The sequence below is a fragment of the Emydura macquarii genome, unplaced genomic scaffold (genome assembly GCF_026122565.2).
Source record: "Emydura macquarii macquarii isolate MOO-44397 ecotype Brisbane River unplaced genomic scaffold, CSIRO-AGI_Emac_v2 contig_3122, whole genome shotgun sequence".
Classification (NCBI taxonomy): domain Eukaryota; kingdom Metazoa; phylum Chordata; order Testudines; family Chelidae; genus Emydura; species Emydura macquarii.
The window spans coordinates 3,743,223-4,029,731 of record NW_027133259.1 but is presented as its reverse complement, the minus strand read 5'-3'; the positions used below and the strand labels follow the sequence as shown (position 1 = coordinate 4,029,731).

Below are 286,509 nucleotides of genomic sequence, written 5' to 3'. Positions count from 1 at the left end.
AGGCAGCCACACATAAGCTATAAAGCATGATAAGGGGACAAGTTAATATTTTGGCCCTTCGGTCTAGTGGAATCAGCTTATGTTTTTAAAACAAACTTCAGAGGCCTATTTCCCATGCCACAGGTATGCCGTTTACAGTCACATTTTCAGAATTGTTCCAAAGCCCACCGAAGCCAGAGTCTGCCTATTGATTTCAGTAGGCTTTGGATCAGGCCCAAATTTTGGGTGTGTCACTTCTGGGGCTCCCAACTCGGAAGCACTGTGTGTGGGATTTGCACAAGGTACAGAGTGCCTGCAGCTCCATTGACTTTTTGCTGTGAAGGGAAGCCATGTTGCCTAGTGGACATAGCACAGGACTGGGATTCTGGTTTCTATTCCCATTTTGGCCACTGCCATGCTGGGTGACCTGGCATAAATCATTTCCTTCCCTGTGCCTCAGTTTCCCCAACTGTAAAAGGGAGAGGATGATACTGACCTCCTTTGTATAGTGCTTTGAGACCTACTGATGAAAAATGCAATATAAGCACTATTATTAAATGACTAATATCCAAAATGCAAAATCATGAAACAGTTGTCATGGAAGATATCACTGATGTGGAAGAATTAAGTGCCACTTCTATCAATGCACTTGTGTGTGCATGCATGTATAAAACTGAGGATTTAGTTACAGCATATAGAAATGACACAACTTTAGCAGACTGTACATTTTATAATAATCTTACTTTAGGGAATGTCAGGAATCACCTGACAATATAATAAAAGAAAAAAAAAGAGCAGTAGCAGAAGAGGAAAGAGCAAAGATGAAACTAAAAACAAAGAGCCATTACAGATTATTGGGACTCAATCACTTTTTGGGTAGGGATTCTGAGCTTCTAAACACAATTTTTAATTTTGTCCGAAAGAAGATTATCAAGTATATACACATAAATATATTCTATTTATTAGAAGTCACTGGACTAAAGTAATCTTTGGTGAAATTGACCTAGTTTTTTCTATGATGTCTCAGAGTTAGAGCAACTACTTTGTAACACTTGAAATATCTGGGTTTTTCATCTCATTTCCAAACAATTAGGGTTTTTTCATACTATAAATGTTTATTCAACATATACTGCTACACCAAGGAGAATTTGCTTTGTGTTTGCTAGAAGTAAACGCTCCAATACAAATGCACAGCGTGACAAACAGTGTTTGGAATGAGTGGAAATGCTATCTAACCTGCCCTTTTGCTCAGAATGAATATTAGCACTTGTTCAACGTTTCATGAAAAAGAAATCATCCACTCTAATGAGAAAGATACATGCATGTTATTGTTGAGTCAGCAACCAGCAGGAGTGACAGCAGAACATGTTTAGAAAATAAAGAGTAGTTTAATCTTTTACATTAGTTTTTCATGATCCTAAAAAATGTCACCCCAAAAGCATGGAGGCTTTTTTGTTGTGGAGATATGGTTCTCTGGTGAAACTCAGTTTCAACTCTCTGATTAGATGATGGAGGCTGAAGTAAAAATCTGACCTACAGTTCAATGAGGTATTAAAAAAAGTTTGTGCTGTTAAGAGCGTAGTGTGAAATACAGAGCTAAGGGGCCTGATTATGGTCACACCAACACCAGTTTTACACTGATGAAATTCCATTATCTTTAACAGATTCACTCTGGACTTGCATCAACATAAGAAGAAGAAAAAAAAAGATCAGGCCTGAAGTATTTCAGGTATGGCAGAGTAATTATTTGTTGCTCTTTCCTTGTGTGAATACGCAGTGCCACCTACAGCAGTTCTGGGCCCCAGGTCAGAACAATCGTATCCTGCCTCTTCTGCCTAAGGCCCCACCCACAGTCCACTCCTGCTCCACCCCAGATCCCGGCCCCTGCTCCGTCCAGGCCTCACTCCTCCACTCAGCCTGCTTGCCTCTGGGTCCCTCCCCCACACTCGGTCCCCCTCCTTTCTTCCACATTCTTTCTTCCCCCAAACAGCGAGTGACAACTGGGGGGGAACGAATGGGGAGGGAAGGACAGGACTAGCAGATGTGGGGGAGGAGATAAGGGACGCAAGCAACAGGGGGAGGTCAAGGAGGGAGGAAGGAGCAATGTGGCTAGCAGCGGGGGCGGGCCGGGCCACAGGCAGAAGAGGCCTGGGCCCTTTTAAATTGCAGGGCCTCTGGGCAATTGCCCGCTTTGCCTCCCCCGTCAGCAGTCCTGTGTATAGCAAGAATGAACTACAAATGCTTAGCTGATGATAACTCCATGTCATATTGTCTCTCTTCCACTGCATAGATGCATACTTGGAGTTGCTCAAATGAATACAGGATTTTATCTGGAAAGTGGCATTTATTACATTTTAGACTTTGATCACCCAGACTGCAAGGGGAGCATGTCGATAGGTTTGGAAATAGGCCACGCCTTCTGGGGGAGCTGAGGAAGCAATTCTACTCGTTAGATTAAGTTGTCTTCTGACTCAGTGAACTACTGTTTTCTGATTAGCCTCTTCTTGATTCTTTGTCAGCTATCTTTCACTCAGTCTGGAGAGCCACGAGGGCTGCGTGCACAGAGTCAGTGACAAGCTATGGCACCTGCAATGAGATTGCAGTGACATCGGGATTCTGACTGAGCGTGGCATGTCCACGTGAAGCCTCAAAATTCCTCCCTAGCCCCAGAGTGCTGGAGACCAGACACTGGAACATGTTTGTTTATGAGGCACTTCCACTTTTAATTGTTAGAGAATTCATCAGCTCATTAGAGATCATGACAAGTGTTTAACAGGCTTTGGAAAGGATAAGAGGGGGAGGTGACCGTACAGCAGGCCGCAAAGCCTGCAGTTAGCTCTGATTACTAGTGGGGGAGATTTTCAAAGGCACAGTTGACAAGTAGGGGTTAGATCCCACAAGGGAAATAGATTCAGCATTGCAGTGACTAACTCTTAGATGTTCTGCCACCTAGTGGAATCCACAGTCCCAAGTGAGGTGCCCAGGCTCCCTGTACACTGCGTAGGGAGAGTTAAGTATCTATGAATAGGCCAGAGAAAACAACTGGATAGCCCTATGGTTAGGGCACTCAGATGGGAGACCTGGATTCAAATCCCTACTCTACATCAGAGAAAAGGAGAATTTGAATCTGTACACTAAGCAGATGTTTTCAGAGAACTATCCACAGTGACTCCTAGATCTTTCTTAAGTGGTAGTAACTAATTTAGGCCCCATCATTTTGTATGTATAGGAAGAACTATGGTTTCTAATGTGCATCATATTGCATTTATCAATTCTGAGTTTCATCTGCTATTTGTTGTCCTATCACACAGAACAAGAAAACAAAGACACCCCAGCCCCATAATTCTTTCTTTCAAACTAGCAAAATAAGGGTTTTCTACAAAAATAGAAAACCCTCTTGAACAAATACTAAAAGAGCTGTAATTGCACAACCAACATTCCCTATAGTGACTGCCCAAACATGGATGATATCAACTAAGCTCGGGGTGACTTAACTCATAGTGCTCCCTCTCGCCTTCACTCTCTCACCAACAGAGAATCAAACTGATGGAGAACACTGGAAATGAAATAATGGTATGATTCATTCTTAACAAGAATTTCTCCAGAAATAAATGTCAAAATACATATTTAGTGGTCCCCTGTGGTATGCAAATTAGCACCTGCTCCCATTGGAGGACACTGAATAAGTCATGGCTTCTCCCAAACAGTTGGTGATTGATTGGCAGCCTGGGAGACACAGCCCTGGACCTCCAAAATCAGAGGCAAACTTTCCAAAAGTATAAAGAATGGAAGGAAACAGTTTGCAGCTGAGGCCTTCATACCTGCAACCATTCATGGATAGATAGAAAAAAAGAGATTTTAATTGGGAGGAAAGACTTTAGGCCTGGCCGAGGCTGGTGAGTCACTGTATTACAGCCACTGCTGTAGCAGTAGCAGTGCAAATGCTAGTGTTAACAAGTGCAGCTCCTATTTAAACTGGGGAGCTTACCTCAAGGTTTCAAAAAGGCATAAGATCCCTCAAATAGTGTCTCTGCCTGTCTCAGCTCCACTAAAGACTGAGTGGTGTGTAACGGTAGAGCTGATTAAGACTCACTTGAGAGTCTTGTTGCAGACTAATAGAACTGACATTACTGATACCTAGGCCTAAGCATTAGACCTGCTTTAAAACAGCATCTCTGATGCAGGAGGCTGCCCCACAAACAGCTGAAATCCTGGAAAGCTGTGTTAAATGGTGGGACCTCCAGAGATCACAGAAAAATGTATTTTGTACACTCAGTCTCTGTGCTTGTCAGAGGGGAAGTATTACCTCTTACAGGCCCCCAAGGGGTGGTGTGTAATCGTCCCAAGTTACTGGGTGGGAGCTTGAGCCAGCTCTGTGTTGTATTGTTGAAAAGGGACCCCTAGATATTGAATCTGGCCCTTGTTGCTGTGACTCCAATTGGCAGAAGGGTTACATTTCTGTTTCATCGCATGTCTCCTTGTTCTTGTATTATGAAAACAGCAGAGCCCAGCAGCTCTTCTCTAGTACAGTCCCCTTCTCTGTCTCTGTACGTTATCATCACCATTGGTGTGAAAGCCTTAGTCTCTGCATCTCCTGTCATATTTCAGTGTCATAAATTCTTCTGTACCTCTGAAAAACATATCTTTACTTCCTCCATAGTGAAGCCTATTCATTCCTCCCTCCCCCATTAACACACAGAGGAGTGAATGGTTCTCTTTATTTCAGCTCCCTGTGCCTGTTTTCCCATCTGTAAAGCACTTTGAGGTCTACTTATGCAAAGCATTATATAAGAACAAGGTGATAGTATTGTTATTCAGCATACAACATTTTTACATCATTGATCCCAGCAGTTCATACCCCCATGCTTTCAGTTGTCCTGTACTATGTACACTTGTAAAGAACAGTGGCTTTAATACATCATTTAGAATATCAGAGGGTCCCTATACAATCTGGACATCTGCTCACCCTAACTGCACCTAATGTGAGACTCTAGACTAGGAGACGGGATAAGAGACTGCTGAAATGCACCAGGAAACTAAATTGCTAGTGCTAATTACTTTTCATTCTAAGTCACTTCCTGAGGTTTTGGGGAAAGAGCATGTGCAACTCAATCTCCCTTAAGTCAGTAGGATATTCTTTTGGGTGCAGTATACTTATAGCTCCCCGCTTCAATCCCATTTTAAAGCAACTTTTGCCAGGAGAATGGATAAATCCATAGTTAGAGCAAACTGGAGTTTTACTATCACGCAGTGAAATATTCAGAAACTATTTGCTCCTGCATACTTCTCTCAAATGCATTTAGTAGCTTCAGAACTTTGTAGGCCCCTCGCTACAGGTGGGAATGAACAGACTTAATTTGTGTTGTGTGTGATTAAATGACTTCTGAGCTGTTTTACTTGTCTTTGTCCACTTCTGATTACAAGAGGCTATTTATTCTCTCCCTACTCTTTGCAGAGTGTGTGAGTCTGCCTTCCAGAATCAATGTAACTTAATTTGCACAATAAAGGAACCCAAAGGTCTTGATGCTTCACAGATTAACTTCAGGTGACTGTCTCCTGCATCTGCTCTGTCAGTAATACAAATACATAAGAGAAGAAAAAAAAATGTCTCTCTTATCCCATCCCAGTCTCTGGTCAATGACCCCTACAACTGCTCTCTCTGCTGTTCTGGTGTCCAGAATCACTCCCTTCAACATGTTCTCTGCTTTCTCTTCACTTTACTTCTCACCACTCCATCTACAAGTGCCCAGTCTTTTAGAATGACAGCTCCACCCTCCCTCATGCTTCGAATTCTGACTAGCTCAAGTTCAGAACACCCAATCCCCGAAGGAGCAGTCACCTCACGACCATGCTTGCTCTACCTCCTGTGCTCGCTCACATGCTACAACCCCCAGAGAATGTATTTTGTTCATTGGAAGAGTGACCGATGCACCTAAAAATGCAGCTGTCCCCTTGATTTCTACTCCATATGGAGACTCTGATGCAGTAAGAGAAGTGCCTTGTTTCCGAGGCTTTCCCCACACTGTGAACATCTGTAGGGGGTGTTCCCCTGTGTGGGTTCTCTGACAGGCATGCCATGCAGGAATGTTCTGATACTCTGGTCTCCCTGGATAAAGCTGTACTTTCTCCTTTTTGTTAGAATACTCTGTGAAATTCCCAGTTTGGCTTTGGCTCACGGCTCTTCTCTGTCTTTTATATTTCTGGTGGATCAACACTCTGTTTGAAAGGAAACTTCAAAACGCTATGTCAGTGCAAATCCACCCTCTCAGCCCAACACCAAGAGTTTTCTAAGGAGGAGAAATGACTCTGTGTTTTGTTTCTTTGTCAAAGTACAGCCATGATGTGTCTGCAGAATTATTCTACTCCCCTCCTACCTCAGCAGCAGACACATGCTCACAATAAGACTGGCTTCACCCTGGCAGGGAGTGCTGACCTAGGAAGTGCTGACTCAAGACTTGGGAAGCCATTCTACATTCCTACACTGGCAGATGGCGTAATAAGTGTGCATCGTAAGTCCCTGTATATGGAAATTGTGATAGCGTCTAAAGAAGAGACAACACGTCTCGCCTCATTGAACTTCTTCCCATCAGTTTTGGATTGCATGTCCGCTCCAGCAGAGAATGGGTCTGAGTTTACACCTGGGGCGTTACACTCCCTGGGACACTTCCTACTACTGCTCCCTGCACTTCTGGTCCCAGATAAAGAAAAAGGAAAAGGAAACCAAACTATCAGCCCCAACTGGGCTCAGCATACAGGCCTGGTACTTCAGGGCTCTCATATGTGCTTTGAGAAACTGGTTACCTGTGTATGATGTGGTGCATAGAGCCTACGCTGCAACAGTCACAAAGGGGTTAATGGATAAACCTGCTACTTCCCCACTTGTGGCTGATTATTTGACTAGCAATAGCTGGGATAAAAGGCTATAGCTTAGGCAGAACAGGGCAGCTGCTAAAGAGATAGGGGACTACCCTGAGGGAATCGGTACTGCCTAAGGAACAGATCCAAAAAATCCCTGGGATGAGAGTGCTAGGAAATAGCCAAGGGGGAGTGGACTTACTAAGACCCATGTTGTTGGACCCTTGAGAAGATTTCAATACAAGGATTAACAAGCAGCTGGCATAGTCCTGGAAGACTAAGAGAATAGGATCTTAAAAGGTCAGTGTATTCTTAATAGTCCCTTAAGGATGGGGAAATAAACCCCCCTCATGCTGGGAATGCAGATAGCCTGCAGGGCTAGATAACCCTGTGCCTATTCCAGGCTATGTCTCCACTGTTGCTACCATGGTACAGGCATACGAGGGCAGAAAAATGCTTATTAATCTTCCCAAGTATGGACAGGGTCAGAGTATCCTAGGGCAAACAGGGTCTGCATTTCTCAGGACATGGATGTGGTGGTAAGCTGCTGTCTAGTCTCCAGAATCTCTGCTTTCCTTTAAAAACAAGTGTAACCCTTGAGTTGTTATTTCTTAGGACTTACCTTCCTTTGAAAAAAAACTCTATTTATTGGCTGCCAATTAATCCAAGACAGCTGATGTCTTTGTAAAGCCTTGTGTGGACAAGAGCTGGATAAATAATGGATTTTTGTTGTTTGGCTAGGAATTCTGAAGAGGGAAAAAATTGCACTGGGCCAAACAAAATACTTGAGGTTTGATTTGAGACTTTTTAAAACATTTTGACTTTTAAATATTGCTCTTTCAGTTTGAAATAACAGTTTCAATACTCACTCTGAAAATGTCACAACAAAATACTTGAATGAATTTTGCTTTTTAACAGATGCAGTTCAGTAAAATGAATAAATGCACAGTTTCAGTGTTGCTGAATTGGTGCTGCTTCCATCCTCCTTTCCCCCCTCCCTGGAACAAATGTTTAAGGCATGTCCAACTTAGGCTTTATAAAAGCTCTAGAATAGGCCTTTGCCCAGACAAGAGGTAGGTCTATGTATCTGCAGAGATCCTGGAACAAGAGAGCTAAGTGCTGTAAATTGCCCATTAACTATTAGGGCTTGATTTAGATGCCCAGTGATGATGTTTAAACATCAATCATCACTTCTATCTCACTTGTTCCCCAAGTGGGTTGGGGGATGACACAGATCTGCACTAATTACTGTAAATGACATCTAATGTTGTGAGTGGTATTTGGGAGACGGCGCCTCTGTGATCAGAGGCAAAATAGAAGTGGTGAGAAGTCCAGGGATCCTAGCAGAGCCCTGGGGCCTCATAAAGCCCCAGTGGGAGAGCCAGATGGCATGCACAATCTATTGTTAGAGGCATCTAACCCTATTAATTCTGTGGGGAAGACCTTAGAGCACCACCACCTTCTTCCCTCCCCTACCCCCCAAAATCCAACACCTTGACCTGGTTAATGTGAAAAACGGGCAGAGATTTTCTTTTTCCTCTTGGTTGTTTTTTTTTTTTAAACTTTCATGCTTTCCTTCTCCATCATCAAAAACAAAAGGACAAGCACCAATTCTTTTCTACCTTTACAGTTCACCCTTAAAACACTAAGTGCCAATTTCTGAGCTGATTTGTGTCCATGCTTCTCAGGATTCTTCTGTCCCCAGTACCCAAGCCAATCCCTTAGCTTCTCATTAGTTTACCATTAAGTAACTGCCACACATGCTCCCAGCAATCCTCTGCTGATTCATAGACAGGAGCTGATCAGGGCAGGGCATGTCTTCCTATGTGGTTGTACAGTAACTAGCACAAGGGGACCCTCAACTAGATTAGTCTTTTGGGTGCTACTGCAATGCAAATTATTAATAATTCTCTAAATAAGGGCTTGTCTCCATTGACCAGAATAGCTAGCGTGGAATTAAACTATTCTGCTATAGCTATTCCAGAATAACTCCACATGTGGATGCTCTATGCAAGAATAAAAATGGGGTTTTTATTTATTTTTTTATTCCAAATCATAGAGCAGGTAGGGACAAACACAGGTGGCATAAACTTTCATTTCAGTTTGTTACTTCATTGCTAATCCCACATATTCCTGCCACTTCTTTCACTGCTGCTCTTGTACGCTGGATTCTTCTTTTCAGCTCTCCAGATTTCTTTCTGATGGCATTGTGTACTTTCCAAGTACACATTCTCTCTTCTGATTCAGCTTTTCTCCTGAAATGTCCATCAACAGCTCTTCTTCCACCTTCCCTCCTAGCATAACTTCATTTTCTTTTGGTTCACCTTCAAACCATGGTCTTCAAACACGGATGTCCACTCTGATACCATGTTTACCAATTCCGCTTTGCTGTCAGCCAAAAGGGCCAGATCATATGCTAGTTTTCTCTGTCTCCACAGGCTTAGTTCTCCTACCAATTAACTCCATAACTAGGATGAAGTGTCAGTGTTAAAACTGAGGTGGAAATATGCCTATACATAAGCAAACAAAAGCTGGAGCTGTGGGAAGGCAAGGCAAATTCAGGCCCTGAGCCTGTAAGGTACTCAGCATAGGCTGACCCCATTGAGATCAGTGGGCCTCTGTGTGGGCACGGGTCCATATGCATGCAGTAACTTGTAGCATCAGGGCCTAAGACCTATATATTCCGTTCTGTGTAAAAACAATGAGAGTCCTGTAATAAAGCGCTACCACATCAGAATGCTGCCTTTCCCGGCGTCTCTGCATGGGTCCAAAGGACTACACAATGCTATTAAGAATCAAGTCTATATGGGTTTTCCTCCTTTCTCACAGGACCTACAACAGACAGAAGTATTCACCTCTTCTCTTTGCAACACCAAGACACTTCCCACGCAGTCTGCCAGCAACAGAAGCATGCTGCTTCCCCAGATTCTGCAAGACAGAAGGATTTCCCTTCTCCCATGCTGCCAGAGACACAGGGCCAAACTTTTGAAGGTATGAGCCACTGGGTGACTAGACCAGTCACTTCACCTCTTTGTGCCTTATCTGGGGGGGGAGAAAGACATTGATTTCCTTTGTAAAATACTCTTGAGATCTGCTGATGAAAAGAGCTAGGTATTTTATTATTAAGGATGCAGATAGGCATGTAGTGGGATTTTCAAGTGTCTCGGCACCTAACTTAGCGCAGAGGGGGAGGCGCCATGGCCTACTAGATAACGCACCCCACTCAGGATATGTGGGTTCTATTCCTAGCTCTGCTCCTGGCCTGCTGGATGACCTTGGGCAAGTCACTTTAATTGCTCTGTGCCTCTCACTCACCATCTGTAAAATGTAGGTAACGATACTGACCTCCTTTGTGACTTGCTCTGGCATCTTAATAATGGGAAGTGCTATATAAGATTTTGAGGTTGTACTCATTGATTTCCCCCCTCTCCCTCCATGGAAATCAATGGGAATTAGGCACCTAACCACCCATCTGCATCTTTAGGTGCCTAAATACCTTTGAACATTTGTCCATAAAGAGAGAAACCTTTCTCCTGAGTTAGAAACACAGGCATTTATTCTCCCATTCAGATTAAATTCAATGCATTAGGAAGAAAACTAAGGAATCCTATTTACAGTCAGCATTTTCACTAGCACTAATGGGCTGTTAAACTGTATTCTACAGTTCCACCAGTAGGTGCACTGTCTATAAAATACCTTTTTTAAACTAACCTGAGCCATAACTGGCAGAGCATTAAGGATCTTATGATGAATGATCACATCTCGTGTGTCTATAAGCAAGCTCTGTAGCCTAGTCCATATCTGGTACAGAGGAACATGACTGGGACCAGCCTGACAGTCAGCTGATTTTTCTTGTCTTATGATTCCTAGAACAATAATCAGGAGTGGTGAGCACTTCCCACCAGTACTGTGCCATTGTCTACCAATGCGCTTCAGCATTTGTCCCGCAGGGGACATTTCCAGGACTAAAGTCAGTTCAGCCTGTATAACCCACTCACCCTTGCCTTCTCTGCTGAAGTTGTCCACAAAGGGGCCAGCTGTGATGAGATAGCATTTGATGTGGCCACCCATCCATTTGGATCTAGCCTGAAACCACACATTCATCTCACAAGGGCAATCAAGCAACTGCCCAGCTGGGTAATCGTTTTCCGATCTAGCCCACCTCCCTAGTGGCTGAACTGTTGCCCTGGAACCAGAACAAGATCACAAGACTGTAAAATGTCCATGTGTTGTGTTTTTTCTCTGTTTGATGTGGGTTGAAGGATGAGAGGAATTTGGAAAAGAAGGCTGGGTAGGAAGCCCAGGAATGGGAAGTATGACACAGAAAAGCAGGGGAATGCAGGGACAGGGCAGATTTTTTGGGGGGGCGGGGAGGAATAAATCTCAAGATAGCAAGTACCTCATTTTTTTTTTTTAGGGGAAAAAATTAAGTAGCGAACATGGAAATAGGCATACCCACCTCACCCCATGCCCGCAGCTCCCCCTCTTCAACTAACACAACAAAGCTACTGAGGTGGCTCCCTTCATTAGTCTCTCTATCTGTAAAAGTTTGAGTGGGCTAGTGCAATAGTTCCTGTGTGCTGGCTACTCCATATTATGCCCCCTCAGGAGTGTTCATGCAGTGGGACTGAAGTTCAGAGATGAGAGCCCCAGGGGGCATGGTGGTAATCCACACGTCTGACCTGAAACAACTCAGCAACACATTCTCCCCCCAGAGCTCCATGCTCTGCACTAGCTCCCCATTGAATATAGGCCCTGTCCTGACTTTCACAGGGTTGACGGTAGCTACCTGGGAGGCCATGTCTCTTGCCGTGATGAAGATACCCATGCCAGTTACATTCCACTGGAACTAAGCAGCTCTCAACCACTAGGAGGGGCCTTGTCAAGACAGACATTTCAGTGGCTAAACCTAGACTACAGCCCTCACTCCCCCAAGAGACAAGCATGCCCGTGGACCTCACTGCATTCAGAATTGAATGCAAAACTCCCCTCTGAACTAGCTTACCCTCACTAACTCCTCACAGCACTGTGCACCTACAACAAATAAACAGACTGTGACCTCCTCCAGCTTTTTCTCCTACCAAGGGGGAAGGAAGAGAGATTGGTGAGATTTGCTATTTTAAGTACTTCAGGGCTGTGGATACTATAATGATGGGCAAGTGTGGGGATAAATAGAGAGAATGTTCCCCTATGGAAACTCATCTACTACGTTAGAGCTAAGGGAAGGAGAGACACATTTTAAGTACCTCTCCTTTTTACTTAGGGGGGAACCCATCCCCTCTCTGGCCCACACCAGTGGTGCTGTATGAAATACCAGCTCTAGCTACACAAGACTCACTGCCCTCCTCCATGCTGCCTTTCTGCTAGTTGTGTCGCAGAGGGTCCTGTTGCGCTGCATCTGCACAGACTCCGCTTCCCTTTCACTCCTGTGCTGTTCCTGGGTTCCCTCCAGCTTTTCTTTTCCACCACAGTGTACGCTGCGTGGGATGAATTATTACAAACACCACTCCTTGGCCCTGTGGGTGTGTCCTCTGTCTCCCCTCTTCACAGAGTCTTCTCTCCCTGTTCTGGGCTGGCTGATAATAAATGAAACCTTCCCCCTGTACTCTCCTAAGGCTCCCAGCAGGGTGTATCACTGGAGAGGGGGATTCAGCCCTTTCAGTCGAGGTGCTGTGTGCGCCAAGCAGGAAGACTCAGGTTAAAACTGAAACACTTTATTAGCATGTTAGCAAAATCTGAGAGGAGATGGTGTCTGTCAGAGGTGGGTACGGTATGTCTACACTGCAATTAAACATCCGTGGTTGGCCCACATTATTGGGCTCAGGCTAGGGTGCAGTTTAATTGCTAGTGTAGATACTCAGGCTGGAGGTTGGCTCTGTCTGGAACCACCCCTCCCTTGCAGGGAATCAAAGCTCAGGTTCTAGCCTGTGTCTGAGCATCTACATAGTCACATAGCCCTGGCCCATGTCAGCTGACACAGGCCAGCCATGGGTGTTTAATTGCAGTGTAGACATACCCTGAGATCCCAGAACAGGCCTTTCCCTTGGGGTTGGGGTTTCATCACTTTGCCATCACTGTCCATTCTTGATCTGGTGCCCAGTTTCTACATACGTAGCAGGGACAGAGAGCTGGGCTCAGGAAATTCACATTTTACCATGCCCATACTTCCTACTCCTCTCTAGGACAGTGAGGCTGTAGGAGCTGTGTGGTTTTTAACCTTTAACTTTCCAGACATGAGAAAAGCAGGTTCTTTTCTTTCCTTCACAATATCATTCCCGTCTGTCACCACTCTCACATGACTGCTGCTTGAACGCCTCCGTCTGCTACTCTTTAAAAACTGGAGCTGCATCAAAGTTTCAGCAGAGGGTCTTTAGAAAGAGGCATGAGCTGTCTGGAAGCAAAACATGTTTGCAAACAATCTGTGTTAAAATGCCCCTACACATCACCCCAGATACCTCCCATGTCCCCTAGTGATTTCAGAATGCAGCTCAAAATTACCCTTGAGGTTTTCATTACCCCCTACACCCTTCCATAAATATTCTAGCAACCTCACTGATGTGCTCTCTAACCCCTTCCAGGGACCTAGCTAATATTACTAGTATTAATATTACTGTAACATTCTAGTCTCTGCCTTGATGTATGCAGACTTGCCCCTGAATATCCATTCAGAATGCTGCTACAAAGATCCTTTTCCAGCTCTGTCACTTTGACGATGTACCCCTCTTCAAATCCCTCCACTGGCTACCTCTTCTCTGCTGTCAAACAGAAGCTGCTTGTCTTCATTTTCAAGTCCCTTCATGGCCCATCCCCTCCCTCCCTCCCACTGTCATTTACTATTGAAAGTTGACTCCAGACTAACCAAGTTTTCTGGTATGTCCAGGAGACTCCCATTTGCAACCAATAAGCCCCTGACTCCCCATTTATTGTTATCTCTCTCTCCCTCCCTCCCTCAAAAAAATAACGTTACTCAGGCCAGACTCATATGCATCAGCCCCTCTCTGAGTCAGTGAGAAGGACTGATGCACCTGTAGGGCTGACGCACAAGATTATGGGTAATCTAGATGCCCTCTGCTTAGCGACCACCAATGGGAGTGTGAGAGGTGGGGTCAGACAGGCTCAGTGGCCAATGGCAGGGCAGGGGGATAGATATTAAGTGTGGGGCTGCAGGCTTGGTGGCACAGGGTGGAGGCAGGTGGAAGGGCATTGATCTACGTTAAGGAGAGGTGTAATTGCGGCCCTTCCTCCCTGAACGCTGCCTATGGCCGAGTTTATTAGAGCCCTACCAGGGCGGGCCCCATGTGGATTGGGGTATGCGACTCTACTTGCTTCACTGTGTGTTCTACAGACTACGAGGCACTAGAGGGGAAGATTGAACAGGGGTGGTCGTGAGGGGGCCAGGGGATGGCAGTGGGTGTGTTAGTGGGGCTGGAGGGGAGCAGTGGGGTGTTGGGGAGAGGGGGGAGCAGGATGGTTCCTGAAATTAATTTGAAAATGTTGGTCCGTGTGGTACACTCCTGCCTCCACTCAGCCCCTGGTGCCAGCCTCCATCGCCCACTTGTTAAATTGTCAGACAAGCACCTCGGTGCTTTTCTCCCATGCTGCCCCCACACGTGGAAGAAACTCCCCACAAACCTCTGCAAAATGAACTCAGTTCTTCTCCTTCAAAGCTCTCTCTTGCTGTGTGGCCTACAAAAAACCTGACTATGTTTAGGCCGCTGGTATGCTGACACCACTGCCTATCACGCCAACCAATATTGTGTCCTTGTGCTCCCATGTCAGTCTGTTTTCACCTGTTGTCTCTGGTCTTATACTTAGATTGTAAGCTCTTTAGGGTAAGGATTGATTTTTTGTTTGTTTGTTCTGTGTTTGTACAGCACCTAGCACAACGGGGTCCTGCTCTATGACCAGTGCTCCTACATGCTATGATACTACTAATAACCTAATACTTACAAAAATAATTCCTAGGGACAATTATCCAGATATTGGTTATTCTAGGCCAGAAGGTTATGTGGTCATTCCTGCTGATTTCAGCTTATTCTTTAATAGAAACATCTTAATTATTAAACCCTCAAGAAGTCTGGGCCCTCAGACAAACTTCTGCATGTATGTTCTTGATTATTTGAATATATAGAGATCCATGTCACAAAAGCCTGCAATCTTCCATCCCTAAATCCATCCCCTTCTTCTGCAGGTTCCCTCTACCTGCAGTTGTTTTTGGGGGGAAGATAGTAGGCTCTCTAGTGTATTCAGGAAGTATCTCTTTCACTTCCTGGAGAATTGAGAGACATGGGGCTATCTTCCATAAGTCATCTCTTTTCTCTCCTATGGGAAAGGAATTCAGGGCTTCTCCCTTGTCTGTTTTCTCCACTCATGACCCTTGATCACACGGCTCATGGTGGATTTAGGGTAGTTGCACACACAAATTATGTTCATGCAGTATTAAGTATCTATTGTTACAAATGAAGCCCTAAAAACTGAGCGAAGATTGCCAAGATTGCATTATGCCTATTGCAGTGTAATATTGGCAGAGGAGCAGATGCAGAGTTGGAAGCCCCAAACTGAATTCTAGTCCTACCTCTTCTGCCTTGCTTTAATAATAAGGTGTTCTTCCGGGCTGGTTCAGCCAGACTTACAACCCGAGGGTCTGGCAGATTATTTAATTAGGTTTCACAACATCTCTTCTCAGACAAGTAAATGGCATTACCCCCATTTTGCAGAGAGAAGTTATTGTTAGTGAAGTGCTCAAGGTTACACCCAAATCAGAGCCCAACAAGGCTTACAAAACAGTTCTCCAAACTGCCAGGTCCACAAGTGACTACCTTCACTATGGCCCCAACCTTCAGGTTCAGCTCAGCTGTGCGCCGCACATGACCCAGGCCGGTAGGGGCAAAGGTGGCTATGAACCTCCTGTCCATGCTCTTGATCTCGGATGCAGTGTGTTCTGTTAGTGTCCTCTCAAGCTCCCAGCATGCCACCTTTGTCAGGGCTGACGTAGGACCACCAGTGCTGGGAGATTCCTCGGCAGCAGGGGAATCCTCGTTGACCGTTTAGACTTAAAGCCGGCCTGCTTTGCACTGTTGGAGTGGAGCAAACAATTGGTACTACTAGGGCCAAGGATCTGAAAAATGAGATTCCCTTTTTCACAGAGGTACCCTGGAGTTAAATGAATGCCAGTTTTGCATTGAACTGGATGACCTCAGGAGGCACATGGGAAGGCAGTTCCTAAACGTGACTCATGAGTGCTGGTGGTCAGACCACGTACAGTGTGTGTGTGTGTGTGTGTGTGTGTGTCAGTGCTCCTACGGGGACGAGTTCAGCAGCAGCATCCCCAGGCAGATGCTACTCTCTGCATGTGCAGTTTCTATAAATCACACATTGCTTCCAAGCTATTGTGCAAGATGAAGGAAGGGGCAGAGGAGAGGCTGACCAGCGCTGCGTTTGTGGCCTCAGACAATGGGCCCTCTGTGGTGGGTGACACATAGAATTGCCGCGGGCTAGCTAAAACACGGGATGTAGTGACATGCCCTGGGTCCACTGAACACATTGAGCCAGGCCCTCAGGGTCCACTGAGCTGTGCTTCGCACAGGACCCGAGGGGCGAAGGTGGCTGTGAACCCCTTTGATCCCGGGGCTAGTTTGGGCTGTTGTAACTGATGACTGTCTGCAGTGGCCCACAGGGCTGCACTAGCACCGTGGACTAGGTCTGATCCTGAGAGTCAAGACTATAACACTTTAGGTAAATTACTTAATCCCTCTGCACCTTTGTTTCCAGAACTGAAAAAGGCCCCACAGCATAGGCCAGAGCAGCTCCACCTTGCACTCCTGTTCTGTTCAGGTGCTTATGCCACGCTCATTGTCACCGTAGTACCGGAGCCCCTTCCAGCAGTGCATTAAGCACATTCATTAAGATATATATTATATGCGTGTTCCTCGTCCTCTCCCCGGGGGGAGAAACGTGTGCAGTGGAGTGTCTTGTTTCAGTGTTGTGTTTTTAAAGCCCCTATAGGATTTGTGACAGCAGGGAAAACCCAGATTGCCCTAGCTACATCTCCCTCAGCCTTCGATCTGCTATGCCCCTGACACATCCTAGATGCCCCCTGCTCTGAGGGGGGAGAGAGCCTCCGTGAACTGGGCATATTCCCTTGCATGTGGCTTATGGCTGCCTTATGGCCCTTTTGGGCTAGCCTCGTTGGTGTAGCCATTAATCTGGCTCCATGCGTTCTGTTGGGGTGTGCTGGTTTGTTAGTATGCACGCACCTTATCAATGGCTCCTGAGACTAGGCATTGAAAATGTCAACCTAAAAGGAATTTGCCAAAGTTATGAACAGCAAGGGGGGGGGGGGGGTTATAATGGAAATTGCATTTCAGCCTTCATCATAGCACGCATTGTCACATGTGCTATTCTAAGGAGGACCCATAGAACAGATCACAAACCACCCAGCTGCCAGGACTGTGGGAATAACCTCTCCAACCCAGACCTCAGATCTGCTATCGCTTCGTTCATCTAACAGTGGATTACTCCAGAATCAGAGTACACCACTTGACTGTTCCTGTAAGGGAGTGAGGGGGTTGTGTCATGCTCTGGGCTTTTATCTTACCTTCATAGAGAGAGGTTAGATGAAACTGAAGGGAAATCCTAAGAATTCCCATCACCTCCAGGTTTTTATTTGGGTCACATGACAGCTGTATTACACAACTTTCATCTCACTATGAAAAGGTCATGCACACTCATTCCCAAATGTGGTCCCTGCTGGGGGCATGAACCTGGAGAGTTCAAGATCTCACTCAGAGTGGGGAGGAAAGATAGGATAACCGAGAGTATTGGGAAAAGAGATTTTATTTCAGAGACATTATTAATCCATTCATTGATCTGTTTTAGGTACTTCTAAAGTGCCTTGGTATCAGTGTGGTTTCTAGGAACCAGTAGCACAATAGGAAGCTAGAGTAGTCTAAAAAGCACCATTAAACTGACAGAAGGATCTGAGCACCTGATGGGAACTAACACCCTTTGATGGACTGGGACCAGAACATCGGACAGTCTCCTAGGAATTTCTGTTTAAATGAGGAAATTTTACCTTCTACCAAGGTTTTTCCACTGGTAGCTAAATATGATCCAGAGAGCGGAGACAAATGGTAGAGAAGCTACTAAGGAGGAGACAGGTTATACCCCATCTGGAAGAGTCCATATATTCAGCTCTCTGGGAGCAGGCTTTCCGTATCTCGGTGACCTCTTAGATTTACATGTACCGCTCTTTCCTGAATTCTGCTTGTGAAGCTGTGTCCCCCTAGTAGAGATTGAAGTCCTGCTGCAAGAGGAACATACACTGTAACTTCTCCATAAGCAAAGAAAAGGCAGTGCCCAGATCGCCCTTCTAAAGTTAGATGATCACAAACACTAAGGAAAGGACTGGGTGTGAGGAAGCTAATGATTTTAGCTGAATGGCAGTAAACAGGGGAAATTAATCCAGTCTGGGGCACAAAGGAAATTCCAAAGACACTGATGACAGTGTCTTCACTGGAGTGGTGAGCAACCTTCGCGGCTCTGTCAATGTTTCCTGAGCCCTAAGATCGCACCAACTCTGCATACAACTTTAAACAAGTTTACAGAAAGATTTTAAGCAGAAATAAATGCCCAGTTATTTTTAATGTATAGAGCACTGTTAAGTGTACACAGCACTTTACAAAGTACATAGAAGGACAACATATGCTCTGAGGACTGCAGGGGTAGGAGTTTCCAGTAAGAAAAGGGACCCTGCTTCGCTGAGACCAAATTCTGGATGCCAGGGTTTTCCTTTGGGTTGGTCTCATGCCAAGAATTGGGAATTGCTGGCTTGAGTCCATTAATCGGCTGCAATGCTTTGATTTATTCAGATTCATAACAGAAAAGTGCCATTCACAAATGTAAATGATTCCAAAGGAATGAACAAGCAGCCCCCACCACTGAATTCTGGAGCGCTGTCTCATCAGCCATGCAGCAGGCATTTACCGAAGTTCAGTAGGGTTCCTTCATCAAATTCGGATTTGAAAAGATCCGACCATTAAACGTCAGTCAGCTCGCGCTGAACATTGGCCTAACCTGTGAGTCTGCAAACCAAAAAGCGCGTATGCCCTTTGAAAGTATGTTGAGCCAATGAATCCTGGAGCTTCTGGATCCATCCAGAATCCGGCTGACTCTCTGGGTCAGATTTCTGGACCATTTGTTGGGAAATAAAAACCAAAACCCTCATTGGTCTGAACTCGTCCAGGGAAAATACTTGCAGTTGCAAGTGAAAGCCTCAGCTCTTCTGCAGCTGCAAACAAAGAAATCCGCTACACGAAGTTCCTCCACATCCCTGAGCAGCTGGAAGCAAAGGCCCCTGCTCCTCCAGGAGCTGCAAGCAAGTTCCCTGCTCCCCTCCAAGTATCACATTTTTAAATACAGTCAGATAATATTTCATCATCTGTTGAGTGTCAAGAAGTGGCTCCAGGCTCCCAAAGCGTTCTGAGCGCATGGAGTTTCACAGCGCTAGCTGCAGAATGAGCCCTTCACAAGCTTCCCTGGCCAGCAGCTGCTCAAACTCTGGAGCTTTTGTGCACACAGGAGTTCTTTATTCTCCTGCCCCCAGACCCTCCATCGGCTCTCACCAGCACTCCGCCCTTCCCCTGACGCCGTGGAGCCAATTACAGAAATAAGAAGCACACCACAGAACTAATGCATCTTGTCTAGTCCTAGCTTCTAGGATATCCAGCCACACTGGATAAACACATCAGCTTGATACTTTTGCTAAAGTAACTAGCACTAATCAAACAGTCAAAAATATTACAGTTTAAATGTTTTATCATGAGTCTTCAGTGTTAGCACCCTAAACAGAGGAGCAGGGCATCTCTGCCTGTTTGCCTGCAGTCACGCAGTTATTAGCACTATGCTAGGTGACGCTCTGAAGTCACTCTTCACAAGAGTAAGTGCTACGAACTTTATAAAGTTACAGAGAGGAGAACTTAAAATTCTGCAAAAGTGAGGGGCCACCAGCCAGCTGCCAATTGTGTGCCACAATCTTCTAAGCTGCAGATGTGACCCGGAGCCAAATTACTGCTTGGCATGTTTACCTTCACTTCGGAATTCAATTATTTGGAAAAGAACAGAACCAACAGGAAAATTGGCCCTGCCAGCTCTGAGATTCCAGACTGATCGATGTCCCAGCACACAGCTCCCTGGCTCCCGCTGCTCCATGACCCCCAACATTGCCTGTCAGCCCAGGAATGTGTTCCATCCTCCTCTCTGATTCAGCCACCACACTCCCCATCGTTGCAGATATTTCGTGTGCCTGCATGGCACCATACTTGCCCAGGACCGAGTCACCGCTGCTCCCTACCACACGTGCACTCTCTGATGTGACACTAAGTATGAGTTGCGGCTGAAGCTCTTTCCACACTGCGCGCATTTGAAGGGCTTCTCTCCAGTGTGGGTCCTGCGGTGCCGGATCAGGGTGGAGTTGTCGCTGAAGCTTGTCCCGCACTCTGCGCACTTGTAGGGCTTCTCTCCGGTGTGCGTCCTGCGGTGCTGGACGAGGTGGGACCTCTGGCTGAAGCTCTTCCCACACTCGGGACACATATAGGGCTTCTCTCCCGTGTGGGTCCGGCGGTGGATGATCAGCTTGGAGCTCTCACTGAAGCATTTGTCACAGTCCGTGCACTTGTAGGGCTTCTCGCCTGTGTGCAGCCGCTGGTGTGCGATGAGGTTGGAGCTGTCGCTGAAACATTTCCCGCACTCGGGGCATTTGTAAGGCTTCTCACCCGTGTGGAAGTTGGCATGTCTGATGAGCCCTGAGTTCTGGTAGAAGTTCCTTCCGCATTTTGCACACACGTAGGGCCTCTCTCCTGTGTGGTTCCTTTGGTGCTGCACGAGATGCGTGCTTTGGCTGAAGCTCTTCCCGCAGTCTTTGCATTGGTAGGGTCTCTCCCCCGTGTGGATTCTCTGGTGCTGGATAAGGTGCGAGCGACGGCTGAAGCTTTTCCCGCACTCGGTGCAGACGTAGGGTTTCTCGCCCGTGTGGATCCGCTGATGGCGGATGAGGTCTGAGCTCCGGTTGAAACTCTGCCCGCATTCAATACAGATGTAGGGCTTCTCTCCCAGGAGAGTTTTCTGGTGAACGATGGTGTCTTTGCGTTTCCTGAAGCCTCTGTCACAGCGAGTGGGTTTTTCCTGTCTCGCCTCAGGAGAATTTATCTCCTGCCTCACACAGGCTTTGTCCTGGTCAGAACTCGGAGAAACGTCCCTTATGAAAAAGTCTGATAACGTCCGATGGGGTTCCACTGTCTTGGGACCTTCCTGCTGAGGATTCTGCTCCTCATTTTCATTCATGTTCCCATCACCTGCTGGAACAGAATGAGAATCCAGACATACAGCACCCTCTGCTGTTCCAGTCCTGGGCTCTCCCTCTCTTCACTGCTCTGCCAAAGCATTTCATTTCTCACCTGTGCCTCCCCTTGCTCTTCCTACGGACCCACACCTGTCACCACACCTCAGTCCTGATCTGCAGCTGTGACAGTCCTGCTCTCTCTCTCCCCTACCCCACATATTCCCTCCAGTAGCCCATACCCTCAGAGGACGAGGACGAGAGCCTGATCCTGTTCTAGTTTACACCAGTGTCATCCCAGTGATTTAGTCTGAGGTGCTCTGGATTTACACTGGTGTATGCGAGAGAAGAATCAGTCCCACAGAATCCAGGCTCATGAAGCAGGACAGGTTGACTGCAAACCGTGGGATTAGGGCAGCTACACTGGAAGCAGCTTTCCCCATCATCTCTTCTCTCCTGCTCTGAGAAGAATGGGAAAGAATTCCCTTCATGGACAGCATATCCTGGATCCCACGCTTCCCCCATTCATAAATCCCCATTCATCACTTTCTGGTATCATGGGATGTGTTCAGTTCTCCCTCGACACCCTTTCACTTGCACAAACCCTGTCCCCCTAAAGACTTTCAGATGAAGGAAGGGGAAAAAGGAAGACGAGAAGTAAAATAATGAAGGCACGGAGGGAGGCGAGTTTAGAGAGATGAGACAGAGGCCATTTAAAAAAAAAGGAGCAAGATCTGCTGAGGAAACAGAGCAGAGACAAACAGGAGGAAGAGAGACAGAAAAAGCAGAGGGGTCTGAATCCTGGGATCCTTGCATCCTCGGCCCTAGGCCAGCGTGGAACAAGCGAGTTTTAGCAGTGCTACCTGCTAGAGGGAGGTGCCGCAAAGCAGCATTTAGCCCTCCCCAGGGACCTCTCCCCTTACAGTGAACTGGAAGCACTGGGGGCTACATCAACAGTAAATCCACCAGGCGACCCACCTGCCTTTATTCACCCCCACCCTTTGTGCAACTGGAAGGGGGGGGGCCCTGCAGGATTGCAGCAGCAGCACAGACAGGGCTGGGTTTTTGTGGGTTTTTTTTGGTTTTTCTTTCTTTCCTAGAGCAGGTCCTGGCCCAGCTTTCCATCCCCCTTCTCCGCTGCTGCAAGGTCTTGCCTCTCCGCTCTTGTTTCCTCGCCCCCCTCCCCGGGAGCTGCATTTCCACCCGCTCCCATTCCTGCAGCTTCTCCCATCCCTGACTCACCTCTCCCACTGGCAGCACAGCCTGCGCTGTATCTGGTCCCCTTATGCTCTCTGGCAGGGGCGGGGGAGGGAGCGGTGGAGGCAGGAGGGAGGCAGGCGCTGTGGACCCTAGGTGCATCCCCAGCCCTGAGGGGCAGGCAGCCCAGGCGCCAGGGTGATGGGCTGCTGGGAAGAGGAGGAAGTCCCTTATGGCTGCAGTCCGCCCAGCGGTCTCACACCCCCTGCGTGTAAACACTTCCTGCTCCGCAATAGGAAATGGGGGAGTGTGGCTGCGAATGCTCTATGGTTGTAACCCTTTACTCGCAGCCCCAGGCCAGAGGCAAGCAGCCCTGGCATCCCCGAGAGAGCTGAACCCAGCAGACAGGCCCCGTCTTCTTGGTCTTTTTGCTTTTCTTTTAATCCACGAGATTTTTTTAAAAAGAAAAATCACCTGTGCCTGGGGTTTGCTTGCTGGGTTTTGAGCACTGAGGGGGAATCTCCCTTTCAGCCAGTCACCAGAGCCCTACGATACACTGCTGGGGGGACACTGCTGTCCCCCTTTAACTCTGAGCAGTGCCTCCCTGTGCATTCCTCCCACGCCTCTCCTCTGTTCCCGTCCCAAGGACTTCTACTGCTGCCCCTGTGCTGCTATCTGACTGGCCTGGACGCTGGCTCCTGGCCAGGCACCTTCCCTTAGATATTGTCCCCGGAGTAGCTCTCTGCTAAGGGAGATGCTGCCTCGCTCCTTTCCCCGGGCCCTGCCTCCTGCTCACGCCTTTCCTTCCAATGTACACTGCTTCCCTCCCCAAACAGTCACGGGCCAGCTCCCTCCCCTGACACTCTGGCTGGGCCTCTCAGGACACTGCCTGGGCCTCTTAGTCCAGCAGCTGGAGAGGTGGAAAGAGAGAAGCACATCTGGTCCGGAGCTGGCTCCCTGCAGGTTGGAGAGATGCATAGACTCCTGGGCCCCTTCTCTCTCCTCATTTGCCAAACTTTGGTCCTCACCCCCCTGCAGCAGCAAGTGGGGGATGAGGGAGCAGGAACGAGCTGCCTCGGCAGCTGACCCTGAGCCATCTCCCTGCCCCCCAGGCCGCCCCCGCTTCCCCATTTTGCACAGGCGGCAAGCGGCACGGCAGCCTTTGCCACTGGCAGCCAGGGTTGCAGGCCAGCGCCTGCAGATCGGACTCCCAGCACCAGCATCTAAAGACTGAAGCTGGAACTTCAGCGTCTGTTGGAGCTCAGCCAGAACTCCCAAGCTGTCAGGAACTTCTCATGAGACTGTGGGAAGCAAGGAAAAATACCTAAATATCCCGGGACTGATGAAAATATCATTCGAGCTGGCGAATTCCTGTCTTCCTCCCCACCCCGTCCAGCTTCCTACCCTATTCTTGTTCTCCCCTTCGTGTTGTCCCGCAGTCTCCTGTCCCCCAGGTGTTTCCTGTATTCACCTGCCTCTATATTCTCCCTCACTGTCTCCTACTTTAACATCTCATTCTCTGCCACCCCATTCCCATGCACCCCTCACTTTCCTTGTTGCAATTCTTCAGTCTCCCTCCCACACGCGATATTCTCCTGTTGCCTTAACCACTCTCTACATCCCACATTCCCTTTCACACCTAGTGTCCTTCTGCACCCCATGTGCCCCTGACCAGTTAAGTCTCCTCCTGCACCCCACAGTCCTCTATGTCTCAATCTTCCTCTTATGCCCCATGTTCCCATCCTCCTCAGACTCCTTCTGCAGCACAAATTCCTCTGTCACCCCTGTAGCGATTACAGAGACCCAGCACACCATGCTTGGGATGAACACAACTCAAGACTGTCTTTATTTCTGTTTACACTAACTCTTACCTTCTTGCTCTCACACCACACACCACTCAGTCTGCCAAGGACTAAAATGCTTCAATCAAACTAAAGTCATTGTGCTCAACATAGAGGTATGCAATGGACAGTGATATACAGGAAGTCAGCATAGATGATCTGATGGTCTCTTTTGGCCTTAAACTCTACAAAGCTACTGCCCCCACATTCCCTGTCTCTATTGTTTTCTGTCTAGAAACCAGCAAGGACCCAGCAGGTGCCCATTTTCCCTGAGGGCAACCAGGGATGTACCACTGGAAATAGGGTGACCAGATGTCCTGATTTTATAGGTATAGTCCCAATATTCAGAGCTTTTCCTTACATAGGCGCCTATTACCCCCCAGCCCTGTCCCAATTTTTCACACTTGCTATCTGGTCACCCTAACTGGAAACAACAGAAGATAGCCATCTTTAGCAGGGCAGACTCATAAAAATACAAAGGCTGGAGTCCTTTTTATTATTAGCATAGGTCATGAATACAATTTTATAAAATCAGAAGAAACCTTGAGTGTTTCTTCAGCTAAGCAACAGAAACCCTATGCACTTATGAAAAAGTGTGGTGTGTGCAAAATAATCTAACAGAAAATTGTAACTTTTGCCCTATTTGTTTTCATGGTGAAATAAACAGGTGTTTTCAGTCTGTTTTGGCATCTCCCAGGACTCAGCTGTGAACCTCCAGCAGCTCATCCCTGAATCTGCCCAACCTCACCAGTTATTGAGGAGGAGAGAACAGGTGTCCCTCTGACAACTGAGACAGGAGCAAGAGGCCATCTTCAAAGATGAGGTAAATCCATGGTAAACCATTCTGAATATCTAGACATAACAGGGCACTTATTTGCGGTAGCTGTGTTGGTCTCAGGATATTAGAGACAGAAGGTGGATGAGGTATCTTTTAGAGGACCGTCTTCTGTTGGCGAAAGAAACAAGCTTTTGAGCATACACAGAGCGCTTCTGCAGGTCTGGATTCTTCACTGACCTGAAGAAGAGCTCTGTGTAAACTCAAAAGCGTGTCTCGTTCCATAAGAGAAGTCGGTCCAATAAAAGATATGACCTCACTCACCTAGTCTCTCTTGTTGTCATTCCCAAAGGACACAATCAGGGTGAGGAATCTATTGTGGGTGGTGCTGTGAAAACACGTTGCAAGTCGGTCCCTGCTGGAAGGAGCTTACAGGATTGCCACTGTGGAAGGACTGAGTGAGTTGGAGGGGAACCCACTTGACTCTTGCCCGATATGCAGATTGGGACTGGCTTGAGGCCTGGGACTGGTCAATACCTATCTGTGCAAACTGGGTTGACACGGATCCCCGGGCTGGGGATAAGCATGGAATGCCAGGGTGACTGTTCAACTGCCGTGAGGGTTTCATGCCTGGTTCATTCCAGAGGCAGAGAGAGGAGGGGGCTGAGCCCTGGACTGGTCAGTGTGTAACTCTCCCAAACCAACTGGCCCCAGAGGTTAGCGATGGGGATCAAAGAATCTCAGGGAGGGACTGGAGACCGATTAATTTAATGTCTCCTCCCAGCCCCGCCACCCTGGACTGAATTCCCCACTTACCCTCGGAACTTGGGGGAAGGGAATGGGGATTTCAGGCCAGGCTAGGGCTTGGTTCCCGCGGTGAGAAGTGAAGCCCAGAAGGGGATGATCCCATCAGCAAAGCAGGGTTTGTTTGTAAGGCACGAAGCCCTGGGAAGGGGCTCTGTAAGGAGCATCTGGGTGTGGAAGATTAGGGTCCAGATTCTGGTCCCAATCTGACCCCTGTATGCCGTGAAGGCCATGTTATAGTTACTATGCTGGACTAGGGAGCATTCTCCTGGCGGAAGTGGGAATGGGCTCACTTGTAGTGCTGTGAGGATTCTGGGTTGCCCAGGAAAATTATAGCAGCTGCTAGAACTCCTCAAAGCCACCTTTGCCATCTCTCCTCTTGGGTTATGCTTTCTGTACAGTACCTCTCCAGAGGCACAGGCCAGAATCCAGCCCCAGGGATCCGCACACAAAGTGGCTTCACGCCTCCGAGAGTTGGGTTCCTGCGAAGGTCTGGAATCCGCTTCCCACGGGAGCAAAGGAGAAAGTGAGAAGCGGCGACAAGAGACGACAAAGACACTGCCCACAGATGTGAGCGGGAACCACTAGGTGGGGGTAGAGTCTAGAGAGAGCACGAAGAAGAGCATCCGAGCGATACCTTGCTGTCTTTATTGTACAAGCGGCTGGTTTCACTCTGATGGGAGATGGTGGCTATGTGAGGAATGGACATCCATGAGACTGTTACAGTAGGAAATGGGGAGAAAGTCCTCGGGGCATGGGCTACAGCTGGAGAAAAGTGGGGGGGAGGGGGGCAGAAAAGGCAGAAGGCCGGTGCCCTGTTACGGGGGGATCTGGCCCAGATCCCCCAAGGCGTTTAGGTACCTATCTCCCACTGATTTCAATGGCAGTGGATTTGAATGGCACCTAAATACCTTTGAGGATCTGGTCCCCTGTCCCTGCGTTGAGAAGCACTGAAGAAAGGTCCCCTCTGTAGGAAGCCCTGCATTCAGGGCAGCTTCCTGCCGCACTAAATTTCCCTGTCTTTCTCCCAGGAGTTGGGTTCCTCCCCAGAACTGAACTGTCCTTTACAACTCCACTTCCCTTGAGATCTCAGCGCTTCCTCAGCCAGTGGGAATCCAGCTCCGGAGAAGGCAAACAGCATCGTCTGCTCAATGGATTTCCAGAGCGAGGGGAGGTCTCCAGAGCAGCTAGCCAGTGAGGATGGGGCCCAGTTCCATATCCACCAGGCAGATGAGATCAGAATCTGTGACCGCTTCCTCCTAGGAAACTGTCCGGAGGGACGTGGCTGCCCGCTCCACCACACCCGCTACCCCTACCACTGGCAGTTAAGGCGGCGTGACGACAAAGCCTGGCAGAGTTTGAGTGACGCAGCTCAGCAGCACCTGGAAAACCTCTACTGCAATGTTAACAAAAGCCATGCCCGGTTTTTGGACAAGTGAGTGATGGGAAAAGGCCAGTCTCAGCATTGCCCAGCAGGGAGGTGCTGTAAGGAACAGCCCAAGAGAACTAGCTGCGGTGAGGTCACTTCAGCACAGCTCCTAGGACTGCCCAGCAGGAGACAAGGAAGGGAACGGGCGCAGGTGTTCTAGTTTTCCCTCACACGGGCTGAGTCTTCCCTTACAGGAGGAACTCTTGGGAATGGTAAAGGAGCTCTGGCTGTGTAGAGCTTCCAGTTATGCTCCAAGGCCAGCCCCTCTCAGCTGGGGGTGCTGAACAGAAGAGTTGCACTGGCTGTGGGGTGCACAGTTTCTCCAGTCCCAGTCTCTCCCAGCGGAAAGCATCATAGTGGATGGTGGAGGAGTCCTGGCTTGGGGAGACCACCACTGCTGCAGGCTCACTCTCCCGGCAGTACACGTACTCATAACTCTTTATTTATTTTTCTTCAGAAGCAATAATTCTTCTGGGAAACTTGCCCTGGCTTCCTTGGAAGTGATAACCTCTGAGACCTATGACAAAGGGAGGCGCCTTTCCAACACCTGCGATCCACAGCAGAATCCCCATTTCCCCACACAGTGGGCAGTGTTTTGGAAGAATGGCGATAAATGGATAAAATACGAGGAGGTGAGGGGAAGAGGATGATGATGTTCTGGCTGGTGTGAGCTGTCTCCTCAAATAATGCTTCGCTGCCATACATGCAATGCCAGAAGGTTGGTGAGGGAGGTAACTGCAGAAAGACTGGTCCAGCCACTAGAAGCTGCAGAAGAGAAAGATGTTGCATGGACTCTAGTGAGATCAAAGAGGCCAAGAGTTCATGGCTTACACGTACAGAAGTTAGATAAAAAACCAATACTCTTGCTGGAAGGTTGCAACCAAACACTACTTTATTTCTTAGAATTCAGAATAACACACACTAACCCCAAACAGAGAGACACACAGAGATGACCTCAGTGCTTCTACAGACTGGCTGATGCCAGGTCCAGGTGCATGCGTAGCCAGGGGCTGGGCAGACACTTCCTTCAGTTCCTCTCCTTTTGTAGATCAAAGGGCTGCCCAAGCACAGTGGAGCTAGGATGACCCTACCTCCTCAGTGGGGGGGTAGGAGAAGGGGCAGGAAAGCTAAGGCCCAGGCAGCCAGTTTAGCTGCTGCACTTCCTTCCCCTTCAGTAGCTGTACCAGTGGTAGGGTGCTTGTCCCATGTATCCCCCCACACCTATACTAGCACATAGATGATGTGAAGGAGGGCTGTTCCCAGCCCTCCACCCCACCCCCACACCTCCTGCCCATCAATCTGGGGGAATGCCTGCTTGCCTGCTCCCTCCCTTCTTGCTGAGTATCAGGGGGAGGAGACATTGCTCCTGGTCCTGACCCTATGAATGCAGGATATTCCGGATGAGGAGTGCTTGATCCTGTCCTGCCCCACCTCAGGCTGTTGTTTTGGGGGTGAGAGCGAGGGGCTGGTACAAGCACCTCCCTCTCCACAACTGCTGAGAAGTTTCTCTCTGTGGCCTCTTCCTGAGGGATTCCTAAGGGGGCGCCTTCTCAAAGCGCAGGGACTGAGTTTGTTACCTCGTGGAGGGGAGCCTCCAGAAGCCCCTATATAACACACACCCCCAATTCTTTTTAATCATATTTATACTGGGTATTTCTAACCATGGCTTCACTCTATTCAAAGCAAGGGCCAGGGATACAACAACCTTCTCGCTGTAGAGCGGGTGACTAGAAGGAAAGATGAGAGCAGTGGGCTGAGAACTAAACCTTGTGGGATTCCTTGCATGAGATGCCATGGCACAGAGGGGCTCTTGCTTCATGGATAGGAGTGGAACCATGGCAGGAGGGAACCAGAGATGTCTGCATAGCTATGAACACTGTTCAGGAGAATACAGCTCTACAGTGTTAATGCTGCTCTGAGCTCAAGGGCGATACGGATGAGGAAAGACTAGGCGGCAGAAATTAGGGTGTCTTGTGGGGGGGGGGGGTTGTTTAGGTTTTTTTTGGTGCCTAGAGAAGAGTTGCTTTTCTGCGATGGCTAGAGGAAAACCCAGATAAAAACTGGACAAAGAAGATCTTGAGTAAGGTGGTTGGAGAGATGAAGAGTGCGGATTTCTTCAGCAGTTTGCTGAGAAAGGGAAGGTTAGAGACAGGACAGAGGTTTAGAGTGCGAGGGCCGAGAGAGTCTTGTGCAAGTCTTGGTCTAAGCCCAAACCTTCGGTCAACCTAGTTACATTACCCGGAGTGCGAAAAATTCACACCCGCTGAATGACTTTGTTAAGCCAGCCTGAGCCCTGATGTAGACACTGGCAGGTTGACCGAAGAATTCTGCCTCTCAAGAGTGGATTGAGTACAGCAGCCTTTGCTGTGACAAGTGTCTACAGTGTAGCAGGGCGCTGTCGAGCTGGTAGCATAGACATACTCTAAGAAGGGGATGGATGAAGAGAGATTTGGAAGTGTTGGGGACTGTAGCAAAGGCACAGGAATGATAATGGGAGAGAGCCAGGACTAAAGGAGAAGCAAGTGAGTGAAGAGAGACCGAGCATTCATATGTACAATGACTGCCCTCAACCATCTGGAAAGTGTAGGGTGGTATTTTTCCACTGAAAGGGCAGAGTACTACTGTGGGAGCACACCTGATTTTTCCCTTTATCCTCTTTATCCTAACAGTATGTCCCTATCTCGTCTTCTCTCTCTGCCCAGCCCATCTTCAGTGATCTCCTCTCTGCCTTTGAGGAGGGCAAGGAATTCCACAGCTTTGAGCTCCGGGGCACACACTACAGTGTGGATTTGAAGAGGTTTGTGCAACATAACATGGAACGGGGATACGTTCGCCACATCCAGCACCGGCCTTCCTACCGCTCACTCCTCAGCATGGTGCCATACCTGCAGTATGTGACTCTACTGGCAAAAATGCTTCTACAGGCATTTCAACAGCATGTGGCGAAAAATAAATTTTCCCCTCTCGTTATCTCCTTAGGATGGTCCCAAGTAAAGCCAGTACACCCTCCTGTCCTACTCTTGACATCCCTGGGGAAGATCCCATGGATGGATACCATGGTCCATACCCCGCGGCTTGGATTCCACAGCCCACTATTGATCAAGCTTTCTTGCAAATGGAGGTGACGCCATCCGAAGCTGCATACCGCTCAACTTGTGTTCTCCTCCACCAGTCTCTTCCAGAGGATGAGTTCCTGGTGCTTGCAATTTACAGGATCTGGAACGAAGATCTCTGGCAAAGATACACCAAGTAAAAAGAAAAGCGGATGTTGTTAGAGAGGGACATGAGATCAGTCCTGGCGTGTGAATTGCCGTGTTAGTGCCCAGGGTTAAACATCCTACTCTCCTCAGGGGCTGGGAATATGAATGTGCAGCTATAGGGTGTCATTCCTACACAAAGAGGCAGGGACTGTGAATGCCAATGCCATCAAAGGAGTGTGAATCCTAGTGTTAGCACCACAGAACTCACTGTGTTAACAGAGAGTCTCAGACTCCTAAATACTGATATGGTCCCCATTAGCATAGTATTTGAGCACCTCACTATAGTTAATGTACTTATCCTCGTAATACCCTGTGAGACAGCCAAGTGCTGTTAATCATGTTTTATGGATGGGGAACTGAGGCCCAGATCCACAAAGATATTTAGGCTTTTAGCTTCCATTGATTTTAGTGGAAGGTAGGAGCTAAATACCTTTGTGGATTTGGGCCGAATGACTTCCCCAACATCATACAGGAGGTACGTGGTCGAGCAAGTCCACAGTTTGAGACTAGCATCTTAAACACTGGACCATCTTTCTTTCCTTGTGAATAGGAATACTGCTACCAGTCCACTAGTCTGTGGCTCCTGCTACACTTAGAGACTGACAGCAAAAATCTTACTACTGTTGCCCTGGGCTGTGGATCCCAGTGCTCTAAAAAAAACGTATTTGCTCGTTAATAGGTACTTCCTTGTGCATTAGTTGGTTGCTTCTGCTACACCAGAGTGTGCTTATTTGGGCACTGGGTGAATCCTAGTGCACTGCTGTATGTACAAATTGTGCATATTGGTGGGTGAACAGCTGTGCATTACTGGGTGCTGCACTCATGTAGGAGTGTGTATTGTTGCATGTATCTTGCTTATTTGAACAGGATAGCTTTATTAGTGTCAGTGCATGGATTTTGTGGGTAGATGATTATTTGAGTGCTTCTGAGCTTTCAGCTGGAGAGCTAGAGGCTGCACCCTGGCTCCATGGATTTCACTTATCTTTTGAATAAGAAAGAGTTGAGGGATGGGGGGAAGGATTATTCTTCCAGGTTTTCCTGTGGACTTTCAGCATAACCCCCTCCCGGCAGAAACACTAACCTTCTCCTATTTCTCCTTTGCTCCCAATTCAGTCGGAAGAAATTCATGACCTGGGGACGAACAAAGCTTGAGAAACAACATCTGGAGAAGCACCTCTTCTTTGGAACCTCAGTCAGAAATGTGGAGTCCATCTGCAAGACAAACTTCAGCCACTTCCTCCCGGAACAGCACAGCCCTATCTTTGGCCAGGGCATTTATTTCTCACTGAGAGCGGATTATTCCCACAGATACACCCATGCAAACAAAGGCGGGCTGCGCCACATGTTCCTGGCCAAGGTTTTGGTGGGCAAGACTGTGGCTGGGAGAGCACATTACCGCCGGCCCCCAGAACAGGATCCCAGTGGGCAACTCTTCGACTCATGTGTCAATAGTGTGACCAAACCCCAGGTGTACGTGGTCTTTGACAACTTCCAATGCTACCCCTATTTTCTGATCCATTACAAACTTCTCTCTGACCCTGTAGTGCTGTACGGCTGACAGCACAAGGAGGAGGGGCTTTTCTGCTCTCTCCGAATCATCTGTATTGGAGAACGAAGGGGTTTGGTTTTGGTCCTTCACATTCCTTTGACCTATGCTCCTTGTAAAGGAATTTACAGCCTGTTCCTGGGAATCAGAGAGTGCTGGGTGCACCTACATTTAGGCTGGGATTTTCAAAGGAGCCTAAGGGAGTTAGGTACCCAACTCCCATTGAATTTTAATAGAAATTTGGCTCCTGACTCCAATTTAAGTTCAATGGGAGTTGGATACCTAACTCTTAAACTGGGATTTTCAGAGGAGCCTGAACCCCCTCAGTATATGGAAAAACATACCCAATTCATTTCCATAGCATTCCTCTAACAACTTGGACTTTACCCTGGTCGCCTCCAATTCATTTCACCAGCCATCTAAATAAGAATGAGTGCATAGGTTGTCCTCTGTGGATTCCTCTAAAACATCATTTCTTACATTGGCCAGAAGGAGGCACTGTTGTATGAAATGAAGCCATTCTGTCTCATCCCTATTTCTGGTGGGGCTTGTGAACCATGATGTGTTCCACAAATACGTTAAAAAGGCTGCCCTTCTGTTCCTATGATATATCAACACCCTCCTCTCCCTAAGAACATTCCCCCCTGAGTTATCCATAAATAATGACTGCTGTTCAGTGCTGCCAGCTCTTCATAGAAATGTTGGGGGGTGATTGCTAAATTTTCTCGTATTAAAATACTTGTTACTAGAACAGCTTGACTTGTTGGTAAGGGGTTTGCCTGAATTATTAAAACTAGTGACGTTAACTTAACAAAGTGTGTGTGTGTGTGTGTGTGTGTGTGTGTGTGTGTCAAATTGACTTCTGCATCTGATGTGGGAAGGCCACAGACTGGGGATTGTCAGCATTTTTAGTGGATCAGGAGTTGTTCCAGGCAAAAGTGTCTCATACCATCCTCCCCTTGATGCTGGAAAATCTCCCTGATTCTCTTGCACTGGCCCCTCCTACCCGATCCACAAAAACCTCTAGAAAACAGCTAGTTTCAAGGAAGTAGAAGCTGTCCATTTTTTTGTGGGTTGCCTTGTTTGCCCCCTCATTAAAATAGCCTCCTTCTAGAGTTTAATTTAATCGGCCAGATTCTGATTCCCTTTACTCATGCTGTGTTCCTTATTCTATCACTTCAGTGGGATTAATTGTGGATTCAGGCAAGTCATGATCACTGTAATCTAGTCTGATCTCCTGCATAACACAGGCCATTGGACTTCCCTGCATTGAACCTCACATTTCAGCTCCAATAGCTGTGATTGAACTGAAGCACGTCTTAGAAAAACATCCAATCTTGATTTTAAAATGGTCAGAGATGGAGAATCAACCCCAGCTCTTGGTCAATCGTTCCAATGGTTAATTACCCTCGCTGTGAAAAATCTGCACCTTATTTCCAGTTTGAAAATGTGTCTAGCTTCAACTTCTAGCCTTTGACTCTTGCCATTCAGTTGTCTGCTGGCCAGAAGAGCCGCCTTTTATCAAATTTCTATTCCCCATGTAGGTACCCATAGGCTGATCAAATCACCCCTTAACTTAAAAAAAACACAATTGAAATAGATTGAACGCTTTGGCCTAGAGTCACAAAGAAATGTAGGCACCTAGAAAATCATTGTGATTCACAAAGCTTGAGTTAAGTGCCTAGGCTCCCTAGACAATGCATGGGGAGAGAAAGGCAGCTCAGACTGGGATTCACAAAACCAGCAGACTAGGTGGCTCCCTGCCTAAAATAGTCACTGGGAGCTGCCCAGGTGAGGGGTGTGTGCTTGGTCCCACCCTTCTCTCTGAGAGAGACACCTAAATCCAGGATGTAGGGAATGCCTCCCTCTGCTTGGGATTCTCAGCTGCAAACTCTGTCTTGGTGTTAAGCACCACAGTTTTAGCAAGAAACTGAGGGAGGAGATGTACCTCTCTCATAACTTTTACCCTAGTGGTTACAGTACTCACCTGGATGTGGGAGATCCCTGGTTCAAGACCTCCTCCCCAGGGGGGGAAGGGATTTGCTACCTTTCAGGTGAGGAATATGGGGCATTTTTAATGTGGGGCTTCCTCAATGTCTCCTGTTGAAGCTGTTCTACTTTGGAGTAAATAATGAAAGAATCATTGGGCCAGAGAGGCTGACACTGCTGGTTAGAGCATGCACCTGCGAGGTAGAAGACCCAGTCTCCCTGCTGCCATGACATTTTTATCCCCACAGTATTGTCTAGTATTGTGCATGTTTCACACAAACTGCTGAACTTCTGGTCAGATCAGAACTTTTCCTTTGGAAAATGTTGAAGTGCTTCCTGTCAGTAAAGTCATTATAATGTTTCTGACTCCAAATATTTTGGAAGCTGTCTGCAAAACATTTTGAGATTTCGCCTTTTCATCCCCATTTGTGACAAAAACAAATGTCAGAATTTCTTGGGGAACAGAAATTCCATTTTACAACCAGCTCTAGTTTCTAGCCCTCATAGTTGCAAAGAAAAATTAGAAAATTTGACCCAACTGCACGACAAAGGCTCAGAAACCAGAAAGCAAATAAAAAGAACCCCCCATTTATTATTTGAAGATCACATGATTTTTAAAGCCAGTCTCATAATGATTGTGTAATGATTTTTGAATGCTTCGGGCAAGCAAGACTGGGGAGGAGTAAATGTGATGGTAATGGATTAACGTCTCAATTCAGCACAGCAGAAACTTTACACAGAACTAGTTCCCTTATTCATATGCTTTCACGACCTGCAGGTACAGTAGCTGCTGGTTGGTGTCACAAGGATTAAGGCAGATCATTTCTAAAGAGCCATCGCTGTAGGGATGAAACACTATTGTTCGGTGACTCCAGAAGAAAAGTTTCTCATTCTTTCTATTTTGCTTGGTCTGGTATGACAAACAGGAGATTTATGACTGAGGAGCCACGGGAAACTTGCTGGCCAGCACACACTGTATGAAAGGGAACCAGTCTCATCTCAGACTAGATTCCTCTTTTGGTTTTTGAGCCCATGTTTCAAGTGGCCTCCTGCCTCAGTTTCTCACAGCGCTATGGCCCATCCTTAACTCTCTCTGCCTACAGAGTGCCCGAGATCTCCCAGGGGCTGCCTTTCCCACCCCACGGCCGCAGCGTCGTCACCATTGTGTGCACCAGGATCCCCACAGCATGGATAATAAAAAGCTACGTGGTGCACAGAGAGCTACCCAACAAAAAAGTCCCTGCCTCAGCGATCGTACAGAGTGAGGGTCTGAGAGGCCACATAAGGTGGACAAAACAGCCAAGCAGTGTGGGGGAAAGCGGGAGGATGGGATCAGAGAATGGAAAGGTTAGCAGAGAAACTGAAGTCTCTGAAAGTGTCTATGGTGCATCAGCTCCTCTTCTCTCCCCTCTCATTCTCCAGGAGGGGGCGGCAGCAGCACTACTGTCTGCTGCTCCCATACAAGGCCGGCCAGCCCTTGGCCTGTGTGTAGACAGGGCCCAAAGACACACACAGGCACCTCCCCAGCCTTTCCTGCAGTGGGAGAAGCAGGCCCCACCCGCACCCTGCCAGCCAATCACCGCCCCCAGCACCTTCCCTAATGAAAGGCTCACCGGGGGGTGGGTCTGGGAAGGAGGAGCCCAGGGGAGGAAGCAAAGAGGAGCAGGAGGTGTGTGGCCAGTGTACCCTGGCTACAGGGCGCTGTGGCTGGATGGGGAAACTGAGGGAGTGGGGTGTGTAGGGGGGGGCAATTGAGCTCTGGAGGAAAGCGAAGGAAGGGGGAGAATTTGGAGGGGGTGCTGAGGGTACGTTAATAGGGGGAGAGGGGATGTCCCTGTTGCCCCACGCTAGGCGCTGGTTGGTAGTAGGAAAGAGGGTTGAGAGGGGCCTGTTCCCTAGGATAAACTCTCCTCTCTTGCTCTAGAGTGTAACAAACTGAGACTCCTTCCACCAAACTCTGGGCTCCCTGGCTAATGGCTAATTGCTCACCAGTGTGTGATGGGCAGATTCTCCCTCCCACTGTCCTCGCATAGCCCGCTATCACTGCATGGCACCTGTTTGCTTTCCCACTAAATCAGGTTTCAGATGCCAGATCTGCTCTTCTTCTAGATGGATCTGGGGGAAGAGCCAATGGTGTCTGGGCTGCAGGGCTCCAGAACAAGTCAGATCCAAGGAGATCTCTGCATCTACACAGGTGAGGCTAAACTTACAGCTGTTAAGTCACCCACAATAAGTGAACTGAGAGAGCTGGGATTTCAGCAGAGGGGTTGTGAGCGCTTATGCCTGTCCCTTCTCATCTGTTCACTCTGCTGTGTCAGAGCCATGTGCTCAGTGTGATGCTGAGTGCTCCTTTTTGCCCTGCGATTCTGCCTCCTTTTAATAACAGGAAACCAAAATCCACCTGCAATGAGAGAAAACAAAAGCCACAGTGTCTCTGCCGTCCAGCTTTATTTGCCTCTCTGCCTCCACAGGTGGGAGGGTACTGGACGTTAGGGGATCAGAGCAGCTGAACTGGGACTCTCACATCTGAAGTCTCTCTCAGCCCTTAATAAAGGTAGTTTGGGAGGTTATGTGGGTCCTGATGTACTATAAAGATATGGAGGGGGTTGGTGGGCCTGGTGTCACTGCTGAGACACAGTTTCTGCAAATCACTGCATCTGTTGGGTTTTGGGGGGAGATTCCCTGCTCCTATAACAGTGAGTTAAATTGCTCCTTCCTCCCACTGGAGGAAATAATGCCAAGGAGACCTAGTGGTGTTTTTAGTCCCCTACATGTGTAACTCCAACATAGGAAATGAGCTAGCTCTTTATTAATGCGCTGAATGTCAGTAACAGAACCGATCTGCCTGTTACTCTCATCCAGGAAAGCTTTCTCCTAAACATACATGATTGTAAATCAGAGGGAAACTCAGGTCCTTGGTGTGAAAGAGAGGAAACCTGGATTTTAAAGCAGTCAGACTGCAGAGAGGTGCTTTCATTTTTTATTAAATGAGCAGGGTGGTGGTGGGCTTGTGGGCTGAGAGAAGAGGAATTAGTGGTTAAAATGAGCTGTCTGGGAGGGGTCACTTGCCTGAGCCCATTCCTTTTCCTTCCTGCTTTGCAGGAGGATTAATGTGGGCAAAGTGCTCGGCTTGGTCTGCCCTGTGCAGAGGAGTGGAAGTAGGAGAGACACGTCTGTTCACCTCTGTTTCTCTCACTCCTCCATCATCTATTTCTTTCTGTTCACTGATCCCCTCTTCTCACTTCCTCCTTCCCTTTGGGAAAGGGTTTGGTGGGATTTGATTTTTGGGTTTAAAACCTTATGCTTTGCAGGGCAGGGAATGAACAATGTCAGAACCCCCCTTTTTTATTCCAGCAACTGATAGCATTCTGAGTGAAAATGAGGATGAGAAACCTAATCAGGAAGATCCTGAGCAAGACGAATTATTGCAATTAGCTGAAGCCCAGAGTCCTGGCTGGAAAAAAACCAAGCCAGAAAGGCAGCAGAAGAAGAGATGCACTAAATCCACTCACCCAGCAAGAGGCGCTAAGAAACTAAAAGTCACCCTTAATCGACAGAAACCCCCCAAAGAAGAGAGACCCTACAAATGTGCAGAATGTGGGAAAAGCTTCAAGGGGAGCTCGACCCTCTTCAACCATCTGAAAATCCACACAGGAGAAAAGCCCTTTGAGTGTAGCAAGTGTGGGAAAAGCTTCAGCAGGAAGGCGAACCTTGTGGTACATGAGAGAATCCATACGGGAGAAAGACCGTATAAATGTAAAGAATGTGAGAAAAGCTTTGGCCGGAGCTCAAATCTCATGGCACACCGTAAAACCCACATGAAAAAGAAATCCTATGCTTGTGCTGCATGCAACACAAACTTCACGTGCAGCTCAGCCCTTGTCCAGCATCAGAAAATCCACACGCAGGAGAAACCTTACAAGTGTACCGAATGCAGGAAGAGCTTCCGTCTGAGCTCAAACTTTCTCAAACATCAGAAAGTCCATGTGAGAGAGACCCCCAATGAATGTGCCACAGGTAACTTGATTGCTTGGGTTAAAAGAATGGAGGACACAATCTCCATTGGCTTTATTCCCAAGTCACAAGAAGTCTAGTACACATTCCTGTGGCCTCCATCTGATTCTAAACACTTGCCCCACCCCACCTCACTCTGGCTATTTGCATTTCTATGAAATGTCAATAGAGATCCACTTAAGTAAATGCATCCTTAATGCCAATACGGACACTGATATATGATGCTCCAGCAAGTCTGCTAGAGACTTCACTATTGATTTTACATGGAAGGTGCTCAGATACTACAATGATGAGTAGCAGTATAAAACCCTAAGATAGTTATCAGTGTTTCATAACTAGCTCTCATGCACCTAATACATTTATTAAAGGTAAGTCTCTCTTCTTGTTATGCTGGTTTATAGGATTAAAAAATATGACGAGTCCTTACACATTGACTCCTTATTATGAAAAAATAATGCTGAGATGCTGGAAGAACATAACATTAATGTGAAAGAGCCATTTTCCTCTCCTTTTAAAAAGGATCCATTCATTGCTCAATAGACAAATAAAGCAGATACACTTAAACTTGTCTACATAATCACTAAAGAGATTGACAAACTGGTTACTTAAGAGGTATCTTCTAATATACATGATGCAGAACTGTCCTCAGTTCTTCTGGGAGTACTTCAGGATAATATATTAAAGTTAGGGGATTATTTAATAGTCTCATGTACAAATTTCATAACGTATATTCTCTTATTAAACTGGCCTAGAAAATAGGGAGGTAGGAAACCTGGGTTTGTTCCTTCATTCTTGTGCATGTGTCATAAAAATGACTGGCTAGAAAACTTAAATTTACTTATTTATTTTAAATTAGAAATTCAAGTGTTGTCTATCATGGAAGACTCTCTGGATGACTGTAGAACTAATAGTCTTTATTATCTCAGTGAAATGAAACCTGATTAAGGCCCTGATTCAGCAGAGCAGTTAAGCACAACCTAGTTGAAAAAAGGGATTTTTATTCCTACCATATCATCTAACAAAAACACTGTCTAAGGATTTAACTTCCCTATTCCTTAAACTAAATGCATGAAACTCCTAATGCATAGATAATGGCATTACCGAGGCAGCCTTCCCAGCATAACTGGTGAAGATTAAAAACTTCATATTTATTAAACTTGTAATGATAAAACAAATTTCAGGGGTTTTAATACAAAATAAGCCAAAAAAGGCACAACCTCACTTCCCCTTTGCATCTTGCCATTAACAAGAAATAGTGTTTCCACCTCATTGGATAACAAAGGAACATAGCATCAGCTTAATATTGATTCTACTTGAAAAGAAAGAAATTGATCCCATTCATTATGGAGTAGTAATAGTTACTCCATAGTTGCTGCAACTGAGTGTTTCTTATAGAAGGGGACACAATCCATGCTATAATACACCACAAGAAATCCTATTGCTCTCAAAATTTATAAGTTCAGTCTGGTACTGAGTTAGGCAAAAATCATCCATTTTGAAGTGAATCAGACAAGTGGCTCAAGAATTACAATCACCTAAAAATGTGTTTACTTGACTTTAATAAATCTAGTTTTGGTACTTTGTTAGGCCCTCCCACACTCCCCCAAAAAAGGGGGAAGGGGACCTACTCTACTGGACTGCTATAGCTGAGAGAGAGTGAGAATACCCAGGACCAAAGACTAGTTGACTGTAACCAAGTCTGAAAAGCTTTTAAGGCTAAGTAGGAATGTCGTCATAGTTTGCTTTTATGAGCTTAATATAGGTCATTAAATGACTACTGGGGGTGAGTGTGAGACAGAGAGGTTCTCCTGGCTCGCACTGTGGTATTCATTTTTGTAAAATGGGTGAAATATGCTTCCCTCCTGATCTGGAGCAAGTCAGTGGAGAACTAGTCGCAAGAGATCGTCCTTGCAGATACAGGTGATCCTGTATTTACAGTTCTGCCTTATGATGCTTATCAGATAATTCCTGCTCAATGTAGATGTGTGGCTTAAAAAATAAATTGTCATTCCTCTTCTATAGTATGTCATGAGGAACAACAAAGTGGTGGTGCAGAGAAAGTAGTCATGGACCAGACAAGACTCTTACTTGAAGAGTGTAAGTATAAAAAGGATTGCTGAAGTACCATGCTTAACACTTTTTTAATATGTAGAAATTAATACTCTGTCATCTTCACACAGTGAAGAGAATGAGGGAGAATATGGATATGCTTCTTCTGAATCAGCAAAGTCAGCTACAGGTCCTGCAAGAGATTCAGAAACAGCTGAATGTCCTCCTCCCGGGCAACGATCTCATTAATTCAAATGTGTACAGCCTGGGACTTCTGTTGGGACAGCAGGCAGCTGCTATGGCCTCTTTGCCTTTTCCCCTTCTTCTTAATCCCAGTAACCTTCTCCCAGAAAATGCTCGGCCTTTTTCCTCTCAAATTTCATCCCAGTCCTCTACTTCTGAAATTCCCAGTACCACACAACCGCCAGTCTTTCAGCTTCCTGCTGCTCCAACAACTGCCTGATCCATCCTCCTTGTACTGTAAACATGGCACACAAAGCCTTTGTATATGCCCGTCATTTTGATTTACTCTGTTTTAGGTAAATATGGTCCTTATATTGTGACGTTACAGTCAAGAGGCCTTTCAAGTGCTGTAGCGTTGCCACTGCCCCTAATCTCCGAGGCATCCTTTACTGAGATGCAGTCAGTGAACGTAGCGGATCAAATCAATCACACATTTGCTCACTGTAGTAAGTGGTTTAACACCAAGGATGGATTTGGCCCAGGCAACATCTATTAACAAAAATGTTCTTCACCAAGATGCAGCTAAGTAGAACTCCCTTACCTGAGGTGCTCTTAGGTAATGTGTCCTTTACTTTGAGATGTACTTAAGTGTCCCTCACTGAGATGTGTCTGAGACATCTTTAAGATGCACCTGGTTGATGCACTCTTATTTCCAGCTTGCTTCTCTAAAGCATCCTTGATGCTTGTGCTCTTAAATGAGGTGAATTTAACGGAGGGGTTCTGAAACGTCTCTAAGCAAGGGGCTCAGAATGGAGGCGTTAACGCTGTGAACTAAGGCTTCCTGAATTCACGTGGTCTTAAATAAAGTGACCTGAACTGATTACCACTTAACTCAGGATCTCTGCTGGCTGGACCCTTTATTAAAGCTGTAAAATGGGTGCTGGTTCTTACTCTTTCAGCCTTCTCCATGCGAAAAAAGGCTTGCTAAACCTGCATGGGCTAGTTTCAATATAAAGCTCTTGTTTATGTGTAAAATGTGACCATGGTCACGGATCATCTATTCTTTAAATATGCCATATTTCCTATATGGAAAATGTGGTGCCTGTTAGTGTTTAAGTAGGTATTTAAATCTCTTTGATCTAGTTAATTAGGGGCTTGATGGTGGCATTTAATCACTGTCTTGTGCTGCAGACTCAGCCACTAAGAGGCAGAGTGCCTGCTGACGTTTGCAGGGAGAACAGGGCTCAGTCTCACCCTGTCAGGCTGTGATCCAGGACAGAGCAGTCTCATCCTACCCCTCACCGCCGTGCAGCAAAGGTTAGCACCTACAATGACGCTAAGTTGAAGAGTCCCTGATCATAACAATTCCTTTTGTGTCAGACCCCCAAATGACTGGCTAAGGGGGTAAAGAAGCCTTTTCTCTACCTAATGGGCCTGTACACAGGACAAGCACGATCTAGGCTTTCATCTTCTAAAAGATGTGTTGAAATGGAACTTCTTCGTCTATCACTATGTATTTTATAGGGCTGGATTTGACTCCCTGAGATTTGACACATGAGGAGGAGCACCTCGCTCCAGGAGCGGCCCTGCTGGTGCTACTCGGAGTAAGGAAGGGCATCAGAATCTAGTCCATAGATACGACCTACAAGTTGTGCTTAGCAACATAAATGTGCTATCTTTGAATTGGAGTGGGTTACTGCACGTAATCAATTTCTTTAGAGTACGTCCATTCCTTACTGACTTAAGTGAAATACGTTTTAAGCCACTTCTACCTAGGAGTGTGGAACACAGGGGTTGGCATCAGCTTAACTAAACCTTGTGTGTAAACAAGGCCTTAGTACCAGCTTACGTCAATGGAACGTTGCCTGACAGTCCATCTTCCATGCACTGAGCATGTCCCGTTTTAAGTGTGTAAAGCTGAATTTCATGTGTCTATACCTGTGCCTCTGGTTGGCCTAGTGATTCTGACATTTATGTTCATCTCTTGCTTTTAAATGAAAATTGTTTCTTTTTTTTAATGCTTCTCACTTCAATGTTTTTAAATTTCTTCAAAAGTAGGAATTAAAATATTGCATTTTATTAAAGTAGATAATTGTAAATGTGTCTGTGCAGTACTTTTTCTGTCTCTTTTGTGGCCCACAAGGGAGAGAAAGTACTAGTGCACCTGTGAATCGGTTGCTTTATTGGGGTTTGGGGTATGTCAGCTAAGGGTCATGCTGACTAGCCAAAAGGACTAAATTGTGCCCAAAAGCCCTGTGCAATTGGCAGTGTACAGTACATCACACCAGGGCTAGCCCTACACATGGCATTGTCAGACATCCCTCAACACCTCTCAAATGCTCTTCTCTAAACCATGCTTACCCCATCTTCCTCTCCCCTAAACCTGTGTGTGCTCCTTCTCCTATCTCACTATCCCAGTATCTCTGTCCCATCTCCATCTCTCTCTATCCCCTCTGTCTCTGCCATGTCTCTCCTTTTCTGCTCTCAAGTACTTCCTTGTCTCCTCTCCTGCTCTCTGTTTGCTCAATAGAGTTAAAGCCAAATGTGTCTCTACAAGACAAAAAATTATCAGTCAAAACCCCTCCCTCCGGGGAGGAAAGAGTTAGGTCTTATCCTGGGCTCAGAAAGGCAGCATGCTTCCAGACCAGCCAGGGAAGTGAAATGCGAAGTCAAAATCCTTCTTCTAAGAACACCCTGCCACATGGACCACGATGGATGCCTACAGTTGGGCTCCTGGGTTCATAGTTACATACTTTTGCAAATGGCCTGCTGTAGCACAAGGATTGACCACCAACTACTCAACTGCAGTCCATTTTGCTGCACCGGCTCCGCACCTTTTGGGGAAGCAGTAGACCTGGCCTGAAAACTTTCAACTAATTTTTTTTTTCTTTTGGTGAGAAAATGGCAGTTTATCAAAGTGGAAACTTTTCCCCATGAAGGGGGCTGTTCTGATGAAACCTGCCGGGAAGGGATACATAGTCTCATAAGCAGAAAGAGACAGACCCCCTCTCCTCCCACCCTCCCCAGCAGCCCAGAGATTATGGTACTCCTGAAATGCAGAGGACAGTGGAGAAGCAGGTTCAAGTTTTCGCTTGATTTGAGTGGGGATTTGAAGCCAGGTCTACCACATTCCAGGTGAAGTGTAACTGAATAGACTTGGGGCTAGTCTGAGGTGGGGTTTTCTCAGGCTGTCCTGGTGTAGCTGTTCTGCTTTGTATAAATCTTCAGGGAGCCTCTGTAGTCCACTAGTTCTGGCACTATGTGAGATGCGGGAGACCCAGGTCAAAGTCCCAGCTCTGAATCCGGTAAAGCCGGGACCCAGACTTGGTTTTCCCATGTCTCCTGTATCTCAGGCAAGTGCTATAATTAGTGGACTATTGGGTATTGTTTTTCATTATTTTTTTTTTTAAAAAAACAATGAAAAACAAAGCTGTCAGGTTTGTCCCACTGCACAATGGCATTTTTTTTTTTTTGGTGAAGTCTGGGAAAAACAATTTCCTGCCCTGCAGTAGAAATCGGTTCTAATGCAGCTCATCCTATTTTAAATTTTGCTGATGTTTTGCGGTGTGACTGCTCTCCCATCTTACTTTGATTAGCTCTAAACGACTGTGGTCTTTGAGCTCAGAAGTGATCCCACAACTTCCCCTGTTTTCTGCCCACGCGTTGATGCTTGTTTAACGTCACACAACAAATCAGAATAAATGTAGTAGGATAGCACATCCTTACAGGACTTCAATATGTTGACATGGTTGGGTATTTTGAGGGGGGTCATTTCTCAGGAAATGGATATACGCTGGGAGCGGTGCCTGCTCCTTAATCATGACAGCAGTGGCCTACATTAGCTAGTGAAGTACTCTAATGTTGATGTGCCAGCTGTTCACTAATGGTGAAATTCTATGATCTAACCTCTGAATACTCAAGTTGCAATAAAATAAAGATTGAGTACAGATTTTTTTTTTTTTGGGGGGGGGGGGGGGGGATGGAAATCCTATAAACAAACTCATTCAAAAGCTGCATTGACTTTACATGCATGTGAAAGCCGGGAAACATCAGTTCTAACTCTATTCTCATCATATACGGTTCAGCGCAATCGTTAATTACATGACTATATACGGTAGTGTTGCTCCATAAGATATACATTTATTCCCACAACACTAAATGTGTGAACAAAGGTGGTGTGTGTACATTGCACAAAATATCGGTCATGGCCAGCCTGGAGTAGTTGATGGGGGGTCTTTGTCTGTTAATGGATGTGTGCTCAACAAAGCATTCCTCAAGGGTGCATGTAAACTAGAGAGTACTGAGCCCTCACCCGCTGAAAATCAGGCCCCTTGAAGGTGCCTCAAATTGGACACCCAGAATCACTCATCAATCTTAGAAATCTCCGCCCCAGGGCCTGATTGATTTCAGTGAAATCAATGAGGATCACTTTCCATTTACTTCAGAGAGCTTTGGCTGAGGCCTCCAGGGCTGAGTGGCTGCAGCTGCTGTTTCATTTTACAGTTGGATATAGCAGCCGGGGATGTGCTGTGCAGCTATTCCAGACCTCACGGGCGGAGATGTGCACATCTTTTCTCCAGTCCTGCACTATCGCCTCCACATCAGGGGTTAGAGGAATTTCCCTCAGCATGGCTTTTAAATGTACATAACCGTGTCAAACCCAGGCAAGCGCACTACTCCCTGCTGAGGAATACTTCTGGGTCACAGTGAAACTTTTAAATTCAAATCAGACATTTTTCTGTTAGCCAAGTTAGAGGTTTGTGACTTCTTAAAAAAGCCAAAATGTTTTTCACTCAAAAATAGTCAAAATAGCTCACAATGATTTTCAATCAAATTAAACAGCTGAAAAAAACCAATGCTCTAGAACGTTATGAGTTTCCTGAAACGAGGGGCTCATAGCAGAATCGGTTTGGGAGCCTTATCACTAGCAAGGGCCTCATCCATAGTTCACGGCTGTAGAATCCGCTCCTGGCCCTTCCCTTGAGGCGGAGTTGGGCTCAAGTATCTTAGCTTTCACTGTTTGAAAAGAAAATATAATTCTGACGTTCAGTTGCAGCAGAGACCTGGTTAGATGGGGGAAGCAAGGAGCCAGCGGTGGTTTTGTGAAGTCTCCTATGCAAGAGAGCATTCCCAGTGGCCAAATGCACCAACTTTTTGGTCCCTACATAGCAGCCAAGTAAAGAGGCTGTATTGGACTACACAGTCAGGCCCTCTGCGTCTAGCCCTCTCAGTTGTGGAAAAACGCACATTGACAGCAAACTTACGCAGCACTGCCTTCTCAAGTCTGCAGGCAGCCTGAAAGGATAGCTCAGAGGTGGGGGGGGGGGGGGCTGCATTTTTAACTCTTTCACTGCTTCTCCTTTTAGCAGGAGCACCCAGCTCAACAGTTCTGAACCACCTTTCACTCCTCTCCCAGTGTCAAAAGTCCCCCACGCAGTTGCCCAAAACCTCCAGCTTCCCCCAGTTCCAACAGTTTATATGATAGTTATGTAAACGCTGCAGCGCATCGAAAGCTGAACATGTGGGGACAATGGAAAATCAGTCATTTTATTCTAAGACTAAAAATACAAAGAGTACAGCCCTGACAGAATCTTCATACCTCCCATTTTAGACTTCAAAATTAAAGGACTACAGAATTTCCTGATGTCCCAGAATCTAGGGACATTGCCATAACAATTATTTCCAGATTGTGTCAGCATACACAATGTCTTGCCTATAACAGAGGCTACTAGCACCTACTCTAACAAAAACACGGGGAGGGGACCCTGAGAGCCAAACCAGGACCGAGAATAACTGCAAAGATGACAGACCAGAACGGGTCTCTCCACAGTTTGTGTAGTGCTTGGCAAAGGAACCGTCATTGCTATGAGACCGTGGGCATTAAGATTCTTCAGAAGAATAAAGTGAAGCCCCCTCCACATTCCTAAGGGGTTTCTCTCCGCCATGGGAACAGTGGACTGCTTTCAGTCATGGCACTAGTGCTTTCTGCTCCTCCTGTTCACAAGCTATACCTTATACCAACCAGTGATACTCCCGAAACTAAGCAGAAAAAAAAGTCATTCTAAATTAGAACAAAGAAAATACTGAAAGGAACGTAAGTGTTCTAAAATGCAGCAGCATTGTATATTACTCATACAAGATGTACACAGTTCCTTGGGACCATCTCTCAACTGCCTAGTGATGTGGGGGGCTGTGGAGCAAGGATTTTGACCCATATCTGTCTCTGAACATGAAGGCTGCAGCTGTAGAGTTTGCTGGGAAGTTTACATGTATGCTGGTCATATCGCATGCCAAGGGCAAGGACAGCTTTCTGTCAGGCCACTATCCTGGCCCATGCCACAGTGGCTGGAAGGGGAGGGGTTGTGTGTGTGGCTGGGTTTCCAGTGGGAAGGGAATAGAGACAAACTGTTTTAAGTTGCTTATCCGTTGTGATTTCACAACATTTTCAGGATATGAAATGCCAGCACAGGGCTAAAGGAGTGTCTCAGGAGGCAGAGTACAGCTCCAGTACCCTCTGAGGCCGCATGGTTTGTGAAGTAGCTCAATCCAGTAGCTACATGTGCTCCCTCTGGACCCAGGCTATGCACACAAAATGCTGAAACTAAAGCCTCGGAGAGAACGCTACCTCTCTCTGTAGGGACAGTGCAGCAGGAGGGGCCTGCTTTGGAAAATCGAGCCTCAGGGACTTCGCTAAAAGCAGCTCTATCCCCTATTATTATAGTATTCCCAGCCCCACACTTTTTAAAATAATGAGTCAGATCCCCACGGAGTCATTAGATTTTTTAAAATATCTCATGGTTTTTAAGCCAAAGTATCCTGTGTTTGTGTGTGTATATATATATATATATATATATATATATATATTGGCTAACAAAGATCAAACAATAAGTGACACCTCTGGCAATGTAATTAGCCATGTATCCTCACCTAACCCTTGGGGGAGCTGCCGTTCTCTCCCCCTCCATAGCACTATCCGGGCTCCTTTCCCAGCTCTTCCCTGCCCCACCCAGTCTCCTGTGTCTCAGTCTCCCTCAGTGTTCTCCCACATGTCCCCACATAGTTCCTTCCTTTCACTTCAGCCTCCTACCCCTTAAATCCTCCTCCTCCATATTTTCCTGCACCCAATACCCAAGTCACGCTCCGTGATCCTGTACTGTTTTCAAACCCTAGAATGCTGGGGGGGCGGGGGAAGCCATTGTCAGTGAGGGCAGCCTGGCTTCAGCATGACAATATATCAGTTTTATTTTGAAAACGTGCATATAAGTGCCGTCTTCTAAACCTGCAAGAAATGTGGTAGGAGGGACAGATGTTCCACATTGCTCAGCAACACCTTCTTGTGTTCAAGTGAAGAAAATGGCATTTGATTACATTCCAAAAGTGAGTCCTTGGAGTAAAACTGTCCCTGTCCTGGGTGCCCTCAGCCCTATCCAGTACTATTGGGTCATTGAACAGTTTGCAGCAGATCAGGACACATGGGTAACGCTGGCAGCTTTTAAAGATCACATAGAGATGGGGAATGGCCCTCTTGTCTATGTAGAAGATCTAGAGTGATGTAGAGTTACCAGGCAGCTCTGCCAGGTGCCAGCTGTCATCCCTTGTCCCATGTGCATATTTGCCCATCAGCACCTGTGGCACAGTCTGCACTTGCCCAGATGAGCAAAGTAGCGTGTGAACTTAGCAATGGTGGTGAAGTAGCTGCCTTTGCCATATTTGAGTCTGGGACGCCCTCATCGGTGGGTTTTAAAGTTGCTGTGGCTGATGAGGGCCAGTTCTTTCTCCGCAGTGCCATAGAAGAGGTGCTTGCAGAGTTTCTCAGACACAAATTCCTTGGGCCAAAGTAGAGAGTGTAGGGGAAACATGAGAGGTGGAGTTACTGCCCAGAGACATCTTGGGGAGCGCTCTAATCCTTTCTCCCTCTCTCTGCCCTCACTTACGCCAGCAGTTTTGAGCTCTATGAAGTTAGGGTTCTGTCTCTAGCTATCCCTAAAAGGCTCTAAGATCCGCTCACTAAAGCACCATCACTTACTCCAGTACAGTGGTTCTCTATCTTTTCCACACCAGGGCTGACTTTTCCATTCTGGGAGCCCTTTGGAATGCCCTTGCATCTAGCTAGGAATGCCGAGGTTGAGACCCCATGCCCTAGTGCCCCAGGAGCCATCCAGCACATAAACATGTCTAGTTTAATGCAGTGGCCCTGTAGGAAGGTGCAGTGGCCTTCCTCCGAGCCGGGGCCCAATAGAAAAAGGGCCGGCCGCCCAGTCTGCCCGGCAACTGGGAGGCCGGCTAGCGATAGGTCCTGCCAGCTGACCAATCCGGCACCAGGGGGCGGAGCCTCAGCCAGGGCTGAGACTGTTAAAAGCAGGCCCCACGGCTCAGAGAGGAAGAAGCAGCTGTTGGAGGCAGATGTGCTGCTCTGCTGGCTGCAGCCCCAAGCGAGCACCTCCCAGAGCGAGGACCCCAGGAGCGGCCCAAGTGACCAACCACTCAGGGTTGGGTAGGGCTCCCAGGCCCACTAGACTGGCCTAGGCCTACAGGCCCCAAGGACAGGAGTGAGTCGCCTGAGGGCTGGGAGATCTGCCCCCCAAGGCCGGACCTGACCTGGAAGAGCTGCCAGACGCCGAGCCCCCAGAGATGGGATAGGACCTGGAGGAGCTGCCTGAGGCCGAGCCCTACCCTGTGACCTGGAGGAGCTGCCCCTTGCAGAGGAGCTCCCTGCCTTGCCCCCTGTGGACGAGGAGGGACTGGAGGGTCTACCCCAGGCCGTGTACCCCAGCAACCCTGAGGATCCGGTGGATACAGGTACCTGGGTATGTGGGGAGGAAGTGGCCCAGAGATAGCCATAGCCATGGCTGAGACAGGGGCGAGACCCCGTCGGTGTGTTGCGGCTGGAGCCCTGCTGACTCAGTGCCAACGCCTGTGCCACTGCTAGGGCCCTGGGCTGGGACGCAGTGGAATTGGGTGGGCCTGCGTCCCCCTCTTCTCCCCCTTATCCTTGCCACCTAGAGAGTGATTATCGTCCCCTGCTCTCCTGACTAGAGGACACTGCTTGCTCGCCCGCCCTGTCTCAGGGCCGGGGCGATAGACTCATCGCAGACACTAACGTTCCCCTTGTAGGAAGGTGCAGTGGCCTTCCTCCGAGCCGGGGTCCAAAGAAGGGCCACAACCACGGGGTTGGACTGGACCCCGTGCGACAGGCCCCAACAACCAAAAAGCAACTATGTTTATTCTGCTGCACCAGAATCCACCTCTCAGGGCAGTAGCTCTAAGATTTATGCTCTCAGACTCTAGAGGATTTGGGCTGTGTCACACTGTTGCTAGGAATCATGCTCCAAGCCTCTGAGTTTGGTTGTATCTGCACCCCAGAATCCATACCCGGGGGGCACTGATGTCGCTATTCACACACTCTGTCTCCAAGCAGGGCAGGTTATGCACACCAGCACGTTAACACTGTTGTCTGACTCCTCCCCACATACAATAAACCCTTCTTTATCAGCATCCGTTCTTCTCACCTGCTGTATTTTTGCCATAGAAAGTCATTCTGGATCCTGTAAATTTCCAGCACAAGTGTCTTGTCCTTCAAGACTGACTGTGCAACAGAGCATGATTTGTGCAATATTCAGCTTCCTACGATGCAGTGCCACCTCCATCTGTGTGAATTCGAGTTCTCTTGATGGGCACAGACCCTGTTTGGCAGAATATGGTCCAATATACCTATCTGAGGGATCTTCTCCAGGTAAATTGGTAGAACATGGACAGAGGGGCCTTCTAGGTACACTTGGGATTTTCCTAAGAACAGAACAAGACAGGAAATAATTTCATCCAAATATTATTTAGTTGGGGTTGGTTCTGCTTTAAGGAGGGGGTTGGACTAGATGACCTCCTGAGGCCCCTTCCAACCCTCATCTTCTATGATGCTATAGGCCATTAACCCTGGTACCCTTGTGGAGTTGCTTACTTCAGATATGCTGCTATTAAGAGGAACTTGTGGAATGTGGGCTTGAGATGGATGTGGCAGATGTATCCTGATTCTTCAGTGCATTGCATGAGACTCTTCAGATCATGCTGAAGTGTCTGTCTTGCAGCTTGAAGGTGAAGAGCTAGGATGCCATCTCAAAGGCAGCGAGGAGCTCACAAGAGAGTGACTGACCAGTGGGAAAGGGGAAAATGATGAGGCAGTTAATACACTGTTCCCCTAATGAGACACCAGCTCTACCTAGGGGCAAATCTCTCTCTTGGGGATGAGAAGGAAATTAATTTTACATATTAATTCACTCCTGTGCATGACCCACCAAACACATCACATGCAGATGCCACTTGCCGTGTGACAATCCCATCCCAATCTTGGGGAAGAGGAGCATCCTCAAACACAAACCTATCTCCTCTATCTCCTTTCAGGACCCAGACCTTCCATCTGCTTCCACTGATTACCTGGACATAATATCTGACCCTGAATTTTCACTCCCCTTCCACCTCTCCTGTGGCTGCAAATCTGCCTATCACCATCTCCACATTGCTTGTGTCCATCACTGCCTCAGCCTCTGCTGCCGTCTCCTCCTCCTCCTTTTACTTGCATTATTGCAGTTGGCTTTATGACTCCAGTATGTGCAACAAGCTGCTAGCCATCTCTTCTCAGGAATACGCAGTCGTCACCAACAGTTCTGGTTGTCACCCTTCCGCACACTGAGTGCTAGTCCCAAACTCATCAAGAAGGGAGCCCCCCTCACATGAGAATAAGGAGATTCATTGTCCATGTTGAAAAGTTCCTGAGGGGTAGCCATGTTAGTCTGTATACAGCAAAAACGAGAGTTCTGTAGCACTTTAAAGACTAAAAAATTTAATTTCTGCAAGCATAAGCTTTTGTGGGCTGTTACCCACTTCGTCAGATGTAAGGAATAGAAATCACATAGTGTGTGTGTGTGTGTGTGTGTGTGTGTGTGTGTGTGTGTGTGTGTGTGTGTGTGTGTGTAATTAAAATATATATATATATATATATACACACACACACACTTCTAAGGGTAAGGAACAACAATGGGGAAGGTAGGTATAAGCAAAGTCCATTCAGTTAGAGTAGTTGAGGCCTATTCACAACCATTGATTAGGAGGAGAGAATGTGTGAACAGTGACAATTACTTCTTGTAATGAGAGAACCATTCCAAGTCCCTATTTAGACTCAGTTTTATTGTGTCAAGTTTGCAGATGAGTTCCAGCTCTGCAGTTTCTCTTTGAAGTCTGATTTTGAAGGTTTTTTGTAGAAATATGGCCACTTTCAAATCAGCTACAGAGTGTTCTGGGAGATTGAAGTGCTCTCCGACATGCTGTACCTTAATACAGTTTGCATGTTGGTCAAGCATCAACAAGATCATTTATCTTCTCCTGTCTTTTTGGTATGTCTCTGTACGTGGCACTGAAATGACAACATCTTGTATTTTTCCTTGGTTAAACAGCTGAAGAAGATCTTAACATGAATACAATTCATAAACCTACAAAAATATACCAGATATTATATATAATGTTAATATTGTATATGATATTGGCTAACATTACCACAGACCTCACAGACTTTCTCTTTTTTCCCCATACACGTTTTGCAAGACACAGTGGTGCCTTGTTCCAACCAGACCCTTCAAGGATTCATAGATTCCAAGGCCAAAAGGGATCATTATGACCTCCTGTATAACACAGGCCATAGAACTTCCCCCAAATAATTCCTAGAGCATATTTTTAGGAAAACATCCACTCTTGATTTAAAAATTGTCAACAATGGAGAATCCACCAATAACAGAGTAAGTTGTTCCAGTGGTTAATTACTCTCACTGTTAAAAATGTACACTTTATTTCCAATCTGAATTTGTCTAGCTTCAACTTCCAGTCATTGGATTATGTTATGCCTTTGCTTGCTAGATTGACTATCCCATTATTAAGTATTTGTTCCTCATGTAGGTACTTAAAGACTGTAAGTTACCTCTTACCCTTTTCTTTGTTAAGCTTAATAGATTGAACTCTTTCTCCACTTGGACATTAGGAAAAACTTCCTAACTGTCAGGGTATTTAAGCACTGGAATAAATTGCCTCTGGAGGTTGTGCAATCTCTCTCTCATTGGAGGTTTTTAAGAGCAGGCTCGATAATCATTTGTCACAGATGGTCTAGATAATACTTAGTCCTGCCTTGAGTGCAGGGGACTGGACTAGAAGCCCTCTCAAGGTCCCTTCCAGTCCTACACTTCTGATTCTATGTATACAGTCATATTAACATGCCTGTTGTTGGTTTGCACCAGCTTATCAAGTGATCCAGATAGCTCTATATCAGTGACCGGTTCTCCATTATTTACCACTCCCTCCAATTTGTGTGTCATATTCCAACTTTATCAGTGATGATTTTATGTTTTCTTCCAAATGAAAGAACCTGGTGTACTGCTTTCGCAAGCCTCAACAGGGCATCCATCTTATTCCCTTGATGGATTCTTCCAAACTGCACATATAGAGGTACATATGGACAGGAGAGAGATTGTACTTCAACCACTTGGACTGAAATTTTGCATGCTAAGTATCTGCCTCGAGCTTTTTTTTTTTTTTTTTTTTTTTAAGTTTCAGCTAAAATTGTTCAGCCATTTGTAACAGATATTTGTAAGTTTAGCTACCAGTAAGTTTCTACAGCAAGATTTAGCACAAATATAAAAATTCTAAGAGTACAATTCATAGATATAAAACATTCTGAATAATATCTTATTTGCTATTAGCTACTTTCTTATGTTATTAGCACAGTCACACTGTAGTTACATCAGTAAAGCAATTTACACATTCTGGTCAATACATCTGTTTGCAAGAACCATTTCACAGTTAGTACAATTCCATTCCTTATGCGGTGAAACTAAGATTGCAACATCAATAGCATAGTTTCAAAAACAGTATTTTTCCGCTTCACCTGTGGCGTAGCCATAAAGTACTGTGGGACTTTGGTTCACTTTGGTCAACATGATAAAGCGTCAAGCCAGCACAAATGGTTTTAGCAGTGTGACATTGGCCGGTGGTGTTGATTCTTAGGTACAAGACCAAAATCTCAGAAATCTTTACTCAAGTACTCTAGTGAGACACAGCAATGAGATGGATTAAGGCAATCCCCTTGGAAAGATTATGACTTCAGAACAGGATGTGTCTGCTTCCAGTTACAGAATCTGCCAGAGACTGTTTTGCTATCTTAATTAAAGGTGGAAAAGCAGCATACATTGAACTCTGAAATGGGTGGAATTGAAGAGATCAGGAAAAGCCCCTCCTGTATCCCAGTCTGGGACAACTGACTGTATTAACATGAAGGAAGACATCCATTTATGGTAGTAGTTCTTAAGCAGGGGTATGCATATCCCTGAGGGGACGCAGAGGTCTTCCAGGGGTACATCAACTCTCTAGATATTTGCCAAGTTTTACAACAGGCTACATAAAAAGCACCAGCAAAGTCAGTATAAACTACATAATTTCATACAGACAAATTGAGAAAGTAAGCAATTTTAAAATACTATGACACTTTTTTGTATTTTTATGTCTGATTTTGTAAGCAAGTAGTTTTTAAGTGAGGTGAAACATAGGATATGCAAGACAAATCAGATTCCTAAAAGGAGTACAGTACTCTGGAAAGATTGAGAACCACTCCACTATGGGGCAGCATTGGCACAGAGATGCACAGCCAGCACTTTAGACAATTTTGCTATCAGGAGTCTGAAGGTTCCTGAGAGGCTTACAGTCAACGCCGTGGAATTTCCTATCAATGGCTGAAGCCAGAGATCGACACAAAGGCGCAGACCACACTGCTGCTGGCTCTCGAGCAGTTCCTGACCATCCTGCCTGAGGGAATCCAGACTAAATCTCATCCACAGACTGGTAATGAGGCTCTGGCCTAATGGAAGATTTCCAGCTAATTCATCAATCTGAGAGACGTGGGCAATGGGTAAGGAAATTTAATACTGTTAATTCCAAGGAGGAATGAGGGTGAAGAAGTGAGGCAAGAAAAAGTGAGGGCCATAGTGCGGGATAGGAAAGCCGTGTATGTGAATAATGCAGAAATAGGGGTATAATGTCCATTGTTTGTCCACAAACAACTTCTCTGCACTCTAGGATGTTCCCTGTAGTTTACTGTTCAGAAAGAGCCTAATGAATGAGTGCAGCTGCGTAGCCATGAATTATTGGGGTAGGAAAGCTGACCATCTGAAATACATTAGTACTGACTTTTTGGCCTTTTTGAGAAGGAAGTCTAGTCTTTAGTGATTAGTGTGGGATCTGGTAATGGGATACACATCACCAGTATTTGGTAGTAGACCTGTATTGATTGTTGGGATGCCATATGTGCTCCTAAGAGATCCCAGTGCTGATCACATAGACGTCTGGACTGAGAAATGGAAAAGGAGCATTTCCTAAGTGCAGAGAAGGAGGAAAAGATAGCAATGTGGGAGAAGAGAGAGACTGACCTCCACAATTCAGTATAGGCAGGGCTGGTAGCTGTGCCTACAGTTAAGTTTGCCTAACACTTTCCATTATAAGACCGTTTTCAGTTCCTCACGACTTTCACATACTTTAACCACTTGGACTGAAATTTTCCATGGCCCATGTCTCATTCAAGCTGATTTCTTTTTCTTTTTTTTTTTTTTTTTTTGGGGGGGGGGGGGGGTTTCAGTTAAAATAGTTACACCCTTTCTTCGAATGAGAAGGGAAAAAGACATTGTTTTGTCCCTGTTAAGAAATACTTACAGCTACTTTTTGGAAAAGCTCTTGCATTTCCAGGCTTTAGCACAGGGATCTGCAGTCAATGGGAGCTGCACTTTGAGCATATAAAGTGCTATCTAATGCTAAGTACTCTGAAATATTAGGTCCTAGGTGTCCCAGGGTGGGCACCCCAAATTAGTAAACACTTTTGGGCTTTAATATCTCTGAGCCTCAGCTCCTCCTCTGTAAAATGGAGAGAATAATAACCCTTCACCGCATGGAGGTGTTGTGAAGATAAATTCATTGATGGCTGTGAGCGACTCAGATATTATAATGATGAGCACCACAAAATGTCCAGGAGGAAATTAACAATTCAGTAGTGCAGGACTTGAATGGTGTGTTATGAGTAAAAGTTTATTTTCTGTCATTCCATAGAAGCTATTTGGTCTCCTGGTGCCAGGTCTGCTGTGGGTTACGGTTCTTCTTTTGTGTCTTAAGCCTTGTCTGCACATGCAGTTTGCAGCAGTTAAACTAAAAACTATTTTTAATTTGATAATTTTCTGAGTTAAGCTAAATCAACACTGAAAAAAAGTACAACTGTGTGAAGAAGTTTGCACTGGTTTAACTAAAAACTGATTTTAGATAATCAGGTGGAAGTTTTGTGTGTAGACAAGCCCACCTGTCAAGTTTTCCACACCTCTCTTAGCACTGCCCCAGGACTGGGCAAGCATTAAGGGCTGTGCCACAGTCTGGCACGTGGCAGTAGTGGACTCTGGACAAAGCTAAGAGTGGCAATGACTCTACTTAGGGTCTTATATGCCACTAATTTCCTCTCTGAAGATTTCACAAAGGTGTGGTGCAGAGGCAGTTTTCACAAACAAGAGGCGACTTTGAGGTGGGTGATGGTACAGGGGTGGCTGTGGCTAAGCCACAGAGGGCAGCACTATAGCTGAAGAACCCTGCCCAGGGCCCCGCTACCCAGCAATCCAAGCGATCGTCACTTCATCTGTGTTGTGTAGTAAAGCCCCCAGACCAGACCAGACCAGACCAGACTGCTCCTTCTTGAAATGGCAACAGACAGAGCTGAGCAAACTCTGGACCCCACCAAGCTCAGGCAATAAACAGTGAGCAGGCGGTGCAGTGAAGAAGTCAGAGGAGGGAAGTGGCTATTGCAGGAATACATTGCTTTATTGGAACTCACACCAGGAGAAGAGGACTTTGTTTAAGACAGTTGCAAGGCACCCTGGAGGCAGGGGTGAATCTTACACACACACACACACACACACACCTCATTATTACTGGCTTCTCCAAGTTTATTCTCTTCCCCCGGGCCCATAATGTCTGGCTGGCTGGCTGATTCTTGGTCCGGAGAACCTGAAGCGAAGGCTGCCCTAATTACAAGCTGATCCCCACCTTTGAGGACTCAGGTAACTCAAATACAAGAAGCTGCAGGGGTGGGTGGCTGAGAGAAGTATTGGGGACTTCCAGAGGCAGGAGGGATCCCCCAGGAAACAGGAGAGTGCGTAGAGCTGCTGAAAGAGTTTGTCCTTTGGTGTCTGTTTGACACACTCTGTTGCCAGCCTGGGGAAGAGTGAATTAAACGATTTTGGGGCTGAGAAGGTGAACAGAGACCAAGTGAGTTTTTAAAGGAGGCCCTGGTGAAAGAGAAATAGAAGTTTGTGGTGGTCATGGCATTACACCCTAATAAAGCATTTTTTTCTTTTGTTTTGTGCAATGAACCTGAGGTTTGCAAGGAGCAACTGGTGTCTGCTAAGAGCCTCTACGGGGGGTATTCCATTTTAGTAGGTTTCTGGGGGGGAGGTCAAGCTGGTGTTTAACTTTTTATAAAGGAAGCTCATAGCAATTAAACACAGCTGTCTTAACTGCCAGCAGCACCTGGCAAAAGTGTTCAATAGGAATGTACCCATTCCACCCGTGAACAAACACCAGCCAGGCAAAAGATATGTGGCTGTCCATTCTTAAATCCGATTTTATGAACCACACACCAACTAAACAGTTGTAGCTAGGAAAGTATCTTGGGTGATTAAGAGTGGTTTTTTAACAAGCCATACCCTTAAAGGATTGCTGGGGGGGGAAGATGATGCCCTGCATAGGGGAATAATTCAGTACCTACTTGGGTTTACTTAACAAAATAGTTTAATTTAGGATTCTCTGTCAGCAAGCTCTGGCAATTTACACCAGCTGAGGATCTACCCTTGTGATTCCCTCACTTTGCATGCCAACAAATTTCATACACAAACCAACTACAGCTGTTTCTTTCTCACAGTATTCCTAACCACCACATGCTGCCTTACAGCCTATAGTTCTAGGGAAAGGAAGCGGTGTGTGAAACTTCTCAGCACCTCAGTTGACACACAACACTGGGTATGCAGTTGTCTAATTCTTAATGGAATAATAAGCAGGGGGAAAAATATTCAATAGGCTTCAGAGCCTCAAACTATTTTTATGCTTGCGATAATGTTGAGGTACTTTGGTAGATGGGTAGGAGGCATCACCAGAACTGACATGAGAGGGAGCAGAGCACACCGGGACAGTAGCAGAGCTAAAGGAACTGAAATAGCAAGGAAGTGGTAGATCAGAGTTGTGGTGTATAGTCCAAGCTGTATTAGAGACTCAAAGGGAATTTCAAGAGTTCCTGAAGTTAGCATGTGAGATATTAGCAATATTTAGTTGGAACCCAGGACTGAAGTAGCACGTGCTGCTAATAGACATACAAATGGACAGCAGAAGGGGAGAACTCAGGCCCCTACCACTGATGAACAGAACTGGAATAACATGGATGTTCCAGGTTAAGCTCATAACGAATGTGCAATTGAGCAAAAAAGTGAGGAGATTAATTTAAACTGGATATCAGGAAAACTCTCTGACTGAAGAGGGTTTGTTTTGACTATGGAATGGTCCCCAAAATCTCCATTACTAGGGATATGGAGAAATCTCAGTGGTACCTATGAGAAGGAAGGTTGTGGGAGAAGCTCAGCAACTTGTTTTCACCAGAGGTCATGTTGGTAGAAAACTGCATAGAGTAGATATCAAGGAGTCATTGTCAGATGCTGAGGTGTCCCCGCCCCCCAAAAAAAGTAAGATTGAAACAAACTGATCAAATGCAATAACTCAGGCCAGATGCTATTCTCCCAAGAGTTCTCCACAGATTATAGAAAGGAGTGACTGAGCGCCACACCAAAATATAAAATGTGTTCTGAAACTACTAGAAGGTAATCAGAGCTGTAGCTATCTTAGGTTTGTTTCCCTGAATCACGTGGAATAATACCTTACTCTATAAGTACTCCTATTCATCCACAAGTAGCCCCGCTAAAATCAATGGGTCTTCTCAGAGTAAGATGCTACTCCCTGAGAACAAAGCTGGCAGAAGCAGCCCCAGATAAATTCAGTTCAGAGAAGACTTTTACCTCACGTGGCACAGACAAATTACTTCAGCAATACCAACAAGTCTGAAAGAGATGATAAGTTTGCACCATCTACATTTGAATCTAATTTAATGGGAAAGACTCTTGGAATGGTGGCTGAAATTTTTGAGATAATTCAATGTGAATAAGCCATCACATTTTTTTCATTGGGTTCTTATCCCAGGTGGGCAGAGATGCCAACTTTGTGGAGACTTCCCCCGTGATAGGCCAGCCCCAAGCTACAAAGAAAGGGGCCAGATTCTTCTTCACCTGCTGAGAGAACTTCTCTGCCCACAGGTTCATCTTGGAAGGGTTGTCTTTGGGGATGCTGGAAATGGTCTGGTATTCATAGAAGAGCTGGATGAAGGGTTCCCAGCCAAAGGCTTCCTGCAGCTGAAGAGGATTACAAAAAAAAAACCCCAGCGTTAAAAGTCCATGAGAGTCCCTTAAGGCTAACACGATATTGCACCTGATCCCATCTTATGAGTATTAGTGACCAAACCTACAGTTACTGCTAATCACACCTCATGAAAATTAAATGGTTATCTGATCACAATATCATTTTGGGGTAAAGCTACTGAAATTATATTTCAGTGATCAGTCTTAGATGTGAGAGTGGGGAGGGGGCAATTTTACAGTACATCTCTACTTTCAAAAAAGAGACTTGTTTTGTTTTTTTTAAAGTGGTGGTTTGGGACTCCTAGCTTATAAAAATAAGCAGTTTCAATATCCAGTATGCTCAGTTCACAAATAAAAAGATGCTTTGTCTATTGTGGCAAACACCCTAGTGGGTCTCACACTTCCACCCCTTGTAGTGGGCCAGGAGTCACCAGTTATCTCATCTCCTCAGGGAGGTACCTTGGGGTGGCTCCCTCCTGCCAGCTGGGGCCAAAGGTTTTCTCCTTCCCTGCTCCTCTGGCTGCAGAGAATTCCCATCTCCTCACCTGGGGGAAGCAGCAGCTGCTGCTGCCACAAACCCACTGAGCCAGCCCTGCTTTTTGCTCTCCCTCACCAACTTAGGGAAGGCAGGTTTTAAGTACACCTGGAGTAGCCCTTCATTGGGTCCAGGTGTCTCTAATTGCCCTGCAATCAACTCTCCTCTGCTTGCAGGAAAAAGGGCTTTTGCCATTCTTGGGTTCACACCCCGGCCCTAGTATATCCTTTTGCGGCCATCTGGCCTGCCTTTACCACACTATCTACCAGCTCTCCCACAGCAGAGCTAGGATCTTTCCTCTTCATGTATTATCACTAACAGTCTTTAATAAATGTGCACAAGTGTTACCTATTGGAACATAAACACCTCTGCGGATGCATAATTCACCTTTCTATCTCTGAGGGGTTGCTGATTATGCAGGACTAACAGGAGTAAAAATTTAGGTTTTTTTAGGGAAGATTTAAAAAAGTATTTAGTCCCCTAAAGATAGGTGCCTTTTGAAAGTCCCACAGGGAACCGTCTGCGTTTTTAGGCATCTAAATAAAATCTATCCCTTAGGCACTAAAGTGAGGGACTCTAAATCTGCCTGCACACAGGAAGTGCATCTTACAGTATGAAGGTGTCAGTATTTACACAGTTACTTTTCAGAAACAGGTTAACCTGTGTTATTGAATGTGCTAGCCTATGTGTGTGTGTCACCAGCGCCGTCTACACGACGCACTGGAATAAGTCTGCAATTCTGTGCCAGTGTGTTCCCTTCCACTGACCTGCGTCCTCTAGAATAAATAAGCCCCGCAGTGAAAGAAGAGCCTCAGTTAGCCCAAGTGGGCGGGGCCTGAGGTTTAAGGGATGAGATTCTGAGTTCTCCTCCTCTGCTGCCTGCTTCTATGTTTACAGCAAACACAAAGCAGCCAGCATCCTTTAGAGAATCGTTTGCATCCAGACACATTCTGATGAATCTCTCTGTGTTACCTGCAGGTAGGTCTCCAGTGCAGTCCAGACATTCCAGTCCTCCAACTTGGCTCCTTTGTCAAGGTAATCGCTGATTGTTTTCTTGCGGCGCTGCAACTGTAGGTCTCCGTGGGCCCTGTCCCTGGGGATCCCCAGCACCTTCTCATGCACATAGACAGACCACAGGTTGCAGGTGGCCTCAGTAGTGTGAGGGCGGAATTGCCAGCCTTCCCGCTGCTGGTTGTGTCCCAGCTCATGGATGGGACCCCAAAGGCCATTCGCTTTCATGTATTCCATGTTCACCAGTTCCTTTACTGAATCCAAATGGCACATGACTGGGTAGCCAGAGTGCAACCAGCCTGGAGGGAGGAGTCCGAGTTGACAGTCAGGTGAGATCTCAGCTCAGGAAAGATGCTTTGTATTTTTTTAGTAAGCAAATAATTCATAAGAAACAATAAATCCGACCAATTTAAACCCCTTGTTGTGGTTCTGGATTATCCTCTGGATAATTCCTCCAAATTAATTCCTCAGGCAGTTTTACTGGATGAATACTGTTAACAGGCCAGTCTGAGAATCTGAGCATCAAAATTTGATCTGTGTTGTGATTGGTCAGGTAAGTATTATTGTTGTACTTCCATTCCTGTTTGGGAGTGTATGCACAAGCACTTCTGCTGAGAATACTCCCATGTGTAAATGGAAATTACAGTTTCTGCAAAGATTCACGTATGACTCTCTGAAATTCACGTCCTATGAACTTTTGTGATGGTAAAACTCAATTGCAGGTGGAAATCACAGCCAAGAAAGGCAGAAACACCACAAAGGAGCACGCAACAGAGCAGACATTTATCTTTTTGTTTTTGTATTGTTCCTAGATCTAATGTTCTATTGTATTGTAGCATGTTTTATTACTGTGTTCATTATCTGGCTTTTTAGAAATCAATGGTCTGAGTTTCACAGATGCTGATACCTTGGGTGGCAGGGTCGGGAGGAGGAGAAAAAGGAGAGGGGGTAGTATGGAGCAGTACAAGGAGCAACGGTCTCAAGTTGCAGGGCGGGAGGTCTAGGTTGGTCATTAGGAAAAAGTTTTTCACTAGGAGGGTGGTGAAGCACTGGAATGGGTTATCTAGGGAGGTGGTGGAATCTCCATCTTTAGAGGTTTTTAAGCTGAGGCTTGACAAAGCCCTGGCTGGGATGATATAGCTGAGGTTAGTCCTGCTTTGAGCAGGGGGTTGGACTAGATACCTCCTGAGGTCCCTTCCAACTCTATGATTCTATGATTTAGCTTGACTTAGTGTGAATTTGGAAGAGAAGCTTCACTATAAGTAGAGTTACACTGTTAGCGGGTCCCACTGTATTATCCACATGTTATGTCTTGGTAAAAATATCCATAGGGGTTTAGTGATTTTCCCAGGTGTCATAGTGAGAGTCAGTGGAAGAAACCAGTATTGCAATAAAAGAGTTCCTGGCTCCAAACTTCCAACGCAATCCTTTATACCCCGGTGTCACTCTGTTGCCTTCTATGACAATATACCATACTCACCAGCTGAGATCTGAACACCCGCGATAATCCTTTCTGGCCGAGGGAACGTGGCTGGTATGGCTGCCAGCTCAGCTACAGCAGCCATAATCTGTTCCCAGAGGGTCAGCAAAGGCTCTGGATCTTCTATAGGACGGATGTCGTTTGCAGGCACCGTCAGGATGATGTTCTTGGCAGCTAGTTCTGCCCATGGAGCTGGATAGTGACGGATGGAGGTCAGCCACTGGCTCTTAGATGTCTTTCCTGCATCAGTATGGAAGAGAGAGATTCAATGCACAAATCCCTGCACTTTGGTTCTGTATCAGTTCAGTATATCTGATTTCTTTTTATATTATAATATAAATTAAAATACGTAGGGCCTTTGGAAGCCCTAAAGATGAGCAACAGCTACCTAAGTAACCTCATGATTTGATTTGATTTGTTAACCGTTGTGCTCCTCCCCTCCCTTTTTTGTTTTTTGGTTGCACTCTCTCAAAGACTGATCCAAAGCTCTTTGTAGTAAAAGGAAGCCGGCCTGCTGAATTCAGTGGGTTATGGACTGGTCCCTTGTTGCACCTTTCCTCATTGTTCCTCAATCTTGCACCTTTCCTCAATGCTCTTTGAGTCAGAAACTGTCCCTCGTTCTGCATTTGTGCACTGCCAAACAGAATGGGGCTTCCATCCTGCTTGGGACCGTCAGGAGCTGCTACTGTACAAAGAATCATGTTAGACTTCTCCCTTCTCTAATTAGTGTCATAGTTAACAGACAGAAATGATAAAATACGTGTGTTTTTTTAGTTTAACATGAGGATGAATTCAGTGTAAATCTACGCATTTTGATGGGATGTTTTTCACCAGGGCTGTCTTTCTGCTAAGTATAAATAAGAAGCACTGCTGGTGATTATTTTTCCGGGGTTTGTTTTTTTTTTTGGAAAAAAGAATTTAACTGTCAGGTTAAAGCGCATTCATAGGTGAAGAAAATCACTTTGAATAGATGAGAACAATATGTTCAAAATATTACCTGTCCATAACTGATTAGTGATATTTATTTATGAGCCACATTTAGACTGTGTGTTCTCGTACCACTCCATTGACTTCAGCGGACCCATGTGCACGTAAAGTAGCCCTGAATTTGGCCCTGTACATCTATAAAATATCTTAAAACAGCCTGAGATTTTGCTGGATTCATCTAACTGTATTGACTAAAAGCATGAGACTATGATCTCCTCTCCCTGTCAATGGTGCTGCTGTCCATGTCAAGAGGATTCATGTGCCCTAAAGATCTTGAAGCAGGAGGCTTGAAAAATGTATGAGAGCAAGATGTGCCATAATGGTTTCATCTTCTACTTTTAGTCTCTTCCCTGATTTAAAGACTTGGAGGGAGCGTTTTAAGGTGCTATCAAAATAATCCTTGTTCTTGCTCTAATATCTGGTGAGAAACATGAAAAAGGCAGTTGGTGTCTGCAATGAGTGAAAGAAAAAGGAGCAATTACACCTTATAAGAACCGACTGAAAACCGATCAAGCTCAGATCATGTATTATTAGAGGTGGACTTTTGTGTGTGTCTCTTCAAAATCAGCAGCAGTAGCAAAACTGGCTAAGACAAGATGTGCAGCCCATTTACCAGCACACTTACCTAGCTCGAAGAATGGAGCCTGCGTGGCCCCTTTTACAGTGATAGACACTCCCCCCAGCTGGCTGCCCTTTGGCACTATGATGTAAATGAGGCCCCCCCAGAGAGAGGAGACTGACATCTTCTGATCTTTGACGTCACATCTGTGTATCACCACAGGGGGGCGTTTCAGCTGCTCTGCTCTGCTGAGATCATCGGAGTGACACCCAATCTGCACCTGGAAATGAAAAGGTGGCTTGTTTACAGGCAAAGTTTTAGCTTTAGGAAAAGTCTCAGCTATAAACAAATGAGAGCAACAGAGAAATGAACGTAATAGACCATTCTGTGAACATTGATCCAAGTGGAACAGCTTTTCAGACAGCGTCCCAAGGCCCACACCAGAATATCCCATAGCCACTGGTGAGAGAACAGCACTGAGAGGTGCTAGATCACTATTCAAACCTCTTCACCCCGTCAGGCAGAGAAGAGAATTGAATCTGGATCTCCACCTCCTGGGTGACTCCTTTAGTCAGTGAGCTAACAGTTATAGAGTGGGCACTACTTTTCCTCCTAAGCATACCTACCAGAAGGTGCCCTATAGGCGAGAGAGGAGGTTCAGTGCCTATTTTCCCTGCTTTGCGTCTCATGCTGGGGTTTAGGTGGCAGAGAGGAACCTGGACGGTTTGTGGCAGTGTGCACTCAGCAGCCTGCGGAACCTGAACCTTGAAAATGTAGGCACCACAATGAGTTTTGGAGTGTACAGTGTGAGTGGCAGCCAAGCAGGAGTTTTCTGGATTGCAGTGGTATCTAAAACTGGGATTAAGGTGCCTAAATCTTGGGTTTAGGCACCTAAATCCCATTGTGAAGCTGAGCCCTGGCTCCTCTGGATTGCAATGGGAGTTAGGAGCTTTTCAGGGTCTAGGCCAGGATGACCTAGTTATAATGAAATGGAATCAATGGAGCAACGATCTGATACATCAGCTTTATAGGCCCCACTGTCCTGTCTTTCTGCTTTAGAGTCTGTATTTCAAGTGGCTTCACAAATCAGAGGGGTAAAAGCGTACGTGTGGTGGCGTGTTATTGCATCTCCAGTGCGCCATTTGATAAGCAGTTTCTAAATATTTGTGTTTCAATAGCACTTTCCGTCTGAAGCTCTTATCACACTTCACAGGCATCAATGACTTACATTTCACAAACCCCTGTGAGGGAGGGAGCATTAGCTCCGTTTTCCAGAGGAGGAAACTTCTGCGCAGACAAAGGAAAGCCTGGCTTGTCAGAGGGGCCGAGCACTCACAACTCCAGTGAAATCAATGGAAACTCCGAAGTGATTTGCCTGAGTCACTGAAGCACTCCTAGTCCTGGCCTGTAACCTTTGCTACAGTAGGTCTGCAGGATTATTGTTATTCAAAGTCTGCCTACGGCCACAGACGGCTCATCAGGTCCATGCAGTGTAAGGTGTGTCTGTTTCCATAGCCGAAGTACACCAGGGAGTGATGTGGCTAGCATCACCTCTGACCTTCTTTGACTGCCCTAAACCTCTGGAGCAGGGACCCATTTCTGGAAGCTTTTTGGTGAGAGTTTAAGTGACACTGGACCCCACTAACTTCAGGGTTGTAGTCAAGCACCCTAACCACTGAGCTGCCCTACCTCATTGTTGTTGTTAACACTTACTGATGATGCAGATACCTGGGGGCTCCAAACGTGGGGCCACTCCACGCCAGGCACTGTGACCCCATCCTGAAAGGTATTTAGGCACCTAGCTTCTATTAATTTCACTGGGATTAGGGGCCTAAATAGCTTTGGGGGATCTGGGCCTATGTAAACACAGAAGGTGATTTGGGTCCTAAACCAAAAAGCTGAACATCTAGGGGCAATTGATGAGAACTTAGTAAACAATTCTTTTGATGATGCACAAGAAGAACTAGAATCCTGCTCCCTCTCCACTGCCTGTGTTTGCACTGCTGGGTGAATGCTTGTAAAAAGCAGGTAAGAAACGATGTTTTCACAGAGCGGAATACATCCATGGAGCAGAGCTGTAGAATGAAGTGTCACATTTCATTTAGTCCCGTTTCTGAGTGGAACGTTCAAGTGCAGTAATTGGGATCAGAAACCATGATTAGTTCACCTGCAGGCCAACTCCAGTCACGGTGCTAGGAAATGCAAAGGTCACTGTGTTCCCACGAGGAAGATAAAGTCCTGTGCTCCTCCATGCAGTATCACCTGGAATAAAGAACAAAGGACAGGTTCAAACTCAGAGCTATTCTTAAACACCTCTGTCTGTTTTCCAGTATGAAAGGATGAGGACAATGGCATGGCCAGTCTGCATGAAGATGGGTCCTGTCCCACTGAAGATAATCGGGGGGAGGGAGGTTAAGAAGATGAAATTGCTGAAGTCCCATCGCTCAAATGTAGTACTGGACTGGAAAAAAATGGAGAATAGAATTTGGGAGAGATCCAAAATTCAGTTCTGAAACAGAAACTAAATCTAACCTAGCAGGAGCCTTTCCATGCCTAGCAGCTACGTTCTGCATACAATGTGACAGGTGCGATCTAATCGGGGCTATGGAGATATCTGGGGATACACTGTTATATCCTGTGTTCTACAGACCATTCTACCCTGAAACAAGAGATGGGGAGGATAACGAGGAAGGACAGATTCTCTCACCTGTGTTTGTACAGTTGATTTCCACAGTGGTGGTAGGGACTGTGGGAAATTCACAGAGCGCTAGCCTAGCACAGTCGGACATGGTTTGGGATAGTGCTGTAGCCAGGTGAAGAAGCAGGGCCTCCTTGGAGTTCCCCTTGACTGGGTGTTCTTTGCTCACTGGTGGGATCCCATTGTTCTGCACCATCTTGTACAGGATGTGGTACAATGAGGCGTAGATGTGGCCATTTTTGACTGGGATTTGAAGGACTTTGGCACAGTCCCGGCCCAGTTTCTGAAGCCAGCCTGCCACTCGGGGCTGGAGTTCCTCCTTCTTGTCTAGGTGCTGCTGGAATTGAGAGAGTGCCCTGCGGAAGTGGTAATGTCCCTGCTGCTCTTCGGGTTGTAACGCTGGGTACTTGCCTGCCTCAATGTTTTCCCCCAGAATGCTGATCCCGAATCTATTGAGGATTTTGTTGCCAGGATATTCAGCTAGAACATTTTGGCCTTTGTTCTGAGAAGCCCACCACCAAGCCTGACCTCCAATCAGCAGGCCCCCTCCTTCTGCCACAAACTCCTGGATCTTCTCGGCCTCCTTGTCACTGTAGGACTGGCAGCAGTAGATGCTGAGATTGTCAGTAAGCTCTGAGATCTCGCATAGCATCTGCCTTTGACTCAGCAGATCATGAAGGTTCTTCAGGTTGGGATTGATGCCAATTCTTCCTTCCTTCTCAGCACCAAGCCAGTGAATGGCATTGAGAATGAAGTCTGTCAGCTTCAGGGTGCTGAGATGGACCTCATGTGTAGCCACCACCACACGGCCCCGGCCATAGTGAGCTGCTGCAAGAAAGCATTCAAGGGAGTCATTCAAGCCAAGGGGGAAGGCCAGAGTGCCATGGACCAGCAGGTGAGAGGGTGCACCATCCGTCACTATATCTAGCTCTGACACACCTCCTAGGAGAAGGTTTAAGTCTCTGCTGAAATCTTGTCCATGCCTGCAAAACCAAGAGATGTTCTTATCAGGTCACATGCCAGCATTGTCACAGCGTCATGAGATGGAAGAGGGAGATTGTGTAGTACATCTGCTGTGTCCTACAGCAATATCCAAATATCCTTAAATCACCTCTATTTCTTAGGGCTGCCCTTTGAGATCGACTGATGAAAAGTTCTAGGCATTATTATTAGCTGCCTTCCTCTGAAAGGCAGTGCTCTGCCTTGACTTGCAATTACTCTGAGTATTCATTACAAAGCAAAGCCAAACTCTTCTGATCTCCTCACCCTGCACTGTTATGTGGCAATTTCATGTCACTTTTTCTTAATCCTTTTATCCTCTGTGATGTGACATGGCCAAAGCAGTGCAGTAGAGGGTAAGGAGATGAGAATGAGAAATAGAAAAGAGCACAGAGTAAAGGGAGGAATGAAGAGAGATGAAATTCCGGTTGGACACAGCAGAGGATAACGTATGAAGGATGTTTTGCATTAATTGATTCTGATCACCATTCAAATTCCTATAATCAGCACTTAGAGAATTTCCTTTGCTCAGCAGAAAAGGGTTTATTATTTTTCAGAAAAGTATGTAACAACATTTTGAGATGTGATCTTCCACGCTTTATAAACAAACAGACATTTGTGGAGCACAACTACTTAAACGTTAATTATTGCTTGAGTTTTTGTACTAAATCCGTATTTCAGATCACAAATAAGTGGAAGGATCCTTGTTTATTAGAACACAAAGAAAAAGTTAAAGGAATCACTTATTTGCCTTGTCTCATGCTTAGAACCACATGATTCACCTGAACTCATTCAGAACATCACAGGCCCCAGAAGTCAAGTGTTTCCCCAAATTTCTTTGGCAGGTATCTGATTTTATTTTTTTCCTGTTACTTCTTTTTTCCTGCTACTACTTTTTTCCTCCCTCTTTTCCCCCTCCCTTGAGGTGTTCGAACATAATCCCTTTTCCAACTTTGCATTGTTTAGGAATATTTTCTTACAGCTTTAGCTACACATTTAAATACATTTGAAATTATTTCAGATACTCACAGAGCAATCAAGGGAATTGTAGGCACTTTTTCTGAGATGCTGAAGATCCCCGTCTCACCATATATATCCGTGAAATACATGCCAGCCATGCTGGTTATGTGGTTCCCAGGGAAATCGAACAGCACTCTCTCTGCCCCGTGTCCATAGGCCCAGTGCCAAGCCTGACCCCCAATGAGAAGACCACCTCCTCTCTTCACAAACTGGATCAGCTCCCTCCCCTGTGCAGCATCATAGGCATCCATACAATAAACCCCAAATGAGGCGATGAACTCCGCATTGGGCTGCACTCTGGTGCCCAAACTACTGAGAATGCCCACCAGGGAGCTCAAGCTCTTATGGACCCCAACCACCGCTCCTGGGGAGGCACTGAGCCAATCCACAGCATTGTGAAGGAACCGAGCCATCTTGGGATTCCCCAGGTAGCTCTCATGGGAGATGACCACTATCCGGCCCTTCCCATACTGTGAGGCGGCGATCAGGACCTGCCCCTTGGGGTTCACCAGCACTGGGAAGGCAGTCTCGCCAATGAGCAGCAGCTCACAAGGAACAGCGTCACCAGTAAGATCCCAGCCTTGGACACCGTCCACCAGGAAATCATAGGCAGCTGAAGGATCCATGTTCAACTTTGTCTTGTCTACAGGAAAGACAAGCAATAGCTTTTCTTAGGGTAAAGACATTCAGAAGAGGGTTTATTTATCCTTCTTTGCCTCTACTTGACATGATAATGGGAGTTTTGCTATTGATTTCAGTGAGGCCACATTTTTCCACATAATACCCTAGTAGATTAGTCTGAAAGGATAATACAGATCCAGTTATATTGCCTTTTCTGTTTCTGACATCTCTGTGATGGAACTCTTCTTTTGGGGGTACCCTAGGGGCAAAGAGAGGTTGGGGTGGAGGGTCCAGGTAGTCAGGCGTGGTTGAAGCTATGCTGTCTAGGAGCTGATTCTAGCCCACTGTACGTTCCCGAGGAAGTCAGGGAAATCAGCTGATGTCTCAGGAGGAACCATGACTTACTGTGGAAGGAAGGGAGACTTTGTGGCTTGGTGCTGGACTGGGACTCATGAGATCCATGTTCAGTTGTTGGCTCTGCAACAAACTTTCTGGGTGACCTTAAACAAATCACTTAAGCTCTGTGGGTAAAATGGGGATAAATCTTTCCTTTCTCCCACAATTTGTGTTCTCTGTGTAGACTGCAATCTCTTTGGTGCAGGGACCCGTTATGATTTAGAAATTCAAAGTAGAATTTTTTTCTGACATTCAAGTTAATATAAAGCTGAGTGGAGCAGCAGTGGGCATCCCTAGGGCTGGAATAGCAGGGGATGCTACAGGCCAAGATTGAAGTGCATAACTGGGTGTGACTCCTCAAATCATAAACTTTATCATTTCTTATTCTGAATAAGAGGGGAAGCCACCCATCAGTGTTGAGGTGCATTGTCAGAGTGATGTTAGAGACTCAAAAAGGTTAGGAGTTGAGGTGTATTAGCGAAGTTTTGTAGGACTAGGAATGGTAAGGGGTTATGATGGAGAGGCACTGGAACAATCGTGTGGACACAGAACAGTAATAATATGGGTACTGCTAGTGAGGTTAATGATAATGACACAGAGGAAAAGTGGGAATATAATTTAAATTTGATATCAGGAAATGTCAGCTAATAGTGTGGGATTTATTAGACTGTGAAATAGTGTCCAATAGGGAAGGGTTGGGAGCACCATCACTGGGATATTTAGAAATCTTTAAATGCCGTGTATCAGAAGAAGGAAGTCTGAGAGAGAGTCAGTGTGACCCAGACGCTGCCTGGGAGTGAAGGGGGAAATGAAATGAAAGGCAGCATGAAGACACTGTAGAGAAGCTAAAAGACTTCTTTGCATCAGTCTTCAGCAGTGCAGACAGTGGCGGAAACCTACCCTTTTCAAGGAAACAAGATGAGATATTCTCAGAGATTGAGATGTCAAAAGAAGGGAATTAAAGCAAACTGACAAATTAAATAACAAACATGGGACCAGGTGGTATATCTTGAACAGTTCTGAAGGGACAAAAGAAAGAAATAGCTGAGCTGCTAACACGTTCTCTCATTAAAATGAGCAAATTCTTTCCCTTAGAAGCTCAGCTGTAACTCTGTGGTACTAGGAAGTTATCTAAGCTTAATCTGTGATTGCATGCAATGCTCCCCACGTTCAGACTTACCTGCAGTGGATATGTGAAGTTGACCACAGTGTCTTCAAAAGATTTTCCTTGCCTTCTGGAGAACGTATTTGGAACAACACCGTAGCCCCTTGATGGCTTTTGAGAGATGGAGTCTCTTCCTATTCAGGAGAAGCTGGAAGTCAGCTAGTTGACGATTATCAGCCTGAATCTGTTCTGCGATAGCCTGTCGCAGGTCACTGGTTATGACAGCAACCCTTTTTCAGGTGCAGAACAGTGACTTGACGTTCTGTGCCTCTGTCTTTTATACACCTTCCTTGCATTCAGTGTCCTGCCCACAAGGGAGACGAACTTGACAGATGCATAACGTGCCTCTGACACAACTGGCTGGCACCTTTTCCTGGGCTGTCTCAGGCAAACTAGATTTGTTTTGTAGTTCTAGTTACTACAGTCATCTGCAGAAGGGTCTGATGGCTTTTAGACTTCAAAATCTCTTTAAATGAATTGAGCAGGCTGTAATTCCCTGCTTTTGACTTTTGTCCCTTTTTATCTGAATGTGCCCTTCAGTGTGATATAAAGGTGCCTTGGTGTATACTAGTAAAACTCCTTTGATGTTCATAGCTAGAGTGGTATTTCCCGTCCCCCTCCCCCGCCCAACCTTAGCAGTCTGCACACCTAGAACCCAATTTTTGGGCTAAATTGAATGTGCCAAGCATAGTTGGTGCCAATCTCACAACTGTAGAATTTAGAATCTGGGAATAACTTCCACAGAGGCTATTATCAAGGATTATCAATTCCTGTTCAACATTCATAGTGTTACATTTTCTCACTGCGGTAAATCAACAAAAAACCAGTATGATAGAGACCATCCTTACAACCGCCTTATTGCTGTGAAAGATAAATGACAGGTTTTAAACTTCTGTAATGATTTTCTGTGGAAAACGTTGAGGAAGAATACAAGGTTAAATTATTTTAGCTCAGGGTTGTAGAGTTTACTAGATCCCTCTTCTGAGAAATGGGGGAATAAACCAAGGCCCCATCTAAAGCTGTGTCCAAATGACAGAATTTCACCTAAAAATCTCCAGTGGTGATGTTAGTGGGAGCCTTAGTGTAGGGAAGGATCTGGTGTAATATTGCATAGTGTAATATTGCATAGCATAATATTGCATAGTGGTTTAAAATGCTGTAAGCCACTGAAGTCATGTCTATACTCGCGTTCATGCTGGTGGTGACAAAATCTGGAATGTATGTGTAAAATTCCTTATGGAAAGGAGAGTAGGTAAATCATTAAAACTGCTTCTATGGTCTTCTAAGGAAATGAAACGTGGGAACACACGGTCAAGTTTACACACTTATTCTTCCCCGGTCTTCATTTTTGCATTATGATGCCTTCATCTGATTTAACTGGAAAATTGATAACTATCTTTAAATAAAACATGAACCTTAGCCTGGTTAAAGTTCAGTGAGAGTTGAGGTAGATCATTATCTAGTTCTAGAGAAGAAACTCATTAACTAGCTAACCAGAACTTTGCTTGTGGAAGCATGCTACTGTAGAAAGAAAACCAGAAATCTTAACTCACGCAGAAGGCAAGCTACGGATTATAGTTTACCAAACATAAGATTCTTCACAGCAGCAATCTTCTTGTCTCTTTTACTTCACCATTCAGATTATCTCTGAGTTTTCCCAAGGAAGTCATCAGGTCAGGGTCTATGCCTACACTGGAAGCACTTTACCAGTATAGGAATACAGATATACTATACCAGCAGAGTGCTCCTGGTGTGGATGCAGCTATGTTGGTAAAGTAGAGCAAAATAAGCTATACCAGTAAAAGTGCAGTCCGGCCTGTATAACGGACTTTTGCCAGCACAGCTATGTCACTTTGGAATCACACCTCTTCACATATCACATATCTATGCCACCAGAATTCAATGGTGTAGACATGGCCTAAAATTTTCTGCAGGATCTGACATAACACCTTTTTCAGATAGAACATCCCTCATATACTCCAGTGCCTTTTTTCAGGATTTGGCATTTTGCGTTATTCAATTTCAGTCCACTGACCCTAGCAACGAGTGCAAAGGAGACACTGCCCTGGAGAACTGGCACTAGTCCAACTTTCACTTTTGCCAACCTGCACCTAAGACTGCTGTAATTTTGAGGGAAAGAAGGAAACATTTCTGCCAGAGAAATGTTTCTCCCAAAGTGTGGGGCGTGACCCCTAAGAGGGTGTGGATGAACGTTCAGGGGGCACGGCAGGGCCTGAGCCAGCTCTCACAGGGGGTGTAAGACCCTGGCTCTGGCTCTGGCCATGGGCTCACACCCACTGAAGCCCTACTCCTGGCCCCCAACCACAGCCATGGTCCTGTTCCTGACTGTGGCTCCCAGGGGGCACGATCAAAAAAGTTTGGGGACCACTGCTATAGCCGTCTGTGAGGTGGATGTGGTCTACTGGTTAGAGCAAAGGACTGGGAGTCTAAATTTCTCGACTTTACTCCTAACTCTTGGATGGAAGTGTGCTGGAGTGGTTAGAGTACAGGGACTAACTAGGAGTCAGGAGTCTTGTGTTCTATTCTCAGCCCTCGGAGGGAGTGTTTTCTCTTGGTCAGAGTAGAAGACTGGGACTCAATACCTCAGGGTTTTGTTTCCAGCCTAGCACATAGCTCATTGCTAAGAGATATTGGAAAAGTCATTTTCACACTTGTGTGCTTTTTCTCCATATGTAAAATGGGGATGGACATACTTACCCACTTTTGTACTGCTCTTTGAGGTTTTAAGGATAAGTAAGCATTCTATGAAAGTGAATGATTATTATACTAAAATGAAAGCGGATTGAATTTACTTGCGGTTTTGACATTAGAATTACTTCCAGGGCGATTAATTAGTGGGCAGAGGTAGCTGAGGTAGTCATTGGTACATGATAAATTGCAAGGACCTGCAGTTCCCCATACATATGGAGCAACAACTCAGTGAGGGGCTGAGCAGCTCCTTCGAGATAATGATGACCCTCAACTCCCACTGAACTTTAACCAGAGCGGAGGGAGCTCAGCCGTGCCAGGAGGAAACCTGCATCTCACAGACTTCGTGTGTTTGTGAGGTGCCTATTTTTGCTGAATCCAAGTGTCTCTTGGTAATGTTTTATCATTCACTACTGTATCCTATAGGACTAGTCTGCTTGCTTGCATATATATACCTGTCCTTATAGCTTTAAGTATTGTTGTTTTATGATGATAAAACCATAGATTCATATTAAAGTGTTATAGCTGTAATGCAAGCTACTTTACAGGCCACATCCTGTGTGAAAGCTAAGGCAGTTAGCATACATCTGTTCGGGATCTTTGGCCCAGAGAAGTAATGATGAGTTAAAGGATAAGACATGTATGATTATAACCTTTACCCTAGATGAGTCAGGAGGCATCAAGACAGGGGGGCTGTCTCAGGATATGTCCCGAGTAAACTTCACAGATACACCACTAAACCCACAAAGGGCCAGAAATAACAAAGGTGAGAGAAGCAAACCATCTGGAACCATCTGCAAAGGATATGGATATGTCATTAATACAAACCTGCCAGCCTATAGAATAAGTGTACCCTAATAATTTGGGGGTGAAGAATTCAAGTTTGGACCTAAAAGGAAGACTCATCTTGTTCAAGGTATAAGGGTCAAACCCTGTTACTTGGCACGATCGTCAGCTACTCCTTCTTGAAACATCTTTTAGTTATTGTGCTAAGATTTTTTGTTCTTTGTTTATACTTAGTATTATTTGTAGTGTTAGCCTTAGCCTTATAGCTCCTAGCTCTCTAGCATTGACTCGCTCTCCACCCCTCTACGCAAGGGTTGAGGAACCGGACATCTCTCTCAGCCAGGTCATCAGGGAAGGGTGTGAGTATATTAATCCAAAGCATACCGTGTGTGTGTGTGTGTGTGTGTGTGTGTGTGTGTGTGTGTATCACGTGTCTTTAGAATAAGACTGTAATCATAGAATCATAGAGTTGGAAGGGACCTCAGGAGGTATCTAGTCCAACCCCCTGCTCAAAGCAGGACTAACCTCAGCTAAATAATCCCAGCGAGGGTTTTGTCAAGCCGCAGCTTAAAAACCTCTAAGGATGGAGATTCCACCACCTCCCTAGGTAACCCATTTCAGTGCTTCACCACCCTCCTAGTGAAAATTTTTTTCCTAATGTCCAACCTAGACCTCCCCCACTGCAACTTGAGACCGTTGCTCCTTGTTCTGTCATCTGCCACCACTGAGAACAGCCTAGCTCCATCCTCCCTGGAACCCCCTTTCAGGTAGTTAAAGGCAGCTATCAAATCCCCCCTCATTCTTCTCTTCTGTAGACTGAACAAGCCTAGTTCCTTCAGCCTCTCCTCATAAGTCCTGTGCTCCAGCCCCCTAATCATTTTTGTTGCCCTCCGCTGGACTCTAACTTCTCCACATCCTTTTTGTAATGGGGGGCCCAAAACTGGACACAATACTCCAAATGCGGCCTCACCAATGCCGAATAGAGGGGAATGATCACTTCCCGTGATCTTCTGGCAATGCTCCTACTAATGCAGCCCAAAATGCTATTAGCCTTCTTGACAACCAGGGCACATTGCTGACTCATAACCAGCTTATCCACTGTTACCCCAGGTCCTTTTCTGCAGAATTGCTGCCTAGCTCGTCGGTCCCCAGTCTGTAGTTGTTATCCATTTGATTATTAGCATTATCCATTTGATTATTCATTTTCTTTTAATCAGTCATTTGTCTATCATTTTATGTTATCTTAATAAAACCTTATAAAATTATACAGATTTGGTTATCAGTGTGAGCATTCCTGTCGTGCACCCCAGGGGTCCCTATTATCTCATTATCCTCTGATCAGATCAATTTGTAAACCTATAACCCCATTCAAATTATTAAACACCCAGAAATCAGAAAACAGAAAACTTTCATTCAAGTGTGGGTCTGTGTGCACATGGGGTATCTGTCATCTTACACAAGCAACTGCTGCTTTAAGAGACTAGTGTCCAAGGTCTTGCATGATGTGGTTCGGATGCAGAACTATGTAAGCTGGTTGAGTTTCCACACTTTTCCAAACTGTGAGTAACACACTATACAGCATGTGAGTCCAAACATAACCCTTTCCCAGAGTCACGTTTACTGTTTCCTTAAACAATTCCAAGAAAATATAAACCCCATTCTAAACTCTACCCCAAGATTGGCTATTCCTTGGTTTGCTTCCTAAAGGGTCTCTTCCACCCTCCCCCTCCACCTCAGGAAGAGGTTCCAAGCCGTCATGTGTTCTGGGTTGGAACCAATCAGATCTGCCCGCCAGCGTGGATGAGCAGAAATAATTCTTCTCTCAGTGCTGGGTACAGGCACCTAGCAACAGGATGACTGCACCGAAGAGCTTTGGAACCCTATGCAGTGCCCTAACACCTTCCACCCTGTTACATTATCCATTGAACCATCTGATAACCTTGAACCATTGCACTGCTAATCTCAATGTATTACTTTATCATGTAACACAAATACCAGCCACCTTGAGAGTCTCTTGTCCTTTGATGTTCCACAACCGCTTGTCTGGTACTGATTTATTTCCTTTGTTGGGCAGGGGGAGATAATACCTCCCCTGATTAGTATTTTGCAGTTGTTAATGTTTCTCTCCTGGCTGTTGATCTAGTTACAGAGCAAACATTTAAATGTTACCGTATAACATGGAATACAGATATTATAAGTGAGATTAACGCATGCAGCAAATTAAAATCATTCCATAAAGTCTAAGTACTAAACACACATTTTTATAACTTTTATATCTGTTTTAACAATATTGGCACAGAGGTGAGCCAGATGGGTGCAGCTATGTATTTGTCAGGGTTCACTTGAGACTTAGAGGCCTTGCGTGAGCTGTCCCCATATCTGTCATTGACACATGCAATAGGGAAGGAGTGTGTGATTCTGAGCCTACGTGAAAGGCTATAAACTCAGGTTGACCTGAGATTCTATGGAAGGCTGGGTTTCTTGAGAAGTGTGGATTTATGTGCAATGTATGTTTTTATTATTTGTTTGTATTAATCTGGTGCTAAAATTCAAATCCATGAGTGACATAATTCTTTGAAGCAAAGGAAGTTCCATGATTAGGACCAGATTGTGGGTCTCACGCTCCAATTGTGGAACCTGCTTGTAGCGCAGTAGTGTACATGCTTGTGCTGGTTTTTGGGCTACCCAGGACTGTTAATCACCTTGTAACCCCCGTCCTCTAGTGTGAAAGAGTCTTGTCTGTGGTAACTGAATGCCAGCTCCCTAACACCACCAGCCTTTCAGCCACTCACGCACTCTCCTCTGGGCTATGCCAGCCCTGTCTTTGCCTTGCAGGTTAACAACAGGTGAATTCCAGGCCCTGAGTCCCTTTGAAGCATTCCCCTGCGATATCCAGCCCCTCGCACTGGCTATTGACAGAGATCCGAGATCCTCTGTCCCCAAAGCAACAGTGTATTCCAAGGTACTAGTTTTACTTTAAATCACCACACTTTTCTGTAAACCACACAGCACTGGTAAAGAACCTTTCTCTTGGTTTGTTAAGAAAGAACAGAGACCCAACTAAAAAGAAGAGAGAGCGTTGGAAACGAATGGTTACAATACAAAACAAAATCATTAAATGTGAACTACAGCGTAGCGTCTCAACCTGGGGTACGCATACCCCTGGGGGTACGTAAGACACAGGCAGAGGGTATCTGGGGAAAAACAGAGTGAAGGGGAGAGGGGGCGGCCACTGCCGACATCTGAGGAAGCCCAGCTCCCAGCTGGGCGGCGTGTGGCTGTCCCCGGCTTCTAGGGAAGGTGAGCAGCAGCCCCTCTTCCTGGCCAGTCACAGCTCCCAGCTGAGAGGCGGATGGCAGCCGCCACAGCCCCAGGAAGCCAGGCTGCAGCCACCCACTTCCCACCCTGTCACAGCTCCCAGCTGGGAGGCAGGCGATAGTCACCAGCTTCTGGGGGAGGCGGGCAGCAGCTCCCCGCTTCCTGCCACGTCCCAGCTGGGAGGCAGGCAGTAGCCGCCGGCTTTTGGGGAAAACACATGGGAGCCATCTGCTTCCTGCCTGGTCACAGATCCCAGCTGGGAAGCAAGCGGCAGCCATCGGCTCTTGTGGAAGGCGGGCGGCAGCCGCCCGTTTCCTGCCAGGTCCCATCTCCGAGCTCAGAGGCGGGTGGCAGCCCCCAGCTTCTGGGGAAGGCGGGTGGCAGCCACCTGCATCCCACCGGGTCCCAGCTCCCAGGTGGGAGCCCCGTGGTAGCCTCCTGTGTCTTGTGAGCTGGGCTCGCAGATGGGTGGCAGCCACCCGCACCGTGGCTCCAAGTGACGGGAAAGCCTCCAGTGCCCCGGCCTGAAGATGAGCAGCAGCCACCTGCTCACATTCCTGGGTCCCAGCCAGCGTGGAAGCCTCCTCTGCCCCAGCTCGGATTGGGTGGCAGCCGCCCACCTCCTGGGTTGGCATCCAGGTGGCAGCCCCCCTCCCTGGCTCAAAGCCCAGTGCCCAAAAAACTTGTCAATTTCACTGCTCTATGACAGCCCCAGATTTTACCAGTTACCCTCTTTTCCTGTCTCTCTCGCCCTCCTTCCCTGTCTCTCTCTCACCCCTTCCTCCTCTCAAATCCATGGCAAAGAAATTTGGCACAACGCTTTATATTCCCCAGCATTGGCATGCTGCTCAAAGCCTCCTAGCTCTGGCCAACATCACCTCTAGCCCAGGTACATACGTGAGTTGTGCACCCCTGGTGTAAAGGTGATAACCCTACCCACACTAGATCTGACATCTGTCATATCACGGCCTTATATACTCTTCTTCCAACATATGGCTCACTCTAGTCTGTCAATATAAAATCCCATGGAAAATTGAGTGTTTTCAGAAGTTAGGGGGTACTTGCTTCTTAAAAGGTTGAGAAACACTGAACTACAGGATACACTTAGTAGTTACCTTTCCCATCCACAAAGGCGCTCCACCATGTCCAGCTGCCGCGTGACAGCCAGCAGCAACCAGGAATTGGTTCATTCTATGCCTTGTAGCAGGGAGGCTTGAGTAACATTACAATTTTCTGCTCCGCAGGTCCTCTCTCGGCGCTGGAAATCCTTCAGGATAAGTCATGAGGTGTTTGTGATGCTCACAATGAGAGTGCAGAGCTGAGTGGGCTCCATGCTTCTTGGGCAATGGCCTACGCGTAGCAGAGCCAGGGTTTCAGAAACAGGCATGAAAAAGCATTGGTTTGTTTGCTGTTGATATGAGGGAGGAAACTGCATCATGGGAGGCTATGGCTAGGTGCACTGTGGTATAGCTACCCATAACACACTGCTTTGTTCAGTGATACAAGCATGGCTGATGAGGATGCACTCTCCGGATTCAATGAACATGGTGAGATCACACCCGCCCGACTTCATTAGAGTGGTGGCTGGATGTTGACTGAAATTAAATCGACTTCACTTTGCAGCGTAGATGTACTCTCGGGCCCTTAACATCCCATCGGTGTTACAGATATTACACCTTGTCCTGGGTAAAAATTATCAGTAAATATGTTCAGCCGTGACCAGAGCAGGGTGTTGAACTTGGATTAACATTAAATTAAATTAAAATTTTAGAAGGTTGTAATATACCACAGATCAATCTCTCTGACTAATCAAAAGGTCATGAACAGTATTAAAAGTTTATTTTCAAAAGCAAGCCCTTGTCTAACCCAAAACTGAAATATTGTGGGGAGCTGCGAGCCTCCACTATATTTATAAAAATAAGAACATGCTGTAAGAACAAACTCCTCCCTATCACACGGTTAAGAGCAGAAGGTTTTTGCGCTCTTTTTACTATGTTGAGTGCAGGGAAAAAGGGTGTCAGCACTGAGTCACATTCCTGGGGGGCTGAGAGTTGGGCTTTGGACACGAATTGTCCTCCACAGGACCCCTGACTTGGGCTAGAAAGGCTATGTTCTACACAGGCAATAATCATGTGCAAACCACAGCAACTTTCTAGCCTTGAAGTTAGGGAAGGAGGGAGCAAATCAGAGCAACTTTCTAGCAGTGTTGGGAACAGGGCAAACCTGCCTGATAGGCACCGTGGTAACGGAGTCGTAATACGGGCAGGCTATGTTCCCCCCCACCATTCCTCCCCTCACCACCTGGACAAAGAATGTGGTAAGAAGCGTGTTATCTCTTCTTTCCCAGACAGCATGTCTGTTCGGGAAGGCTCGAGATCTCTCTCTTCCTGTTGCTAGTTCGTTAAGTGGTAAGTAACAAACAGGGCCGGGTAGAATTATATGCCTCCCCTAGCCATTAATATTCATTTTATAGCCATTTATATCACCAAACAGGGGTTTTATGGAGCGTTGTTGAAATGTGTGTATTTACATATTGTCGTGGATAAAAAGTTATAGAGTAATAAATTCAGGGCTCACTTTGTTGGTTGCGAAACAAAGGGGAACAGGTGGATTAGAAGCTGTAACCGAATAAACGCTCCTTATCGCTCCACCCGGCTCAATCTCTCTCTTCAACCCACCCTGCAACAGAGCTATGCCCATTTTTATTTAAAACCAAACCAAACCTGTAAGCACAAAAGAAATGTGAAGCAGTGCCCAGTTTTTGAACGGGATTCAATGCAGTAGGCAGCCTGAGATAATGCCTGGGACTCCACTTGACTTAGGTGGCTGAACGCCTATCTTCCCCGCTTTGTGGAGTGTCCTGGGGTTAGGTGGCAAATAGGCATTTGAATGCCTAGAGGGAGGCAGTAGTGTGCATTCTCAGAGGCAGAAACATAAGTGCCTAGGGAACATTTGCCCTGAAAATTTAAATGCTGAGTGAATTTAGGCACATACAGCTTTCGGCAGGAGCTGTGTGGATCTAGTAGAATCGAAACTGGGATTTAGGCACCTTAACCTGAGACTTGGGCATTTAAACTCCAGATTTAAAAGCCTAAATACCTGGTTAGATCCCACCTAATGTTTTTATGGAGGTGTATGTATTGACTCGGTAATTAAGGCAGTCTCCATGTTTGTACAGGGAGGTTATAATCTTTTTTGGAGGCTTCTAGATGCTACCATCAGACAACTAGTATCAACGTACATCTGTCTTCCTCCACATCTGTGCCCGCTCTTCCCCACCCCTAAAAAGCAGAGCTACCTCCTAATAGTGCCCCATTGGCTCAGCCCCTTGTCCTCCCCTCTTCACTGCTGCTTCTGGTCTGAGAAGCCATCTGTAGTTTGTGAACTATTTTGGTAATTCGAGAAGCAGTGGGCGCTGTCTAGAGTTCTCCGCGCAACATCCCCCTCTGGATCTCTGCTTCTGGACCTGTGCCCCTCACTCCCACCCCTGTTTTTTTCATTTGTTGTCCGCCATAATCTCTTGACACCTGGGTCCAGTTGCTCCTCCCCTTAGGCTGGGAAAGGGGCCTTTAGATGTGGCAGGCTTGCTCCTGCCAATCCCCAGAGCCTCAATAGTTACATGTCTTGTGCATCAGGAGGGGCTGAGATACATCCTCCCAGTCTGACAGCGAACCATTGATAACCATGTTTGAGTAGGGTCTTTGAACCAGTTGTGCACCCACTTTATACTATTTCCATCTAGACCGCATTTCCCGAATTTGCTCATGAGAATGTCATTTTGGGACTGTATCAAAAGCCTTCATAAAATCAAGATATATAACGTTTACTGCTCCCCCATCCACTTCGTCCACTAGGCCAGTAAGGAAGTCACAGAAGCAAATTAGGCTGATTTGGTATGATTTGTTCTTGACAAATCCATGCTGGCAATTTTATAATCTTATCCTCTAGGTGCTTAGAAACTGATTGTCTAATCATTTGTTCCAGTGTCTTTCCAAGTATCAAAGTTAGGCAGATTGGTCTATAATACCCCCCAGTCATCTTTCTTCCCCCTTTAAAAAGATGTGCACAGTGTTTTCTCTTCTCCAGTTGTCTGAGAGTTCGCCTGTCCCCCATGAGTTCTCAAAGGTAATTGATAACCATTCCGAGATTGCTTCAGCTAGTTCCTCAAGTACCCTTGGCTGAATTTCATCATTTAATTTTTCTAAATATTCATTAATCTGTTCTTTTTCCTATTTCGGCTGTGTTCCTTTCTCCTTGTTGTTAATATTGATTGTGTTGAGTATCTGGTTACAATAAACTTTGTTAGTGAAGACTGATGCAAAATAGGCATTAAAATAGTTCAGCTTTCTTGATAGCATCAGTTATTAGTTCTCCTTTCCTCAGAAGTATTAACACTTACAAGTAGCAGAAGAGATACTTCTCCTAAACATACTCTTTTTTCCTTCTTCTTTAATAACACTTAAAACACTGTCAAAAATAGGAACTCAAAGCATTAGTATGTAAAGAAATTTTAGTTTTTATTTAAAATGGTAACCAAGTTAAGCATCATATGAAATGATGACCTCCTGAGGTCCCTTCCAACTCTATGTTTCTATGATTCTATCACTACAGAGTGTCTCAGATAAATGCAAACTGTAACCAGAGTCACAAACATAGAGCCCTAAAATGCAGCTTTTCGCATACAGGTCCCAACACCTTAACAGAAACCAACAAATTGTAAGCAATAAGGCAAACCTCCTGAAATGATCGGGTGCGGGGAGGTAAAATGCACTCATAAATGAATAATTTTAATGATATAAATCATTTTCTTATCTAACTGATACACACTCTTTCACTGAGTTTTTTTTTAAATTACACACACAAAGAAACAAAACCTCTTGCTAATAAGGTTCAAATACTTTGAAAGGAACACATTGCACTGCAGAACATTCTGGCATTTTTACTGTAAATGTGAAGAAAATACAACATTAATATTTTGTAACCATTGTCAGATGGTGAACAAACACATTCCCTATAGGTCTGATTGAAAACCTAATCGAGTCTCTGCAAAGATTCCCACTGACATTAATGAGCTATGAATCAGGCCTTATATTTTCAGAATCCAATGGAGGGTCGTAGGCAGTATTTTCTCAGAGAAATTGTTAATGAAATCTGGTCCCTTCGAAGTCAGTGGTAATGGCAAAGGTCTCATTGACTTCAATGAGGTCTGGATTTCACTCTGTGTGGATAGTAAGATAGCGCTGATGGAAAATATTTTTAATAATGTGAGTCCTTTTGTTTAAATTAATACAGACCCTTCTCACTTTTCAAATGCTGTCGTGTTAAGACTTGAAATTTTACACTAAACTAAATCTCATGCATAGGTTAGTTTTTATTTAGAAATAACAGTAATGATGTTGTTGTTTTATTTGATCTATCCAAAAGGTTATTTATGCCGTGTGAAGCTCACTGACAAACCATTTGTTGTTAAATGCACTGATTTACCGTGCAGGCAATTAAGCGGTGAAGCACCTTAGCTTTTAAATGTTTAAGACTTGACTCACACCAGTACTTGCTAAAACCAAGTCTGCAATCGCTAACTGCTGTCACTGATTCCTCAGCTTTCTAGTCAGGCACCAGTCCCTGGCTCTCATCTCTGCTCAACCCCAGCTCCCCAGATTTTTCATTTCCACACCCAGACATTCAAATCCAGCCCTTCAACAAGCCCCATTTTCCTGCCTCTAGCCCCACATCTCCAGCTGCAACTCTCCCTCCCTGGCTTCAAACCCCCAGGCCTTACCCTAAGCAAAGGAGCGAGGCTATCTAACTTGCCCAGTTCCCATAGACTGGGCTCCCCTGTTTTCAGCTCCAACGCACTTTAAAGCTATGCAGTACAGTAGAGGGTAAGGAGATGAGAATGAGAAATAGAAAAGAGCACAGAGTAAAGGAAGGAATGAAGAGAGATGAAATACCGGTTGGACAGAGCACAGGTTAACATTTGAAGGGTGTTTTGCATTAATTGATTCTGATCACCATTCAAATTCCTATAGTCAGCACTTAGAGAATTTCCTTTGCTCAGCAGAAAAGGGTTTATTATTTTTCAGAAAAGTATGTAACAACATTTTGAGATGTGATCTTCCATGCTTTATAAACAAACAGACATTTGTGGAGCACAACTACTTCAACGTTAATTATTGCTTGAGTTTTTGTACTAAATCCGTATTTCAGGTCACAAATAAGTGGAAGGATCCTTGTTTATTAGAACACAAAGAAAAAGTTAAAGGAATCACTTATTTGCCTTGTCTCATGCTTAGAACTACATGATTCACCTGAACTCATTCAAAACATCACAGGCCCCAGAAGTCAAGTGTTTTCCCAAATTTCTTTGGCAGGTATCTGATTTTATTTTTTTCCTGTTACTTCCTTTTTCCTGTTCCTTCTTTTTCCCTCCCTCTTCTCCCCCATCCGCTGAGGTTTTGGAACATAATCCCTTTTCCAACTTTGCATTGTTTAGGAATATTTTCTTACAGCTTTAGCTACACATTTAAATACATGTGAAATTATGTCAGATACTCACGGAGCAATCAAGGGAATTACAGGCATTTTTTCTGAGATGCTGAAGATCCCCGTCTCACCATATATATCCGTGAAATACACGCCAGCCATGCTGGTTATGTGGTTCCCAGGGAAATCGAACAGCACTCTCTCTGCCCCGTGTCCGTAGGCCCAGTGCCAAGCCTGACCTCCAATGAGAAGACCACCTCCTCTCTTCACAAACTGGATCAGCTCCCTCCCCTGTGCAGCATCATAGGCATCCATACAATAAACCCCAAATGAGGCGATGAACTCCGCATTGGGCTGCACTCTGGTGCCCAAACTACTGAGAATGCCCACCAGGGAGCTCAAGCTCTTATGGACCCCAACCACCGCTCCTGGGGAGGCACTGAGCCAATCCACAGCATTGTGAAGGAACCGAGCCATCTTGGGATTCCCCAGGTAGCTCTCATGAGAGATGACCACCATCCGGCCCTTCCCATACTGTGAGGCGGCGATCAGGACCTGCCCCTTGGGGTTCACCAGCACGGGGAAGGCAGTCTCGCCAATGAGCAGCAGCTCACAAGGAACAGCGTCACCAGTAAGAACCCAGCCTTGGACACCATCCACCAGGAAATCATAGGCAGCTGAAGGATCCATGTTCAACTTTGTCTTGTCTACAGGAAAGACAAACAATAGTTTTTCTTAGGGTAAAGACATTCAGAAGAGGGTTTATTTATCCTTCTTTTCCTCTACTGGACATGATATTCCATTAGCTGTTTAGTTTTCCTGTGGTCTCCCCCTTCCCCCCCGAGGTAACTCCATCCCCTTTCTACTCCTTCAATCCAAAAGACCCAGAGACTTGCTTCAGACTCAGACTCCTTTCTTCCTGAGGCCACAAGACCTCCTCTGCTTGTTGGGCTTTAGGAGTAGGAGGAATATATGGGACTGGAATACCAGGGGAATCTGCAGGTCAGGAAGTGAGGTGAATTGGCAGAGCAATGCAGGGTAATGCCCATCCCAATAATCTAGGATGAAATCTTGAACGCATCAAAATCAATGGGAGTTTTGCTATTGATTTCAGTGAGGCCACATTTTTCCACATAATACCCTAGTAGATTAGTCTGAAAGGATAATACAGATCCAGTTATATTGCCTTTTCTGTTTCTGACATCTCTGTGATGGAACTCTTCTTTTGGGGTACCCTACAGGCAAAGAGAGGTTGAGGTGGAGGGTCCAGGTAGTCAGGCTTTGTTGAAGCTATGTTGTCTGGGAGCTGGTACTAGCCCACTATACGTTCCCCAGGATGTCTGGGAAATCAGCTGATGTCTCAGGAGGAACCATGACTTACTGTGGAAGGAAGGAAGACTTTGTGGCTTAGTGCTGGACTTGGATTCATGAGATCCATGTTCAATTTTTGGCTCTGCAACAAACTTTCTAGGTTACCTTAAACAAATCATTTAAGCTCTGTGGGTAAAATGGGGATAAATCTTTCCTTTCTCCCACTATTTGTGTTCTCTGTTTAGACTATAATCTCTTTGGTGCAGGGACCCGGTATGATTTAGAAATTGAAACTAATATAAAATATAAACTCATATAATATATATAACATAATATATATATAAACTAATTAATATATAACTAATATATAATATAAATTAATATAAAGCTGAATGGAGCAGCAGAGCAGCAGTGGACATCCCGAGGACTGGAATAGCAGGGGCTGCTACAGGCCAAGATTGAAGTGTATAGCTGTGTGTGACTCCTCAAATCTTAATCTTTAGCATTTCTTTTTCCGAACAGGAGGGGAAGCTACCCATCAGTGTTGAGGTGCATTGTCAGAGTGATGTTAGAGACTCAAAAAGGTTAGGAGTTGAGGTGTATTAGTGAAGTTTTGTAGGACTAGGAATGGTAAGGGGTTATGATGGAGAGGCACTGGAACTATCGTGTGGACACAGAACAGTAATAATATGGGTACTGCTAGTGAGGTTAATGATAATGACAGGGAAAGTGGGAAGAAAATTTAAATTTGATATCAGGAAATGTCAGCTAATAATGTGGGATTTATTAGACTGTGAAATAGTCTCCAATAGGGAAGGGTTGGGCACTCCATCACTGGGATATCTAGAAATCTTTAAGTGCTGTGTATCAGAAGAAGGAAGTCTGAGGGAGAATCAGTGTGACCCAGAGACTGCCTGGGAGTGAAGGGAAAAATGAAATGAAAGGCAGCATGAAGACACTGTAGAGCAGTTAAAAGACTTCTTTGCATCAGTTTTCACCAGTGCAGATGGCGGCAGAAACCTACCCTTTTCAGGTAAGCAAGATGAGGCATTCTCAGGGATTAAGATGTCAAAAGAAGGGGAATTAAAGCAAACCCAGAAATTAAATAACAAACATGGGACCAGGTGGTATATCTTGAACATCTCGCCAATGTGGATTCTCTGATGTGTAAGAAAGTTTATGCTCCATCCGTACCTCTCCCCACTTTCTGCACACCTTTATAGAGTGTTTCTTCTGTAGAGATTCTCTTATCTTTGAAAAGGCATGAGCTCCCAATAAAATTTTTCCTGACTTTAGAACACTTCTAGGATTCCTTTCGGTCATGAAGCTGAAGAGCCCTGACTTCTGGCCATAGCTTTTCCAGCACTCAGAATAGTTATAAGATTTCTTCCCTGTGTGGTTTTTCTGTTGATCGGTGAATTTCCTGTTTTCTTTTAGCTGCTGAGTGGATTTACCCTGTCTCTTCCTCTGTTGCCTTTCTGCCGTGTGCTGCCCCTCATACGCTATTGTTCCTCAGGACTCTGGGCTTCGAAGCCTAATAACGTCTTTTGTGTTTTGACTTTCTCCAGATATTTCCATTGCTGAGGAGTTGCCTCATCTTCACTCTTGATCTCATCACCTGCTGGAATAAAAAAGGGAATTCTGTCATTATTCATTCCCTCTTCTGCATTGAAAGGAAGCCTTGGAATGGTACCTGTGAAGTATTTGTCCCTAATAACTCTGTTCAAAGGACCTTAAACCCAGATCTAAAGATCCCTGAATACTCTCTCAGAGGAAGAAGACACGAGGAAAAGGAAAAGGAGGAAAGGAAGAACACATGGCTGATGGGAATGGGGATAGTAAGGCAAAGAGAGAGGGCGAGAGAAGAATACATGTGACGAAAGGATGGAGAGAACTGCTGGGTCTTTCTCTCTTTTGAAGGTGTTTAATTTTGTTTTTATTTTAACCAGAAAGCCAGGAAGGCGATTGGCCTCAAAATCTTGCTAGGGGAGCAGGCAGGGTGGGGGAACGTGCTCAGACACAACGTACTCATCTTCAGAATCTCACTCAACCACTTCCTATTATTTTCCCAGCCTAGAAACCACCTGTACAGCCTGCGCTGCCCTGTTCGTCTAGCAGAGGACCAAAAAGATTCACTGGAGCATCTCTGCTGAAGAATGGAGCGTTCCTTTCCACCTTATGAGGGACTTGGAACTGCCTTCTGAACGACAACGTAAGTGTAAGAGAAAACTTTATTCAAGAGGCGTAATATTTTGGATCTGACATTCAGAGTATTAATGAAAGGTGGCCTCTGTTTTCATTCATTGCAGGCAGGCTGTACTTATTTGCTTAGGTGGAAAAATCCCATGGCAGAAAGGAATGCTGAGTGTTACAGCACCTTTTTGACTCTAGAGGACAGCACGATACAGGCTTTGCCATTGCACAACAAAGTGAACCGATGAGGTGAGCCAGGCCTGAGAGAGCCTTTATGACAGCTTTGTTATGAGTCCAGCTTTTTACTTCATTTGTTGTTGGTCCCTGCCATGGAATAACTTATTGCTCAGGTGTGCAGACACCCCTTGGGATCTCCCTTGCTCTGGAGCACTGGAGGTACAAGACACATGACTTTGTCATTAGTTCTGTCCAGGAGTCTGGGCCACATTTGGAAATCCTATTCAGAGGAAAGAAAATGAGTGTGATGCACCTCTGGAGTGATAAGAGATGCTGCTGGGATAACAGGAATGAACATGACAACCCCAACACACGCGAGCTTTTAGTTAGGAATTGATCATGACACTCAGATTGGTATAAATAACTTCAGAGGTTGCCTATGCAAATAGAAGAAGATGAGAGATTCTGGAGATGACACATGACAACAGCTGTTCACCTGGTCAATTGTCAATCTTCACCGTCCTCCCCCTCTTGGATAGATGCAAATTAAGTGTCCAGGAGCTAGTGAATGTAGAAAATGAAACATCAAAGCCCAAACCCTCAGGCAGGGGAAAGGTGAGCAGCCACTTTTTCCTTCTGCACAGGGATGTTTCCAGCTGTTTGATGGTCTCTCTCTAATAATGCAGCTGCTGATATTCCAATGAATGATATTCCTATTGAACTATTGTACTTTACATACAACCATCCCCTCAACTCCCCACCCCACCCCACCCCACCCCAAAACGAAAATAAAATTATGTTAAAAGAAGGGTAAGGTTACAAAACCAAGCACTCAAAAGTTAAGAACAAGAGAGGCGAAATAAGAATGCACAGGAGGAATTCTTCACTTAGGAATTTCCTGACTTTTGAGCATTGGAGTTTGCAAATGTAACATTCTTTTATGTTGTTTTTGTGTGTGCTTTTTTTTAAAACAAGGAAATTACACAAACTGAAAAAACAGACATTCTACCCTACGTGAACCTACATGTGGGTCAACAGGAAGGTGGGGACCTTTAGATCCACAGCACAGACCTCTACCACTTGAGCTCGTGGAGTAACTGGTAGGTGTAGTAGGCTGTTACCCTCTATGTGGACCACCTTTAGACAAAGATGAGAAACACATTTTGCCAGAGGATTTGACAGCTACTTGTTGACAACAGAGGAAAATAGAAACTCAGGACTCCTGGTTTTAATTTCACATTCTGGAGGGAACGATTCTATTGATTATAGACGCTTCGTTCCATATTCCCTCAAGCCTATCACCCCCGTAGCCTGTCTGTGCCACCAGCCTCATCTCTCCTCCACAGTCTGTCAATGGCCCCTGCAGCCTCTCTTTTCCATCCCTAGCAGACTGTCTCTGCCATTCACTTCTTTGCATTTCAGAGGAGCTGCTTACACCTCCTCCACACTGTCTGCGTGCTAGTAGTGGGACCATTGCCTGCAGAGGAGACCCAGTCTCTACGCTCTCTAATCCTCGTCCCTTTCATCGGCCCATTTCCTCTCAGACTTGCCATCCTATGACCTCCAGCAACCCGCTGGTGGGGAGGAGGGTGGCAGATACTGAGTGGAGGTGGTTTTCACTGACCTTCCCCAGTACCCAAGCCTATTAGCTCGGACCCTGACTACTCAGCCCCCTCTCCCCTGCAGCGGGCAGCAAAGCAGCTCCAGTCCTGGCTTGCAACAAAAGCAAACCAGAGAAGCAGCAAAGTAGTTCTGGAAATTAGAAACTCATTTTAATTAAAAATAAACCAGCTTCCAAATCCATTGCCGGCATTGACAGGTGAGGCTGATTGGGAGCTGGCTTCACGGGGCAATCTTAGAGCGTGTGACACTCGCCGGGGGTACTCAGGGTTGTGAGGTACCTCACTAACAAACACCTACCCTTAGAGTAAGGAAGTCTTGTCTGTGCCTGCTATGGAGTAGCTTCTTGACCCCCCCAGCCTGTGGTAGCACAAACACTGCCTTCCAGGCCTCAGCAGACCTCGCGCTCCCTGTACAGGTTAGCAACAGGCACACACCAGCCCCCGAGTACTCAGCTTGTCTCTCTCGAGGACCCAGCCCCTGTTACACTGGACACTCAGAGAACTCGCAGGGTCTGTCTATACTGAGTGATCAGTGAAGAGCTGCTCAATCGATCCAGAAGTCGACGCGGGTAAAGCACCCCCTCAAGTGGCATAGTGCTGCATCAACGGGAACACGGTTCCCATCAGCTCAGAGCAGTGCAGAAGGGAAGCGCAGCAGTTGACGGGCATTATGCAAGCTACTCTGTGTAACTCCTGTCGACTGCCGCCGAATCACCAGCTAAGTGTAGACCAGGGCTCAGACTCTGTACTCCCAAAGGAATAGTGCACACAATTTATTAGACTTTACACAGGATCACCATTCTGCTTAACACACAGCCCTTAGATACACTGTTTGCAAACAGTGTAAGTTATTTACCAAAGAACAGAGATTCAAACAAAAGGTTACCTATAAAAACACTCTAATACCCTTTTTAGAGCCGGAACTTAACGCACAAGACATTCTCCTGTCTCCTACAGCAATAGCTTACCTCAAGTCCTTTCCCCAGCATTTTCAACCGTGGTGGCTGAGCTCCTCCTTTTATACAATTAAGCCTGCTGGCAGCTTGTCTTCCCAGACTGATGGATCCCTAGTGTATGTCGGTACCCCCCAGTCCCAGTCTTATCCCCAAAAAGTTTGTCGTTAGTTGTAAACAAGATAACCTCTGCTGTTTTTGTTTTCCCCTGCAGCATTCACAATCTGCTCACTAGCATTTGACTTACAATGGAAGTGTATTTGTATATTAAGATACACAATAGTCAACCAAGGCGAAAAGTGTCTCCTACCTGGAAAAGGATGCCTCAATGCATGCTACCTCTGAGTAACCTGCCTTTAACTACAAGGCCTTGAAACGTACTTTTCAGTATACATATGGAACTCCTTACACAATATCTGCACGATGATTATAATGACCAGTGCAACTTATGCTTTCAGCAGAGTCCTTACATGACCCCTGTTGGTGAACCCAGAGACTCCCTATTATCCTATGCAACACTATGCCCTGTGTCAGTCTGAGCATCAAGACGTCCCTGGGTCACAGAGGGCCTGTATTCAGCCACGTGGCATCACATGGGACTTTCCAGCAGGAAACTCACTGGTTCTAGCATGAAAGTTATTTCTGAACTAAGTCAGTTGAATCTAAATACAGCTCAGAATTATTAAAGGGAAAGACCCGCAGTTACCCTCCGTTTGTAGAGCTTCAATTATAAAAATACAAGCTGACCTGCAGCTTTGTGCTACCTGCGCTGATGGGAAAAAAACAAAATGGCTCCTTCTCCATTGTAGAAACACTGGGAACATGCAGGTGGTGGGTCTTATCGGTAGGTGTTACAACATGAGTGAATGTGCCCCCTCTGTGCTCAGCTCCTGGAAGAGCTATGTTTACCTTTCCCGTGGAAATACATACAATCCCTCAACGACACATAAACATTTACATATTTATCACAATAAACCCCAAAGGTATGAATCTTAATTCAACAAGGTTTAATGTCATTCAATATGGTTTGTCCAGGATATTATCATATCTGTCACAGTCATACGCTACAGAGAACCTTAGGTCAGGTCTACACTACAGACTTCTTCTGGCATAGCTCTCTCAATCAGGTGTGAAGAAGTGTGATTCCTGACTGACATAGCTGTGCTGGTAAAAATCCCTAGTGTAGACACAGTTATACTGGCCAAACTACTCTTTTACTGGCACAGCTTAATTTGCTCATGAGCAGTGGTTTTAATACACTGGTACAAAGCACAATTTTGCCACTATCACTGCATCCACACGAGGAGCACTTCACTGGCCTGGTGAACTGGTATTCCTGTACTGGTAAAGCACTTCTAGTGCAGTCATGGCTCTTTGCTACGGTGATGTTCTTGGGAAAACTGACAGATAATCTGACTGATGAGCTGTGACATCAGGGTGCAGACACCCCTTAGGAAAACGCGGGGGTCTGCACCCAAACAACTAAGCAGGCGAACCAGCTGATTGTACAAAATATTAGTCTGCCAAGTAAGGTCTTTTATGAAAGCTTGTAATATTCTCAACCGGAGGATCATTTTGAGCTAGGTATAAAAACTGTCATTGTGAATCTATGTATTTAAGTGTCTAGAATGCTATGCTCGTGACCGGTACTACAATTTCAAGTACATCTTATGGTATGTCCTCCCAGGCAAATTGTTTACACAAAACCAACTTCAAAATACCATCCATTGTCCAGCCAGGAAGAGACAATGATGGGCCATTAAAGTGAAAGGGAAAACAGTTAAACAAATTGAAAACCCCAGCCTTGGAAAACTAAGGCCTGGCTCACACTAAGAAATTAGATTGGTATACCAGCGTTGTTCCAGGGTGTGAAAAATCCACACCCTGAATAATGCAGTTAAACCCACCTACCCCCTGGTATAGATAGCGCTAGGTCAACGAGAGACGTCTCCCATCACCCTAGCTACCACGTCGCAGGAAGGTGGATTACCTACACTGACAGGAGAACCCTCCGTTGTCATAGGTAGCGTCTTCACTGACGTGCAACAGCAGCACAGCTGCAGCGGTACCACTGTGCCACCAGAGCAGTTTATTTGTAGACAAGCCCTAAAAAAGATGGGAATTCTCCCCATATTGAGTAACTATGCGTCACCATGACAAGAGGGAAAAAAACGTTTAAAAACAGACTTGGGTCTGGGTTTTTTTTAATCCAGAAACTGAGGGCCAGCATCTAAACAGGGTGCTGTCTGTCCCTTCTAGGACAGAGGGCATGCTGGGGAAATGCTCAGAGGTAATACGTAATTTGCATTAGAAAAGAGACTTTAGCTAATATAGAAGTATAAAGCCTGAGGTTGCGTCTTTATGTTTATTTTCTTTGTAGTTTATGTGTGTTTGCTTTTCCTTCCTATTTCAGCTTAACCAATGGTTTTTATTTAAATAAACCTTTTCTTTATTTTTACCCCAAGCAGGTGTCTGCTGTACAAACTGTGTGGAGTGTGTGTCCCAAAGTGAACTGATCACTTGGGGGCAGGTTTCACTTCTTTGAGGGGTGACGAACCAGAGGGGACAGTCCGAGCGTCTGGTAGTTAAGAGCTGGGAGTAGGTGGATTGGGGTAGGCTCAGGACCAGAAGGGTTGATGGAGTTGCTCTTTACAGAGTAACCAGGCTGGGGAAAGCCAGGGTGAGATCCAGGTTAAACCAGCCTGTCGGCTGGTTACTGGTGTCAGAGCTCTGACCCATAGCATTAAGGCACCCAACGTTACAGAGCAGGCAGTGAAAGAAACTGTTACTGGTCTGGGTGCTGCCCAAAACATCCCAGGAATCGGAAGCTGAATACACAGAACTGAGAAGTTTACTCACCCATGACCCACACAGTAATATTTCAATAGCGCCTGCCTTGCAACGTGTTCTGTGGATGCCTCTAAAGATGGTCTATGGCTGTACTATTGTAAAGGAACGCATGCAACTGGAGACCTGTAGCACACGAGAGCCTTCCAAAACCCACACACATATTTACAAATCATAACGGAAACTCTGGGGATCACATTTGATTACGAAGCTTTGATATCTCCCTACAACCATTTGTGACTGAAATCAATCACAAACGCTTGTTAACTATTTCAAGGAGCCTTTGGCAAGTACCACCTATAATTCAAAGACTCTTACCAAAGCTTCAGAAATATTGGATTCACTCCAGAAAAAGTCATTCCTAGTGCTTTTTATGTAGCCTGTTGTAAAAGTAGGCAACTATCTAGATGAGTTAATGTACCCCCATGGAAGATCTCTGCTTACCCCCAGGAGTACGTGTACCCCTGGTTGAGAATCAGTGCACCAGCACTCCCATTGATACCACCTGTGGGAATTTGTTTGTAAAATTCCTTAATGTAGACAACGCCAGGGATAGAAGAATAAACTAAGACCCTCTTTCTCTGCAGAGAGGTCTAGTACACAAAACAACCATTATCTGACATAACTTAACCTTTTTTCCTTCCTCATCATTTCCCAGGGGAAATGGTCTTTACAGAAGTTTAAAACCTGTAGTCTCTCTTTTACAGCAATAAGACTATTGTAAGGATTGTGTCTCTCATCTGGTCTTTTTTGTTGATTTACCAGAGTGAGAAAATATAACAAACACTGTATGGATGTTTAATAAGAATTGTTAATTCTTGATAATAACTTCTGTGAAATTTATTCCTCAACTATAAATTCTACAGTTGTAGGATTTTGCACCAACAGTGCTTGACGTTAAAATTAGCTGAAGAATTGTATTCTAGTTGTGAAGACTGCCACGAGGGGGGGAAAAACACTATAAAGCTATGTACATCAAAGGAGTTTTCAGTGTCAGACTAGCACACAAAAATGCACATTTATATCACATAGAAGGGAAATGTCTTAGGATGTTCAGATAAACTGACAAAAGACAAAATCAGAAACTTACTGACTGCTCAATTCATTTAAAGAGATTTTCAGTCCAAAAGCCTTCTGTCCCTCATGCATACGAATCCAGTAGCTAGAATGATAGAAAAATCAAGTTTGCATGAGATGTCCCAGGAAAAAGCTCCAGCCAATTGAGGCCGAGGGATATTATGTATCTGTCAAGCACGCTAACCCGTGGGCAGGACACTACCCTAATGAATGAAAGGAAGGTTCATAAAAGAGAGACAGACGGTGTCAAGCCACTGTTCTTCATCTGAAGAAGGGCTGCTCTCATAACCAGTGACCAGAAACAGGCTGAGCAGAGCCTGACTTTCAGCTGACTTTCAACTGACTTTCGGCTTCTCCTGAAAAGGAAGCGGTCCCATCTCGCCAAAGTTATCAAGGGGCTACTGGGTTGACGCTCCAAAAGTCAAGGAAAGAATCTTTTGAAGACGCCCTGGTGAACTCTACCGATCTGCTGCTGGTAAATCTGAACATGGGGAGCATTGCAAACAGTCGTAGATTAAGTTTAGATAGCTTCCTAATACCACAGAGTCACAGCTGAGCGTCTAAGGAAAAGAGATCGTGCTAGAATTGAACAATGATTTGGAAAGGATTCCCCAGGTAACAACTCCATTTTTAGGAGGATATTGATCTCCTTGAGATCTTATATCAGTGCACCAAAGCACTGATCATTGAAGAACTTGTACACATCAGCCTGTGACTGACAAAATAAAAACGTGCCTGAGATTTTGAAAGGAGCCTAAAGAAAGTAGGCATCCAACACCAATTGATTTTCAATGGGAGTTATGCAATCAGCTATAGCTGGGGCCAGGATCTGGTCTGCGATCTCTTAATCCATGACAATGTTGCCTCCTACATCAGGACAGCTGAGAGTTTTCTGATAATCCCTCACAGGAACATTTTATCAAAGGAGTTTTGAAAGTAATAAGAGACGTCTCCTTTATCCACTAGTTTACTGACACCTACAAACACTTCTAAGAGATTGGACAGGCACAATTTCCCTCTACAGACACCTGTGCTCATTTAGATATTTCATAACCCTATCTTTAATTATTGTCTCAACCAGAATTAGCTAGTACAGAGGGAAGGCTTTCCTTTCCTTAATTCCCAGGATCACTTTTAGCGCTGAAATATTAGCGGCTATCTCAGATAGCCTCACAAACCCTGGGGAATGTACACTGGGCAAGGGCCAGGCCACATCTCCCAGACAGCACAACTTCAATAAAACCTGGCTACCAGCACCTCCCCAACCTGTGTTTGCCCTTAGGGCCCCCTAAGGAAGAGTTCCATCACCGAGATGTCAGAAAAAGGTAATATACCTGGGTCTGTATTGTCCTTTCAGACTAATCCACTAGAGGATTAAGGGCAAAGTTGTGGTGATAGCAAAACTCCCACTGATTTTAATGGAGCTAGAATTTCATCCCAGGAGATTGGCAGAGCACTCAGGACCACACCCAATGTACCTCACTTCCTGACCTGGCACTTCCCCTGTTACTCCAAGCCTATATATTTTTCCGGCTCCTGAAACCACATCAAGTAGAGAAAGCGCTGGGGCCTAAAGAAGAAGGGAGGCTGTGGGTGCAGCAAGCACTGTGGCCTTTTGGGTTGAATAGGAGAAAGGGGATTGAGATATTTCACAGGGGGAGACCACATGCAGACTAGTGGAATATCAGGTCAGGGGCTCGGGTGATTAAGAATGTCCTCCTTTAACTAGTAGTTCTCCTGAGGTGGTCTTGGGCAGAAGGAGGGTTTGTAGGGGATGGTCACACAGCATTCAGCTGGATTTCTATAACCAAATGGTTAGTTTAGGTTGTACAGAACAAGAAAAGTCCAGCAAGTTTTAGAGAGCTTTATACCATAGCAGTCTAGCCAGATACAAGGGCTCTCCCTATCGCCCCTCACAAGCTGGGCCTGCTGCTCCACTGCCTTGCATCTAGATAATCAGACCTGTGCTGAGTGCTGTGCTGTGACCTATCCGTGCCTAGGGCAGCCACCCGAAAATGCCGTGGTCAGGGCAGGCTGCAAAAGGAGAGTGGATTCTTCCATCCCTGGTGGGTAACACTGAAGTTAGACTCCCCAACCAGCCACAAACAGTGCTTCGGATTCCCCACACTGGTTATCAAGAAGCTAAAACAAAATATACACAGCCCCCGTTACTGCATTTCAGTCTCTGGCTCCCCATCAGCCAACGTTATGTTTGGATACTTGGAAGTTACTTGCACTCAGTGAGAAACCAGCAGACAGGAACACGGGGAGATGTAAACTCACACAGACTGAGTTTATTCTCCTCCTCTAAGACCAGACAGAACAGGCTGAGCTATCCCATAATATTCGAGCTCAGTGAGCTATGGCAAGCTAGGCACAACACAAAATACACAACAGCCACCAGGTCCAGTGAAGAGAGAACTTATTTAAAACTCCATGCTCTTTACCGAAATGTTCTCCTGACCCCCATTGGATCAGCCACAGCACCAGATCAATATAAGTTTGGATCTTATCCAAAATACCACGCTGCCAGCCAATCCTTTAGTAACTAACACTAAAGGTTCATTATGAAAGGAAAGAAACAAACGATGAGAGAAATGTTAAAGGATTAACACAATTAGATATATATGGAGCTTCAAATTTGTATGTATCAGGTTTTCATTAAAATTATGGAGTTTGCAGGCTTGTATAGTCCCTCTGGTGTACATCCAGTACCTGGATGAGTCTCAGTCCTTTGTTTCACAGCTTCAGTTGTAGATGAGTTGATCCAGAGCTAGGTGAAGACTGACTGAAGACTAAAGACAATATGGATGTGGTGCCTGTTATGTCCCTTTGCCATGCAGCTTGTGGAAATTTACAGAAATAAGATGGTGTTCAGGTTCAGATGAGTCAGTCCTGGTGACTCATCAGCTGTAGCCCCTGGGTTCTCGCCATGGGCTTATTGTTCTCTTAATGGGCCATTAAGCAGCTAATGGTGCTGCCATCCTGTCTGGAGAGTCACCCAGAAACACAGCACAGTTGAACTACAGATACCCATAACTTCCAATACAAATATGACACGTGCACATAAACAACATCATACTCCAACTATAACCTTTCCAACGGTACCTGACATGGCCTCTCTCAGATGAATTACTGTAATTTTGACACATTGGTGTTAAATAATATCATAAATGGGCCCCTTAATGCAGCCAGCGTCATACACGCGTCCATCGGTGCAAGTGAGAGATTGGGGGACTCGGACGCTTTGTTGTCAAATACTGGCTACCTCTGCACTACACAGCACTGGCCGTGGCGTGCAGCGTACACGTAGCTACACACGGCAGTGAAAACCGCACCACATCCACACTGTCGCGTGTAGACACAAATGGGGGTGACAGCCTCTGGCAGACAGCGGCGGTGCTCCCCACTTGCAAAGTGTTTTCCTGCTGCTGGAGCGGCTGTGTGTGGAGCGGAAGGGCTGTGGTGGTGTGACGCTGGCAGCCTTTCCCTGCAGTGGTGAAGGGCTCCAGCAGCAGGTTGCTTTCCTGTTGAACTCCTGCTCCCGGAGCTTTTCCCTGTGGTGAGGAAAAGCTCCACAGCAGGGTGCCGCCCACGCCTTCCTCGGCTGCCTGCCCCCAGCCAGAGCCTCTCCCCATTGCCAGTTTTTTTTCCTGAAGAGGGGAAAGTTGCAGCAGACCACTATACTGCTAAAAACGGCAGTGTCAAAGGGGTGGCGTGGCTTGGGCAGGTAGACATACCCATATGCTTCAGGTGTGCGTTTACTTTACTTGCCTAAACTGCTATTGGTACCATTGCTGGAGGGTGGGGAGTAGGGGGTTATGCAGCTATGTATACTACATGCGACCAAAAGAAGGGTTCAGTGTAGATGCATGAGACATAAAACTGGTGCTAAGAGTGAAATGTGCCTTTGGAAACAATGCACATAGGACAAAATGCAGTAGAACCGGAACAGAGAGGGAAGGAATGTCAGGAAAGTCCGTGCACCGGCATTCTGGGTCTCATCTGTACTGTGGAACAGGGCACAGGTGCAACCACACAGAAATCTTGGGGAAAAGAGGTGTGACAGTTGTAGCTACATTGAGGGAAACATCAACCCAATAGAAAGAAGTTTGGAGGGGACACATCCCAGCCCCTTCTTCCCTGCCTGTGGTTACCCCTATACTCACCTGCTCCATTCCAAATACCACCCACCACAAAGGATGTTTAAACCAGCATTTACACTGAGTGAAGTGGTGGAGGCTGGTGAGTTTCTTCAGCCTTTCGAAATGAGACATGTTGATTGTAGCCTGTGTTTGTATTGCAGCGTCCTATTCTCTGATCCAGTAGAGGCAAAGAAGGATAAATAAACCCTCTTCTGAATGTCTTTACCCTAAGAAAAACTATTGTTTGTCTTTCCTGTAGACAGGACACAGTTGAACATGGATCCTTCAGCTGCCTATGATTTCCTGGTGGACGGTGTCCAAGGCTGGGATCTTACTGGTGACGCTGTTCCTTGCTGCTCAGTGGTGAGACTGCCTTCCCAGTGCTGGTGAACCCCAAGGGGCAGGTCCTGATCGCCGCCTCACAGTATGGGAAGGGCTGGTTGGTGGTCATCTCCCATGAGAGCTACCTGGGGAATCCCAAGGTGGCTCAGTTCCTTCACAATGCTGTGGATTGGCTCAGTGCCACCCCAGGAGCGGTGGTTGGGGTCCATAAGAGCTTGAGCTCTCTGGTGGGTATTCTCAGTAGTTTGGGCACCAGAGTGCAGCCCAATGTGGAGTTCATCGCCTCATTTGTGGTTTATTGCATGGATGCCTACGATGCTGCACAGGGGAGGGAGCTGATCCAGTTTGTGAAGCAAGGGGGGGATCTGCTCATTGGGGGTCAGGCTTGGCAATGGGCCAATGAACACAGGGCAGAGAGAGTGCTGTTCGATTTCCCTGGGAACCACCTAACCAGCATGGCTGGCGTGTATTTCACGGATAAATATGGCGAGATGGCGATCTTCAGCGTCTCAGAAAAAGTGCCTGCAATTCCCTTGATCGCTCCATGAGTATCTGACATCATTTCACATGTAGCTAAAGATGTAACAAAATTTTCTTAGAACTAGGCAATGCTGGAAAAGGGATTATGTTCCAACACATGGGTGGGGGTGGGTCCTTATCCCAGAGGGAGGAAAAAGAAAGTAACAGGAAAGCAATAAAACGAGAGGTCTGTCTAAGAAGTTTGGGAAAATACTTGACTTGTGGGGGCTGTAATGTTCTGAATGAGTCCGGGTGAATCATGCAGTCCTAAGCATGAGATGAGACAAGCAAATCAGGGAATCTGTTAAAATTTTCCTTTGTGTACTTTAATACACAGGGATCGTGTTGCTTGTTTGCAACCTGAAATATTGACTTTGTATAAAAACCTCTAGCAATAATTTACCTTTAAGTGCTCCACAAATGTGTGTTTGCTTATAAAGCATGGAAGATCACATCACAAAATGCTGTTATGCTTTTTTTGAAACATAATGTATGTCCTTTTCTGCTCACCAAAGGAAATTCCTATTGACAGCATGAATTGGAACGGTGCTCAGAATCAGTTAGTGCAAAACAGCCCTCACCCCTTATCCCCTGTTGTGTCCATGTGGTATTTCATCTCTCTTCATTCATCCCCTCGCTCTGTGCTGTTTCATATCTCCCAGTCTCAGCTCCTTATCCTCTGCTGCACTGGTTTTGCAGTGTCATATGACATAGGATAAAGGGATAAGAAGAGGCTTGCTCTGCTTTGTAATAAATGAGAACACTTGCATCTCCAGCCAGAACATTGTCTCTCAGAAGAAGGCAGCTAATAAAATAACTAATTAATTAATAATAATAACTACTAACACTTGGGTAGAGCTTTTCATCAGTTGGTCTCAGAGCACACCACAAACAAAGAGAGGTGATGTAGGGATATTTGGCTATTCTGTAGTTAACCTGCTCTGCCCTAAAGCAGTCTTCCTCTATAAGTATCCCCCTGCTCATGACGCTGTGACAATGCTGGCATGTGGCCTGATAGGAACTTCTTTTGGTTTTGCAGGCATGGATTAGATTTCAGCAAAGATTTACCCCTTCTCCTAGGAGGTGTGTCAGAGCTAGATATAGTGACGGGGAGTGTGTCCTCTCACCTGCTGGTCCATGGCACTCTGGACTTCCCCCCTTGGCTTGAATGACTCCCTTGAATTCTTTCTTGCAGCAGCTCACTATGGCCAGGGTCGTGTGGTGGTGGCTACACATGAGGTCCATCTCAGCAACCCGAAGCTGACAGACTTCCTTCTCGATGCCATTCACTGGCTGGGTGCTGAGAAGGAAGGGAGAATTGGCATCAATCCCAACCTGAAGAGCTTCAACATCCTGCTGACTCAAAGGCAGATGGTGTGTGAGATCTCAGAGCTTACGGACAGTCTCAGCATCTACTGCTGCCAATCCTACAGTGACGAAGAGGCTAAGAAGATCCATGAGTTTGTGGCAGAAGGAGGGGGCCTGCTGATTGGAGGTCAGGCTTGGTGGTGGGCTTCTCAGAACAAGGGCCAGAACGTTCTGGCTGAATATCCTGGCAACAAAATCCTCAATAGGTTCGGGATCAGTATTCTGGGGGGAAACATTGGGGCAGGCAAATACCCAGCGTTACGACCCGAAGAACAGCAGGGACATTACCACTTCCGCAGGGCACTCTCTCAGTTCCGGGAGCACCTAGACAAGAAGGAGGAACTCCAGTCCCCAGTGGCAGGCTATTCTAATTTGTGCCAGCTGAAAGAAGCTCACAAGAAGGCAAATCTATTGGCCAGGATAACTGGAGTGCACCGTGCCCTGTCCCTGTCCTGTTTACTCTCTGTATTTGCTACACTAGAGTCAAGAGGAACTGGGCCTGGGCAGCTTATGCCAGCTCTGTATTACTGTTGGAAGATAACATTGTCACCTTTGCACCATGGGAGCAACACAAAATGGGCCTATGAGGGGCTGAATATTTAACCTGACGTGTTTACCTTTTTTCAGCACTAGATGATTAGCCTGTAAATAGGAGCTGGTGGAATTATTCATTGTCAATAAGGTTTGGCAAGAATAATACAGGAAATGACCATACCCGTCACATCTCCCCCCTGAAGAAGGGACTGTAACTAGGGTGCTGACCCATTGTCCTGTTTCCTGATGGCTTTATTCTTTGTATGGCATTTCTGCCATGACTTTTCATAATTTCACATGATAAACATTCTGCTGGCACGCCAGCATATGTCATTCAAAACACTGTACAGAGTCATTGAAAACCACCCTCTATAATTTCTTGCCGTAGAACCTATGGGATGAGCTTTCACATGCCCTTTCCAACCTGGTTACCCCAAATATTTGGGTGTAAACCTGAAACCTAGTTCTTCCACTTGCACTTCCCATTCAGTTCTCAGCATGAATGTATGGTGAGCCTTTGACCCCAAAGCGGTCAGTGCCCCAGTGATGGCTTGAGGTTCCCAACCACCCCTACAAGTATCACAAGCAGTCATTCTTTGTTCGAAAGGGAGAAATAAGGTAGAGTTACTTCCCTGTGACGCAGTCTTAACTATGCAAGCGTTGCTTTTAACAGTAGAGGGTCAGGAAAAGACGATTCTTCAAACCTTGCCCATAGCCAAATTCCTTTCTCAGCCCCACGTCCTTGGAGGTCAGGACCCCTGGACTCCCATGGCCTAACCTCAACTTCTTGGGCGAAGGAAGAGAAATATCAATCCCCCACCCCACCCACTAAGCAGAATTCCCTCTTCCACCCAGCTCAGGGTCTGTGACAATGTAAAGGACCATCAGGCACTCAGAGACCATGGGAAGGTATCCTTCCTCCTTCCTGGCTGTAGTTATCTTTGTCATCTCCTAAGCAGCTCTTTTTACACTCTACTTGGCCATTTCTCACCCCAGGGCCATGTACGCCAGCTGCCTCAGTGTCCTGACTTTTGGCTGGCCACACTCATCACCATGCTTTATACTGCCTCTAGTTCTCTGGTAGGCAGAGCTTACTTGCCTCTTCTGGACTTAAGACCCACTGACTTAAAAGGAAATTCTCTGGGCCCTAATCACTCCCCTGCCCTCAAATATTGGTCTACATACACTGGGGATGTAACTGATTTCTCTTGGACACTTGCAGGGGGAATCTGCCCCGCTCCTCCCTGTCAGCAATTAAGTTGCATTTTGGCTAACACTCTCTTGCTGGTGTGAAGCTAACTGAAGGGGCCAGATTTACCCTTTCTGCTTTCAAAGCCATAATATCTTTGCCTAAAGCAAAGACTATGGAACATCTGACAACGCATCTACAACCAGCACCCCTGTGCCTTACTGGGTCTATGGTGAAATCTGGTTATAGGTAGGGTGAAGGTTTTTAACCCCACAAACTTTAACCCATTAACTCATAGGCCTCATCAATCATGGTAATTCCCCAGCCAATTCCCCATTTTTTTACATAATCCTTAATCTGAGTTGAAACCTCAGCATATGGCACGTCCCCTTTCTTCCTGAGCTCCCAAAACCTTCTCCTAAACACGTCAGGGGTCAGTTTAAACTTATGTAACAAAACTTGTTTACACCACTCAATCTTTACAGTTCTCTCTGTCCATGAGGATGAAAATGTCCAACGCCATTGCCCCTGACAGTAGTAGAGCCAGATACTGGACCGTGGTCTCCTTCCACCCCTTATTCAATTCACACCCCACCTCAAACGCATTTAGAAACACATCTAAGCCATCCCCCACCCTAAAGCAAGCTGATAATTTGGAGTCTATGCCACCCACTGACACAGGCACCTGAGGGTTAGGGCTTTGAAGGTGCAGTTTCCCCATCTCAATCAGATATTGATGCTTCCTGTCCTCCTTCTCAATCTCGTGCTGGAGTTAGCGCTCCTTCTCTTCTCTTCAATTCATGCTGCCTCTCCCAGGCTGCTCTCTGTTGCTCCCAATCTGGAAGTTCCAGATGCCACAGCTTCCCCTGCTTTAACTGTGGCGCTGTCCACGGCTCCTGTGGCAGTGGTGCACTTGGTCTGGGTGCCACATGCTTGCTGGTTCCCCTTCTACCCTGCTTCCATCCAGGCTGCTATCTCCTACATTTCCCCCACCTGCTGGACCGTCTTCCAGTGGCCTGGAAGTTCCCTGTGACTCTGGACCCTCGTTTCTTGTCTGGTTATAGACTAAAGCAAGTCTACTAGATATGTCTTTGTCCAGTCCGCAGCTGCCTATCGCTGCATTGCTCAACTAGGCAATTCTTCTTCATAATTCAGGGCACATCCTGTTATAGATACACCTACACTATCACCATACATGTGGCAGTTCAGGACACCACAGGGATGGTAAATGGTGTAATTGACTACAGTTAGGTTACCACACAGCCCTTTCTAAAGCAAGGACATATATTTTTAGCCTATAAAATTCTATAAAAGCATTACAGAGAAAACATTACAATAAAAGAATCTACACACGCTCTTCCAAAAGATCACCCCCTCACTCCAACAAGGGTTCTGGCTAGTGAACAGTGTTTCAAACCCCACCTTAGTGGAGTTTTGCTTATTTGAGGGGTTCATAAAATTCATAACAGCTTTCACTCAGAACAAGCACCTTCTGTTTTATAGGGCCTGGCCCTCAATCCGTCTTTAAGGATTAGGGCCCTCGATGACCTAGCGGTCCTAAATGTTTTCTGAGTCAGAAAGAAGGCCCCTAGTCTGTGTAAATGCAAATTAGGAGTTATGTGAGAAAATAGGCAACTGGCTCAGGGGTTATCCTGGTCAACAAGGTCTACAAATTAATGGGTATAGAACAATTCTGTTAACGCCTCCTCCCCCGAATCCAAGATATCCAAAAATCCTCTCTTTGCAGTGATGCTTCTCTGGAAGTGTTAAAACCTGAGCGAACCTGCCTCAGCACTCCACACCGTCTTCAGTTCCTGCAGGAGCTGTATTTACCTTTCCCATGGAAATACATACGGTTCCTGGGTCACAAGGATACATCAGCCATTCATTTAATACAATTGACTCCAAACACATTACACTTAAATCAATAAGGTTTGACTTAATTCAGTAAGGTTTGTCCAGGACAATGAAGGAAAATCATCATATCCGTGACACGTACATGTTTCAAAAGTGCTTTTGCCAAGATACTGGGATCAACGCCTTTATTCTTGCAAAATGTTCCACTGGACCTTTACTGACAGCAGGTCATTAGGATCTTGGTTCTAGGTATCCACCAAAATAGAGCAGTCCTTGGAGCACAGTTCTCCCTAACTTGACACTGAGATTTTGGGTTTAATACTAACTTGACGAAAAATGCATCACCTACAGAGGCCCTAATTCAGGAAAGCACTAAGCACATTGTTAATGTTAAGCACATGCTTAAGTCTCACTAAAGTCAATGTACTTAAGAACCCTTCCAGAACAGGAAGGCCTGCCTGAGTCAGGATGTGAGTAATTAGCACCACTTCCTTCAGCAACTCAACTGTCCCTGTGTGTTTCTCAATGAAAACAAGACTATACCGGCCTACTAGTATAAGATTGGATGGGATCACAGGCCAAGGTGCTTTAGCTATGTTGACTGTAATTTTCATAATGAAAACAGGCGAAAGGGGGTCAACAAAAATCAAATGTACATAGATTCATATTTGATTGACCTCAGGGCTTGAGTGCTGGGCGTAAGTTTGGACTGATGCTTATCTGTTCCTAAACAGTTCATCCAGTATCAGTTCCTAATGGCTGTGGTAATCTGATGAGATGCATGTGTATCACAGCATGTTACATATGGGCCTCCAAAAGGATAGTGTGGGAAGGGGACCAGTTACCACCGCTGGGGAGATGTCCTCAAAACAGAGTAGGGGAAGGGCAGCCAAGCAGAGCTGCTTCACGTAGTGAGGTACAACCTGTCCCATATGCACATTAAGTAGGATCAGCGCTCCCTTTCCTCCCATAAACCCAGGCCTGGGATCGTGCCTACCATTCCCCACTCTTGTCTTCTCAGAGCCAGCAGATGCCACTCCTGCTGCTGTCCATCCAATCCTGGGGTGGCCCCATCCTCTCCTTCCTTTGGAGTGGGGACAGAGGAAGAGGGAGCCTCTTGGTGCTGGGCCAGCTGTAGGTATGGAGTAAGGGGGCAAACAGCCTCTTGCTGCTGGGCCTCTCCCCCTCCACCCCAGCAGAGCATCTGTTCTTTTATGGGAGCAGAGCAAGGCCCCACTGGAAAGGCAGAGCAGGGCAGAGGCAGCAGAGGAATCAGCAGTGAGGTGCTGTGGGTGTAATTTTATGTGGGCTTAGCTGTGTCTGGGGTCAGCATTTTAACCTGCCAGGGACCATATGCAAGATACAACGTGTGAATGACCCAGGAGGAGGGTTGTGAGAATGTAAAGCAGGCCCGTGTGACGGACCCTCCCCCAAAAGGTAATTCCAGTGTTTGACCACACAGGGGCTACATGAACTGTAATAATGACTCCAGCCACTAGTAATTCTTGTTCTGCTTCAGATGCAGAGTGAGTGATCTCTCCCCATTTTATTGTCTGAAAAAGTAAGGGGAAGCGCTGACCCTCAGAATGGACTATATTATGGAGCAGCAGTGGTTGCAGTAAGCATTTCAGTTTTAACAAGAGCCTTAAACCTTTATTTTATAAGAGTCTCATTGAAAAGGCAAGAAACAGAACAGACTTTGAGCACTGAGTTTTTCTTGCAGATGTGGTAAAAGTGGATAGATACAGAAAGACAACTACAAGATTAAAAGTAATCTCTTTGGGAAATTTTTCCCTGGAGTGTCTCACTTTTCTTTGTATCCCCTTTTGCAAGCAACCTAAAACCCACGAGCACCTGTCCTTTGGCCACATTGTTGCTTCTCCTGTGCGGATTCCTAGACCATCAGTTATACATCGGTGGGGGTGTTGGTCTATAGAGTATTTTATATTTTCCAGTACAGCTAAAAAATGTGGTAAACTGTCCCAATAGTTAGTGGTTAATTTGCCAAAGGCAGACACTGGCCGCCTGTCAGCAATAGAATATTGATGATGTAGGTAATTATGTGCCCTACTCTAATATAAAACCTTAACAAATGCCCTCATCGATACTGAAGTGGAATAATTTCCCCAATGCACAGCATATTTGCCAAATTGATGCGGTCACTATTAAGGTTTTGCCTTGGAATGCAGTTTGATGGAACTGGGTGCTTAACATTTCTTTTTGTTATCTGTTAGTGAAGACCTTATGATGCATTGGAATGTGTTATCAACACGATTGTTGGCTTCATGGGAGTGGAAAGGAATACACAGCTCTTTCCCCATAGCTTCTTTTCCCACATTCTTTCATTCGGAGGGGGTTTGTCCTATTGCAAACTTAAGAGCTACTAAACAGCAATTTGTTTGCCAACAATCTATTCATTCAGCCAGACAAGCAGAGGCAGGGGAGAAGACAGAGAGTGTGTTTCTTAGTAATGATACTTTTTCTTGGGTTAAAGTTACAGCCAGGAATTGCTGACAGGTCCATGAAAGTGCAAATCTTAATACAGTCAATATCACCATTTTGCTAGGGACAGTCCAAGGCTGAGTGATCATTTAATAAGCTTAAAAGGAAATTTAATAGCTTGGCTCAATGATACAATTCCTTCAAAGATTGAAGAGTGGCAGTATATTAGCCACCTCAGCATTCAAACATGCCAAAGATTGGCGGGATTGTGCCAGTTTTAACTAATCTGTTCTATTCAGACGTGCAGAATGAAGAGGAGTGCAGTATTGTCAATAGCAAGCAAGCAAAAGTCATGGGACAGGGAGCTCTGGAAGTGGGAAGCAGGAATACAGAAAGCTCCTGGGGTTAGCAGAATTAATCACTTAGAGTGTGGCTAGGTCACATGAGACTAATCACAGCAGAGCAGTGAGGAGTAAGTACCTACAACACACATACACACCTGCCCCAGCCAGGTTAGACTCACCTGGTTCATGGCTGCAGGAATAGGAAGAAGAGCAGAAGCTGTGGTTCTGATGCTCCTACCCATGAGCAAACAGAAGGGGCAAGGAGTGGGTGAAGCCATGACTCTGCTGGACTCTGCAGCAGAGCATGCCATATCTTGTAAAGGGCTGTGTCTCAGAGAAGTGTCTCCAATGCACGGGACCTTCTAGGGTGAGCACTTTACTCCTCCCACTCTTTGCACAAGGCTGTGCCATAAAGGCACAATCTAGTCCCTAATATTTTGCTAGTTACTGTTCTAGTATCCTTTGGGATGACATCCTACTCAAATCTACATGACACACTCATCTTATTAGTTAGCTGATTGGGGCGGATGTGGATCCACATTGGTGTAGCCGCGCAGGGCTCTATTAATGAGTCCAGGCAGTAAATGCGTATTGTGCTGTACCTGCTAATGAGTGAGGCTAAGGGTCGTACGTGAAATACTGACGGCTGAAGTGTGAAGGGTGACCTCCGTGAATGCTGTGCACACTAAGTCTCAGTACATGGGGGCTGTCCAGTTCTAAACATGGCAGTTCCGAAGACAGCTGGTGGTTCCTTGCGGGAGATTCTCAGCGGCGCAAAGCACAGAACACACAGCCAGGGGCATGGGTAGCTGTAAGCCCCGTTTGCACACCCAACCCAGGGCTGTTCTGGGGGCTGGCGAGCCGCCCCCCCCCTCCCCCCCCCAGTTTAATGTGGACAACCCTGGATGCCTAAGTCATGGCAGTTTCCCCAGACTGCCATGTGGGCCTCATTGCTGCCCTGAATTTCTGTAGTGTTGTGTGCAGGGAATCCCAATACCCGACACGGCTCGCTTGCCCCAGCCCTGCAGCTGATATACCCCTTATACGAGGGCTTCTGAAGGTTTCCTACTGGCACAGCATGTGTATGCTGGGGGGAACTCCTCCCCCCTGGTTGGATACAGAGCTTTTTGGGCCACTTTATACTGCTTTGGTACCTGTCTGGGGCTGAGACTCTCACCATGATTGTCCCAGCTGTTGTAACTGAAGTGCATGATAGCACAGGTTAATCAGAATAAAAGCGTAAAATATTGAACCCTCCAGGCTGACCTTTCAAATGCTTTTCTCTTATGAATACATTTGAACTTTTTTGCTGCTGGCTTTAATTCACTGAGGGAACTTTTAATGGCACAATTGATTTTGTTGTTGTTTTGTTTTAGATCTCACATTTCCATTAAAAATGGAATGTGGTGACATTTTAAGCTAGGCATTTTTATTAAGGCTGTTAAATAGGGATGCTATTTTTCAGTCCATGCACTGTGCGCCAGCCTGGTAGAATAGTTATTTTAAAGTGCCAGACACAGTGTTGATATTGTCATTTTAAGAGCCATTTTTTCATGCCACGTTCCTTTAATACTCATGTATATTATAGGCATACTGGATGGCAATGGCAGAGTCCTACTCAGCCTGGCTACTGTTTTATACTGGCCCAGCACCATGAAGCGTGTTTTGTGTTCTGAGGGATGAGTTTCAAAATCATTGAGGGTTAGGCACCTAACTGGCACCTGTGCTTTTGAAAAGCTCCTCTCTTATCATTGCAGTGCGACAGTACACTGACTTGCAACCTCAGAACACGATCTTAAAATGCAGCTGTATTGAAAGCGCACCAGCTGCATGGCCGTGCTGCTCCCATTGGCGTGCCATTAACCTGAATGGAAGGATGGCAGGCACATATATTGTTTAAATAGTTTGGAGGGCATGGGTCAGATTCTGTTTTCTTCTAAAACTCCATTTGGGGGGGGGGGGGGGCAGGAATGGGTTGATGGTGGAGGAAAATAGTAGCCATCTTTGGCCCTCCACCTATTCTGAGGCCTCCAGTGCAAGCTGAAGTAGCTTCACAGGATTATTGTAATCTACACTCAGATGTAGTGGCCATCTTGGGCGGTGGTTCTCAACCAGGGGTATGCGTACCCCTGGGGTACATAGGTCTTTCAGGGGGTACATCAACTCATCTAGATATTTACCTAGTTTTACAACAGGCTAGATGAAAAAGCACTAGTGCAGTCAGTACAAACTTACAGACAATGACGTTATACTGCTCTAGATACTATACACTGAAATGTAAGTACAATATTGATTTTCCAATGGATGTATTTTCTAATTATAGGGTAAAACTGAGAAAGTCAGCAATTTTTCAGTTATAGTGTGCGGTGACACTTTTGTATTTTTATGTCTAAGTTTGTAAGTGAAGTGAAACTGGGGGGAGGAAGGGGGTACACAAGACAACTCAGACTCCTGAAAGGGATACAGTAGTCTGGAAAGGTTGCAAACCACTGACCTAGGGGATATTTCGGGGACTGGAAATAAGCCAAAGCACAGTATGCTTGGTCATTTCTATCCTTCCCAACACATGGCAGGTTACTAAGAGACATGCCGCCAGCTCTCCACCATGATGCCTATATTGGGGGTGCTCCACCAGCTGCATGGCCTATTTACACTGTTGGAGCAACATGAGGCGATCCTGTTAGAACACAGAAGCTGGCCTGTATGTTTTTAACCAGGTGAGTTATAACTATTCTGATTTCTGGTAATGCTGCTGTATGAGAAAGAATTAAGAGTCCACAGAGCTTTGTGAATACAAAATAATCAGGGGAAAAGTTCAGCGTAACAAAATAATTATTAATTAAATTTTTGAATGACTAATTTTTTTTTTTACATTTTTTTATTTACATGGTCCTCAGGAAGAGAGAGACCTGACTGAATAAACACTTATCTCCTAATTACGCCCACTTACTGCTAATTAGAGCCAATCGTATGCTCAGCACCTTCTTTGAAATCTATTTTTTGCCTAACTTTTTTGATAATACAGAAAACACTGAGCAGTATATTCAAAGACTAGCAATAATGAGCAGGAAAAAATATCTATGGAGGGGAGAGGGAGGAGAAGGAATCCTTTGCGGTCAATCACTTCTTGAGTATGCAGAAGAATTATTGATGAAAGCGTATTCTCACAGCCAAACAAGGTCTTGGCAAAAACTGCCACTGACAATTTAACATGGCGATCTGGCTTCAAACAACTGTGAAATGAGGCAAGTTCCCATGAAAGCGAATATTAACGCAGAATTCAGGGAGCCATTAGCCTCTAGGCTGCTATCTTCTCTACATTCAATGCCTTTTGAGAGACTCCCTTCTACCACAATGCCTGAAAGAAATGAGCCAAGTAATAATGGCATAAAGATCCTGATTCATTGGATGCGTGGGGGTGGCAGAAAAAGATGGATGTAAATAATGACACACAAGAATATAACAGGGAAAATTCTGCTGCTGCTTTCCACCCTCAGGCTAGTAAGAAAAGTAGAGGCCACCCTCAAAGAACGTATACAGTATTCTGAAGCAACCTGAAGGCTGGATAAGAGCACAAGACAATACTGGTTGGAAAGTTTTTTATTTTATCATTAAAATAATTTTTTTCTGATAAAGTTTCCAGTCACTAAACACACATTTGATTTAAAAAAAGGATATTTCTGTACTTAATTAAAGATGCCCGGTCTATTTTTTTCTGTATTAGTTTAATGTTAATGTATATGCCACCCCGCCTTTGCAAAATGCCCGTGTACTGATATATCATCAGCTCGCATACAGCCCCCTGGCAATTCATGCAAGCTTACACAAAGTACAGTCAGGTACTGTATAGGGAGTTGGCTCTGCTATGTTAGGTCACGCCCTTCCTCTTCGCCCATGTCAGGAAATAGCGCAGCCATGCACTCCGTATCACATGTGATTTTTTAAAATAGAAATATCAGCACTCCCTCTGACAGTTCTCTCAGCCTGCTTCAAGCCAGATGGCCAGAATTCACAAGAGTTAATTTTGAACAGTTTAAATGACACAGGAAGATCTCCATGGCCCAGCTCCTCAAAGGTATTCAGCTTCCTAACGGCCACAGAAATTATTGGAATTTAGGAGCTTAAATACTTTTAAGGAGCTGGGCCTCTGTTCACGTCAGACACCGTTGACCTGTGCGGGAGCGTCTTCTCTTCACATGTCGATGCCTGTAGAGATGGTTGCTGAACCCAGACCTTTAGGCACCTGGAGAACCTAAGTTCTAGGCCAAGATGACTTTCCAGAATGAGGCCTTTAGTTCAGGAAACGATGAGCTCTGTTTTGCATGTAGAAGGGCTCTTGCCTGCTAGCATTTCTGTACCTCTGGCAGAGCAAATTGCATAGTCCATCTTATCACGTCACCATTTTTAAGTGGCTACAATGTAGTCAGAATCTATGCATGCAGTCACTTCAAGTTGTGTTCAAGCATTGCACTTGCCCTAGGTTCTCTTCGGGCAGGCGGATGTTGCTGGATGAAGAGCGGCACAGTTTGCTTAGCGCTTTAACCTGGAGAAGTCTGTCCGCAGTTTTTGGACATATGTTTAGAGTCTGATTCTGATGTTCACTAGGACCCCTTTAAATGAGAGTAAATTATATTTATACTGACATTAAGGCCCCTTTAAGCTGCCAGTGATGCAAAGTGGCTCTAGTGTAATTGAGACTCAGGTCCTTAATTTCTAAAACTAACATATCTTTGGGCAGCTCCTCGGCTGGTGGAAATTATCATAGCTCCATTGAAGTCAGTGGAGACATGACCATTGACCCTCAGCTGACCTTATGTCCCCTTCACTTTCTAGGTGTAAGGGTGTCTGGTGGGCACCCATTGAGAAAAAAACAATAAGGATACGTCTATGCGCAAAACCATGCTCTTTCCTGCACTAAATATAGCAATTCTTTCTCTCCCCCATTTTTTCCCCTACAGCAAATGAGGACTGTTTAGCTGTCTTTTGCCTCCTGAATTCTGTAGGTGGAGGGCTTGAGCTAATCCATGTGAGGCTTAAAACTCACCCTTTTCCACCCCAAGTTTTGGAATGGTGAAGAAAAGGCATATGGAAAAACACCCTTGCGTGTAAGTAATTTTTCCCTAGCAACGCCAGTAGATTAATGCATAATAACAACTGTTTTAAAATATTTTGTTTATTAAATGTTTAAAATAACATAAAATTAATATTAGCAGTTTTACGGCTGAGGTTCTTGTATTCTGTGACCTTACAACGTTGTCCATTACGATGGCTCCAAACATTACACTCTTGAATTAGAAACTTTATAAGTAACATTTATAATAGTAAATTGTCTCATAGATAAAAGTGTATAGAAACATCAATTATAACCATATAATCTCTGGGCAGTGGGACAATAAATATTTTGCTATAAAATGGGTTCGTTCTATTGTCAAGATTACGTACAGTGAACAAGAAACTCTATATAAGCAGTTTCATTTTCTATGGTAATCTTTGAAAAAAATATCACAATTTATTTATTTAGGAATTGAGAAACTGGGATAGTACCTTTTTTAATGTTAAATTACTCCTAGTAATACGCACTTTTATTTGTCCTTAAGTACGTTTTTTACCACCTCCTTACCAAGATTTAGCACCATTTTGCAGATCATTACTGATAAATTTGCTGGGAATGTACACCATAGTATCTATTCTGTGCTAGAATAAAAGGCCCAATTGAACAAAACGTTCATCATGGTTGTCTGCAATAGACTTTCAGTGCAGGAGTAGCAACAACATGTTTTAAATCATGAAGCTGCAGTTTATTTACAAATAAACAAACAAACAAAAATTCCCTGCCCATCCTTTCCAAGTTGCATAAAGATTCATGAATTATGACTGATTATTTAACAGTATTGCATGGAGTTGTTTTTACATGAAATATTAGGGTGGGGTTTCATCTTAATTTGATTTAGACCAGCACATAGTACTTAGATAATACTAGCTAAGCCTTAGTTCCGCCATGAGTGCAGGGGACTGGACTAGATGACCTCTTGAGGTCCCATCCAGTCCGACAAATCTAGGATAATAAACGGTTACAGCTTTGCCTGTCAAAAAGATCAGATAATTTCTGGATTTTGTGTGAGATGATTGGTACTGAAAATGTGTAAATATACCTACATAAACACACACACACACACACACACACACGTACACCAGGTCTCCTTGAAAACAGCAAAGTGACTTGAAACATCTTTAGGGGTGCCTAATGCAGTAGCAAAAGCTGACTAAAATTGCCCCCAAGAAAATATGGGCTGGTTGTCAAGTTTTCCTGCAACCGTATTGAAAACCCTCATTTTTGCAGCAAATACTTTGGAAATAAATTGACTTGTCAGTCAAATGGTGTATTCAGATTAATTTTGGGGATTTTTAACGGGGGTATTTAATTAAAAAAATTATACAGTTTATTTGCAAACTAACAGCTTATGACTGACTCCACATACATGTAAATCATTGGCAATGAAATGTTACTCAGGGTTCCATAGCTTTTACATACCACTCAGTTTATTGCTATAGCCTACTATGTGTGTATAAAACAAGAGTACATCAGGTTCAGTGCGTCACAGGTTAGTTCTCCGAGTAACTATAACAACACTGCAGTATTCTGTCCCAATACGATGTGGTAACTAGATGGTAATAAGTCCACTGGGTACAAATGATTACTGACCCTATCCTGTTTTGTGATGATGTGGCTCATAAATGGTCATGATTGTACAGTATGTAACCTCCACTTTTATCCTCAAAGCTGCCTGTTCATAAAAGACAGCTGGGGGACAGGGAACAGTCTAGGTTGGTTCTAGGCTGTTAGGTTGGTGGTTTCTATGTTCCGTAAGCGAGGTGCTCCTGATTAATTTTTCTCACCGCAGGGATATAAGACCTATGGGTCCTGGAGATCTGCTCACTTCCCACCTCCTTTTACTCCACCCTCCCTCATGTTGCTGAGTCCCACCCATGGTGAAAAGAAGCTCGATGTAGCTCTGTGACGGGTCAATATCATTTAATCCATCGACAAAAAGATGATGCAGGAAATGGATGCAACCTACTTCCTCACCTCTTCTTCCCACAGGACTAAGCATGCTGCCTCTGCAAAAATCTCTAGCCCAGCTGGCCTCAGGTCATAAAGATATTATGGGCCTGTTTCTGCAGCCCTCACTCATTGGTGAGCAGTGTATACTCATGACTCACGGCACTTGATGGAATTCTTTTGCTTAATAGTTTATTCAACAAAAAATGTAGGTTTGGTCAACGCACCAGAAGTCACAAATTTGATACCAATAATTCTGGCCATAAGAGAAAGGTGGTGATGCTGCTGCTCCCTTATACACTTTAGCCCATGGGACATGAGAGACGCTGCTTTAAATCCCTGCTCTGGAATGAACCCACAATGGATTTTTTGCAATTCACCAGAATTTCTACAAAATTTCACATTGTTTGACCCAATATTTCCCCCCACCCCCCCAAACTGCCACCAAACTGAAAAAATCCATTGTTTGCCCTGCTCGATTGATGAGTGTAATACCAATGGATCAAAGTCTGATTTCCTACAGGACCTATTTAAAACCTCAACTTTTAAAAATAAATAAAAACTAAACTGGATTTGGCTTCATTTTGTCAAAAGGGGGGTGGAGGAGGAAGGAGAAGCGTCACTGTTTCTTTTTTATCGCTAGCTTCCCCGGGGCGTTGAGTCCTTCTTTTTAAGTGCTTGGATTTTGTAAATAATGTGCTAAGTAAGTTCATTGGTGCTAATTAGCATCCATAATTGGCCTCCCCCCCCCCGAATGGCCCAGGTTTTGTTTGTTTTTTTACCTTTTTTTTCCTTTTGTGTAGGTAAGTGAAGATACCATGTTTTAAATAAGCGAGATGAACGCGTTACCTGATTATTAAAAGAAAGGAATGAGCAGTGTGGGCCTACTTGATAACGGAGCCTGCAGAAACAGCTCTACCTCGTTCCGTGTGGACGTGACAATTTAGCCACATTCACTGGGTAGTTATGTTAGTGATACAGACAAGTACAGTGCACCTGACCTCCACGCCAAACTCTGCTAAAGAGTCATAGCACAAAGCATGTCAGATCCAAGGCCAGAAAGCCACGTCTCCTGATTCCACAAGTAGCAGCTAATCCAGTAGGATGCAGCGCTTTCCAGACACCTCACTGAACCTCTCTGTGATTTACTTACCCCACCTGAAAAAAACAAGCTTTGCATTTACATAAGGCTTTTTTCATCCTAAGACCTCAACCCACCTTACAAAGGTCGTTAAGCATTAGTAGCCTGTTTTACATTTGATGTAAAAATAAGTACAGACTTGAAGCAATCTGTAGGGGAGGTCCTGTGGTCTAGTGGTAAAAGAACTGATTTTACCATTTCAGAGAGCTGGGGGAAGAGGGCTGTTCTGGGATCTACCACAAGCCTTCTTTGGCAACTTGTTTAAACTCTGTTACTCTCATTTGGAAAATGGACCTATAGAGGATGCTGAAGGAGAAGTATCTTTATTAGTTCTTTTCACTTTTTAAAAGAAAAATATTCCCTGTGGCCATGATTTTTTGTCTGTTGCCTTCACTGTCAGAAGCAGGTATCATTTTGAAATAATGGCCACTTCACAGACATTTATTCTTGGCCTTGAACACTGCCTCTTGTATCAAATTTTGTGATGCAATGTTACTTATTTGGGCAGGTAGAAGGGCGCAGAGTCAGACAGGTAGATTAGAAACGTGCAAACATTTTAAAAAGGAGTCATTTTAGAGTCTTTTTACCTTAAACGCTTACTCAGTTTAATCAGAACGTAAAGAAAATGTTCCAGTAGTCAATGAGATTTAATCATTCAAAACTGAAAACATAATTTATCTTTTTTTGTTTTGTTACAGAATCAGCCTTTCAATGAGACCTTCTCTGCAGCTCCCTGTGCGCCTTCTTAGCTGCAATAAGTGGATAGAGGGCACTGTGCTATTACATATATCATGCACAATCCTTCTCCAACAGAAGTCAATGAAAAACAACTCCTATTGTCATCAATGAAAACAGGATTGGGTCCATAATTCACACTGACATCAATGGGAGCAGGATCAGGCTGCATGATTCACACCAAACACCGTTAATAACTTTGCATAATTACCCTTTCTTCAACATAGTGGGTGCATGAATTTTCAAGCAAATTTAACTATATGGAAAATTTGAAAGGGGGAGTAAACAAGCTATTTTTCAGCTAGACAAAGAAATGTTAGCCAAAAATCAGGATTTCAAAACATGGTGATTTTTAAATGACGGACTCAAAAACACCTTTATTAATTTTCTTCAAGCTTTGCACAAGTATTCTCCTTCCCATTTTAAGTAAATACAGCAACTCTCAGGCCATACACATTTTTCCAAGCAAGAGCTACAGAGGTGATAAAAGAGGGCTTTTTAATGGAAGCTAAATTTCAACCTTAAATGTAGAGAGGCTAGTGCCTCTCCATAGTGGTCACTTGTGTATGTGTGTTCATGCCATTAAACAACGTACACAGCATCTGTGTACCTCGTTAGTCAGGGCTTGAAAGTATCAGTCCTTAGCAACACGAGATAGAGATCTAACCCACATTTATAAGGCTTCCACAACTTATTTTTTCTTTACTTCCCTTAGCTTTGAGTGACATGGAAAATGTGGTTTCAAAATCTAATAAAGTATTTAGCCCACTTGGTTTCATTCGGTTTGAATTTGTACATTGCATTTAGGAATACCTGTCAGGGATTCATTTCTTTGATATTTCCTTGTCCTATCAGATTCCTTTCCTAATTTCTATGCCTTTAAATTCCCGGAACTATTAAGGAGGGAGGTGGGGATGAAAGTGCCTAGCTTTTAGACTTTGGATGGAAAGATGGCGGCTTTGGTTAATCCATACTCTTGCACACCAGAATCTAGAAAAAAGCCCCAGAATGACCTGTGTCTAAAACTTCAGTTATGGCTTAATATTAGCCTGGTCCTATGGAGGCAAGACCATCACGTTATAAAGCATTAGTAAAGAAAAAATTGTGATCGTATTGACAGCAGGCTGCTGTTGGTGGTGGCGGTGGATTCCCTGCTACTTTCAAGCCCAGATGCTGTTTAGAGGAGAGGAAGGTCCTTCTGGAAGGAGTTGGCTGATGACTGACTATTTCAGTGCCTGAGGGTGCTTGATGCCCTGAAGTAGGAAAGGAACTTGTAGCAGAGGCTCACAACGAAGTACCAGATGTTACGAGCCATCTGTGACCTTGCAATGAAAATGCGCCAGATGATCACAAGGAGGGTGGTGTTGAATGCATACTGGATGTTCCTTAGCCTGACAAATAAAAGAGAAGAACGTTAAAAAAAATTACCTAGCACATTACCTGAGCTGCAGCCTTCATGTGTTTGGATCAAATGTAAAGAGGAACGTCTGCATTTTTCAAGAGATATTAATTATCAGATGGAATGATGTGGCCCTCCTGCCCTTTCGGTTTATTAGCAAGGATACTGGTTCCTAAACAGGTGTTTCCTCTGTGTGCCAGAGCCAACATGAGCCCACACTGAAATTATAATGTAATGAATGCAGTGATGTTATAGATTCAGCTACCCAGCCTTTCTTTGATTCTATGCATTCTGATTTCACTGAGAACTGAGACTGAATTAACGCTGACAGTCGGTTTCCTAGGGATGGGCTAGGAGATGTCCTATCGTCCATTTTTTAATCAGATGTGTCAGCGACTTTTCATACTGTTGACTCTGAGGTTTTGGTGTCTGTCTTACAAAGTCACCCTTTGGTGGGTTTGCTCTTTCCTCGCTGTGACAACTCAGATAGGTAATGTTGGGCAACTGTTCATCCTCCCCAGTGGTCCACTTTCAGGGTCAAGCAGGGTTCAGTTTTTTTCCCCACCCCCTGTTCATTGTGCATGTAAAGCCATTCGGGGAGATTGTGAGATGATTTAGACTAAAATGTCATGATGATGATGATCATATTAATCTCCGTGTCTACCTTTTGTTAAATACAGATTCTACAATTCTACACATTCCTTACTTTTCCAGTGTCTGACCAAGATGAAGATCAGGATGAAAACAAACTAGCTGTGATCTAACCTGGCACGATTGCTTAGTCTTTTGTGTGTGAGTGCTTTGTTTTGATATTTTGGCTTGTACTGATAGTGATGGAGTTTATGCTACCCATTTGTGTGATGCAGTTTATATATTCCCGATTTATTATAGAAGCATTTAGAAACTAGGATGATAAATGTTTAACAATTACTAAACAAACTAGTGATTCATTTGTAACATCCCAGCAATGCCAACAGCCTGTTTTATATTTGTAGCTTCACAGAAGCCCACATTTTCCGGAGTGCAAAATGCTGTTCCCTGAAAAACCTAACAGTGCTCCTCCAGTATGCCTCTGTCCCCCTTTTCACACTCTTTGGCGCTTCTGAGTATTTGCTCTGGAGGAGATGAGCGGGGCTTACACTTTTTTTTTTTTAAACTGGAAAAAGGGAACCTGAGATCTTTAATTGAGCTGTTTTAGAACTATATAGGTTCTAGTTCCAAAATACCAAATCCAACTCTGAAGCCTCTATTTTATTTGGGAACGAGGGGCAAGGAGGGAGGGTAATATCTCCCCGATCACCAGTACAAGTACTTTCCTAGATTTTATTTTAAAGTGTTACACAACCATTGGAAATTGTTTTAAACCTTTAGGAGTTTCACAAAATCCAAAGCTGCCCCTTTATTTTTTCCTGTCCTGAAGGAACCTTGGGAACGTCTGCAGCACCAGAACTGTAAACTCTCTCTGCTGCTTTAGGGAGATGGCTAAGAACTCACTGGTGAGGATTGGTTACTTCCATGACAGTATAATGCGCCCATGGGTCCAGCCCAAACTCCCTTTTCTTCACAAGATGGGCCAGATCCTCAGCTGATGTAAATAGGGAGCTATGCCATTTTTATCTCACGTGAGATCACTCTCAATTTGACACATGCATGATTCACCTGTCCTTGTCCAAGGAATCATATCTTTCCATTTAAAATGGAAATCCTTGCCTTCTAAACCCTTATATACAGCTACCCCAGGCGGTCGGGGGCTGTTGCCACATTTTGACCATGTATGGCTTACTTTCGTAAGTGTTGCTTTGCTGCAGGAATCCCAGACATGTCCTCGTTCAGCAAATATTTCTTCGCGCCCATGCAGTAGTTTTCAATGTATTCCGACCAATGCAGCTGGCGCACATCAAAGTTGAATAACTGGAATTAAGGCAAAGGAACGTTAATTAAACGCCACAGTCCGATTTTCAGTAGAAGAGTAACGCTGTGCAACGTCATGTTGTGATTCTGAACTGAACTCCACTCTGAACAAAGCCTGTGCCTAAAGATTTCCGAACCACGAGATTCAACGGAAGAAATGGGCAGTGAAAAAAATCTTACTCCAACTCTATCTTACTACTCTTCATTACAGTCACTTGGCTCTGCTTTCAACTCATAACCCGCTGACCTTAAACAACTAGAGATTTCCTGCCAAGTCTTGCCTGCGGTTATCTGTATATGCAGAGCCACTAAAGCAAATACATCTTGCTAGAAGAGAGGCTACATCTTGAGACTACATTAAAAAATGTCCCTGGTATCATACTGGGATTATATTTTAAAGGGCAAATAAATGGCCAGACACCAAATCAACAGATTCCTGTGTGTCAGTAATTCAGCTGGGCAGAGCTACATTCTCTCTCGGCATCTGTAGCTCCCGAAATCCAATCAATGGTTTATTCAGTTGTTTGATGATTGCATTGCTAATGACATTTTGTTTCATACATCGAGATTTTAAATGGGAAAGGTGTCGGCAATGCTTTCAGGGAAATGTAGATATCACAGAGTGAAGAAATAACTGAATCAATAAAGAATACAGAGGAAGTGCTCTCTTTGTAGAGAGAATGGTTAATTGTGAAGTAGAGTTTTATGCATGAATAACAAGATGGCTGATGTGACTCCACACAAGTATTTTCAAGGAAGATAAGCAGAAAAGAACTCTTCACTCTCAAGCTCACTCAGCACGTGCATGGCTGTGAGCCAGAAGCGAATTCTGGGTGTGGCCATAGAAGACAGGAAGGTTACTCAGCTAAACCTCGAATTTGCTTCCTTTATGGATCCACAGTAAGGGTTCCATGACTTGGGAGGCATTGTACCGCAACTCCTACACAGGGGATCTTCATGGGAATTTCACAAGGAACTAGACCAATTTCATTTGATCACTGATTCCCATCTCTCTGCAAGTATACGATACAGCCCCACAGGTATGTTTAAACTTCTAGATCTGCTCATTCTTTCAGCCCTCCTGCTTATCTGTCCATTACTGCCCCACTCATGTGCAGAAGTACTTAAAACCCACAAACAGTGTATCAGTTTGACACCCTAAAGTTATTGCTCTCAGGCTGCTCAAATCTAACAAACTTTTCCATACTGTATATTTTCTCTGTCTAAGACACTGCACTATTTTCTAAAATATTGTACTTAAGGCCCTGTCCAACTCCCACTGACATCAATGGAAAGAGGTTATTTACCTGAACTGGAGGTTCTTTGAGATGTGAGATCCCTATTTGTATTCCAAACATACCACGTGCCACAGCCGGAAAGTTATTGTAGCAGTGTCCATTGACCCGCACATGCGTCATGTATTGCTTCATGTCTCGGGCGAGGTTATATTAGGCTGGGTGGATTGATACCTCTTCAGTCACCTTCTTACCACTGAGTAGATCAGTCCACAGCAGAGGGGAAGGAGGGCGAGTACTGGAATACAAATAGGGACCACACATCTCGAAGGACCTTCAGTTACAGGTAAGTAACCTCCTCTTTCTCTTTGAGTGGTGGTCCCTAGGTGTATTCCAAACGCGGGTGAGTATTAAGCAGTGATCAGCGTGGACGTGGGTGCGAGGATGCAAGAGGTAGCGCAGCTTGCAGTACAGCATGGCCCACTGTAGTGTCTTCCACCATCTTTTGGGCGATGGCATATTGGGTGGAGAAGGTATGTACTGAATGCCATGTTGCTGCCTGACAGGGGTCCTGCCAGGAGATGTCCACGAGGGAGGCGGATGGCTGCTTGTGCCCATGTTGAGTGTGCCGTAATTCTCTCGGGCGGTGGGATGTTGGAGAGCATGTAGCATTCTCAGATGCAGCCGGATACCCATTTTGAGATTTGCTGGGAGGAGAGGGCTCGGCCTTTGGATCGGTCAGCAATAGCAACAAAGAGTCTTGTTGATGTGTGAAAAGCATGAGTTCTGTGGAGGTAGAATGCTAGTGCATGGCAGACATTGAGGGAGGGGAGGGTCCCATCCGCAGGGGAGACATGTGGCTTGGGATGGAAGACCGGGAGATGAATAGATTGGTTGAGGTGGAATTCAGAGGCCACCTTTGGGAAGAACTTGGGATGCAGTCACAAGGAAACCTTGTCTTTATGAAACACAGTGTATGGGGAGGTTGTCATCCTGGTTGCTAGTTCGCTGACCCACCAAGCTGAAGCAATAGCCATGAGGAAGATTACCTTCATGGAAAGATGTGAGAGGGAGCATGATGCCACTGATTCAAAGGGTGGAGAGGACAAGATTAAGGTTCCACGGGGGCATGGGTTTTAGTACTGGCAGGCAGGGCCAGATTTACACCTTACATAGACACCCAGCAAACACCCCCAGTCCCAGATGCAACCCTGGGAACTGCTGTCTTGCAGGGTTCAGTGCTGTACACTGCACTCTACAAGCTCATTTACATTTGTCCATCAATTTATCAAAGAAATTGATGTGCCCCAGCTCTGTCACTCTAAATGAAGTCTCTGCACACACTCAATCCACATGCAGTGTTGCAGATAAAACAAACTAATAAGTTTATTGATTACAGAAAGATTTTAAGTGAATCTAAATCAGATTAATATAAATCAAAAGATTAATAATGAGTCAAGGAGTTAATCACAATTAACTAAAAGATAACTCCTGTCCTAAACTAAAATTAATATTTCAGTCTCTTTCAATCTATGACGTTAACTTACCACACAGGCTGGTTGCGATGCATCTTGCAACCAGGCCCGCCCCGCCCCATGGGTAGTTGTCAGACTTTGATGTTGCTTGGAAGATAGATTTGAGGGAAGAGTCCCGAGACAAAGACGCCTCTTTCTTTTTAACAGGTTCCTGTATGCACGCCTCTGCTGGGCATGGAAACACAGCTCTGTGTTTGTCTGGGCTTGTCCTGAACTGTTGGTAACACTGGATCTGGGGTGTGAAACATGCTAGAGAGAGCACTCCCATCACTAGTGAGGGGTGCTGCACCACCGGTTCAGACGGCCCCAGATCAGACTGTGCAGGTGGCTGCAGAACTGCCTCCATAAGGAACTTCCGGAGGTGAAGTTGCCGCATTTCTCAGGTCCCTGGTGGGAAGGACCTACAGATCTCGCATTGAGTGGTGAGTTGGGTCCCCTCGAGGCAGTAGAAGCAACGTTGGTGCTCATCGCTCACTAAGAACAAGCAAGGGCACAAAGCGCAGTTTTTAAATCCCGGAACACTGGGCACAGTCCCCAGAGGGGAGCAGGAAGAGGACCCTGATCAGGGTGAGCTAATGTGATCTAACTACACTACAACCAACAACTATTTACAGCTAACTAGACAAGAAAACACAACAAAGGACTATATACAAATGGACATAAGTGCTCTTTCAGTTAAACTTCAGTCGCGGAGCAACAGGGATTCCGAATCCAACCACGCGATGGTAAGAGGGAACTGAAGTGGCCTTGACCCGCACAACCTAATATAACTTCACCCAAGACACCAAGCAACGCATGACACGTTACGGTCAACAGACACTGCTATGAACATCTTCTTGCTCCAGCACATGGTGTGCATGCACACCTACATTTGGAATACATATAGGGACCACCACTTGAAGAAGAAAGACACCTGTCGATTTTGGCTTCCACCAGTTAATTCCTTCTCGAGCTCCATCCTCAAAGATGGGAGCTGCCAGAAGGCTGGGGTGTAAATAGTTGGGAAGGAGCTTCTCTCCCTGTTCCCACCCATATGTTAGGAGTTACCCTTCCCGGAGATGACAGACAGAGAACTAGGCAGGCAGGAGAGGGAAGAAAGTTGTGGGAGAGCACTTCATGATTACAGTGAAACTGCCTTGAACACTCATCTCACTGCTTCCCTCTTTTGCGCTGGCACTTGCCTCCCGATATCCCTGTTTTTCTAGGCCTTTTGTTCACCTGCCCACCTCTCCATTGTGGAGGGATTTGGTTCTCAGGTGCTGCTGCTGCTATGTAAAAACTGAGGTTACTCACCCTTCATTAGAGAGAGAAATCTCAATTGACCTCGGAAGGGAGCACAGTCAAAAATCGTCTTCCATTCTGCACTGTGTGTAGAAACGTATCTACACAGTTCCCATGACGAATGGAGACCTGAGAGTTCCTTTTATGGTACAAAAAAGGGCACCTTTTATGAGCAAAAAGCTCTTCGATGATTGGTCCATCTGCTTCTGCAATGCAACAAAGCAGGGGACCATCCTTCTAAACTAAAACTGAAGGCTCATACGAGTCTAATTTACAAAACAGAGAAAATGAATTATTTCTCTTTCTTTCAAGGAAGTGTTTTAATTCTGACCATCCCCAAAAGATGCTATTTGAAGGCTCATCCATAAATCAAATATGATAGGCTGGAAGATTGGAGGTAAACAGAACTGTGGTTGAGAATCTGAGCCATTTAGCAATAGGAGCAACAGATATACTTACTCTCCTGTCCTCTGGACTGAGCTGGGTCATTAACATGTTCATATTTTCTGAAGACCACTCCCAAGACTGACAGGTGAAATATTCCAGAAGCAGCATAGACTTGTGCAACCGATTAAAGATCTTCATCATCCTGAAACGGTGCAGAAGCGTCAGAATCATGCAAAGCCACAACAGCAAATATAATAAAATAAGGAGAATTTGCTCTTATCTGAAAATTGCAGTTTTGTGCAGAGCTTTCCTACCGTCCTGCTCCAAAGAGCTTCATGCCTTAGTTGCTTTTGCCAGTCATCATGAATCTAAGTTTTGGGGCTCAGCCAGCCAGCAGCCTTATCTTCTGTTCAGCAGGCTGAGAATTTGCTTAGCAAGTATATAACAATTCCAACTGCTGGCTCCTCAGGGACAGACCCTGGTCCCTGAGCAGATCACTACTGACTTCAATGAGACGCAGCATGAGCAGGGAGGGTGTCCCTACACAGAGCCAGGTGCAGGACCGTGGCCTAACTTACTAGCTTGAACCAAATAACAGTAACACACCGACTAATTCCTGGGTAGGTCTGCAGATTGGGGAGCCCATTACACAACTTCGGTTTTTAGATATGGACATTTCCTTTCTTTCTTAGCACTTTCTCACTCTGGATAATAGGCTACATATAACGTAGATCCTGGCTATCTTACAGACCCCTTTTTCTCCTTCTGTACCATGGCGGCAGTTTTGAACAGTTTAGGTGCTCTAACTGATGTACCCTTTCGTAGATGGGAAGGGCTTGGTGGCAGAGCTCTCCGAGTGAAAGATCCTTGACATCTGTGACAATCACCCACACCATAGCTACTGGGAGTCTGGTGGCTCTCTCTCTAAACTCCTTTTCTGGAGGAAGGATGAATAGATTCCTATGCCAGAAGGGATGATTGTGATCATCTAATCTGACCTCCTCCATTAAAAACCAGTCAATAGAACTTCCTCAAAATAATTCCTAGAGCATATCTTTTAGAAAAAAACATCCAATCTTGATTTAAAAGTTATCAGCAATGGAGACTCTATCACAGCCCTTTGTAATTTGTTCCATTGGTTAATTACTCAGACTGTTAAAAACGTACGCCTTATTTCCAGTCTGAATTTATCTAGCTTCAACTTCCAGCCATTGGATTGTGTTATACCTTCCTCTGCTAAATTGAAAAGCCCATTATTCAATATTGGTTCCCCAGGTAGGTATTTATAGACTGTAATCAAATCACCCCTTAATCTTCTCCTTGTTAAACCAAAAAAACTGAGCTCCTTGAGTCTGTCACTATAAGGCATGCTTTCTAATTCTTTAATCATTGTCATGGCTCTTCTCTGAAATCTTTCCAATTTATCGACATCCTTCTTAAATTGTGGACACCAGAACTGGATGCAGTATTCCAGCAGTGGTCTCACCAATGCCAAACAGAGGTAAAATAACCTCTCTACTCCTACTTGAGATCCCCCTGCTTATGCATCGAAGGACTGCATTAGCCCTTTTGGCCACAGCATCACACTGGGAGCTCGTGTTCAGCTGATTATTTACCACAACCCCCACCTCTTTTTCAGAGTCACTGTTTCACAGGATAGAGTCCCCAATCCTGTAAATATGGCCTGCATTCTTTGTTCCTAAATATATGCATTTACATTTAGCTATATTAAAACATATATTGTTTGCTTGTGCCAGCTTACCAAGCGACCCAGATCGCTTTGCATCAGTGACCTCATAATTTACAACTCACCCAATTTTTATGTTATTTGCAAAACTTATCAGTTTTCTTCCATGTCGCTAATAAAAATGTTAAATAGCATAGGGCCAAGAACCTACCCCTATGGGACCGCATTAGAAACACACCTGTCTGATGATGATTCCCCATTTACAATTACATTTTGAATCTTATCAGTTAGCCAGGTTTTAATCCATTTAATGTATGCTATGCTAATTCTATATCTTTCAAGTGTTTTAATCAAAATGTCAGGTGTTACCATGTCAAATGCCTTACAGAAGTCTAAGTGTATTACATCAACACTATTACCTTTAGCAACCTAACTTGTAATCACATAAAACAAAGATATCAAGTTAGTTTGACAGGATCAATTTTCCGCAAACTCATGTTGATTGGCATTAATTATATTATCCTCCTTTAATTCTTTCTTAATCAAGTCCCATATTGACTGCTCCATTATCTTGCCTAAGATCGATGTCAGACTGACAGGCTTATAATCACCTGGGTCATCCCATTGACTCTTTTAAAGTATTGGCATATTTGCTTTTTTTGTTCTTCTGCAACTTCCCCAAAGGATGGCCCAATAGAGAGGAAAGATGGCTTAGTAGTTACAGCACTAGACTTGGAGTTAGGAAACCCAGATACAATTCCTTGTTCTTCTCGTGCCACTTAGTCTCTGTTAAATGGGGATAACAGCACTTCCTTATCTCAGAGGGGTGCTGTGAGCATAAATATGTTGACGATTCTGAGGTGCTCAGATACTCCAGTAATGGGGGGCATATTAGAGCTGCACCAACAACAGATTTTTCAGTTCCCTGGTACTTCTGAAAAAAGTTTAGTTTTGGGTTGACCCGTAAGGAAATTTTTGGGAACATTTTGTGAATTGAGATGTCAAAACAAATTTAGTTTTAGGTCAAATAAAAGGTTTTGTTTAGATGTCAAGCTTTTTCTTGGACTTGCATTTTTAAAAATAAAATAAAATAAAATTGAAGGAAATGGCTACTTACAAAATCATTTCAACCTGAACAATCAAAACTTTTTGACATTGACATTGAATTTGTGTGAGAGGGGGAAAGAGGAATTGGATGAAACAATTTGGCAAAAATGACACATTCACAAATTTTTGACTGAAAAATGTGACTCACCTCTAGACCATATAAGTACTTAAAATACAGAGCTAGACCCTGGGACAAGTTTAAAAGGGAGATGAATGTTTTGGAATCCTGTGTTAATAATATTTAGGTGCTCAGTCAACTTCAAGAGCATGTCATGTTCACTCTTTGTCTCAAACAGAGTGAGGGTGAAAGAAAGGGTGGTTAACAGGCTGAGTTCTGAGAGAAGCAGAATTGCCTTTCAAGAGAAATGGGTTTGCGGTCCAGAAGATAATTCTGGAATAGTGAAAAATAACAAAAAGCATCCTGCAGAAGACCTGCCAGCCTGGCCTTTGTGTGTGTGGATGTGACTGCCTCTGAGCAAAGCACTTAGTCAGCCAGACAAAACCTTGATGAGTGCATGTCTGTACAGCCCACTGAGGAGCACAGCCAGGGGCCCAGGAGTGACTACGGGACAGGGTTTTGTAGGTAAGAATTGAATGCTTTTTAAAAATGGAGACTAAGCTATGGGCTGTGAAACGACAAGAAAATAGAAGGCTGACCTGAATGAGCATTGGTTAAAAACTTAACTACAATAATCTTGCTAACACAGTCTTCTTGTTTATACTCCAGAAATGACACTCACCTTCAGTTTAGCACTTATTACTATTATTTCTTTGTATTACAGTAGTGCCTAGAGGCTCTTGGACTGCTCTAATTTATGCCCAGTTTTTCCTGGTTCCTAAGGGGCCATTCCTGAAGCTGGGGATAGCTGGAGCTCTGTGTATGCCTCACTTCCTTCAGCCATGTCGGGGGTAGGGTAACATTAGCGCTGCTATTGCAGCTCCATGCCATCCAGGGATTCCCCTACAGATGGCTGGTTAAGTCAGCTATATGCTGCCTGAGTGGGCCAAACCAGCTGGCCTGGCTCACTGTTTAACAATCACAAAAGGAAGTGTGAACAAGTAATAAAGCAGGAAAGCAGCAGACTAACATTATTTACACGGGGTCCCCTACACAAGGGTCATGGATGCCTTCATTTCATTTAGCCACAACATTGCCAAGGCTCAGAAATCAACTCTAAGCGTAAATGTTCCTTTTAAATGAGGTCAGAGTTTACGAACACTGAGAAACACTCATGACACCTTTACAACTTTCAGACTGTTGGATGCGGGTTGTCACCTGCTGGACACGTCACTGGCCTACAGGTCAAAATAACTGTGTTGTAACACTCTGAACATTGCTAAGCTTGAGTCTTTATGCACCGACCCGATTTCATGATAGACCGAAGCAACAGCAGGATATTGCGGTGATCAAAAGCTTGCACTATGCGTGATAATAGGGCCAAGCTGAAGTCTGGGTGGTAAAAGCAAAGGATTGAGGCACCACTCTTTTGTCTACCCAGACTTGCTGTTCAGTCTCGACCTGATTTCCCTTTGGGGGGTTTTGGTAGGTGGACCAGAGGGAGAGGCAACTCCTGACCTTCTGGCAGTTTGGGAAACCACAAAATTGTGAGACCAACTCTGTGGAGCCGACTGAAAATCTTAGACTCTCCCATGAAAGTTGGGATTGCTGGGAATCGTACGCTGGGCTCAGCTAATGGGGTTCAGTTCTTTCTTCTTGAGTAAATGACAAGAGTAGTACTGGAGAAAGGAAGATGACCAAGAACTTCAAGGGAGTGCAAATGCTGCAGGGCTGATTTTCTTAGGACATGTTAGAGCCCTGCTCCTCTAGGATATTTTTAGACATGATGATGTATGGTGTATAGTGCAACTTCTCACCTGGGCTTTCTTCCTGTTAGCCTCATGTACAAGTCATAGAGCATGGCGGGAGCCTTATGACTAACAGCTATCCAGTACTGGTTTATCAGGTAGTTTGAGGTCATCTGAGCCCTGGGTATTCTGAAGGCCTGCTCAAGGGGGTTCCTTTTGAATGTGGATATGACATGATATCCTGTAAGAGAACAGAAAATAGATGTTTTGAATTAGACAGGCACCACTTTTAGAATAGGCTGCCTTGAGCACGTCAATGTGCTCACATCTATTAATACTACCAGGTAATAAGGTCATAGGGAAATAGCTGGAATAAACGATTTATAAGAGGAGAAACACGGCTGTTCCATGCTGATTAACTCACACTGATACTTATGTAAAAAGAAGTGTTGTTATTATAGATCTAAAAACCAACAACGAGAGCCCTCTGATTAGGACTTTACACATTTCCCAACTCAAGCATGGGCTATTTTATATCTGTTACAAATGTGTGTTGGATGTGGTCTCCGTCTCTGCCTTTTTCGTTGTCCTTCTTAAAAAGAGAGGATGACAAGATGAGTGTGGCCCATAATTTGATCAATTTTATATTTAGCCTTTTTTTTTTTTTTTAAAACACCAAATCTTTTTGCAAAAATTCCTGTCATTTTTTATGGCTTAAGGGACTGATCCTACTCTATGGAGTCTTGCCATCAAAGTGAAATGGGGCAGGATCCAAGTCTATATGCTTTAATCAAACACAAATTATTGGGCTGAATACAGGAGCAAGTGGATTACATTCTATGGCATGTGTTATACTGGAGGTCAGATGAGATGATCTAATCCTTCTGGCTTTAAAAATCTATGAACCTGGGCAGCTAGTTATTTAAAACAATTGTTTTACTAAAACTTCATAGCAGCACTCATGAGCAATTCTACCGTAACAAATCAATGTATGATGGAGGAAACACTTCAAGAGGGAGCCAATTTCAGCTTCAGACTTTCAACAACAGTGAATTCTAATACTACTCTCAATTATAGCGGTATAAATCCAGGGGAACTCCTGGAATTTCAGTGGTTACTCCAGATTTACTCTCATATAACTCAGAGCAAAATTTGATCCATTAAATTTAAATTAAGATTGTATTTCTTAAGAAAAGAGTAAAAACGGTTACTAACCTTCTGTAACTATTGTTCTTCGAGATGTGTTACTCATGTCCATTTCAAGTAGGTGTGTGCACGCCACGTGCACAGTCCACCAGAAAGTTTTCCCCCAGAGTACCCGTAGGGTCGGCTGTGGAGCCCCCTGGAGTCGTGCCTCCATATAGAGTTCCACCAATCCTCCCCTCCTCAATTCCTTCTTGCTGGATAGTTCCAACAGTGGGGTAGTGGGAGGGTTTTGGAATGGACATGAGCAACATGGACATCTCGAAGAACAACAGTTATGGAAGGCTAGTAACCATTTTTTCTCTTTCAAATGCTTGCTCATGTTGATTCCAAGTAGATGACTCCCAAGCCATACCACCAGAGGAGAGATCAGAACTCAAATCCCCGGAAACTGTAGAATTGCCCTCCCGAATGCAGCATCATCCCTAGCCTGCTGAGTGATAGCATAGTGCGTTGGGCAGATGCCAATCGAGGACCACATTGCCACCTTGCAAATGTCCTGAATTGGCACCTGCGCCAGGAATGCTGCAGAAGACACTTGGACCCTTATGGAATGGGCAGTTGTTGCTGGTGCTGGCACTTTCGCCAGGTCATAACACTCTCTGATACACAAATTGATCCAAGATGACATGTTCAGATGAAACTGGTTTCCCCTTCATTCTATCAGCTACCACTATGAACAACTGTGATGTCTTCCTGAAAGGCTTGGTCCTTTCAGTGTAGAAGGGTAGAGCCCTTCTGACATCGAAAGAGTGCAGCCTATGCTCCCTATTAGCAGCGTGCGGCTTCGGGAAAAAAACTGGGAGGAAAATGTCCTGAGTAGCATGGAAATGGGAGACCACCTTTGGCAGAAAAGCTGGATGAGGGCGAAGCTGGACCTTATCCTTGAAGAAAACCATGTAGGGAAGCTCCGAAGTCAGTGCTTTGAGCTTAGATATCCTTCTGGCCGATGTTAAGGCTACCAGAAAGGCCACCTTCCAGGATAAGTAGAGGAGAGAACAAGACGCAAGAGGCTCAAACGGGGGCACCATTAGCCTCAAGAGGACAAGGTTGAGATCCCACTGGGCCACTGCCGATCATGTTGGCGGGTATAGTCCTTTCAAGAACTGTTTAACCATAGGGTTAGTGAAAACCTAGCAGCCCACCTCCCCAGGGTGGAATACTGAGATGGCTGCCAAATGGACCTTAACCTAAGACCACGATAAGCCCTGCTGCTTCAGGTGGAGCAAATAGTCCAATATCATCTGAACTGGCACTTTCAAAGGCAGGATACTCTTTGCTGCCACCCATATCGAAAACCGCTTCCTCTTTGCTAGGTAGTGCCAAAAATAAACGTTTAAAGCCTTTTACCTCAGTTAGCTGTTCTGCCTCTGCAGGGCTAAGAGAGACTGCTCAGGATTCGGTTAGTTTGGTGCATTGACAAGACAATTGTTTACTACAGTTACACCTGGACAAATCCACTACAACGTAAAGGGTTTGCCCATGTGTAACCGAGGTGGTAATTTGAAAACAAGTGAGCTACAGTGATGTATCTGAGTGCCTGATTTAGCTTGCACAACCTTGTGACAAAACCCAAGAAGGAAAACACCCATTTAACCTCTCGGAACCCAGGTGATGGTGATAATGACAATAAAATGTGGCACCATCTCTTGGATATGGGGGTAAAGTGGTGAATAGAGCTTATCAAGTCCAATGCACTGGAGTAAACCTTTTAAACAGTTGCATCATCAACACAGAATGAATTATTTTATTGTGGAAATTAAATGGGTTCCATGGTATTTATAAGTGTGGAGAACCTTATTCTTTGTACTTCAGACAAAGGCAGCTATACTTGCCTGTAACTGCCTCTCTGAATCTTCATGAACACACTTGGGTTATTCAAAATCAACACTTGGCCATTTGTTCAACTGAATGCTAGCAAATACACTTCCATGTTTCAAGCATGGATCAGTCTCTAGATCTATGTCTTGCTTTCTTTCCCTCCCTTTCATTAATCGCACTTTGGAATGATTTTAACACTCATCAGTGTTTACATTTCAGAGTTTATTTAGTCTCTCCCTTTCCTACCCCACAAGTGTTATTTACTGCCAGTGATATTGTGGAGCTGTGATAATATTTTGATACTGTCTGCAGCAAGTATTTACAGCACCATCTGCTTTTTATTCAAGCCCAAACATTTATACACTACAAATCCAATTTTGAATTATAAACTGAATGAAGAGATTTTTGTTTTGGAAACAGTCACCTCTTTAGTCCTCTACCATTGTTGCTATCTTTGGCTGTGACAGAAAAGAGAAATCATTGTTATATTTATAAAATGCAGCCATTGCCATTTCAAATCACATACCATACAATGCATTTGGCCAAATCAGCAAGATCTTCCCTGTGTTAGCTAATTAAGGCTTGTAGCAAAACAGCTGAAGCACAGCACAGTGTGTTTCTTCTTGATGTGGAAATCATGTTTAACAAATGGCAGAGGAGACAAGAGAAAATTCTGAAAAGCAGGAGGTAAACATCACTCTTGTTTTGTTTTAATAAATACCCGAGATGGTTGTGAGACCAACTGAACATCTCAGTGAAGGGAGGCTTGGTGATTGGTGGAAAATACAAAACCATTCTGAACAATTGGCACTGTGGACAATTTATGATCAAAACCACCTTATTCTACCTGGTAGCTTAATTCCAGCCTTTAACTTCTCTCTCTCAAGATCTACACTGGGGAAAGCACAGCCCTTGTTTCACTGAGTTGGCTGCACTGACATATGCACAATTTGTACTAGTCTCTGTGTGCCTTTGCATGTTGCACCAGACTTTCAGAAGTGCTCAGTACCCACATCTGGGGTCAGATTAAGTGGCTAGGTTTTTGTCTGTATGCTAAGCATTTTTGAGAATCTGGCCCTTAGTTAGATGCATAAATGGGAGGGAGCTGGGCTCTTTTGAAAATGTGGCTCCAATTGAATTTGAACATCTGGCCTTGAACGGTTTTGAAAATCAGCCTCCACAGTTCAAAATCCCAAATCAAAATAAGAATATTACAGCTCTCAGTACAACATGGCCATTATGTATATAAGTATATACATAAGTATATTCATATATATAAGTATATTCATAGGCGATGAATGTAAACTATGGGACATATAAGGAAACCGGTGTACGAAACATCAAAAGAGACAGTTAATTTTTAGAATATTTTCTCTAACCTTGTACATCAATTCTATTGTAAACAATGTCTAGTAATAAATGTCCAAGCACCAGGTTTGTGTGGGAAAGAGGTAAATCTGGGCCTAAAATGAGGTATGTGAATTGAAGTAAATTTCGAAACAAAAAGTTAGTTCGAATTGAAAAGTCAAAATGATTCATTTTGAAAATATCAAATTGAAACAGATTCTTTCAGAATTTTTTTTAGTTTTTTTTTTTTCAACTAAAGTAATTCAACACAAATTCAAAAAATGCTTCAGCTGACCCAAATCTGCATTTTTCAGCAAAAATAAAACAAAACAACACCGCGCGCACACACACATTTTGGCCAAAATTTTCCATCCAGCGCTAATCATAATGGATGTGTAAAATGAGAACCATATTAAGATTGCTCAGAGCAAGAAAAGAATTCTGAGCACAAACAAAACCCCAATGGATCTGCTGAAATGACACCGGGACAGCCTTCCCCTCTCCTCCTTTGCTTTAGAAAAAAGCAATTCCTAGAACTCCATTTGGAATTTCAGTTGATCAAAATCAGAACTCATTCTATCCTAGGCAATTCATCTAGGGAAAACTGGATGGATTGAAATTTATTAATTTTCACATAGTGAAAACCATATCGCAGTCTATTTTGAATAACTGCTTTTGACTGGACGTTTCAGAACATACTGAGTATGCTGCAGACAGCAAGATTAACCCACTTTGCTTTTATTGGCCAGGCCTAAATTGTTACAAAGCAGAACAAATTGCTTTGAGATTACTTCAGGTTAATGCTTAGCTGTCAGACACAGACTTTGTAACAATAATAATAAATAATAAGAATAGAAGAGAGACACAAATGTGCTTTCCAGGGCATGTTGTTATTTGGAAAAGGAATAACACAATTTAAATCATTGGATAATCTGACATTTAGGGCTTGTCTACACTTGGAAATTTACTGAAATAGCTATTCCACAATAATGATTACCCTATTTTGGTATAAGTCCCCACTTAGGAACATTCTTATTCTGAAATAAGGGTGTCCAGACAGGGGCTTTTACTGAAATAACGATTTCAAAATAGCTATTCCAGTAAATGTCTAAGTGTAGACAAATCAACCAGTGGAGTATGGAAAGCAGAAAAGAACTGAACAAAGGTTAACATTTTAGAGAAAACGCCTTTTAGCCTAAATTCTGCCATCTGCTATACAACTGAAAATCCAGAGTAACTCCATTGATTTCTGTACATTTGTATCGGTGCAAAACAGAATTTGGTCCAAAAGCAGGGGAAAAAGCATTTAGAAGTATTTTCTCAGTTAGTGTAAATCGGCACATTGGAGTGTGACACACTGCACCCCTCCCCCCATGATCACTCTTATAGTGTAATTGTGTATTGTTTAATGCAAAGTATGTCATATAATACGTTTTTGGAATGCTCATGACCTCCTGAACATTGTTGTTCTAGTTATATGTTTTTTGCAATGTCATGTGTGGCTATGAGGCCTCGCTATGTAATGTCCCCAAAGATGCGTCTCATGGCTTAAAACATCTAAGTAAGACTCTCTGAGCAGAGGGGCAGTTCGCACCTCATTAAGGCTTGTAAAGAGCAAACCCAGCTACACGTTCCAGGAACAAAGGACTGGCCTAGACGTCCACAAAGGAATCAACAAAGGACCACAGTGACTGAGGACATGGAGGGAACCATACATGGACATTTTGTGTTACCTGACCCTGAAGGGTGGGTCAAAGCTCCAGAAGGGAGAAGGAACATTTTAAAAAGAAGAGACATTTTGCCATTCATTCTCTCTTCCACTTCCATCTATAAACACGACCAAGCAACTGAAGTGCTGACCAAGAGGGAGAGCCTGGCTGGAAAGGAATCTAGCCAGCCTGGGGTGAGAATCATCTGAGTTGGTAAGGTTGCTGAAAGGGTTAAACTTAGTTTAGAATGCGTTTGGCTTTTGTTTATTTTGACAAAACCTGACTCGCTTTCCTCTGACCTATAATCATTTAAAATCCATCTGTAGTTTAATAAACTGGTTTGTTTCTTTTACCTGAAGCAGTGCATTCAGTTGAAGGTGTGTTAGAGTTTCCATTTAAAGTGACAAGGCTGGTGCACAGCAATTTCCTTGTTAAACTGACGAACACATGAGCTTGCAGTGTCCAGGACGCAGCACTGAACACTGTAAAATGGAGGCTCTTAGGGTTGCATCTGGGACTGGGGGTATTAACTGGGGTCACACCATTTCATAATCCCATGCGTGGCTGGCGAGAGGCACTCACTCACTGAGTTGGTGGGCAATTTGCTTGCTGGCGGCTGTGCGCGAACTGCCCAGGAGTGGGAGCTCACACAGTGAAGCAGAGTAAGACGAGCTCCAGGAGCGGAGGATTGGGGTGACACAGCGATTCACCAGTCCAGATCACACTAGGGGAACGTCAGATGGAGTCACCGGAGTTATGCCAGTTTATATCTGAGAGGTTGGCCATTACTTTCACAGCTGTGCTGAATGGGCCAAATTCATCCTTCATTTCACTGGAATTCTGCCAGGGATTCATTTGGCACTGGAGGCTTGATATGCACTCCCTACAGCTCCGTCATTCGTATGGTTATGTGAACTATTTCAAATGCGTGGTGAAAAGAAAATATAACTCGTAAAAGAAACATGCGACTGGTCTCAAGAAAGAAATCCCAACAGAGTCATACAGTCTACAGTCACTAACATTTAATACTTAACTGTGAGGGACTCCCTGTTTCCACATCACAACCACACTCACATCAGAGGCAGTGAATTTAATTAAAGCATTGCTTGTATTACTAAACTAATCTCTTGTCAGGTCTGGCTCTTTACAAAGAGCTAAATTCTGCTCCCAGTTACACTCATGCAACCTCAATACTGTAGTGGAGCCTTATATCAAGGGAAGCTTTATACGAGGGGAAATACTATATTAAAAGATGAAAACAGCTACATTCAAAGATAAAAGAAAACACTGGGTAATTACGATACACTAAAAACTACTGGAGTCAGTTCTCACTCAAAGGATAATCAAAATATTGCTTGATTGGTCCACATTTCTTTGACTGAAAGAAGAGCAATATTTTACTAGATACCACAGAAGCATATTTCAGAAAGGTCCTTTAAAAAGGAGATGCTAATTACAGATGTCCAGGGGTGCAGATTTCACTGTAAATGTAATAATGAACTGTTTAAATGTATCAGTGATTTGTTTCCTTAATGTAGGGTATAATCTGTAGAATGGATATATTAGGTTTTGGGACATATGAAAATATGCCTGCTTGTCTGGCAAGGAAAGAGAACAGTCAGGTAAAATGCTGAGCCAGCAATCTGATTGGGTAAACAACTGGGGCAGCAAGCTGATCAGGTGTACAACCGGGTCAGCAGTCCAGTCAGGTAAACAACTGAGTTAGCAAATTAATATTAGTGCTAGGCAGAAAAAGTGTTTATACAATACATAATAAATAATTGTGTAACAATGCATTTAAGGCGAACACCTGAATGTGGGTGTGCACTTGCATTTAACCCTATGCTGTGCCGTGTTTCGGCAGACTGATCACTCACTGAAGCAGCAAATAAACAACATACTTCTTCAGCTCAAAAATCTGTGAACCTATGCGTCAACAGGTCAACTAGTCAACAGTTTGGTGCCATGTCTGGGAGCGGAGTCCGTGATGGTCAGCGAGTATACTCCTGTGAGGAGTTGTGAAAACCTACAGTGGGGTTTTGTTGGGATAAAATAAGGGTCATAACCTAATTTGTCCTGAGAGAAAGTATGCTGTGTAACCCTGGGGTTTACTGTCCTGACTTTTTGGACGTTTGGGTCAATGACAAGGGAGGTCCCTTTGACACTGATCCCCAGAAAACAGGGACCTGGGAGGGGATTCAGAAGTCCTTTAAGGCAATCATGCAAGATCAGAAAGCGAAGGAAGGAAAGAAGAAAGCCTACATTATACAGGGGTTAATGAAAGGAATTAATATGTTATAGGAGGAGTGCCGTATTAAGGAGCTGAATTTCAGTTGCTGCCCCGTGAGCTTGAGGGGGAGAAAGATAAAGGAGAAGCTTTCAAAATACATGTGGTAACAACTAATCAAGCCTTCCTCCAAACATCTAACGATTTGTAATAGCATCAAACAGGAATGAGATGGATTGTTGCAGGAGGTAGCAGACTAACGGGCTCAATGACAGCAAGGGGAGCCTCCGGTTCTCAAGGATGGGTTTTCCCCATGTTCCCTCCTTAGTACTCTGCCCAACCTCCAGTGGCACTCTATCAGGTTACCTCTAGGACTCTCAAATCTGAGCTGGACGGTAATCGCACCCGCACCAACCTGGAAGAGAAAATGCTGGCAGCAGGGGATATGTTTTGTCAATGGTTTTGCATAGCTGCGGAGATTAGGGAGGATAGTCATTTAAATAATAAAGACTGGAACCAGGAGTTGAAAGGTATATTGGGAGGTTTATTCCCATGCATTGCAGGATGTGTAAACACTCACCAACTACAAAGGAGATTCAGTGAAATTTTGTTGGGTAGTCGATCACTTACAAGTGACATGAGTAGTTTACATCTTCTGCCTGAGGAAAGCCCCCTGGAGCTAAGGGAAAGGACTCTGAACTATTGGAATTTGGGTCATGGAACAAATGATTGAGTAGGAAGGAACTCCCAAGAGCCTATTGAATTGTTGTTAACAGGACTACCAGATGAGCATTGACAGCACATCCTACAGTTTCCCCCCAGCTCCATGATTATGAGGAAACTATTATCCATCTGAAGCTTGGGAGAGGAGCGAGTAGCAGGAGAGAGGGAAGGCCGTTCTACCCATAAACGAGGCTAGGGTGTTTCAAGTTAAGGCCAGGAGAGGCAATGGTGCATGGACAAGAGGAAGGGGATGGAGAAGAGGAAGCGTGGGGAGAAAGGAGGATAGATCCTGGATTTCTTTAAGGCACTTGCTTGAAATAAAGGAGGCCTGGGAATGCTGAGTGAAAGAATTAGAGGAGAATATATTGAAGGGCAGGGGGGAATAATGTTAGCAGATGATAGAGCAGCAATTTGCATGACACAAAGCCAGGGAAAGAAACGCTCAAAGGAAGATACAGGGGATTATGAGGGTAGAAGAACAAGTCACTGTTAACACTGGGTTTTTAATACAAATGGGAAACTTACAAGTATAGGTTACCCTGATAGTAAATGATAAGCAGAAGATTCTGTCCGCAGCAGTACTCCGAGCCCACAATCTTTTAATAGATCTGCTGGTTGACATCTTATGGCCCAAGTCATGTTTTCCCCAGACAGCTAATAGGGGGCCCTCTGCATGAAATTAAACTGAGTGATGAAACCATATCTAGTATTACTTACATAGACATGCCGCAACAACTAGCACTGAACAATGTAAAGAAAGTGCTAGGAATAATCATCTAACCGATGGTCACCTGGATCAAAGGGACCCTCCCCGTGGACTTATTTGGGCATGACAGAAAAGGAAGAAGGCTGGTGGTGCTGCTGTGATAATGGACACACTGTCTGGAAATATTGGCCAAAAGTGGTAGCACACAGATGACCCCTTGTACTGCAGAGCCCACAGATTTTGCAGAAATGTTAATGTGCACCAAGAAGGGTGTGTTTATTTGGAGACATCCTGAGCCGGAAGAAATGGCCAAATACATAAGAGAGGACTGAACCGAGTCACAGGGCAGTGGGTGCGTGTAAAACAAGAAGAGAAGGGGATATGTAGGATGTATATTGTACATGTGGCGACATGTGAAAAGATGCCTGCTGGTCTGGCCTGGAAAGAGAACAGATAGGTAAAAAGCTAAGCCAGCAACCTGATCAGGTAAACAACAGAGTCAGCAGTCCAACAGATAAACCACTGAGCTAGCAAATTAATTGTTATGCTAGGCAGAAAGAATGTTTATACAATATATAATGAATAATTTTGTAACAATGTATTTAAGGCGAGCACCTGAATGTGCTAGTGCGCTTGCATTTAACCCGATGCTGTGCCGTGTTTTGGTGGGCTGATCACTCACTGAAGTAGTGAATAAATGACATACTTCTTCAGCTCAAGAATCTGTCTGTTCTGGTTAGTGGGGGAAAAGAACTGATCAACACTTAGAAGCTCTTATATTTATGTCTTCCACTGGTGTTCTGGGTGACCTTAGGCACGTCACTTCACTCTCTGTGCCTCAGTTCATCCATCTGTAAAATGGGGATAATTATACTGACTTCCAGTTTCTCTGTACAAGCCGTTCTATACCATAACCTGGAGCAGACATTACGGGGAAAATCCTTCTGAGTCCCCATAACCCAGGGCTGGAGGGAGCACGCTCAGACGCTCTGTGGGATGGTGCATGTGCAGTCTGGTCAGCATTAGAAGCTGTGAGAGGCTTCAGCATGCTTCGTGAGGATGGAACCATCAGAGATTTTAGTTGTTAAACTCTAAGAGGTCTCTAGTGAGCATGTGTAAACTGTGATTTTTCACAGGCTTATAATTTAGCCAACTATCAGTCAATTTTTATGGGGAAGGCATAAGGGGCATCCACAATATAAGGGCCGCCTCTCTTCCAAATGTCAACCCCCTAATCCAAAGCATGAGCATGCTAAGAGATCTCAAAGAAAAAGGTTGCCAGAATTGTTTTAACACGGGCAAAACAATGTATTTTCCCCTTCCTTTGTTCTTGGAAATGGCTACACCATTTTGACTGCAGTTTTTCAAAACAATTCAGCCTGAGGCAGTCATTTAGCACAGAAAATTTCAGTCCAAATGGTTAAATTTTGGCCAAGTTATATGGGAAGTGCTACCAGTCCTGCCTATCATAAGGATTATTGGGTAAGGTTATGTTATACAGGAGGTCAGACTAGATATTCTTCATGGTCCCTTCTGGCCTTAAAATCCATGTATATGAAAAGTACACACCACAAGTCCTTTGGTACAGGAGCCAATATGAAAAGGACAGAGGACAGACAAGAAGTTACATGGAGAAAGATTCAGAAAGTCTATCATGTGTATAGGCAATTTTAAAAGCACGCATTCTTATTTATAGGAAAAAGAAAGCAGACCTATTTGGAAATTCAAATTAGATACTTGCTTTTGAAGATAACACTTATGTGGTAAGCCTTAACCACTAATGTGATAATCCCTTTTCAAAGCCACTTCATAAACAGTACTACTTCATTCAGGTCAAAATTCTGCTCTCAGATCTACGGTGCAGCTTTCTATTGCATATTCTGCACTCAATCCCCACACAAACTCTTACTGACCTCAATAGGAGTTCTATGCAGAATATGGAATAGAGACAGATCTCCAGTGCATATCACAGACAATTTTGCCCTCAGTCCATTTACAAAGCTGAACTGCTCATGCCTTGTGCATCAGGATGCAAGTGGATGGAGCCGAACCATCAGAAATGCAAGCTTCTATTACGCAGTCAGATTAATTCAAGTTCCTAGTTAGACTCACACTAATGAGCACTGTAATAGGAAAAAATTAGGTGCAATCCATTTATTTATCAGCATTTTCATCAATAAAATTACATGCTGAAAATAAATCAGAAAAGGGGACAAATGAGAATGTTATCAAGGCTTTGACATCAACTAGCAGTCCAAGGACAGTTTGTGCAAAGCAGTGGAGAATCAGGCCCAATATGTTTCTGCTGCAGTACACTGACCGATTATGGTGATTTGAAATACTGTAGCTGAAGATACCACTACAGTGTGGGACAAATTCTGCTATTAGTTTCTATGGCATTTTTCTAGAATAATGATCACAGGATTTATCCTTACATTTCCATCACCTCTGTCTCAGCATTATGCCAAATTAAAAACATTTCACCCAAAAGAAAAAAAAAAAAAAGCCAGGAAAATCGCTTCAATATTTCCATCGACCAGATTTTTGCAACGAAAGGCAAACTCTGCTAAATTAAACCTATTATTTCCAGAGTCATCTTTTCAAGTGCATCAAAGACATTTCTATTCAAGATCGTACCCTTAAGGTGCGTCATAGAAACGTGAAGAAAAGGCTATTTCATCTTCTCTTAACATACTAATTTTTTTTATTCTGATAATTAGAGCTACCTTTGGAAATTACATGATTCATTACAAGGGTTCTCTAATTGGATTTAAACAAAATAAAGTAAAGAAGAAAAATTTGGGTATGGATACTTATATCATCTTCCTACGGAACTTGAAGTCATGACCTCTACTCCTTTCTTCACAGCCTTAAAAATTCAGCAAAGCATCTAAGGATCTGCTTTGATGAATAGAGATGGGACTCCTCAAACACTTAAAATTAAGCATGCGTTTCAATGTGTTGATGAGTAGGGATGAGATAAGCACCTGCTTCACTTTAAGCATGTGAATAAAGTGCTTTTCTGAATTTGGGCTTAAGTCTGATCTGTGAAACCTCCGCACACAGCACATCTGTTCACTGTAGAGGGAGTTCCTTCCACATGCTAAGCATTTACACGGTCAGGCTGCTGCTACTGAGTCTGTCAGCTAAAAACAGGACCATTGTTTCCATGTCTGGGACCCGGGAATGCCACTGATGGTTTATGTTTTCTTTCTTTAGGTAGAACTTACCTATCTCTCCCCAGCAGAAAGGGTTGATTCCACCTGTTGTACAGTTGTACACCAACATTGTTTTTGGTCTGGAAAATACATGATGCGGAAAATGAAGCAAATTTAAAAATGTGGAAAGAAAATAGAAAAAAATTAGCCAGTTACCTTGAGGTGAGGCTTAAAATCATGGACAAGAGACAGGGAGCAAGAATTATTTTAACTAAAATTTGCCAACTATATCTCACTGTACTATTTCAGTTTATGGGAGAGCTCTGTAACTTCACTGACTTCAGTAGATACACTTGGGTATAAATGAGAGCAGACTTTATCTCTGTATAGTTTAATCCAAGCTAACTAGATAATAAATAATAAAACAAAATACATTCTAAAAATTAAAATATCTTACTTTCACATAGGATCTTCCATTCCCAAATTCTGTAAGCCTATATACAACATACAGCATTAATGAAATATAGCCACCTCTATGGTTAACTAGGACAATCCAACAGCACAGTAGTGAGTTGAGGGCAAATGTTAGCCAAGGACACTAGGGCCTCTTATTGATTTCAATGTGAGTAGATGGCTATCTTGCTTAGGTGCTTTTGAAGATCCCAATAGATGCCTATCTGCACGTTTAGGTGCCTAAATAGTTTTGAAATTTTTACCCTTGGACTAGTAAAAGCCTCCCTTTCAGCCTTAATGAGAAATTAGAACGAAATATATCAGATCATATGATTTTCATATGAAATTTTACCCTTTATTTTTAAATTGATTCTACAACGAACCGCATACATAAAGACAATAATAAGCACATGTATAACAAATAAAACAAGAGACCTTAATTTAACAGACATGTGGAAGACATTAGGTAAGAATGTGTAAAGCCACACAAAGCATTATTAATGGAGCATGAAAGTTAACAGCTCATAAAACAATGACATTAAACAAGGTTCATCCTATATATATAAATTCAAAATATAATTTAAGAATGAAGATTAATCAAATCCAGCCAGAGCGTCTAGGCAGTGTATACAGTCAAACAAACAAACAAACAACAGATTTGGCTTGAGAAACTGTCTATATTTCAGTTACTAAACAAACTATGAAAACAATAATGAAAAGTATTAATAAAAGCAGTTTTGATTTATTGTAGCGTTTCTCTGATGTATTGTAGATCATTTGTCCACACCAAAATCAGGGAGACACTATGTGTTTTATAAATCATTTGCTTGAAAGATGCAACTTCTACTAGATCCAAAAATCAGTGGTGATGTGGGGGCAATTCTTGCATTTTCCCAGTTTCCCCAAAATAATGTGCGTCTATTGATCTTTCAAGTCTCATTTACCCAGATGGGAGAGAGAGAATCAAATCCTGGACTGAGGTTGCAAGTTCTGTGATAAAGACCACATTTCTCTGATTTATTTTAGAATAAGGTTTTCCTGTACAATGTTACCAAGCCAGAAAGGATAGTGGCCTTCTTGATCTCTGATTTTTTTATTAAGCCATATAGCAACACCACTATTAAACCACGGCATGAAACACTCCAACTGCCTTTAGGTAGAGAATAGATATAAAGTAAGTTAGGAAAGCTCAGACTCTTCCTTTAGATTTACAGATCACAAAATATCTCATTTTAGCACAGTAGCTTTTTTTGCCAGCTAAATAAAGTTTGTAATGATAATCTGCAATTGCTTTTGAGCCCCATGGATGCTAACAAAGGAGCAGTAGAAAAACCATGGTTAAATCCTGGGTTAGGGAATAGTTTAATAAATTGGACCCTACCCCACATTGTCAGCAGTAGATTATTGCATTTAGCAATGTTATTTTGGAGAAATCACATTGGAGAAGACAGTGCTATTCCAGATCATATTTTCCATGAGCTTGTTTGTGACTGGTTCGGCAAGGGTCCACAAGAGATGAAGAGGGTGCAATGAGTTTTCCTTCCAATTCCTTCGTGCCATATAGCGAACACAAGGACAGCTGGATTAGCCCTCCTGAGTGTGGGCAAGCAAGGGAACTGATCTGAGTTATATTCCCAGCTCTGCTACACACTCTCTGGGCCTGATTCTCAGTTACAGCAAGGCCCTTTTGACACCATGCTGGTAGCGGAGAGAGGCCTTTAAAGTGGATGTAAGTGTAATTTATGCTTGCTTGATGGCCTCTTATACTGTCCAAGCAGTATCAGTAAGTGTCAATAAGAATCAAGGCAACTGTGTAGCTGTGGGTATATCACTTAACTTTTCTGTGCCTCAGTTTTCTCATGTATACGATAAGTGGCAACTTATTAAATGCTCTCTATGGGCAGTACATCTCTGCACCTTCCTACTGCCTTGAAGACGTGAGCTAGTGTTACACTCCTCGTTAGAACAATACCAGCTGCTCCATGCCCGGGGTTACCCATTTCAACCACCACTGTGAATATGCTAGGTAAAGTTTTCAAAAGTGTCAAAGTGACTTTGGGTTCTACATGACTTAGGTGCTTTTAAAAACTCTTACCCATTTTGACTTGTTAGAGGTAAAATCTGACCTCCCCCCCCCCGCCATATATAAACAGAATTTAGAGAATGTTTTTCAAAGTTCCCCAGGCGGTGTCAGTCACTGTTTAAGTATATTCTGTGCTGATACTGATTATTTAAAGAGTATTCCTCATTTGGTAAAATAAAAAGCACATCAACTGAGATGTGTATCTCTGTCCTGTAACTAGCCACGCACTACATAGGTTCTTACACAATGCCCGTCACTTTGGTATCTAATCACCTCCCACAATTATGAAACGTACACATAACATCGATCTCTCTCTTTCTCGCTTCCTCCCTCCTCACAAAGCATTACCTAATTGCTCTTAATTTTTGGTTGTGGTGTCACTGTGGGATAGATAGGTCAAAAAAAAGTAGATTCTGCATTGTGCTTTGAAGACACTGAAGTTCATAGACATCCTGAGCTCTCCTGGGAGTGAGTTCCACATTCGCGAACCAGTGACTGAGAACACGCTATCTTCTGTACTAATAAGTTTTACACTTGAGGTTGACACTTCTCTTGTTCCAGTGGAATGCAGTTGTCATAAGGCATCAAAGTCACACAGGGGTGAAGTGATCCCTCATGTAACATGGGTAAATCCCATAGAGGGCTCTGAAGAGAAGGACTGAAACCGTACATTTCACCTGGTTTTCAACAAGGAATCAGTGAAGGAAGTGGAGTGATGGGCTCTCAACAGACCCATGAGCTACTGTCATCTGAACCAGCTAGAGTTTTTTAAATTGTTGGTTTCATATTCAGTTCCAGAGAATTACAGGAATAAGGCCTAGGGGTCACAAAGGCATTACTCACCACAGCTAAATCCGAATCTGACAAGAGGAGGGGTAGTGTCCTTGCCAGGAGAAGATGGAAAAAGGCTTTTTTCCACTGCTATGGCTGGTATCCAGAAGCAGTGAGATCAGGTGAACACTGAATCAGCAGTGACCTAATCTGAGGGCAGATACCTTTAGTAAAGGGTGTTGTTATAGAGGTGACGAGTTCTTGGACATGTTCTGTGACATTACCCAGAGTACAATCTGGACTGATGGACAGCTGAGTCCCCTCAATTCTCCAACCTGGTGTGCCTTTTACCTTGCTTCGCTGTGAGAGCAACCGCTCCTGGTCAGCTCTCACACAGCCTCCAGCATGTAAATCACCCCCAGCTATAGCATATGAGTGCTATAGCCAGCCACTCGGGACTTACACTGCAAGGCAACAGCAGCAGATTCCCCGTCCCAGACTTCCCCCCCCAGCAATGTGACTCTTGTACTGATCAGCACCCTTCACTATAGTACAAGCTCATAAAAAATCTGTCATTTATTAATAGAAAATGATAGATATGCAAAAATCTTGTTATCCAAATGGAGTTTCCCCAACACGTCAATCCAAACACATTGGTTTAGATAAAGCAATGGAACAAATTCATTAACTATACAAGGATAGATTTTAAGTGACTACAAGTAAAGAGGCATACAAGTCAAAATTGGTTACAAGGAAATAAAAGGTAAAACGCAACTAACACCTAATTTAAGAAGCTAAATGAATGCAAAGCAAAGGTCTCTCTCATCCAATGTTCCAGCGGTCTTACTGGCTGAACCTCTTTCAGTCAGGATCTCTCCCCGGTCCAATGCTGCTTTCTTTGTTCTTCAGGTATTGGTGATGCTGTGGGAAGAAAGCAAGGGAGAGGTGATTTGGGGTGTCTGTCCTCTCCTTTTATAGCCCTTTCTCTTGTGCAAGAATCATCTCCAGCTGGTGTTCAGGAGACAGAAAATCTGTGTGACCAAGAACCTTAAAACGCTTCTTTGTCAAAAAGGTAGATTTTTTGCCCACACCCTCTCTCCTGCCGAAGAGTGGCCACTTAATCAGGTGGTGGTCCATTTGAGCTCGTTGACACCTGCCTGAGACGTTGCCTAGCCTTTTGTCTCTGGGGAACTAGTTTGTGATTGCCCTCCAGAACATGATGGAACATGTCTTGGAAATATCATACAGTGGAATCTTATATCTTCTCCATGTTGCCACACATATTTTACCAGGCCAATAACGATCAGCAAATCAGGAGTTTTCAAATGATATCTTATATAGTATGCTTTGTACAAAATGTAACATAGCCTTGTAAAAGGGGTAAACATAGGGGTACAGACGGTCACAAATTCTTTCTCCCTTCCCAAGATTCAGCTTCAGGAGGCTGTACTTCATTTAGTTGCTGATCACAACCAAGACCTTGGATAGCTGAGAAATGTTGCTGTTTGCAGCTGATGTGAAGGTGATGTGGTACTGTCTTATCTGCTCATTGTTGGCATTGTAGTTCATGCGTATCACAGTCTCCTTTGTGATTTCATATAGATGTTGAACAGGATGGCTGAAAGAACAAATCTTTGAGGAACTCCAAAGGTGTGAGCTCTGTGGATGAAGGCGCAGATATCCATCATGCCTTTCTGGTTGTGATCTGAGAGGAATGACTGAATTCATCAAGGCATGATCCCACTAAACCCTGCTGCATGTCTGAGGCAGGACTGCAGACAGATGGTGTCGTGGTCTAGCACTACAAGTGGAGATGAAGGGTCCTTGTCCATGGCTCAAAGATATGCACCCATCAGTGCTATCAGCACTCTTTTTGTTCCATATCTTGTCTAGAAGTCTGATTGGGAGGGGTCAAAGACGTTGTTAACACCTAGGTGGACTTGCAGGAGACACTAGGATGTTTGCTCAGTTAGATCAGATTCTGGATGGTAGTTACAAAGGTTGATTCTGTCAAGGGCTGGTCTCTTAAATATTGGCTAGATTATGAAATGTTGCAAGGGGGTGGTAGGATTTTCCTCCTCAATGGAGATGTAGATATGTAGTAGGAGTCACACATGGTCTTGATACGCTTTGACTAGTCAATGAGAATTTGGATCAGAGCCACAGGATATGGCTTAGTTTTTCTCCTGTATTTCTAGAATTTCTGTTGTGTACTGGGCTGCTTTCACAGGAGAGCGGGATAGTGTTATGGGGTATATGTCCATTGTATAGTACCTGGTGTCCCAACAGCATCTCTCTGATGTTGGTGATGTTTTATGAGAAGTAGAATGATAGTTCTTTGCAACAAGAGGTAGTGAGTTCTGCAGCTGAGTGAGGGTGTTTCCCAATAACAAGACAATTCATGGTCCAGAATAGTTCAGTAAAGTATGATTTAACAGCTGTTGTGGTGAAGGAGAGGTGGATTTTTTTGCTAGTTTGTTTCTTCCACAAGTAGTACATAGATTCACAAGAACTCCTTGTACTGGCACCTGTCTGCATCTGCCCAAGTTTTATGCCACACACAAAAACTAAGCTTCCTTCCCCCTGCTGCTTCTGTTTAATCAAGGAAATAAAGGAGATCTATAGAGGTGAAGGCGATGGAGAGGATACTTCAGTGACAGAGGTGGCTAATGAGTTGTCACAGTGACTGGTTAGATTTTCTATTCCATGATCTTTTTGATGGTGTAGCTTTACCTACAGTGTTGGGTGTTAGTTGCTGCGTATTCTGGTGGAGACCTCGATGTGAACCAATTGGCAAAGGTTCTCAGTACCTCTGGGCATTTTGCTGCCGTTGTGAGAAGAAACAACGCTGCTCAAACTGCATTCCAGAATAGAGGAAAGGGGGATTTGCAAGTAGGAGACATTTCTACCACCATTTTAGATACAAGCATTAGGCGGTTTGGGAACGATGGAAGTTGTGAGCCTGTGGCTTGTGGTTTTCCTGGTCCCTGTGGTAGGACAGGCCTTCTTTCTCCTGGAGGGGGAAGGGGAGAGAGCATTTCCTCAGCTGGGGTTTCAAAGCTCCCAGACCCAGGAAGTCCAGCTCTGCGGCTGATCCCTGACCCCTCTTTGCTTCCTGTTTTGCTGGTCAGGCAGCATTCCTCAGCCTGTGGAGGTGCTTCTCATTGGTGGAGGGAAGATACATTTGTTTTTTGGAACTGGAGCAGCTGTGATTGTCATTTGCTTGTGCTGGTCACTCCTCTCCTTTGCCTGTTGCTGTTGGGTGGGAATGAGGAAAAAAATGACTCTGCAGAGCATGAACTGCCTTTAAGGCTCATTTCTGGCTCCTCGTAGACAGAGTCCTGTTTGTGGCTTTTCTCCACAGGGGACAGAGGGTAAGACTAGCTGTCATGTTTCCTTTCTTTTTTTGTGTTGCATTGATTTCCCATAGTTACATAGGCCTCTATAATAATCCATGACGTTTACACCAGAGTTCCCACATCATAAAGGTTTAAATGTCAGAGCAAGAAGTTAAACAGGAAAAGATGTTAAATCTTGAATGTAGCTCACCCATGTGCCTTTACACCAAGCGAAGAATTGGGGTTTAACATCATCTTCCCCCCCGCACATGGAGCCCTAAGATAATTACCTATTTAAATCATGCAATTTTTTTCAAGCAATATGTTCTGATAATCTCCATCTATGAAACACCAGGATCCATTTGGAAAGCACCTGCATGAACAGCTGAGTCAATGCACTGGTGTGGAAAGGGGCCAATTAAATGACATTATCTTGACACCAGAAGAGAAGACGACACTTGTGATTACAGTTGTGGAGTCTTAAAATTCCATTTCTCTGTCAAGGACTTCCTTCTTTAAGAATGAAATGTTACATAATGGTAGTAACCATGCAGGGCAGGAAACAGCAGCATTTTAAAGGTTCAGGACTGTAGTTAGCTGGAGAAAAGTTAACTGCTGAAGAGAGAGACTTGGGCCTGCCATCTGTGCTAGCACTTCACGGAGGAACATGCATTGATTATGGCTTGTGAGTCAGGATCGTATCTGGCCAATGACTACAAGGAGAGCTCTCTACCTGCAGAAATGAAGTGAGAGAAAGCAAACCCTTAGCCGGCACAGCTAGACGTCATATTGAGGACAAAATGATGCTGGGATTCTACCAGTCCCTGCCCACAAAACAGGCTTTGCCATGTGAGTTACGAAAACAAGGCGCACTCACAACAGATTGTGCATATGTTCAAAATATGACAGCGTGCCAGTGGGCTCCTTGAACTTGTCTCTCTCTTCCCCTTGAATATGCACTTGGACACTGCAATAATCCTGGGACTGGCTCTTTCTTGATTGGCGATGGGGGAGAAGTCGTGCTATGTCCTGAACGCCATGCACTTGAGGCACCATGAGGAGACACCACTTACAGTAAATTGTGCAGCTCTGCAAATCCAAGCATTGATGATCACGATCCTCAGAGCTACTGTTCAAGGCTCTTCGCAGACTCTTCTCTGCATCAGTTATGACGTGTTTACATGGGAGATTTGTCTGGCTATACTGGTATAATCATACAAGTATGGTTATACGGCAAGAGTTATACAGGTATAACTCTTCATACTCAGAATAAGAGTTGCTTTTTCACCTTATCTTATACTGTGTCCAAAATGACATAAGGTAAATCAGAAAAAATTCTTATATTGCAATAAGGATGTCCACATGGAGGCCTGATCTACACTATGTCAACATAACTATGGAGAAATCCAATCCCCTGAGTGGCATAGTTAAGCTGACTTAAATCCTCATGTAGACAGCGGTAGGTCGATAGAATAATTCTTCCATTGATCTAGCTACTGCCTCTCAGGAAGGTGGATCACCTATGTCAATGGGAAAATCCCTCCCATCGGCGCAGGTAGTGTCTACACCAAAGAACTACAGCTGCACAGTTGTGCTGTCATAGCATTTGAAGCATATACAGGCCTGGAGAGTTATACTTGTGTAACTACAACACTTTCAAGTCACACCCTGCCTTAACTTCCCCATGTAGACAAGCCCTTACACTCAATTCACATTTCAGAGGTTTTCTATGCAACCATAACAGAAAGAGACTTAAGTTCTTGAAATGAAAGCTGATATTCTGTGGTACAACACAGTTGCTTCAGAGAGGTGATGATAAGGCATAGGAGTGTGTATTGCTTTTTCCTAAGGGTTGCTCATGTCACATTCATGACTGTGCCAGCTGCAGAAGTTTATGCCCAGATCTAGGCAGGCTAATAAGGACAATGTTATTAGTGTGTGTAACTGGAGGTGAGCTCTGCCTCATGAACCTCGCACACTAGGCAGGAGAGAACCAGTTAAACTTGAGACACATTCTGAAAACTCATGTATTTACTCTGCCAAAACTCCCAGTAAGGTCCATGTGAGATTTTCATGAGTAAGGATTTGGCCCATATAGAATCCAGAGGACACTCCTCACCAGGTTCTAACATTTCACCCTATTTGCCACTCCCGCTCCCCATGGATTGATTTGCTCCTTCTGTTTACACGCAGCCACCCTCTGAAACTTGTATTCCATCAGCTCGCCTTTGGTTAAAGAGCATCTAGAAGACTGGAAAACCTTTTCAGTTTCTGCACACCATTCCCACTTCATGTAATATTTTTACAGTTCTATGCATTCATGTATATGTATTGCACTTTATCAGTGCCAAGGAACCATCTTACTAACCAAAGGGATTCCTGCAGAGTGGCATGAGAAGCTGCCCCAGATCTCAGGATCTATCTTTATTGCTTCTGTTCCACTTTTAGCTCCTGCCAAACTCAGGAAGCAAGACACTGAATGTGCGAATCAAATGTTGCTGTCTCATGAAGTCTAAAGCTGGATGATATCCGGGGTCCCTTTAAAAATCCATATGATACCATAATACCTTACCAGCAATCAGAAAAACAAGTGCTCATCCTTACCTGTGAACTGCAGTGTACCATCCAGCCGCTAGCGTGAGGTTGATGACAACATCTACTGGAATCAGATCTGCTACTGCATCGTTATTGACTTTGACAGTCTGCAGAATCCCTTTACCTGCCTGCATGACAGAGGGAAACAGTCAGTGACAATATGCCATGACCCGATTTCCTTGGCCGAGAGAGGATGCAGCACCACTTAGACACTTTTCAAGCCCACTATGCAACACAGAAGACCAGCTTGTCTTTATGGAGAGCCAGGGCTTGATATTCTTGTGTGGATCAAGCTAGTTAGTGTTCTCGGAGGAAATGTGACAAGCAAATATCAGTGGCAGTGTATAAAAAGGCAGCGGGTCTTGTTTAACGCATGATATTAAAAGCACATTGAGGATGAAAGAGCTCTCCAGTGGGCATAATAAAATCACCCAGGCGAATGGCAGTGGGAGAGCTTATGTCAGCGTAACTTATGTCTCTCAGGGGGTGGTTTATTCATACCTCTGAGTGGTGTAAAGTAGGTGGCGTACATCGGCTGTAGTGTAGACGTAGCCTTAGACTCCCAAGTGCCTAAGTATCACATTTTCGAAAGTGCTCAAATGATTTAGGAGTCACATAGGCATTTAGGAGCCTCTGTCTCTTTGAAAGTCAGTAAGCACTCGGGAAATGAGATTTCTGGCTCTTATGTCACTTAAGTGCATTTGAAAATTTTATCCCGATCTTTAGGATTTAGCTATGCATACCTCCTGGAGTTTACCTTCCATGTTATGATGTGCTCCTAAAGCACCATCAGTGTGTGTGTGGCACTTAACAAATGATGTGTGGCTTTTGTAGAGTTCATGTGTGCAGTGAATGACAGACACCACCAGGGTCCAAAGGGGAGAGCAGAGTGCTGGTTAAAGATGAGCTGCGGGGGGAAGGGGAGCAATGAGCAAAACGATAAGCCTTCGTGGAAGCTGCCAAAATCCTTTCCCCAATTTCTCTTTCCTTCTAAGGCAGGAGTGAAGCATGCACAGGAAGGGGGGGAGAGAGCAGAGATACTCAGCAGCCACAAGGGAGGGAGAGTGGTCAAGAGGATTTTGCATCATCAGCTATTTATAAGCAATGTTCCAATGTGCTCATCCCATCAAATTATTGTGATACAATTATTTTTTGTCAGTCTGTAAGTCCATCAGATAATGAAGTAGTCTGCAAACTGTGCAAAGCTGAGGACCACGGCTAGAGACAAACAGAGCATGTCTAGCCCTGCAAAACCACTTGCCTGAAGTCTGGAAGAAAAACCCTTACTAGAACGATTGTTTTTAAAGTCTGTGCTTAGCCCATAAACAATGCATATATCTTGCTAATTATTATTATATTTTATGTCATTCGAGTGCTTATTAAAGATACTAGAGTCACAAGAAAGTTGCAGACAGGCAATAATCACATAAGCTTCCCCACCCAGTTCTGACAATCTACCTCAATCCTATTCTGCAGCAGCCTTCTGTTATTCTAGTCTTGGGCCACAAAACAACTCTGCCAAGACACTTCATCCCCTTCTGCTGTTCCATTCCTAGGCTACACACCACTGGCAGCAGCATCTACAGCACGTGCGGCTACACACCACAGTCAGAAGAGCCCCGTGTCCACTCTGAGGTGTGCAGCTACTGTCAGTGCAAGGTTCTGGAAGAGGGAAGGCAGCGAGGAAAGGCTTCAGCTATTCCTTGCTGCCAGAGCCCGTCATTGCGGCAAAGAAAAGCTAATCCTTTCTCCACCGCCGCCCCCCTGCCAGAGCCTTCCCCTATTGCCAGAGTCTTTCTTTAGGGTGGGGAAGGATCCAGCAGTAGGCAGCTGGCAGAGCCTTTCCCTGCTTCTGGAGTCTTTTCCTGTGGCTCCAGCAAGGAGGCAGCAGGAAACAATATGGCTAAAAATAGCATGGTAGACAGGGAGGCACGGCTTGGCTGAATAGAGAGATACTCGAGTATCTCTGTTTTACTTGTCTAAGCCCTGCCTCACCAGCCATGCCACTATCGTTACCGAGGCTACACGAGAACACACACTACCTGCCACTCAAAGAAGCACTCTTTAGCACTCTCTTTAGAAGAAACAGCCAGTTATGTTGAATTTTCTGAATTTTGACCCATTTCTGGGTTTTGACCTGTAGGTGGGGATAGTCACATACTTCTGATTGATCTGGGATCTGAAACTTTATTTTCATAGTCACCTTTCACGGATCTCTTAGACATAGTCTGTGGACCCCCTGAGGTCCGCGGACCACAGGTTGAAAACCACTGATCTAGACACTGCGAAATAGTTATTTTGTAGCATAGGTGTTTGAGATATGATATAAAATAGTCTAGATATTAAACAAAATCTTGGAATACATGAAAATCAAAACTTTATCACTATGTAAATATTTCAACTGATTTTCTTTCTTTTCTTTCACCGCATTTCTTGGATGGCTGAAAGCACTTGGCTTTAGGCTCCAGCCTCACACTGTGCCTAGTGTGTGCAGGTGTCCAGCACAACTAACTGCACACCTTGTTGTGTGAGCTATTACTCACACAACACTCTCAAGGGGGAAAAAAAAAAAGGACAAACAACAGAACTTCATTTTGTGTAACATCATTCATGCAAACTTTATCCCAAAGAACACGTGGTGTTAAATAAATACAGATATAAAATTAAAATAATAGCAAAATAGCAGAGAGAAATTCAGAGTTGTTAGCAAAGAAGAAAAAAAATTCTTTTCAGATGATAGCTGAAAAGCAATAGAAAGTTAATGAAGTGGAGATTTACAAGGAGTTTCCAGACAAGCTGCAGAGGAGAAGATTCTCATGCTAACAGTCGCAAGGTTGTATGAAAGAACAGAGAAGAGACACATACTAGGTGAACCTAGTATGCTGAGAGTGGAGAAGAGAGAGAGCAACATTTGTGAGCTTGTACATGGTGGGTTGCAAAAGGCTGCGCGAATGGCAGACACAGCACAAACCCCTGATTAGAAACACAGACATGGTTGGAGCCATGATGGCATACTGCAGGGGTGGCCAACCCGCGGCTCGAGAGCCGCATGTGGCTCTGTGTTCTATCAAACGCGGCTCCGCGCATTGTATGGGGCGCCAAAAAGTTTTTACTTTCAAATGTGAAATTGACAAACTGCCGCCAAAATTGACGGATCAGTGCAAATTTTTGGGGGAGGGTTAGGTAAATGGGGCTCTTTGCAGTATCTATAGCTATTTTTGGGCTCTTCGTCTCTGACTGATTGGCCACCCCTGGCATGCTGTCTCTTCTATTGAAAAGAGAGAAAGGAAAAAAACATAGTAACCACTATATAAAAACAAATTCAGCATAAGCAACTGCTTAAGAAACTACGAATGCAAACTCACAGAGCAAACTTTACTCAATACATTCAAATATATCACATCTGTCCTCCCCCCAAAATGAAACAGACATAAAACTTCAGAAGTAGTTGTGTAGGAACAACCAAAGGTCCAGTTACAAGTGAAGTCTTTTGCATTTCTTTCCAGATAGCATCTGCCAACATTTTGAACATTTCTCTGAGGAAGTGATGTGTCTGTAGCAACATCGGACTCAGATTTTCCCCTCAGATGATTCTGGTTATTCAGCACAGCTGCTTACTGATATAACGTGGTTGGTTGCTGCTTCAAGCTGGGGCACTGATGTTGGGAGAACTGGCAGCTCCCCAAATTTTGCTGCTTTTGTCAGCCACAGAGTCACTCCTGAATCTTGCACTTGGCCAACGTGGCAGAACCAAAACGCATTGGGTTTCAATGCGCTATACAGGACAAAGGACCGTGGCTGGAAGCCACATACTGGTTCCCCGATAATCACGTGCTAACACTGACCCACTTGTAGATGACGAGCTGCATTGGTACCTCTCACCACAGCTTGACTTATTTGACAAATTCTGACTCGTAGATGTAGATTTGGTTTTAATAAATCCAAGCGTGACTGGAGATTTCTGCCCATAACTGGCATTTCGGTGTACTGCATTTCAATATGCTAGCAAGAAGCATGCCAGCTCCTGCTGTAATGACCCCTTCTCATATGTCATGGATTTCAGGACTTTCTTAAACTTTTGTACAAACCTTTCAATCAAGCCATCTGTGGCTGGGTGTTATGGTAGTAAAGTGATATATCTAATATCATTTTTCTTCAAAAGCTGCCAAAACTCTTCTGAGCAAACCCGAGGACCACTGTCACTCACAATTTGTTCTGGCAGTCCAGTTCTTGCAAACAAACTTCAAAGTTTTTCCTATTATCTGTGTAGCTGTGGTGGTTTTCATGCAAAAAAACTTCAGGCCATTTGGAATGTGTATCCACCACTACTAGATACATCATTCCCGAAAATGGCCCCGCAAAGCCAATATGCAGACATTGCCAGGGGGGTAATGATGCTGGTTTAGGCATGCATTGTACCTGCTGGCAGTCCCAACATCCCTCAGCAAGCTGCTATATTTGTTGGTCAATGCCTGGCTTTCATACAAAACTTCTGGCAAGCGCCTTCATTTTTACTACTCCTAGATGACCTACAGGGAGCTCGTCTAGAGACTCTTGTGCAGAGTTTACTAGATATAACATGAATTCCACATGACACATCCTTAATGTATGGTAAGCTCACCTTTCCGTGTGTAAAAGGCTGCCAGATTAGGGCTGTTAGTATATTTCCAGCCCTTTCCAGCCCTTCAGAGTGGCTTCATAAACCTGAGCTCACATGGGATCCCTCTTGGTTTCTTGCTTGGTCAAACTACAAGTCACTGTGGTGCTCTCAAACTGAAACAATATGACAAATTCAACAGATTCTGTCTCTATTACAGGTCACCCTTCAATTAGAATGGGCATGTGGGAGAGCCTATCTGCATTTGTGTGCTCTTCTGTTCTTTTGAATTCCATGTCATAGATGAAAGCAGCTAAGAAGAGAGCCCAGCGTTGCACATGAGCTGCATTTGTTACAGAAACTCCCTTCTTCGGATGAAGGATTGCTGCTAGGGGCTGGTGGTCTCTGACAAGATTAAATCTGGTATCTGGTGTGAAGAAATTAAACCAGTATCTATACGGAAGGAAATTCAAAGTCTCCTTATCTACTTGCGTAGTGTTATCTTCCGCCACTGCAAGCGATCTGGAGGCAAATGCTATGGGTCTGTCACTGCCATCTAGCATGGTGTGGGATATACAGACCCCAATTCTATGTGAGGAAGAATCACGTTAACTTGATAGGCAAGGATGGGTTAAAGTGTGTATGTACACTGTCTGATGCGACCAATTGTTTTGCTTCTAGGAACGATTTATGACCTATGTGACCATATCCAATTTTGTCTAGTCCGCAGTTACAGTTCAATGGATGCAATACAGGTGCTATGTTTGATACAAATTGGCTACAATAGTTGATAAATCCTCGAAATGATCTAAATTATGACATCATTTGGTGGTGGAGCATTTAGGACAGCTTTAATCTTCTTCTGAGATTTGTGTAGGCATTTAGCATCAATAATGTGCCCACAATAAGTTACTGAAGTCCTTGAAAAAGTCACATTTTATGCAATTGGCTCATAACCCCTATTCCTCTAGACATTTAATACCCTTTGCGAGCCTTCCAGATGTTCTTCATCACTTCCACCGGTCACAACATCATCCAGTTGACACCGTGTTCTCAGAACACCTTGCAAAACTGGGTCCGTCACCCATCATCATATAGCAGGAGCTGCAGCAATACTAGACCCTAGCCTGTTGTCCTGGCACAGACCTTTTTGTGTGTTGATTGTGAGGTATGCCTTAGACTCCTCCTCAATTTCCATCTGTAGTTAGGTCAATGATAAATAATTTTGTTGAATCATTGCCCCCCTGCAAGTATACCAAAAATGTCTTCAATCTGAGGCAGAGGGTATTTTTCAACATTTATACAGGGCTTATTGTGACTTTAAGAGCTCCACACCCCCTTACTACACCACATTTTTTCCAACTTGAACTATAGGAACTCCCCACTCATCCCAGGCCACTTTTGAGAGTATGCCTTCTGTTTCCAGACATTCTAATTCAGTGTCTACCTTCACGCAGCTCCCGTAAGAGACAGGTTGAGGTTTGTGACGCTAGGGCTGCGCCTTCTCAGCTAGGATTATTTTAGCTCTCATGTGTTTTAGAGTTCCGATGTTCTCCTTGAATACTCCTGACTCCTGACAGTTCTCCTTCCAGCTCTTGTTCAATTCTTTTATTGGGGTCTGCTGAAAGTGACCCTAGCATCTTTATTGATTTCCAATCCTGAGAAATCTTATGTAACCATTCATGGCCTTACAGGGCTGGTTCCCCCCTTCTCAATGACATACATGTCTAATAAACAGTGCTTCTATACTCCACATTCACTTGCATAACACAAACGGGCACTATCTTTTCTCCCCTACCTGTTTTAGCAATGCTGCTGTCTCCCTCAATAAAAGTTTTCTCATATTTTGAATGTGAACTAACAGACACTGTGAAGCCTGAGTCCAATTCCATTTTGAGTACTTTTCCCACCACTTGGGGTGTCAACTAGATTGCCGACTACTCCACTTTCTCAGTCTGTGTCACTACTGCTTCTGTCTATACAGTGTACCCTTGATATTCCTTTTTCTATACCCTGGTCTCTTCCTTTTTTCTCTTAGTGTAACAAACCACTTGGATATGGCCTTTTTTATTACAGCTTCTGCAATACGCATCTTTAAATTAGCAATCAGAAGGCGTGAGGAGCCCTTTTCTACACTAATAACTTGTCTGTCTGCTGAGTGGACCAGCTCTTACCTTGGATCACAGATAGATTATGCATTCCTATTTCAGTTTTAGGTTCAGTATGCAATGCTACTGCACCCATTGCTGTCATTTCCATCCATTCTACTGCACGTTTAAAGGTAAGTCTTTCCTCAGTTAACAGCCTTTTCTGTATGCTTTCATTAAGCAGTCCACCCGCAAATCTGTCTCTCAGGGCCTCGTTAAGCCCATCCTTAAAAGCACAGTGTTCTGATAATCTTTTTTACTCTGTTGCAAAGGAGGAAATAGATTCACCATTAGGTTGATTCCACTGATGAAATCCAAACCTTTCTGCTATAATCAGGGGCTTGGGTGCCAAGTGCTCTTGAACGACTCACAGTTATAGCCGACTCCTCTCGCCCCTCCCTTCTTTTCACACCTCCCTCCCCCAGCAAAAGGCTGCAGGCAGTGTCATAGATTGTTTGCTACTCTGATGCATGGAAGGTTCTTGAAATCCTCATCACCAATTGTGATGTATGGCAGACACAGCACAAATCTCTGAATAGAAACACAGACATACATATTGCTGCAGCAAAGATGGCAGACTGTATTACAAAGAGAGAAGAAAAACAGTAACCACCACACCACAACAAATTCAGCATGAGCAACTGCGTAAGGAACCATAATTACAAATTCACATCAACAGAGCCAACATGCCACTCAATACATTCAAATGTATCACAGCTGGAAAGCAATTATTTTAACTAGATCTTGAAATGAATGGGGAGCCAGTCGAGTTTTGTGAATACATTCTGAAATAAATAACAACTCCTGCAGATAAAAGCATTAACAGGAACATATCTAATTACTAAAGCTGCTCTAGCATGAAAAGTGTAACTATAACAATTTACATTTCTATAATTCCTAAGGTATAAACGAGCTGTTTTTATTAAGATGCTATTTGAACATAATCCTTCTCTGCTATGATTGCAAACCACAAATCCTGTTATACACTGCACAAGGCTGACAACAGTATAGTTTTATAGTTTAAACTACCTCGATAAAATGTAGATTAACAAAAACATACAATACAGTCATCTCTCAGAATGTGTTCCCGGTGTAGCACATTCTATGGATGAGAATGGATGGCATTAAGAGGGATATTGATATAATAGGCATCAGGAAAACTTGGTGAAATATAGGAAACAAAGGGTAGGAATAAATGGTCAGTTTTCAGAATGGAGAGAGGTAAATAGTGGTATCCCCCACGGGCCTGTACTAAGATCAGTACTGTTTATCATATTCAGAAATGATCTGGAGAAAGGGATAAACAGTGAGGTAGCAATATTTGCAGATATTTGCAAAATACCCAAGATAGTTAAGTCCAAAGCAGACTCCAAAGAGTTACAAAGGGATCTCACAAAACTGGGTGACTGGGCAATAAAATGGCAGATGAAATTCAATGTTGATAAATGCAAAGTAATGCACATTGGAAAACATAATCCCAACTATACATATAAAATGATGGGGTCTAAATTAGCTGTTACCACTCAAGAAAGAGATCTTGGAATCATTGTGGGTAGTTCTCTGAAAACATCCACTCAATAAGCAGCGACAGTCAAAAAGGCTAAAAGAATATTGGGAATCATTAGGAAAGTGATAGATAATAAGACAAAAAATATCACATTGCCTCTTTATAAATCCACGGTACGCCCACATCTTGAATACTGTGAGCAGATCTGGTCGCCCCATCTCAAAAAAGACATATTGGAATTGGAAAAGGTACAGAAAAAGTCAACTAAAATTATTAGGGGTATGGAAAAGCTTCCATAGGAGGAGGGATTAAATAAGACTGGGATTTTTCATCTTGGAAAAGAGACAACTGGGGAGAGGGGGAGATATGATAGAGGTCTATAAAATCATGACCGGTGTGGAGAAAGTAAATAAGGAAGAGTTATTTACTCCTTCTCGTAACACAAGAACTAGGAGTCACCCAATAAAATTAATAGGCAGCAGATTTAAAGCAAATAAAAGGAAGCATTTCTTCACAGCTTGCAGTCAACCAGAGGAAGCTGTGAAGGCCAAAACATAACCGGATTCAAAAAAGAATTAGGCAAGTTCATGGAGCACAGGTCCATCAGTGGCTGTTAGCCAAGATGTTAAGGGATGCAACCCCATGCTCTGGGTGTCCCTAAACTTCAACTGCCAGAAACTGGGAATGGGTGACAGGGGATGGATCACTCAAAATTGTCCTGTTCTGTTCATTCCCCCTGAAGTATCTGGCACTGGCCACTGTCAGAAGACAGGATACTGGGCTAGATGGACCATTGGTTTGACACAGTATAGCCATTCTTATGAGTAGGGGGAACAGTACTAGTGTTGATTTAAAACAAAAATCAAACCAATGGGAAATGGCATGGAAATGGATAATGCTTTTCATATGTATTATCATCATTGATTTACTTTTCTATAGCATCATTCTTCAAGGTAATTCTTTAGGAACGCCAGGGTTTTATTTTCCACTATCCTGCACTTTGTTTTGTCATTTATGCCTGTGATATGTGAACAGAAGTTAAGGATAAAATGCTATCATTGGTGTGATTGAAGAATTCTGATTTGGTAGTTCTTTTACACTCCATCTGAATGCACTTTGCACAGGTATAAATGACCACACAAGGAATAAAACAGTGGAGAATCAGGCCCAGTATTTTAAATGTGTAGTTCAAGCACATACTATCGTGATCTGGAAAATACATTGTTTTGCCCAAGTTAAAAAATTCTAACAACCACTTCACTGAGAAGCTTTAGTGTCCCCATGCCTTGGAGAATAGACTTGACATTTCCAGCCCCATGAAAATTTGCTCAAATTTGGCCAACTGATAAGCCTCTGAAAATCATGGTTTACACATGCCCAGTAGAAGTTTGTGAGAAGCTAGATTCTCCCAAGATTCTGTCTGCAATGAGCATGCTTCATACCCACATGGATCCTACACGCTGTCCACGATGAGAATTTGGTATCCCCCCAGAGCTCTGCATATGCTCGCTCCCGGCTGTCACTGTTCTGCCAGGTACTAGAACTAAAAATATGGAGACTATGCTCTCAATGCACCTTCTTCTGGCAGGAGACCGGGATCCTGTAGAAAAACTAGTATGTGATCACGTAATTAAAGACTGTATCACAATGCGTATGCACAAGGGGGGCAAAATACGCTTGCATAGGTAGCATTAATTCTTTTATTTCCTAACTTTTCAGTACTTCACTATACTATCAATGTTCTTTTAAGATAGGTGGTTGGGTTTTTTTGGATGCAGTATAAATAGACAACACCACCAGGTGCTGTAGCCACATTCCCATAAAGATGTACAGTATGTGTCTCTATGAGAATCTATAAAATGCAATGACATTTTCTGCACACAATTTCTGAGCCAAGGAATTTTTTTTAAAGTAGTAACTATACGTACTGCAATAATCATTCCGCTTGCTCCATTGAAGTTGTCAATCCAACCCTGCAAAAAAAGGAAAGGCATTTTTTATTATTTCTTTCAACAAAGTATTGCTCATTCAGGGTTATAGAGCTGTGGTATGGATGAAGTCTCTTAATCAGACCACTGTTAAAAAGGAAGCCAATGTAGCTGGGACAGCTGCCAAGGAGCAAAGATAGCACAAAGTATTTTATTGATTTTAAATAAAGAATACCTGGTAAACAGCCAGTTTTGACCGCAGTTTACGATATAGTCAAATACACTCATATTTTGTTTTAATGATCATCTCTTTACAATGATAATTTGACTTTGTGAACTAGATCTGACTTTCCAAATGCCATGTAGTCTTGGTGTTGATGCATTCAGCCCTTACTTATAATGATCAGCATGAGGTACCTGTGTAAGGGTCAGACTGGACATTATTTAATTATCCCTGACGTTTTCAAAGACAGAAAAGAACATCAGGACCAATTATATTCGGAATGACCTGCAATGGCACTGTTATGCCCCCACTCTGTCCTTCCAAGATGGATATTTTGGCCCAGATCCGAGGTGATGTCTGAGCTGTGCCTGGAGTCACTCAGGTAGGGGGAGAGGCAAAGGTGACTAAGTCACCTTCATGACCCAGGTGCAATCCTGAAACATGTTGCATCTGCTAAGGCCAATGGTAAATTTGGCCTAGACTATTTATTTCAATGTATAAACCTGGCTGCATTCACTTCCACGTGATACTCCTAATATCGGCAACACTTCCCATAAATATGTAACTGGAGCATCTCAGCTTTATGAGTTGTTAACACGACTATATCACGTCAAAGGTATTCATGCCCTATTCCAAAAACACTCTCACAGCTGGCCCTCCTGGGCATGCCCAGCAGACTGCCTTAGCATAAAGCTCAGGTTTCAATGTGCAGGGGGCCTAACCAATCCTGTGAGTCCTAGGAGCGTCCCCCCCAGCTCATGCTGAGATACGCTGGCATGGCAGTGTGGAGAAGGCTGCCCTCAGTTTCCAGGATTGAAAGTCCAGCATTTCCCACCAACATTAAATCCATTTCATCTGATTTTTTAAATTGCCTTTTTCAACTTTGTCAATGTGAATCTTTTCTGGAGACACTGAGCAGCCCCGCACCAGACACTACCTGGCTCCCATCTCCCACCATCTTCCCTGGGGACTCTGAAGAACCAGAATGCACTTCTATGATGTCCAGCAGGCAGTGGGTAACAAAGGGCTGCCCCAAGCAGTCAACCTGGATGTAGGGCATGAGCCTCAGCTGGATCTGGAGGGCACCCATGGGAACCTGTTAAAAGAAGAAGGGTAGTCAGGCTTACTGGGAAAGGCTCATGCCAGCTGGCTCCCACAATGGATGGCCTGATGATGGCAATGTTTAAGTGCTCTTTCTCTTGCTGGACCAGGTACTCGGCCAAGGCTTTGGTGAACGTATACGTGTTAGGCCAGTCCCCGATCAGCTTAGGCGTGATCTCTTGAATGACAGATTCATCCATCCACCTAATGGGACAAAGAAAAGAATTGTGTTGACATAAATCACACCAACAGAGGAACAAAATGAGGAAGAAGATAAGCCAGTTGGTCAGCGTACTCAGATGTACTCACACAGTACCTGCTGGAGTTCATTGCTGTTGGTGCCTTATGAAATCAAAGAAAAATGCTGTGGTTAGCTGCCCCGTCCCCATGCTCCATCAAACCGATACCTTGTTTTTCCCTGAGAAAATGTGACTTTCTGTATTAAAAGATTTTACATTTAACACAAATAAGTTGCTCCCTTATGTAAATTAGAATTTACCTCCTTTTCCATTTCCTATAATATTACAATCAGGGACAATGTGCACTCTGCTTTAGCCCACCCTTCATAGACTGTGCTGTTCTCCTTAAATCAGCGCACCTCCAAAACTGATTTCTCTCAGCTTTAGATTAAGGCAAACCGTGCTTGATGTAGCAGAGCATATGTTTCCTCTATTGGCCTGGTGGCATGTGGAAGCATGACTTTTCGTTTGCACAGATACATTTTAAGGTTTCAGGTACAGTTAAAGCAGCATCATATTTGAAATCAGGGAGATAAGAGGTGAAAAAAATGGAAAAAGAACAGCTTGACCAGGAATTCTAGCTGAGTAAATAATCATAAATACAAATTAATTCGGTCATCAAGGGGACCATTAAAGGATCTGTTATTTATTTTTTATTGCGGGGGCATGCCTTTTAATAGATTTGTAAAAATTCTAATTTCCTATTAGACCTAAGAAACCTCTTGACACATCAGCCTTAAAAATCCCCATTACACAGCATCACAATGTCCCATAACTGTAGAAGAGCACATCTCAATGATCTGTTCCAGTTTCTGTTGGCATTGGCTACTATGAACCTGAACAGCAGATGCACAGCCAGGATTACAATGTATGGCCAGCCTCAGACATAAGGACATGTGAAATTTAAGAAAAGAAAAATATAGATGCTTCTTCAGCTGAATGCTTTAAAATCAGTTTTCAAATAGGCATTTGATGTAGATACGAAAGGATGCTTTCACAGCTGGCTGGCCCAAAATATGACTTGCTATTTCTTTTCCCTTTTTGCTGACACAATCTCATGTAATTCTTTGGTGGGGGAATGGATTAAGGGGAAAATTTCTTTACCTATTAATTATCTTTCTTCAGCCCATCTGTACCAGTGCAAACACTTGTATATAGTTCCTCCCCGTTAGCTGAAGACAGAATACTGAAGTATTCCGATAGCATCTCCCATCCTCCCATCCTTTGTCTCTTCCTGCACCACCCAGCTCTCTGCTCCTCACATTCTCCCTTAGTCTCCTGTCCCCAGGCTGCCTTTTGTATTTCCCTTCATCCTCACAAGTCCCTGACCTTGATTGTCTCCCTTCTACTCTCCTACGTTTCTCTGCAGGCCCTCCAATCCCAGTCTCCCTCCTGCACCCTTATAGTTCCCAGACTGCTTTCCAAACCATGAGTCCAGTAGTCTTTGCTGAGGACCCCTCAGCTTCAGTACTTCTGAAAGCAATGGGAGGCAGTGGTCATCTATGGCAGCCTTCATGTCCCATGCAAAGGCTGCAGGGAAGCGGCAGCCACCTTAACTGACCACAGCCTGTGATGTCCATCCTCTCACAGCAATGGAAGGGAGTAAACATGTTGAGCAAGGACAACATTCACAGGAATGTCGCCAGAGTTCAGGCAACCACGAGAAAGTGTAAAGCAAGCAAACAAAACAACAGAATAAAAAAACAAAACAAACTAAAATTATGGGACTTTAGACTTGACAGCTGCATGTACTGCTGAGGCAAACACACAGCAGAGCAGAGAAGAGCTAGCTCCTCCTTCCCAAGGCTATGTTATGTTCACACTGCAGCGCTAATTCGAATCAGCTGAAATCGACTCTCAGCAGCCGATTTAAAGAAACAGCAGCAGACTGCTCTCACTATGCTATTTGAGCTGGTCTCTTGCATTCACACATTCAGCCTTAATTCGAATTAGAAAGCAATGCAATCTGGGTAGCTATCCCACAGTGCAACTACCGACGGAGGCTGTGGCATCGTCCCAGGATGCATTGCTGCTTCCCCCACCCTTTCCCCCTCCCAAACAAACAGGAAAAGGATTTCTGAGCTGTTTTTTTTGCTCCCTGATTTCACCATTGCTTTTCACGGCTTAGCATGGGGTACTTGAGAAAAAGAGCAAGAAGGTGAAGCAGCCGCTTTCCCCATTATTCCCTTTGCCTGTGCAACCTGGAGCCTGCTGTAGAGGCAGTTTCACACCAACATGTGGTCAGAAATCCCTGCTGGCTTCTGAGGTTTGTTCTGTCCTTTGCTCAAGTCTTTCTGAGCCAGCACTTGAACTCTGCAAGCCGGCAAACCCTTATATGTAAGCGGTGAAGGCGTGAGGTATTCATATCATGAAAAGACTTTTAAAATTATTCCGACTCCATCTGCTAGCTGGGAAGAACTATATTCAAGACTCTGGGCCGACAGAGAAAAATCAAAGAGAATATTTTACATTACATTTTCCAATGAGCAGTCAGAGTGAAATCATTTATTTTGGCAAAATGGGATTCAAGAGCAGAAGCCAAATTCTATCCTTCCATAAGAGAAAAAGCTAGCAAATACTGTGTATGCCCATCTCTGAACAAGTCAGAAAGACGAGAAAGCTTGCACCTGCATTCTGGGCTAATGGCTGGCAGAGTTAGAGCTGGTATCACACAAATGAAAAATTATTTGAAAAGAAAAAGGAAAGCAGAACATACAGCTGTGGGGAATTTTAGTTCTTTGCAGGAGAAAGCTTCCCTGGGACCCCTATCAAAAGGTTTTGTTTTTCTTTCTAACTACCCTTCTATTCGATAAACTCAGTTAAACAAGCCATTTTGTTGTCCTGCAGATTTGCTGAATTCTCCAACTGAGCTGCGGTTTTCAATGCCGAATGAACCTGGCCCTGCAGATGGACAGCTCATACACGGGGAGAAAGTGAGTGGAAAGGAACAATTAGAAAGGGCTGAACTCGGCAATTTGGGCTGTGTTTCTTGCAGGATTAGAATGAGGAGTCATTTTAAATCTCTTTCTGAAACAGTCGGTGAGTCTGATTCACTCCAGTTTGACACTATGAGACTCCACTGAAAGAAGTGGAGTCACACCAAATGACAACAGGAGTAATGCAATGGTGAATCACACTGAGTTTCTGAAAAGTTACCGCTCCTATTGAGTGAAAAAGAGCATTGGGACTTAGAGAAGGAAGAAGCACTGCATCATTCTCACTAACACAAACACTAACACACATAAATAAGCACCATCAGCTGACTCCGTGCTGGACCATAAAGGGTCATGTGCCACTACAGAGAAAGACTGTGGAAAAACAGCTGAAATAATAGGATTGACACATATCAATAATTCTATTTGCTAATTCTTTCCTATGCAAAATGAAATCAAAATACTATTGGAAGGTCAATCCAAATGACAGTCTAGTGTGACTTTAACAAACCTCCAAATAAAGACGCAAACATTCTGTCTATATTGCTAATATTTCCAGAAAATATGAATAAAAATAGGTTAAAGGGGAAGACCATAAATGCTAAAATTATTGGATACAAGCACGTAGAAATGATGCCTCCAAACAATGTTTTGAACGTTGATCTCTTGAAGATAATTGGAATCCAAGCTACCACCTCCCGTTGTCTCCTTCTGTTACATACCCATTTCCCAGCACTATTCGCTGACAAGGATGTGTGAGGAGCATTTCAAATACAACTGGTCTGGGGGAACAGTCCACAGCATGTGTGTGTGTGAACAATCCAACCGCAGGTTTCCTGCAGAGGTGGAGCATCACATCAGCATCAGAAAGGAAAACAGTGTCTCTTTCTACTTACTCCACTAAGTCACAGAGCTTCTTGGTCTCAACAGGGGGTGGGTAGATGACTTCATCTATATTTCTCCGGTTACAATTTGCATAGGCAGTGGAGATGTGGATAAAGGCCTCGAGCTTCTGCATCTGGCGAGCCAGCAGTAGCAGCTGTTGTGTGCCCATGACATTCAGCAGCAAGGCATGTCTAGACAAGGAGAGAGAAAACAAACACAAGGGGTTCATAAGGAATGAATGCATTACAAGTATACACACTGCAAACCTCTCCTCAGAGTGAGTGAAATGGGTCACAGCAGAAGAGGAAGCTTAAACAAGATGGAAAGGTAAAATTAGTTTTCAAACCTGTAGTGTTGGATTCTTCTACTACAGATCTGCTACTCTGGTCAAAAATTATAACTCATGGGGTATTTCTGCCCAATCAATGGACTGAAGATAAAGTTCCTCTTTCATTTGTTATGGACACAAACTGACAGCACATCCTTGCTGACATGTTTGCTGAACAACCATTCCACCTCAAGAAGAATACAAGTATTTACACTGAAGGAAATGAAGTGTTGTTCTTACTGACTTTTTATCCCCATTCAGCATTGTCCCATATCTAGTCTTTAAAGACTCATGCTATACCAATATACAAGTAAGAATAAGGGACCTTGTCCAGAGCAATGGAACAATACTAGAAGAAGCCAAAATGACAGGTAATAAAACTAGTGATTCCAAAGGACTGAGGGGAAGCATTGGTAAAGGAAAAGAGAAAAAGGTGTACCAGTGTGGAAGGTCCTCCTTGAAACACTCAGGATAAGTATAAGGTGTTGCGGTGGTTGTCTGCATGGACTCCCACTGATGCATGGGCTCCCCGTACCTGAGCCCGCTTGCAGGGATTTGTATTAGAGGAGATGTGCTCCCTTCCGTGGAGGCAGGGACACTGGGGAAAATGGGGCCAGCTCAGTAAACCTGTTAACAAGAGGAGCTTCCAGTTTTGGGGGGAGGGGAAGAGAGGATCTCATTCTCAATTCTGCTGGACTGAATAATGAGTAATTATTTCTGTCCAAGGAAGTAGATCTAAATTCATTTATTTTGCATGCACAAACACAATATTACATCATCTATAACTGGAGCAGAGTAAATAACAGGTTTTTCAGTTCACTGACAATTATGAAAAAGGTTTTGGAGAAATTAAAATGATTTTTTTTTTTAATTTTCAGTAAATCGAAAAGTTGAGAAACATTTATTGCAGGTCAAACAAAAATGATTTGTTGGACTCAAAATGCAATGTTTAATTTTGATTTTGAGCCTTTTTAAAACTTTTAAAAATATAATTAAAGGAAATTCTGAATCAAAAAGTAATATCAAACTGAAAAATCAAAAAAAGTTTAATTTAAGAAAATGTTAAAACAAAACATTTCAACTTTTCCCCCCCCCTCCATGTGAACAATTCAGTGAAACCAACATAAAATTGCAAAATATTTTAGTGTTGTCAAACATGTTTTGGTTTTTTTCCTGAAAAAAGTTTTGGCTGAAAAATTTCACTCAGTTCTATCTATAATCTCACTTTAAGGTCTGTAATTTTGGAACACAAGAACATTTGATCTGTCCATGCTGTGTTGAATCAACAGTCCATGGAATCCACTATCTTGTCCACAGCCGCAGCCCACCCCTCATGTTTCAGAGGAAGGCAAAATATTCCCACCACATTTATACAATGCTCGGGGAGAAATTCCTCCCTGACCCTTATGTTGATTAACTACAAATAGTTACAGTAATAATAAGTGAAAAAAACATGTTGAGCGATATGGAGACACAATCAATGTAATGTCTCAGAGAAGGATATTGTAATTGTCATTAATGAAGCATATCTTCTCTGTAGGCCTGTATCTATGACCACAATCACATCATCATTATTAAAGCCATACTCAAAGGTGCCAAACAAAATTCAGAGCCCCATTGTGCTAGGAACTCTTTCCTTGATATCTGACAATGAACAAACCGGGTGCTTCTCCAGGGACTCCCCTAAGCAACTGGCCATCTTTTTTAAATGCCTCATTACAACGAAGGCAATATTTTCAAAGCTGGGTGGATATTTTAAAACATCAAGGCTCCTTGTGATTTGCTATTTAAGATACATTGTTTCAAAAATAAATCGTTTCCCTCCTTGAATTACTTTTAGTGAAAAAGTAGGACCAGTAACACTAGCTGTACAGGCAGACAGTGTAGACTCACTTCAGATCGCCTCCACGTAACCCTCCCAAAACTTCTCAGTCCTGACCCAGAGCACCCTCCCGCTCTTCCAGTTCTGAGGCCACACTTAAACTCTGCCAATGCACTGCAATCCTAATTTGCAGTGCTCCCTTTTCTTTCAGTTCTGGGCTCCCGTGTGGCAATGCCAACGTACCTCAGTCTTGATGTGTGTGTATCTTTTAAGGTCTGGCATGCATGAAAATGTAGGCAGTCACTAATTTAAGCACTTTAAATTGTATATCCAGTCTAGAATTCATGTGCAGTTTGAAAATATCCCCGGAGAATTATTATAGTAATTGTACAAGAAAAACACTGAATGGTGTCTCATATTTTGTGTGTCCCAGTAAGAGGCTAAATTCTGCTTAGTAAATGCAAATGGCAGAGAAAAAGTGACGTACTTTAGTGGCTCATCAAAGCGAACTGTTGCTGCACAGTGGAAGACGACATTGACCTGGGACAGGAGCTCCTGCGAGTCCTTAGCGCTGATGGCCAGATTTGGCTGGGTGAGTTCGGCGTTAATAGGTTTAATCTTCTCCTGGAAGTTAGGGCAATCTTCCCGGACTCTGTCAAAGACCTAGAAGCACAAACACAACGATCAGCTACTGAATCATGGACTATTGCTATGGACCTTTTGCTGATAATATCCACCTGAATAGCAGCCAGTTTGCTGCATTTGCATCAGTTGATGAAGTTAACATGACAGAGAATGACTGATACTTCCAGATCTGACAGAGGTAGGAGGTTCTTTATCATGGTATGTAGGCAGATAAAGAACAATGGACTTGATTGTCCCCTCCCACAGAAAAACCTGAGAGTTCCTTCCCAAAAATTTGAGGACAGTGTGAATTGCCTTGCTGAAGAATGAACAAAAGGTCCTTTCAGCATCCCATGTCTCCTGGGGAATCCACAGTATGGGCTATGCCTCCACAATGGCTCTGTAACCCCTACACACAATCTAGCTAGCCCAGCTCCAATGGAACTTCATTGCCAAGACTTCCTGGGCTGGTGGCTGCCCCTAGGACTTTGTATGATTGAGTGGAGAAGGAAGGCACTGTGTGCAGTGGGATCTATGGGGAAGTTAATACAGCATTATGCTCTGTTAGCTTTCCTGCTGATTTTACAAGGGCTTGAGGGGAGGCAGGCGACAAGGTGCACCATCCTGTGCCCAGCTCTCCCTCTGTCTTTGCCTGCCTGTTTCCTCTCGCAGTTCATGTACTCCCAGTCCCACAAAGAGCTAGCCATGGTATCTGGAGAAGAGAGATCAGTACCGGGGAAGTGGCTTACCCTTTTGCACGGAGGGGTCCCACTTCACACAGATCTCAGAGACAACTGGGCCTAACACAAACTACACTTTACATCCTGCCTTTCCTAAGAACTCAAAATGCAGATGCACGACTAAACAGTATTTTAATTATCCAAAATCCACCTTTAAAATATAGGGAAAAAATGAAAAAGCCTTTAAAAACTGCCCTTATGTTCAGAAAAGTGCAAATAAAAATAGCACCTTTCCCACTCTACAGTTCAGCTGCCTGTGCCTTTGAATGCTATGGGTTTACTTGACTAACAAACATACAGTGTTCCTGCTATCAGCAGAGTGAAGATTTCATTCTGCCTTGAGCATTAGGAACAAAATAGCCAACTACTGTAAGTCCTAGCTATAGAATCTTTGTTACTGTTGATGTAAGAGGCAAAGTGAACACGGCTGGATTTTCAGAACTCCACGTGCGTTTGCTTGTTTGAGAGTTAAAAAAAAAAAATGCTTTTTGACTTGCATATTGCTCAATCTATAAAATTTCTCTGCTCTTATGGCTTTATACTACCACCCATTACTGTAATATCTGAGCACCTTTTCCATACAATTGATAATAGTGAAGTCCCTAGTAGACTTGATGATATCTCTTTCACCTTTTGGGGTACAGAGAGAAGACCTAAGAAATAAGAGGTAAAATCTAGTCAGATTTCAGAGTACAACTACACTTCAACGATCACTTTTTTCTTTTCTTGTTACACTACAGGTTTTCTGCTCAGCACAATGAGGGAGGGTAGGGGGCTGTGTATCTTTCTGTGACAGTCTGTATCCCTACGTTCACCCTTTTTACAAGACTATGATGGATTTTGTACAAAGCATGCCTTGTGAAGTATTTGAAAATTCATAATTTGCTAATCATTATTGTCCTGGTAAAATATGTGTGGCAACGTTGTATATAAAGCTAGAAGATTGTACTGTATAACATTACTGAGACCAGTTCCAAGGTTAGAAAAGCAGGCACAACCCAGTTCCTCAAAGACAAAAGGCAATTGATGCCTCAGCCAGGTGTCAACAAAATCAAATGGACCATCACCCGGTTAAACGGCCATTCTTTGGCAGGAAGAAGGGTGTGAGCGAAAAATGCACATCTTAGCAAAGAAATAGTTGGAGATTCCCATCCCACAGACGGTCTACTACTTGAACCTCAGACAGAGATGATTTTCAAAGAAAAAGAAAACTATAAGAAAGAGGAACAGATGCCTCAAAATACTCCTCCCTTTCTCTCTCCTCATGGCATCAAGAACACCTGAAGAAGAAAGACCACCCTGAACTGGGGAAGAGATCCCAGCTGAAAGGATTCCAGCCAGCAAGACCGCTAAAGCGTGTGATGAGAGAAATCTTTTGCTTTGAATTCATTTAGCTTGTTAAATTAGGTATTAGTTGCATTTAACCTTTTATTTCTTTGTAACCACTTCTGACTTTGATTACTCGTAATCACTTTTTCTTTCTGCAGTTAATAAACTTGTTTTATTGTTTTATCTAAACCAGTGTGTTTGGACTGGAGTGTTTGGGAACCGCCAGTTGAGATAACAGCATTTGTGCACGTTATTGTCTATTATTAAAAGGACAGACTTTCTATGAGTTTGTATTGTCCAGAAAGAGAGAGACGGGCAGGACACGACGCACACTTCTGGGGACAAGTCTGGGATTAGGAATTTGCTGGTTTTGCTCTGCAATATAATTCAGGAGTTGCTTGCTCTAGCACTCATATAATATAACAGGGAGTGATTTACATGCTGGAGGCTATGTGAGAGCAGACCAGAATGATTGCTCTCACAGCAAAGCAGTGTGAGAGGCACTCCAGGTTGGAGACTTGGGAGGACACAGAGGTTCAACAGTCCAGACTGTACCCTGGGTAATGTCAAACTTTCCACTACTATGATCTCCGTTTTCACACATACAGTCCTACCTGTGATTTGTCCAGTGCTTATGGAAGGGTGTGAAGTACTTGATTTAAAATAAACATACACTAAATAAAAAGATGTACACACACATTAAATTGAAACTAAAGCAAATATCCTCTCATCTGACTAAAGGATTATCATCCTTCTGTTTATTTGGTCAACAAATCCAGACATTGCTATATCATGACAAACATGGAGGCTTGATTAACCTTCTCCCTAAAGTAGCGTGTTGACTGCTATCTCTCTTTTCTTCAACATACTGCTCTATGGTCTTAATAAAGAAGAAATCCCCAAATGAGAGAGTTAACAAGAGTCTGCACATGAAGATGTTTTATTTTTCCAAATTTTATACAGTTCCCAGGTACATGTTGGGAGCAGTATTTTAGCTATGGAAACTGAGTTTACAGCTGTAAATCATTCCCAAAGTAACATACATTGTCACCGTACTTTACAACAAAATCCTATACAAAGTCTCTGATATGGGTAAGATTTTCAAAGGAACCAGTGTGAAGTGGGTGCTCTATTCCCACTTAGTTTCAATGGGAGTTGGTTGCCTGATGCACTATTGAAAATCTCCCCCTATAATTTGTGGGTCTACAGATAAAGTGCCTTTTAACATTTAACATTTTAATGTTACAACGTACATAGGGCCAGTAGGTAAAGCCTGATGAGACCCAAAACTGAGCTAGCTGTCTTTCAGATGAGAAGTACTGTAAGACTAAAGTCTTGATCACGTGTGGTCATTTAAGATAACAGGTCTGATTCTCCATTGCTGCACCACTTGTGTAGTTATTTACACCAGTGCAAAAGAAATGTGAGATCCTGAATCACAGTTTGTTACACTCATTTGTGCAATCACATTTTGTCTACCTCTGAATTCCACATGCTGTTCCAACTATGTATAATATTCTTCTCCAACTTCTCTCCTAACTGTTGTGCAACATTGCTTCATGCTTCTGTGTTTCATTCCAAAAGATTCATTGCATTTCAATGAAGGGCAAAGCAATTTCTAAATGGAACTTTGTAAATCAGCATAATGTTTGGAATCCTGCCGGATGACACGAACTCTGTAAATCATATCACTGTTTGTTTCATCAAAGTCTGCTGCCCCATTTAAGGAATCTGAAGGTCTGACAATAAGACTCCAATCTGTGAAGATTTAAAAACAAAAAAACACAGCCAGCTTTAAGCTGTTGCTTTTAGCTGGAAAAACGGCTAACATATACAGTCAGTGTACCCTATAATGATAACTTTTAAACACTGACTCAGTTGAAATTATCATGTTTTTCTGATTAACTTTCACCAGTGATCTGAGACTTCAATACTGCTCAGGCTCCTCCCTTTCAGAAATCATCTTCAAAAACAAGGATTTAAAAGACAAACGTGGCAGTGGGCTAGCCAGCTGGAATCGCTAAATTTAATGCCAATCCACAGAGTATGTAGAGAGTCAAGAGAACACCTGAAATGGCTGACTCTTTACTGCTGGTGCACAGCAGAGAGAAAGGAAAAGAATGTTGTTGGGTTTTTTTTCCCCAGGTTAATTAACAATTGCCACAGTTAAGCAAACCTAGGAAAACTAACACTGGTATGTCATGGTTTCAGTGTAAGTTATTTTTTCTGATAGTCATACTTGCATATGTTCATCCCGGCATAACAGGTCATCCCAAAACCCATTTACCACTTACATCCCACTGATTCCTCAAAATAAAGCTTAAGTGGGACGTAAGTGGTGCAAAGGGCTTGTGCTGGCCCTCTGCATATGGGTGAGTTTTACTCCAGAATCTGCAGAATCGTTCTTATTTCATACCTTCATATTTCCCAGGGCGAGGAACAGTCAGATCTCTGCTCCATTTTACATGCTTTATGACAGAGTTGCATCCCCCATGCAGTGCATCATCAGAAAATGTCCTCTGGGTGTGTAATCTAAATGTTTACTCTTCCTTTCTATTGTCTACCCCAGGCTTGATCTCACTTTCCCCAAAAGAGAGAGAGAGGAAAAAGAAACGTTTTGTTCCCTACATCCATCCCAGAAGGTGAATATAATTCACAACTGCTACTGCCTGTCAGTCATTTAATTAGAATGATATCTACATAATTCAATATAAAAGCCTCAGTTAAACAGTTCATCTCCGGTCATCTGCAAAACTGCAAAAAGAACTCATCAGGCAGTTTGAGATGTCGAACACTTAAACCAGCCGTCTTCACTCAGACAAAATTCCCACTGAAGTAATACGTCTAAGTAAAGACAACGAAATCGGGCCTAAACTGTAACTTACCGTCCAGGCTGGCAGGCCCGATATTTGACCAGCTCTGTTTTCTGATCGCTCTTTGCAGAAGATTACCGCCTTTGCTCTTGGAAGTGGGCCTGACGATCTATACCTTTATCACCCATAGGCTGGATAACTGTCATCTGCTCCACACAGGGCAGAAAAGCACTCGGAATCTTTAGCCAGAGCAAAAAGCAAGGCTTGGCGTGCTTAGCACGGATCCCCAGAGCCAGCCCATTACACCAGTGCGCCCTGTGATACGCACTGGCTGCCAGTTTATTTCTAGCCGGCATTCAGAGTGCTGCTTTTAGTTCTCAAGGGACTGATCTCGCAAAGTGCTGAATATTCAGGCCCTGAACCAGCACAGTGTAATCCACTGATGAGTGTGTTACAAGCGCTGGTCATAGAGCATATGAGTTGTTACCTGGCTCTTTTGCATTAGCTCTTGTAGCTCAGAAGGTCCCCAGCCCAAAACCCAGGGTGTCAGCCAACAGAGCGACTGTCACAACAGCACTCACATGTGCTTAACTTGAAACATACGAGCACTTACGCATGTGCTTATTTGCCTTGCTGCATCAGGGCCAGAGCGCTCAGCACATTTCAGGTTTCAGCACTAAGCCTCTAGATGGTGTAGGGCCTGGCCACATGGGATACTGCCTCTCTGCTTCTGTGGTACCAACACTGGTCCGAGCTAGCAGCCCCCTACTTTCACTGTGAGGTGATGGTGTGTTTTGCAAAAGACCCTGAAACTCTGCAACGTGCTCCCTGCTTGGGATCACAGACCCTGCATTTGCTGATCTTGAAGACATGCTGTTTTACTAGGCTTTTGTGAAGGCAGTAGGGAAGAGGCAAACTTAGAATACTGTAATACCAGAAAGTCGTTACATTGGAAGAAATTTAGAGAACAGCAACAAAAATGCTTTAGAGCCTGAAATGTATGATTTATGAGGAAAGATTAACTGGGCTAAATACATACAATTTGACCAAACAGAGAATAAGGGGAATAAGAAATCTGTCTACAAGTAAACACCAAGAAGGGATAAGACTTGTTGAGCACAATCCAAGGGAGCATAGTTAAATAATTCAGTAAAGGAAAACAAGGAAAATTAAGTAAAGGAAAATGAAGGCTGAATGTCAAACCAACACCTAAACAAAAAACATTCATAACAGTGAGCTACATTAGCCTATAGATAATCTCAGAAAACAAGTTGTGGAAAATCCCATGTTTTGGGCATTTTAAAGTAGGCTGGACAAAAATCACTGGTACACACACTGTAGGGGACAATCTTGCTGTGACAATATATTTATACTCTGCTTCCCTAGCCTTTACATCTATATCTAATTTCAATGAAAATGCAGCACTATTATAAATGGACAAAACTAACCAGCACATCCAAAGTTTAGAAAGATCTACTCAAGTTATAAAAATAACTCATCACGAGCCAGCATGATCTCTGCTGTCTATTTCTGGTGAAAAGAGCTTATCTAATAAATCCCAGTTGTGTTTATTGCTGATAAACCCATTCCAATAAAGTCTGCAAAAAATCTCTGTGCCCTTGATATCTACTTTTAGAACTTCCATTATAGAGACTCTCTCTATTAATTAGGCAGCTTCTCAACATCAGATAATTAGGCCACCGTTAATTTGTTAACCATGGCCTATTCTGAGTTAAATGTATTGCTTAGCCAGACAATGTGTGAAAAACACAGATTGAGTAGTATTAATCAGGACTACACCCCCTTTTTCCCCACTCTATTCCTCTCTCCTGAGAGTTACTTTTAACCATGATTTTTTTTTCTCAGTGTAAATGAGGCATAATTCATCTCATCAGTTCAACAACATGCATTAGGGATTTCCTGATTATCAGACAACAAATGACTTCTAATTAGATCCAGAGTTACAGCCCTTTCTTAAGTAGAAGCAGTGCAGTGAAAACACAGTACTCGTGACCAATAACTAGTTTTCCAAGGCAAATAATGACAATAGAGATACAGAGAGGACAGAAGATAAATTCCATTCCGGGTCAACAGAAGCTAATGTTCTAACTAGCCATTTAGGATGTGCTTTTAAATGGATGTTCTTGGGTTGACATTGTATTTAAGCTAATTTCCACGAACTTTGGCTGCTGCCAATACTGACTAGGTTATAGAGAGAGCATTACACACCATTAAACCTGGAGCTCTGGAAGAGCCCATTCAGACATAAGCCTTGTTAACAGAGGTATTAAAGATGCTATAGAGATAGGAAAGCTTTCCATGGTGTGCGGTACTATCATGCAAGGGACAAAGTCTGATGCTTTCACAATCTGGTGATCTCAGGTCATTCGCACACACTGAGTAATTTGTAAAGTGTAAAATAATGAATGTAAAAATAAACACAGTAGCATCAAAACGCTTACTTTAAATATGTAGTGAGTTGTAGTCCTTAATAGTGTATTACACATCAACACAGTTTTTATGAGTTAATAGACTGGTGGCCCTTCAGGGTTGTAAAAATTATATTTGTGGTCATCGAGCCAAAAAGGTTGGGAACCACTGCCCAAACCTTAGTTTGCCTGACTACAAACGATACAGCCTCTTTTGAAATCCAGCCACATGGGTTAAGCCTGTTTCTCCACTCCCACTGACTCGACCACAGCTCTTAGCAGCTTCAATAACAGACCTTGCTTGGAAGCTAAGGAAACTAAGCAGCATCTGACGGACTGCTGAAGACTAAACAGCCAAGCACACAAGTTGGTGTAAATGATCAAGTTTGCAGACACCGAAAGTGAAGGGGTAGCTAATACACAAAAAAAATTAAATGAATATCAAAATGACCTGCAGAGATTAGATCCGAAGGCACAAGCACGACAATGAGGGGAGAGGACATAAACAATGTAGACACAAAATGAGACATCCAAATCCACTTCATTAAAATGAGATTTTTTTGTTTCCTTAATATTGTCATGTTGCCAGATCTGTTGCATCATGTACTGGAGATGGTACTGTTGACAGCTTGTAGAAATGTTTCGACTTTTGATGAAATTTCAAAATAAAAAACAAAATCTGGACAATTTTAGACCAACATTTTTGTTATATTTACTTCCATTTTTCAACCAGCTACAGAGTTGGTTGAAATTTTTCAACATCAAAAGTAATAATAAAACACAGCAAAACATTTTTAAAAACATTTTTGCAAAGTCTCTTTTTTCTGACCAGTTCCAGTGCTGTCAAGTTTGAGCAAACCTCCACTATGAATCTGCATGTCTGAAGTACGGCACTCAACGTACACTTATTTGTCATGTAACCAAGCTATTGTATACTGTCATGTATGGTTACCGCAGGGAAAGGGTGGAAACATTATTGAAAAGGAAGGCATTCATGAAAGGATCTCTATCAGGAAGTTGTCAGTAATATGAAAAGATCTGAGAACCAATGGCCTAACTAGTACAAACTCAATCTTGTGTGCCAACACGCCAAACTGGCAAGGAAATATAGAATTACCATTAATCCTTGATTCACATCCAAGAAGCCTGCAGCTCAGGGAATGTATAACTTCTTTAAGAAGATGGAACCATCTGTCAAAATAGTGCCAGCTACTTACAACGCAGGTGGCTCTGTAAGCATAGCTTTGATTGAAGGGATGAAGTGCAATTACCACCTAAGATTATGGGCCAGTCCTAGGAAAAATCTACAGATATACATTAGAAATGGTCCTGAACCAAAACTCTGAGTGAGAAACCAACATCCATAGTCACCGCTCAGAATTCTTCCCCTGAATCCAAACTCCCTGTATACTAGGAAAGCTTGAATTGTGTTCTGCATATGAAGCCCCATTTTTGTGAGTGTAGAGATCTTTTGGTTTTGCCCAGATCAGACGTACTGCATGGATATGATTCGCCTCTCCCTTGCGCTGATATAAATCAGGAATAACTCCAGTGAAATCAATGGAATTACGCAGATGTAAATGAAAAGAGAATCCAGCCCATGCAGTTCAGATTCAGATCCAGAGTATGGGGTTAGGGCTCCTGTCCGGTGCTTTTACATTCAGTAGGGCTGGTCTACACAGCCTTGCAGTGCAGACTACAGGGGCGGGAACTGCCCTGTGTAGACCCTGCTAGTGTGAACTAAAAGGTACTGAGATTGCATTAACGTAGTACCTGGGTCTGGCATGTGTAGCCAGTTACTGGTAAAATGGGATGGTCTTTTCTGTAAGCAAGCTTAGATATTTTGATAAATGAAATATACACTTTGAATTAATATCCAGAGAGCCCTATCACATCAACTGCATCTGGGATCAATTTTTAAGGCAGGTCTTAAAGATCTCACTTGGGTAATAGAGGTATTTCAAAGAGACATTTACAAGCCGCACTTATTACCTTAGGACAGGGCTCAGCGAATTTGCATCGTAGCTAGGAGCCAGCCCAAAAATTAAGGAGCTAAACAACGTGTGCCCAGAGGCGGGGCCAGGGCCGTATTATTCATTAGGCACACTAGGCACAGTGCATAGGGCCTACAAAACTTTCACGACCTACAAAAAAAATTTTTATATATAATTTTTTATTTTTTATTTAAAAAACTATTTATTAATAGCTTAAAATCAAATTAGTTATTTCGGCTGGGGTGGGGGGGCTACGAAGGCAAGTGCGCCTAGGGCCTACGAAGGTCTTAAAACAGCCCTGGGCGGGGCACCCTGGCCGGAGCACAGCAGCCGCAGCGCTCCCTCTTCCCGGCCCCACCGGCACATGGACGCAGTGGCGCCCTGGCTGGACTGTAGCGGCCACTCCCCCCGGGACCCAGTCTTTCACTGGGAGAAATACTAGGCTCCAGAATTAAATTCCTAGGCGTCATGGTGACCTGGTACCCAGGCTGTGTCGAGCCTGCCTTCGCAGCTCTCATTCCTTTTAACTGTCAAAAATAAGCCATTCTGTCAAAAGCACTGCTGGTCAGGGGAGCTGCTGCAAAAGACATTTTTCAAATCGACATCCAGCCTCCATTTTAGTCACAGACGAATGAACTTCCAAAAAGTCGATTCATTAATGAAAAAGTTAGCTTCATCTGCAAGTAATTTTAAGCACACGTCTACTTGAAGGAAACCACAGAGCGAAAGCACTTGCGACTGAAAGGGTATTCATGGATTGAGTTTTCCACTTCCCCGGAATAATATTTATCATTTCCATAATCAATAGATAAAGGTAGGTGACACTTTACAAAGGCTGGTAATTGTGTTTGACATCTTTCGATAGTCAGCTCTTGTCTTCAGTGCAGGGATTGTCTCTTGTCTATGTTTGTATGGCGCCCAGCACAATGGAACCCCAATTCCCATTAGGGTTTTTGGGCACCACCATCATACAAATATTTACGAACAACCGATACTGAAAATAAAGCACCCAGAGGTTAATTTAGTTGACCCAGGTCACACAGTGAATCTGAGAGAGAAAACCCCAGGAACAAGACCATTGATTCCCAGAGCTGTGACCTGTCTACACCAGGACATACTTCTTCCCTGGGACAAAGCTATATTGTTGGCAGATGCGGTTGGTCATCACTGACTCATCCACCAGTACCATAAGATTTCAGTTGTTTCTGAAACTGCACCACAGTGTCACTTCATGTGACCTGGGGGAGCCTTGTGGGCAGTTTGGCCATCAGACGGTGTAGGGAAAGTGAACAGGTATGACCCAATGCCTAATAAACTGTAAGGCCACAAACAAAGGAAGCTCACAGAAATGAAGTCCTACAGGAATGTAACCTTAAAAGAGAAGTGAATTAGAAATCTGTAAAATAAAATATCAGAATGTAAACACCCGTAATGCTCTCCTCTCATTGGCATCTTTCATCTATAAAAACAACACGGTCTTTATTGTTTCTCAGTAGACAGCCGTAAGGTGGATAAAGTGTCATCACCGTTTAAACAGACATAGAACCGAAGGCACAGAGGTTAAGTGATTTGTCCAGTGCCAAAAAAGAAGTCAGTACCAGAGCAGAGATCACACACAGAAATTCCTAGTTCCTATTTGTGAGCTTTGACCACTACACCATGCCTCTCTCTGCCCTTCTCCTGTACAACCGTAATGGAGAAGTACAATGTCACAAAAGCTCTCCAGTGAGTGATGAAATCTACAGCAAATTTCCGATGAGGGAGGGGTTGCGGCTGGTCACCATTCAAGTGATGTGATTCCCTGACTATTATTCAGTGCTTTGTTAGTGCTAGAAGAAGCTGTGAATATCACCCAATACACTCCTTCAGCTCCGCTTGCTATGCACAAGGCCCAAGCATACATTTTTCAGGCCCAGTACAAATTTGTAACACGGGCCTTCTCGCACACACACACACCCATGGAGGTTGCAGCCTGGGATGGGCCCCACAGGGCCTCCTGGCCCTGGTAAAGTGTACCCTTTTCTCCCCCATGTGGGGGCCCTGGCTGTGCATTGCAAGATGCAATATAGGTCTAAAAGCAAAAGAGTCTGAATTATCATTGACCGTAGCTACCAATCTTCTGCTGTTGTCTATCCCTGCCTCAACGCATGTGTACAACTCCTGTGGTTGTATGTCTGGCAATTACACACACATTCTGCCTAATGAATGTATTCAGGCTAGAAATGCTGCAAGAACAACAGTCCTGTAATATTTCCTACCCTTTCATCTATGGATGTATTTTTATTTGGGATCACATACAAAGGAGTTCAGATATTTGTTTCCACAAATATACAGACAGACAAGTTTGGACTGCGTACATATGTGCATTAAGCTGAAAAACAGCCAGTAAAGGTTTTCAATGAAAGTCTTTGTAACTTGACATCTTAAGAGGAACCTGGGGGTTGATGGAGTGACCCCATGTCACTTACACACTAGGCTAATTCCTCCTAACCAGGAACACTCTATGGTGGTTTATTCCCTGGGAGACCATGGCAGGTTTGGAGTCTTCTCTGCCATGGTAGCACCTCTGCTCTAATCTCACTCTCCGTTCCGGTTGTGGCAATTGGCCTAAACTCTAAAATAAGGGGGGAGGAGGAGAAAAACAGTGCCAAAAATCAGAAGAAACTTGCAGAAAGAGAGCACGTCTTTCTTTTAGTCTGAAGGACATATCCCTGAAAAGCTTTCCTAATCTATATCCCTCATTACATGTTCAGAAGGCATCTGCAGCAGAGGAAGAGCTATGGTGGGCGCAAATCCATAGCAGCATACAGGGTGCTAGCCTCAGAGCCAAGAAGATTAATTACTATTTGTATTTGGTAGCATCTAGGAATCCCAGTCATAGAGCAGGATCCCATTGTGCTAGGAGCTGTACAAACACAGAACAAACAAAAAAAAGGCCCTTGTACCAAAGAATTTACCACCTAAATATCATCAATCTAAGTCTGAGACTGGAGGATCCTCTCAGAAATATTCATTTCTCTGTACTTGATCACATTGCGCAGAACAGATCAGCTTAGAATCTGATTTTCTAGGGAAGCCCATCATCATACGCAGCAGCGTTCACACATGCAGTTGTCAGCAGTTAAACAATGTTGCTGTCACCAAGAATGCTGTTGGCTACTTCTAGTTGATTGCTAGGAGATTTTTGTTTAATGATATAAACGCCAGCAAAAAGTGCTGAAATGAGAGCTCTGGAAACTGAAGGCATCTAGTCACAGAATCGGGACATCAAGGTCAACAGCAGGGCAAAATTCTGTCACACCCTTTGGGTCTTGACCCTGATTTGGAGGAAAAAACTTGGAGGACGACAGATCAGTTCAACTTTTGTGCCCTTTGAATCCTTGGCCTTTCTGCCTGAGATGACCAGCTGTGGCCAGTTCTGCCTGAGATGACCAGTGTGTTTGTGAAGTGATTTTGGACACTCGTCGAATAGGAACAGGACTGAGACTAATTCTTGGTAAGGTGCCAGAGAATATCTGAGTTCAGTGCATCCCACAAGAAGGCACAACTGCCTTCAAATCCTTTCTTCCTGCTGGGGTGGGCATCCATCTGTTCAGCAGGGGTGAAGAGTTTATGAAATTTACCTTTTGCCTGTACAAGCACAGAAGGTTGCAGGGCAAATGCTTTTGTGTGTCTTATACCTATCAACATAAGGATAACTTTAGTTTAAAAGACTAAACATTTTAGTTAGAGAGAAACAGAGGAGGAGGAAACAGACAAAGATATAAATATTTGTGCTGAGCAGCAAATACTATTCAAAAGCTGAGAAGCTGAGGGAACATTGTTCACCCCACATAAATGGGCCCGCCTGTGTCAGGCACTCGCTGACGGACTGTTTTTTAGCTGCTGTGGCCCAGTTTTAAACAATACACCACAGTATCTGGAGAGACAGAAAGGACTGGCATGAAGGAAAGTGATCCGCCAGGAATGCCCTGATCATTTAAAAAGAAATCAAAAGTAGGCAGAAATGGGGAAGCTGGGGATTTTCATGTATCCAGATGAAATTCAGTTTAACTTTACCTTTATTTTGACCATTTCATAAGTCCCAGAATGGAGTTCAGTACTGAACTACATACAGAAGACGACATGGGGTTAGATCCCTGCTCCTCAATCTGGCTACCTTATGCTACTCTAGCAGCAAGAAACAAACTGGCTTAACTGGCTGCCTGAGGATTCCCCTTCCCCTCTGTGGACAAAGATTCTGCAACTGAAGCTGGACTAAAAACTCTGCTGAAGATGAATGCAACCAGAACAGGCTCTGGCTCACTACCCCAGAGTTGTGTTGGCTGTGCAGGGATAACGGGAATAGAAACGTATTTCATCCAGTAAACTACTCAAGTGAGACTGGAAAACACAGAGAGAGCAGATTTGTGGAATAAGACGGTGCCATTTTTACATAGCAACTTGAAACTTTCCCACCTGTAAAATGGAGCTATTTCCCTACTTCCCAAGGGGGTTGTGAGGTCTAATTAGTGATTGTTGAATACGTAGAAGATAAAAGACGCTCTAACCTGAGCTCCAAATTATCAAGTGATTGAGTAAGAGCAGTCAGCAGCTCATTCAGAATAATGTAAATAACCCACAACATCAGATCCATTTAAATCTTCCCCCCCCCATTAAAAAGCATCAGTCCTCTCATAAACCTGATGACTGAAGTCTTCTGTGCTGGGGAATGGTGGCCATTTTCTGAAGTGGTAATGAAACCAAGGGTTAAAGAAAGGAAATCGTAGTAGTTGTGTGTTGCTCCAATGGCTTTCAGCAAGCATGGATGAGGATCTTGCCCTGTATGACAGGGCATGGCCTCCCTTGGAGATTGACAGGGAGGGATTAATACTGGGGGGAGCCAGAGCCACCCCACCAGAAGCAGAAGGGCAGGGCCAGAAGTGTAAAAGGAGAGCCATGGAGCTCAGCTGGGTGGAAGCCACCAAAGAAAGTCTCCGGCCCGCTGCTGGAGCCAGAAGCTGAAGATGACCTCGACGATGCAGAAGGTTCGCTGGCAGTGCCAGATCCACTAGCCAAATCCGACGCCAAAGAGCTGCTGGGAGCGCCACTGGCGGTGTAGCCCAGGGAGCTGCAGGATGAGCCAAGATACAGATACACCTTGAGGGGAGTGCAGGAAGTAGCCATGGGTTCCAGACTGTAGTCTGGTTGTGTTACTGCCTAACAGCCGGTCAGCATGTTTCGTTGGGATCCCTGCTGACCGAGTGGTGGAGAGCTCTGCCATGGTTAGGGCCCTGCTGGAGCAGGGTGGGCCCAGGCTCCCCTACTCTCTGCTTCCAACCCCGCCTCTGGTGTGGCAGCCTCCCCACCGTAGTCCAGGAGGCCTGCATTAGCTCCACCCTGCCCTAACTGAGGGCCAGAACCCCTGGATCGCTCACTTGCTCTGCCCTGCCTGAGGTCCAGAGCCTGTAGACCACTAATTTCCCCGTTCAGAATGCCTTCCTAGGTACGTGGCAGGGAGGGTCAGCCATGCACTCCTACAGCCCAAATACTAGTATCTATGTAACCCTTGTCCACTCTACGGCACTTCTTGAATTATTCAAGACCTTCATGAAGGCCATGGGAGAGAGCCAAATGGTTGCTTTCACTGAATAATCACAAGAATTTCCCGTGGTACTCTTGGATTGGTAGAGGGAAGCAAGTCATCATGAGAGATTGCTCCTAGATTAGATTCCCTGTGTTCATCCTGAATTTTTATTTCTTTGTTTGGCATCTTCTGATCTCTGTATCACCTGCAGACCACAGTAAATGAATTAACATCCCCAAAACAACCTAATCTAAGGACCCTTTTGATAGGACAGAATTTAAGAAGTGGTTACTCCTTCATATCAAGGGCTCTCCCCAGGAACTTTCACAAACAGTGCCAAGCAAACAGTTTGAAGCCTTACTTCATTGCTAATTTTTTTTAGCATCCTGGTTATTTTTCATATTTGCATTATTTGGTAAATTAGCACAATACATTCTCCCCTCTCTGAGAATTTGTCTTAGTCACCAGACTTCATTTACCCAGAACCCACCTGCTCCCCAGCTTTCTCAGCCCACATCCCATGACTGAACTAAACACTCAATGCATTTTTTCTCTTCTGTTAGGAAGGAATTAACTGCAATCGCTTAGGAGATCTAAGTCTTCAAGGGGGCCAACATGAAGTACTTGTATCACAGCTCATATGTATTACTTCTCTTCTCATGCGACTGTACTGGTGTGGCCACTCAACGAATTGTAGTTAAAATACAAAAAGGTTCATGTTGGTTTGAACTTCTATAGCAGAAGAGAGCTACGGGTTGGTCTACTTAAATGATGTTATATGTAAACGCAACCCATACTTAGTAACAGTTTAGACCTAAAGGGCGATGGCAATTTTCAGGTGTTTTTAGCCAGAAGTATTACTCCAAGAAGGACTTGAGAGGATTAGTGAATCCGTAAGTTCTACCCTAATGGAGTTAGACCCTAATTCTAGGAATGATGCTGCAAACCATAGTGCTAAAGGGATGGATATTAAAAGGATACAGCTGCTAGAGAACAGCCGCAGCTCAAGAGAAATATTTAAAAAGTGGAGCTGTCCTTCCTGGCTGGCCTTCCCCTCTCCCTATTCGATCACATCTCTACTCACGCAGATTATTTTATAGGTTTCATGTCATGAAGCTGTATGATCATCTGGTCTGTGCTGATCCATTCACAATGCACCAGATCCTCAAATGCTGTAAATTGATGTTGCTTCATTGATTTCAGTGGAGCTATGCCGTTTACTCCAGGTAAGAACATGGTTGTATATTTACATGTGAAAGAATATATAAAAGGTTTCCCTGTAGAACTGAACTTCACATTCATACGCTCTGTTCAATACGAGAAGCCAGATGATCAATGGATAGCATGCTAGCCAGGGGTTCAGGAGACCTATAGTAAATTTCCTGCTCTGCCACAGACCTCCTGTGTCACTTTGGGAAAGTCACTTAGTCTCCCTATGCCTCAATTCCTCATCTGTTAACTGGAGTAATAGCTTTGCCAACCTCATGGGGTGATGAGAGGGTAGATGCTCAGATACTACGAGATTGCTGGGGGCCACATACCAATACCTCACACAGCTAGATCCATTAAGATCAAACCAAAAGATCTAATAGATCTGCTATTCCAAGAACCTTCTCTTCCATTAAATCTTCTACTCATGCCAAACAGTAATAAAAAAAGCAATCAACCTGATGTTAGAGACCTCATACGAACTGCAAAGCACAGACCATGGACCAGAAGCTAAATTGCAGCCTGCACTGTGTGTTCATGCTTCACCAAATACCAGGCTCAAATGCATCATGGGTAGCTGTCACCTTCATTTATGTTATTCAAGCAAAAAAGCACATTGCAGTGGAGAAGTGTGTGTATATATATATATATATATATATATATATATATATATATGCCATGCCTTCAACAGAAAACAAACAGGGAAGCAGTGAGAAAGCCAATTGCTGTATTCGGGTCAAGAGGGGATACTGTTAAAGAAATCACATTTGTCTGCATTTTTACCTATAAGATATTTTTCACTTAGTCTTACAAATGACCTATGAAAACAAATCCCTGGAGCACTGCTGCTGGCATTAGAGAGGTTACTGAAGTACCCAGAAAGTAAATTCCATTTCTAGACTCTTTCTTTTCAGTACTGTAGATCCAAAGCTTTGGCGGGGGGCTACTGCTCATGCATTATCCGTGCCTTGGGGTGGTAGCTGGGTTAACACTGCTGCGAGAGTGAAAGCAAAGGAGAAGATTGGAAAGGGGGGTTGGTAAAGTAGATGTAGCTATTGCTAGAGAATAGAATAGAAAAATGAGGCTGTGTCAGATGAATCATATAGAAACTCCCACACGAGATCGGACCCAAGGTCCAGCTAGTCCGATATCCTGGCTCTTACAGTGACCAGTCCCAGACGCTGTAAAAGAAAGGGTAAGAACTTCACACTAAGCAGCTATGGGATAATCAACCCCCCCCCCCCCCCCCGCTCGGTCTCTTCCTGGTCTCTAATAGTTACTGATTGGCTTAACCCTGAAGCATGAGGTTAAATGTCCCTTCCAACATTTTCGCCATCAATTATTTAAAATATCCAATCTCCTTTGAAAATTGCTACGTTTTGGCTCTCAACAACATCCTGTGGCAGGTAGTTCCACAGTCTAATTACATGTGTGAACACGTATTTCCTTTTATCAGTTTTGAATATGCCACTGGGGGAATTTTAACAAACATTTTTTGGCCCTCTCAGTTTCAGACTCTCTGATAAATCCTGAAATACTCTCTGAGTAGATCCAGAGGGGTAGCCGTGTTAGTCTGTATATAGCAAAAACAACGAGAGTCCTGTAGCACCTTGAAGACTAACACATTTCTGCAGGCATAAGTTTTCGTGGGCTGCAACCCACGAAAGCTTATGCCCGCAAAAATTTGTTTGTCTTTAAGGTGCTACAGGACTCTCGTTGTTTTTTCTCTGAGTAGAGTATCCACTGCCGCTTGCATGATCTGTTGTCAAGCACATACTGACCATTCGGTTTTTCTAGCAAGCCACTGCAATACGAGAAATTCATTTTTGGTAAAGCTCTCTGGCTATGGAAAACACAGTACAGAGGCAGTTCTATGCAGGGATTCATGGAGGCTAAACTATCTTCTCACCATCAGATGTGGTCAGTCTTTCTGGATCAGAGTTTGGACTAAGCGGTGGGTCAGAGTATGGATGCTTTCACTTCCTCTTTCTGTGCTGTAACGGTTTTTTGACTAAACTATTACAATAAAAATACATAAATAATACCTAGCGCTCTTATATACATCTTTTCATCAGCAGATCTCAAAGTGCTCGCTCTACAAAGGAGATCAGTACAATGTTATGCATTTGATTCAATACAGACCCACAGCCGTTGCTAAAGTAGGAGTGTAACGGTACAACAAGCATTCACCAGAAACATGATCTGATTCTAAAAGCAGCACACCAAAATAAGAGCAATGTTGATATCTCACATTTTCTGTCAATTAATGGGTAGTGCGCAGTTGGACGAGGATACATGTGTGTAACTGATATAAACAGCACTCGGGCGCCAAAACTTTTTGATAAATGAAATACCGAAGACAGATCTGTTCTTTCATGCCCTCTTTGGCAGGAGGTTAATCCTTGCACTCTGGCATATGACAACCACCAAGGGCGCTATTTAGCTAACACTCTGATCCTTTTGTCATGAAAAATGTTGACTTATCTTCCAGCAATTTCTCAGTCTCCTCACTCTTACATTAAATAAATGAATTAAACATATTTGCCAAAATATGCTTCTTGGATTCTCCCAAGCAAACTGGCCATACATATTTAATTTTGAAAAATCTACTTATGAAAGCAATTCCTTTTTTAAAAAATAAGCTCAATGCAGTCCATTACAAATAAGGAAATATACATATACTATATCTTTGCACTTAAAAGCTGTGCTTTCTGTTCAATGTAATTGCTTCCCACTGCATGATGAAAGTGCAGCTCTCAATCAGAGTGCACGTATCTATGTGTATACACCTCCTCCCCTCTATTTTTCAGTGTTTGTCTATATCTAGTTATTTACTGCCACTTAAAATACACAATACAGACCAGAAGAAAGACCAGAGAAACAACATTATTTAACAAGGACTTTTCAATTAAATTGAATCTGATGGCTCTTGATTTTCAGCACGGTTGCCAAGGAAACCGTTCTCAACTTCTATGCTGGAGGTTAAAGGGCGGCTGTCAAAGACAAAGTTTCCTTTTTCCGGTCTTTCAGTTTGATTTCTTTTGTCATTCAATCTGGAGTTTATGCAAGCATAATCATCAATATTTGCCCAACAGGCTTCCAAAAGAGACAGCGATCATGCATACTAAATACATAAGACATTAAAATAAAATGAAACCAATTAACATTCAAATTAATTTCAAAAGCGGTTATTCAAATAAGTGCGTGTGATAAACAAACATCTACTGGAGATAATCTGCAATTTCCCTGTTTATTCTAACAAACAGATGGACTCCCACACTATGCTTCTAAGAAATGGAAAAACATTGTGAAAATAAAGTAAATAAAGCAAACCACTACATCCCAGTGCCTCCTATGGGGAACTCAGCGGAACTATTCATGTGTTTAAAGTAACCATATAAGTACTTACTTCATTGGATCAGGGCCTAATGCAGGACAGAGAGATTTCTACCTTATTTATTTCTTTTCTTTTCCCATCCAGAAATGGATGGAATGAGAAGGATTTTCCAAGTATGTTTACATTTGAGATTTGGTTGCATTCCACTTTGGACGGGTGCACTTTCAGAGCGTATTTTACTTGAACAACGCTTTTCTTTGAGGCAATAAACTGCTATCATTTTGTAAACCGTTATCATTTTTAGTTTTTCTAACTATTATGACTCCAACCTTTACAATGACTTTTATAATGCATTTGATAGCTGGAGATTGACATGAGGAAGATATAAGGTAGCCAAAAATGAACAGAATGAGCGCTTGCTGTTCTCGGCTACCTTTAAAATGCTGGATGTTTTTACAAGATACTAGCATGAAAGAAAACGTTTATAATGGAGCTGTAGGTTACACAGTTTGTTGCATGGAGAACTGTATTCTGGGACTGGAAGGACCTTGAAGGAAATCTTTAAAAGGAGTTGCTTGACTCCATGCATCCCAGTCATGAAATTTGCCATTCACTTGTCAGATGTCGCGTAGCATATATTCAGGACTTGACAAGTGTCCCAGACACCTTCTAGCCAGAAGCTGATAAAGATGGAGTCCCCCCCACCCTGGGGTCCCAAAATTGCTGCTCTGCTGAAAAGTCTGCTCGAAATAGGGGACAGGAGCTACTTTCACCAGACGGGGCTGACAGACTCCTTCTTTCACGTTGTTTTTGATTTGTAGGTGTCTGGTGAATTTGGAGCATCCAGACGCTTAGCCGTGTCCCTCTGTTGTTCTCAACACTCACCCACTTCTCAGGGAAAGTTGCCTACTCAGCAGCAGCGAGTCGGCAAGCACATTTTTCAAGTCTTGCTCACATAGCGCATATTTTGAGAACAATGAAGCATAGCTACAATACATGCAGGGTGGTATTTGTCAATGTCTTTCATGGCCATAAAAATGAGGGACTAATAGCCAACAGAGTGCAGCGTCTTGAACTCCATGCAGTATTTTAAAACATATTTTATATCTCCTCTGAGATATAAAATAATACGTAAAGCTTTACAAAACCACGTGTAACAATGCCTTAGGTGGACGATAAGCACTGAATACTGGGCTTGGGATCTCTGGATCTGAAAGTTTGAGCTTCTGTTGTCTGAATTAAGACCCAGCTCGACTAGCTCATGGGACCTACGTGAGTTGTACATGAATGAAGCCAAACTTTCAAGGCTGAGAGCTGAAGTATCACCTGCAAATTGTGCACACACATAGGTAACTGTGCGTGCAGATCATGCATTTAAACACGCAAAAGGGGTGCTTGAGCATGCACACCCCAAGGGATGATTTGGAAACATACTTTTATTTACGTGCTCATGAATGTTCGTTGGGCACAACTTAAGTGTTAGGAACTGCCACATCTGACCAGATCAATTAGTGATGGCAAGGCTCAAGGAAAGCACGCTGATTTATTTGTAAAAGATGTTTTTAAAGTTACAAAGGTGTGTATACGTACACTAAAATGGCATACTGTGTATATTTTATTACACTGATGTACATTTCATTCTTCTCCCCTACACTTTGTGTCTTTGCCTCCGACCCCCTCTTTGGCTTTGATCCTGAATGGCACACAGGTGGAGTGCTATTCCTGCATGAAAACTCACTGATAGGAGTGTGTGGATCAAGCAGTCAGCCCTCATGCTACATTACGCAGGATTGAAGTGTTAGGTCCCAATCCTGAGAACACTTATCCACTGTGAGTAGCTCCCATGGCTAAAGTTAAGCACATAAGTGAGTGATGACAGGACTGGAATCTTAGACTGTAAGTTCTTTGGGGCAGTGATGAAATCAAACTTTGTGTTTGTACAGTGCCAAGACCAATGGGGCCACAATCCGAACTGTAGCTTCTGGGAACTATTCCAATATAAATACAAAGTAATAACAACTAAACAGCAATTATACTAATACCACCAGAAATCCATCTAATCTAAAATACTACCTATAACAGATGTTCCAGAGAAAGAGTCAGGAAACTCTTCAATGTCTGAGAAAGGAATACTCTGTCCAAAAAAGAAGTTACTTCCTAGCCCCTATTACTTAGATGTTGGCTTATGCCCTGAAGCATTAAGGTTTATAGCCCTTATAAACATTAAAATATTATCTCAAATTTGGCCCATAATGTGTGAGATGTCCCTGGTATCTTGGATATTGGTTGCATTTCATACATATTGCTATGGTTAAGAGAACCTGGTAAAATGCATTTGTAAGTCACCTTTATATAGTTTTCTGAAATAACTATTTCAGTGCTCTTTTACCTTCTAAAAACACAAAAACAACAAATAATTGCCATCATTTCAGAACATATGACAAACCATACAACAAAGCAGTGTGTAGAAACCACACTGAATAGAAAAATATTTTTAAAAACAATGGAAAACAGCTGGAGTGTTTTTTTTAAGATTCCCCACTGATTAAACACAGGACACAAAACTTCCTGGGAATGTATCTACAGTATTTTGAGACTATATGAGATAATTAAAAAGACAAGACAGACATTTTTTGACTGGCTGTGGTGAACAGTGCTTCTTTCATACCTTTTATGGCACTGACTGAAAGCAATGGATGACTAGTCAGCCTTGGGCAAGTCCACATAGTCATGTGGCAATCACCACAGCAGCATTCTTTAAGGAAAAAAAGGATTTAGGAGAGCACAGTATATCCTAGTACAATCAAAATACAGATCTAGTGCAGTATGCTGTCCATGACAGTAGCCAGAACAAGATAGAATCATAGAAATGCTTCAGAGGAAGGTGTCAGAAATCCGCAGTAAGCAGACTTCTACATTAAACCTATCATAGCCACTGAATTGTCACACTCACAAGCAGCAACACAAGGAGACACTCAAAAGTGCTGCTCTTGTTGCCCTTACATTGAAGTTATAACAGCCATGCAAGCTGGAGAGAAAGTATAAGCCAGTGGACTGGAGAATTCGCCTTCCTTGGAAATGCACAAGCTAACAAGGTATTTCTGTTATTTTAAAATGAATTTCCCCCTACAGACCCCACCACTCATTCATATTCATGGAAACAGGAAACATTCCCTTAATCATATTTGTCTTCCATCATGTCCATAGACACACGATCAGTGCAGATTTGTCCGTGTATGTGATTCTGCCCAAAGATATTGGGGGTGGGAGGAAGGAAGCTAGGCTCAGTCAGCCTTCATAGGTATGTCTTCCAAAGTATTACTACATGCAATCATTCTTCACATGGTCTTCTTGGAAAGAACATAAGCACCATATGATGCAGCCAGTTCCCATCTTCTCTGTTTAATTAAATAGGACCTGAGCAGACACGCCCGCCACCTTGTCCCCTCAGACAAGTGATTATTGACATAGAAATATTTTGGGCTTGGCAATATTATTTCCTTTCTTCGCCTGGCTCCTCTTTCTCTCCCTCAATATGAAAATGACCAGTTCTGGAGAATAACAGCAGACCAAAGGCACAGCAACAGCATGACAGGAAAAATAGATGATATTGTCAAAGCAAATGTGTGATGCACTGAACCAGATGACTTCATGAAATGAATTATAAAATGGAAATGAGTGGCCACGAAGAAATATTTCCGACAAAGAAATGCGACAGTAGTTTACTGCACTAACATTGTTGCAAGATGTAGGGTATGGTACATGATAGGTAGGGCAGATATTTCACTACCAAAATCCCACATGAATCAGCATGCGGTATAAATATATATGGATAAAGAGGGCATTTTATTCTAAACGCCTCCATTGCTCATAGCTTACACATATTCTGTCTGCTTTTTATAATCAGGTATGCCAAATGAAAGTGAAATAGAAACTTGTTTCCAGGTCTGGAGATCAGCTATTTATTTAATGTATTGAACAGGTATGGCTATGCTCACCAAAAACAGTAATGGAAGAGACAAGTTTACATGCTAGGAGTGATGTAGTATTTAAACAGCCTCTTACCCTAGTCACAATGTGAACGGGGGGAAAATGATATTTCCTAACAACCACCACCTCTCCTTCTGGATAATAAAGGAGCAGCACTCTGGGGTTCGAACTAGAGTCCCTTGCAGTGCTCTGTGGCTCAGAGAATTGGTGGAGCTACTGTCAGGCCTCAAAGAAGGAGATGCTAGTTTGAATGCGGCTGGCACTGCTGGGGTCTTTCTCAGGGGAAGAGGAATACAGAGGCAACTCATCCCTGTACACCCGCATCGTATAAGCTGCTCTTTTAGACACACAGTTGTACAGTAAATAGTGGCTCAGTACCAGGGATGAAGCTTTTTTTAGACAGCATAGTCAAGAAGTAGGACATTCAACATGCTTAAAGGATGCTAAATGAACACTCCAATATCATGCTTGTAGATTTCTCTTGGGAGTTTTCCACTGAATTCAGCAGGGTTCGGACCAGGCCCTTCTATTACAGTATGTTTATGTACAAAGGAACAGCCTTTAGGCAGACAGATAAATGTAGCAGGTCCAACTCTTGGCCACACCCCATTTCTCTAGGAAGGAAGACAGGTTGGTTTGTTTTTATTTTATATGAACAACATCAACAGAAAACCTCCTCCGGGAGGGGAAAGGAGTAAATTTGGAACACACCCTTTGCAGTTTTCTCCTTCAAACACAGTACACAGCTAATCATTAGGCCTCTACTCTCAAACCCTGGTCATAAACCTATAGTCACTGGTTTCCTGGGAAGCAGCCTCGGCTGGTGCACCACACCAACTCATCCAATTACCAAGGAATTCACAGATGTGGGTGGACCAGCTTCCAGGGCTCCATGACCTGCTTTCTGACTGGCCACATGGTCTGACCCCGATTGGCTGGTGGCTATATATAAACTTACTGCTTCCTTATTGGTCTTGTCTGAGCAAGAAGTCATTGCCTACTACCTTGACCCTACTTAACCCTGCCTTGCCAACTCACCTGACCCTGTCTTACCGCCTCACTCGATCCTACCTTGCTACCTCACCAAACTCTGCCAGCAGCCTCGCTGTATCTTCCTCTTGGATTGGATCTCCTGGCTATTGGACCTCTTGTGTGACATGTGACTACTGATCTGGCCCACCCTTTGACCTGCCTTATCCCTGGGATAACTTCCAGAAACTTGTTTGCTGATTTCATTTAATATTTACTTCTTTGGAGCCCACTGAAGCACACTGCCACAAAGTTCAAGGGGAGGTTATCGAGTCCTGAATGCGGTTGGCGTGTCTAAAACTGCTGACACACACTATGAAAGGAGGGTAATATCTAGTCACTGACAGCTGCAACAATAAAATAGCTACCAGGGAACCTTACCTAGAGCGAACAACAACACCACGATGCTGTGCTGAGCTATTGAGAGAATAGGTCATTAATATTTATCACAGGAAATGCAAACAGAGCTTTTAGAAGTCTTGTAAAAATAATGTCCTTCACTTTAATTTCTGGGAAAGACTGCATTTGAGCTTTTGTTGTTTTATGATGAAAAATGCAACCACAGTTGTCAATGAAGAAAGCTGTAGAACTACGTGGAAAATAATATTCACTGAAGGAAAAATGATGGAAAAATTGTGTATTTGCAAAGAGCAAACAATAGAACACTTCTCCCTTGAACCAGTTGGTAAGGCAGTTTAGATAGGTGAAAATCCTCTTGTCTAGATGTACGTTACCTCAGTAGGTTAAGTATGCAATTCTAGTTCAGGCCATAAGGAAATAGCGAAGAAAAAAAATTCACAACATCCCTTCCTCCTCCTGGCCCTGTTTGTTAAGCCTTTAATTCCCTGGGGACTAGAGGGACACCAAAGAGCATCCTCTTAGTCAGTTTTGCCCCGGATACAGTTTTAGTGAGATACCATAAATTCTCCCATGGCTATAACTTGTAGCCTCAATCCACCCTCTGTACACTAATATTTCACAGTATTTCTAATGTTTCATAATTGAGGTTGATCCTGTAACTTGCACTGATGGATAGTGGGATTTGAATAGATGATAAGCCCCTCCTTTGGGTTATCAGTTTTACTGTTGTGCCTTATGAGAGAAAACAAGTATCATGATTGTTGTTAGCACCTGTTGGTATTGTGGTGCTTCAACAGCCTTGAGAAGGGCAGGGAGATTCCACGGAGGGGTTACTTGAATTTTATTTATGTTTGAGCGGTGTTTAGTTTTCCTATTGGAGGGGAGAAGAGTTAGTTAATGGTTGATAAATGTCACCATGTTTGCAATGACGACATTTGTTAAATGTCACTGAAATGTGTTACGGATATACCAAATTTGCATTGTGATTATGGTGATTTCACATAGGTCTGACCACACCGATGTTAACATATTTTTGATGCTCATTGGGAATTATTAATTTCCATATAAAAATCAAGGAAAAAAATGGATTCCGTTTCAAATCCTGTCTATCATTAAAATGTTCTGTGTGCAATTTATTTTTTCCATACTAAACCTATGTAAGGTTTGTAGGGGAATGTAAGACAGTGATATTGTCCTCAGCAGGTGAAATGTAATATATTGTCATCTACTGCACACATTTAACTGCCCTGTGGATTTCAGTTTAGATTCCTTTGTAAAATGTAGCAACCTACCTTGGAATTCACCATATTTGTCACTCTCTCCTGCATTGATTGTCCAGCTTTTGGCCTCACGAGGATATAAACTGCTTCCACATCAGGGCTGGAGCGCAGTAGCTTTTCCATCAGTACTTTGCCCATGAAACCCGTGGCTCCTGTGATGAGTACGGTCTTTCCATTGTAATAAGCTGCAATTGAAGACATGGTGCTCTCTCTCTCTGTCTTCCTTCCGACTTCCTGCAGGAGGTACCTGAGGGGAAACAGCAACCGAACAAGAGATTAGATGCTAGGAAGTTTGACTCAAAATACAGCACACACTTGAGGACCAACAGAGCCCACCAGACCACGGTAGCTGACCTCTGCAATAGCCTTTTCAGTCTATTGGCTGAGGCAGCTCACACGGCAGGCCAATCAGTAGCAACTTCAAAGATTATTTTTTTGAATGGAGATTTGAACATGGACACACAAACTCCTGAACTTGCAAAGCCTAAATTCCAGTACAGCCTTGTCCTCCCTATCACTATTTATATCATGGTAGCACCTAGAGGCTGCAGCCTAGAGTAAGCTAGGCACTGCCCATACACATAGTAAGAGAAGTTGCTCTCCTGAGGAGTTTACAGTAAAAACGGACAAGACAGACAAATAGCAGGAGTGGAAACCGGGGCACAGGGAGTCCAAGTGACTTGTTGAAGTTCATACACTAGGTCAGCTGCCAGACAGGGAGCAGAACCCAGGCTTCCTAATGAATATCAAATCCACCAAACCACGCTGTGGTGGATTGTGTCCCAGAGTACAGAGCTCTTCCGGGACAGCCATCTTGCCCTGGGGCCAACCTGTTCCTACCACTTGTGATTTGGAAATGGGTTCATTTGGTGACGTGAGTGGGTCTCAGAGCTCAGGCTCTAGCACGAGCACAGATATCTACACTACGATTTTTAAACCCGCAGCCCAAGCCCCACAAGCATGAGTCAATGGACCCAAGCTCTGAGACTGGGTGCATGGATTTTCTATTGCAGACATGCCCTAAGCATGGGTTTTGACTCAGGATTGAGCCCAAGCCTCTATTCCATCCATGCACAAATCAGGCTGATTTGGGTCAGCAAGCACTCAGGTCCCCGGTCCTTGCACCCTTCTAGGGAGGTCAGTCAGAATGCGAGTACTGCTATGACTTTGGTCCAAGCCCGGTCATTTTGCCGTGTGGACACAGCTCAAGCTGCTGGCCCAAATCAGACCTGGGGCTAACAATTGTAAACCCAGGTATACAATGCAATGTGGACACTCAAGCATCGGCTTGGAAACACAGAGTCCACAAGCCCAGTCCCAAAGACCCAGGCTTAGCTTGCAATGTAGACAAAGCCAAATAGGTTCATTGATTTACCCCAAAAATCCAGAGTAAATCAGACTGTTCCTAGCTTCCAATCCTATGTGCTAGCCGTTAGATCACCACATCCCTGGTGTTTAGTTACATGACAGGTAGGCGTCTTATCTGTAGAGAATGGGATCCAAGAAGCACATAACCCAGTAACGTTTTATAAGTTGCTCTGCATTTCTAGTAACCATTCTTCCTCCTCCCCCAGCCTTTACTTTTAGGAGAACTTTTACTGCTCATCAAAGTGAACTCAGAGCACTGATTTAAACAATGCACTCTGCAAAATATGTGCAGTGTAAACTTCCTTAAATCTGCCAATCAACCTCCTCCATCCAGACCTATAGAAACAACTGTTCTGTCTAGCCTCAAACACACACAGAGACAGACCCACGGCCCCTGACGCACATACACACAGCTTTTCTTCACCAACACCCCTCTGTTTCTCTCACCCTGGGTTTCTCCTGAGCAGAGATTTCTAATCTATTTGACCTATCATTGGTAATCTAATTATCCTATTAATCTAAATCTATATACCTATGGCCAAATATGTGCCAGTTTTGTGACATGGGCAACTATTTAATAGGTACTACTTGAGGCCATCCACTACATCATTTAATTGTGACCTAGGATGGATTTGAAAGTAGGCTAGTGCATTAACTTACTGCGCCAGAGTCCTCCCAATTATTAATTTGTAAAATAACCTTCTTTGAAGGTGAAGTTTCTGTTTGACCCATTTTCTACATTAAATGGTACACCAGAGGATTGGTTTTGGATCTCTTCTAAAGCTGGCATTTTCCTTTGTTTTATATTATATACTGCAGAGTCTACATGGCCTGGGATAATACTGCAAATGATTTTGATTCACTAACTTAAGAATCTAGGTTTCTGTACTATTAAAGGCCTGGATGTTTTTCCTCCCCTGTTGTGAATTTAGTGTTGATGAAAATTGACACATGGCAGCACTGAAGTCATACAATTCTATATTGGTCAAGTAAAAATGTGACACAGGTAATGACAGTACAAAATTTCCCAGCACCACCTAACCACTGTGCCACAATACTGCCATAGAAGGACCACCACCTGTGAAGGTTAGAAGTTCCATCCTCTACATCTATACAGTCTTTGACCATGAGGCTGTCTGCCAATAATGATTCCAGCTGTGCTAGGCTTGTATTTAGCCTCTAAAATGGTAGCCTGGACTATCAGTTGTATTCATAGATTCCAAGGCCAGAAGGGACCATTAAGATCATCCAATCTGACCTCTTGTGTAACACAGGCCATAGAACTTCCCAAAAATAATTCCTAGAGCATATCTTTTAGAAAACAGCCAATCCTGATTTTAAAATTGCCAGTGATGGAGAGTCCAGCATGACGCTTGATAAATTGTTCCAAGGTTAATTACCCTCACTGTTAAATTTTTTTCTTATTTCTGGTCTGAATGTGTCAACTTTCAGCCATTGGATCATGCTATATGTTCCGTTCGACTGAAGAACCCAATACTAAATATTTAAATATATATACACTGTAATAAAGTCAGCCCTTAACCTTCTCTTTGTTAAGCTAAACAGATTGACCTCCTTGAGTCTATCACTAGAATGCATGTTGTCGAATACGTTAATCATTCTCGTGGCTCTTCTCTGAACTCACTCCAATTTATAAGCATCCTTCTTGAATTGTGGGCACCAGAACTGGACACAGTAGTTCAGGAATGGCTGCATCAGTGCCAAAGAAAGTGGTCCAATAACCTCTCTACTCTTACTTGATATTCCTTTGTCTATGCATCCCAGGATCGCATTAGCTCTTTTGGCCACAGCATCACATTACCAATAGTTGAAAGTCCTACTATGCATATTTGATGCATTAAAATGGGCATTCAAAACTAGGAGAACCAGGTAAAATTTTCAAGACTGCCTACTTCTCATTTTCAAGAGTGACAGGCTCCTCTATGTCTAAGTCACTTCTGAAAATTTTACCCTAAATCATGAATTTGACAAGTCCACTAATTTATACATATTAAAATATATTATAGAGGCTTATTAAAGTCAGATTTTCCACTTAAAGCAGATTTTTTTTTTTAACAATACTGTACATCTTCCCAAAATGTACAGCACAATATGTTAGTAAAGATTGAATTTTCTGGGACTGCCACCAAATTGGTTGCTTAGTATAATTTGAAAAAAGGATATTTCAAAAATTCAGTTTCTGACTTTTTGGTGGACCTCTTTTACAAACAAGTGACTGGTTTGTCATCCTTCAACCTTTCCACGCAGCTAAGACTCGTTACCAACTACCTTCAAATGAACATTAGGTTGTAATCAAGCAAAGTTATCAACAACTCTCAGCATAGCAGCAAACACGTGGAAAAAAGGAGACTCAAAATAGCTGCCACATGCTATAACTTACGATGAAGCACTTCATGATCCCAGTAAAAAAGCTCACTACATCACCAGTGGATGATGCCACTAGTAAAGATGATTACCATTCAGTTCTCTCTCATAATTTAAGGTTTTGAATCCATGTACCAATGTATATTTTAGTAGAATTACCTGGTTTTTCTACTGAAGACTGGTTTATTGACAAAACAAGTTAAACAGCTGTACGAGTGAGTTTTGTGCCACAGAAGTACTTTATCAAACTGAAGAATATAGATTTGTGTGAATTACAATCAATATACTAACTACAGGTTTGATTCTGCAATGGGGTCAGGGCATCTCAGGCTGACACTAGCGTGCATATATAATTTCAAGGACATTTGATCATCCGCAGCTACAGAACAGAGCTATATAAATGCATATTCTTTGTAAAGAACATTAAGTTGCCCGGGGGCAGCATCTTTTCCTGCAATCTCACTACATTCAATTTGGCTTAATTACTGTAGTCATTTTACAATATCAGATTACTATGTCACTGCATCAGACTGCTCACATATGAAACCTGTACACGTTTCACTCACAAAGAGGGACACTGTAATTGCTTTGTGCTACAAATTGGCTTGTGTAATACTCTTCTGTAAATGACAGCCCCACAGCAGCACAAAAAAATTCCACCTGGTATCATTGAAATGTTCAGAAATTGATATAGAACCGAACCACAAAATCCATTCTTTGCCCAGCTCTTTTCTGAAGTCTCTAATTTCTATAACCCAGTTACTTTTGATGGGAAATAATACAATAGTCTGAGATCAGGCATCAGAGATGAGATCTCTTGATAATATCAAGACACTGCTCCGGCAATGCCTCTGAAACAGAAGAAACTCAGGAATAAATGAAACAAGACACACTGTTTATGACCTTAAGCTCACCTCTGCTGACATGTTCTTTTTCTTCCTTCCTTAACTAGGATAGACCTTGACAACACGCTGCTCTTTTACACTGCAGATCCATGCTACTTATTATCAGAATGAGTACATATACATTCAGCGGTTATAAGTCATTGCATTGGCAAAATAACAAACCAGCCAAATTAACTAATGGTATAGTTCCACTGTAGCCACTGAAGTTACACCAGGGAATAATTATGCCAAATACCTTTCCAGGCCTCCATATTTTTAGGTCTGTGCTGTAAGTGGTGGATCTATGGAGAGTCAATATAGAAAGAGGCTTGAGTTCTGACACTGCACCGGATTTTATGACAGTGGGATCCTTCAGCCTCTGGAGCAAAGAAAAACAGAAACGAAAGGCTGCAATGCTTTGACCTTTTCTAGGGCCAGATTTTCAAAGATTGAGGTGCCTAAAGATGCAGGCAGGTGCATGAGTGAAGCACCTCGCCTGCTTAGGCGCTTTTGAAAATCCCACTAGGTGCTTACCTGTATCTTTAAGCACCTAAATATTTGTGAAAATCTGGCCCATGGCAGTTTTCATCAAAGACTGTCACGGGCTTTACTAGGAAGGTAGATATAATTGTCCTCGTTTTGCAGATGGGGAAAATGAGGCAAGGGCAAGTTAAAGCGACTTGCCCAAGTCCATGTAATGACTCAGTTTAGCTGACATACTATTAGGAACCATTTAGCATTTAATATTAAAAATAAAAAAATAAAAAAACAACAACAACAACAAAAAGAACAGTGCTAGTTAGCCATAAAAATAAAACAATGAAAACATTATCTATCCTTCATAGGAGTACCATGGATGTTAATGCAGCTGAAGAAAAGGGATCTCTCTGCACTGCATTGTGAACCTGGGCTTACCATTGCTGTACTCGGGGTCTCACAGCCATGCTAATGCATCCATGCTGCGCTCTGAAGACCTTCTGACTCAGGGCTGTGGACTGAGCTGTGTCCATTACAGAATGTCAGGACATGGACCCAAGTCACAGCAGGACTCGGCCTTTGACCCGCTCCCCTAGCGAGGGTCCTGGCATCTGGATCTTGAGTGCTTTCTGAGCCCTCTGATTTGGGTGGGGCAAAAGGGAAGTTTGGCCTCAAATCGGGGTCAGAGCCTGGGGCTTAGTGTGCAGTACAGACACGCCCAATAAAGGCCTGTAATTTTAAGACACAATCAGCCTGAATGGCGGAAGATAAAATCTCTTCCCTACAAAACAAAAAAAATTATTTTTCAAACTATTTGTACCACATTTTTTTTTTTTTTTTTTTTTAAGCAGCCCTAAGCCTAAATCACTTCAAAATGTTTCCTTCGATGGTTAATACATTTCTGATATTAGCTTGCCAATAAAGCTGTTTTAATTAATTAATTGCACAACCGTAAAAAGAGTAATCCCTGATTGTTCTGGAAATCTCTTGGTGTTTTGAAATGTATGAGAGTTTTGCAATCCATCTCAGACAACAACAGTTAAACAGCTAATGCATCATGGCAGTGTAATTAAGATCTACTGAATATAAATATGACAGAGCCAGATCCTGCAAACTGCTGAGCATCTCCTGCCATGGCCAAAGTGTTCTTCAATCCTTTTGAAAACCAATGAGAGTTGAGGCTTCTCAGCCCTTCAGAAAAGGCATTCTGAACACACTGCAGGATGGGACCCAAAATGAATGAGCGGAGTTTGAATTTCAGGCTTCTACCATTGCTTAAACTTTATTTGCCCAGCTACGCAGATCATCTCATTCATATAGGCAGTCTCAATGTATTAATTACTCCCAACTGCTAGAGCAGAACAACAAACAGAATCCCTGCTGGTAGAATAAAAGAGAGAACCTTCTAATCCACTGGTTCTCAACCAGGGTACACAGAGGTCTTCCAGAGGATACATCAACTCATCTAGATAATTGCCTAGTTTTGCAAGCTACATACAAAACACAAGTGAAGCCAGTATAAACTAAAATTTCATACAGACAATGGCTTATTTATACTGCTCTATATACTATAGACTGAAATATAAGTACAACATTCATATTCCAATTGCTTTATTTTATAATTACATGGTAAAAAAATGAGAAAATAAGCAACTTTTCAGTAATAGCGTTCTGTGATACTTTTGTATTGTCATTTGTAAGCAAGTAGTTTTTAAGTGAGGTGAAACTTGGGGTACACAAGACAAATCAGATGCCTGAAAGGGGTACAGTAGTCCAGAAGGGTTGAGAGCACTGTTCAAGTCTCTCTTGGCTCCCTTAGTTTCTCATTAAGATCCGAGAAAGCCAGCCAACGCCCATAGCATTTCAGCACAATTACTTCTTCTTACAAATAAAGGGCTTGTCTACACATGGAGTGATTCAGGAGCAGCTATTCCTGAATAACTGCATGTGTAGACAAGCCCTAGTGTTTACATACTGATAAAAGCAGCAGCAGCTGCCCACAGAGAGCTCAGAATGGCAGCTTTTGAAGAACTTCCTGCACTACTCAGACCAGTGAGTGTTTGTACTTGGCATTGCTCTCCTTTTATCCCTGCTCATTTAGGACTCGATGCCGAGCTGCTCACGAGGTCTGTGCCTACGGCACTGCACATAGAACAGAACCATGGCCATGATACTTGAACTGGAGGAAACTCTGCTTCCTTTGCCTCAATACAGGGTAATGTATTAGTAATAGTAGTAGTTGTACTATTGTAATGCCTAGGAGCCCCACTCACGGACCAGAATCCAGTTGTGCTAGGTGTTGTATCTCCTCTCTTTCCCCCTTCTACCCACTGACCCTCCAAAACCACATCACCGTGTTAATTCCTTAGGACATGACTGGGATGGCCACAATAATTCCCCCCCAAATTAATGAAATTAAAGTCACATGTAATCCACTAGATTTCAATGCCCTTTAAATTGGTCAATTTTCTAGGACAGAAGCTATTGTAGGTAACTTTACACTACGCACCAAAACATATATGTAACAGACCCCCAGTCAACACCAAATACATATCCACAATAGACGCTCTGTACCTTACACACTGCTCAACACACTCACTGCAGGTTGGTGCGCGAAACAGTTCTCTCCTGGTAAGTAACGTCAGAAGGCTACAATTCACATCTGAAACATAACAGTGCTAAAATAATAACACCAAGCTCTTCCACAGAGATCAAAAAGATGTACAAAAGGAGGTTAAGTATCATTATCCCCATTTTACTGATGGGATAAATGACGCACAGAGAGTGGAAGTAACTTGCCCAAGGTTACCCAGCAGGCCAGTGGCAGAAATAGAATAGAAAGCAGGTATTCTTAGTCCCAGTCCAGCACCCTACCCATTAGGTCACGCTGCCTCCCACTTTTTCAGCAGCCCAACCATTGAGGCTGCAATGAAGTCAATTGCATGATGACTGGCAACATTATCACCACTTTTACCCACTGCCAACAAATAACTGTCCTCTGATAGCTCTGAAATAAAACTGAGAGTTGAGAACAAATATCTAAAGCATTTTTCTCAAGTTTCTCTAAAAACTAAAAACAGAATGGTTGGTTATTATTTATATTGCAGCAACACCCCAATTGTGCAAACCCGATACAGACTGTATATAGGAAGGCATTGTTTCTGCCCAATAGAGTTAATGATCTAAGGTATTGACCTTGCAAAGACATATGCACTTGCTTAACTTTAAGCATGTGAGTAGTCCTGTTGATGTCAATGGGATTACACATGTGCCTAAATTAAAGCATGTGCATGACTCTTTGTAGACTGGGACCTAAAAAAAGACAAGCAAACAGCGAAACGGGAAAGGAGTGTAACATATCAGGGAAGTAGTCAAGGTGACGACTTCAGATGTCTTGGTGTTTTAAAAAAAAAAAAAAAAGTGGAAACTATTCCCAAATGCCACTCTACCTATCTATTATTAGATGGTTATTTTCTTGTAGGTATCACTGTACGAGTGGGGGCTGAATGCAGGTGTAGTAGCTTGGTGCACCAGCTCAGGACATGTTACCCAAATTTATCTTTTTAAATATTTATGTTAACACCACATATCACATTTTGCATACGAAAAGCTTTTACACGATCTTCGGAAAAAAAGAATTGAAGTACATACACATGAATATATACTCCTCTGGATTCTGATGACTCACTCAATATTCTCTGTCACAAGTAGCATAAATGCAGAATCTCTCAAAGGTTGTTATATTATTCCTCCTCCTCCGAACACTCACAAGATATTCAAGCTTTTCCTAACGATCACTTTTCTGTAAGGTCTGTTTTACCTGAGTGCACAGGACCATATGTACGTGTAAGCGCACAGGAGGGGCAGAGGAGGACATTTGTTAGTTTAATTTACATTTCTTTTCTTATTGGGTCATGTCTATATTGCTGTTTTGGCCACACCAACGCCAGACATCTATCCATTGCACATTTAGTATGGAATATTCATTATTTGGCTCTGCCAGGCCTAGCAGAACAAATATTCCTTCCCCTTCCCCTCATTCATATTCACTGAACTCACTAGCAGTTCTTCTGGAGTCAACCTCACAGCTGGAGAACTCATGACATGTCATCAAAACCTCTCCATGAGTGCCTATAAGCAATACACATCATACACATTACCAGATAACAAATGCAGCTTCTATCCCTAGGAGCCTAACAATCTTCTGACAGCAGGCCAAAATGTAATTCCACAATGTACTATGAGATCTCAGAGACTGGAAAACGTGCCTGTTGTGTCCTGCCTTAGAGTTTTAGGGTCCATGGAAAGGTGAGCTCAGCAGCTTTTGTCTGCAGGCTTCTTTAAAAGCCCACCCCTGTCGCTAATCAGGGCACAGCCTCTGCTTTATCTGGGGAAGGAGGAGAAAGTCAGCCTCTCTGTTAAAAGACAAAAAATGTCTGGAAAGTTTCCCACAAAGAGAAGTCTCCTTTAAAGGGTGATCAGGCTGACATCAGAGCCTGAAACATCAAATTCAAAGCAAAATAAAAATCCATATCCTTTCAAATACACATCTTGAAGGTTCAATCAAAACTTATTTTCATATTGTGCTTAAAAGGAACACCAACATCCCCCAAATCACTCCTCTGTCTGCACACCTTTCCTCTAGCAGCGTGGCAAGCGACAACCCAAAAGAGTTCAGCGGAAAAAGTATTTTATTTACTCAGTTCTTTTTTCATTGCCCAGTTTAAGCATTTGACAGCAATCTGGGACCCAGCAGTGAAGAGAATCCGTCTGCGCAGCACCGCCCTCATGTCTGCCCACTGTAGACCCTTCCACTCAAGTGGGTCTCTCTCTCTACTCCATCTTACTACACCTGCAGGAGCCACAGATGGAAGCAATTTGGCATCCACTCAAATCTCAGGACTACTGCAACAAGCTTGGAAAGGGAGGCAAGGAGCAGTGGTGTCTGGAAGGTGTTCTCCTTCCCCAGGCCACTCCACAGAGTTGGGACAGCAGAGATGAAAGGTAGGGAGGCAGGAGATGCACAATAGGATTATTCGGAGCCCATCCACAAGGAAAGAGACAACCTCCTTGAAAATCCTCTCCGAAAGCAAGAAGTGCTGAGTGTGGGGATCGTAACAGGGGCATCTGCATTCTGATTTTATATGCAAGTGTCAGGCATGGTAAATAGCACATTAATGGGTAATATATGCACAGTATTAATTTAATATGCATATAAGTGTTTGGATGTTATGTTAACTGAATATATTACGCTCTTCCCACAATTCTGTTTACACCGTCAAGTACCCCACAGCACTTCGCCAAGTGGAAGTCAGATTTGGCATTAGAAAATAGGAAGCTCTGTCAAAGGCAAGATACATGAATGGTGTTATCCTAGCATAAGTTGGGATGTTCCTCAACACCCAACTGGTTTGGACAGTAGTATCCAAAACAGAGATAAGGAAAGCACAGAACAAAACAACAAGTTAAGGGACTATTATGAATTGGTGGGTGGATTTTAGTGTTGTGTAACGAGTTTCATAGGTTGTAAAATCATACTATAAATACTACTAGCTGAAATGCAAATGTTTGAAGTAAATCTTCTATGTAAGGTGAACATGCTGTGAGATAAGAATTGCTTCCCAGAAGGAAGTCATGCATGTCTCCTTTTTGTATTTTAGTGCTTTGTTTAGACAATACATTTGGCTAAGTTCAGTTATTTGCTCTCAAAATTTTTTTTAAGAATGTGTTGCGAGTGAAGTCAAACTGTTAGCTCTACCTTTCAGTCAATAATTCCGTGGGATCCCTGCAAGAAGTGGAGATCAAGCATAGAAAGTTTCAGGCCAAATGGCAAAAGCTTCATTAAACATATGTAAGCCAGTGGAATTGTTAATAAGGCCAGATGTACACTACCACTTACTTCAGTATAACTTACGTCGCTCAGGGGTGTGAATAAGCTACCTCCCCAAGTGACATAAGTTACACCATGTGGACAGCACTATGTCAGTGGGAGAGCTTCTTCCACCAACATAGCTACCACCTCTCGTGGAGATGGATTTATTATGCTGACAGGAGAGCTCTCTCCCATCAGCACAGAGCGTCTTCACCAGATGTGCTACAATGGCGTAGCTGTACCAAGCAGTGCTACTAAGACAGAGTAGCCCTAAGGATCAGTCATGTCTGGTAGAGCCATAAAACCTTTTAGATTGAGTGCTAGAGAAACGAAGCTGAAGGATTGCAGCTTTTTAAATAAAGGATAAAGTGAATTAGTCACCTTCAGTCCAGGACCTATCAAAGGACACTCCACCTACTCCCTTCTCCCCCCGCCCCTGCCAGGACAAGGACTCAAACAAATTGTACTTATGTCCAGGAGATGCCTGAGGGCTTGCATTGGAAGGAAGGAAACAGAAGACATAATTACCCTGTGGGAACGGATCAGATTTCTATAAAATGTCTCCAAATGACTCTGGAAAGGACCTACTTGTCTAGACCAAAAAGTTAAGACCAGCCAAAAGATAAACAAGAGAATCTGGGTGTGGGGGCGACAGTCAACATAGGATACAAAATGCTGCTTCTTCCCAACAAGGCGGGACAAACCTTTAGGGTAGAATAATGAAAAGGGGCAGCGCACAGCGCATTGAAGGGCTCCAAAACTATGCTGCGGCATTGATTACTATCCTGATTAATATAGATGTGAGGAGCTACCTATCCGTCTTGCACCAGTGAAACTGGTTCCCAGAACGAGCTCTATAGGTGAATCCAACACAGCACTTATCTGCATTGTGTCTAAATCTATCTAGTGCTACTTAGTCCTTCAGAATAATTTTATGAGCCCTAAATTAATTGAGTCAAAGTCATTGGTGTAATTCCAGGGATCTGCAACTCCAGCAGAGTTATTCCAAGGATCAATATAGCTTACAGTTATTTGAAGTTTAAGGCTAGTGCAAAGGTGATAACATGAAAGCAATGGTTAATGCCTCGCTAGTATGGCTTAAATGGACTTGGAAGGACTACCTTTAAAAATGAGAGGGATCAGATGCAATGGACTCTGCCATGACCATTTGGTACTTGAGTCTGCAAAAAGAACGCAATTAGCATTCATAATGATAAAAGGATTTTGGACACCATCCCATTAGGAAATGGACTGAGACCAGCACACTTTGTATAGGCTTCCAAACAGCTATTAGATGATAACCTGGTCCTTACAAGTCCCTGATCCACCCAGCCCTTCAAATACTGCAGGAATTAGCCAATTCCGCAATATTCTGAAATATATTTTTAACATACATGCAATGTAGTTCATAAAATATATTCAACCTTATAAAGGGAATATTAGCATTTTTCATATCGAAATACAATGTAGGCTTTTCCCACCAGCCATTCCCTCATCCTGAAAACTCAGAGTTCATTCTTACAGAAAGAAAATGGTTTGAAGAAAACACCTGCCACAAAATACTCCTTAATTCAAATGACTGCTTATTTTAAAATTAAAATAATCTCCTGTTATCTCACTTTTAGCTATCAGCCTAGTTACTGCCCTGCTGGCAAGCAGAGACCTTGAGTAACATGGGAAAAGAGGCCAAAATGAAAGAAAAAACTAAATTAAACTAATTTTACACTGGTGCACAAAAATAGTCATTTTTGAATCTTGATTTCATAATTGAAGTCATTTGATGATAATCTCTGCTAGTAAATTGACAGCTGCACTATAGGGAAATGAGGAGACTTGAGTTAATGTGTTTAGTGCTTTATAAAGAAAAATGTGTTGAATTAGATGAATGCCTTTCCTGTCACATTACTCCATTATAGAGCATTACTATCTGGTATTTGAGTGTGGTATTATTTGGTTCTTTTATGTCTCTTTACCCCCATTCGTCATCAAAACTTATAGGATTTCAGCATTAGAGCTGGGCAGGAAACAGTTTTCCACTCAAGCAAGGATTACGAGAAAATTCCCCCCCCCCAAAAAAAAGGTTTTTACCCATCCTGAATGGGGATGAAAATTCAAAAATCTGGAAAATCTTTGCAAAGCACAAAACAAAACAATTTCAGATCAGGCCAACCAAAACAATGTTTAGATAATTTCAAAACCTTTCATTTTGATTTCATCCTTTTAATTTAACTTATTCTAACTTAACATTAAAGTTTGAAATGAAAAAGTTGTTTAGAACTGAAAACAGCACTTTTGGTTTAGAAAATGTTAAAACAGGAAATTCATCTAAACCGACCCTTTCAGGTGAAAACTTGCTTTTGATGAATCAAAAAATTCCCATCCAGTTCTATTCATCATCTTATTTTAAACACATCTTTCCATACTCACACTTCAATCTGCTGGGAAGTGTATACTGTGAGAAAATGCCAAGAACACTAAAGTAACAGGACCTCTGTCAGTAGCTCATGTTATATGATGTACGTGCTACTCTGAAACTTCTATCACAGCAGTGGATTATGCAGATTTGCTAAGTGCAAAGACAATAACATTTGTTGTATATGTATATTGGATATGTATATGTTGCCTCCTATATATGTTGCCAATATTTGCTGTATTATTTCTACCAACTGCATCTGAAGCCCACGAAAGCTTATGCCTGCTGAAATTAAATGTGTTAGTCTTTAAAGTGCTACAGAACTCCCGTTGTTTTTGCTGCACACAGACTAACACGGCTACCCCTCTGGAACGTTTGTAACAGTATTTTAATCTTCTGTTCTCTAACCTCTTTTCACCTGCTCAGAGTTAAGGTGTGCCTATTTTCTCTATTCTCACCCTTTCAAAATGTCTCTATTCATTTCTTTCAGATAGTGCTATAGATCTGACAGCCATATTCAATATAGAGTAAAGATAGTCTAATAATACATGTAGTGTAAATCTGTATTGTGTAGGCTTTTTCAGATTCCAATTAAGTGCATGATAGATAGTTATTGTATGGTAAATCAAACTGCTGTAATCACACATTAAGCAGAAGAAGCCTGAAGGAATTCTCCCAAAGAAATGGGAAGACGTTTATGACTCTTTTCTGTCATGAGTCCAGGAACTGTTTTCATTGCTCTGACAATGACAAATTATGCCTAATATTCTATAAATTTTTTCACAAGAGACATGCTAATAGGGTTCATTAGGGCATTTATCCTGTATTGCTATCTGCAGACCCTCAAAAATCAAGAGTCACGCCTGATAAACAAACAAACCAAAAAAAACCCATGAGACTGGCTTAAAAGTCATGCAATTTTAAAAAACAAGTTTTGGCTTCTAGGTTTGAGCCTTTAGAGTTGACAGTTTCAAGCTTTCCTCTACAATCATAGGGACTAGAAAACAACCAAATATCGTGAGACTCATAATAAAATCATGAGAGTTGGCAACACTAAGCAGTTCTTGCTTGGATGTCTTCATATTTGATGTTAACCGACATCTTTTCTGGACTGTCTTGAGCCTTCCTAGAAATGGTCTTTTGTAATAATATAGACAGCGGAAATGGAAATTAAGTGAAGGAAGTAGGGAAAAAGGACCTTGAGAGGAAGCGTGGCCAAATGGATAAGGCACTCAACCGGGAGTCAGGAAACCTGGGTTTTCTGCCATTGATCTGCTGGGTGACCTTAGGGAAATCTCTTCACCTCCTGTTTCCTTTCCCATCACACTTTTTCTATTTAGGTCATAAGTTCTTTAGGACAGGGGCTGTCTCTTACTATGTTAAGTAAGATCAAAATGGGATCAAGACCGCAATTGGGCCCTCAGGACCTACAGTAGTGCAAATAATATTTCTAGGTTTTTATACCTAAATTAGACTATCTTGATTCTTGAAGCCTATTCTCCCATGTACACGGTTCAATGTTCTACCCATTCCATCTCTATGATTTATTAGAACAACACTTTACTCTTTGGGCTTGTCTGGAGGAACAATTAGTTTGCAGCAAAGTGGAATGTAAACCTACCCTGCACTAGCGTGCTGGCACTAATTGACCATGTGGTCCCTGCTGCCATGCACTGAAAGTTCTCCAGTGTGTTTTGATCCACCCCACTCTGAAATGGGAGTTGATTAAAGTGTACTAGGAACTGTTAGTGTGCAGCAGTAGAGCCTACGCGGACAGTGAGTGCCCGACAGGCAAGTGCACCGCAGAGTTACACCTCGGCTTGCTAAGAACTAAGCATTCATATAGGCAAGTCCTTGCACGGTGCTTTCCTTCTTCAAAGTGCTTTAAAATCATTAACTAATCGTTCATCTTTGAAATATCCCAGCGAAACAGAGTAGATATGCATAATATCATCCGCATTGTTACAGAGGAGGAGCATGCCTTGTCGAGACCATTGTGAGCGTCAGTGACCGTTTCCAGGCTGGTGGTGATGTGGTTAAAGATGATACAGCACTTCCCTCTCACTTTTATGTTAAGTTGTGCACATGCTTTGAGGTGCTTTGGGTCATGCTAGAATAGGGCATAAAAGTGCCCTCTATTGAAACAAAAGAAACATTTACTATAAGGAAGAATGTAAGTGAAGTACAATATGTTGCTACATTTCCAGTGATATAGTCTTTGCAATGCTATGGTCTGATTTGAATCATATGCACATGCATTATTGTAAAAGTGAAATGTGAAAGTCTACAAAATATGATCTATTTATTGTCACAAAATTAGTTGAACATTACACATCTTACTCACAAAAATCTGTGCTATGCAGTTACGCCTGGACTAAAGCAAAAGCAGTCTGCACAGTGCATTTGAAAGGCCTGGGTTCAAACTCTCTACTCAGACCTATGCGGGAAACTATATATATATATATATATATATATATATATATATATATATATATATATATATATATATATATATAGAAGAAGTCAGACTAGATGATCAGAGTTTTCTTCTGAACTTGCAATTATTTTGTTGTTTGACCAACCCTGTCTTCAAGCAAAGTGAAAGTTAGATATTTGTACTCCTTAGATAACTGATTTTTGAGTTTCTTTGGAGAGTGGAAAGTTGGTTGCATTTTCCCTCCAAAATTCTCCAATATGACAGCAATTTATTCCCTGGGGAGACCGAAAGAGGAAGGCAAAAAGAATTCCCTCAGGTTATTGAAGAATGCTGTAAGGAGCTTTGCTCTGCACATCAGCAATTCTCTGAAGAATTAAAGAATCTCTGGAGGGCTGGGAGCCTCTGAAATACCATCTTCAGCAATGAAAGAAAACAAAAATGTCAACAGTACAAATGCCCTCAGCTGGCATATATAGGTGCAGAGAAAAGATTGTTTTTCTTTGGAATATGACTAGGCCGTCTTTTTTTTCCTCCCTCCCCCAAATATTTAGGCAAGGATCTGATGAAAGATGACATTTTACATTTCATACATTTTCAAAAAGCCACATTGAATAAAACAGCAAGTACTAGAAAAACACTGTCAGGCTGTACTACTGTCTTCTAACATCCAGCTATGCACCAAAATGCAGAGAGGAAATGGAAATGAAGGAAGAGAGAGAATAAAATATTTCTAACTGAATCCTCATTAATGGGAAAAATAAAGGAGTCCACTTTACTTGAGATTCCAACTAAATTTGGTTTAAAGGACAGCTGGGAGATTCTGATCAATTAGTCATGAAAGTAAGAACGGTCACTTAAAGGACAATAAATCCCAACCCATCCTGTTTTTCCAAATTCCCAGCTTGTTTAAATAAGCACACTAGCGTAATTCACCAAGTTTAAATGATCACGTAAATAAAGATATATAGGTATATATCTAATATAAAAGATTATTCCACAATCAAGGCATTTAATTAAAAAGACAAATAATTCACTAGTTTAAATAGTTCTATTCCTTCCTTACTGTGTTACTGGCTCTATATGTGACTTTGGGTAGGTCATTTAAGCATTTTCTGCCTCAGCTTCTCATGCTACAAAATATGGATAAGGGCACTTATCCTGCACTGGAAAGTGTTTTGAGAACTATGGAAGAAATGAGCTCTGAAGATGCACAGTAGCCCAGTGGAGAGATCACTTGGTTGGGACTCAGAAAACCCGTTTCTTATTCCTGACCTGCTGGGTGACCTTAAACAAGTGGTTTCCCCTCTTTGGGCCTCAGTTTCCCATCTGTAAAATGGGAATAATAATAATACTGACCTCCTTTGTAAAGTGCATTGAGATCTACTGATGAGAAGCTGTGTGTGTGTTAGAATCAGTATTGTTATAGAATAGCCACATATTATTAAATATTAGTAATAAACAATGAAAATAATTAATAAAATAATTTGATGGTGTAGAAGAGAACTCAGGGAATCAGCTCAACTATGTATGGAAATGAAAGAAATAATATAACTTACACTACACCACTTTGATAAACAGATTTCCCAAGCATTCAAGCAGCGAAGCTGATTCCCTGTTCAACTTTGTGTCATCAAACTCCCTCTCCTGCGGAGAAGTATTTATTAGACGGGTCAGCTTTTGCTGATAATGACAGCAGCACCAGTCACGGTTGTGGCGATATACAGCAGAGAGAGAACGCCCGCGTGCTGTTCTTGTGCTTTCCTTCCCTATCGCTGGTGGTAAAGAAAAAATTTAAAACTGTAAGAAAAACATTTTTTATGACCAAATAGCTCCTCCTATCTGTGCATTCAGTCATCTCACAAACACGGCACAGCAACATCAGTGACTGCATCAGGCAGGAGAACTGGGCTGATTATACAGGAGAAAGCATCCTTTAGCACAAATCCTCTCAGTAATCTGCAATGATATGGAAGAGACTTCACTGAATGAACACACGGCCTTTTAACCAGGTTTTTGGTGGAATATTTATTTTAAATTCTCCAGATTTCAGCTGTCATTTCATAAGTAAACTTTTAAGATAGACTCAATCATCTGGGTTCATCTCTTGAGGAATTCACACCCAAATTACAATTTACATCTTACTCTCCAGGAATGTGCGGAGTGTTTAATTTAAAGCATGTGAATAATCCTACTGAAGTCAATGCAAGATTAAAGCACATGCTTAAGTGCTTTACTGGATCAGGCTCTCTTTCCTGCCCTTAGAAATAGAAAACTCAATTGTCTAATACAGCCTTGCAAAATTCACCAGCCCACTTATTGTACAAAATTTACTCATAATGTTTTCTAGGATGACTGACGATAACCAAACAATTAGTATCTTAACTCTTCCATGAAAACAAAACACTAAGAAAAGTCACAATACATCTGGAAAGTAGAATTTAGCAACGCAAGTCTTTCTGTATGTATCTAGCCACCATAATTCCACAGAGCCCTGCTTAAGTCTATCCATAGTCTAATTTCTAGATGATCTTCAATTAGTATAGCTACAAGGCAGCCAATACACCTTGCAGCAGCGTTAGATGTAGGAAATGCTGAAGCCATCCAACCCAAGGAGGACAACCAGCCACATCACCCCAGTTAGCCAGAATGACTACTTTCTTCTTTTCCTGCCTTACCGTAAGGTATACATATAAAATTCTAATGGACCTAACACCACTGCTTCTGAAATGACAATAAATGCCTCCCCCAAAATTTCAAAGACTATAGAAGGTTGTTAAATGTAAGGTTCAGTGCTAGTCATTGCACCGAACCATGGCTCATTCATCTCAGAGAAGGACTGCTTTCCATTCACATGGACGTGGCTATTGACACTTGACAAAATGGATTACAAAATGTACATTGTAAGTACATGAAAAATAATTGTGAATCTTCTGGATCATTACATTATGCCAGTATACTGCTACAACAAAAGCACTATGGTGAGCCAGTGATGTCAAGCTTAAATACAGTTACCCTGTACCCACAGCTCCTTTGTGATTTGCGCTGGATGTTTATTATAACCCATTACTGCTTTGTAGAGCTTGGAAACGGTTATGGACCAAATTAATTTCTTTAGATGTAATGTGACTCCGTAAGTTTTAACCTTTGATCAAATACAATAAAGCATATAATATGCTGCTGAGGCCCACTTATCAAATGGAAAGATTTTATTGACGTTGTATAAAATAAAATAAATAAAATCAATGATTGTATGCTCCATTAAACATTTTTATTGTATTTTTCAGAAAATGAAAAAATGCACTCCTTGATTTTATGGGACCTGCTTGCTTTGGAGGCAAAGCATAACTGAGAGATGCCTACTGTTCAAGATGATAGATACCAGTATGCCAATCAATCCTATTGCTTCTGGGGCAGAAATCAAACTAAATTATTTCTTTACCCTTTTAGTTCATTTGCATTAAGCCATCTAAAGGAAATGTCACCATATCTTGCATCTTTCTTTCTTATACATTTAAATAAGCCTGTTTTTAAACTACGCCTGAATTCTATAAACTAATGCAACTGTGCTGGACTAACATACGAAAGACTTGGCTTTGAATCATTAGGTCTCTCAGCCTATATCCTGGAACCGTTGTGAAGACTGACTTAAGTGACTCACCAGTGACCTGAACTTAATTTAGAAGATGCATATATGAAGGAGCAGAAAATTCCACTGCTACAGCCCACCAAATAAATTACTGCCTAATCTCTGGCTCTATAAACTCAGTAACTTCCTAGCCAAGAGATGCATTATCCTTTTTTGTAGTTCACAATGGTATGGTTTGCGTTATAATGTTTGAAAAAATCAGGATACAGCATACACCTCAGTACAAAGCATGGAGACATTTGTCTGACGGACCCCAGCTTGGAATTTTACCAGTAAATCTCGGTCTGTAACACTGACTAACTTAACAACCATATTGGAGGGGTCTGGAGGGAGTGCTGTCCAGATCTGCTGTGCTGGAGATTCTTGGCCGAGACACCAAGCTTACTCAGACAAGCAGAGACCGCTTTATTCACAGAAGGCATTTTAAAAATGGATGATAAAATCATGTATACTGACAGCCAAAACCCATTTTATCCGCCAAAAACTGGGCTTTGAGGCAGGGTATGCCCTGTATTACAGAAACATTTATGAGAATAAGCAGACAGAGCAAGGCTCAAGCCCCGTTACACCTCTTGGGGAAAAAAAGCAAATAAGAAAAACTTACGCAGAGTGCAACAGCCATTTTTTTCCTCAGCAGTTTGAGAGAGAAAAAAGAAGAAAGACTACGGTAAAGATGACACTACTCTCAGTCTCCTGTGGAGAGGAGGAGAGGGGAAAAGCACTGGTTCAATATACCAATTCTTGGAATCTCTTTTACATACCTAGATCTCTGTTATGGGGCCACTTCGGCTGTGGTGGTGCAAAGCACATCTGGCTTCCTGGGAATTCTTCCTGGATGGGGGCAATTCAGAGCAACAGTGGCAACAATCCACTGTAATAATTCTACAACCTCCTCTCTTGTCCTCAGCACAAGAGGAAACCAGCACACGCGTGGGAAGACATCGCTATGTCCTGGGGATCTCTCGCTGTCAGAGTCTCCTGAGACTGGCGGCGGCTGTGAACAGGTCAGTGTTGGGGCTGCTCTAACTTATACTGGAGGCTGGATGAGCCCTTGGGCAGCTCTAGGATTTATGCCTCCCCCACAACTTCCACTGGGCACAACTCAGCCAAACAAGGGAATCTGGACCCCCGTCTCTGAAGGACAGAGATGTGGATGCAAGAGAGGTGTACCTAGATAGACCTGAGAAATAGGATGGGGAAAAGCATGTATTTGACCATAGTGTGATTCACGTGATAGAGAGAAAAAAGGTACCAGGCACTGTACTGTGATATAATCAGGAACTAATCATTCAAGTTATAAGGAAAAATTAAGGGCGTTTAGAATATTTTTACTAGAAAGAAGAATAATTTCAAGTGATCTAACTGAACTCCTCAAAATACTAACTTGGATAAGTAAGGCTGATAATTAGACATTCACATTGGTTAGAGAATTAAAGAGTGTGTGTGTGTGTGTGTGTGTGTGTGTGTGTGTGTGTGTGTGTGTGTGTGTGTGTGTGTGTGTGTGTGTGTGTGTGTGTGTGTGTGTGTGTGTGTGTGTGTGTGTGTGTGTGTGTGTGTTTTTATGGATTTTCAAAAGCGACTAGTGATCTGGGGTGCGCACACTGAGACACCCTTAAAAGAGGCCGACTTTCAGAGGGGATACACAACGTTTCCTAAAAATCAAGCCTCTTGAAGGTGTCTCAAATTGAGCACCTAAAAACCGATGCATCCAAAATCTTGGCTTGGAAGTAAATAGGGAACTTGGTGAAGGAATTACTTCAGACAAAAGGTAATCAATAGATGGAATAACTGGCTGAAAAAGGCAACTGAAGCAAAGACGATAAAGGCATTGAAGACCTTTCATGGATGCTGAACTCGGATAGAAAGGAAAAGAAAGGTACCGCTGTGTTCCCTGGAACCAGGACTGGCTGTGTGATGGACCACTCCACCACGGTAACCTGCTGCCAATTGTTTCGGGAGCTTAAGACCGTTGAGGATTATAAGGCACAGCCAAGACCTCACCTCTCTCCATAACCCCCAGCCACAGGAGAGGTGGTGATGTGGGAACTCTTACGTCAACTCTACAGCACAGCTGCAACTTGAGCTGCAATGAACCTCCCAGGTTTGGCCACCTGGCACCAGTGCTGCATCACGAATAGGCCAGGGGCCAATACATTTCCTAAATCAGTGGGAGTGTGAGCCTTATTTTCCGATGGGCCACAATTCTGACTGTGAAATGAACACACTTCGCATTGCTGTAGCCCCACGTAATGTAGGAAAGGCATCACCAGTCTTACACATCGATTGTTTTTAGGGTCCTCATTGCACTGGTGCCAGCAGAACGGCTCTGAATGTGAATCGCCAGGCGGGTGGCAGTCACATTTCATCTGCCCTTTTAGCAAACTTTCCTATTTTGACACGTCTGAGCACGAGTCCCTTACCCCGGGATTTGTATGCCATTTTTGCTGGGCAGTTTTAAGCTCTCTCTGCTTGTAGTGACAGGGGAAATTCAAAAGGCTGGGTTTGGTTGTTTAGCCAAAGCTCTGGCATTCCCCTTCCAGGCCCTTCAATCCTCTCTCTCTAGCCCTTCATATTCCTCTCCCCTCACAAAAGGCTGTAACTCACACTACTTGCTGTTCTATCTCCTATGTCAGGAGGCCATTGCTGGCCAGCTATCCCCTCTGTTCACTCTCTTCTCTGGCAAATACCTTCCAACACCCAGGTAGCCTGATTTTCCCCAGCCCATCCAGTCAGGCCGCATCTACCTGTGGCAACATAGTCCCCCTACTGCTGTACCAGGAGCAAGTAACCGTTCTGCATGGTCCAGCTCTTCCACCTCTTTCCAACGTAAAAGGCATTCTGCAGCTTATGCCAGATCACATGAGCAAACCCTACGATTGCTCACACGATGAACTGCTCTAATCTCACATGGCCCAGGATTTCACAACAGCACAGCACACGATAGGTTGTTTTTTACATTTCAAACTGGCAGGCTGGGGCACTCCCTGGAGTGAATACTGTTACACCACTGCAATAGTAGCGGAGAGATGACTGGTGGGCCACCGAACTGCCCACAAAGGCCTACAGATGCTGCAGCTGGGGAGACAACAGCAACAAACAGCAGGCGAATACTAAAAGTGTGAAAACGCAGGGTAAGTGTAGGTCTGTCGGAAATGAAAACCATTCATTATGAACAACAACTTACAGGTATGCCGAAAACTTTCACCCCTAGCTATGGCTGGATCAAGGTTTGCTTTGAAAGCAGACTGGCAGACATCACGGAACGCTTAAAAAAAAGGGCAGAAAGTAGTATTACTACAGCGCTGGCACCCAAAGGGTTACCACACTTGCTAAGATGGCACCATACCAACAGTTTTTTCTTAATAATCTTTTTGTAAGATTCATTTCCTGTTTATGCACAATGCTTCTGGTTTTTTGACATCTACAGTTGGGCCCTCTGAAAAGGTGAGTCATTGTTTTCACAGAATATCACTAGACAGAGGCGGTAGTGCAATATGCACAAAGCAGGCCATTGAAACAACATGGGATTCTCGCTCCACATCTTAAAAAGACAGCTTCTTCATAGAAAGTTCACTATACACTGAATGACTGTATTTACCCCAGACTGGAGTCATGAGACAAATACGTTTGGTATCTTAAAAGTGCCCCAGTTTGTTGCATTATTGTAATGCCAAGCCCATTGGGCTCATGCCATGGCAATAAAAAATTCCAGTCAATTCCTCCCCACATTGAAACCAACCAGGATGACAAGAAAGTTGCCTTAATGAGAGAGACAGAACAAAAAGCAGCTCAAACCAGTCCTAGAGCAGATCCAAGTTCTTACATGTACTGTAAGTCTGCCATTTTATCTTGGAAAGGTTTAGTAAATAAAGCAAGTGAAAAGATTAAAGCTTCACTCAGACAACAAATCTACGCATCTACAAAGGCCAATGTTATCCCTGCTGCTACACCTCTAACACTGACACCTTTCTCCATGCTGCTGTCTTTAAACTTCCTGGCACAAACCGCAGTCCCACGCTAAATGCCTGCAGCCACTCACACTCACCTACTAAACATTCTGTATGGAAGAGCTGTCCTTGATCATTCCCTTTCGGAATGAAGGCCATCTTTGAAACAACAGACAAGCAAAAAAAGAGATACTTTTGGAGGCTCTCTCCTTTTATTTTTCCAAGGGGGAGGAGATTCTTTCCAATCATTTCCAACCACCACCTTTAAATGGGTGCCTCTTCCTCCCACTCCACTCCCACCCCAACTACTCAGGAAGGGACATGACCCTTCTGGTTCTCTACATCTGTCTGAATGTGCTGAGAGTGACTCTCAAAAACAATACAAGGGCCTACCCAGGGAATGAACATGCTCACTCCATCGGTCTAAGAATGAGGGATGACCAAGGAAGGCATATTCAGATGTCCCTGCTCAGTTGTGCTTGCTCCACCTTATTCTCGATTTCCATCTTTAACCACAAGAATTTGGGGAACTTTTCCGTTTTCTTTTGACTGAAATTTAGCCCCTCCCCCCCCAGAATTAAATCATCAGCTCAATGCCAGGGAGTTAGCCATGTGACTTCCTTTAAAGGTAATGCGAGAGATGCAAATTAACATCCACACTCTGCAACTGGTCCATGAGATATTAGACTACCTCATTTTCTGGTCCAATCAGACATGGCTTAAATTAAATCATTCTCCAATCCAATTTTTACCAGTGATTAAAAGTAAATTCAGATTAACTTTCAGTGTCATTACCTGAGAGACAATCAGTTATCTTCCCATTGCAGGCCTTTACTAATTTTACTCTTCACTCTGGGAACACGACTTGTATTTCCAAGAGAGCAAGATGACCACTCACCAATTGCAACACACAACAACAATGCATACACGTAATTTAAGCAAGCAAAGAAATGATTCAGCTCTGTGTCAACAGATGCATCTTTACTGACTTTAATGGATTTGCATCACTTATACCAGGGATGAATTTAGCCCACGGAGAGAAAACTAAAATGTCCAATTTGTGATTTTCATGAAATATATGACACTTGCACTGGCTAATCTGTTTCTTTTCCATTATCTGCAGCTCACAGAATAGGAGCTTCATATACTGTCAGCGTGACACGCTAATTCACATGAGTCACTTCTGGTGCCTCTCCCCATCAAAACTGCACAAAGGCTGTCCTGATTAAATTCCACCCCCTGAGAGAAGCAAAAGAGTGAGCAAGTATCCATTTAATGAAAATCATCATGGCAGAGCACTAGCCAGTGACTGTGTGGAATACACAGGCTGAATTTGAAGCTCTTCCTGTCTTTAGTTAGTAGAGCGTGGGTTACGGCTTCATCGACTATTATTTGTATTACAGCAGCAGTCAGAGGCTCCAGTCAGGGCCTGGGGCTCCACCCTACAAGCACATAGTGAGAGACAATCCCTGCCCCGAGGGGTCCTATACTAGCTTGTAAGCAAAACACAGCAAGATGGTGTAACAAACAATGATGAAATAAGGAAGTGATGATCTGGGTTCCACTGACGGTGAGAGAAACACAGATCAGCGATATACACCAGGGGTTCTCAAACTGTTTTTGCTGAGACCCCCTTCGAAAAGATTTCAAGCTGTGACAACTTTCCCAAAAGAGTGAGAAACCCCTTCATGCCATGCCACCCTTACCTCTGTGCTGCTGCTGCTGCTGGGGGCGGTGTTGCTTTCAGAGCCGGGCACTTGGCCAGTGGCTCTTTGGCCACTCGGCTCTGAAGGGCCCAGGCTATCAAGCCCGTGCAACGCTGACAGCCAGAGCCCCAGATGTGTGGGGGCTAACAGCTAGCGACCCCCTATAATAACCTGGCCACCTCCAGTTTGAGAACCCCTGATATACACAGTTAGCTGGTTCTGAGCCATGTGAAGGTTTTGATTGTTCCGTTTTTTTCCTAGCTGCAGGATGTAAACAAAGACGTGGATATTAATATGGATCTAAGTAATCTTCCAACTTATGAAGTATTAGTAGTAGAATGATTCCCTGTTACTTGTAGTGTGGTAGCGCCTACAGGCCAGAACCCCATTGTGGGCTCTGCCCCAAAGAGCTTCCAAGCTAAGTAGAAGAAGACTGTAGACGATAGGTAGATATAACAAATAGACAACGGGAGCATGAGGCTGTTACTTGCCAGCGTGATAGTGTGGTGTCACCACTGATTATCTGTTTATCCACGGTTGAGCTTTTTTATAGGCATCATGGCAAAGAAGTATTTTAAGAAGGGATTTGAAGGAGAACAATGAGGTGGGCTTTGTGGTAGTCGGTGATTTGTTACAGGCTTCTCGTTAAAAGTGGTCTTCAAGAGAGATATGAAGGAGGATAGGGCAGTGGCTTTGCAGAGGAGTTCAGGGAAGGTGAATCTTGCACAAGGGGTAGCCCGGAAGAAAGCGTGAAGGCACGCAGAGACCTTGGCAGATGGGTGATTGAGGAGAGTACTGATGGTAGAATGGCAGGGTGAGGAGTGACATATCATACGATGGTGGATAAGTAGGGAGGGATGGAGTTGTGAACGATCTTGAATTCAGTGTGGAGGAGAAATGGGGTAGGATCATGCTAGCAGTGGTCAGAATGATGGGACAGGAAGATGACCTTATTAGTACCACCTGGGGGTATCAATGATTCGTTCATGAATTCCTATTAGAATGGTCACCAATGCCAATAGAAATGGGAATCGTCCATGTAGCAGCCCAGTACACTCCCTCTCCTAGCCCTGCCCCTCTCCCAGCAGTGCCCTGACTCAGTACAGATCCCAGTCAACTGATCTGCATCTCAGCTCCGTATTGCAGATTATCACAACAAGAATGACACCGAACTTTGATGCCACTGTAAAGAAGGGTGACCAACTGCATTGTTCACATCAATTAAAACAGGGCACGGAGATGGGGGTAAGTTTGGTTTAATTATTGTATAACATTATGATGATGATATATTTGTAATAGTGAGTAGGTTTTAGGTTTATTTCCACAAAAATCTTCATTTTAAATATCTTCTTCACAGTTAAATTGATTAACAACTGATGATTAACTATTAATTATGGCTTACTTTTAATTACTCTGAATATCCTATATTTGGTCATTTTCACCATCAAATGGAAACACTTATCATTCAGCAAAGCCACTTACAGATCGCATAAAGAAGACTGCAATACACCGGGAAACTAACAGACAGACATAGTTAGCTAGTGCCTATGTTAGCTGTAATACAATGCATTCAGAGAGGAGCAAAACTGTTGCAAATTGTGCAACGAACAGCTCAGAAATGTAATTTTCTAACAGCGCATTGTTCAACAGAATGATTTTAATAGTGTTGATTTGCAAACAAGATTGTGTTGTCCCTATTTGAACATGAATGGTTTATTTCTGGAGGATTAATGGCCCACCACACAAATTCTATACCCAGATGTGGCCCTCAGGCCAAAAAGTTCTCACACCCTTGTGCTACAGAAGGCAGGTGGTTTTCTCGATATTTCGTACACACCATGTGTACATACTGCATCACCCCGACAAGGCCCTCTGAACAGTAGACAGTCTTTTGGCAAGCACACACCAGCACTCATGTTTGCACATATCTCAAGCGTGTTTGGATCAGCCTAAGCATCAAGAGATATTTTATTAATTGTATCATGCCGCTGTGTAACCTAACACCAGCATCATCTGCCAGTAAAGTGGGAAGGCATGCTTCAGAGCTAGTCCATCGTAACAGTTCTCAGAGTGAGAATCACTGCCTGAACTCCCAGCTCCATTGGAGTCAATGATAAAACTCCTATTGACTTCAGTGGTGCCAAGATTTCAGCCCTGTTCTTGTAAGTGAACCTCATTTGTCCTTTCTTTATTTTCACCCCAATACTCATGATTATACTCCAGTCTGGACCATCCAAAATACAATTAACTCTTTGCTGTAGGGTTTCCAATATTAACAAATGCGGAAAGCTGTTGGCAGAGCTGACAGGGAATTTTCACGCAAAATGTTTTCTTGATGGAAAAATACAGGTGCCACAACATTGTCATTTTCGATTGAAAAATGTCAATTGTGCTGAATTAGTCAGATCTGCTGTCAGGAAGAGCAAAACAAAATATTTCATGTGGGGTTAAGTCATTCTGAATCAAAAGAGAACCCACTCAAAACATTTGCTTTGGCTCAGTTCAGCATTAATCTCTGCCCACCTGAGCTCCTGTGAGTCCTAGACCGGATGATTTATGTCTCCATTGTTTCCAATGGGCTGGGCTTCCTGGCTGAGCCATATCTCCCATGATGCATCCGAGTCCCCTCTCCGGCTGAGCTGCTGCACTGCATCAGAGGAGTCTAGACTGGTTTTCACTCTTCTCTGAACTCCTGCCAGCTGGCTGACAACTTTCTCACTGTAAAAGACTGGCTCTCTCCTTGATGCCTGGAGGGCTGAGGGCAGCCAGCCCTAATGATTAAAAAGGCACAACTGGGTTGGATCAGGGGATTTCGTCTAAAACGCAGTAGGGATCTGCTGAGGGGTGTGGCTGACAGGAGAAAGAGCCAGGGCCAGAGGGCTGACCTCCAGCCAGAAAGGGCTGCATCAGACCGAGTTCTTCCTGTGTCCCAGTCTGCTCGGTGTATGGCAGAAGAACCAGGGCTGAGTACAAACTTGTGTGTTGTGGTTATGGACTTGGGGGGGGAGGGAGGATTGTTTGAACCATTTTTGTTATTAAGGACGCTGAGGATTGTTTGAACCTTTTCTGTTATTAAAACCTGCCCTGGGTAGAGGTGCTATTAGCCACAAGAGAGACTGTGTGGAGTATTGAAGAGGCCTGCAAGAGGAGGCGAATAGGAGCAGGGTGCTTGCAAAGCAACTCCTGGCCAGCAGAGGACAGTCACTGGCCACCCTAATACACTCCTAAGATACCCAGATGTGGACATACTAGACAGCCGAGAACTATTTCGACAGACGAGAGGGACATTCACCTTCTGAACTGCGACACGATGCCTTTTTGTACATAGTTGAAACTATCATTGGCTTTCTAGCTACTGCATAATAATATAAGTGTGTCTTCGTTGCACTCCTCGCTCGCATTCATAGGACTCTTTGAGCGCTACTTATTTTCAGTTGTTTTCACCCTTCCACTGAATGTGTGTATTCTGGATTGTTTTCTCCCTGAGATCTATGAGCTTGTTTCATTCCAGGCTAAACTTCAGTTTCTTATCTGCCCATATTCCTAAACTCTTCTGGGTTCCTTTGTAGCAAGAAGAAGTATTTTAGGTTGTTCATAAAATCCACATCTCAGTATTTCTCTCTCATAGTGCACTGATGCTGTGTAAGATCTATGTAAAGTAAATTACAGGCAACAGGGAATTATGGGACTATAGTTATTTGGACGGGGGTGGGGCGGAGAGAAAACTAACCCGTTACCAGAACTCAAACATAAAACTTCATTGAAACTGCACAAAGCTTTTCAGTTTTAATAAGCAATCGCAGTCTTCAGCAACCACCTCAAAGCATTCCACTGCTTCCTGTACAATTTCCTTTGATTTTGAATTAATGATCACCTCTCCTCTGTAACTACATTTTTCTGGTCACTTAAAAAGTATTTGACTAGAGAAACCCCTAATTTAAAATGTTGCCTTCTTCATTTTATGCATAATAGCCAGAAGTACCTTTAAGCAAAGAAGTCTCCCTCATCCTTCTTTCTTCTGTCCCCCACTTTCCCATTCCAAGAAGGGGAATTGTTTTTCTGTTCCTATTCCTATTCCTTCAAATGTGACTCTCAACAATTCATGCATTACAATTCCAATATACGTTTTACTCTGCAGACAAATATGACAAGAAAAATAATGGCAAATCTTGTCTACTACAAAAAGAATAGCTCAGGTTTTCTGCATTGACTTAGAAAATGAAAAATATGTTGCAAATCTGAGAAGTTGGGCTTCCATTTATTTTATTTTTGCTTGTTTGCTTTACCATGGAAGTCTGATACAATCTTCGCTGAGTGGCAAACTCTGACTTTTTGCCAGAACCCGATGGAAAATATTCCAATGACTCATTATGAAAACAACCAAGTTTCTTGTCAGATTTTCTGTGAGTGAGAGGCAGAGAAAGAGACTTTTTCTGTTATACTTAAGAATGGAAGACCCTCCCTTTGTTATTTTCCCTCCCTTCATCCCTAATTTAAGATTTTCTATTTGAAGTACAAAGTTTTCCAGATACCTAGAGTAACTGGAATGCTATTCTTCCTTACATTCATGTAAGACTAGAGCTAAGAGAACAAATTTTCATTAACACTTCTAAAGAAAAGAAAAAAAATCTCGCATTTCAGGCTGAAATAATGCTGCAACAGATTAGAAGATTTAAATAGGCAGACTTGTAACGTCAGCCAATTCTTTTCCCAGTTATAGAGCATTCTCCGTTTTCCAAGGAGAAGAATCACATTTAAAGACACTGGGTTTTGCAGATGTACTGTAACTGATTTACCTATTTTCCTTACCGCATTAATCACATGTCCAAACTCTTCATTGCTGTAAATCATCCTTATGAGCAGAGAGATTTCTGTGGAACTTATAAAACACTTTGCACACAGGGATTTTCCTTGAATGCCTCTATGTCTCTGGTTCCAACCTGTTCCTTCAAAGACTTAATTGCTTTATGTCAAAGAAAACTGTCTGCCTAGAGACACCTTTACGACAACTGCAACTCAGGGCTGGTCTACACTACAGACTTTTGTCGACCAAAGTCAGCTTTTTTTTTTTTCAGTGTAGACACCATGCTAGGCGATATTGTGCTAAATGGCCTCTAGGAAATGTCCCACAATGCCCATCCCGACCGCTCTGGCCATCAGTTCGAACTCCACTGCCCTACGGCCATCCGCCCCTCCCCTTTAAAGTCTGAGAATTTTTGAAATTCCACTTCCTGCTTGGTTCATGAGGAGTACTCACATCACATCTTCCCAGCTGCCCACGGGGGCTCCATGCACCAAACGCTCCCCCTATTGGAGCAGACCGAAGCTTCTGGATCTGATCAGCATTTTGGGAGAGGAGGCCGTGCAGTCCTAGCTCCACTCCATCTGAAGGAACTTGAATACCTATGGTCAGATTTCTCGTGGCATGGCGGAGAAGAGCTATGAATGGGACATGCTGCAGTGCCGTGCAAAAATCAAGAAGCTGCAGCAGCGGTATTCAAAAGACTAAGAAGTCAAACCGTCACACTGGTGCAGAGCCAAAGACCTGACGCTTCTATAAGGAACTGGAAGTCATCCTCAGCGGCGACCCCACCTCCACCGCCAAGAGACCCATGAATACCTCCGCGGGCCCAGAGACAGCGAACACCAAACTCAAACCCTGACGAAGAAGTTGTGGACGAAGAGGTCGAGTTGGAGTATGATGTGGAGCAGGGGACTGGGTCGTTTGGTGACGTGTGGAACCAGCACCTCTTCTCAACCCTGGAGAGTTTGAGTCAGTCCCAGCCCTCCAGCTCTGGTGTGCAGGATGCAGGAGAGGGGAGCTCCGGTGATTTTTTTTGAGCTGATGCTCGGTTACATGAGGTACAGCTGTCCTTTGCTTTGTTGCATTACAGAGCTGGTTGAAGGGAAAGAAATGCACAAGAGTAGCTGTGTTTGCAAGTGCTTTCCATTCCCCTGTGCATCTAGACAGTGCAGTGAAAAAACGTGTTAATGCACACTGAGATTTCACGGGAATTCTCCATAGAGATCTCTAAGAAATTTTCCTGGAGGTTCTCTCCAAACCTCTGCCAGAGATTCCATGGCAGAGCTGCTTTGTTTCTTCCCCCATTGTAGGAAACTTTCCCACACCAACTGGCAATCACTTGTGCAGGGATCAACGCAGCAGAAGGCGAGCAGCATAGGGACCCGGTTTGAAGCTGCTTGCATGAAGAAGAGGAGATATCGGCTTCTATGGCCCCGCCTCTGGAAAACGGTGGCACAATTTGAAATTGTGTCCCTATCTACCTGCATCAACACCCCCAAACGACCACCCAGAACCTTTCCCCCCAGCTTGAGTGTCCCCTCTCTCCGTCTCCATCCCCCCAGGCACAACTCGCCATGCTCTGGGTGATCGCCAAGCTGTGCACTTGCCAGGGGACAGCGAGAAAGAGATGCATTTGACAATAATGAACCAGTGCTGTTAGTGCACTCAGTCATTCTTCTGTACACTGTTCATTGTGCTTCTCTAGATGTGCCCTGAGAGGAAATCCCCTCCACACCTGCCAAGCGCCTGTGGCTGATAAGAAAACAACCACAGAGAAGCAAAGAGGAAGTGTTCCAAGAACTCCTCCAGTCCTCTGAGGCAGAAAATAGGGCCTGGAGACCGTGTGATAGAAAATCAAAAAAATCAATAGGCAGGAGAAGAGGGAAAACAAGGAGCGAGTGACAGCAGATCACAAGTGTCTGATAAAAGCCATGGGAGGAGCAAATGAAGCTGCTCATCACTCAACGCTGCAGACTGAATTCATGCATGGTTCACTCCCCCCTCCCTGCTCCCCACAGCCAATACAGAACTGCTTTCCATGCCCTCCCTAAACTTCACCCACACCTTCCTACCAAGCTCCCGGCCCATCTCGGTACCCCCGTTCATTCCACGCCTTCAGACAGCTTCCAGAACGTTGGCTGGACTTGCACCCAGCTGTCGTAGCCCACACGGCCCTTCACTGCTTTCTCCCCTCCAGCCCAGCTTTCTGTGCGTGTTGTGAATAATTATTTAACAAAGAAATATCTGTGAAGAAGAAGCAATCTTTATTTGTCTCTTGCACATGGTGGTTGTAGCTCACATTGATACACAGCGCACGCTGGAGAGCAGTCATAGCATGGCACTGTGCTGTTTACAAAGGCAACTTATTGGTGCTCATTGTCAAAATGATTCCCCAAGACCTCCCTGATTCAAATCACTCACCCCTACCCCCTCTTACAGCCCTGACATCTGGTTGTTCATAGTCAGGTGAGCCGCCTCTGTGCTCCACCCAGGGGAAACTTTTCACCCTTAGCTTCACAAATATAATGGAGCACACAGCATGGGAATATTTTCCTCATTTAGACCTAACCTGCCATAAAGGCATCGCCAGTGAGCTTTTAATCTACCAAACGCATATTCAGTGGTCATTTGGCACGGGTTCAACCAGTGATTGAAGTGTTTCTTGCTGTTATCCAGGTGACCCGTATAAGGTTTCATGAGACATGGCAGTAAGGGTCCCCCAGGATCACTACAGACATTTCAACATCCCCCATTGGAATCTGTTGGTCTGGAAAAAAGTCCCTGCTTGCAGCTTTCTGTACAGGCCAATGTTCCCAAAGATGTGTGCGTCATGCACCTTCCCTGACCAACCGGCGCTGAGGTCAGTGAAACGCCCACGGTGATCCATAAGCACCTGCATCATTACCAAAACGTATCAATTTTTCAGCACGGTCGAGCTATCTGGCGAACATGACATGAATTTGTAAACCATTTTGGTTGACCACAAACTGTGTTTTTATGTGAATTAATCTATTTGCAAGAAACATTTTGCCCAGCTCTCGTTGACATAGGATTGGGGGAGACGGATGCTGAAAGAAATGGGATTTGTATCAAGTCTCTTGACAACACTTGGCCCAGTTCATCTTGTGTAGCCATTTACACTTCTTCAAAGTGAGCACAAGGCAGATGCCAAAGGAAGCCAATGCCCAATGGCACCCTCTACCCCCTAAGTCACAGGTCCACCAGGCTTCTGCTGGAGGTGGGAACGAGAGAGAAAGTCAGCTCGTCAGATGCAGCAAAATCCCTCCCTTTATCCAGAGGCTCTGCTGGCTGATAGACAAGCGGACACAGCCAGGGTTCCCCCTACTCCTTGCCCATTCGGTCATGAGAAAGAAACTTGTGACCCTTCAGAACATTGGCCATGGAGAAGATCCCATGACAGCAAATAGGAACCAGACAGCCAAGTTTAAACAAAAAGCGGGTAAATGTAGACCAGAATGCCCAGCAAGTGCACGTCATAGTGCCCAGTGCAGCACCTCTGCACTCTTATGGTGCGTAAGCCATCAACTAGAGACTAGATCGCCTCCCTACTGCCGTGTTCCTAATGCGGGCACAGAAAGGATGTCAGGCCATGCTGGGAAAAGGAGAGTGTCACAGGTCTGGTTGAACAACCCTGCTTGGGCATCTACCAGACTGTGGTGAGGGGATCCAGCAGTTGCATCCCCCTGTGTCTTAAGTTCCCAAAGTCTGAATGGGATTCTAGGCACTGTCCTTCTCTTAGGGCCTCCAAGCACACACACAAAAAAGCTGCACCCCATCTGGTACCCTCTCCTGAGAGCTATAACCACACAATACCATGCCCAGCCCCTAGAACCGATGATGACCCCTCACTCTCCTCATAGTTTACACACACCTTCACCTCCTCTGAAGGTGAGAGTCTTCTGGTTTCTCTCTTCAAGGAAGTAAGTGATAGGCGTAGCATATATCAGACACACAGACAGTCCTTGCACAAAATTCTAAACCATCGTTATTCTTTACTTTACATATAAAGCACAGAGAGCACAGATCATAATGACTGTGATTCCAATGACCCTCACTCTCTTTCACCCTTCCATTGTAAGTCTTTTGAGGGCCATCTGAGTTCAGGTAGGCAAGGTTTCCCAATTTCCCATCAGGCTCCTGCAGCAGCTTTGCTTTGCCTAAGCTGGTGAAAATGGCTGAAGATCTCGAAGAGATCCACTTCTGTCTCCTGGATCTGCCACCTCCAGGTGATTCCAGGCACCTAACAGGTGACTTCATTGCCAGGTAAATGCTTACTTGACAAAACTTGTTCTTTTGGCTGGGACCTGGTCTAAGGTCTAGGATATTTTTATCTGAATAGAGGAACATTCTGATTTAATGACCCTCTATTGTCAGACCTATATCAATGGCCCTGGGAATTTCGCTCCAATATGGAGGTAAAAGCACAACAGAGAAGATAAAATGCTGCCCCTTGTTGTGTGTTTTTAATGTAATAATTCAAGATAGTCAAATAGGCTCAAATGGAATTATTTAATCAAAGATTATTAATCAAACCTTAATACAGTTTTATGCAGAAAGAAGATATACCCCTGCAGATGGTGAAGAGAAAGTAGTTTGGTCTCTTCCTCTGTACCTGGTGGAATGCTGATGGTGTTCATTCCCAATCTAACTTTCCAACTCTCTTTCCTTTTTATATGATGTCAGACAAAACTTCTTTTTGAAGTGAAAATTGCTTTCCCACAATTAATTTCATTAGCAAGGACCTCTTATCGGTCAAAGAGCATAACTAAATCACAGGCATCCCTTAACAAGCACCCAGTCTTGTTTATATCATACTTCTGTAGAAACTTCATCAGCTTGAGGGGTCTTTTCCCTAGACATCTATATTCCCACAGACTTGGAGGCACCAGACATAATGAAGTACAGCCCAGTATTTGATCACATGAAGTTACTGAATACAGATCACTCGCAGGTTAAGAACCGATGTACTGGCCTTCAAATTCAAACACACTTTGCTATCATCATGAAGACTGTGAAAGAACATATGAATGAGTTTAATATACAATAAAAAAGAGGACTAAGAGGGTTAATATTTACTAATGGCTACTAACAACCTTCAAAATGGTGTTTGCAGCCTGGTAAAGTCACATACAAAGAGTTTTGAATCTCACACAGAATTAATAAAATGGACAGATTCTCCAAATCATCAGAGAGTCTCCAAAGAAATGGAGCACTTCCTGCTGACCAGCAGCCCATCTGCTCACTCCGAAGGCCTTCTGTGTGGCTGCTCAGACAATGTAAAAGAGAAGGCGGCCTACAACCTCAGAACACTGAGCTCCTGTTAGGAGATAGGAAGGAGAGAGAATACTGTCTTATAACCCCAAACACAGCGAACTCCCTTCCTTTACCCAACTGGAGACAGGAACAACAGGGGGCAGCCAGGAAGCCTTTATATAAAGACAGTGACATCACCCAAAGCATTCAAAATTTCTGACCCCATCTGCTAGGGCTCCCAGGCACTACATTAATACAAATAATAATTACCCAGTTCTGAGCTGGAACAGACAGAAGATCTGAGCTTGAATTTGTTTTCAATTCAGAAGTGTTTTCTTCTAATAAAAAAAGGAAGACCTCACTGAAAACAGTTGCTTTTACCAAAAAAAAAAAAAAATCATTTTCAATAAAAATATTTGGGTTTTTGTCAAAAAACAAACAATAACCTGAAAATATTTTGGTTTTCAGCCACTGAAAGCTTTGGAGTTAGGGTTTGGGGTTTTTTTTTAAACTTCAATATTTTTCCCACAAGAAAAAGATGTTTTCCTGACCTGCTCTATCAAAGATAGAGAAAGGGATAGCTGGTAGCTAACCCCACTTATGCAGAAAAGTCTTTTGGGAAGGCTGGAGGGGGTTACCCTTATCCTCTGTCTTTCTGTCGGCTGTCACATTTTTCAGTGCTCTTGGCGTCTCTCTACTTTCCTACAGGTCTACTTCCTTCCTGCCTAGCATTCTTTTCCTTAGCTCTGTAATATTCCCCTTTTAAGAGGGAATACAGAAAATAGCTTTCCCTTGAGAGGCTCCTGCCAGCAGCTTTATACAGCCCTAATCAAATGCTGCTTCCTAAGTCATCAGCTTGACCTAAGGAGTTTTGTTTTGTTTAAGGCAGAAAGAATGGATGCAACTTGAACAGCCTCGTAATGTGGGAAACATGGCTGATGGGATAATAAAACCCCAACTCTTTAAGGTTCTTAGCAACACAAGGCTTGCAGAGACTAGTGGTATTGTGAAAGCGGTAATAAGTTCTGAAAGCTAAGCTCCAGGGCAGCTGGAAAGCCAACACCTTCAGTAGATACTCATCTAGCCAGCCTTCAATTAAGTGACTCTGAAGTATAGAAATGGATCTTAATACTGCCCTCAGCACAGTGTGCAATGAGACTGAGTTAAGAAGCAGTCCTACATTATTCCACAGCTTCACTCTAATTCTGTGCACTCACTTCCTTTCCACATATACTCAATACTGCCTTAAGCTTTCCCCACTTATCTACTTACCTCCAGTATCTATAAAGGTGCCTGTCACCAAGGTATCCGAACACCTATGCACTGCAACCACTAGTTATACCATAGAGATCAAGACAGAGATCTGTCATTAACGGTCACAATATGGTCTTAATTCCTAGGACATACCACTCTATCAACATTTCAGTTATCACCAATGAGGCACCTCTTCTAATCATGTTCCTGAAAAGAATATAAAACAAAATTGTTTGTTAGGGAATAATATGTTCTGCATTTCTGACTTGATTTTTTTCCTGCAGACTCTGCAGTCATCCCTGCAGAGAACTAAAAATTCCCCCGTACCATATCTACCCCCTGCACCTCAACTCTACAAACTACATGTAGATGCCCTTTGTGGATATATGCAGCTTCCTTTGGAATATACAATCACCCAACATGGTCATTTCTGGGGTTGGTAATTACCTTCTCCAGTATTATCAAATCACCCATTTCTCACTAACTCAGTTAAATTCAGTGTGACAGCAGGAGCCGACACCAGTTCAAAAGTGCCCCAGGTTTCTTGTCTGAGACTGTCAGACAAGTACTTTTGAGACATGAGAGAAATACAGGTAGCTAAAACCAGATTCTTCAGGCAGCTCTCAGGAAAGTCAGTTTCTGGGAAAAAACTGGACTTCAATCCGCTTGTCATGCTCAGGCCCACACCTCATGTTGATGCTAACACTGGATTTTGCAGCATTCTCCTAGTTTGGTCCTGGTGATTCTGAATTCTGCAAAACGCTGCTTTACTAGTCCTGAAATCACTTTTAAGGCACACAAGTAAGTGTTGCCATGTTGCATTACAGCATGATGATGTCTGACACAACTGGATGAAACCTTAACATGTTACACCAAGAATCATGGTATTACAGTGTGCCAGCAAATTCTCTTTTGGAGAAAGGCAGGCAGTAACTCTACTCACTCCAGATCTGTATCTTTCCAAGTGAAGATGGTTTATTTATACATGGAGGAAAGAACCGAACACAGGACCAAAGCAGTGTTATTCAGTCAAAACTCTCACAGGAGGAGATTGTGTGTTTAGGCGACAGAATGCTCAACTGTATTTTAATAGAGGAAAAAGTAGGTAACCACTTTGTTGGCATTCTTGCTTTAGAGAGTATATGTGGCCACACAAGCTTTAAAGAGTGCATTAAACAGACATTTGTTTCTGCTCTTCCTTGAATTTTAGATGGTCATTTGGGGGGATTTTTTAAAAAAGATTTCAGAACAGCTATATGTCTTGACACCCTGAGGGACAGTACAGGTTAACCCGAGAGCAGCCTGGACAAGCAGCATGAGTGCCCTGGGCTCCAACAGAAAAATCAATTATCGAACAGAGTACAGAAGTGCTTTGAGCCAGTCCTCCATGTTGTAAGCATCAAAAATACAAGTATTTATGGCATAAGCTAGCCAATTTCCAAATACATTATCATGGGTGAGGAGCTGAGTAAGCAAACATACATTGTCATTAACCTTCTAACTACATCAATATAATTGACATATTAATATAATGATATATTAATATTTGCATATGCTTCATCCTCTTTCATCACAGAAGCTCAAAGCAGTTTAAGACTCACAAAACCTCCATAAGTGTTTAAGTATGATATCCAACTTTACGTTCATACACAGAGATATTATGTGATTTAGATGTAGTCACAGAGTGAAAAGAAGTATTGCCATAGATAGAATCCAGGTGTCCTAACTCCGTCACCCCTTCTGTGGTGCTTTGGGGGCAGGAAAGGTGCTGACTAGGAAAGGAATGGGAAAGGAGGATCTGCCAATATGCATATTCCACATTCCTTGTTCCTCCACAGAGAGGAAAGGTGCTTGGACTTTGGATCCTGTTTGGATGGTGAAACAGCTTTTGCAGGGTGACAGGACTGTTATTTCATGATTGGAGGAGGATTCCTCACACTTCACCCTGTGATGAGCCCCAGCACCCAAGCCGAAAAATTCAGGCTGCAGAGGGGATGTGTCTATTAGAGATTCCACTGGACACAATATTTCCATCATGAAGAAGCAGCATATAAAATTATGGAAAGCACATACAAAGTCATTTTCTTTGTTGTTGCCAATCTGCAATAATAATAATTTGAGATGAAAATTCTTCCTTGGCTTCTTAGAGAAACAAATAGGAGAGAATGAACACATGATGGAGTTGCTAAAGACCAAAGAGAACTATTGAATAGCATCCTCCCTAGAACAGAAATGAGTGGAAATACAAGCGCAGAGGAGGCATATGCAAAACAGTGAATAGATGGCCTGCATCCTTATTATAAAACTACAGCCATACATGGGTGTACAGGAGGCCATGGTAGTTCCAAAGATGGCTGTAGAATGACCTCTCAGATTACATAGAAGCTGCAAAGTAATCAGTTCCTATAAAATAAATGCAAGTTTCACAATTTTAGGGGTATTGTTGTTGCTACTCACACTATAAGTAAAAACAGCTTAGCCATGATTTTTATCCTTACACAAAATGGCTACTGCGTTCCATTGTTCTCAATGAGACTGACGCCAAGCAGTTAGCATAGAAGATAGCATCTTTTCCATCTACAAAAGATGTAGAGAAATGGAAGCTGCATGTAGTACAGATGGCCACCATCACCCATTGTAGGTCTGATGCCAGGCTACTCTCATACGAACGGCCATACTAGGTCAGACCACTGGTCCATCTAACCCAATATACCTGTCTTCTGACAGCAGCCAATGCCAAGTGCTTCAGAGGTAATGATCAAAATAATACAGTTATTGAGTGATTCATCCCATCATCCTGTCCCCACTTCTGTCACTCAGAGGTTTAGGGACAACCAGAGCATAGGGTTGCATCTCTGACCATCTTGGATAATAGCCATTGATGGACCTATCCTCTATGAATTTATTGAATTCTTTTTTGAACCTAGTTATGCTTTTGGCCTTCAAAACATCTTCTGGCAATGAGTTACACAGGCTGACTGTGCGTTACGTAGAGTAGTACTTTCAGTGAACCCTTGTGATAATCTAATCTTACCTCCTGTATAACACAGACCATAGAATTTCACCCAGTTACCCCTGTATAGAGCACAACAATGTGTGTTAATTAACATGATCAGAAAAAGGTCTACAGCAGGGGTGGCAATAATTTTTGCAGAATTCCGGTATGTCTCGCGGGCCACATGATGCTGGAGCGTCAGGCAGCTTTCGGCCAGTCACTATCTGAACTATCATGTGACCAGCAGCAGGAAGTTCAAGTAGCGACCAGACAAGAAACCAAGCTGTCCGATTCTCCAGTTACCTTGGCAACTGGAGCTTCGGGCACCTTAGTGATTCTTGGCCTGTTGCTTCCCGACCTTCCTGCTGCATGACCAAAAGCAGGAAGTTCTGGTAGCGACTGGCTGGCCAAAATCTGCCTGACGCGCCAGCGTAGCGCTCCTGCATGGCAGGCTGGCGAGCCGGACAGAAAAGTTTGACGGGCCGGATCCTGGTCTACAGCTTCCTCTTCCTCAGTCCACCTTTTGATTTTCCACTGGATCTGGACACAAAGAGGTTAATAAATGAGCTTCCATCCTGACTTGCAATACTCTGGATTGCTGGTTGGGACAGACTCCATTCCTTCAGGTCTAAGTGTGCCCAGCCGAGCCAGTCAATCCAGACTTTCCTTCTCCTTAAATGGGCTAAAACTCCAGGATAAGAATATGAACTTGTGCCCAGAACATGATCAAGACTGTTTCCCTGAGCACTGCTCAATATCAGTTCCTTATCCTTTATATGTGCCATGTCTGTAAAGAGTCAACAGCTGGACATGAATAAGGGCTAGCCCGGTGATTCACAGCTCTAGATAGCTTATACTACTCCATCTTTAGCGCTCACTTGTACAGCTGTGTTCCCTTACACAGAGTCTGCTATCTGTCCCTATGACCTGCCTCTCTAGTCCCAGCATCAGGTAACTGCTGAATAAAGTTAAGGATGAACTCACCAAAAGATGTTTGTTCTGGCTCCTGCCAAGAACTTTTTATATGGATTTCATGATATTTCAGGGTGGAAAACAAGTGGGCTATATATTCCTGTTACTCTTACTGTAACAGAAAGCTGAAATTTCCACTGCTGCCATGCACACAGCTAGAACTGAACAGAGCACGTGGTATGTCCATTCTTGTCCCAAAATCACATCCTCATTTGCTGGATACAGATCTGATAGCAGGTGTAGAGCGCGCAGCAGGTGGGTTGGTCTGAATGTATGGGATGTACCTCGGATCTGGGATTCCATTTCTGCCTCTGTTCTATTGGCTTCGGTGCCACAGCTAGGATAGCAAATAAGCTGGCCCAACTAAACCCAGGCATCAAAAATATTGTTTCTTCAACTGCACACTACCTGCTACTCTCAGGCATTTGATAATCAAACGCTAAGTAGATTTCACTCAGCTTGATGATGGTACAAAAAGATTATCCATAGATCCTTTTATATCCTGTCAGGATGAATTGAGAAATAATGCATTTCAGCTCTAAAAGAATTCTTCTTATGAAAAAGTAATATAGGGCATGGTGAATAGGAGGGATTTCCTTCAAATGATTTGTATTGTTGTTCATGTTTGTTGATTAGAGAGAGGCAAGTTATTTCATTTATTTTATTTCAATAAAATGTGAGACGTGTTTCTAAGTTATACCAAGGCAAGAGGTTCATACAGAAGTAAAGTAATATACCACCAACTACTTTACACAGAGGCCGACAGTTCTTCATGTTATGGAACAAAATACAATGATAATAAACTTGTATTTTCCTTGTTGTGATGGGGTGGGCAAATCCCAGGATGGATCAGGATACGAAGGAATTAACACTATGGTTACATCTACCCTATGACCTAGGGGTGTGAAATGCCAGCTGACACAGACATGCTCACATTAGCTTTCATCAAGATGGCTTGTGAAACTCTCACACTTGCATTTCTTGTCCTGGCCAAATCCAGGAAGTGCAAAGGTACAAAAACATTTTAAATTATTAAACTAACCAAACTTTTCCACTTCTCAAAAAATGGTTTTGTATGAGCTGAGTTCTGGACAAAGGTTCTGCTCAGTAGCTATTTCATTCAAAATGGTTTTCCCATCTCTAAATTGTCCTCCATTCCACCAACTATCCATCAGAGGTATGGATAAGACAGCTTATCCCAGTTTATAAACATCCAATAGGTATTTAAAACCAACCCTCTTGTCAGGCAAGGAGGAACTGGAAGTGAAATAGAAAAAAACTAACTGGTGTGAAACTTTTACTTTATGCCATAATACCACCTCTACTGTAATTTGAATAGACTGGCTCAGTTAATATTGGTCTAATAGTTTGCCTTTTTCCCTTACAATTTGTGGTAGGAATGATCAATTGGAGGTGGGAAAGACAAGTTAAAATACCTGCAATCCTGAAAGTTGAAGCCTTCTGGATAGGAAAACAGTCCAGGAACAACAGGGAAACTTCAGGCTTTTAAACCTTACGCTGATAATTTCTTTAAGTGACTACATTTGATGTTATCAACAATGGCGATCTTGGATTATTCTTTTCAGATACAATATCTGCTCAGGGTCAAACCACCATCCTTCTGCACTCATCCTTGCTACTGGAGATCTAAAGAGCTACATCAGGAGACACGTGGTATCCAAAGACTTGGCAGAGAGGGATTGGGAACCTTATGTGCTACTTAAATCCTTCCTCTTGAAACAGTCCCCAGGGGCCATGATGGGCAATAGTGCCTCTTCTTCCAGACCCACATTTGTGGAGTCATAGAAGACTATCCTCTCTGAGAAACTCAGTCAACAAAGATGTAAACCAGCTAGAGAAAATCATGAGACCTCAAGGTCTTAACTGCCAACCGTACACAGATAACACCCAACCATATATAACTTTTACTGCAAATGCTAACAGCAACTTCTTCCAGTCCCTATCTAAGGCTGATAAATACACAGAAAAGAAAATATACAATGGATGAAATCCTGCATGCCTTGAAGTATGTTGCCATTGACTTTCAAATGGAGCCAGAATCACACCCCCCGTATCAAAGGCAGTGCGACATTTTTCACCAGTCCAAATTTCACTCAGGTCTTTTCTAATGCTTCAGAAAAAGGCCTGATTTGTCCATTTCAGTTACAACTCCCACCTCCAATTAGTGATCTTTGCTCTGCTGGGCAGTTCAGTCATTCCATATTGTTGATGTTTTATTCCCCTCATTAGGTAGAATCCACTGGCTCAAGTGTGGAGAGATATTTACTGTATTTTTAACGGGAGCCAATAGCCAGTTGAAAACTATTTTCCAATCACTGCCTTTCATGGATTATTCTTGCACAGTGGGTATATTCATTTTGCTGGGCACCAGCTGCATCCTTCACATAATTGATGTCATCGTGAGCGGCTGCATTGTCTTCATTCTCTCCCTGTGAATCAAGTGCTATGTCAAGCAGGCTGAGATTCAAAAAGTCACACACAAGCTGTGGTGACACTTAACCCTTACATCACTGGCCAGTCCTGAAATGGTTCATGTGATCAGGACAGGCCTGTCCTAACCTAACCTTCCTCCCCTTTGCTGGGAACCTGTCTCTTCCCATAGCATACCTGGGAGTCTTATTCTTCCTTCCATAGTTACTAGACTGCCCCTGCCTTACATGGGGAAGCAGCAGGATGTGGTAGGCTCAGAGCAGTGGCTGGGGTGGGGACTTCCTGGCACATCACTCCGGGTAACTCTGTGCAGAGAGGTTGGTCAGCAGAAAGGGTAAGACAGGCAGGGAGCACAAGCCTGTGTCTGCTAATGGAGAGAAGGGCAGTGCTGGAACACAGGAGCGAAGTGGGGCTACACGTGGTGGGGAAGAGTGGAAGAGAGATGGCAGTGGAGGATTTTGCTACCTTCCCTACTCACAAATGTAACAGCAGCAGGCAGAGAGGGAAGAGGGGCATACACGTATGTCAAACCAATCAAGTTTGAACAGAAAACAGCTGGTGTGAGAAATATGTTTAACATACCAGGATGTGTCATCTCACTTAGCTGCTTGACTATTCTAATATTATAAAGGGAGGGATTTGGTAAATACAGGTCTACAAGAATCTAGTGTGTTACCAGAACCCGTCTAATGTGCTAATGATAGTTAATGGAAAATGGAGTGTTAAGTGTTTTTACCTGGGTATGCAGATTTGCTTAAAAAGGACAGGAGATCTGTTTTGTTTAACAAACTATAGTGCATTGTTTAACAGGATGTAGTTAAGGGCTGAAGGTGTGAAATTATATCTGCTGGCTGCGGCCTCTCTCCCAGTCTCCAAGATAAAACAAACACTTATCCAGTAAGACATACCCATTTATCAATCCAGACGTTCTAACCTCTCCTATAGCAGTCCAACAGCATGTGTTAGGGAATGCAGAGCTCTCCTGGAACTAGCAAAAGGGGGAGTGTTCCACTGGTTCAAGCAAAGGTCTAGGCCTGTGATTCTCTGCTCAGCAACTCACAGTGCATCCCCTGACTCTCTGTGCCTCGGTTTACCCAAATGTAAAATTGGTAGAACATCTACTAACTGTGCTGATCAAAGAATTTTTCTTTAGAAGATCCTCAGATTAAAAGTACTGTGTAAGTGATAAGTAGCAGTATCTTGATGGTTACCAGATAAAACCTCAAGTTGTCAGATCAAAGTATTGGAGATTCACACGACCATTTTACAGGTGCATAGCATATGTGCCACTTGCAGTAAAAAAAAAAGTTTACTATTCTTGCAATTTGCCTTTACCATGAATATCTGCTCTAACTAGTAGCTGTCTGAATGTGAATCTTGACAAGATGGAGGTAAGCCTGGGAAGAGGGTTTGTTCTTGAGGAATTCACTGTCTCCCTTCCAACCTCCACCACTGAAATCTGCCCTCACATTCGGTAGCACTGGAGTGGTCTTAGACTCTGCACTTCCATTAGACACACACATTGCCATGATGGCAAAGAACTCTGCACCTGGCTAGAGGATTACATTTCATTCTACAAGACACCGATCTGGCCCTAGGTACCCATGTTTGTAACCTTCGGGCTTCACTATTACAATTTCTGTAGCTAGGAAGGAAGCTCCACGCCCAGAGGAATCTACAACTGATCCTGAATGCAGCAACTTGCCAGCTCAGTAACCCAAATTTGCTGCCATCAGATCGATCGAGCAGCCAGTGAAGACCCGCTCAATTGATCCGGAAGTCGACACATTAAAACCAGCCACTCAAGTGGAGCAGAGCAGTGAAGACACCACGTAGAAAAGGAGTTACGAAGTCGACGGGAGTTACGCAAGCTACTTTTTGTAGCTTGAGTAAGTCCCATCGACTGCTGCCAAATTTGATGGTAACTGTAGACCAGGCCCAAGATACCACAATTATTGTTACCTAGACTGTACAGCTTAGATATACATTGGCCCACTGGCATAGTCCCCTATGTTTTTATTCCTCGGAGTAGTGCTGTCATCGGTGATGCTTTCTGAACTGATCCAATTTAAAAATCATATTGCAGTCCTATTTGGAGCCTGTATTCACAGTTACTATAACAGAGTGGAAGGGTTTTCTGTTGACATACCAGCAGGTGTTGGAACCCTGCATGGAAATATTGTCTGATTCAGTACATCAAGTGAAGCGCATTAACCGCATCCTGAACCAAAGGGAGATGGGAATAATTCTCTAAGTAGAGAAAATTTGGGTCTGATACAGAGCAATCCTGGAGGCAAACCCAAGGAATGGCCTAGCAGGGGGTAGAAAGTATAGGATGAGCATAAAATGTTTTATTTTTTTTCGCCAATAAAAGAAGACTCTCAAGAAGGGTAATTTTGGGCACTAACCAGTAAGTGTCCTGTGCTAGAGTGGGGATAAGGACTTAGCTTGTTTACAGTTACCCAGAAACATCTCTGAACCAAGAAGGTCCATAACGAGTGACCCCTACTGCCCCTCTAGTATACAGCAAGGATCCATAAACTTTCCCAGGTTAGGTAGGTATATACCGAACTTGCCAGATGCAATTATCAATATACAACAATAAATCTTAACCACCTAAATGGAAAGTAAGGAACAACTTATCTTATTAGCTCCAGACTTATTACTTTCAGGAGGACACGCACCTAATTTTCAGATCGCATCACACTCATCTTTACTGTAGAAGACTAGCCCACAGAGCATACCAACAGTAGTAGGAAATGAGGGCAGGAATTTCAGCACAAAATGGAGCACTGGATACTGGGATCGTACTCTCTATAGGTTGCACATCCCTATTAAAAAGATTAAGGCAGCCATGGGCCTCACTGTAGAACTCTGTGGGCCGTACTTCGGCCATCCCTAATACGGAAGTTGAGGGTCAGATTTAGAGGGGACATCAGCAGTGGAAAGCGGTACATATGGATAAATCAACATAACCCATAAGCCAAGGAGAGGCAACCAACCGGTGGGTGTCACACAGAGACGTTAGCTTACATCCTTCTGTTGGTTTCTTTCCCTGCTACAAACCCTCCTTCCCTCCACCTTGGCATGTAACTTAGAGTTTCACCCACTTACCAACATCTTATTTGCACCACGTGAGTTTTCTCAATGACTCAAGAGTCGTTTGAATCTTGCGTGTGCTGCTGCATCACCATGCAATTTATAGAGAGATTACCTTTTCCTAGGTCAGTTCAAGTGGTGCCATTTAAATTTGGAGCCACTTTTATTCTTACATAGCTGACTTTGTTCTGCTAGAGGAACACCTAACCCTTCCATCCAAAGAATGTGGAAGCAAGAAGGAATTTTGTAACTCTCGTATGGATAGCAGGGGAAATAATGTATATAAAGCACTGATGTTATAATGTAGGTGTCATCTAGCAGTTGGCTACCACCACCAGACAGGGAGGCTCAGCACTGCTTCAATCAAGAGATAACTCCTGGTTGCCTCTTACGTCACTTCAGTTTATTCCAATTTGCTTTCCCCCCCCCCCCCCAGAGCCCGGGTTAAAAATTTAAATGTTACAAGGAAAAGCATCTAGCTAGGTCCCAAATTTCTAGTACATTATTTGAAACCACCACACAAAACAATTGCCTATCGCCTTTTATATGATTCCACGTAGAGCATCTGCAGAATCCTCTTATCAAAAGTAGCCAAGGAATTTAAAACATAGGTAGCATGCATGTCTGTGGAAGGAAACAGAAGCACTTTCCCCCCTAAAATGGTAAAAACTATATAAAGCACTTTTTTTAAAGTGTGTGTGTGTGTGTGTGTGTGTGTGTGTGTGTGTGTGTGTGTGTGTGTGTGTGTGTGTGTGTGTGTGTGTGTGTGTGTGTGTGTGTGTGTGTGTGTGTGTGTGTGTGTGTGTGTGTGTGTGTGTGTGTGTGTGTGTGTGTGTGTGTGTGTGTGTGACAGAACAGCACGATTTATTGAGCTGACCACAGGAGTGAGAGCCAGAAAATTTTGAACTCAGGAGTTGCTATATCCTCAAACAAGTTACTTAACATCTCTACCTCCACTTTCCCCATCTGCAAAATAAGAATCTGATATGGGATCCATTCCTCCTGCAGGTAAAGTCAGAAAAACCACAGAGTATTTGGTGATGTAACTGTCCATATACAGGAACTTCACTTTCTAGAAAAGAAGTCAAGCGCTGAAGGGGTTAAGCAGACAGACACCTCATTCATCAGTGATCTTAGGTTTGGCAGGTAACATTTGGAAAACAGAAGTTAAATATCCCTATTTCTCCTCTATGAAATTCCAATTTTTACACCCCTAAATCTCAATGTTCTGATTACCAGGGGAAGGGATGGTCTCAGTGGGTGGGGCACAGGACAAGGAGGCAGGGATGCCTGAGTTCTAAACCAACCTCTAGCACAGATTTTCCTGTGACGGGGGCCAAATCACATAGCCTTGCTGTCTCCATTTCCCTAGCTATAAAATGGGATCATAATATTTACTTACCTGCTTTACAGTGGTGGGAGGATTAGTTACTAATGTTTCCGAGGTGCACTGAAGAATGAAAAGTGGTATGACAGTGCTACACAATAACACAAGGAGGATGGAGATACCACAATGATGAAGCTGACTAGGAACACTGCATCCCTGCTCCTCAGACAGATTGTATTTGGCAGTGTCCTCCAGGAAGGAAAAGTGTCTGAGCTGCTTCAGGAGCAGCTGGCTGTAGAAGTGGAAGAAGAGGGGTATTCTGGAGAGAATCCAACTCCTATCCTGGAAATCAAATATTCCAGGTTGATGCAGTGCTTCATGAAAGGTGGGGAGCAAGAAAGCTCCTCCTGAAGAACTGATTAAAGTCTCTGCATCAGAAGTAGTTGTGGCAGGGTACTAAGAATGCAGGTGTGCGCGCATAGGGGCAGGGTGTGACCCAGTCGTGTAGGGTAGCCACCTGCAAATGCCAAGGTCAGGGCAGGCTGCAAAAGGAGAGCAGATTCTTCCAAACTGGTAACTAACACTGTTGTAAATTCACCAAATCAGTCAAACAGTGCTTCTGATTCCCCAAACTGGTTGTCAAGAAGCTAAAAACAAGAAGCCACAGTGCCCCTTATTGTATTTCAGTCTCAGGCTCCCAATCAGCCACTAGGTCCAGTAAATGGATAAGTTATTAAAACTCTATTCCCTTTATCAAAAAGTTCTCCTGACCCCAAAGAGTCAGCCACATTGCCAGATCAATACAAGTCTGGATCTTACCCAAAATACCACGCTGCCAGCCAATGCTTTAGTAACTAACACTAAAGGTTTATTATAAAAGGAAAGAAACAAATTATAAGAAAAATGTTAAATGGTCACAGCAATCAGATATATACAAATGACTGTAAAGTCCGTATATATCAGATCATCAGTAGAATTGTGGAATTTGCAGGATTGTATAGTTCCTCTGGTGTACATCCAGTACCTGGATGGATCTCAGGCCTTTGTTTCACAGCTTCAGTTGTAGATGAGTTGATCCAGAGGTAGGAAGCAGGACTAAGGCCAAAAAGTGAAGACTGAAGACAAACAATATATAGGTGTGTTGCAGCTACCTTTTACAGTGGATTGCCAATTTGCCATGTGGCTTGTTCAAACACAAACCCTCAGCACATGGCATGGAAAAACCTCAGAGTCCCCTATCCAAATCACATGTTCTCACATGTCCTGGTAACTCATCAGGTGTAGCCCTGGCTTCCCTCCCTGGGCTCACTGTACCTGTGAGAGTTTCCTTCATGGTCCTTTAAGCCGCCTTATTGCTGTTGACATCCTGTCTGGGGTGTCGCCCAGAAACACAGCACAAGTTGAACAGATATGCCATGCATAATTATGACTTACAGTATGAAGATATACATACACACAAACAATATCATCATGTTCAGCGAATTGTAACCTTTTCATGATACCGGACATGGCATACCCCGTATGAACGATTGTCGTTTTGCGATACTGATGTTCAATAATATTACAAATGGTCACCCCTCATCCAGACAGCGTCACACGGGGACTATGCAGACTGCTGCTGAAGCCATAACTCCTGAGAGCCCAACCACCTGGGCCCTTAATCTGGCTAGTCAGAAAAACACACCGCTCTGGGTAGCAAGCCACTCCTGCAGTCCTATTCCCATTTGGTACATTAACTAAATGTCAGATTTGGTGTGCTGTGGGGTGCCTGATAATGCTCTTCTGAGGCTCTTTGTTTTACTCTATTGATCTCTGTCTGCTTGAAACCTAATAGTAAACGGACATCAGACTCCGATTCTCAAACCCCTACCCTCAGCACTTCCTGCTGCTTCCCCCCTGCGGCACATTAATCAGATAGTCACTCACTTCCACTCCGACTTGTTTTGCCTGTGGTATTAATACAGACACAACACACTTGGCAAGTAGTAGCTACACCAAGGAGGAGGAAGGAAAGCAAAATGCAATGGCTTCAGGAAAGCCACAAATATGGTAACAGCGTCCTGTAACAGGTCATTTCCTCATGAGACATCACAAGCATCTTGTTCTCTGAAGCAATTATTGCAATACCCTACCTATCCACAAGACCAGAACAGACAGGCAGAGCAGAGATATCATAACACGCATCCCCAAACCACAGCAGGTAATTCTAATTTTAGCGCTAGCAGCCTGGATAGTGTCTCTCCAAAAAGATAGCATGACATTAAGGGGGGGAAATCCTTTTGTTTTTGTTTCTTTGATTATTCTGAACTCAAAAAAAGCAACTAAATGGAAAGCGAAGATTTCATGTAGTATAAATTGGCAGTGACTTATTTTAAGATCTATATTGATCCAAATTCTGCCCTCTGTTACACCTGTGCAACTCCACTGGAGTCAGTAAATGCAAAAATATATACCTCCATTTAATGTATTACTCCCTTTATGCCATTTTCTATGGTCACATGCAACGGACACCAAATCAGTCTGGCAGCGATGGACCAATTTTACCTTCACCAGTCTTCGGTCTGTGTCATAGGTTGACTGGCCCCTTAAGACAGACGGGGTCTTGCCACCTCCCATGACTGATCAGCTGCCTCTCAGGTGGGGCTGTAGGGCCTGATGGAGAGTATCTAACTAAAAGACCAGCAAGAGCTCAATTGAATGGGCAGCTGCAAGGAGGTGCCTGCAGAAGTCCTTGGGTTACCTGAACAGAGAGAGGGACTCCAAGGAGAGTGGCCCTGAGAAAAGAAGTTTTGCAAGAAGCAGAGAGGCTTCCACAGAAACCCTAGGTTAGGGAAAGACTGCAGAACCCAGGGGTATTGAAAGGGTGATGGGCCGAGGAGGAGGGGCTGGGAATGGCCTGCGACTGGTGGTAGAAAATTCTTTTTGGTCTTGTGGTTTGTTTGGACGTTAGTACCCTGAAAGGGCGGACTCTGAAGTGACGCGGCTGGAGGGCTAAGTCACTTCAGCAACTGACAGTGCTGAAAGCTATGCGAATGGAGCCAGAGAAAACAGGAGAGGCAGGATCTGCACTAGCAATACCACGCCACAAGTGGACGTGCTCAGAGACCGCACTCTGCTACAGAGCATTGTTATCACCCGATGGCCATGGTGATGAGGGAATGACTAGACAGATACTGTCTTTCTACCACCATCAAGGGAAGGCTTGCAAAGGTGCTGATTCTGAGCACCCACAACTCCAGCTGCAGTCAATGGAAGCTGCAGCTGCTTGGTATCTCTGACAATCAGGCCCACAGTCTCATGCCCTGGCAGCCCCCACCCAGGCACCCAGGGTTTTTAGACGTTGCTATCTAACTTTATCTAGCAGAAACATAACTTCACTTTCGCCCCTCCTCCATGTATGACTTCACCAGAGCTCCCACAACCCCATAACAGTAAGAACCAGAAGACGGCCATCTAATCCCAATAGAGAGTCGACACCACCCCAACCAGGATACTTGGCTACAACCTCAAATGCGCCCCCCAACTCCCCACATAGACTGACTCAGCTACACTCAGCTGACTCAAAGCATAGGTAATAATGACTACGGGGCGACACTTCACTCGACTAAAGATGTTATCCAACATGTGTGTGTTAAACCTACGACAAACTTCCCGTTAGAGAGACAAGGTGGGTGAGGGAATATATTTTACTGGACCAACTGCTGTTGGTGAGATACAAGATTCCAGCCACCACCACCACCAGACATGAAACAAGATGCGCAATATTGGCCACTGCAAGCTGCCTCTCATGCTGGATCTCAATGTTCAGTTAACCACATCTGTTAAAAAGTTACATTCTCTGGGCTCAACACTGTGTGGAATCAGATGATTGCACACATTGCTGCAGGCCCTGCTCATAGACATCTGACTTACATCCTGTCACCAGTGCATGTTCATACACAGGTCACAATCGGCTGTGCCAAGGACTATACCATGTGCTCCATTAGACCAAGGTATTTCATGCAGCTTTACTTACTTTAAATATATTTTGGACTAAATCCATGTCCTGCCTGACACAGCAAAAAGGGAACAAACACAACGTGCTTTGTGCATCCTCTCTTACAAAAACCGCGCCAGCCAGGGCACAATACCTCAGGGTGGCCCTGAAGGGAACGCTCAGGAGCATATTTTGCCAATCCTTTCAACAGATGCCAAGTGTGCCGTATCTCTAGCAGCTGCTGACGACAAGACCCTACATCCTTAGCTAGCTGGGTGGTTGGAGCCACCTCCCTAGGCTGTAATGTGCTGATCAATATATTAGCCATTCTTTCCAAACGCTCTCAAGAGCCGTACAAAATCTTGCCCTGCTATTTGCCTCGGAAAGCAAAGGGGCATTGGGTGGAATAAGTAGTTCCTTGTCACACTTGAAAACAAACAGAACAGGACATAACTAGAGCTCTGCAAATAACTTTTTTCAGTTCGGAGGGTAAACCAAAAAAATCATTTGGGGGTGGGGGGAGGATGACAGGTCAACTTGAAACATTTTTTTTTTTTTAAAGCAAAAAAGAAGTTGAAAAACAATCAATTTGGAAAAAAAAAAATCAAATGTTTCAGAATTTAGAGGGATCTTTTTAAAATTAAAAAAAAAAAAAATTTTCAAGGAAAATCCCAAAGGAAAAAAAGCATTTTGAATAGAAAGTTTCACCTTGAAAGTGTTAAAACAAAGTGTCTGATTTTTTTTTCAGAATTTTTTTTTTTTTGACTGAAATAATTGGGCAAATCCAACTCTACCTGGTGAAATGTTTCAGTAAACCCAAAGCTGCATTTTTCATCCATAAAGTTTCACACTCTGTTGGTATCTCAATAGCTGGCATGCGAGCAAGGTTTTGGAAAGACATCCAACCTTTGCCACAACTATCAGCCTGCATCAACCATGACATGTTGGAAGGAATCTTTGACTCAAATACTATCTTCTACCTCATCAATTTCAAAACTCTTCTCATCATTTTGATTTATTTGGAGATGTTTTCCCCGATCAATCACTATTGTTCAAATGTCATCTACTACATGAAGTATCTGCCACACTGTATCTGGAAAATTGTAACTACAGGGAATTTGCTTCTTTTGCAGGACATCCTCTTTCTCACCTACAGAGGAACTTTCACTCATGAACTGTCTAATTTTAGGGCCCTAATATCACCAGTTTATGCTGTGCTGTGGAGAACCAGCAGTGGCCTGAGAATGGGTAGCAGGTCTTGTATTGCAAGTTGCAATTGAGACATGCCATTGAGAGGTGAAATTGACCACAGCCATATCTCCACAGTTGATTAAATGTTCCTGAGGCTCTGTGCGCAGAAATGCATGTGCCATATTAAAGTGTGTTAAAGCTTCTGCTATTTGATATATTCTGGGCCTGATATTCAGAGATGCCGAACTCCAGCTGAAGCCAATGGATACTGCAAGTGCTCAACAACTCTGAAGAACAGTCCCTATTGGCCTTGGGAAATGTGCTGCACCTACACTGCTGATTTCTCATTACATAGCTGACTACAGGCATCCCTTCGCTCCTGCACAATCCAAGGAATCCTCTGCTGACAGCCACATGACGACACAGTACAACGTGCTGCATATGTGACAAATATTCCCATTTGTTCATGTGCCATGATAGACATGGGAGATACTTTTGTTTTGACTCAAATCTGGAGATGGGTGTTTTGGACTCACTCATACAGTCATCTTTATAGCGTATTGCTTATATGGCACAACCCAGAGTCTATCAATGACTGTTTATATCAATGACTGCATGGCTACTACAATGAGCAATTATGTCTAACTGTTTCATTCTAAATCACTATCTCCTCTGACTTGTCAGAGTGTGGTTGATGGTATAACAAGCCACTGCAACAGATAAGAGGATTATTATTGGTGTTGCAAGCATTAGGGATCTGCAACTGGCAAAGCTGTGGCCTCAAAGCATAGCTAGTATCTGCATGTCAGTCTGTATACTGAGGCATGCCTGTCTCATGCACACTTATTGAAAGGACCCCAGCTGTAACGTGCAGCGTGACAAACTGGTCAGATGTAATAAGAGTGACATGTTAGCAGTGGGCTGTACACAAATGTTTAGAGGACGATGGGAGTGATGGTAACGGCTGATAAAGAATTTTTAAGGGGCAAGCTTGCGCATAGTAGAGAAACAATGACATGATAGGGTGAAGGCTGTCAGGAACAGGGGGGAGTCTTACCTTTTCCCCAAATCTTTGCCCCTAAGGATAGGATGGAAGGAAGAGGATTATACTGCAGATATCTGATAGGAGATTCTTATTTATCCCATACCAGTTTGTCTACCACATTCCTAATTATGACTTGACTGCTAGTCAAGACAAATACAAGACAAAAGTTCTTATATAGCTTTTATTAATCAGTTCTCGCACTAATGACTTTCCAAGACACAAATGGCCAAATTTTCAGTGGTTTAACTTGTTTGTAATTGGGCAGATATCTTAGAGGTTGCAACTAAGTAGTTAGATGTATAAATATAAATTAGGTAATCAGAGATGAAGCTAAGATTTATGCTTACAATTGGTTTGTGGGCAGATTGGTATCAGTTGCAAATTATGCCTGCAAACAGAGCCCAAGCCTGACTGAAAATTCATTTCAAAAAACACTTTCCAGAAAATCTCCTGGCATTAGGCCTGCTAGAAAAAATTCCCATTGAAGCAGTTTGACAGAAAATTGGTTTTTCACCTTTTTTTTTTTTTTTTTTTTTTTTGGGGGGGGGGGGGGGAAGGGGGGAGTAAAAGTGTCAGTCAGCATTGTGCAAACATTTTTTAAATGTTTTCAGCCAAAATGTATTTTAAAATGTATTATTTGCATTGCAGTAGCACCCAGGAGCCTCAGTCCTGGAACAAGACCCCATTATGCTGTACATACACTGAACAAAAAGAGGGTCCCTACCCCAAACAGCTTACAATCCACACAAGTAACCGGTTTTTGGTTTTTCAAGAAAAAGTCAACATTTCCTGGTGGTGGGCAGCCACTACCGAAGACTAAACCCATTGGTGGCATCTCCTCTCCAGTGGCTGAGTACGTTATGCAAGCACCCCACAGATGAATGCTGCCAAAACTCAAGTGAGGCCCGTCTGAGCTGTAAACAGCAGCTCTGACAGGTGAGCCAGGAAAGGAACCTTGGAGGAGCCACTAGCATCTGAGTTTGTCACTGCTGGAAGTCACTCTTTGCATGTCTTACAACACATTTTCTGCAAGCTGACACCTTTCATTTAGCAAACAGGAAAAAAAAGCACACTTTTCCTCAGCAATATTCCCTATTAAAGCAATTCATTTACTCTTCTGTCCCACTCCTGAGCAGCCACTTTGAGTACCACGTTAATTGTCCAAATGGGACATCGTTTGAGTAACACCATGTTGGATCCAACATGAAGACAACTCTTTCTGCTTAATATTACTCCACCTTCTGCTCTCTTCCTAGGAAGAGACAGGCCCTAGTCAGTTCAGTTTACCCCACTTGCCTAAAGTCTCTAGAAAGGTAAACCAGTGAGCTCAGTATGCTACAGACCCAATAGTTACCTAGGTTCCTGGTCTTTCCTCTCCTTTGCCCCTAGGTTTGATATTGCAGTTTAAGAAAGTTGCTATCATCTTACTTCCTTGCAACGTCTCACTCCTGTTCTCTCAGGAAGGGAGATTCTGCACCAAGCAATATCTCCGTTAGAGCAGCACAATGACAGAATGAGGAACTTGGAGGGAGAATGAATGAAGCAACCACTGCTACCAGTTGCTTTACTCAAACTCCCTGGTGCTCTTAACCACAAACTGAAGTGCAAGCCTTTACCACATAGTGAGAAGTGGAAGAAAGGAGGTATGGAGAAAGGACAGGGTAAGGTGACCCCATAGCTGCCCGCAACGTGGAAACTAAAAACCCACAAGGTTTTCTTCCAGCTAATGACTTCCTGGTTTCTCTGCCATTCGCACGCACGCACGCACGCACGCACAGCACTATTTTTTAATCAGTAAAATAAAATCAGTAAAACAAAAAAATAAAACTCCAATGACAAAAGAATTGAGATGTCTTTTTCTGCAGTCTGACCAGCACCAAATACTCTAATTCTAATCAGTTCTATTCAAAGTTATTCAGTACAGCCAAACCCCAAATGGTCGTGCCAACCTCAAGAGTCAGGCCCCCCCAAAATCTTGAGATAGTCTTAAAAATCATGAGATTTTAAAAACCTAATAAGTGTGGGTTCTTTCTATTTGAGTCTTTTGAGGTTTGAGCATTTAGGCTGGACTCTGATCATAATTTCCAGCTTTTCTCTGCAACCATGAATGCTAGAAACTCTCTTTTTTTCTTTCTTTTTTTAAATGACAAACAAGGTTACTTACCAGTAAGTGCTGGTCTTCGAGATGTGTTGCTCATGTCCATTCCACTATAGGTGTGTGCACGCCTCTGTGCACAGTTATCCAGAACTTTTTTCCCCTTAGCAGATCCCGTAGGGCCAGCTCTGGCGCCCCCTGGAGTCCCGCACACATGCCGCGGTATATGAGGTGCTGCCAGCCCTACGCCCCCTCAGTCCCTTCTTTCTGCCAATTCCGGCAGCGGGGAGGGGGGGTGGGTTGTGCAATGGACATGAGCAACACATCTCGAAGAACAACAGTTACTGGTAAGTAACCTTGTTTTCTTCTTCGAGTGCTTGCTCACGTCCATTCCACTATAGGTGACTAACATGCAATACCTCTGGAGGTGGGTCAGAGCTGGAGTGGGTGAGCTGCCCTGAGCACCGCTCTGCCAAATCCCACGTCCTCTCTCGTCTGCTGGACGATGGCGTAGTGGGACGTGAAGGTATGCACCAACGACCAGGTGGTGGCTTTGCAGACGTCCTGCAGGGGCACTCTCTCCAGGAAGGCTGTAGACGAGGCTTGAGCTCTGGTTGAGTGCGCTGTGATGGTTCCCGGAAGCGGCACCTTCGCCTGCCCGTAGCAGAACTTGATGCACGATGTAATCCACGAGGAGATGCGCTGGGTGGAGACAGGTGAGCCTTTCATCCGGTCCGCCACTGCAACCAACAGCTGTGTCGATTTCCGGAACAGCTTTGTACGCTCGATGTAGAAGGCCAGGGCTTGTCTCACGTCCAGCAAGTGCCATCTCCTCTCCTTCTCCAAACCGTGCAGTTTGGGAAAAAGCACTGGGAGAAAAATATCTTGATTACAATGAAATTGGGAAACCACCTTGGGTAGGAAGGCCAGATGCGACCTCAACTGTACCTTGTCCTTATAGAATACTGTATAAGGGGGCTCTGAGGTCAAGGCCCTAATCTCGGAGACCCTCCTGGCTGAGGTAATGGCTGCCAGGAAGGCTACCTTCCATGAAAGGATGAGCAGAAGGCATGAAGCCATGGGCTCAAAGGGGGGCCCCCATGAGTCTCGAGAGCACCAGATTGAGATCCCAGGGAGTCACTGGGTCACGGACCTGCGGATAAAGCCTCTCCACCCCCTTGAGGAACCTGACGAACATGGGATGGGAGAACAGCAATCTCCCTTCTAGCGGCTGATGGAAGGCCGAAATGGCCACCAGGTGAAGCTTCAACGAGGCCAGCACCAGACCCTGGAGCTTTAGCTGAAACAGGGACTCCAGGATCACCTGTACAGGCAAGAGGCTGGGCAGACTACCCCGGGACTCCACCCAAGAGGTAAACCGTTTCCACTTAGCCCGATACACAAACTGTATAGAAGGTTTCCTGCTGCACAGCAGGACTTGCTGGACCTGCACCGAGCAGGCTCTCTCTCCCTCTGTGAGCCACAGAGCCTCCAGGCCGCGAGGTGCAGGGAGTCCAGGTCCGAGTGTAACAGGCGACCGTGGTCCTGGGATAGGAAGTCATGGCGCCTCGGGAGCTCCATGGGCGGGGCGATCGAAAGGTCCAGCAGCATGCTGACCCAGTGCTGTCTCAGCCAGGCCCGGAGCGATGAGTATAACGTTCACCCCATCCCTCTTTATTTTCAGTAGGACCTTGGGTAGGAGCAGAATGGGTGGAAATGCATACATGAGGGTCCCCGTCCAGTCCATGAGGAACACGTCAGAAATCGAACCAGTCTCGCAACCCCAGAGCCAGCAGAACCTTGGACACTTCGTGTTCCAGGCCGAAGCGAACAGGTCCAGTTGGGGAACTCCCCACTTCTGGAAGATCGTAGTCACGACCTCTGGGTGCAACAACTAGTCGTGGCGGGGTAGAAACGACCTGCTGAGGCGATCCGCCTCGTCGTTCCTCACTGCCAGGAGGTGAGAGGCAGTCAGGTGGAAATCGTGCCTCACGGCAAAGTCCCACAGATGGATAGCTTCCTCGCAAAGGGCTGAGGAGCGTGCTCCCCCCTGCCTGTTTATGTAGAACATGGCTGCGGTGTTCTCCGTCAGCACCTGCCCCACTCTGCCTGTCAGGAATTGAAGGAACACCTTGCACGCTAGGCGAATGGCCCTCAGCTCCTTCACGTTGATGTGCAAGCAGCTCTCCTGAGTGCCTAGGTTGGTGCTGATGTGGGCTCCCCATCCTACGTTCGACGTGTCGGAAATTAGGTTGACCAACGGAACCAATTCCCTGAATAGAACGCCCTTCATCACTGCCCTGGGAGTCTACCACCAGTTTAGTGAGGCTAGGACAGGCGAGGGAACTGTGACCACTGGGTCCAATGGGTGTCTGCTTGGAACATATACCGAGGTCAACCATGCCTGAATCGGTCTGGGTCTGAGGCAAGCTAGTCTCACTACATACGTGCAGGCCGCCATGTGGCCTAACAGCTGTAGGCAGCGCCTGGCTGTTGTCGTGGGTCATCGGTGCAGCTGGGAGATGATGGAGACCATCACCTCGAAGCGTGGCTGAGGCAGGAAGGCTCTGGCCTGGGAAGCGTCCAGGGTAGCCCCAATGAATTCTATGCATTGCACTGGGGTTAGTGTGGACTTCTGTTAGTTTATGAGCAGTCCCAGCCAGCTGCACATGGAGCAAGTGAGGGTCCCGTTTTCCTGCACTGGGGACCTGGACCTGCCTGCCCCTGATCAGGTGGGCAGCCACTACCGCCATGCACTTGGTAAACACCCTTGGAGCCAAAGGGCAGGGCTGTAAATTGGTCGTGGGAGCCAACCACCATGAAACGGAGAAAATGCCTGTGGCTGGGGAGGATAGACATGAAAGTATGCGTCCTTAAGATCGAGGGCAGCATACCAGTCTCCAGGGAAGGAATTATGGAGGCTAGGGAGACAATGCGAAACCTGAGTCGTTTGACATATTTGTTTAGACGACGCAGGTCTAACATGGATCTCAGACCCCCCTTCACCTTGGGGATGAGGAAGTACCTCGAATAGAACCCCTGCCCCCTTCTGCCTTGAGGGACCGTTTCCACCGCTCCCAGGTTGAGGAGGCTGTCCACCTCCTGCAAGAGGAGTTGCTCTGAGAGGGGTCCCTGAAGAGGGACAGAGGGGGAGAGTTGTGGGGGGAGGGGGAGGAAGATGTAAACTGTAGGGCATAGCCCCCTGAGACTATCCCAAAGACCAAATGGCCAGAAGTGATTTTTGCCCCTTCGGGATAGAAGGGCCTTAACCTGTTTAGGAAGGTGCTGAGTGGATCCAAGAAAGCAGTCAGGGTGCCACCCTCAAGCGCACCATCAAAATTGTCTCCTCTGGTTGTCCGACCTCCTGGGGGGCCCCTGCTGGGAAGCAGAGGACGAGCTAGGGGGCTGATTCCTTCTTCTAAGTCCCCTATTCCTATAGGGTTGAAAAGGCCTGGGCGGAGGCCTTGGCTGCTGCTGCGCCTGGGCCGTGACTGATGCCTGGAAAACTGGGGCGCATAAAGGCCCAAGGAGCAAAGCGTGGCCCTGGAGTCCTTCAGACTGTGCAACTTCACATCGGTCTGGTCGGAGAATAGGGCTGACCCATCAAAGGGGAGGTCCTGAATAGACTGCTGCACCTCCTGGGACAGGCCCGAGGATTGCAGCCACGAACACCTTCTCATACAGATAGAAGAGGCTATGGCCTTACCTGCAGATTCAGCAGCGTCACAGGATGTCTGGAGTCCTGCCGTAGCTACCGTGGTTCCTTCCTCCACGATCGTGCTAAAGTCTGCAGCCTGGTCCTGGGGCAGGGCTTTAGTGAACTGCGTGAGGGAGTCCCACAGGTTGAAATTATATCTGCCCAGGAGGGCCTGACGGTTGGCAAACCTGAACTGCAGGCTTGCCGTGGAATAAACCTCTCCCCCAAACAAATCCAGCTTCTTATTGTTCTTGGGAGTGGACCCTGATTAACCTTGCCTGTCTCGCTGGTTAGCCATGTCTACAACCAGAGTTCCCGGGGCGGGATGAGTGAACAGATACTCAAAGGCCTTGGCCGGGACGTAATATTTTTTCTCAGCCACCTTTGATGTAGGGACGACCGAGGAAGGGGTTTGCCACGGGGCCTTTACAAGCTTAAGGACCCTTTTGTGGACTGGAAGGGCCACTCTCGCTGGGGCAGCTGCCATCAGCACGTTAAAGAGGCTATCTTCGGCCTCTTCTAACTCCTTCACCTCCAGCCCTAAGTTGGAGGCCACCCTCTTGAGCAGCTCCTGGTGCACCCTGAAATCCTCCAGTGGCGCCGAGTGGTCCTGGGAGACTGCCTCGTCAGGTGAGGAGGAAGAAGACTGCCGAGGTGTGTCCTGTGGGTGCGCCCCCTCCCGGCGAAGTGCTGCACCCGCTGACGGTCCCTCCATGGGGTCCAACTCCTCGTCCAAGGAATGGTGTATATGGGCCTTCTCCTGTGCCGGAGGCATGGGCTGCACCCCCGATGACATAATGGATTGGGGCCCCAGCCCCTCCTGGATGCCCGATGGAGCCCAGTAAGGCCATTGTCACTTTGTGGGGGCGTCAGCTCGCCCGACGACTCCCCCTCCTGGGAGACCCTGCGTCATCGTTATAGTCAGAGGCCCTGGACCGGCAGTGCCATGTACATCCTTGGTCCCAGGCACCCTTCCGTGCCGGGGACCGCCCTCTCAATGCCTCCGACCTGGAGGACGATGAGGACTGCCTCCATCGCCGCGAGCACTGCCGACAAACGGAGGTGCACTCCGAAGAGCTAGAGGTACCGGAGCGTCATCTTGGTACCAATGATTTCCGCTGCTGCTGGCCTTGCGGCCCTGGAGACACCTTCGGTGACAGAGTTCGGCACCACTCCGAACTCCTCAGTGCCGAGCCGGACTCCAGGGACCTGGTTCCGCGTCATGGACTGCGCGGTGCTGGGTCTTCCTCTGGTGACTGGGTTCCACGCCGTCTCGGTGCGAGTGAACTTCTTGGTGCCGGGGATCTGGAACGGGAGCTGTGCGAGCACCGCCTGGCAGACCTCGACTGGTGCCACCTCCTGGCATGTGCTGCCTCCCGTGCCAGGGATCAATGTCGGCGCCGAGAGTGAGATTCCACGTCCCGTGTCGGTGTGGGTTGGCTTGACGACACGGACCTGGAGCAACTACTAGGGGAGAGACTCTGCTCTACCTTCGGAGACTGTCCGGCGGGAGATCTTCCTCCCCGTACCGGGGATCTCCACCGCCATTCAGGTGGACCCAATGTGGGTCTCCCCCATGACACTGGCCCCCTCTCCCTCGGTGTAGGGGGGGGCGTAGGCAAGGCCAACAAGGCTCTTGCCACCTGAAAAGCCTTCAGTGTTGACGGCATCGGCAGGGGCACTCTCCCACTCCCAGGAGTCGGGGGAGGCTCCCTGACCGGAGATGCAGGCACCGGAGAAGACTTGACAGGCTGGGTCCGGTGCATCTCCGCACTCGACCCTGCCCGTACCGACGGCACTGGGGAACGCCCACGCACCACACGCTGCTTCTTCCTCTTCGGTGTCGGCAATGTCACACAGTGCCGAGTCGAGACCAGTGCCGGCGGTGCGCTCCGTACCGAGGTCACACTCGGTGCCGAGGTGCAGCAGGCTGGCTCGGATGCCAGGCGGAGCACTGCCTCCATCAACAGGGCTTTCAACCAGATCTCTCGGTCCTTTGGAGTCCTCGCTTTAAAAGTCCTGCAGATCTTCAGTTGTCTTTTCTGTGGGCTTCCCCCAAGCACTTAAGGAAGCGGTCGTGGGGGTCGCTGAGCAGGAAGGCCTTCCTGCAGGAGGCACACGGCTTGAAACCTGGTGACTGGGGCATAGCCCGGCCACTCAAAGTCCCCACAGGGACTTGCCTTATCTCTAACTACTCTTAACAACACTTAGCTAACTAAAACTAACTTAGATTACCAAACAAGTCCAAACAAGGGGAATAATACTTGCTGAGAACACGGCTAGTTCCAGCAATCGTCACGGGCGGAAAGAAGGAACTGAGGGGGCGTAGGGCTGGCAGTGCCTCATATACCATGGCATGTGCACGGGGCTCCAGGGGGCGCCGGAGCTGGCCCTATGGGATCTGCTAAGGGGAAAAAAGTTCCCGATAAACATGCACAGAGGCGTGCACACACCTATAGTGGGATGGACATGAACAAGCACTCAAAGAAGAAACGGAGATTCTCATGTTATTACAGGAGTCCAGGAGCTGGGACTTTAAAAATAAAACAAATATTGCCACTCATGATAACAATCATGAGAATTGGCAATGATGTTTATTTACATGAATGTCATTTTGGTCTGGCAAGACAGGAGGTCTCTATTAACAACTTGGAATCAATTTTGAGATACAGAGCGTGATGTTATTCAGGTAAAAATAGCCTAAAATTCACCAGAGAGCAAATACAATCTCTCAAACTCTCTGCTTATTTGAAAAAGCGTCCCTTGAAATATTTAAACATGAGTAATACAACTATACAGTAAGGAGTAATAGTTTATCATGAAGCTTTTATTTAATATATTCTTATATTCATCTCACCCACTAGCATCCTGCGGACTAAGAGGCACCAGCTACTGTTTCTGCTACTAAACAGGGCAAAGAATATGAGCCCAGAGTCTCTGGTTTGCTTAGTTCACATGACACGATAGAAGCTGTGCCCTTGCAGCTTTTACTTACACCGGGCTGGATGGCTGTGAATCAGATGGCTGTGACTGACTCCTTGTCAGCACCCCCTCTCCTACACACCCTGAACACTGCTTGGGCACAGCAAAGAACTGAACCCATTATATTTGGGCTCTAATGTTTAAGCTTTGCCCTTTTGTGTCAGCACTTACATACCTGCTACTTCCTATGCACCCACTGGGCTCCCTCTCCTTCAAATCTCTGAAAACGCGCTTCTTTCAGTTCACGCTTCATGACTGAGAGGCAGCATGGGGTCTAGTGGAGAATGTACTAGACGGAGACTCAAGAGACCTGGGCTCTGTTCTCAGCCCTGCCACTGGACTACTGGGTGACCTTGGGCAAGTCATTTCCCCCCTCTCTGTGCCTCAGTTTCTCCATCTGTAAAAAGGAGATAACCATGCTTAACTCTCTTTGTCAAGTGCTCTGAGATCTACTGATGAAAAGTGCTCTGCAAGAGATAAGAGCTTTAATAAATAAAATAAAATAATAATAATAATAATACCTGCTTCTGGTCAGAAGAGTCCTCACAAACCTTTGCACTTTGGCAAAATTAGCAAATGGATACAGTTGAATTATTCAGGCAGCATTTGGGTGACCAGATACTAACTGGTTAAAAAAGTCCCTCCTCTTTGCTCTCTCTCTTTTAAAAGAGGAAAAAAAAAAAACTAAGCTCTTGATCTTATTAGCTTTGCGCTATAAGTGTCTGGCAGGTCTTGTCTCACTTTATTTACAATGCCTGATTTTTCATGTTGTTGCTCCTTGCGCTCAGCATTGCCTGTCTCTGACTGCTTCTCAGAGGGGATGGCCAACTGGAAAAGTCTGTCCAGCTAATAAAGTCAGTCTGGAAGCATTTTACACAAAGGCTTGAAAAACAGGAGGCGATGCTGCCTGCTGATGGGGCTTATCACACTGAATGTAAAAGGTAGCGCGCGCACAACGTTAGATGAAAAGAACAATTTAGAATTACGTTTTTTCCTCTTTTACTAAGATAGATGGAAACTGAACATACTCTGAAACATATTCTGGGATTTTAGTTTAAAGGTGTTTTGACAATTTCAGAACTTGGCAATAGTTACTGACTTACTCATGGCCTAAATTTTCTTCTGGTTTGTGGTAACACTGGAGGAAAAATCCTGGCCCTAATGAAATTAATTGGAGTTTTGCCACTGACACCAGGAAGGCCCAGGATTATACCCTGGGTCAATTTTCCTACCTTCCTACTACTTTGGAGCTAAATTGTGTGAAGGGTTACATTGTAATTCAGGATATGTACCCCTACAAGAGAATAAGGATTTACTGTACCCCTGCGGGGGCTATCCAAAACAGGTGGCTGGGGAACTATGGATAATGGTGGAGTCTTGGAGCCACCTCTTAACACACCTCAGCCAGCATAGGTGAACTGTCACAGGGGGGTGCTAGAATTTGCTGCTACTATATAGGCCAGCACCAAACTGCTATCCTCCAAAGCAAGGGAAAGCAGGGAGGGACTTGGACCTCAGAGAGGTGTTTCTGAAGCACATTGCCTCCTAGGGTTTTTGGGGTGGAGCATGTAACTCCTTGCCCTGACGGCACAAACTTGACCTGATGCTTTAAAGGGATGATGTAAATAATTCTTTAATTGAAGGACAAGGATAACAGCATGCCAAGTGTACGCACACAATAAATTTTGTTCTGCAATATTTGAGTGCTTCACTTTGCAACTAAAGTCACGGTAAGATTGCATTACGACACACAGTCTTTAATTATACAGTTATTATTAATTTGTATTCCAGTAGCATTGAGAAGCTCTAATCATGAACAAGGCCCTGAGGTGCAAGGTGCCATACAAACAACCCCCTGAAGAACTTTTCTTTACTATTTTTCCACAGGATCCCCTACCCCAGTTCTGCCACCCTTGCTCATGCTGTACTCAATACAATCAAAGAAACGACTCACAAAGCAAGGTACTACTCAACGTCAATAAGGATAGCAGAATTGGATGTCCAGTACACAGGATGGATGTTGTTCAGAGAATGAAACAGCTATTCAATATTTCCCCCTAGCCTCATTGAGCATGTAGGTACTCCATGCTTCATACATTACACACTATCCAACGCTTGCATTAAATGAGTGAAGGATCCTGCAGACCCAAATGCCCAACTTTACCAAAGAATGAAGGCTGGATCATCTGCACCCCAGTTTTAGTTATTACATAATCCTGCCTCATTCACATTCAAGCCTGCACTCTTCCCAAATTAGAGTCCTTCCTGGGTTTGGAACAGATGTGCCAAATTTCAACCTCAAAGGGAAAAACTTGATGAAGTTTTAAAGATCTGAAAATGACTCTTTTGAATAAAAAATGCTTGTACAAGATAAACAAGAGGCATCACCGTGTGCTCTGGCTATTAGTCCTCCCAAAAAAACAAAACAAAAAAAAAGTTATGTTAAGAGAACTTTACTGCTGCTCAGTTTAAATCACATAAAAGTCAAGCCATGAGGAAGATAAAAATGGACACGTAGCATTAACTTAGTCCCTTTGCTTACTATTTTAATATAAACACAATACAATTTTTCAAACAGGTCATAAGAATAATCAGTTTTTAATCAGCAGGTTTTTTTCATTTTCCACAGCACTGTTGGACAGAGCTGAATTGGCACTCACAGTGATTCAATATTTGCAATCCACACCTTTCTATTTTTTTTCTTGGCAGAGAAAGGGACAGATTCTAAGCACTTGGAGCAGGGACTAAGTGTACCTAGCACAATGGAGCCCCAAAGCTGACGGCATGTTGTTACCACAATATAATTATAAGTAACCATAAAAACAAAAAAAACTTAGAGAGCAGTCCCGGACTCCCACGAGAAACTTATGGAATGTTTCATTCTCCCAGTGGAGACGGAACTCTAGTCTCGTAAATATTGTGCGTTTACTGCAACGTTCTTCCTTCAAGTATCAGATTACACAGGACTTGTGCTCACCATGCAGCTAACAGAAAGAACAGGCAATTTAAATATAAAATGCTTAAGTAAAATTTTAAGGGGGAGTGGCGTGGGGAGGGGAGAAATTTCATGGGGAACCTTATTTCTGGCATTTTTTAACTTCTCAGAGCTTGACTTTGTAACCTTAACACTTTTTTTAAACACAGGATTTTTAAAATGTAATACAATTATAAACTACAAGTGACATTAGCATAGATCATTTGGATGTGTAAATTAAGATACACTTAAAAAGCACTAGCTGTCTTAACTGTGTCTTTCCATCATTTTAGATGTTGGGGTGGAAGCTTCTCTCTGAATTTCCTGACTGATTGCTTTATTTAAACAATAAATAAATACATAATTCTTATACAGATTTTTCTGCTTATGTTTCTGTTTCATATTCTCAGTCTTAACTTTACCCGCGTGGAGTTCCATGCCTGGATATGCTAATAAAAATGACAATATGTTATTGTGTTACCTGTTTTGGTGCGCGCTTGCTGGAGAGGTTGGGGGGGGGGGGGAGGGAGGGGGAAGAAGAGGAAACGGACGCAAACAGCAAAACAGAATCCCAAACTGAAATTTAAAAAAATTACTAACCTACAGATATAGAACGTATTTATCTTTCCCACTACAGAGGGCCTGAAGCCACATAACCTTGAGACATGATTGTCTCAGAATCACAGGATGAAGTTCCCTTGTAGATCTGACTGGACAGTGTGTTTCACTCCTGTTAAACCAGTCCTATAGTGATGCTGTGCATAGTTCAACAGCTGCAACCTTTTCATCCCAGAGGTGACTGTATTTGGCAGTAGATGAAATGTACTACAGTCAATGAATGATACTATTAGATAAAAGAAATAGTATCTCCTCAACCGGAGCTTTATGGATACACTTATCTGCTACAGCCCATATCTGAAGTCCTTTTTCAACAAAATTCCCACCAAAAACAATGGGAAGGAAAGACCGTATCTCATGTCTTACCAAGCCAATGAATAACTCCCTCACTGTCAGAACAGCTCAGGAAATATAAACACAAATACAAATATAATGGAAGCCCAAATACAAATATTTTACCTTGCAAACACCCCGGCTAGTCTATTCAGCTTTTTGACTTTTACATCAAGTACCTGATTTCAGAGATGGAAATGCAGAGAGAGTGAGACGAGGAAGGGCAGGGCAGGGATGGGCAATTCAAGTTTTACGGGGATTAAAAGCCAACAACTACCTAAACAAAAGCATTGGCAACTTATTTACTTCCTATAGCAACGGATGCAGGAAGTAAATAAGCCTGAGTTTATTTCTGTAGTTTCATTGCGATTCTATTGATCACACTAAAGTTGCAGTGGCATGTAGAACATTTCTCCTGAGCTCCCCACAGCTAAAAAGATGAGCAATTGTGACAGCCGCCATCTTGACTGACACACCAGAGATCAAACCAGGGACCTCCAGAGATAAAATCATGAGCTGTTCTGTCTCTGGCTGAGGCTGTAACAGATTGTGTGGATTGGGCACAGAGTAGGACCTGGAACTCAGGCTCATCAGGGGTTTACACAAGAACCACCACCCATTTACAATGCTACTCTGCTTCCTGTAATGATTACTCCTGCCGTGGTGGGAAGGCGTCCATTCCTAGCCCCTAGACAAAGCAATGGAGAAAACTTTTAAAAGAGGTGGGGACCGAACTCCACACTTTAATACCATTGCGCACACACCTATGGCTCCCCTCCAAAGGGCTAACAGAGGGGCAGAGAGAGGGCAAAGCAGTCATACTGCAATCCCGGCATGAAAACGGAGATCATGGTTGTTATGTGATTGTTATGTTTATACTTCCAGGAGACAGATTATCAGCTCTCCTCTCACTATGTTTGTCTACTGCGTGTGCGGTGAGACAGGAGGAACCCACCTGGCCAAATGTCAAAACACTTTCAAAGGCCTAGATCTGAATGGGCCCATTTCTGAATAATGGCGAATTATTTGTATTTTGGTGGCTTTATATTAAAATCTCACTTCAACTCCTCTGGAGCAGCCACTGGTCATTTGGAATTTCTAAAGCGTAATCTTGTATTTATATACGCAAATGTTATTCAGCATTAAAATAAAATGAGGACGACAACATGACCAACCAAATTACTGTATTCTCTTCAATCCAGATTGAAAGCTGAGTTTCCCCGAGGGATTTTTACTTGTGTGTAATTCCACTTAAAAATGAGTGAAATGCTGTTTTGCTACTGAGAAGAGGGGGGAGGAGGTGTGGAACAAACAATATCTGCAGCACAGCTTGTGAAACTAATATTTCTAGGTTCCTATCGAGTTGCTCAGTCTTCAGAAAAGTCTAAGGGGATGCATGGCAATATAGAGAGCACAGGCATTAGTTCTTCTCATTAGTGAGAACATAATAAGTAGTGCTGGGTTTAAGATGCAGTAGGGAAAATTTATGGAAGTCAGGGAAAGAGTGCCTTTGTATATTCCCGCTTTTGGGATGAGTCCCCGGAGTCCTGCAGGCCTGTTTCACTCTAGGTACGGTTTCATTCACCACGGGGCAGAAGACTCACTCAGCTGAAATATGGCCTGCCTCTGTAATTTAACACTTTTGTAAATAAATGGACTTGCCATTTGGAATTTGAATGCATGCTTTTATACAGCACTGCTCTCTTGACTTGGCTTCCAGGTTGGATGCTTGGTTTGGCATGGCAATTTTACAATCACCATTTAAGTACAACTCTTCAACCTACCTTCCTGGGGGTTGTACCACTAGCCAAATTCTCACAAGAGAGACCATGCAGTGAAGAAGAAAGAGAGGTTACTTAGCAGCCCCACTGTTTCTTGAGAATGTGATCCACTTCCTGCCCACCCCCACTTTTCTTTAGAGTCCTGGTCTGCATGAGGACTTTGCGAAAGCAACTGAGCTAGTTTGGAGGGAGAGGACTATAGGGTTTGGAGGGTCAAGGGGGTTACATCTCCAGTTAACTTCCACCTCAAACACTCAGTGCCACAAGAGGGTACTGTTGCTGTCGGAGGTCCACTGTCCCATTCCATATATGGCTGCAGAGGCTATCTCGAAGAAGCAGCCCCGCTCCACGAAATGCACTGGTTCAACTGGCTGCATTCAGGTGCAGTTCAAGAAGTTGGCTGCAATGTATAAATCCCAGTATGGTTTAGGACTTGGCCATCTTCTTTAAAGCCACCATTTTTTCCCTCAGCACCATCATGAAGACTCAAATCAGCTGAAAGGCGCTTGTTGATAGTCCCTAGGCCTGCACCTTGGAGGACGTAAGGGCTAAGTCAACTAGTTGTGGAACTCACTTTGCCTAGACGTTCTCCAGAGCTTGTTTACTGATCTAATGAGTGTGGTGCACAGCATATATGCTTAATCAAGCATCTGTTTGACTAGGCACTGAAGGGTATCTTGTGTTTCCGAAGCACTGAGTGAAAAAGGGAATAGGTTGCTTGTGGGCATTTTCTGTATGTGCATGCCTATTTTTAATGTATATCTCAGCACAATGCATAAAAAATCATTTACATTGAGTCCTCTTTAGCAAGCGTGGTTTATGCATGATTACATGAATCTTGCCATAGTGAAAGGCAATGGACTAGATCACCTACCAGAGATCCCTCAAAATCCAAATATTTTATGATTAATCACACCTGTTGCTGTCTCTCTCACACTGACTGCTCAAGAGAGTCTTTCTGGAGCTTCAAAGGAAGACAACTGCTTTATTTAAGATTCTTCAAGTACATTATTTTAGAAATGCAATTTAGCACAGTTAAAGAACCCAGAAATCATATACAGAAGCGTCCCCAACACCGCTGCTTCCAAGAAAACCTCCTCTGCAAGAATACCCTCAAAACTGTCAGGTTAGGAACAAAAACCAAGCTTTACCAAGCAACAGTGCCTTTTATACTTAGGAAAACCAAAGGAGGGCTCCAATGAATCTATAAAAAACGATAGCTCAGAACGACAAAGCCTTCCAGTGAGAAGGGCACTGTCCCAGCCCAGGGACATTCAGATCTACAAACTGAAAGCGAGGTAATCTCCAGCAGTCTAGAATATGGCCTTGAAATATAAGACAAGAAGCAGTCTGTGGGGTACGTGGACCCAACAGATTGAAATTAACACCTAGAAGTGCACCTGTAAGCAAAATAATGAAAAAATACTGGATGAAATCCTGGCCCTGTTGAAGTCAATAGGAGTTTTCCCATTGACTTCCACCGGGCCAGGATTTCACACCATGTGTTTGAGGGAGGAAGAGGAGAAATGGGGTTTTACTTTGGTTGTAATCTGATTTACTGTAGTTCAGAAGAAACTGTACCACCAATTAGCTGATCTGTTTGGTGTCTTCTTCCTTCTGAAAGGTGAATATTGTTCACCTATGTCTGGGAAGATGGCCAGTCATGCTTTTAGTACCAATGGTATTATGCAGCAAGAGTAAATACCCCATAATTAAGTCTTAAGATGGGCTTAAAATGGAAAGCTAAGTTTCAACACTAACTTTCACCAAAAGAAATGTCCTTGATTTTCACATGCTACAACTTATGCCAGGATTGAGTAGCCTTATACTCCACGTGAATTTATTTTTGTTGGCCTTTAATGAAAAGTGCTTTTTATTGTTTTAGGGTGGATGAATTAGTAGGGAAGTTACAGAGTTAAAACCCACACCTTAACTGCGTTAGCAGAGGAAAGGTCAGAGGAGTTCATTAGGATTCCGATTCTGGATAGCATCCCTATACATGACAGCACTTATTCACAGGTTTAACTTGGAGTAAATGCTTAAGTCCCACACATTTAACTTTTCAAAGGGATAATCACATTAGTCAATGGGACTCAGACCCTGAACCAGGACACAGATCAGTGTATAGACACAGGACATTCTATACTTCATAAAAAAAAAAGTCTTTTTATTTTTTAAAAGAAAGTGTAATGTTGTTTTAATACTCATGACACCATTTCAACCATATTTTTAAACACAGAGTCTGTTTGTAAATATAGACAGACATCAGCAAGTCTTTGCTGGATAAAGAATGGAAATCTCAATGAGTTGTTAATCTATCTAAGAAAACTCAGAATGATCGTGCCCTTTCTTAAATTTGTCAGACAAAAGTGACCTAAATAAAGATGTTCCCAGTGAGTTCACTTTTTGCTGCTTCACTGGGCCAGTTGCAGATAATCAAAAAACAAGAATAAATTAAAATAAACATTAAGTTAAAATTAGCCGACAAACACCTGTTATAGTCATTCAGCATGCTCGAAGCAGGATTTGGCTTCAGAAAATACTTTGCACCTGGCTTGGGTCAGACTGAAATTTATCTAAAAGCCAAAGGGAATCACTCAGGATAGAATTATAAGATGGTTCAGTGATAAGATAATGTGACACTTACACACAAATAATTAAAATTATACAATGCTTTCTGTCTCTGAAATACATTTAAAAATACGAGCTGAACAGGTCACACACCCCACATGGGAGCTAGATCATTGAGTATTTGCAGATGGGGAGATTGAAGCAGGTTAATTGGCTTGCCCAAAGCCATAGGGCAGGTAAGTATGAGCTGTGGGATCAGAACTCACAAATTTCGGCTTTACCATTCTATGGTCAGCGTACTAGAAGGTGCCTTCTCAAAAAAAGAAAATCCTCAGACTATGTAAAATGCTGGAAATGTTATTCTAAAATCTGCAGGAAATAAAGATGGTTGAACATTTTCTCCCTCTCTGCCTAATTATAGGATTTAAAAAAAAAAAAAAAAAAAAAGCCCAAGATATTTTCCATCTTTACAAAACAATCTAATAAGGATTAGGAACTTTTTTAGATGAAAAATACTGAAGCGATTTTCAGATCCAAAATGTTACAGGTTAGACATGCAAAATCTCGGGCAAAATGTTTTTTTATCTCCCTAATCAAAAAACACACCAGGAAGTGGTTAGATGTAGGACTTGCAAGCTCCTCCACCTAAAAACATGTTGTGAGGAGGCTGAATTATGTCATTTAAAGAGCACTAATATTATGTCAACAAATAGCATCCACTTTAATCTAAAAATCAAATGGATGTGTATTAGCAAACCAGAGTTGTGGAAAACCTACATTCTGAAACCCAAAACTATGTGAAACTCACCTGGGCGATGAGAAGAGAGAAAGAGCTGAAGATCTGTAAAATAACCAGAAGTTCACAGTACAAATGCCCATCAGGCTAATATTGCTCAAAATATCATTATGCTAGCAATAAACTTAAGTTACCTAGAATGGAAGCATTTGCTATATAGCATGGCAGAAAAATCTCTTATCTACCTCACTGCTCATTTCTCCATGCAGTCTTTTTGGCTCTCCTTAGCCAAATTTGTTAGCTGAAATATCACATGAGCCACTCCAGTATAAGCTCCAGAAAGGTGCCTGCTTTCCAGGAAACCAGATGCCTTAGTTTCCCTAACAGACCCAACCATTGTATCCACATCAACATCCAGGGATCCTCTCAAACTAGATATGCGGGGCCTTCTTTCACCAAGCACCCAACCCAATGGACAACAAGTCAGCTCTTCTTGCACGTTCCAGTTCCCCTAAAAGGAAACATCTTCTCTTTCTGTGTGGTTTTAAGGGGCCCAGAGCCCCTAACGTAACCCCTTTTATGTTAACCCTTGTGTTGACAAGCCTCAGCAGGTTCTTTCCCAGACTGAACAAAAGATAACCCAAACATATAGATTTTGTCCAGATTCACCAATCAGCAGGTTATGCTAGAAGAAAGTCACATGGAGTTTAAGATACACAGGAACCATACATTCATTTCAACATCTACATCATTTTTTTCAGGTATAGCCTAATAATCAGAAACCTAACCAATACCACAGTGCTACCAACTTTCATGATATCATAACGAGCCTTGTGATGTTTGCTGTTTTATTTAAAGCGCCCGCTCCAGCAGCCTTGTGATTACATGAGGATCTCAGCTTTCATTAAGTTTCTAGTCCTAATGGTTCCAGAAAAAAAGGTTGAAAATGTGACCTCTACCCTGAAGGATCAAGAATCAGAAGGCAAATGAGAAGAACCAAGGGCCTGATTCAAGATTCTTGACCATCTGGAATCTGCAAGGCTAGGGTCATTAGACGGTGAATATTCAAGGTGAGCACCCTCCTGAAGCTTTTACTGAAAATGAGCAGGAGTTTGTTTGAGTAAGAGCTCCAGGAATGGACCCTCTGTTCACATACTACAGTATTTACTAAATATTTTAGGTATGTCTTGTACTTAGAAAAAGAAAAAACTGTAATAAACTAACTACTGCAGGTGATACATTTAATATTTTAATGGAACCCACTGAATGAGTCACCGAATACAAATACAGTCAGACTGCATACTGCTGTATTTCTCATTTCTACATGAAATGTATTCTATTGGCACTTGCAATTTTACCAACAGTCAGGACTATACATTTCCTTCACTGGGCACTTTAAATTGTTCTGTCAGCCTTATTAGTTACATCACCCAATATTCATAATTTCCAGATTTAATAAGCCAGCAGAATTTAATGAAAAACAGTAAAAGCTTTGTCTTTGAATTTTGCCAGATTACCTTTCTGCAGTTCAGTTTATCAGCAGTCTGCAGACTTCTCTGTTCTGCACTCCATCTAGTCTCAGCAGGCAATAGGAATGCAAGTTACAGGCATATCACATATCCCTTTTTTTGAGTAGTTCTGAAAACAATCCACTTTGCAAAAACAACACCTCCTAACACAGCACTATGGAAAGCAGACCAAATTCTACATAAGCAATCATAGCTTTTGAAGGATCAGCTGTATTACCTTTGACCAAATTCGTGAGTTTAGAAATGATATTGTCACTTAATGAGTTCAAAGAGAGACTTTTCACTCACTAGTAGATAAACTAACCCCTACATTTCCTTCCCTAAAAGATTTTCTTCCTCTGCACATGTTTGATTTTTTGCAAAGTTGCACACAAGTGCTCTGCCACGGTCATTGTTTTTTACATTTTTAAAATCACATTATAGCATACTAGATCCTCAACTGATGTAAATCAGTGTACCTCCTATAGACCAATTTACACCATCTGAAGATCTGACCTGTTATTTGTAAAATAAAAACCAAGTATTACAATATAAAGTCCTTGAGAACTGAAAGGGTTATAAGGGGGCAGGGTTATATATGGGCCTCTCAACCTCCAGGACCCATATTAATCATGGTTTTGTACATATGAGTAGTATGCACTAACAAAGAGCTCTGTAACACCTAACGGTCATGGTCTGGTGTTTTGTAGGTTTCCATTAAGACCATGTGATAAACAGAAGAGAAATTGTGGATCACTTGGCCACTTTTTCCCCCCCCTTTTTTATAACTTTCTATTCTTGCAATAATCTTCTGCAGTGGACAGATACAAGTATCACACAAGTATGATATGTACAAGTATATCTGATGGCTCTGGAAAACTCACATAGTTCCCACTACTAAACACACTGCTATCAGCTTTGTTACAAGTATGCAGGTTAAGAAAGCCAACACTGTGATGGGATAGTCATCTCCTGTATTCTCTCTCTCTCCTCCAGAGACCAGGGATTTTATTTCTTTTCTACATATTATTATGAGAGTGTATTTTATTCTCTTTTTATAGTCCAGTAAACTAAACACTTCAGTCTAGTTTCTCTTGCGCTCGCTGAACTAACTGTTCCATCACACATAGTAGACTTCAGGGGGAGATCAACCAAGTTCTGTCCTGTGGGTTTTCACTCACCTCTCTATAGTTCCTTGACACTTTCCTCAAGGGGAACATGATCCTATTCCCTCTTGCTACCGCTGCTTCCCTGAAGACACATGGGCATGAGGCACTCAAGAGGAGTGCTGATAAACTATTGTCCTTAGACAGAAAGTCACTTCAATAAACCATCCCAATTCTCCCACTCCCAGGTCCAAGCAGCTCTCATGTACAAGGTCATTCCCAAACCAGGTCCCAGAGTAGATTGCACTGCTGGCCAAGTCAACGGGCAAGCCATTATAATGCAATTTGAATCAAATTGGAAAGAAACCAGGATAGGATTTCAATTTATTTCGAAGCTACAGATAAGATTCTCCACCATTCATTTGGGGCAAACTCTTCTGGGCCTTGGAAGCTGGACCATCCAGAAATGTTTCAAAGAGCAAACATGAAAATACTTAGCACTAAATAAGCTTATGCATTTGCTCCCAGTACAAGGAGCCTTGACTTGTGATCAAATCTTGACTACTTACCGTTACATGTTCTCGGTTACCTCCTGTGCTGTAGCAGCCGTTACACAGGGATTGCACAACGTATTCTGTGAAGTCAGTAGCAGGCTATATGAAAGATAAATATTTAATTTTTAGTTAAGGCTCAGATTCTAATACCCCTGCTCAGGCTGAGTAGTACCTTACTCTACCAGTAGTCCTACCGCAGTGAATAGTTCTATCGACACTAATAACAGCGGAACTACTCACAAAGTAAAGCACTACTCAGTCTGAGAAAAGCAATCAGAGTTTGCCTCTTGACAATACATCTTTAAGTCCCAAACAGGATCATTGAACATTTTTACTCTCCAGGTGCTAATTTGCTTCCTGTATTTATACATCCAGCTATGGCTCATTTAATTACACTCCACTGTTGGCTTTTTTTTAGCAGTTACAGCACATTTGGGCATGGGCACTTGTTCCACAAGAATTACAAGGCTCAAATGTACCAATGAATTGGCCCCTAGCAGCTTATTTTCTCTATGAAATCTATTTACATGCTACCTAACATATCAAACTATTTTTATATCTGCCCCCTCAGTAATGTAGCCAAGTCCACAATTATCGCCTGGTAAAACTATCCAACTGTTGTGACAGAGACACAAACATACACACCAACTGTCCTCTCAATGAAACCACTCTAACAGCTGAACATGCTCACAGCTAAGGCGACAAGCTATAACCAATATATGAAAACCTGAGATGCAACAACAAGGAATGTGTCTCTCTTCTGGTGACAACTTCCCACATCATCATTAGAAAAAGTTGTCTAGATATAAATGATTTTGCTGAACTGCAATCTAGTTTATGGTGAATTTTTTCAGATTCATCCAATTACTCTTGACATTAGGCTGTTCCGTTCCTCAGTATGCAGTTATATTTTCGTTTTATTTTTTTTCCAGGGCAACAGCAACTTTTACTGTTATTTCTCTCCAAACCACGGAAATGTCACTATGGTGATATAAACCATAGGAAATCCACAGAGACTCAAAAGGTTGTTTTACATATTACAACTTCACCTCTGACACAGCTTTCTAACAGAGGAAATTATAGTAAACCAACAGCAAAGCCCAAATGTATGATCTAACCAAGTGGGTGTAGTCTAGGAGAAGTTAATAGCCGTTATTGTACTCACAAAACAAATAGCCTGAACTAGAAGATGAAAGATTGCATGTCAAATAAAGTTCACATTTATAGACACAGGGATTGTTCCCCAAAGCAGGTAATGCCAGCTACAGCTAACAGTGCAGAGGGTAAACCAGAGCCGTCCAGTCCCAAACCACTTCACTATCGGATCCAGCAGTGAATGTCGGGCCCAGTAGGCACGTTATAACTCAGCTATCCAGGACAAAATCTACATTGGTACTGCCTATCTAAAAGGGATAGTTTTAGGATCTGTAGTTTTAAAGAGACTAAGTGTCCCTCGTTCCTGTCTCATACAGTTGCTAGGCACTGCCACTTTAGACACTTTTTGGTTTTCTATCAGCAATACAGGAATTCACTCTCTCATTTGTTCTGCAGAACACTTTGAAAGGGAAAAAAAAAAAAAAAAAAAAAAAATCGCCTTCCCTCCAAACCCCATCTCAAAACATTTCATTTTGAAGACCACCAGCGCTCACCCAGACCACTGGTGGTCAGAGGACCAGAGTGTGTGATCCATCTAGTTAAAACATTGCTACAAATAGAGAGCAGCACTACAGGAGGAAAATCTAGTTCTCAACCACCAATGCACAGAACATCAAATCAGCTGGGGACCTCTCTTAGGTAATTATGTGGTACCATTTGATGTAGCCTCGCAATCTTTAATGTATTTAGCCTCACAACAGCCCTATGAGGTAGGGACGTACAATGGAACCCCGTTTATCCAATCTAAGTGGGAATGGAGCCAGATCGGATAATCAAAAATTGGATAATCCGGAGAATGGGCAAAGAGCTTCAGCCCCAGGTGGCAGGTTGTCGGCCCAAGCCCAGCCATCCGGGGCTGTCCGCCTGAGCCTCATCGCCCAGAGCTCAGGCTGTCATCCCCAGTCTGGTTGGAGAACTGGATAACAGAGGCTTGGATAAACGGGATTCTACTGTACTCAAACTGCATTGCATTTTACAGAAGGAGAACTGTGGAAGTCTGACGTTAAGTGACTTGCCCAAAGTCACAGATGTAGGGCTTGTCTACATACATAGCACTGCAGCTGCGCCGTTACCGTGCTTTAGTGAAGATGCTACTACACTCATGGAAGAGCTTCTCCCATCAGTGTAACTGATCCACCTCCTTGAGAAGGGGTAACATAGTGCTGTCTACTCTGCGGGGGTAGGCCAGTATAACTTCGTCACTCAGTGGTGTGGATTTTTCATGCCCCGAGCAACATACGTTTGTAATGTAGGCTTGGCCAGAGCCTGAGACAGAGACTAGAACCCAAGTATGCAGAGTCTCAGGCTTCAGCTCTAAAAACTGGACTAAGAGCAAAGGACAAAAAAAAAAAAACCAGGACTTGTGAAACAAATATGACACAAAAGGTTTTCAGGCAATTCTTCTGAGGTCTTCAGAACAGTTGGAAGGAAGAAGAAGAGCAGCATACCACTTTTTGGCAGCCTTTCATTCCTGAACTACAGTTACAAATGACTACCTGAGATATAATACAGTGGAAAAATCAGGCCCTTTAGGTATCAGGTATCAAGAAAACTATTTTCAAAGAATTCAGCACATCCTGGATAGAAGGCACCATGTAAAAGCAATTATTATTTCAGAGATGTGGGTGGGAACGGTAGAGGATTGCATTTAGCAGATACATATTTCACAAAAAAGTGTGCATGGAAGCATCCTATTAATCTGCAAATGCAAGGAATTAGAACTACATCAACAAGTGGAATTTATACAAAGCCTTCTAAAACAAAGTGCAGTCAGCAGAGACCCTTTGAGACAATCCCAGAGGTGTGAAGACATGCACAAAGAACTGGAGAAGAAAAAAAGTTACATTAAAAATCCTAAAAAACAAAAGAATGTTGAAACTTGCATTACATGCATGATGCTTAGAAGAATCCCATTTTCTGTTTGCTTAGAACAATCAACCCCCCAATTGGAAGAATCAAAATTTACTTTCCACCCATCCAACAAGCTACTCATTTGCAATTAAGTATCCTGGGAGCTCTGACCACTGGGACCAATTTTATTATTCAAATTATTTATATATAGATGCTGTTAGTATAAGCAGCTGTGCAATATGCAAAAACATATATACATATGTAGAGTGGCAAACCATAGCAAAAGGCCTAACAGCTAATGTCACAGGAGTACACAAAGATGCACAGAACAAATTCAAAATGAAGAGCGGCCCTTATAGTTTGATTTCTGCACAAAACAGCTTAACTCAGAAGTGAGTGGGAGGAGAAGAATGCAGGAGTTGGGCAAACAATAATTGGTAATGTGATAGGTGGCAAAGTTATCACAAACACACCGGAACAATAAGCACAGTCAGAAGAACTCGGGTGGAATGCAGTGAGTGGGAAGAGGAGGAGATGTAGGGGTGGATCCGTGCAGAACCTTTAAGCCCAAGACAGGGAACTCGAACTGGATATGAAGATAGAAAGGAGCTCAGTGAAAGGATTTGAGAAGTGGGAAAAAAGACATGATCAGGCTTGAGGATGAAAGTGAAGCACGACCTCCTTTCCTCCCAGCTTCCCCACAAACGGCACCAAAGAGCAGAAGAGGAGGAAAATCTGCCCACCAGGCCGCTACTTGCTAAAACGCCTCCTCTGACACTTCGCCAGTTACACTCATTCTGCATTTCAGAAACACGCCCAGGGCTTAACTGCATATACACTCAACGCCAAGTGCCTTTTTGGGACCCCACTTGCTGTTCAGTGGCATTTACAAGCAAAATGCTGCTGAAGGCAAGTTTTCATTTTCAGCTGTAGCTTGTCCAGGCAGCCAGGATTTTAAAATACTGGTTAAATCACATCAGCACCTTCTCCGTCAAGGATGGAAGCCACACGACATTCAGGAGTTGTCTTCCTGCCTGAAATCAAAGCAAGGTTTTCAAGCACCGAGAAGCAGCAGGGCAGCCTGCTCTCCTCTTACCCAACCACTACCTTTGCACAGTTAGAACCAACATTGCAGCAATCTTCATTTACTGCTCTGAGTTTCAGCGAACATGGCTCTGCCACGCAGAACACATTGTGGCCAGGTCCCTTTAGCAATGACACGCTTAAAAAACCCCGACAAAAAAAAATTACCACAAATTCAAACACTGCTGCATCACTGCTAACGAACACAAGGGAGAAGTGACAACGGCCACGCAGCACGTTCCAATCAAGCGATCTGACAATCCATAATGCCTAAGCCCAACCTCCCTTCCACTCGGGTTTTATCAATCAAGATAGCCAGTCTGGGATCATCTTGCATTGAAATGAGGAACACAAAGCTACTAGGCTTCCAAGCCAGCTCCAGCAAGTAAACTCAACAAAAAGAAACATACAGTAAGTCCCACATACCCCCAAAATATCCAAGCCAGTCTTACATGTAGTACAAATTTAAGAAGTTTTTTAAAATAATTTTGACTACAAAATAGTTGCAGGCACGTTTTCTTGCTGGCAACCACATTCTGAGATCCAGGATGACCGTGGACCAGTCACTTATTTAAAGGTTTTTTTCTTCTTTTAGAATATAGTGGATATTTGAACACCGGATAAGATAACAGTGAAGTGGGTTCCTTTAAGAAAGGGGTCTGTATCTCACAGCTTTCAGCAGCACAGGATGCATCCGTAGCCACTGACATTAAATTTTATTAAGCAGCAGAATATTTGTTATTAAAGGACTGGAGGTACTGTTGCATATAAAGGCTAGGATTCTTCCATATTGAAGTACTGGGCTGTTGTCAGTGCTGGGAAAGCTGGTGTTTCAGATATTTTTAAAGTGAATTTAAGGATAATTAGATGTGCCAGAGTGACACCCTAAAGACGGAAGTTCTCTATTTATTTTCCTTCAATGGTACAACACAGATAGTGACAAAGAGTGTCTGATCCCAAGACGATCGTATGAAGTCCTCTGTTGCAGGTTTGGAAGTGGCAAGTGATGCCCAGTCAGGACCTTTCAGTGGCTGTGGAAGTTCTGCAAGAACTCACCCAAGTGTCCTCAGCATCAAGTTTTCAGCTGACGGAGTGCTGTAGCCAGCAGATCAGGAATTACTTGCATCCAAGTTGCGTATCATCTGGTACGGTCACTCAGTAGAAACACTGCTAGACCTAAACGTTTGATGACCTAGAAAGGCCCATTTTGAAGCCAGTTTCTGCTCTCTGTGTAGCATGCTAACTTGGTCCCTGTCATTAACAAACACTTTGGGGAATTTGATTATGCCTGTATTTAAAAATAATACCCTTTTAGCAGGCCTGCCCATGCCAAGGCAACTTAAGAATAGGGCCATTAAGTTCCCTTCCAAGCACGAAGAAGGCAAGAGAATGCATGCTAGTAGTATGCATAGCCTTATGGTAGCAGAGAAGGGTCAGTGAAGTGCCAAACAGAAGGTAAGTCTGTGGTTCAGATGAGAAGTTAATCCTTCATTAAGGATGCAGTTCAACCTCTCAATGCCTCTGTCAGCCTGGCTATGGCAGAAGAAGGTAAAGGAGGTGAAATGCTAGAAATGTCAGGCAGTATATGGGGACCACTGTCTGTAGCAATAGGTAGTGTATCCCGTCAAGTTATCAGATCATCTAGGATCCTCATTGCGTCCTAAGACTTTATGGCCAAAACTGGAAAAAAAACTCAGACATTTAGAGATTGTGGGGAGGGTGGGACAATTAGTGAGCAGGTATTTGAGGGTATGTGGAGAAATTCCCCAAAACGTGTGTTAGGTATGGTGGTAATTTGGGACTGCAAAGATTTGCCACTTAGTTGACAGGTTCTCAGAATTTGACTAAATTGACAGAGCATAAATGTCCTGGAACTTGAAAAAAACCAACAGCTCATGTGCTTATTCTAGATGAAAGCAAAGCCATGAGCACAGAATGCAGCAAGTCCCATGCCACGCAATCATCTCAGACAATTTGTCCCAGAGTAACCCAATACGGAAAAAGGCAATGAGCACTTAAAGCAGATAACCTGCAGCAGACTGTCTCATTTTATGCCTGTAATTCAGAGTCCTGACTTCTACTAGAGGCTTGTTTTAATTTCTCCTGAAGATAGCAAGCTGATGGAGTCTAAGGAGAAGTTCAAGCAGCTCCACATCAAAGGAAGAATGCATGCATGAAAAGGCATGACAAGTACAGTAGCCAGAATCAGAGATTTCCCCTGAAGAAAACTGAAACGAGTAGTTAGAATAATTAAGTGGTTTTGTCCAAAGGGGAATATACTGGACCCAGCACTAGACTGCAGGGCTATCAGTGTGGTTCTGTGTGAATACCACAGAATCTGCCAGAAAAGCAGACAACCCATTTCTCTGCTGCCCACAAGCACTGAGGTAAAAGCAGTCAGGTTGCAACTGTTCCCAGCAAGGGAAAATCCAAAGGTATTCTTCTGTCACGTCCAGATTAGAAATATGGACAGAGACAATCAGCTGAGGAGTCAGGTTTCCTGTGGTAGACCAAGAGTATTTATCTAGGATGGAGGCCTCAATTCACTGTCTGGAGATCAATACAACTCCAATTTCCTCCTGAACTTTCTGGATAACAAAGCACCTGGGCACCTCACATCAATTGCATTCAATAATGGTTCAATAATGATGAATTAGGTAGCTGAGCAGAGACTGGCTTATAAACCACTGGAAACCAACAATTCAATGCATGACCTGTGAAACCCATTGACTTGTGGTTGTGTTATGTGGCTAAGAGCACCGATTCTGCAGATGTATGAACAAGTCCAAGGTTGAAATCCTGCCTCCTATGAAATCAATGGAAGTTTTGCCAATAATTTCAACCAAGGTAAGATTTCAACCACGGTACTGTAAGGCCCAAGGAAAGTCAGCCTGTAAGATGATGAGGATGCCCTCCGTTTTAAATCAGGTCTTCACAGCAGTAAAGGAGTCAGTCAAAGAAATATTAGTCCTATTGTATTTCTTAAAGGCTTGCCACAAAATGTGAAAGTGCTTCAAATGAGATGCTTCTGAAGATTAAAACTAAACCCTGCATTACAGAATGACCTTAGATTTACAAGAATGGCTTGGAGCAGAGCTCAAGGTACACAATTACTGATATTCTATCCCAAAACGGGTGGAAAGGATCATTCATTCTCTCCCTTCTACCACTGCCTGAATGCCATAGAAAATTAGAAGTTATACTCTGCTTTGTGTAAAAGAGATGGGGTTGCTGGTACTTCCACGAAACACATGAAGGTGGGGAATTACATAGCTGGAACCAAAGACGCTGGAGTAACACTTGGGACTATAGTGTCTCTGGAGGACTGTGCGCTGGAATACCAACATTCACTGTACCTGTGAAAAATGCAATCTATTCTATTTGTATATTTATACTGCACCCATCTCCGTGGCATCTGCACTTCACTGCCATCTTGTAGCACTAGGAGAGACAGCTACTGCACTTTGGTGAAACATCTCATTACAATATAACATCAGACTGGCTCCAGGTCACTAAAACAAAGCTGGCCACTGAACCTTCCATCTCTTGTCATGTTACCATTACACTGCTTGGAAAGTACGGCTAAACTATGAACAATAAGCTATGCTATATTTTAAACTAGCAACAAATACAACAAAGTAAGAGGGTAGGCATATGCTGTCACCATAGTCATTCAGCCCTTGACTTCTTCACTAAAGACGCCAGTGGTATCAGTTAGAGTCAATTGTAGCACTGGTTTGTGTGATATGGGTAGCGAGAACTGAGACCACCTTATTTCACATATACCACCAAGGAGAAGTTAAATGGAACCAAATTTTGGCTATGACCAACCTAGGCTGCTCTGTATCCCATTATTCACCCTCCAATATATTCAACTCTGTATTCTACAATATACAATATATTCTACAGCACACCATTTTATAATTGTATCAAAACCAGTGTGCTTCCACTAACAGAAAATGGAAAAAATAGTTACCAAGTGTGTATGTATAGCATAGGGATCTCTCTCCTGAGATTTACTAAGAAGGAATAAACCAAGCAGCATTTATTTCAGCAGATGCGACAGCACTCTTTTGCAGATGCTACAGTGAAAGTAAGGAACCTTTCATTCCTTTTACTGAAAGGCTTTGCAATTGTTTCAAGACAGGTAAAAAGCAAAAGGTTACCGTCAATTTTGGTTGGTCCCAAATTTAATTTTGGTATAAGATGGCATTTTACACTAACATGGATAGAAAATGTTTCATGATTTTTTAATCTAAAAATGTATCTTTTTCTTTTATTTAATTGTTTATTATTTATACCTCATACATCAGGGTGGGTAGTGAAAATAAACTCCAATACCAAATGTATACTACCATACTTCTAAAGACACTATGCATTATCAGCTCTCCTGCACAACACGTTTATTAAAGAATGACAGTGGAACTAGGGTTCCCAAAAAATAGAGGCCCCAATTTACCAACCTGAGTGCCTAAAGTTTGGCTTCTAAATCATCAGCAAGCACCCAAACAAAAGTAACCATACACTTCTAGAAATCAAACCACTTTTACTTCAGGGGCTGAATACTGGCCAAGTTCAGACAACCCTACTCATACTGAATAGTTCCTTATGCCTGAAATAGCCCTACTGAAGTCAATAGGACCAATCTGGAGTAAGGCCCATATGCCCAAAGGATTTAGGCACCTAACTCCTTTTGAAATCAATGGAAATTAGGCACCTAAATATCTTTGAGGATCTGGATGTAAAGTACTACCTCATGTAAGTGAGGATATCAGAATCTGGTTCAATAGACTTTGGCCTTGATTCAGCAAAACACTTAAGCATGTGCTTAACTTCAATGGGACTTCCACATGTGGTTAAGTGCTAAGTTGAATCAGGATCATAACTTTAAGTACCACCCTTATATACACTGACTGGTTTATTCTTCAAGTTGTCCCATTAACTTCAGTCGGACAACTTGAGGAATAAGTTACTTCTCAGTGTACACAAGGATGACAGAATCAGGCCTACATAATAAAATTTAAATACAGGGAAAAGCTATAAAACACAGCCTATGGGTCCAATCATTCCACTTTTATTCTTGGCAACTGGAAAACAAGAAAGGGAGGTATGACAACACAAATTGTGGAGGAGTAAGGTGCTACTCGCTGTGAGCAAGAATGAAAGAATCTAGCCTTTTGTGATTATTCACACTTGCATTCCCATTTGTACGCATGTACATTCAGGCGATTGTATGTACAGATGAATCTTGTGGACAAGAGTGAGACAACTTTATCTTAAGTCTGAACATGCTTGTAGTCAAATTGCAGAAATTCTTGCCAAACCTTCAATAGTGCCCTGGTGTTTTAATAAAACAAACTCATTCAATGATTAGAGAAAAGAAAAGGATTCCCAGTGCACCCATAGTTACTCAACAGGAGATTAATTAGAAGAGTGTGTTGTTGACTAATTACTGTGCAGAGACACAATTAGCCATGATTTTTTATACCATGTTCGGTATACAGTCATCACACCAGGGGTATAATCTTTTTCTGAGGGGCCATCAGTCATTTGGAAGCACTAATTTAAAAATAATTTGTTAAAAAAAGTAGAAACAGGATAAAATGCTAACTCAGATGGTCACATTTGGCAAAACAAAAAAAGAAGGGGGGGGGGCATAATAAAAGGCAGAATATGACTCCGTTATAAATACTGCCTGTAATAGCAAAATGAAAATGAATCTGCGCCAGATGTAACTGAAGACCAGAGTTAGCAATGAAGTGGCTACCATGGACTCTAAAGCCATGTTGGAATTATGCCAGAACCCAGAGGGATTGAATCCCAGTAGCCCAAACAGGAGTTCTGGTTCCCTGAGAGAGAGAGATCAGCCTACATGAGAGTGAATACTTCACCATGATTGTGTAGCTAATTTCTGAGGCCCTGAGCCTTCGTTCTTATGGGATAAGATATTGCCCAGCGCAAGGTTAGCAGCACTGGGCCAAAACCTGGGTTCCTACAATGAGTCTTTTAAGGCCCTGATTCAGCATGTGCTTAAGTCCCATTGTAGATAAGCACATGTTTAGCATTTTTCTGAATCAGCCCAAAAATCCACAGAGCCAGAACGTAATACCCTCACTTACATTGGGGTAGTGAGACTGGCAGTAACCAGAGAGAGATCAGAATGACTCTGTTGCCTGATAAGGGGAGTCACATGCGTTCCAGGCCCTGCTCCACATCAGGCATAGGAGGAATTTGAACCCAGGAGTCCCATATTCTAGGTGAGCATCCAACTACCAGGCTATTCGGTAAAGTGGCAGTGACGTGTATAAATCCCTGTGTATAAAGTCTAAGTGACTTCAATGCTGTTGACAGCTTTACCCACAATGCCTAAAATGTTGAACCGATTGGCTAATTGTAGACTATGAAATTCAAGCTAGGCTGGGCCTACTTATAAAATGATATTCCCAAATATCACTAATCAGAAGCATATTGGAAAAAGTAAGGTGGTGGCTGGAATCCCTTCCAGAAAAAAGAAGTGAGTGCTTCTTATTGCACCACACGTGCCGTTTTCTTTACATGTCTGGTATTTCATCATAATTTCCTATGATTAATGGCCCCTCTTGACTGAGCAGCCTCCCTAATGAAATTATATTCTCCAATTAACTCATCTATACTTATCTTCTGATGAATGCCACCTCAAGTATTAATCTAGTCTCAACTCAACAAACCCTAGCCCCCTTTTGTTGGGAAAGGGTGGAACTTTGTGACAAACAACTGCTGGAATGTTGATTAAACAAAACCCAGGAGGCTAACACTTTCTTAGAAACATGGAGGTCTTTCCCCTGTTGCTTTTGTTTAGACTTCCTTTGTTCTCTCTTGTAATTACCAAAAATGCTGTGAAAACACTAAATTAAGGAGTATAAAGAGGAAAGCAATCCCACTAGCAAGCCCGCTTCAAGCATTCCAGACACAGAACGGTCATCTCACCCAGCCCTTCTTCTGAGACTATGGAGCCAAGCTCCCGGGGAAGCTGTCAAGAACTGAAACCACTGCCCCTTGCCTGCATTGGTGAGGAAAATTGCTTCTGCAGCTAATACATACTGAATTTTTGGTTTGGGGGCTCATTTTATAAGTGTAGTAATTACAGCTTTTCTGTCATTATCGAAGGAGTGTCATGTCAATTCCTGAACGCACTAACAACAGATCCAGTTGGTCAGGAAACACTAATCAAAAACACGTGTCCAAATTCAGACAGAGAGCACAGTGAATAGAATGAGGAATATGCAATTATCCCCCCCGCCATTTTCCCCTAAATCCAGTAGAGCCAAATAATCTGTTCACTGAAAACAAGCAGACATCAACCAGCAGAGCTCCTGACTGAATCCCTGATCCCACAGCCCACCACTTCCCGGCCCTGCCCGCAAGGCCCAGCTCCTTGCTCACAACCGGCAGCCTGGCTCCCTCACTCCCATTCCAAACAGAAAGTTATCTTTCCCCTGTATTTGCATGAGCATTTCCTTTTATGAATCAAAATAAACAGTCACTAAAGCAAATGTACAAATAAAGGAGGGAAATAATTTGCTTTATGTGGGATGCAGGTGGAAGGCCCATGTGACTAGGGAGACCTGACTTCCCACTGGGGCCACAGAACTGTGTTCTACAGCAGGTCTGAAGAGCAGTGGACCAGCGAGTCAGTGAGGAGCTCAGCCGCTCACTCTTGCTCCCCTACTCTGCTGCAGTGACCACTTCTGTGCCTTCATCTCACATTATCCATGTCCCCATAACCATGCCCTCTCCTTCCTCACAACACTTACGTCTTCCTCCCTCATGGTCATTAAGCTCTGCAGCGGAGTCCCAGTCCAAAGTGTTACCACAGGCCTGTGAGACCAAGGCTGACCTCTGAGAAACTACAGGAGGTTGATCAGTCTACAGAGTTGCCCATATAGTAGAGCTTCAAGTTGAAGGCCTTGCTGTCAGAGACGCACAATTCTCCTGCTTTCCTGGCCCTCTCTACAACCCCAGGGATCCTCTCTAGAGATTCACCTTGACCAACTCACATGTTGTCCTGTTTACAGGAGGGATTTTTTTGTAGAAGTGTTCATTAAAAGTATTTAGCCACTGTGTTTTAAAATGACACCTTTCCCCAGGCTAGACAAGTCGTAGCAAAGGTTAGAGGGAGGGAGAAAGTTACAATGCAAGTTGTCAGACACCAACAGCTTGCAGTTCCACTGCAGAAGCAGATGCCCCTTTTAGCATCTGCAAAGAGCAGTCGCTGATCTTGTGTAACTCAGGTTTTCCTGAATGAGTGGCTCTTTACATGTTAACTTTACATTTTCCAAATGTGGCCTGACTGAACTATCACCTGAATATGCATGTGTGTGGGGTTTGTGGGGAGTGTGGTTGTTTAACTAGAGGAACCCTCTCAAAATATGAAGAGCACAGGGCAAAATTTCAAAAAGGGAGTATTTTCAAACATTGCTGCTAAAAAAGAAACTGGTATGGTACTAAAACTTATTACACAGAAAGTGCAATGCTGGAATTATTGTGTCAATTATGGAGACTAAATTCAATCATTAAATTATATGAAAGAGAGGATTTAAACTAGTTTTAAGTGCAAATCTCAGTGCAACCTTACCTGAGAAGTCACTATGATTACCCCTATGATACATGTACCTCTCTTTAGTCTATTATATAGACACAGATGCACACAGAGAAGCAATTTCCCTGTTTAGTAAGAAAATTGCTTCAGCACTCTAGCAATAATAAGCACAATGTATATTGACTGCTAGCTACATTTCAGATACTGTAGTTTCAGATCAAAAGAGCAACTATAATATGTGCCTGGGTGGAACTGAGAAATCCAGAGTGCAGACACCTTGTAAACTGGCCAGCCCGCAAAGGGGATGCCATAACTGACTTCTGATTGACAAGTTCCTAAAAATTCATGAGTTTTGTCACACCTTTTGCATCTGTTTATAGTTACATTCCCTTTTGTTTTAACACCAAATCAAATAACAGACCTGGGGGGAATTTGGGGGCATGTTTTCCCAGCATACAGAAAACCTTTACAGCGGTCAAAAAATTACAATCCTACTTGTCAACATGTGTGTCTAATCTGCTCACCAAAGTTCTGTGATTATAAAACAATTGAATGGAGCAATACCTGTTCAATTTATTATTACAAAAATAAGGCTGTGTCTGATAATTTCCTGCCCCTCCTTTCTAGCTATGTCCTTTAAAGGCCAGAGGTAAATTAGTTATTACTACCCAAAAAAGTTAGCCCTTTAATAGTACTTCATCACCATGCATCTCCAAAGTGCTGTACAAACACAGAAAAGACAGATGCCTCTTATTTCTGGGGTGGGGGGCCTGAGAATAATCTCAGATCTCGGAACAGTTAGGATCCCAATTTAAAATTAAGGATGTCTTCATGCTGAGTTGAAAAACGTATGCCATTTCCTGGAACCTACCATAGTTGTAATAAAATGTAAGCAGGAGTAGTGACTGTGGGGTTTACACGCCCTCCTGTGTATTAAACAAATCTAACTAGCCTATAATACACAGCTTGGACATGGCTATTCTTTATACTGATGGATGCATAGGGAACAATTAGGGGAAGTAGGGCAAACTGCGGTTTAAAAGCACCTAAAAAAAACCCAGCACCATGTGGTGCAATGAAAAGACCCAAAGTCTATATCCCCCCCGGAGCAAATCTGGAGGCTGTGAAACAGAGCATGACTCTGTGCTCCTGACATTCCCGTCCTCCTTCATGTGTCTGCACCGCATGTGTCAGTCTCCCAAGGAGAAGCCAAGGAGAGTAACTGTACGGCGTGTGCGGGGGCTGGAACTCGCCAGCCTTGGCGTGCCCATCGCTGACCGGAGTCACGGGCGGTGGAGAGCCAGGTACCCCCGCAGCCCCGTGCGCATGGGCTTCTGCACGCCCGGCCCCTCTGCTTGAACGCGGAGCGGCGCACCCACCTGTTACCCAGCCCGGGCCGGTCTCCCTCTCAACCCCCCACTTACCCCTCAGCAGACAGTCACCAGCCTCCGCGCAGCGCTGCTCACTCCCGAGCAGACCGAGCTCCCGCTAGCGCGCCGCCCCCGCCGCCCCCAGGCACGCCCTGCGCGCCGGGCCGCCTGGAGCCGCCCCGCCCGGAGCCGGCTCTGCCCCGCTCTCCGCCGCCCTGCGCGCGCTCTCTGCGCCGGTCCCGCGGGATCGGCCGTGGGTTCGAATCCCGGGCTGGCCCCGTTTTCCAGCCGGCTGCTACCTTCGGTGCCGTTGTTTCACAGCAAGTCCTGGCTCCTCCGAAACGCTTCCCAATCCTCCCCCGCCCCGCAAGCAACCCTGGGCGGGGGGAGCGAAACAAACCAAACCAAACCAACAACTCTTCCAAGCAGCCTCTGAGACTGTATCTCCGGCTTTGATTGAGCCGGGGGGCATGGCACGGCATGATATTGCACGGCGTTGCATTGCATTGCACTGCATGGCAGTATATTGCATTGCACGGCGTTGCACGGCATGGCAGGATATTGCACGGCGTTGCACGGCACGGCATGGCACGGCAAGATATTGCATGGCATTGCACGGCGTTGCACTGCATGGCAGGATATTGCACGGCGTTGCATTGCATTGCATTGCACGGCACTGCCCTGCCCTGCCCTGCCCGTCTGTGCCGCCTTTCGCACTGACCTGAGCTGGCTGCCGCCTTTGCACGCACGCACACACACACACACCCGCCCCACAGGAATCAATGACGGGCGGGGGAAGGAAATGTAAGCTCCGGAGAGCAGGCCGGCGGCAGACACACCCGCAGCCCAGCCCCGGGCTCTGCCCTCCTCCCGGGCTCGGATCCGGACCCGCCGAGCTGCAACTGACAGCAGCTTCCCGTGGCTCCCAGGGAAAGGAAAGCCGGGGGCAGGGGCCAGGGGCGGCCGGCTGCCCGGCTCGGGTGAACTCTAGGAACACCCTCCCTCCCTCCTTCCCCCGCTGCCGGCCGGGTGCGCAGCCAGCCACCTTCTGCCCCCCGCTCTCTGCCCCGGTGCCCGCGGCGGGGCAGGCGGTGGCGGTGGCCGGGCAGGCGGGGCTGTCCTGGGCAGCGGGGGCCGTGCCTTTCCTTACCGCGCTCATGGAGCTCCCCCGGCGGCTGCAGCGGGGCGCTGCCCGGCCTCGCGCTCAGCCCGGAGTGGAAGTTCGGCCGCGCAGACAGACGCCAGGCGGGAGGGGGGACAGACGGACGGACACCCAGCTGCAGCTGCGCCGGGCTCGCCTCCCGCGCTGAGCAGCGCCTCTCTGGCGCTTTTATTAGCAGCAGCAGCTCCCGGCTGCCCGTCACATCCCCGCTTTACAGCGAAGAACACGCGGGGGCCCGCTCTCCGGACCAGGAGCTCCGGGCTCCAGCGCTGGCCGGGAGCTCCCCATTTCTAAGCCGTTCATCCCGAACCGGCAGAGGCAGCGCTACCCCGGGGGGCCCAGCCGGAAGGCTGGCGTGACCCCTGGATCGTGCGGCTCATTCCATCTCCCCCTTGCAGCCAGCGAAGGTCTGGCGTCTTTAGCACACTCCTCTTCCCTCCAGAACGATCCCCGGCGTTGGTTTGGGTTTGTTAATGACAAAGGCGGTGCATGCCCGTGTTCTCGTTAGGTTCAGGCACGACAGGTAGTTGAGGGGGAGGGGAGCTACCTGCTAGACTTGGCCAAGAACATTAGTTGTCCTACTTTCACTGCAGCACCAGCTGTGCTCTTCAGAGCCAAGCCCCTCCTTCCAGCCCCTCTGTGACAGCACTTACACAGTGCTCGCCACCTCCCGGGTCCGTCCAGAACATCAGTTAACCCCCACCTGAACTCGGAGGCCATCTTAATCTAATCATTTATCTGCCATCTACTGACGTGAAACGGGTACAGAGGGATGCTGCCTGGACTCACCCAGAGAGTCAGTGTCAGAGCTGGGAGTGGACCCCAGACCTGCCTTCGGACTGCTAGCCGGCAGAACTGCCATACCAGTACAAAGCCATATTTGAAAACCAGAAAATGCCACTCACTGGGCTTTGCAGAAGAAGGCCCATGACCAGTAGTATTTCTTGTCTAAACACCCACCAGTGTGTCAGGCACCACGCAGTGAAATAAAGCACTCCACACACTCTTCTCTCCAAAGGGATTACACTCTAGGGTTGTAATCTTGCAGACATGTTCACAGAGATCATTGAGATTAACCACCACTATTATTAGCGTATGGTACCACCCACAATGTTCTCTGTGCTTCCTACACATTCAAAAAGGTTTGGTCCTACCTCCAAGGATCTAAAGGCCTAAGGACAGGCAATTCGATTGCTTAACAATCAACCCTCAATTGTCTACTTTACGTCTAATAGTTTCCTATAAAATGTGTGAACCCCAGTTTTTAACAATCTGTCCCAATTTGTATTAAGTTTAGACACTCTGGGTACCTGAAGAAGAGCTCTGTGAAGCTCCAGAACTTGTCCTTTCCACCAACAAAAGTTGGTCCAATAAAGTATTACCTCACCTACCTTGTGTCTCTCATATCCTGGGACTAACACAGCTACAACAACACTGCAAACAACTGAGGACAGACAGAGATTAAGGATTTGTTACTCAGATGCAAATCAGAAAGGAAAGGGAAAAGGGTGAAGCAGTAGACTGAGGCAAGGTTACCAATACAAGATGGTGGAGAAACTTGGCAGCATTAAACATATTGTTTAGATTTATTTTGTAATTTATTCAACATCACTACTTATTCCTACTTACTATTATGTCCTGACCTCACACCTCCTGCCACAATTTTTATTGCTTTTTCTATGGACCCTTCCTTTTTATAGGAAATAAAATAAATCTGGCCTCTTCCTCTTTTAGGCCCCTTTGTCGCACTGGGATCCAACAAAAATGGAAGGGTCCTCCCTAGCAGAGCCCAGCATGGCACTGAAACTAAAGCTGAACTATTTATTTTCAGCAAACAGTAAATTTGCAGAAAAATGCATTTTGTGGGGAACTCAAACTATTTGTGACTTCAAGTTGAATTCAGCAAATAAGTTTTGGCTGAAAAAAGTGGATTTTTTTAAAGCCAAAACAGTTTGTTTCACTTGTTTTGAAATTGGTTCATAGAATTCAAGGCCAGAAGGGACCATTGTAATCAACTAGTCTGGCCTTCTGGTGAAGCACTGGAATGGGTTACCTAGGGAGCTGGTGGAATCTCCATCTTTAGAGGTTTTTAAGCTGTGGCTTGACAAAGCCCTGGCTGGGATGATTTAGTTGAGGTTGGTCCTGCCTTGAGCAGGGGCAGGACTAGATGACCTCCTGGCATCCCTTCCAACTCTAATCTATGATTCCGTGAACCAGTGTCTACAAGTCCCCATGCACCGCCCAGTTCAGATGGAATTGCCAGACTTCCACGGTGGTTATTCAATTGTCCAGATTTGCACCAGAACAGTAGGGCCGTGCCATACACGCCCACGCTTTGCCCCTTTAACTTGGTGGCAATCTGTTTCCTGAACCTCATGAAGGAACCTCCCTAAGCTCCTAAGACTCTCTGCTGGCTTGTTTTATGTTTATAGCACTCTCTCTTCTTTGTGGCCCATTTTGCCACAATGCCAGCATTTAAGTGAGCCAGTCTGTTTATTCTCCCCACCACTGCTCAGAGGTCTGGTTTTATCAGCCAGACATCGCTT

General features: G+C 43.9%; 5 protein-coding genes, 1 long non-coding RNA gene, 1 other non-coding gene and 1 pseudogene across 11 annotated transcripts; 4 read left to right on the top strand and 4 right to left on the bottom strand.

Annotated features, from left to right (window-relative positions):
- Nucleotides 1–3,346: 3,346 nt before the first annotated feature.
- LOC137141972 (U7 small nuclear RNA) lies at nucleotides 3,347–3,407 on the bottom strand. Its single transcript, XR_010916804.1, has one exon. It is a non-coding gene; the product is annotated as a U7 small nuclear RNA (small nuclear RNA).
- A 3,528-nt stretch (nucleotides 3,408–6,935) lies between these two features.
- On the top strand, nucleotides 6,936–12,845 carry LOC137141880 (uncharacterized). Of its 3 annotated transcripts, none has more exons than XR_010916759.1 (3): nucleotides 6,936–7,134; nucleotides 9,664–9,825; nucleotides 11,608–12,845. It is a non-coding gene; the product is annotated as an uncharacterized lncRNA (long non-coding RNA). The 3 variants fall into 3 exon arrangements; XR_010916761.1 differs by lacking the exon at nucleotides 11,608–12,845 and adding an exon at nucleotides 11,252–11,517; XR_010916760.1 differs by lacking the exon at nucleotides 11,608–12,845 and adding an exon at nucleotides 10,705–11,155.
- Nucleotides 12,846–18,477: 5,632 nt separating this feature from the next.
- Nucleotides 18,478–21,180, bottom strand: LOC137141845 (zinc finger protein 436-like). Its single transcript, XM_067530933.1, has one exon. It carries the CDS (start codon nucleotides 21,172–21,174, stop codon nucleotides 20,182–20,184), a length of 993 nt encoding a protein of 330 aa, XP_067387034.1. The 5' UTR covers nucleotides 21,175–21,180; the 3' UTR covers nucleotides 18,478–20,181.
- Nucleotides 21,181–26,723: 5,543 nt separating this feature from the next.
- Nucleotides 26,724–32,643, top strand: LOC137141910 (protein mono-ADP-ribosyltransferase TIPARP-like). The gene is made up of 5 exons (XM_067531015.1): nucleotides 26,724–27,221; nucleotides 27,676–27,847; nucleotides 29,918–30,105; nucleotides 30,195–30,464; nucleotides 31,589–32,643. The coding sequence occupies exons 1-5, from the start codon at nucleotides 26,938–26,940 to the stop codon at nucleotides 32,031–32,033; spliced, it is 1,359 nt and encodes a 452-aa protein (XP_067387116.1). The 5' UTR covers nucleotides 26,724–26,937; the 3' UTR covers nucleotides 32,034–32,643.
- A 3,118-nt stretch (nucleotides 32,644–35,761) lies between these two features.
- Nucleotides 35,762–41,811, top strand: LOC137141952 (zinc finger protein 572-like). Its single transcript, XM_067531071.1, has 5 exons — nucleotides 35,762–35,815; nucleotides 36,120–36,204; nucleotides 37,365–38,027; nucleotides 40,047–40,121; nucleotides 40,205–41,811. The coding sequence occupies exons 2-5, from the start codon at nucleotides 36,120–36,122 to the stop codon at nucleotides 40,534–40,536; spliced, it is 1,155 nt and encodes a 384-aa protein (XP_067387172.1). The 5' UTR covers nucleotides 35,762–35,815; the 3' UTR covers nucleotides 40,537–41,811.
- A 16,186-nt stretch (nucleotides 41,812–57,997) lies between these two features.
- LOC137141869 (TRPM8 channel-associated factor 2-like) lies at nucleotides 57,998–70,332 on the bottom strand. Of its 2 annotated transcripts, XM_067530967.1 has the most exons (8): nucleotides 70,258–70,332; nucleotides 68,070–68,703; nucleotides 66,051–67,024; nucleotides 65,511–65,605; nucleotides 63,410–63,623; nucleotides 61,798–62,037; nucleotides 60,279–60,616; nucleotides 57,998–58,765 (listed from the first exon to the last, which is right to left on the bottom strand). In XM_067530967.1, the coding sequence occupies exons 2-8, from the start codon at nucleotides 68,684–68,686 to the stop codon at nucleotides 58,526–58,528; spliced, it is 2,718 nt and encodes a 905-aa protein (XP_067387068.1). In that variant the 5' UTR covers nucleotides 68,687–68,703; nucleotides 70,258–70,332; the 3' UTR covers nucleotides 57,998–58,525. The 2 variants fall into 2 exon arrangements, 1 of the variants encoding a protein (XP_067387068.1); XR_010916753.1 differs by lacking the exons at nucleotides 60,279–60,616; nucleotides 61,798–62,037; nucleotides 63,410–63,623; ... (2 more) ...; nucleotides 68,070–68,703; nucleotides 70,258–70,332 and adding an exon at nucleotides 59,231–59,364 and having other exon boundaries at nucleotides 58,628–58,765.
- Nucleotides 70,333–98,139: 27,807 nt separating this feature from the next.
- On the top strand, nucleotides 98,140–98,753 carry LOC137141941 (TRPM8 channel-associated factor 2-like; annotated as a pseudogene).
- Nucleotides 98,754–114,452: 15,699 nt separating this feature from the next.
- FAR2 (fatty acyl-CoA reductase 2) lies at nucleotides 114,453–284,244 on the bottom strand. Of its 2 annotated transcripts, XM_067531016.1 has the most exons (13): nucleotides 283,952–284,244; nucleotides 268,780–268,863; nucleotides 194,299–194,533; nucleotides 168,074–168,249; nucleotides 165,448–165,627; nucleotides 161,406–161,583; nucleotides 160,056–160,100; nucleotides 149,886–150,004; nucleotides 140,709–140,776; nucleotides 127,812–127,983; nucleotides 123,215–123,344; nucleotides 118,577–118,704; nucleotides 114,453–116,785 (listed from the first exon to the last, which is right to left on the bottom strand). In XM_067531016.1, exons 3-13 carry the CDS (start codon nucleotides 194,485–194,487, stop codon nucleotides 116,623–116,625), a joined length of 1,548 nt encoding a protein of 515 aa, XP_067387117.1. In that variant the 5' UTR covers nucleotides 194,488–194,533; nucleotides 268,780–268,863; nucleotides 283,952–284,244; the 3' UTR covers nucleotides 114,453–116,622. The 2 variants fall into 2 exon arrangements, with proteins under 2 accessions (XP_067387117.1, XP_067387118.1); XM_067531017.1 differs by lacking the exons at nucleotides 268,780–268,863; nucleotides 283,952–284,244 and adding an exon at nucleotides 199,180–199,288.
- Between the last annotated feature and the right edge of the window lie 2,265 nt (nucleotides 284,245–286,509).

Excerpts from the sequence above, each read along its gene's own strand:
- LOC137141845 (XM_067530933.1), bottom strand. The coding sequence starts at position 21,174 with ATGAATGAAAATGAGGAGCAGAATCCTCAGCAGGAAGGTCCCAAGACA.
- LOC137141910 (XM_067531015.1), top strand. The coding sequence starts at position 26,938 with ATGGATTTCCAGAGCGAGGGGAGGTCTCCAGAGCAGCTAGCCAGTGAG. Across the intron at positions 27,222-27,675 it reads CATGCCCGGTTTTTGGACAA|CAATAATTCTTCTGGGAAAC; the intron begins GTGAGTGATGGG and ends TTTCTTCAGAAG. Across the intron at positions 30,106-30,194 it reads AGCATGGTGCCATACCTGCA|GATGGTCCCAAGTAAAGCCA; the intron begins GTATGTGACTCT and ends TTATCTCCTTAG.
- LOC137141952 (XM_067531071.1), top strand. The coding sequence starts at position 36,120 with ATGGATCTGGGGGAAGAGCCAATGGTGTCTGGGCTGCAGGGCTCCAGA. Across the intron at positions 36,205-37,364 it reads AGATCTCTGCATCTACACAG|CAACTGATAGCATTCTGAGT; the intron begins GTGAGGCTAAAC and ends TTTTTATTCCAG. Across the intron at positions 40,122-40,204 it reads AAGACTCTTACTTGAAGAGT|TGAAGAGAATGAGGGAGAAT; the intron begins GTAAGTATAAAA and ends ATCTTCACACAG.
- LOC137141869 (XM_067530967.1), bottom strand. The coding sequence starts at position 68,686 with ATGGATCCTTCAGCTGCCTATGATTTCCTGGTGGACGGTGTCCAAGGC. Across the intron at positions 60,617-61,797 it reads GGGTGTTCAGATCTCAGCTG|GCTGGTTGCACTCTGGCTAC; the intron begins GTGAGTATGGTA and ends TCCTCCCTCCAG. Across the intron at positions 58,766-60,278 it reads CACTGGAGACCTACCTGCAG|CTGCAGGAAGCCTTTGGCTG; the intron begins GTAACACAGAGA and ends AATCCTCTTCAG.
- FAR2 (XM_067531016.1), bottom strand. The coding sequence starts at position 194,487 with ATGTCTTCAATTGCAGCTTATTACAATGGAAAGACCGTACTCATCACA. Across the intron at positions 168,250-194,298 it reads CAAATATGGTGAATTCCAAG|GTCTTTGACAGAGTCCGGGA; the intron begins GTAGGTTGCTAC and ends TTGTGCTTCTAG. Across the intron at positions 127,984-140,708 it reads TTTCTGCTGGGGAGAGATAG|GATATCATGTCATATCCACA; the intron begins GTAAGTTCTACC and ends GTTCTCTTACAG.